Source organism: Rattus norvegicus, chromosome 11 (assembly GCF_036323735.1).
Source record: "Rattus norvegicus strain BN/NHsdMcwi chromosome 11, GRCr8, whole genome shotgun sequence".
NCBI classification, from domain to species: Eukaryota; Metazoa; Chordata; class Mammalia; order Rodentia; family Muridae; genus Rattus; species Rattus norvegicus.
The window spans coordinates 75,455,676-75,744,033 of NC_086029.1; the positions used below are offsets into that span (position 1 = coordinate 75,455,676).

General features: G+C 45.1%; 6 protein-coding genes and 2 long non-coding RNA genes across 17 annotated transcripts in view; 4 read left to right on the forward strand and 4 right to left on the reverse strand.

Annotated features, from left to right (window-relative positions):
• Nucleotides 1-3,568: 3,568 nt before the first annotated feature.
• Nucleotides 3,569-40,904, forward strand: Upk1b (uroplakin 1B). 3 transcript variants are annotated; one of them, XM_006248368.5, is made up of 8 exons: nucleotides 3,569-3,766; nucleotides 17,389-17,472; nucleotides 18,444-18,644; nucleotides 20,961-21,035; nucleotides 21,605-21,727; nucleotides 26,206-26,385; nucleotides 37,234-37,317; nucleotides 39,918-40,904. In XM_006248368.5, exons 2-8 carry the CDS (start codon nucleotides 17,404-17,406, stop codon nucleotides 39,966-39,968), a joined length of 783 nt encoding a protein of 260 aa, XP_006248430.1. In that variant the 5' UTR covers nucleotides 3,569-3,766; nucleotides 17,389-17,403; the 3' UTR covers nucleotides 39,969-40,904. The 3 variants fall into 3 exon arrangements, with proteins under 3 accessions (XP_006248430.1, NP_001019424.1, XP_038944286.1); NM_001024253.2 differs by having other exon boundaries at nucleotides 3,706-3,766; nucleotides 17,385-17,472; XM_039088358.2 differs by lacking the exon at nucleotides 18,444-18,644 and having other exon boundaries at nucleotides 3,736-3,766; nucleotides 17,385-17,470.
• A 4,778-nt stretch (nucleotides 40,905-45,682) lies between these two features.
• Nucleotides 45,683-71,616, reverse strand: B4galt4 (beta-1,4-galactosyltransferase 4). 4 transcript variants are annotated; one of them, XM_017598000.3, is made up of 7 exons: nucleotides 71,467-71,616; nucleotides 63,684-64,082; nucleotides 61,432-61,664; nucleotides 57,693-57,880; nucleotides 52,487-52,609; nucleotides 49,223-49,327; nucleotides 45,683-46,621 (listed from the first exon to the last, which is right to left on the reverse strand). In XM_017598000.3, exons 2-7 carry the CDS (start codon nucleotides 63,934-63,936, stop codon nucleotides 46,489-46,491), a joined length of 1,035 nt encoding a protein of 344 aa, XP_017453489.1. In that variant the 5' UTR covers nucleotides 63,937-64,082; nucleotides 71,467-71,616; the 3' UTR covers nucleotides 45,683-46,488. The 4 variants fall into 4 exon arrangements, 3 of the variants coding, with proteins under 3 accessions (XP_017453489.1, NP_001012018.1, XP_063126597.1); NM_001012018.1 differs by having other exon boundaries at nucleotides 45,684-46,621; nucleotides 71,408-71,502; XR_005491030.2 differs by having other exon boundaries at nucleotides 46,578-46,621; nucleotides 52,549-52,609; nucleotides 71,408-71,568.
• A 9,672-nt stretch (nucleotides 71,617-81,288) lies between these two features.
• LOC134481005 (uncharacterized) lies at nucleotides 81,289-85,472 on the reverse strand. The gene is made up of 2 exons (XR_010056148.1): nucleotides 84,963-85,472; nucleotides 81,289-84,320 (listed from the first exon to the last, which is right to left on the reverse strand). It is a non-coding gene; the product is annotated as an uncharacterized LOC134481005 (long non-coding RNA).
• A 3,028-nt stretch (nucleotides 85,473-88,500) lies between these two features.
• Nucleotides 88,501-201,412, forward strand: Arhgap31 (Rho GTPase activating protein 31). The gene is made up of 12 exons (NM_001105879.1): nucleotides 88,501-88,819; nucleotides 162,191-162,293; nucleotides 165,201-165,345; nucleotides 177,447-177,529; nucleotides 178,448-178,555; nucleotides 179,145-179,287; nucleotides 181,945-182,143; nucleotides 184,765-184,889; nucleotides 191,592-191,654; nucleotides 193,039-193,587; nucleotides 195,631-195,908; nucleotides 198,962-201,412. The coding sequence occupies exons 1-12, from the start codon at nucleotides 88,720-88,722 to the stop codon at nucleotides 201,350-201,352; spliced, it is 4,287 nt and encodes a 1,428-aa protein (NP_001099349.1). The 5' UTR covers nucleotides 88,501-88,719; the 3' UTR covers nucleotides 201,353-201,412.
• Nucleotides 201,413-210,478: 9,066 nt separating this feature from the next.
• Nucleotides 210,479-239,811, reverse strand: Tmem39a (transmembrane protein 39a). Its single transcript, NM_001013865.1, has 9 exons — nucleotides 239,539-239,811; nucleotides 238,321-238,512; nucleotides 230,346-230,568; nucleotides 227,766-227,849; nucleotides 221,026-221,180; nucleotides 216,886-217,228; nucleotides 215,955-216,142; nucleotides 214,004-214,124; nucleotides 210,479-210,949 (listed from the first exon to the last, which is right to left on the reverse strand). Exons 2-9 carry the CDS (start codon nucleotides 238,431-238,433, stop codon nucleotides 210,683-210,685), a joined length of 1,494 nt encoding a protein of 497 aa, NP_001013887.1. The 5' UTR covers nucleotides 238,434-238,512; nucleotides 239,539-239,811; the 3' UTR covers nucleotides 210,479-210,682.
• Nucleotides 239,812-248,443: 8,632 nt separating this feature from the next.
• Nucleotides 248,444-276,289, forward strand: Poglut1 (protein O-glucosyltransferase 1). Its single transcript, NM_001100652.1, has 11 exons — nucleotides 248,444-248,627; nucleotides 249,260-249,350; nucleotides 249,869-250,012; nucleotides 251,995-252,130; nucleotides 254,761-254,882; nucleotides 258,618-258,677; nucleotides 267,481-267,580; nucleotides 270,182-270,240; nucleotides 272,368-272,535; nucleotides 273,700-273,756; nucleotides 274,493-276,289. Exons 1-11 carry the CDS (start codon nucleotides 248,543-248,545, stop codon nucleotides 274,647-274,649), a joined length of 1,179 nt encoding a protein of 392 aa, NP_001094122.1. The 5' UTR covers nucleotides 248,444-248,542; the 3' UTR covers nucleotides 274,650-276,289.
• A 1,289-nt stretch (nucleotides 276,290-277,578) lies between these two features.
• On the reverse strand, nucleotides 277,579-278,897 carry LOC103693581 (uncharacterized). 5 transcript variants are annotated; one of them, XR_010056288.1, is made up of 3 exons: nucleotides 278,752-278,897; nucleotides 277,847-278,074; nucleotides 277,579-277,752 (listed from the first exon to the last, which is right to left on the reverse strand). It is a non-coding gene; the product is annotated as an uncharacterized LOC103693581 (long non-coding RNA). The 5 variants fall into 5 exon arrangements; XR_005491347.2 differs by having other exon boundaries at nucleotides 278,710-278,795; XR_005491346.2 differs by having other exon boundaries at nucleotides 278,681-278,762.
• Nucleotides 278,879-288,358, forward strand: part of Timmdc1 (translocase of inner mitochondrial membrane domain containing 1) — a 24,473-nt gene continuing 14,993 nt past the window's right edge. Inside the window, exons 1-3 of the mRNA NM_001007676.1 lie at nucleotides 278,879-279,168; nucleotides 282,994-283,159; nucleotides 287,182-287,270. Of these exons, the coding sequence (NP_001007677.1) occupies nucleotides 278,975-279,168; nucleotides 282,994-283,159; nucleotides 287,182-287,270 (449 nt within the window). The 5' untranslated portion in view covers nucleotides 278,879-278,974. The remainder of the gene's footprint in view (nucleotides 279,169-282,993; nucleotides 283,160-287,181; nucleotides 287,271-288,358) is intronic.

Sequence of the window (288,358 nt, forward strand, 5' to 3'; positions counted from 1 at the left end):
AAAACTGGGCTCTGTGGTTATTTTATTAGAACTTGGTCAGTCCATGAAAAGTACTATTATCAGAGCCATAAACGAGAGTTAAATGCACCACAATCCTATGGATCGATGTCTCTATGCAGATGAGAGAGGGTAGGCACAAGATAAGGCAAGGCCTGTGATTGGGCAGTGAAAAAGTAAGGCAGAGTTTTGGAGAAAGGAGAGAGAGAAGAAGGGGAAAAAGAAGATGGAGGAAAAGAATAACCCACTCCTGTGTGGCTTTAATTAGCCACGGGTAGCTATAAATATATAAGGGATGGGTTATTATAGGATAATTTGTCTTATCTAGATGGGCAGTTTATATCATTATCAATTGGCTCTGAGTTTATTGTATGGACGTTTTGTGGATGAGGATCTACTGATATAAATCTGATTGTTAAATTACAAGCTTCAAGAGTTTTGATTTTACCAGGATACTGGGGATTGTGACAATAACCACAGTGGGCGGATGCTGGCAATGTGAGCAAAGTCCGAGGCAGAGAGTCACAAGAGGGTGGCACTGCTGGAGCCAGAGAGTAGCTGGTGCCACTGTGGGGCTAGCCATGGGGGAGGAGAGACTGACGGGACAGAGAGTAGCAGGAGGTAGGGTAGCATAGTACCTGGAGCCCTGCATCATAGTTTTAATATTTATCACAACACAGACCCTCCTAAAGCAAAGATCTTTACTTTAAAGATGGAGATGTCCCTCTTGTGGAAAATGTCTAGGTAAGCAGGTCTATTAACATTGGATTTGGGTTTTTTTTTTCATTAATTTTTTTTTAGTCATATTACATCCCGACCACAGCCCTACCCCCCCCATCTCCTTCTAGTCCCAGCCTCAAATTGCTAAATAGGAAAAAAAAATGCCCGTTGAAACTCAAAACCTCTTAGTTTATTCATTTCAAAAAAATTTTCACCAAAACTCAAGACTAACTGAAGAGAGTGATCACCCCCCCAGGGCCTTTTAGACACTCATACTTCAAACACAGGGTGGAAAGTTGATTGTGCTAGGGGTTGGCCAGGCAGAGAGGGCAGCAGGCCTTATAAGGAACACAGAAGATGGATTTGGCTTGAGAATGGGAGTCTAGATGAAATCACGGAGCACAAACTGGCTGCAAACCAGTGTGTGGGCAGAACACCTCTGGTGCCCATGGGAGCCAGTTTCTCTGGCAGTGCGCTTTACCAGACCCTACCTGCAGGGTTTTTGGCCAGATGTACTATAAAAAAAGCTCGGGACCTCTGCGGGCTGAATTACACAAGAGGATGCCCTGGTTCCCCTCTCAGGAGACTGTTATACAGGAACTCCATATTTCTCCCCATTCTTCTTTAACCACTGGGGTTTCTGATATAAATTGTGGTAATAGAAAAACAATCTTGGGTGGGGTTTTTTGTTTGGTTTGGTTTGGTTTGGTTTGGTTTGGTTTGGTTTTAGTTTTGCTTTTTGCTTTTTGTTTGTTGGGTGTTGGTTGTTCTGTTCTGTGTTGTTTTGTTTGCAATGGGAATTCACAGATTAGTTCTTTTAGTCATAAAAGTCATTAGTTCTTTTAGGATACGGTTAAGGAGAAAGAAAAACCTTGCAAAACAGAAATTAGTTACTAGAAAAATTAATCTGTCCTGCTTTCACATTAAGAGTTTCACAAATTCCACAGCTAATCAATTGCAGTTATCTGAAAACTAATTCTGTACTTCCTGCTCTCCTGTTACTCAGTTTTGTGTTTCCTCTGTCTATTCTGAAAAGATTTTCAAACCTGTGAAAGCTTTTAAAACTTATACACATGCACGTCACGCATGCACACACACATATGCATACATATATCTGCATACGTACATATACATCCATATCATTATGTGTGTGCCCTCAGAGACCACAAGAGGGCATTAGATTCCCTGGGGGCGGAGTTATAGGTCCCTGTGACCCAGCGAAGTGGATGATGGGAACTGAAGTCAGGTCCTCTGGCAGAGCTGCAAGTGTTCTTGAGGTACCGCTCCAGCCTCGAATCTTTTATGTTTCTCTCCATGCAGCCCCAGGATAACATAAAATACCCGGAACATGGATGGAAGTGAGCCTCTGCTTCCTTACTTTTTCATTGCTTACAGATTTCCAAGGAAGCACGTTTCGATGACCTGTGTTTCTCTTAGGAAAGTCGTCATCTAGGTGCTGTAATAAAATGGACTGCAAAAAGAGTAGAAGTCACCCAAACCTGACCACCCAAATGGATTCCCACTAATATTTGCTGAAAGTTCTTCCTAGAGCTGAAATTCAAATATATTTTTAAAAATAAAGTTGTATCAACGCAGACGGACTACTTCATAAGGAGAGAGCCTTTCTGATACATTGTAATTTTCTGATACATTGTAATTTGCTGTAACTCAAGCAGAATGCTTTGTAAGAGGAGCTGTTCTGTTATGCTGTAATTTGCCGTTTTTTCATCTTTAGCTTCTAGGATTTGGTCCTGAGGCAACATGAACTTTTGTAAGCATTCGTTGAGTAAACTTATTTTTGAGGAACTGTTTTATGTGACTTCCTTTTTAACCACTGTATAAAATTTTATTGTATGAATTATTCTAGTCACCTAAGCGCACTCTGGAACACCGAACAGGAAGAAGAGGCCCGGAGAGGGACATGCGCATCCCATGCTGTCCCCTTTCAAGCACTGTCTCCCATTGTCAGTCTTGCTCAGGAACTGGACTCAGCTATGGACATCTGTTCCCCAAGGACATCTGTTCCTCACCTAAAGATATAGGTCACTGAGGCAGCCAGTGCAGAGCTCAGATAAGCTATCATCTTCAAGGCTGTACCACCTATACTGCTTGTGCGTCTATGGTCATGGATCTCAGGGTACTTGCTAATGAGCGCACTGCGTGCTAACTGTGTCCCTTGAGTAAGAAGAGCCTATGGTGAGAAGGTGTTAATCTATGAGGACCTCCCAATCTATCCATGGAAGTGCTCAGACCCTTTTAATATCGCCGCCCTTACATGTCCCTCAATGTCAGACTAAACTCACCATGTGTTGTTATTTTCCCATTAAAAGCAATATTCGTCTCGCTGTGTATACATGACTCAGTGGTCCTGAAGGAAGAGACGGAGAGAAAAGAGGGACCTAGTTAGTCATCAAAGCATTATCTGATCCTGTCTCTTCGTTTGCATTTCTCTATCATGTTTCCAACTTTCTTCTCCTTTATTAGTTGCTGAGCCACTCACCGAATGGATATTACGGTCCCCTCAAGTACAGCCCGTGGTTACAGAAACTGAACCTGCCCAGGCCTGTGCAAGTAGAGAAGGGAGCATGAGCAGGGTTATTTACTAAGCAAAGGTTTAATGTTAATGATCCGATCAAGTGAAGGCACATCAGCTAAACATAAATGTAAACACGCACGCGCGCGCACACACACTCTCACACACACACACACACACACACACACACGCGCGCACACACGCACACACACACACACAACCAAACCAAACCTGTTTGCACTCAAGGAGAAAAGCTGAACACTCCATCAGAGATGTACATTCCAAAGCAGCAGAGATCTGCCCACAGTGCTTCCTGCTCAGCCGGGCAGAGGCAGGTTCAGGCAGCGTCCAGCTCCACCCATGTGAGATGCCTCGTCCCAATCACAGACCACCCTTCCCTGGGACTAGAGCATCGGAGGATACTGTGGGGTAGAAAAGCACCTTGGGCTGGTGCATGCTGTGGAGTGAGTCTGTGCAGCGTCAGGAAGAGACGGCAGAAGAGACCAGGCAGCCAGTGTGAGTATAGAAACTTCTCAGAGCAACCCACCGGTTCCCTCTACTCTCCTGGGAGCAAGGACGTGGGTTTTAATGAAAAAGGGCTGTACACTGTAACGGTAGAGTCTGTCCGTTTTGTAGTTTGAGATCTTATAACTTCTGGAAAGTCTTATTTGTCCCTTTGCCTGTCAAGGTTTCCTGCTCTTGTCAGAAATCATTTGGTCTGACAAGCCTTTAAAAGGATCTGTGGGGCAGTTTCTTACAGGTCTTCCCTGCGAACGGTTCTGCTTAATCAGTATGTGGGCTAGAATAAGTCAACAAATTAGTTTTATCTAAGAAAAGGCCACTTTTGCAGGACCAATCTTTACTGTTCACTAATCAGTTGATCCCCCCAGGATCTGCAGGTTATAAATAAATGTATTCTTGTCCTAATATTTTTATACAAATTGTTTCAAGTAACACCAGTATTATCGGATATTTATACTTTTATGATTATGGTTTATAAACTTAAATTTTTATTTCTCAGTAGCTTTAGGCATCGTTAAGAACATTTATGATTTTTTTAATTAATTTTAAGTCTTTATAAAAGTCGAGGCGATACTTATAGACCATTTCTTGCTGAGTTAAGCTGATAAGCACAGCAGGAAAGAAGGCGATGCATTTCATGCCTGGGCATTATTTCTTGTGTATAGCTAGCATGGATAGTGTGCTTTTTCTAGTTCCTTGAGGAAGAAGTTCTCCCTTTGATTAATCTTCCCAATAAGCGTAAAAATGCTTTTTTTGTGTGTGCGTGCTTACAGCATACTGCTTTGTTTTCTGCAGTACTAGGCTTTAAAAAAAAAAAATCAACTCTCCTATCTTTTTTTTTTTTTTATCTACCCAAAGAGACTCCTAAACATGTAGATCACAAGAGAAGTTGTTAGGCAATGAAATGTCAATTTTTTTCACTCTTGCGTACATCCCGAACCACCTCGTGAATCAGCTCCAGAATCTCCTGGACCCTCCTCTGCAATCTGGGCCCCCATGGCTCTGCAGGCTGCCCGCAAGCCTGATGAGTCACCGCCGCCTATCTCGGACAGAGACCACATGGATGGGGAAGGTCCTTGTTTGTCTTTCTCTTTCCCTCCACCTCCCCCGCTTCCTCCCTCCCATTCTCTCAATCCAAACTTCTCTAGCATCCGCTCGAGGCGTGGTTTGTATATTCTTTCATGCAAGAAACTCGAGCAAGGAAAAGGGGTACTGGGCTTGAAAAGGCAATCCCATGGGTGGCAGGCGAGTGTCTTTTCTCTTCTGCATTGAACACTGGTTTGTCTAGTGAGCAGTTGTTCTCCATCTTACTCAGCAGGTCAGGAGACATCAACACCCTAGATATGAACAACTTCGTAAGAAAACAAACTTAGTGAAGGTACAAGGAAAGAAAAGAAAAAGAAAATACACTTTTTTTTTTTTTTGCTTCTTTTTTTCGGAGCTGGGGACCGAACCCAAGGGCCTTGCGCTTCCTAGGCAAGCGCTCTACCACTGAGCTAAATCCCCAACCCCAAGAAAATACACTTTTAACTTCTTAAATTCGGCACTTCTAAAATTAAAGAACCTCCCAGGGTGTTGAGCGATTGGAGTAAGTCATGGAGGTGCTGGGTCACTGGGGAGTTCTTCTCTAGGGTGGGGCTCACAAGGGACACTTGTTTACAAGGAGACACTTAAGGTGAGGCACACAGCCACTGTTAGTGCCACAGCTCGCGCTCTCTCTCTCTCTCTCTCTCTCTCTCTCTCTCTCTCTCTCTGCTCTCTGCTGCTTGACACTTAAATGTAAGTCACCTTATCCTGCCAACTTCCCTTCTAATACTGTCAGGTAAAGAAATTTCACACACATGAGGAAAATGGCATGTTTGAGAATAAGAGGTTTGTGACAGTCACAAACCAGCCCTTAGTACTTGGTGCTAAATGGAAGGCAAGACAACAGGACATAGCACATCTCTGGGAATCATCTATCTGGAGAGAAAGACCCAAGCCCCATGCTCCCTCCTTCCCTCCTTCCCTCCATCTCTCTCCCCCTCCTCTCCTTCATCTGTCTCTCCCTCTCTTTTCCTGTTTTGTTTTATGTTTTGAAACAGCGTCTCTCAAAACGTAGCCCAGACTGACCTCAAATGTAGAGCTCTCCTCTCTTGGCCACAGAGAGATGGAATTACAGACATGTGTCACCACACCCAGCCTCTGAGTCTCCAAGTTTGAGTCAGGAGGTTTGTCCTTTTAGGCCCTACTTCCTTGTGGGCTCTGTCTCCTTCTGATGGTTCCTCTATTCTCCCTCTGAAGAGCAGTGTGAGGAGAGCTCTAATAAACTCACGATCAGGCATTGCCATTGATGGCTCACGAGCCGCATCTCGAGTCTCGTGGATGTTTTTGTATTTTAACCAGAAGCAAAGGAATGATTTTGTAACCATGGTGTTTCCTAAATTAGAGGGGAGACAAGGAAAGACTGAGCAGGAGGTGGTGGTGGTGGAAGGCTTTCTCCTGGGGGCTTTGTATACAAGGCTCCCTTAAAGCTAAGATAAAACTCAGATCAATGCCAAGCCTCTTAACTTTAACATAAATGGAAACAATGTCTTATCTTGAAAAGAAGAAATATTAGGGTAGGCAAGATGGCTCAGGTAAACACTTGCCTAGAATTTAAGCTTAGTTCTTAGGGCCCATGGTAGAAGGAGAGAAACACCTCCCACAAGCTGTCCTCTGACCTCCACAGATAGGCAATAACACACACACACACACACACACACACACACACACACACACACACCCCTCACATATGCAGTACCCATGCAATAGTACATTTTTTTAAAAATTAGAGATATTATTAGTGACAAACTATAAAGCTGGCTTATGAGTCAGGAAAGTTGGACTTGAAATCTGTTTAAAGCACTGATATTGTGGAATAAGTCACAACCCCTCTCTGGCCCTTGGCTTCCTCATCTGTACAGCGAGGAGATGACTGCAGAGCTCCTGAGTTTACAGCCAAACTTAAGAATCCACCCCACCACAAATGAGCTCAAAGTCTGGAACAAAAACACCTTGACCTTTCCCTAATTAGATATCTTATTAGTGATATAAAAACAACCAAGAGTATAATCATTGACTTCAAGTTGTGACAACCTGAGTTTTATAGTTTGTTTTTTAATAGTATTCTTCATCAAAATTGGCCCTTTTTTTTTTCTTTTTTCTTTTTTCTTTTTTTCGGAGCTGGGGACCGAACTCAGCCTAGCGCTCTACCACTGAGCTAAATCCCCAACCCTGGCCTTTTTTTTTTTTTTTAATGCACACAATCTGTTCTGTTGTGGGTTTGTAGTGATGCCACACAAGCATGAGTGAAGAAAAGAAGTAGGCTAGGATGCTTCGGCAGACGCCAGTAGGAAAGAAAAGTTAAGTATACACAGCCAGTAAGTAGGACATCACACTCCTGCTGGCTAAGAACAGAAAGGGGTAGAGATAAGGAAGCAAAATCCCTGACAGGTCAGTTGGGGAAAGGGTTCAGTGAGCAGAAATAAGAGGCAAATTCGCAAAGGGATGACTAAGAGAAACCAGGAAATACCAGGAAGAGCCTGGTGCTGTGTTGAATAGAGCTAAAAAGTTTCCCAGTCTCTCTCTGGTTGACTAGAAGATAGAATGACTAGATCTGGCTAATATCACACACACACACACACACACACACACACACACACACACACACACACACACACACCCAGGGGGCGGGGAAGGAGAGAGAGAGAGAGAGAGAGAGAGAGAGAGAGATCATCACTCTGTCTACAAGAACCAAAACGCCAAATGGTTCTTAACTTCAACTGCAATAGAATAGTATGGGAGGCCATTTTGGTTTGAAAAGAACCATCGACAACAGAGAATGCTGACCAAGAAGAGGGATGGGGCAGTGTGACACAGGAAGACGAAGCTTGTGTGTAACAAGATAATCCCTAGGATTCCCCTTCAAATTAAGCCAGTGGTTTTGAGCCTTCCTAGTGCTGTGACCCTTCAATACAGTTCCTTGTGTTGTGGTAACCCCCAACCATAAATTGCCTTTCATTGTAACTTTACAACTGTAATTTTGGGGCTGTTATGAATCGTAAATGTAAATACTTTTGAAGACAGAGGTTTGCCAAAGAGATCTCAACCGCCCCAGGTTGAGAACCACTGAATTAAGGCCTCAGGGAGCCCTGAAAAGTTACCAAAATCAGAACTGCCTTTGGGACAGTGGATCTTAACATCAAATAAATAGTTGGCCCTTAAAAGGCTATCTATGTTTGTGAACCTCTAAGCATTGATAGACTAACCTGAAATAATTAAGTAGATCGCTTAGCTTACTTTTGTACTACAAACTAAGTCCTAAGATACACATCAGAATAGTACCTAAACTTTAAGAAAAGTTATAAAAAAAAAGAAAACACTCAAAATCACATATTCTGATGGCTAATTTTTTTTCAAATTAAGAAATATCTGTGTTCTTTGACTTGGGCTTTAATGCGTATTTTCAGAGTAAGTGGAATGTCTGGGCTCTGAAGGATAATTGAGAACCTCTGCTTTAGGAAGTTTACTCCAAATGAACTGGGTAGAGTTGGAACAGAAGTTAGTGAGTTCATTTGAATCAGACATTAACACTGTCAGTGAGAATTGGAAAAAAGAAGTCAAAGGGCTTGAGAGCCCTCAGAAAACAGTGCTTTTGCTACTATTGAAAATACAGATCTATCCAATTGGAGTATTACTTAAGGTTTTCCTTGAAAAAGAAGGTTCTCCAAGAAATAAAACTCTTAGGATACACAAGGGTGCATGTATACATGCACTGTGTGTGTGTGTGTGTGTGTGACTCCAATGAGAGAAGGAGCTCAACCTTAATGAATTGGATTACTAGGTTGTGTTATTTTGGCTACCAGTACATCTGACATCTACACAGTAGGTCAGCAGTCTTAAACTCCGAGAGGAGTTAACCTTGCAGATTAGAGTCTCAGACTAATGAGAAAGAACTTCTGTCTCTTCAGAGAACATCTATGTTTGCACTTTCAGCCTTCGGATATCTATAAAAGGCTCTTCATAAGACGGAGGCTAAGTTACTTTACTCAAAATCTACAGGTGCAGTAGTTCACACCTTTAACCCCAGCTTTTGGAAAGCTGAGGCACGAGAATCAATCACAAGTTCAAGGCTAGTCTGTGATACACAGTGAAACCACTCCTTTAAAAATAGACTATATCTTTATATCTGAATTTTTTAAAGAATTATTTATTTATTATGTAAGTACACTGTAGCTGTCTTCAGACACACCAGAAGAGGGCATCAGATCCCACTACAGGTGGTTGTGAGCAACCATGTGGTTGCTGGGATTTGAACTCAGGACATCTGAAAGAGCAGTCGGGTGCTCTTAACCGCTGAGCCATCTCTCCAGCCCTATATCTGAATTTTAATGTTTATGCTATATCTGAACACTAGGCTCCATGCTCTACCCCAAATAAAATTAAAATTAGCCACCACAGGAACGGAGAGCACTTGTCTCTTTCCCAGAGGACCCGTGTCAGGTTAAATTCTCAGCAGACATGTGGTAGCTCACAACCATCCTTCTTGTTGCAGGATATTGATCTGTCACCCTCTTCAGAGGGCACCAGGCAGTCATTCGGTGCACATACACACTGCATACAAAACACTCACCCACACAAAAGAAAACAAATCTTTTCTAAAAGTGTATAATTAACCCTTAAAAGAAGTTTATCCGATACTTCTTTATCAAGCATGCAAAGAAAACAATTTGTATCCTGCGTGTAGCAAGCAGCCGTTCATCCCTCTGCTCTTCTTTCTCTTCTTGGAAAGGTAAGAAACTCAGAGTGTCTTTCTAAAAAACTAACCATCGTGGGGCTGGAGAGATGGCTCAGTGGTTAAGAGCACTGGTTGATCTTCCAGAAGACTTCCGTTCTATTCCCAACACCAGCATGGCAGTTCATATCTGTCTTTAATTCTAATGCCTGGGGATTCTAGACTCTGGATTCTATGAGCATCAAGGGCACACACAGTATATAGGCCCACATGCAGACAAACACTCATGCACATAAAAGAAAATAAAAGGTTTCTTAAAAAAACTAAAAAAAAAACTTAAAAAACTGTCAACATCGAACTTCATTAAACCTTTTTGTTTTAATTCAAAACATGTACTAGTCTACCCTTTCCCCCTAGGATTGTTTTAGGAAGTAGGGTTTCACATAGCACATGATGGCCAGGAACTCAACATGGAGTTGAGGATGAGCTTGACCTTTGACCCTGCTGCCTCCTCCCAGCGCTGAGGCAATTGGCATGCCTTGTATCTGGCTTTATGCGGTACATAGAATGATACCCAGGGTGCTGCATGAGGGAATCAAGAGCTCTACCCACTGAGCAGCACCCCCAGCCTCCAGGCATTTAGATGTCTTCACACCCAAACCCTGTCGGCCTTTCTCTCAGTACCAGGAGTGCATCTTTCCCCAGATAATCTTCTGGTTGTATACAGTAAGCAAGTTCACTTACAGGAACAATTTCTAGACATTCTCTGGCTGCACTTCATAAACTCTTCGGTGACTGCCTTCTGAGCCTAGGGATCTGTCTACGTCTTCCTTTTCTGTTAGTCCTAGAACACTGGTTTCACACAAGATACAGAGCTAGTGAGGGGTGCTCGGTCGGATCCCCCACTCTTGTTCTAGCCAAAGGCACAATATTTTGACCTGTTCTTATAATATTAAATGGTGTTGTTTTGTTTTATTGAAATCATGCCTTAGTTGCCTTCAGCATTTCCTGTCTTGTGAGCTCTAGTCTATCTGCTTCAAGAAGCTTCAAGAAACTGAAGCAAAAGCCAAGAAAATTAATATTGCCTAGAGAACCGACATGTCATGAGACCTTCGCATGTTCTCACTTACTGTTTACAGAACCCTTGATGTGCCTTATAGTCCCCATTGACAGATGGGGTCAACAAGAATATTAGGGTCACAGAATCACATGATCAAACTAGGATTCGTACCAAAATCTATCCAATACCCATATTCTCCCTGCTTCTCCTTACTCCCGAACCTCTTCTCTTGCTGTAATATGCCAGAAGCCCTACACAGGAGATACAAGAGTAAAACGTTTCACAGTGTGGAGGAGGGATCCAAGAGGGACACTGAGAGAACTGGGGAGTGAAAGGTTTATTAGAAAAGTTATTTATGCCATGGATAGACAGGGGCAGCAGCATGCTGGAGGTTCTGAGGAATCTTCAGGCCCCGGGGACCAGAGACAGACAGCATGGCAGGGTCTCTGAAAAAGGAATCAAGAACCGAATGGCAGAAGGGTGGTCTATTTTTATACCTATCTCAGGATGGAGGAGCTCTCAAGGTACAAGCCTGAAGCCATGCCCTCTGGAAGGAGGTAGAGAAGGTGGTGGGGAACAGGATGTGTAGTCACCAATGCCTGCCTTTGATATAAACTCACTTCCCAGGTGAGAGAGGTGCTGCTTGGAAGTCTGTCAGTTAGGGGCTCACAGGCTGTCCTTGGACGGTCCCTATGAACAAGTATCAGCCTGAGCCTCAGCTGGATTCTAACGTTATGTCCTTACAAAGAGGAAAGAATGCAGAGAGAAAGCAAGCATCCCCAGGCCACAGGAAACCTCAGAGGTTATGTCTCCATCACCACAGTCTGAATCAGAGGGCTTAGCAGTGGCTGGTCCACGGAGGCAAGAGTTAACTGGGCAGGAGTGCTGATGGAATGTACATACACCCTCCCTGTGGACAGACGTGCAACTTGGTACCTGATACCAGCCACACCCCAGCACAGCTAGGAGGCTTTTTCCCTTTCCCTAGTGAGAGTTTTACTTCTTAAAGCCAATTATGGAAACAAGAAGAAGCACAAAAGGGTACCTGTGAGTGTGAGGCCTCCAGTATCCTCACAGAGTAGCTGCCCATCCGGGAAGAGGAAGTGGATATGAGGTTGATTCTCCTTGACCTAGGAGCTTGTAAAGGCAGTCATCATTAGTGCCTCTGTTCGGTGTTTATGGGTCTCTAGGGTATTAAATGTAACCTTAACCCAAGACCTTCTCCTTTCCAAATATTCCCGTCAACAATCTCTTGTTTGTAAACAGTCTTAGATTTTGAGGATCATAGTCCCTAGTCCCATGAAACAAGTTGTAGCCTAGCCATTTTATAAGCAAGGAAATAGACGGATAATAAGGTCGGTCACTGCTCAGAGTAACTCTTGATAGGGAGACTTGACTTTGAATCTGGCATCCTGGTGCCAAGTCTAGCGAGCTCACCATCAGACCTCAACTACTGCACTATACCATGAGTGGACAACAGGACGGCTGCATCTGGCTTCTCTTGACATTTATGGCTGAGGGAGAGGTGCCACAAACATCAACTTAATCTAAACAAGAGAGAGGAAGGCATTGTGGCACCCTTGAGAAGCTGAGGTGGGAGAAGCACAAGTTTGAGGTCAGTTAGTCTGTGCAAGACCCTACCTTTACAAAACAAAGCACAGATATTGGAGGAAATGCTGTCAAACACTGATCTCCCATTGGCTTCACAGCACATCCTTCACTTCCAGGTAGAAGAAGAAGGGGGAGCTGTACGTTTGGAAAACATCCATACCTTCTCCTGGATAATAGTGGGAAAATATTAGTGTGCTGATGCCCTGTGTAAAGGCTAAGGAACTGGGGAAGGGTGCGGAGTGAAGTCTGGTGCTCCAACCCTCTCAAAGAATGGCCCCTCTGTCTAGAGAAAATGTATGTGTTCCCTCTATTCCCAGGTTGGCAAGGAAGCTAGGCTGGCAATGTCTTTTTCTAGTTAAAGTGTTAGCATTGTGTCAGGATTGCTAAACTCTGACACTAAATTACCAGAAGTCAGGCTGACATGGATTTAACTCTGGGTCCTGGGGTTTCTGTCGGTATGGCCTTGAGCAAATGGGTCTCTCCAGCTTCTTTTCCTCACTGTCAAGGTGGAAGGAATCAGATTCTCAGGCAAGATCCTCAAGAAGTGTGTATCCCATGAAACTTCAACTGTAGAGATTCCCAAACAAGACCTACATGACAACACCAACATGGACAGGGAAAGCCCCATCCCTAGATGAAGACTAGCCAATGGCTGCTGAGAAAGAGAACTGGTTTGTCTACATGGTCCAGCCCCTAGAGAGGTCATCCAATCCCAAGTGATCAGCCCTGAATACATGTTCATAAGAGTAAACTAAATAGGCTCAGAAGGTGTGTGTGTGTGTGTGTATCTGTGTGAGTGTGTGTGTGTATCTGTGTGAGTGTGTGTGTGAATGTGCGTGAATGTGTGTGAGTGTGAGTGTGTCTGTTTGTGTGTCTGTGTGTGTACATGTATGTACGTATGTGTGTGTATATGTGAGTGTGAATGTGTGTGAGTGTGTGTGAATGTGTATGAGTGTGAGTGAGTGTGTATGAGTGTGTGTGTGCATATGTGTTTGTGTGTGTGAGTGTATATATGAGTGTGTGTATGTGAGTGTGAGTGTGTGTGAGTGTATGTGTGTGTGTCTGTGTGAGTGTGTGTGAGTGTGTGTGAGTGTGTGTCTGTGTGTCTGTGTGTCTGTGTGTGTACATGTATGTGTGTGTGTATGTGAGTGTGAGTGTGTGTATGAGTGTGTGTGAATGTGTGTGAGTGTGTGTGTGAGTGTGTGTGTCTGTGAGTGTGTATGTGAGCATGTGTGTGAGTGTATGTGTGTGTGAGTGTGTGAATGTGTGTGAGTGTGTGTGAGTGTGTGTGCGAGAGTGTGTGTGAGTGTGTGTGAGTGTGTGTGAGTGTGTGTGAGTGTGTGTGAGTGTGTGTCTCTGTGTCTGTGTGTCTATGTGTACATGTACGTACGTATGTGTGTGTTTGAGTGTGTGTGTGAGAGTGTGTATGTGTCTGTCTGTGTGTCTGTGTGTGTACATGTATGTATGTGTGTGAGTGTGTGTGAGTGTGTGTGAGTGTGTGTGTGTGTGTGTGAGACCATAATAATTATAGAGGAAGAGGTCATAATTTGAGAGGCATCAAGTAGGCACAAGAAAGAAGGCTTAGAGGGGAAAAGGTGAGTGATTCACAGTACTCATGCATGAAATTCTCAAAAACATAAAACATTTAAAATCTTGAAAGGAGTGCAACCCAGCCAACATGGATGGTAACCCACTGACTCTCACTTCAGACTTCTGACTCCAAACCGTCAGCTATTGTCTTTGCAAGATGGAGGAAATGTGTTACTATAGCAATAAAAAACAAGCCCAGAGTTTTGGCAAAAATACCCATTTATGAGGTCTGTTGAGAAGATGAACAAAGATGTCTGACCCAGAATGGAGAGAGCACTGAGGGGGCCCATAGGTGGCAGCTACCATTCTTTGGGATCACTTTTGGAAAATGAGTGTGGCTTTCTTTAAGACAACACAAAGATATTTTAGTTTTAATTACTTTCATGGGAATGGAGTGGTGCACACACGAGCACACAAGTGCCCTTGGAGACCAGAAGAGAGATCATTGGATGCCCTAGAGTCACGGGCAATTGTGGGCTGCCCAACTCAGGTGCTGAGAACTGGACGCGGGTCCTCTGAAAGCACAGCAGTTAATCTCAACTGCTGGCCCACTTCCCCAGCACCAAGACAAGCATGGCTTTCTAAGTAACGATTTGAAGAAAGTTGGGAAGGGGCAGCAAGTTCAGAACGCCTTGCCTATCGATGCAATCCTTTCTCAAGGTACCCACCCACAGGCCACCGTCTAGCTTTCTCCCATGTTTTTCTTGCTCAAATCAGCCTCCTGCCTACCTCCTCCCTTCTCTCCTCCACGCTGATCTGCATTTCCTATCCCAATCCTGATTCTAGCATTCTCCTCATCTCTACCTGAACTTAACAGAGAAAACCCACTTCTAAAACCCGGTGACGTCTGGGAAAGTAGTTGGAGTCGGTACTGAACCAACATCCCTTGCTGGATCCCTGGATCCTTCAGCTTCCTTCTGGACCAACAGAGACCCCCTTGTTGAACATCTACCTGGGCCCTTTCTTTTTCTCCACAGTGCTCAGAATCCCCCTTTCTCAGCACTGACCCTAGTTAATTTGCCTTTAAAATACTTGGTGTTATGGTCCCACGTTAGATTCCCTGAAAGGGGGAAGCAAAACCGATCTCCTCTCTGTTCTTTGAGCCTAACTAACAGAAACTGCTACGCGCCAAACCAGTGCAGAATCGTACAGTGACAGTCAGGAATGAAGTTAAACTTGGCCTCTCCAGGTATTTGCTCTTTACAGACTGTGCTTTTATTATCTGAATGTCTATCTTTCAAAGTCTGTTCATTTGTGTGTCTAGATGAGAGAGCAGCCCAACCTGTCTGTGCCTACCAATAATGAATTTTACGATGTAACTGATCCGGCTGTGCCAGTCACACTATCCCTGTCAATGATGCCTTCTAGGCACTATAAGATTCTACCCATCAGATACGGAAGACTTACCCCAGATAAACGAATGCCATTTCTAAGCAGAAACTCCACAAGGTGGGTGGGGGGGGACCAGAAGGAAATGTAGCGAGGACTGAGATACTTCTGTTCCTCTTGACAAACATGGATGGAATGCGTGTGCCAAAATGAGTCAAAAACACTCATACGTTTTAACTTTTGAAACTCCCACAGCCTTCAAGGAGAAAAGAAATGGGAAAATATTTAGGGATGTTTAAATTACTTAGGTTATTGGACTACTTAGGCTATTATAACTAAAATACGTAGGGTATTAATATATGCCTTATAGTGTGTCTTGTAACAATAGAGCTAACATTTGTCAGGGCCTGAGACATATAAAAGACCTAGGTTGAAGGGATCTCAGAAAGTAGTTAAGACCACAAACTATTCTAAAGGACCCGAGTTCACTTCCCAGGACCCAAACCAGATCACTCACAGCAGCCTGTAACTCCAGCTCCAGGGGATCTGAAGCCTCAGTCCTACACAGGCATCCACAGTTACAGCATGCACTAACACAGACACACATGGTTTTAGAAAGAAAGAAAGGAAAGACGGAAGGAAGGAAGGAAGGAAGGAAGGAAGGAAGGAAGGAAGGAAGGAAAGAAGGGAGGGAGGGAGGAAGGGAGGGAGGGAGGGAGGGAGGGAGGGAGGGAGGGAGGGAGGGAGGGGAAAACAAAACAACAAAAGCAAGACATGCCCCACAAACCACGAGTTCAGCTAAACTGGCTAACTTTGTGTCTTGTCTTCACTTTGCGCTTCTGAATCTACCCCCTCTCACTTCCCCTTTCCTTGTAAAGTCTACCACTGATCCCACGGTCCTCCTCCACATCCTACCTCTACTCTCCTTATTCGAAAACTGACTCTATATACCAGGCTAAGCTGGAGCCCTTCTCACTCAGGCCCCAACTTGTGTATTTAGACATCCACTTATACATTTCTTTTTTTTTTTTCTTTTCTTTTTTTCGGAGCTGGGGACCGAACCCAGGGCCTTGCGATTGCTAGGCAAGCGCTCTACCACTGAGCTAAATCCCCAACCCCTACACTTATACATTTCTAATGACTTGAGACCTTAGCCTCTCTCCTAGCACAGAATCCTAGACTATAACCATCTTCCCCATTCATCCTTACATACCTCAACATGCAAATTGTTTGTGTATTGTGCATTTAATACCTTTTGACTTAGGTTTTAATTGGTTAGCTAATAAACAATCAAGTGTTGGGGGATGTGAGCAGTTTCTCTCAACATCTCAAGTGCTAAAGCAAAAAACGATTGACCCAAACATCCAACTTTGGGCCCCTTCTGGAGAACCTACAGGAGGCAAAGAGTTTAGTTGCATCTGGCACAAACTGCATAAATAGTTTCTAGCAGGCAGTGTACGCTTCAAGGAAGAGTGTGGGCCCTAGAGTCACACAGAGCAAAGAAGCTCCCAAATCTGCCATTTCTGTCTGTGTCTCCTCAAAGGCACTACGTTAGTTAGCTAGTTAGCTAGCTAGCTAGCTAGCTAGTTAGTTAGTTAGTTAGTTAGTTAGGCTTTGATTCTCTGATGAATAAAAGAGCCTCCTCCTCTCCCAGCGTTTTGTTCTAGTTGGGTTCTGATAATCTATTATGTACACAAAGTCCCTAGAAGAGTGCACAGGGGAGCTACACATCCCTCTTTTCTCCACATTTGTCTCCTGCAAGAGGGAACTTCCCTTTGTACAACCTGTGTTCTTTAGAATAATAAAATTTTTAACATTAACCCATGGGCCAAAATGTCCTCAGCCAACTCTCTTAGTTTCCCTATGGTTGCAGTTGGCCTTGCCCAAGGACAGCAGTGGCAATACCTGAAGCTGTCAATGTGTGTCAGCCTGGTCGTCACTGTGACAGGTCTGCTTTTTGTGCTCCTGGTGACCTTGAAGAACCTCAGGTCCCCTCTCAGAAGGATGATTCTGGTGTCTTTTGTACCCTAAGGGACTCCTGAGGGAAACAGATCAGACTCTAAAAGCCCTTCTTTTATTCTTTAGAAAACTCCTGTGATGGCTGATCTCAGGCATCAAATGTCCACCATTACTAAAGGCTCTCATGACCTTGATTTGGACACAAAAGGGGGAAACAAGGGATGTCATGATTTGCTGATAGAATAGAGACTGAAGCAGTGTTTGCTACCTGCTCTCTTCCAATGCAACATTCTTAACTGTTTCTTCAGCCAGTGGGAAATCCTGAAAATGGCCAAAGACGATTCCACCGTTCGTTGCTTCCAGGGCCTGTTGATTTTTGGACACGTGATTGTTGGTGTAAGTTATGAATATTTTTTAAAAAATTGTTTTCTTCTTGTAAGCATGGCTTTTAGATAAATTAAAAGTACAAGTTTAAGAAAATATAAATGTCATTCCCCTTTATAGTGACTTCATTTTAAGAAACGTGGTAGCAAATATCCTAGCTAGAATCTTAAAATAGTTGTGTGTAATCACCTACTATGACAGAAGACCATGGTCAACATTAAATTAGATTATTTTCTTTCCAGTTTTTAAGACATAATGACTATTAACAGTCATGTGTTCACCATGGTCAGCGTCTAAACACACCTGCTACTCATTCATTTATGCTTCTGTCCAGTTTCGCCTTGGTTTGACTTGAGGACTGTGTTATTGAAGGTGCTGGGACAGATATCCTTCTGTAAGGCTAAGCCACGCTGTGCGAGCAAGAGGAGTCAGGGGATCAGGGAGTCAAGAGAGCTGGTCCTTGGCTCAGGGCTGCCTATGTCTCTGTGTGGCTATGGACAAGTCACCATTATTCAGAACCTTGGCTCTTCGTCCATAGAATATGAGCCCTGGGAAGACAGTCACAGTGATTCCAGAACCACTATGACAATGGCCAGGACACTTCAAGTGTTATAACCCAGGAACGTTTGCAATGGGATAGGATAGGAGAATAACTTTCATGCAAGAATGAACAGTCTGAGTGGGTCATGTCCCAGGGGCTTTATGGATGGTCTGGGGCTACCTAAATCTTTTCCCAAATAGCAAACAGACAGAGTTATATGTGGAAGAAAGGCAGAGGGTATATGGAAGAAGGAAGCAAGATAGAAATAGCTACTGAGTCTCCTGGCAACTGGGGAATCATTGCATAATGCCTCTGTTAGATGTAAGAGACTCACTGCTTGCACCTACCCTAACCCCATTCCCCATCCCCCATCCCCCATCCCCACCCCCATGCTGTGTTCTTGACCACCAGCCTGACAGGCTCATTCTCCGCTTGTTTCCAGATGTGTGGGATCGCCCTGACAGCAGAGTGTATCTTCTTTGTATCTGACCAACACAGCCTTTATCCACTTCTTGAAGCCACCAACAACGATGATATCTTTGGGGCAGCTTGGATAGGCATGTTTGTGGGCATCTGCCTCTTCTGCTTGTCTGTTCTAGCCATAGTAGGAATTATGAAGTCCAACAGGAAAATCCTCTTGGCGGTAAGGCCTTACAATGCTCTGTGGACTGGAGATGTAGCTCAGTTGACAGAGTGCCTGCCTAGCACACACGAAATCTTGGGTTCAGTCCCTAGCACCATATTTCCTGTGCACGGTGGAGCAGGTCTGCAAACCTGTTCTGTAGGTAGGGGCAAAATGATCCTCAATTCCTAGTAACCCTAGGCTATATAACAAGTTCAAGACCAGCCTGCACTGCAAGAGACCCTTTCTCAGAATAACAACTAACAGCTTCACTGCAGTTGTTTTCCTGGGTCAATTTTGATGAATTGCTTCTTCTCCATTGAGCAAAGAGCTTTGGCTTTCATGGGCCAGTGGGTTCCAGATGAGTGGACAAAAGGGGGGATAGGGGAGATGCCCTGTGGCAAGATCACCCATACAGGAGGTAAAGATGCTCGTCATGGTTGAAAGTTCAGGTTCTGGTAAACGAACTGCAAGTGGGAATGCCTATGGGTGGTCTAGCTGGCTATGTGCAGATGTGTGCTTCTCCAGCCATGGTCTGCATGTGCCCAGCAGTCACAGCCAGGACTGACATGAACATGAGAAAGAAACCATGGGAATGTCTTTGTTAGATTTTACCCCCCCCCTTAAAAATAGCTAGTTAGCTTTACGTGTCGATGTGTTAAGATACAAAACGGAAAGTGAATTTTTCAAAACAGACAACAGCCTTTTTTGAAGGCTTTGGGGTTCAAAGCCAACAGCTTTTGTGACATGGCTGCATGACCCACGCTGACATTTACCCTGCAGTACAGGATCCCCAGAAGACCCCAAACAGCACCATTGTGAGTGACCCATTCACACCACTCTGTGGTCTCAAGGCACTGACTAGGTCAAGCTCTGCCTTTGCTAATGGAAATGAAAGGGAAGGGAATCTTACTTGGGCCTAGCCCTCTACCGTCTACTCTGTGCCCCAGGATAGCAGTCCATGTCTTTGTCATTACATGCACATACACACCCATCCCCATACCTCTCCCTACCCCTACAGTATACTCCCCTACCCTGAGTCCCACTTCTGTGGAAGAAGCTCAGCCACTTAAGGAGCCTGTTGGTCTGCTTCTCAGGTAACCATTGCCCTAGTACCCAGGAATGCAGAATGTTTGCCTTCTGTTTCCTTTTGGGGGAGTTAGTTTCAGGGCAAATGCACTCTAAGAGAGTAGGAAAAGGAACACAGGGAAGAGGATGAGAACTGAGAGATCTTCCTGAAGACAACCTCAGACTGCACCCTGGCCTCCTCTCTGGCCTAATCCTTAGGGGTCCTGAGGTTCTGTAAGAGCTCTTGACAGGAAGCAAGGCAGTAGCCAATATGGGGAGGGTTACTGGAGTCTCTGAAAACTCTCTTTCCTGATTTTTTCCCATAGATGTGGTTGGGGTTTTGGGGGGAATGGGAGGGTTGTTGTTTTATTTTGTTTGGGGGGTCAGACAGTGAAAGCAGCCAAGGGTCCTGACCCTTGAACCCACCAACACGCCAAAGAGGGAGGACAAGTTGCCCTTACCTACTCTACAGTCCTTCTTCCCAAAACGGACATGAGGAGAGATAGTGCATGTATAAAAGCGTGCAAGGCAGGGGCTCTCACTGAAAGGCTTCTACTATCCAGCTCTGTTCCAGCCAGACACTGGGGACAAGGCTGCTCTGAGCTGTTCACACACAGTGACTTGCAGCCCGTGCACACACAGCAGAAGCAGCGCATCGAGAGCTCTGCTTCCCTCACCTGAGCTGGTATCACTAGAACATGGGTGTGTGTTCTGTGTGAACAGTGAGTCTCTGTGCCGGAAGACTGCCTGCTCCTTAAAGGTGACACTGGGTAGGAAAGACACAAGGCATTAAATATGGTCACCATCCTTTCCTGACTTCTGTGGTTCTACCTCTTCAGCAATTCATGAAGAAAATGACTCCCACTTTGGAGAGATTTGCAGTGTTCGGTGTCGTATATGATGCACTAAGGCCGTCTCGCCAGCCACCAGGCATGTGGGTGTAACCAAAAGAAAACTCTGAAAAGCCCACACATTCCTTCTTTGTTTATATTATCTCCCCCGTATTAAAATAGAATTCAGGGTGCTGAGTTCCGGATGAGAAAACTCCAAACTGAATGGCCGTTCCTTCCAGAGATAAGCAGAGAACTGACCCATGTACCGCCTTGTTCCCAGTACCTAGCACAACCCCAGTCCAAGCAGCTGACCAAAAGGGGCTTGTGCTACCTGACTGCTTGGGTAGCACTTTTAGATGAACGTGCTTAAAACTCACAGCAACCACTTGGTGAGATGTCTATTATAATCCTCTCTTCTCATCTGTTTCCTTCCTAGTACTTCATCATGATGTTTATAGTGTATGGTTTTGAAGTGGCGTCTTGCATCACAGCAGCCACACAACGAGACTTTGTGAGTATAGTCCCAAATGCAGAGGAAGAATGACACTCTAGCGACCGACATGCTTCCACCCCTCGCTGTGCACTGGTCGTGCTAATGTGTACATTATTAATACTCAATGCTGTATCAGGAAGCATTGCTTGTCTTGTCTAAATCACAAGAGAAAGGCATTAAAAGAAAGAAATGTATCTAGGGATAAATGGCTGACAGGTCACACCAAGAATGCGGAGTCCAGGCCGCCTGCTTCCCAATTCCCCCGAGCTGTGATCCTAGCACTGGTCGCCAATCATCCGCACCAGGGCCTTTCTGCATGTTCTGCCTCTTGGAAGACACAATTCAGGATCTTTCTGGTTCTGTTTCTCACTGTTTCCCTAGTCCTTAAGACACCTCTCTACCCCAGTCAAGCAGCGATTTCTTCTTATATGGAAACCCAAAGCAACCCCAACCAAATGAGCGTAGTGCCCCTGGGTTTAGCTTCCCTCCAAGAGGATGCTCAATTAGAGCAACAGGCTCTACAAAAGGACTTGGCCTTTCTAGGGAGCAGGTGTGCTGATTCTCTTGTGCTGTTCCCGCCCCTGCAGTTCACGACCAACCTCTTCCTGAAGCAGATGCTGATGAGGTATCAAAACAACAGCCCCCCAACCAATGACGACAAATGGAAGAACAGCTATGTCACCAAGACCTGGGATAGGCTCATGCTGCAGGTAGGAGTGTGGTCCTGGGGTGATCGTCTACACATCCTAATGTGGGTAGGAACGAGGTCAGTGCCTCCAGCAGGTTTCTTCAGGAAGAGACTTGTTCCACGTCAGGTCAGCAATACCTCTTGTTTACTGGTCTGCCTGAGGATGGAGAAATGTAAAGGCAGGACTCAGGGAGGCCTCGAGATCCATGTTTTATGTAAAGCTTGAATGCTGATTGCCCTGCCCTGTAGAGTGTACATTAAAGAACTTTGGGTTAATAATATGTTCTGCCCTTAGGACTTAGCTCTCACTTACAGTAACAAAAAAATGGCACCCTACCTTCCCCACAGAGAACTCAAATGGTGGCATACATGACTCACCTTTTATGTCTCCTTTGATGAATTCTGCTAATTATCGGGAGATGTGATTTGATTTAACCACTTAGTTTTAAGTGGCCATCATACCACATATCCACGTCTATCCCAAATGACGTCAGAACACCCAGTCTCCCAGAGTACTGCCCATGTTGTATTTGTGTATAACAGCTAATGTGAGTCAACTCTCCACTGCCCCAACACATACACACATGCAAATTCAATTCTCTCTCTCTCTCTCTCTCTCTCTCTCTCTCTCTCTCTCTCTCTCTCTCTCTCTCTCACACACACACACACACACACACACACACACACAAACTGTCACTCATGCACTCACATAGATACACACTCACTGACAAATGCACACTCACACTCACTGACATACACACTCACATTCTCTCTCTCTCTCTTTCTCTCATACACACACACACACACACACACACACACACCAGACTTTCAGTCTACCTCACCCCTTTCAACTCTCTCTTTACACTCCTACTTCACTAGACACCCGACACTCTAGTGTCCCCTGCCTGCCCTCTCCCCTTCATGTGCCATGGGACCTAGAAATTGGCTAGGTTTCCTCTCAGCCCTGCATGGCTCCTCTACTATCTCTTCCCCTGATTCCCTCCTTGTTCAAAACCTTGAAGTCCATGCCTCCAGCCTAGGATCTTCTTACTGTAGTTATTTATCTACCACACTGCACACAGTCATTCCCCTGCCTCCCTCCACTAGGGATTTCAGTATCACCAACTGTGTCCTTGTCATTCATAGTCCAATCATCGTGTACTAAATGAAGCTTCATAAACCCGGGGACTCAGACAACCCCATGGGGATTCTTTACCTTGCTGCATCCCACAGATCTCCTACCTCACCTCAGCCACCTTTCTCCATGGCAACAGCCAGCATGTCATCACCAGTAGCTGTACCACCCACTTTCTGATGACCTTCTAGAATTTCTTCCATTGGCTTTAACATCCTCATGCCATCATGTTGTCCCACTGGGGCCTCTAATCAATTATCCATGTTTTCATTTCCCAACACCCTTCATGCTTCCTCTTTTTTTTTCTTTTCTTTTTTTTGGGGGGCTGGGGATTGAACCCAGGACCTTGCGCTTCCTAGGCAAGTGCTCTACCACTGAGCCAAATCCCCAACCCCCATGCTTCCTCTTATAACCTTCGCTCTCTGCTGGCTCCTTCGCTCTGAGGTCAATCTACGTTCATCTTTCCTTCCTAGCCCTATGGAAGTTAACACAATATTTGCCCATTCCTCCCCTAAGGGCTAACTATTACTGGGAAATCCGCTCCCCCCCCCCACTCATGCTAATTTAAATTCCTGACTAGAAAGCTCACATGGGCACTCTGTTTCCTGGCGCATTTTCCAAGAAATCTGCATCATCACTATTGAATAGATTTCCAGTTTTCACCTCTGCAAAATTCCTCCCCACCCTCAGCTTCAGCCATGGCTGCACCTCATGCCTTAAGAATATAGAAACAATCAGTTGGGATCCATTTCTTCTCTCTCCCAGAAAGTCTTCCCATCCATGTTTATCTGCAGCCAAGACAGACAGACTGCCCCGCACCCAAGTCGCTGGCTTCCATGCCAAGTTCTTCCCCTTTTCTTTGGCTTACTCTGCTCTGACTCATCAGCCTACAAGAACATCCTCGAGAACTCCTGCCCGATGCTCACCCATTATGCAGTTCTAGTTCATGACGAGTCTCAGAAGAGAAACCTGTGCCTGCTGCTTGTGTTTTCACACTTTTCAATTGCTATTGGCCAACTACAGTTGGCTTCTGACCACAACACTTCCATGATACCAGTCCCTTCAATCCTGCCAACACGATGGTCATGTTTCTGTCTTACTAACTCATGGCCCTTACGATGCATTGACTAAAACAAAGAATGAGGGGCTAGGAGATGGACACAGTCTGAGGGGCTGGAGACATGGACACAGTCTGAGGGGCTGGAGAGATGGACACAGTCTGAGGGGCTAGGAGATGGACACAGTCTGAGAGGATGGAGAGATGGACACAGCCTGAGGGGCTGGAGAGATGGACACAGTCTGAGGGGCTGGAGAGATGGACACAGTCTGAGGGGATGGAGAGATGGACACAGTCTGAGGGGATGGAGAGATGGACACAGTCTGAGGGGCTGGAGAGATGGACACAGCCTGAGGGGCTAGGAGATGGACACAGCCTGAGGGGCTGGAGAGATGGACACAGCCTGAGGGGCTAGGAGATGGACACAGCCTGAGGGGCTGGAGAGATGGACACAGTCTGAGGGGATGGAGAGATGGACACAGTCTGAGGGGCTGGAGAGATGGACACAGTCTGAGGGGCTGGAGAGATGGACACAGTCTGAGGGGCTGGAGAGATGGACACAGTCTGAGGGGCTGGAGAGATGGACACAGTCTGAGGGGCTGGAGAGATGGACACAGCCTGAGGGGCTGGAGAGATGGACACAGCCTGAGGGGCTGGAGAGATGGACACAGTCTGAGGGGCTGGAGACATGGACACAGTCTGAGGGGCTGGAGAGATGGACACAGTCTGAGAGGATGGAGAGATGGACACAGCCTGAGGGGATGGAGAGATGGACACAGCCTGAGGGGATGGAGAGATGGACACAGTCTGAGGGGCTGGAGAGATGGACACAGTCTGAGGGGCTGGAGAGATGGACACAGTCTGAGAGGATGGAGAGATGGACACAGCCTGAGGGGATGGAGAGATGGACACAGTCTGAGAGGATGGAGAGATGGACACAGTCTGAGGGGATGGAGAGATGGACATAGTCTGAGGGGCTGGAGAGATCGCTCACTCAATCACATACCTGCTGCACAACCATAAGGACCACAGTTCAATCCCTAGCACCTATATACAAGGAGGGATATGGGATGTATGTCTGTCTGTAAGCATGGTGTTGAGGAGGCTGAGACAGGGTTTCCTGAGACCCACTGGTGAGCTCTAGGTTCAGTGAGAAGCTTTGCCTCAGAAAATAATGTGGAGAGATTGAGAACGACACGTGACATCAAGCTCTGGCTACACACACACACACACACACACACACACACACACACACACTGCACAGGATAAATCTTTTTCCTGGTTAGTTTTTCCTATATCTAAATGGCAAACGGTACATCCTTTCAAGATGATCTGTGCCCTCAGAATTCCTTGGTTGTGTTTATTCTAAAAGTTGGAAGAGGCCTGCAATTTTTATTCCTCCCTGAAACATTTTGGCAGGACTTATGATAAAAGGAAAAACATGAAATGGATTTTACGGTCTTTCTCTTCAGCTGAGTCCAGAGGATCAGGACATCAGCTGTGTATCTGTTGACCCCCTTTTCTTACATAGAGGGACAGCTATGTACCACCAGGTCTGAAATGTTTTCCAGTTTACGTTCCTCCTTTATAAAAAGAATACATAATTACTCTAGGAAACTATTATGAATATAGAAAAAACATGAATAATTGCTAGTAATTTCATGACTATTAAAACTTTCCGTTTTGTGATTTTTAAATAATTGTACTTCTCTCATGATTAATGTATCTTGCTATAAATATTAATAATAATTAATGCCTACTAAGAGTTTACTATGAGCTAGGTGCTGAATCAAGTATGTCATCTATAGTTACACCCTTGATCCTCACAGAAACTCTATAAAGTAGGTACTCTGTTCACTTCACATTTACAGTCAAAAGAAAGAAGGCTTAGAGCGTGGTTCTCAACCTTCCTAATTCTGTGACTCTTTCTGTAATACACTTCCTCATGTTGTAGTGACCCCCAGTCATAAATTTTTTTTTTGGTCACCACTTCAAAACTGTATGAATCACAATGTAAATATCTGATATACAGGATAGCTGATATGTGGTCCTGAAATGGCCGTGACACACAGGATGAGAACCACTGCCTTACAGATTTAGAGTAATGTGCCCATTCACGGCCAGTAGAAGAGCAAACATTAAAACATTATCAGAAACTTAGAAAAACGTTGAGCTCCAGTTTGGAAATATTTTCGTCCTGTAAGATACAGTATGCTTTTGAATACTTTCTCCACAGAGTCTTGGTTGTAACCCCGGTGGCTTTGGTGTGGACCATAACGATAATTTTGTGTCTCTTCTCCTCTGGCAGGACCACTGCTGTGGGGTAAACGGTCCGTCAGACTGGCAGAAATACACCTCTGCCTTCCGAGTGGAGAATAGCGATGCTGACTACCCCTGGCCTCGGCAGTGCTGTGTCATGGACAAGCTTCAAGAGCCCCTCAACCTGGACGCTTGCAAACTCGGAGTGCCTGGTTATTACCACAGTCAGGTGAGCTGTCTCCCCTCCGAAGACTAGCAGAAAGCGCTCCCACGCCTTATGGAGAATTTAATAGTCAGCTGTGAGCCATGGCCATCAGGAGTTCTGCGTGTTTCCCCCGAGGCTCGTGTCATCGGTTTCCTTCTCTGTCAGTACACTGGGAGTGCTCATTGGGAGTTGTTGCAAATTTATTTTTAGTAAAAACTACTATGACGGGAAGATTTCCGTAGCACTAACCAATTTTGCGTAGGTGAAGAACGTTTGTGTAAAGTTTACTATGGGTTTTCAAAGAAATATTTGCATAAGACGAAGGCTTGCAAAATATAAATTGGAAGGGATGATATAGGAAAGAATATTATTTAGTTTCCAAAGCACTGGCAACTACTGAGGTCAGAGGTGATGAAGTATCTGATTGGTGATTTGGGCTGATGTTGATTTACATACATTTGGGTTTTTGCGGAAGTGCTTCTGGCTGATGAAGGTGACCCCGATGGTGATCGTGAAACATTTATTGAGGTCTTCCTGAGTGCCAGATGTTGTGCCATGTGCCACACACAGACTATATTGTCTGGGATGCTCAAAAGTCAATGCTGGCTGTGATCTGCAGTTTGTACATGAGGAACAAAGCGAGAGATGCTAACTGGGACCTTGCCCAAGCCCACACAATTAGTAAATGGCTGCTAGCTTTCAACCCCAAGTCACACATCTTCAGAGCAGATGCCGCACCAATCAAGCAGCCCCGCAAAGTCTTGGCAAGCACTCTCACACCCCTGTAGGCAGCCTGCTGGCATAGCATACTGAAATGTTCTGTCCTGCTTTGGGTGTGGCCATTGTGAGGAAGCCTAGCCGCATGTCAGCCTGTCAAATCATTGAGAAACATCGGGCTTTTCCCTGCAGAAGTCAATGCTGCAAACCACACATTTAGCGTGAGAGACACCATTGTTACACCTGGCAGGGTACCTGGACGACAGTTAGATAATTCACAAAGGATAAGGCAGTGATTAGGACAGTTTCATTGCAGTGTTCAGAGCAACCGTCAGTGAGCTGCACAGCAGCCTTGTTACGGCGTTGCTTCAGTCAGTTACATTCAAAATAAAAATTAAATGGGTTGTTCATAATCAGTATAAGATGTAACTATCACTCGAACTGCTCACAAATTGTTTTCAGCATTTCCAGGTTAGGAATTGCTCGTGAAAACCCGTCTTTCCTGAATTACAGTCATGTACAAACAGTCAGGTGCAAACATGACTTCTCTCTAAAAGGGACAAAGAAAAGATGCCACCTTCCAATTATGGCATAACCTTCTTGTCCTTGACCATAGCACTCGCCAGGGAAATCAACTAAAACCACTTACTCAGGTTTAGAAAGTAAGGGCCCAGTGGTTGAGAACACTGACTGCTCTTCCAGAGGTCCTGAGTTCAATTCCCAGCAACCACATGGTGGCTCACAACCATCTGTAATGAGATCTGAGGCCCTCTACTGGCCCGTAGGCATACATGCAGGCAGAACGGTATCTACATAATAAATAAAGCTTTAAAAAGAGAAAGAAAGAAAGAGAGAGAGAGAGGGAGGGAGGGAGGGAGGGAGGGAGGGAGGGAGGAAGGAAGGAAGGAAGGAAGGAAGGAAGGAAGGAAGGAAGGAAGGAAGGAAGGAAGGAAGGAAGACTAAAGTTAAGCCCCTTTCCCTCTTTTCTGTCTTTGGACCTCCACGCCCATCCTGACACCTTCCTTTGGCCTCCTGCCTCCAGGGTCTCCGCCATCAGCCAACTAAACAAAAGCATAAGCCATCACCACTTAGACCCACTCTTCAACCAACTTCTTCCTCAGTCCCTCATTCCCTTTGTCCCACCTCCTCAACCATACTCACTGTGAACATAAGCCGACCTATCCACCTTTCTGACTCCCTATCTCAGTCCCCCAGATTCCCACACATCCCCACTCTCTAACATAACGGTGAGGTGCTGGTAATTCCACTCCAACAATCCGTTGCTATAGATCACAAAATCTGCCCGATACTTACTATACTTTGGCTGTTGTCTTTGTACTTACCTTGTCCAAACGCTTGCATGAGCTCCCTTAAGGACCGCATTACTCGGGTCTAGATCTTCAGTACTTGGCATAATTCTTGGCGCAAAGTAGACACGAAATAAACGTTGGGTGGGTGAATAGGTGAATGAAGAAGTGAACGGCTTCTCTTTTCATAGCCATATTGAAGTTTTTCAACAACCACCACACACCAGTGTTGCTATAGCTGTAAAAACTAACAAAAGTAGGAAAGTCAGCCTAAGTATAGCAATGAGGAAAATCGAGCAGAATTTTACATAGCTGATCAAATGCACAGAGAGAGAGACAGAGAGAGAGAGAGAGAGAGAGAGAGAGAGAGAGAGAGACTTAAGCTTCAGCCTTAAAAATGCTACATGCAAATACTGATGACAGAACCTCAAAAATATTAATATTATGAGTGCCACAAAGACAAGAGGCCTTTCTCTCTTGCCCCAGCTAAGTGCCCACCTCAGTACCCAGCACTCAGCACAAAATGACTCTTACACATTGTGTTAGATTAGTGATTTCCTCCCAAGATTTTCAAGAGAATGAATGTATCCTGTGTATTCCAAGTGGGGGTTATAATCATTACCTAATAATTTTCATTAAGTCTGCTTATTTTGTTTGTTTGTTTATTCATTCACTCATTTAATTAAGATAGGATATCATTCTGTAGTTCAGGATGGCTCTCAACTCTTTTTTTTTTTTTTTTATTAACTTGAGTATTTCTTATATACATTTCGAGTGTTATTCCCTTTCCCGGTTTCCGGGCAAACATCCCCCTCCCCCCTCCCCTTCCTTATGGGTGTTCCCCTCCCAACCCTCCCCTCATTGCCGCCCTCCCCCCATAGACTAGTTCACTGGGGGTTCAGTCTTAGCAGGACCCAGGGCTTCCCCTTCCACTGGTGCTCTTACTAGGATATTCATTGCTACCTATGGGGTCAGAGTCCAGGGTCAGTCCATGTATAGTCTTTAGGTAGTGGCTTAGTCCCTGGAAGCTCTGATTGCTTGGCATTGTTGTACTTTTGGGGTCTCGAGCCCCTTCAAGCTCTTCCAGTTCTTTCTCTGATTCCTTCAATAGGGGACCTATTCTCAGTTCAGTGGTTTGCTGCTGGCATTCGCCTCTGTATTTGCTGTATTCTGGCTGTGTCTCTCAGGAGAGATCTACATCCGGCTCCTGTCGGTCTGCACTTCTTTGCTTCATCCATCTTGTCTAATTGGGTGGCTGTATATGTATGGGCCACATGTGGGGCAGGCTCTGAATGGGTGTTCCTTCAGTCTCTGTTTTAATCTTTGCCTCTCCCTTCCCTGCCAAGGGTATTCTTTTTCCTCATTTAAAGAAGGAGTGAAGCATTCACATTTTGATCATCCGTCTTGAGTTTCGTTTGTTCTAGGGATCTAGGGTAATTCAAGCATTTGGGCTAATAGCCACTTATCAATGAGTGCATACCAGTATGTCTTTCTGTGATTGGGTTAGCTCACTCAGGATGATATTTTCCAGTTCCAACCATTTGCCTACGAATTTCATAAACTCGTTGTTTTTGATAGCTGAGTAATATTCCATTGTGTAGATGTACCACATTTTCTGTATCCATTCCTCTGTTGAAGGGCATCTGGGTTCTTTCCAGTTTCTGGCTATTATAAATAAGGCTGCGATGAACATAGTGGAGCACGTGTCTCTTTTATATGTTGAGGCATCTTTTGGGTATATGCCCAAGAGAGGTATAGCTGGATCCTCAGGCAGTTCAATGTCCAATTTTCTGAGGAACCTCCAGACTGATTTCCAGAATGGTTTTACCAGTCTGCAATCCCACCAACAATGGAGGAGTGTTCCTCTTTCTCCACATCCTCGCCAGCATCTGCTGTCACCTGAGTTTTTGATCTTAGCCATTCTCACTGGTGTGAGGTGAAATCTCAGGGTTGTTTTGATTTGCATTTCCCTTATGACTAAAGATGTTGAACATTTCTTTAGGTGTTTCTCAGCCATTCGGCATTCCTCAGCTGTGAATTCTTTGTTTAGCTCTGAACCCCATTTTTAATAGGGTTACTTGTTTCCCTGCGGTCTAACTTCTTGAGTTCTTTGTATATTTTGGATATAAGGCCTCTATCTGTTGTAGGATTGGTAAAGATCTTTTCCCAATCTGTTGGTTGCCGTTTTGTCCTAACCACAGTGTCCTTTGCCTTACAGAAGCTTTGCAGTTTTATGAGATCCCATTTGTCGATTCTTGATCTTAGAGCATAAGCCATTGGTGTTTTGTTCAGGAAATTTTTTCCAGTGCCCATGTGTTCCAGAAGCTTCCCTAGTTTTTCTTCTATTAGTTTGAGTGTGTCTGGTTTGATGTGGAGGTCCTTGATCCACTTGGACTTAAGCTTTGTACAGTGTGATAAGCATGGATCGATCTGCATTCTTCTACATGTTGCCCTCCAGTTGAACCAGCACCATTTGCTGAAAATGCTATCTTTATTCCATTGGATGGTTTTGGCTCCTTTGTCAAAAATCAAGTGACCATAGGTGTGTGGGTTCATTTCTGGGTCTTCAATTCTATTCCATTGGTCTATCTGTCTGTCTCTGTACCAATACCATGCAGTTTTTATCACTATTGCTCTGTAATACTGCTTGAGTTCAGGGATAGTGATTCCCCCTGAAGTCCTTTTATTGTTGAGGATAGCTTTAGCTATCCTGGGTTTTTTGTTATTCCAGATGAATTTGCAAATTGTTCTGTCTAACTCTTTGAAGAATTGGATTGGTATTTTGATGGGGATTGCATTGAATCTGTAGATTGCTTTTGGTAAAATGGCCATTTTTACTATATTAATCCTGCCAATCCATGAGCATGGGAGATCTTTCCATCTTCTGAGGTCTTCTTCAATTTCTTTCCTCAGTGTCTTGAAGTTCTTATTGTACAGATCTTTTACTTGCTTGGTTAAAGTCACACCAAGGTACTTTATATTATTTGGGTCTATTATGAAGGGTGTCGTTTCCCTAATTTCTTTCTCGGCTTGTTTCTCTTTTGTATAGAGGAAGGCAACTGATTTATTTGAGTTAATTTTATACCCAGCCACTTTGCTGAAGTTGTTTATCAGCTTTAGTAGTTCTCTGGTGGAACTTTTGGGATCACTTAAATATACTATCATGTCATCTGCAAATAGTGATATTTTGACCTCTTCTTTTCCGATCTGTATCCCCTTGATCTCCTTTTGTTGTCTGATTGCTCTGGCTAGAACTTCAAGAACTATATTGAATAAGTAGGGAGAGAATGGGCAGCCTTGTCTAGTCCCTGATTTTAGTGGGATTGCTTCAAGTTTCTCTCCATTTAGTTTAATGTTAGCAACTGGTTTGCTGTATATGGCTTTTACTATGTTTAGGTATGGGCCTTGAATTCCTATTCTTTCCAGGACTTTTATCATGAAGGGGTGTTGAATTTTGTCAAATGCTTTCTCAGCATCTAATGAAATGATCATGTGGTTCTGTTCTTTCAGTTTGTTTATATAATGGATCACGTTGATGGTTTTCCGTATATTAAACCATCCCTGCATGCCTGGGATGAAGCCTACTTGATCATGGTGGATGATTGTTTTGATGTGCTCTTGAATTCGGTTTGCCAGAATTTTATTGAGTATTTTTGCATCGATATTCATAAGGGAAATTGGTCTGAAGTTCTCTTTCTTTGTTGTGTCTTTGTGTGGTTTAGGTATAAGAGTAATTGTGGCTTCGTAGAAGGAATTCGGTAGGGCTCCATCTGTTTCAATTTTGTGGAATAGTTTGGATAATATTGGTATGAGGTCTTCTATGAAGGTTTGATAGAATTCTGCACTAAACCCGTCTGGACCTGGGCTCTTTTTGGTTGGGAGACCTTTAATGACTGCTTCTATTTCCTTAGGAGTTATGGGGTTGTTTAACTGGTTTATCTGTTCCTGATTTAACTTCGATACCTGGTATCTGTCTAGGAAATTGTCCATTTCCTGAAGATTTTCAAATTTTGTTGAATATAGGTTTTTATAGTAAGATCTGATGATTTTTTGAATTTCCTCTGAATCTGTAGTTATGTCTCCCTTTTCATTTCTGATTTTGTTAATTTGGACGCACTCTCTGTGTCCTCTCGTTAGTCTGGCTAAGGGTTTATCTATCTTGTTGATTTTCTCAAAGAACCAACTTTTGGTTCTGTTGATTCTTTCTATGGTCCTTTTTGTTTCTACTTGGTTGATTTCAGCTCTGAGTTTGATTATTTCCTGCCTTCTACTCCTCCTGGGTGTATTTGCTTCTTTTTGTTCTAGAGCTTTTAGGTGTGCTGTCAAGCTGCTGACATATGCTCTTTCCTGTTTCTTTCTGCAGGCACTCAGTGCTATGAGTTTTCCTCTTAGCACAGCTTTCATTGTGTCCCATAAGTTTGAGTATGTTGTATCTTCATTTTCATTAAATTCTAAAAAGTTTTTAATTTCTTTCTTTATTTCTTCCTTGACCAGGTTATCATTGAGTAGAGCATTGTTCAATTTCCACGTATATGTGGGCATTCTTCCCTTATTGTTATTGAAGACCAGTTTTAGGCCGTGGTGGTCCGATAGCATGCATGGGATTATTTCTATCTTTCTGTACCTGTTGAGGCCCGTTTTTTGACCAATTATATGGTCAATTTTGGAGAAAGTACCATGAGGAGCTGAGAAGAAGGTATATCCTTTTGCTTTAGGATAGAATGTTCTATAAATATCCGTTAAGTCCATTTGGCTCATGACTTCTCTTAGTCTGTCGACATCACTGTTTAATTTCTGTTTCCATGATCTGTCCATTGATGAGAGTGGGGTGTTGAAATCTCCCACTATTATTGTGTGAGGTGCAATGTGTGTTTTGAGCTTTAGTAAGGTTTCTTTTACGTATGTAGGTGCCCTTGTATTTGGGGCATAGATATTTAGGATTGAGAATTCATCTTGGTGGATTTTTCCTTTGATGAATATGAAGTGTCCTTCCTTATCTTTTTTGATGACTTTTAGTTGGAAATTGATTTTATTTGATATTAGAATGGCTACTCCAGCTTGCTTCTTCTGACCATTTGCTTGGAAAGTTGTTTTCCAGCCTTTCACTCTGAGGTAGTGTCTGTCTTTGTCTCTGAGGTGTGTTTCCTGTAGGCAGCAGAATGCAGGGTCCTCGTTGCGTATCCAGTTTGTTAATCTATGTCTTTTTATTGGGGAGTTGAGGCCATTGATATTGAGAGATATTAAGGAATAGTGATTATTGTTTCCCTTTATATTCATATTTGGATGTGAGGTTATGTTTGTGTGCTTTCATTCTCTTTGTTTTGTTGCCAAGACGATTAGTTTCTTGCTTCTTCTAGGGTATAGCTTGCCTCCTTATGTTGGGCTTTACCATTTATTATCCTTTGTAGTGCTGGATTTGTAGAAAGATATTGTGTAAATTTGGTTTTGTCATGGAATATCTTGGTTTCTCCATCAATGTTAATTGAGAGTTTTGCTGGATACAGTAGCCTGGGCTGGCATTTGTGTTCTCTTAGGGTCTGTATGACATCAGTCCAGGATCTTCTGGCCTTCATAGTTTCTGGCGAGAAGTCTGGTGTGATTCTGATAGGTCTCCCTTTATATGTTACTTGACCTTTTTCCCTTACTGCTTTTAATATTCTTTCTTTATTTTGTGCGTTTGGTGTTTTGACAATTATGTGATGGGAGGTGTTTCTTTTCTGGTCCAATCTATTTGGAGTTCTGTAGGCTTCTTGTATGTCTATGGGTATCTCTTTTTTTAGGTTAGGGAAGTTTTCTTCTATGATTTTGTTGAAGATATTTACTGGTCCTTTGAGCTGGGAGTCTTCACTCTCTTCTATACCTATTATCCTTAGGTTTGATCTTCTCATTGCGTCCTGGATTTCCTGTATGTTTTGGACCAGTAGCTTTTTCCGCTTTACATTATCTTTGACAGTTGAGTCAATGATTTCTATGGAATCTTCTGCTCCTGAGATTCTCTCTTCCATCTCTTGTATTCTGTTGGTGAAGCTTGTATCTACAGCTCCTTGTCTCTTCTTTTGGTTTTCTATATCCAGGGTTGTTTCCATGTGTTCTTTCTTGATTGCTTCTATTTCCATTTTTAATTCCTTCAACTGTTTGATTGTGTTTTCCTGGAATTCTTTCAGGGATTTTTGTGTCTCCTCTCTATGGGCTTCTACTTGTTTATTTATGTTTTCCTGGAATTCTTTCAGGGATTTTTGCGATTCCTCTCTGTAGGCTTCTACTTGTTCTCTAAGGGAGTTCTTCATGTCTTTCTTGAAGTCCTCCAGCATCATGATCAAATATGATTTTGAAACTAGATCTTGCTTTTCTGGTGTGTTTGGATATTCCGTGTTTGCTTTGGTGGGAGAATTGGGCTCCGATGATGCCATGTAGTCTTGGTTTCTGTTGCTTGTGTTCCTGCGCTTGCCTCTCGCCATCAGATTATCTCTAGTGTTACTTTGTTCTGCTATTTCTGACAGTGGCTAGACTGTCCTATAAGCCTGTGTGTCAGGAGTGCTGTAGACCTGTTTTCCTCTCTTTCAGTCAGTTATGGGGACAGAGTGTTCTGCTTTCGGGCGTGTAGTTTTTCCTCTCTACAGGTCTTCAGCTGTTCCTGTGGGCCTGTGTCTTGAGTTCACCAGGCAGCTTTCTTGCAGCAGAAAATTTGGTCTTACCTGTGGTCCTGAGGCTCAAGTTCGCTCATGGGGTGCTGCCCAGGGGCTCTCTGCAGCGGCAGCAACCAGGAAGACCTGTGCCGCCCCTTCCGGGAGCTTCAGTGCACCAGGGTTCCAGATGGTCTTTGGCTTTTTCCTCTGGCGTCCGAGATGTGTGTGCAGGGAGCAGTCTCTTCTGGTTTCCCAGGCTTGTCTGCCTCTCTGAAGGTTTAGCTCTCCCTCCCACGGGATTTGGGTGCAGAGAACTGTTTATCCGGTCTGTTTCCTTCAGGGTCCGGCGGTGTCTCAGGCGCAGAGGTCCTGCCGCTCCTGGGCCCTCCCCCACGGGAGCCCAGAGGCCTTATACAGTTTCCTCTTGGGCCAGGGATGTGGGCAGGGGTGAGCAGTGTTGGTGGTCTCTTCCGCTCTGCAGCCTCAGGAGTGCCCACCTGACCAGGCGGTTGGGTCTCTCTCTCACCGGGTCTGGGAGCAGAGAGCTGCTGCGGGCCGGGATCCGCGGGTGTGGGACTTCCGGTAAACACAGAACGTGCCCGGTCCTAGAGAAATTCTGCTTCCGTGTGTCCCAAGCTCACCGGGCAGCTTTCTTGCAGCAGAAATTTTGGTCTTACCTGTGGTCCCGAGGCTCAGGTTCGCTCGTGGGGTGCTGCCCAGGGGCTCTCTGCAGCGGCAGCAACCAGGAAGACCTGTGGCTCTCAACTCTTTGCAGAGCCTGAATGGCCTTAAACTCATTGTCTTAGTTAGGGTTTTACTGCTGTGAACAGACACCATGACCAAGGCAAATCTCATAAGGACAGCATTTAACCGGGGCTGGCTTACAGGTTCAGAGGTTCAGTCGATTATCATCAAGGCAGGAGTATGGCAGCATCCAGGCAGGCCTGGTGCAGGCAGAGCTGAGAGTTCCACATCTTCATCTGAAGGCTGCTGGTGGAAGACTGACTTCCAAGCAGCTAGAGTGAGGGTCTTATAGCCCACACCCACAGTGACACGCCTACTCCAAGGCCGAGCATATACAAACCATCACCAGCTTAGCTTAGACCAGCTTTGAACTCTTGCTTGAGCATCCTGAATGCTGGTACCACAAGCTATCATTCGGTAAACTATTACTAGGTACTGACTATACACCAGGCGCTCATTCTAGTTTCTGGAATTCAACAATTAACAAGAGAGAAATAGCTGCCCTTGTGGAGGTCGCTTTCTATCATAAGTGACAAATAGTAAACACACCGCACACGAGAGCACAGTCAAATGCCAGGGGGTGGTAAGCACCGGGAACAGAGATAAAGCAGAGTCTGAAAGTGGGGTGTGATTAAAGGGAGAGTTTTCTCTGTGGCTGTCCACAGAGACTTTGTTGAGAGGACATCAGCACGGTTAGGAATTATGCACCACGATGAGGAACTATAAAGTGTTAGGGAGAACTTCTAAGCAAAGAAAACAGCCCGTGCGAAGACCAGAGCCTCCTCGGCATTTTGGAGGAAAGGCAGAGACTAGGCTTAGGAGTCCAGCATGATTGCAAGATGTCAGATGTGCTAGGCCCTGTGCCCTGATTAGCTGAATCCTTACCACAGGAGGAGGTCCATGCATGCTCTTCCTATAGATGAGCTTAACCCTTAAATAAAGCCCTGGAGGGGCCAAAGTGGTACGAGTGTTTGTATTTGTGATACACTTTTAAATAGACCCTAAAGGACTTGCTTAGGTGTTGAAAACTGAATAAAGAAATTAAGGAAAATTCCAGGAGTTTTCATGTGGGCATCCTGCAGAGTAAAGGTTTTGCAGGCAAGGGGGGGTGGAAGAGAGTGTGTGTGCGATTTACAAAAGGGAGGATCCTGGGGGACAGAAAGAGCATCGAGTGCATACCTGTAGCCACTGGGTGGAGCCTAAACCTCATGGTCAACCCAGGAAAGTGGTTGAATTTGTTGGCCAATCTAGCACACTTGCCTCTGGACCTTTGGGTGCAGGGAATCAGCATGGACTCTACATTTCCTGGGCATTCCCTGTGATCTCCCAAAGTTTCAGCAGAATAACACAGAGAGCAACGTTGCACGGCTGTCAGCTGGACTCTGGAGGCCTTGATTTGTTGGGAATGGGCTCTCCCAATCAGTTCGCATCTCTGTTCGGGATTCTCCCTATTAACGGAGCTCACTCTGTCCTCCCAGGGCTGTTATGAGCTAATCTCTGGACCAATGGATCGGCACGCCTGGGGAGTTGCCTGGTTTGGATTTGCTATTCTCTGCTGGACCGTGAGTATCCTCAGCACATTTAATTTCAGAAAGGGACACTAAGGAGAGAACTTGAGACGGTCCATGGCTATTTCAACCACCCTAGAAAGTCCGGAAAACCAAGTTTGCAGCTAAGATAGTCAAGAAATGTCTAGCACCAGAGCAAGGACAATAGGTTCCTTTGAGGTGTGGAATGCCAACTTCCCTACTGGGGAAAGGATACACCCAAGTAAGTAAACCCTTCTTCTAGATGCCCACCTAGGCATCTAGGTTGCATTACCTGGGCTTCTTAGTGAACTCCATCAGTGTTCCTCAGCTAAGTAATTCACTGCAGCTAGAGTTCTAGGCCTTCCCTGTCACCTCTCTAGAGGGCTCCTTAGTTTGCCTAGCTCCTCGGAAACTCTCATCACTCCCTGCTGCCTCTATGTGGCACACTGGGCTAGATAAGAGCTCTGGCTCCCAGTGCTGGCTGCCCACTCAAGCCTGCTACACAAGGCAGCCCATTCAGTCTTCCAGAGATCTGATTTTTGCTTCAAACCCCGAACTTATTATCGGCAGTAGATAGTAGTCACGTGTTTTCCTTGAGCTGTCAGACTAATTTTGTAGATTTCAAAGAAAATATCTATCCAAATAGCCACACACCTGAACAGCCCTAACCATTGCTTCTTTTCTAGATTTCTTTTGTTTTGTTTTGTTTTCAAATAAAAATGATGTTTCCAGAAAGAAAAAAAAACAATAGGTCAGTGCATAATCGATCACACACATGCTTTCTTTCTGGAGAACTGTATTTCAATGTGCCACGGGATTTTTTTTTTAAGTCATAGAGAATATTTAAAAAAGATGTGGGGCTGGGGATTTAGCTCAGTGGTAGAGCGCTTACCTAGGAAGCACAAGGCCCTGGGTTCGGTTCCCAGCTCCGAAAAAAAGAACCAAAAAAAAAAAAAAAAAAAAAAAAGAAGTGTAATCAAAGGTCAGAGTACAATCCGACCAGTAGTTTTTGTTGTTTCATGGAAGACAATACCAGATCCAACTTACCTGCTTCTTCTTTTCCCTCAAAAAGTGCATAGCAGAGTAGAATACAGTGGGCATCAGTGCAGTTTAGTCGGCCTGCCTCCATCCTCACTGAGACTCGACCTTACGTTGCTTTTGCATCACCAGAGCCCATGTTAAACAAAAGAAAACAAAAAAAAATTGAAATATTCTTGACCTCATTTACCCCTGAAGGGTGTGTGTGCAATATGCTTTGAAAAGTGCTGAGTGAGAGGATATAAATGAGGGAGGCGAGAGAAACCGTCAGAGGCAGACGACCAGCTGCTCTCTGTTTCCCTGTACCTAGCATGACACATAGTAAAGGCTCGGTCATGTAGTAAATGAATTTACCAGACAACAGGAAAGTGTCTTATCTGAGCAGGAACTACCGGACATTCAAAGGCGTTCGAGTATCATGGAGTTGCCAACCAACACTGTATACGAGTAGCGAATTCTAAATCATAGAAACTGTAAATGTCTCCTGAGGTTCAGCAGAGAGGGAGTCTGCTGTCGATGAGACACCATGACAGATCGTCTTTATATGAAACCCCTCGGGAACAGTAGGCATATCTTCCCATGCTTGAGAAGAACTCCTAGGCATACCAGAGCCATGTTCTCAGAGGGCTTTCCTGTAAAGCTTGATAAGGAACACTGTAAAGTCCATTGGGTCCGATGACTTTGGGTTATCACTTATCTTCCCTGTACTTCCGGCCCTTCAGAGAGCTCTGAAGACAGATGTGCTTGACACATAATCTTTAGTAAACATTAGGCTCACATTACTATTTCATTCTGACTTACAGCCCTAGATATGAGGTAGAGAGAAAAGATATGAAGTTATTTTACAGAGAGAGAGAGGCTGGGGCTTGGGGGAGCAAGATGGCGTGGCTATCCCTGGAAGAAGATGGCAGACCTGAAACAGCTCGGACTTTCCAGCTTGTAGGGGTCTGTGATATTCTTCAGAGGCACTCACTCAAAGGTGGCGAGCACTTGAGGATGTTAGGGAAATCCCTCGGGAGGTAAGGCTTTAAGCTGAGGAAAAAAAGGGACCTAACGTCTAGAGATGTAGCTCAGCTGGTAGAGTGCCCGTCTAGCTGCCCAAAAGCCCGCATTAGATCCCAGCACAAAGGAAAGCCAGCATGGTTTACTGTAGTCCTAGAACTTGGAGGTTGAAATCAGAAGGTCATCCTTGGCTATGTAGGAAGCTCAGGGCCAGCCTGGGCTCTGGAAGAACCCATCTCAAAAAGAAACGAATAAATAAAAACGTTAAGAAGACAGAGCATCCAAGATAGAGCTAGGACCAGAAGCACATTGGAGAGTGCTTAGCCGGGATAATGGGAGAAGAGCACTAGTCAGAGAGACTAGGTGGGAAGTGGGGTGGGCGTGTGGGGAATGGAGAGCTCGCCGTGGGGCAGAAGATTATAGGATGGGTAGCAGCATCTGGCCCTTAAGATCGCCGTCGCCTAGATTCCTACTAGACACCCAGTGTCGCCGAAGCCGGAACGGAAGGAATGCAATCGTTTCATATGACAGTAGATGTGTCTTTTAAAAATCTTAATTCTTCTTTTTCCTTTCTTTCCCACTTTAAACTCTAGTTCTGGGTTCTCCTGGGCACCATGTTCTACTGGAGCAGAATTGAGTACTAAGCACACAGTGTCTCTCGGCCATACCTCCCTCCCGGGTGACTTTGAATTTGGTGCTGGAACCTGCTGTTTCGTGACATGCCCTCTGGTGACACATGCTTGTCTCTCTCAAGTGCCAGGCCAGGTGGAACGGCTCTCAAGATGCTGCAATCCTTAGCAGAAATATTTCTCACCCCTGCCTGAGATTCCGCCACATATTTATATACGATAAGACAGAGAGTGTACTATATGTGTGCTATATGTACTTATATTACTATATATAACTATATATAGTGTGGTACTTACATGTTCTATATAAGACAGAAAACTTGGAGAGGGGAGGTGACTCTCAGCCCTGTTTATGTTTAATGTGGAGGCACAGTGATGTTCAAAGGAACCTGCTTCGCCATTGTAAGCTCTGTCTGTATTGAGTTAGCAAAGTCATGAAACACAGAGCCCGTCTATCTCAACGTTTTCTTTAACCTGGCAAGGCTTTTGCTTGTCACTGTGTAGGTTGGGGGGAGGGGAGTTGCACTGTGCAGGAGGGGGAAATGGCAGAGCTGTGCCTTCTGCCTCTGGTTCTGCTGTGACTTCTGTCTGCCCCAGTACTGTTCCTGACACCTTTGGATACTGTTACGCTCCAGGACGACCCTTGGTTTTCATTTAACGGAGTGTTCAGACGTCCTCTCATGTCCTGTGGGGTGATGTGCATTTAGCAACCCCCGTCTCTGTTCACGGAGAGCTTGTAAACCTTGGCAGCATTCCCCATGCCCATTTTACATCAGCTCAGTCTTTGCCCTCAAGGTTTCAACCTGAAACAGTTCTCAAACCCTGGTATCAGTGATTTATGGGGACTTGTGTTTGCTGTCACAATAGTTTGCTTGCACTAACGATCCCGAAGGAAGTCCTGACAAGTCACCATTTGTTTGCTTATCCATAAATAAAGAAGCCCATAAAATACGCTCCCTTTTTTTGCTTTCAATCGGTCATGCATAAAAAAATACGGGGTTTCCAACAGAAGAGCCCCAACTGTGGGGGTTAAAATGGCAGAAGTGGGAGACAGACACCAGTGGATTCCTGGTGGCTGGCGGACTACCCACATGGACAGGGAATGGCTAGAATGCTGCTTCCTTTTGCTTTTCCTTCCTGTGTTGACCTTTGAAGCGATGGCTCCTCTGAACTTGGAGGCAGCATATCTGATGGCAGTAGTCATCTGTGCTCCTCACGCAGAAAACACACCCATCACCTAGGAACACTCAACCCAGGTACTGGAGGTCTTGCCTCACCCGGACTCTGGTTAGGCAGAACACAGGGGCAGAGGAAGGGTCAGAGAGGAGGACTGGACTCCCAGTGTGGCAGAAGTATGGCCTCTGATCCTCAAAATCTTGCCTCGAACCCTCCACCTCCTTCTGTCCCCTCTGAAGAAGACATCTTGGGTTACAGGATAAATAACACCTGCCCTTAGCAAAGAGGATCTGTGTGGTTCTTTAAAGAGCAAAGGAGATAGTTGGAATGAGTTTTTCTGTCTAATGCGATATAGACATATATATACAAATACATATACATATATAATATATAATAATTGTAATATATATATATATATATATATATATATATATATATATATTAGAGTGCTGGGAGTTGAACCCAGAGCTTCATGTATGCTAGGCAAGCCCTCTGTCCACTAAGTTGTATTGGTACCTCCTGGTACCTTTTGCTTCCCACCATTAACTAGGTTTTCCAATAGGCTCCACTGGCTGAGTGATTCCTGCCCGATCCAACCCTACCCCTGCCTTCCCGCCAGAGCTTTAATGCTCTCTGCTACAAAACCCTCGTTCTGAGACTGAATCTCAGCCTCGAAAGCACGGCATACAGAGTTCCAGTACCATTTCCAACAGAAATAAGTTCTGCCCCTCCCCAAACAAAGGAAGGATGGTAAACACAGACCCCACAGTGCCAAGGGCGATACTTAACAGGGACAATCAGTAGTGTCACCCTGCAGAGGCCTGCCGTTCACAGGCCTGAGCTGTGACCACTGGGACAACTCCCTTTAGGTCATCCAGCAATTTCTTCACTGATGCTGCACACTTTCATGCTGTTCATTTCTGGAGCCCCAGGCTTCTTTCTGCTCCCCAATGTCCTGGAATTAAAAATGGGGTGGCCAGCCTGAGCTCCTGGGCTCTAGCTCCTCAGGGTCCAGTTGAAGCCCACCAAAAACAGGGAAAGGAGAGCCGAGGGCTTGGGCTCTGGGGAGGGTGTTCTACTTAAGAGCCACTCAGACATACAGTCTGTGAGACATTCCTTCTTTCAACCATTACAACTAAAGCTCAGGCTAACTCAGGGGAAGTTTTATTGACAACAACACAGAAATCTCAACCTGCCTCTGGTCAGTCTTACCCTTTCCTGGACTAATCCTAACCATAACCATAACCATAATTGTAAGCCTAACCCTAGCCCCTAATCCCTTAACCCTAACCCTAACCCTAACCCTAGGTCCTAGGTCCTAGAAGCCTGATTACATGTAACAAAGCCCACTGCTCCAATTTGTCAACCCTGGAACCAGAATAAAGGGCCTGCTTCTGTTTGAAAGCACAGCAGACACTCTCCAGCTACTCATAAGTAGTATGCAAACTTGAAAAACTAATGTCCTCCCTCTAACTCCACCCCTACCCGTCTGATTGACAGTGCTGGGGGTAGGGGCTGGAGATTAGAAACCAACTACTAACATGGCCTCTTACTAGAGAGTTAAGGATTGCTCTCCATCTGGTCTCTTTCCTACTTCACCTCATACAGCTTCTTATCAACCCCTGTGAGACAGGCTAGGGAACAGGCAGTAGCAACTAGATAAGCGGCCGAGTCTGGTTTCATGCACGCATATCTGAAGACTCAAGTGGTCGTGCTTATATTCAACAAGGTCTTCAAGGCAACACTTTTAACACACAGGAGATGCTCTCACACAGCCTTCCTCCAGCCCACAGTCCCCATGCCTGGCACAATCACTCACACACACACACACACACACACACACACACACACACACACACACACACCAGAGAGAGAGAGAGAGAGAGAGAGAGAGAGAGAGAGAGACTTTGTTTAAAAAGAGAAAGAAATTGATACAGACTAAGTATCCAGTTGTAGTCTAGCCTTCATTGACTTTTCTAAGCTCCCAAACTACACACACTTAGACATATGCATACTCAAGGCTCAATATTTATTTGAATATTGTCCATAGACCATTTGCCTATTCCAGTGTGCTATCTGAAAGCAGGACCTCTGAACCACTCCCATGAGAGCACTTTAGGGACCTAAGTTTCTCAGCGGACATCAGTGTTCCCTATACTACAACCAATGAAAGTCTGACAGTTTACGGGAAGTTTACTATTGAGTCAATAGCCTTAATAGTTTCCATCTATAGCACATATCAATGGCTCTTGGCAGGGACCGGGCTTCTGTAGGAACTGGGAAAAGTGGAAATTTTGCATCTAGAAGCCAATGTTTTCCATCTCCTTCAGGAGTCCATTCATAGAAAATGTGGGCGCTTCCAAGAAGTATGCCCAACTGAGGTACAGTTGTGTGTGTAGTGGCTGAGGGCCAAATATCCAGGGGTGGAGCACAGATAACACTGAAAGTCATGTAGGATAGAGAAGTCATTTTTACGATCCCGAAGATCCTACATCTCTGTAGGAGTCAGAAGAGGGACAGAGACTTAGAGAAATTACCCCCCAAAAGAATGAAGACTCAGTGAAGACATTAAGGAATAGTCTTCAAATCAGAAGAGTTTGGACTTGACTCTGCCGTTGCCCTACTGTGAGATTTCTAGCAATGCCCCATCTGTTCTGCATCTTCACCCCTCACCTAGTCCTCGGATCTCAAGAGACTGTATAAAAACATTACAACCCGTAAGCACCGTAAAATGGAATGATAGCCCAAGTGATTAAGAACTCAATTAAAATCTGTGCAACAGCCGCTCGTGACCATGGGGAGTTGCGTTGTCCAAAGAGCCAGCCCTCAGACAGTATGGTAGACGTTATCTACCTTCACCATTCAAAATGTGCTATGCTACAGCACTAATGGTGACCGCATAGGCAGGAGTTGGGAGCTGGGCTCCTTTGAAACCAGTCAGGGATGGGTAGATCATAGAAATTAGTAAGCCGGTGCCCCAGGGCTCCAGCCGGTCACTGGGCCTTGCACCATCTGAGCTAGTCAAATGGCACAGAGGTAGCATGAAGGTCCCAACGAGATTATCTTGCACCTCAGGAAATTTTGTAACAAGTCATTAAGGTGACTTGTACATTTTCCTGGTTGAAAGAATTAAGTGGAGAAAGCCAAAGGCCTGTCTTGGTGGTTCCCAACATATCGTTGATGTATACGCCTATGACCCACAACGAAGACGAAGTTTTCATATTGCATTAATAATATTCTGCTTCCATTAAGGCACTGATTCTCAACTCCCCTACCACACAGTTCTTTTCTGTTACCCTCCCCAACCTCCTTCAGAGACCCTCTGCCTCCAACCTTCAGATCTTCAACATCAAAGGAAACGGGGTGAAATACCAAAGGCTCTTGGGCAAAGAAGGGAAGTAGGGAGGCTTTCTCACCCTCATATGCCGTTATATAATCTCCCAAGAACAGAACTCCCTTTATACGGTTTGGCAAGGAAATAGGAAATCCCTAAGTATGGTTTTCTTAAATAAAGAAAAAAAATACAATTTTTACTTCCCATGCTGCGTTATCGATAAACTAGACTAGCCCTGAGTAAACCTGCTGAGCCTATAAAAATGTCCTTTCAAATTCTCCTTCCTCGTTTGCTATTGTTCATTCCAAATCTTCCTGCTCTCTTTCTCTTTGGGCAGGATTAGACACTATTTACACTTACCAACACAGTTCAGTGGCGCTGGAGTCACGTGATGATGGAGGACTGAGAGGCCACAGGGCACAGCCACACAACACTTAAAAACATCACCCAAGCAAACAAAATACCCTCTTGTGACTCAGTAACAGAATGGCTTCTACCACCTCCCTCCCCTTTCCCCTACACCTTTGCCCTGTCCCTTCAATGGCCAGGACATCATGCCTGAGCACTAACCAGCCAGGCACACTCTGAAAGGCCTGTGGTTCCCACTTCTGACTCTGCAAAGGAGACACAGAGAGGCCAGGGACTAGGCCAAGACGTGACTTGCTGCAGCTGACAGTACAAGGTAGTCATAGACACCAACAGGAGAGAGTGACAGAACCATGGGGATGGGGCCCTAGGTTTAATTTATTACTATGTGTATGGAGGGGGGGTGTACATGCATGTGTGTACAGGAGCCTAGAGGCCAGAGGCATGGGACCCCCTGAAGCTGGCAGTTATAAGCTTCCCCCCTCAAGGGACTGCTGGGAACCAAATTCAAGTCCTCTGCAATAAACGTTCTTTTATTTTAATTTAAGGTTTATTTTATTATTTTATGTATGTGAGTACCTGTTGCTCTCCTCAGACATCAGAAGAGGGCATCGGATCCCATTACAGATGGTCGTGAGCCACCATGTGGTTGCTGGGAATTGAACTCAGGACCTCTGGAAGAGCAGCCGGTGCTCTTAACTGCTGAGCCACCCCTCCAGCCGCAGTACACGTTCTTAACTGCTGAGCACCTCTCCAGTCCACTGTTCTGTTTTTAAGATATTTAAAATTGTAGGTACTGAAATGACTATACCGCTGGCCTTAATCTGCAGCAAAAACAAGACCAAGCACGGGAAGCTTTTTCACATTTTACTACAGAGATACTCTATAGACATATTCTCAGACATTGTGTGGCTTATAAACTGCTCATCCATATCCTACATGTACAAAATCGTTTTATAAAAATGCTTTAAAAACTAATAGACAGTGTGTTCTCTGGTGGGTTATTACTGGCAAGTGCCTCTGAAGAGGCTGGTACATTCAGGGTCGGGCGGCCATAGACGGGAAGGTGTTTCTGACAAGGAGGCATCCACCACAGGGGATTGGTGGCAGCAGCCAGCACAGGGACCGCTGCCAGTTCACTCCATACTCTGTCCTTAGCCGGCTCTTCACTGTCACATCTGTGGCATCTGGTGCGTGACTTTGTGGCTTTCTTCGCATGTGGAATCCACCACCTCGAAGATGGCCACGTACACTGAGTAACAGAAACATCTCTTAGTACCTTTCTGTCTTAGACCTAGCAATTCTGGTTCTCTAAGACGCTTGGGAATTTTGCTCCCCACTTTTTAATCTCATGATACACTGCTGAAGTGAATCCTTCAAGGACACAGTTCACAAGTTGCTTTTACTACGTCCTCCTGTCTAGAGTCCTTCAAGTGTGTGCATTACAACATTTCACAGCCGTGATCAAAACAACCAAGAAAGCTGTCTTGCTACTACGGTTCTACATTCTACATAACCAAGAGCTCTGCTGAGAGAACGGAAAATTTTCAGCCAAATCATTAGCTGGAACAAGTTCTTAACGTGTGCTACTAGGGAAGCCTCTAGGCCAACACTATTACAATCGAATCATCAGTTCCAGGCGTCATCAGAAGATCCAGGTCACGCGGCGGTCCAGAAATCCACTGTGATGTTGGCGTATAAAGGGTTGTGTTCCACAGAGAGCAATCTGTAAGAGCAGCTCGATAAGCCATCTGTTTTCCAGACCCGTGACATCTGCTGCAACAGCTTCATTCTAGAGATAAAAGGAGCGCATGAGAATATAGCATGCATCCCACTGCTTTCTGTCCTGCCTCAGAGCCTTTGGTAAGTAGTTTTATAATTTACGATACCTGTTGGGTTTCTTATTGCCAAAAAAATAAAGTGTGTTCCTCACAGAATAGGCAATAATGATATCTGTCTATTTGCGTGGATCAAATCCCACATCAAATAATGATGACCTGGACCAACAGTAGAAGATCAATGCCTCCGATGCACTCCAGTCCATGATGGAGGGATTACAGGGACCACTGATAGCAAAGGGGTGTGTGCTGCCCACTCTGAACAGGCCCTTGGCTGACCATCAGGGGGTCTCTGACCGTTCCACTATTGTGAGAAGAAAGTTGTCTATAGACAGGAGGGTACATAGTTTTCATAAGAGTCTCAAAAACTGTGTGTCTTGCTGTCCGTCTGTCTGTGTGTGTCTGTCTGTGTGTGTTATGTGTGTGCATGCAATAAGTGTGTGTGTGTCTGTGTATGTGTATAGGTGTGTGTATGTGAGTATATATGTGTATGTGTGTGTGCAGGAAGATAAGGGTCTCCTAACTCTGTAAAAGAGCCTAGGGAGGGACATGGCCAGGGTCAGTTTCATTGAAGCTTAAAAGACAGGCAGTTCACCAAGTTAAGAAGGAAGGGATGCTCTAAGCAAAGACTGTGTGGTCATGGGGCACAGACAGACAAAAGAACCGAGTGTATTTGAAGAAGGATAAGCCACCTCTGTGGCTGGAGATGAGCAACAGGGGTAGGAGCTCAGCCGTGACTGTGACAACGTGGGTGGATACCAGAAGCGCAGCGTTGGGCTGTCTAATGTCAAAGGAGAAGAGAGACAGTATGACTGTGCTCACACACAGCTGGAAATGTGCAAAACTGATTCCTATTTTGTTTAGGAATATGGACATAGGGAAAACGAGAAAACCACGAGACGCCCTAAGGAATTAACATTATGATATGAAAAGCAGTTACTGTAAAGTTCAGGAAAGTGTCGCCTAGGGCAGGGCGAATATTAAGAGCAGGGTATAAGTCTAGGGAGGCCACACAGGCATACCTACAGGGCCTGTCTGGGTATCCAGGTGCTTTATACTTTTCGTATCATTTATAAGTATTTTTTTGTAAGTATTAAATAATTAACAAACAAAAACTCAGGACTGTTGATAAAGACTGGAATGGCATGGAAAAGTCTGTTCTTTTAGACCTGTGGCCTCTAACAAAAGAGCTAAAAGATTTTTAAACACTGTCTCAACATGTAGAAATTAATAAAAGGCCCAAAAAATCTTGAACATTGCTTTTCAAAGGAAAAAAACTCAGAACAAAAGCCATAAATTCTTCCCTCTGAGCCACACACACACAGTGTGTTCATCTGCTGCGGGTCCTCAGTGAAAGGGCCAAAGCTGGTCAAGAGAGGAAAGGGCAAGACCAGGACATAGCTCTCGAAAAAACACAGAGCAGGAAGCTTCCGGATGGCCATCATCACATCCTCAGGACTCAGAAGCCAGCCTGAAGAGCTCTGGCCAGCCAAGGTCAAGACCACCCTCTTATCAGGAAGAACATGAACTACTAACCCAAAGATGTTCAGGGATACCACCAGCATTTGGCTCTCAGCCTTCAGGCTGCCTTTCTTGTAGGAACTACTCCCCCAAGAGAGTCAAGAAATGAAGACGGGATGATAGAATCAGGACATCACAGCTCTGCAACTCTGATTTAGGCAACGAGAAAGCGGTGTGAACAATCGCCAGGTAAAGATGATATGAGAAATCTCAGAATGAATATGTCGGTTGACAGTACCCAAAGCCACAGAACAATCCTGACACACTAATCCTGCTCTCCCAGCTCGTATATGATGATGATGACGACGATGATGTAGAGGTCACAGGAACACATCGAGTCCATAGGGAACAATTAGCAAAAATCAATAAAGGAGTTGATTCTGAATCTACCAGATGCATGTCCTAATGTCCAACAAACAAATCGCAAGGAAAAAGAAACAATGGCGGGGCCTGGTGGTACCCACTGCACTCCCAGCACTCAGAAGGTGAGTAGGGTCGGGGGTCACTTGAGGCTAAAATGGACTACGTAGGCAGTAAAACTCTGTCTCACCTAAAGAAAAGACTAGAAGGAGAGCTTCCAGGCCAAAGGAGATCGTCCTCATAATACTGTGGACATGGTTTACTCACCATGCTGAGCAAGCCAATGCTTGCCTTACAAGTCCTTACCAGACAATCAGGGGAATCTAAAAGGACTGGACGCGTGGTAGCATAATGAAGTATTTTGTTAATTTTCTTTTCCGGCGTGATAACAGTAGTCTGGTGCCTTTTTTCATATTTTAAGGATGCATGTGAAATACGTACACACAGATGCTATGACAAAGAACCCGGTGGGCAGAAGACAAAGTGGGACAAAGCAGAGAAGCCCAGAGTTTACGAACCCAGAAACAAGGGGCATAGGTACTACTCTGCTCTGAAAGCTCCTTGTAAAAAGCTTTCAACAGGGTGATCAGTCCAGCCATGGTCCAGCCATGGTGTGTTAGCTACACAGAGGATTGCTACCCAGGCTGGCGCTGCTGTGGCGACGCAGGACTTACCGGCTCCCGTTCACCTCGTTGCCTTTGTCTCTGGTGTGGAAGATCATGGTGTACTTGCCCACGTCAGGCTTGGGCCGGGATATTTTCATTTTATGCAGCTCAACCCTGGAAAAATAATGAAGTTCGCTTTTGAACTCTGTCCCATTGATCTACCATGGAGCACTTTAAGAGAATCACCTGCAATTTAAAAAATAAAATCACATTCACAGACACACACACACACACACACACACACACACACACACACACACAGAGGCTGGCGCAGTGTGGTGCTACTCATGCACACAATGACTATCTCTGAGACATGGTCACTGTCCTCTGTCACCAAAGTACCACCCACTTAGCAGTCACATCCTCTCAGGAAGGAATAAACAAGCAGTGCTCATTACAACCCTATGGGGTTTCTAAAAAAAAAAAAAAAAAAAACTGGTGCAAACTGCAGCATCCTTGTCTGGAAAAAGGTCAAAAAACTAAAAGAAGCTTCTAGTGGAAACATGTGCCTGTAATTCCAGAAGGTTGGGTGGGAATGCTAACCAGGGACAGGAGCACCCGTCCCTGTCCTGATAAATTGAGGCTAGCCTGAGCTACACAGTGAGTTCCAAGGGGGCCTGAAGTGCTTAATATAGATTGGGTGCAGGTGGTCACGGAAGGAGAGGTTTTACGGGGAAAGAATAAGACAGAGCCACGTGTAGATGCAGGCCATTTAAGCTCCACTGTCTTACATGGAACTTAGAAATAGCCTTTAACACTTACTTAACGGAGAAACACCAATTTGAAGTTAATCACTCTTACGAGGGAAAGAACCTGATAAAATATTAATTTTAACACATTCTAAGCAGCAAGGCAGTCGAGTCTGTCCGGCTCTATAATTAAAAACGCTGTCTCACCACAAGGAGAGGAATGACTGTGTAAAGTCATAATCTCAGCCACAAACGAAGGTTCGATCTAAGTTCTGTAGCTGGCAACGTCATTGTGTCAGCTCGACCTACCGGATCTCGGCCTTGTTTACAAATGAGATTGGTGACACAGGATGTATTCCAAAGGCTCAAACAACAGATTGCATATGGAGCATGCTCTACAAAATGTAATAAATACTGAAGAACAAACATGGGTAGTGTTCAATATTAGTCAGCAGGTCTCGATCAATATTCTATTTCCTGGCTTATCCACTGCATTACTGGAACTCTGTTCTGAGGACCAGGATGTCCTCATGGAGGTAGGAGAGAAAGTCAGAAAAGCAAGTCAGGGACGTGGAGAGGAAGAGCCCCCACACCCTGGGATCTAGCTGACTTTCCTGCAGACAGAAAGGAAATCTCAGCACTGCTGGTAAGACCAAACTTGCCTGCAGAGATAACACAGGGTTTTCCTATAGACACTTTAAACTAGGATGCTAAAAACAACAGTGTCCACCTAGGGCCAGAAGGCTTACACCTTCGAGCTTTCTACCTTGACACTCCTCTCGTCCCTAAATCTAAATAACCCGCCTCCCAAAACCATGTCCATTTCATTCACAAAAGAAAAATTTCGGAGAGAAATAAATAAGCCAGCTCACAGATTTTTAAGCTCTGTTTAATCTTTGAACCTTGTTTTGGACTGGAAAGATGGCTCAGTGGTTAAGAGCACTGACTGCCCCTTCCAGAGGACCAGAGCTCAATTCCCAGCAACCACAGGGTGGCTCACAACTGTCTCCGGTCTCAGGTGGAATCAGACTCCCTCTTCAGGCTTCCACAGGTCCCGCATGTACACAATGCACAGGTTATATCTGTGCAGACAAAACATTCACACTCGAAAAAGGAAGATAAGAAAAATTGTAAAGCCTTGCTGTCATCTACACCCTTTAAGCAATCTATCTCAGAAACAGGGTCAAGTCTGTGTCCTACACGTGTGTGCACATGTGAGCCACTGAAGACAATGAAGTATGACTTCCCCTAGAGAAGCCCACACCAACATGTGGGTATGTCTTATTCTTTCCCCAAAAAAGACCTCTATAGCTCTGGACTCCTGCACCCAATGTGTACTAAAAATGCCTCCAGATAAATTCCAAGTCTGCTTCCTGCTGGCTTGTGCTGAAGTTCTTCTCTGTCACAAGCAGAGATCTCTGAAGAGAACTCTTGAGGCTGCTGGAGAAGGCGGTAAACCCTTCCACTGCTGATGCTCACCAAATAAAAACAAAAACACCAAGGTTTCACTCTCCCTGAAAGCTAAGGGATGGGGGGGAGTGATGGCATGTAACCATAGCAACTGTCTACTGCTCAGCCCAGCTAGGTAGTACAATGAACTTGGGGGAAAAGGGAGTGCTGGCTTCCTCCAGCCCTTCCCAACCCTGAATCTGTGTGATCTGCAGCTTGTGTGACCAGGACAGTGACTGCTGAGGGGCTTGGTGACATGGAGACTTTAGGCAGGAAAGCCTCCCTCTCTCAGAAACAATGTAAAGGCTCTCTGCCCAAAGGGGACAAGAAAGAAAAAGAAGAAAAAGGTCCCCTGACTGCCCAGGAGGCCCTTGTAATCAAACTCTAACTTACAGGCTTTTGAATAGTTTGGAATTTCTGGGTAATGGGAACATCTTTAACTATCGAGACAATCACACACACACACTCTCTCTCTCTCTCTCTCTCTCTCTCTCTCACACACACACACACACACACACACACACACACACACACACACACACACACACAATGTCTTGAAAAGGCATGTAAAAGAGGAGGCTAGGCATCATGAGAAGTTCCTCTTGGCCCTCCAGAGCAAAGAGAAGGGATCCAGGAGTTATACCAGCAGCCCAGAGTGAGACCTTTAAGTCAGGAACCTGCCACAGTGTATAGGAAAAGGACACCCTTGCCTTCTTTGGGGCATGTGGCTCCTTAGAGAAATTAGCACCCTGCTCCACAAGCTGGGAACAGTCAGGGCCCCTGGGGTCTGAGGAAAAGCATAAGACTTATCATAGGCCATTCTCAGGGCGGAAATCTCACAGACCACCTTAAGAATGAGACTTCCCAATCACTGGTGCCCCACCCCCAAACACTTATGATCACCAAACTCAGCAACAGACATCCTCATTGTTTTCTAGGCTTCCGTTGACAAAGAACAATTTAGGTCATTCCGCCCTCTTTTCCTACCCTAGCAACCTTTAAGCCCAACTCTGCAGCCTTAGGACCTGCTGGCCTGGCATTTCCAGGCACTAAACATAGTGCGAGTTTCCGGGTCACCACTGAGAGCAGGGCCCAGGGAAGGTCCCTCCTCCGCTGTTCACCTGAGTCTGTTCACCTGAGTCTGAGGTCATCGTCTTCTCCTCCCCATCCCCAGTAGTTGTTAGAGAATCCATTCACCTTGAAAAACTGTTCTCTGCTGAGGGCAGTAACGCCCCCAAAATATTTACTGTAACGCAACCTGGAGCAAAAGAGAAGACAGAGAAGTGACATTTAGCACAGAGCCCCTCTGTTCCCCAGACACTCTAGCTAGCTCTGGTGTCGGGGGCCAGCATACCAGGAACACTTGGGAGATGGTTCATTTCTGCCCATTTCATCTACCTACTCTTGCCACACGCCCACCTCCCTATACTCCTGACCTTTGATCTGCTGTTGGATGACCAAACTAAATAAGGTGACCCCACATACCTGTTATGGATAACACTGGTATTCAGAGGTCTGTAAATATACCCGAGAGTGCAGTATGGCCTGAAATGTGACCGATGCCATCCCTCATATAAAGGCTGCCAAGGACACCAAGTGAGGAAGGATTCTGGGTTGCACCCATGTTCATCATCAATGAGTCTCATGATAAATACACTCTCCCCACCCCTTTCTTTGGTAGGGAAGAGGTGTAAATCAGGAGACAGTTCCAGTCCATGCTTTCTTTGTGCTCACTCTGCAAACCACCACCTTAGCGTTTGCTCTCTACTAGGACTCAACATGCCACCCACTACGCTGACCTCCTGGCTTGGGCAACCAGATGGAATGCGGCTGTCTTTCATGAAAGTCGAGTATGAAGGAAAACATTTGGTTTTGAGAGCAAGACAATCAATTTTTTCTTAGGCTAAATTTGAGGTGTCCCTAGGGCCCATGCCAACAGGCAAAGGACGCAGGGTCCAAGTTCACAAGACACCTTGTGCTGATATAGTTCAGCAGCTGTGAGTACTTGAAGACCATGGAGTAGGAGACATTACTGGACAACTGCAGAATGAGGAAGAAGAGTTGAACATCCGTGGAACCGCTGTTGAGATTAAGAAGAAGAGGAAGCCAAAAGCCCAGGAAAATAGAGTGGGAAGTATGGCAGAGGGTAGCTCCCAGGCTGAAAGGGCTCTTATCCTACTGACATGTTGTTAACAAGCTTGGCTAAGGCTAACCCTTAATACAACCCTGGCGCCCTCCCAAACTGCAGGTGGAGGGAGGGAGCTACCAAACAGAACCGTGTGACCACGTCGAAGATTTCTAACTTTTAATCAACTTCAGTTCTAAATGTCTGGGGCCAACTAAACACCAATGTTTCCCAGACAAGAAGAAAAACCAAAAAGAAAGACTCAGTCACACTGTAGATATTTCCTACCTAACACATGGCATCCCCAAAGCTACTCTGAGGTAGAGTGGTTTCTATAGCTCCTCATACAAACCAGTGACCTTATGTATGCCATAATAGAACTAGATATGTCAGCAGCTTAGACCGTGTAAATATCTGTGGGAAACAATCTTAAAGGGGGAAGTTTTATTTTTGCTCATAGCTTCTTTCAATCCATGGCCAGCTCGCTCCATTGCTGATGGGCCTGTGGCCAGTGAGAATTTCATGGTGGAAAAGATATGGTCCATGGGGATGGCTACTCACTTCATGACAGTTAAGATACAAAGATGAGGAAGAGGAGTAGGGCGATGTGTAGTCCCTGGGAACACACTTCTAGTGACCCACTTCCTCCAAGTAAACCCCAAATCTGAAAATGCCCACCACTTCCCATTAATACCACAGGATTATAAACCAATCATTAACCACTGATTTGGTCAGAGCCGTCACGATCTAGCTGTCTCTGGAGATGCCCTCCCAGGCACCTCTGAGGTATACCTGACATCGGTGACACCTCTCAGTCTAATCAAGTTGACAACCAAGACTGATCATCACAATCAATCGCATTCATGAACTTAGAATTCTGGGAAATGGCATTTCTCAGCTTAAAACCAACCAAAAGAAATAAGATACTTAGAACGTGGCTATCACTATCATTCACTAGCAGTGACTTATGTATGAGGACTCTAGTTAACAATGAAGGGGTGCTCAACTATCAAAACAACAACAACAACAAAAAAAACCCAGCTACAACAGGGCCCTGTGGATAGCAATAGTGCCCCACATAACCTTCTAGGCACCAAAGAGCAGTCTTCATGAGAGACCTGGCATGTGTGCTCTGGAGGGGACTGCTGGAACTTACGATGCTCCGGGCAGCTGGCTGAGAGCACGGGACTACCAGGGGCCTTCCCTCCTAGAGGTTTGAACTAAACAACCCCACAGCAAGAGGAGCAAAGCCTGGAAGGACCTGGATCTGCAGGGAGGATCCGGCGTGAAACCCTGGGGAGAAAGAGTGTAGGCTACAGAGCACTGGGCCCAGTGCCTTGCCTCCAGGGAAAGCCAGAGCTGCTCTTCCCATCATTATCCAGCAAATGCCTCTGTGTTTATTGGCTTTTGCTTTTGGTCCCTTTTCTGGGAAAGGATACCTTTTAAGTGGCCCTAAGTGAGTTTACATATATAATAACTTAAAGGGCTGTGAGGTCCTCAGAATGAGGAAAATGTAGTCATACAGTTATGGCTCAGAGGGAGTTCTTGGAGGAAGGAGGTGGGCACAGAGGAGTTACTGGCAATAAAAATCTACCATGAATCTGAAACACTTGGGCAAGCTCCTTTAGCTTTCTGCCACTGAGTGTGCAGCAAGTGAAAATATTTCCGTTTTGTTTGGTTTTTGTTTGGTTTTTGTTTTTACAGTTTGGGCTGTTTAAATTTTTTTTTAATATGTTAAACCACAGATTCATACAGAATTAGCTCCAGCAGGCTCAGTCTCCTTCCCATTCCTCACAAGATGCTCAGCTCCGGGTGGAGCAGGCTGGTGAGCCAGATCTCCTTCTCTTTGGCTTCCTTTAACTCCAGACCATTTTTCCTTCATCCATTTCAGAAAGCTGTCTTTGGTCTTAGAGGACTTGGTTCGCTCAACCCACATATTGGCTCTCTGGGCAAGAATCCTGCCCTTAACTTGCTTGTTTGCAATGATACCCACGGCATGCTGGGTAATGCTGTAGACTCTTCCAGTTTGACTGTGGTGACACTTACGGGGTACTTCTTTATGAACAGTGCCCAGTCCCTTGATGTCAACAAAACCACCCTTCTTGTAGATTCACATGCATGTGGCAAAAAGAACAAGTCCATAGTTCCTACAAGGCCTAGAGAACAGATACCCACTGTCCCTCCTCTTCCTCTTTGTGCTGGTAGGCAAAAACTTTTCTTATACCTACATCCATGGGGCTGGTGAGGCGGTGAAGAAGCTTGGGCTCACTAATGCTCTATAACACAGTGATACAGAGCCACCATCAGAAGACACTGAGGCCCTAAAACTGAAAGTGCCTGCCACCAGCAAAATTTTGCCTAGGATAGCGAAAGTAAGGAGGTAGAAGGCCTATCTCTCCCCAGCCACAAAAGGGGGCAGGAGGCCTACGCATGATCCATACAATAAGACTGGACCAAAGTAAGATCTGCGTCTGAAGAGACTGGTCAGAAGTACAGGGCAGGTGTAACTCAGTGGTGGAGAACCTGCGTGCTGCAAGGGCCTCAGCTTTGCCTCCCATCAGCATGTGTGCATGAATACACATACACAGACTCTGGGCCACGATTTTCCTCAGCGCTCACACTTAAATCAAAAGGTAAGCACATTTGACTGTGCAGGGAGACAAGGGCTTGCTGACGGTGTCTGGGAATAGCGGCAATGTCTGGCCACATGTAAGGAGACCTTAAACAGCAAGACAGGCACGGGCCACCTCTTAAAGTGCACAGTGTCTGACGGAATCCATGATGGTGACACTAGAGTGTAAGGTCAAAACTAGTTCCCAATGGGCACTTATCTCTTCACGCTGACGGCCAGGTTAACGTGATGATACAATGTAGACTCTGTCCTTAAATCCCCCTGTGTAATTAGAAAAAGGAACAGGAGGCTTAAAAGTTAGGAGGTTAAGAGTCAGTCACAACTGGGCACAGTACGTAGACTGTTGCTATTTCCTCATAGAGGGAGGGAGCGGCAAGATTAACTAGATCCTCACCTCTGGTTCCTGTTACTCCTCCCTGTCCTGTGAATGAAATGCCCTAAGTGCACATGGCTCTGAGGTCTGGGGAGGTGCTAAATTATATAGGCTGGGGAGGATTAACACAAAGCACTGCCATGAGTGTGGGTGCACGGAAGCTGCCCTCCATGCAGACTGCGGACCTTCCAGAAAGGCTGTTTTAAGGTCACGCATGCGCTCCTGCCAGCAGCTTCTCTCACGCATGCTCTGTAAGTACGCCCCACTGCTCCTCAGAGAAAACTCTGGTGGAATCAAACTTCGGTTTGTCCTGGAGACTTCATAAGGAAGGAGGTAAGGGTTATCCCCAACCCCCAACCTGGCCCCCCGGAGAGGGTTTCTCATGGGAGTCATCACAAAAGCATTCTCTTAAGTAACCCAAAGAAAGAGAACTATATGGAAAGAGCAATGTGGGAGCGAAGACCAAGGAAGGTTATCAAGAGACTCAGTTTCCCTTCCTCACTCTTCAGGGCTCTGGTGGAGTCTCCCACCCCATTTTCCAGGTTGGTTTTAGTTTCACACAGACTTCCTCCCCCTCCTCCTAACAGTTGCTTACAGTTGTGCTTGCAGATTCCAGCATCTCCATTGGAGCTTCCTGTTTCCTTACAGCAACACTTTCCCTGCCTCTTCAGACTGGCCTCTTGGCCCCTAGCCTCGTGGCATAGCAACACAGGGATGGCAGGGCTTGGAGGAGAAGACAAGAAGTGTGCACAATTGGCTTAATTTACATAGCGCTTACCTCCATAGCTATTTCCGGTCGGTTGCATTTCACTGGTATTAAATACAATTAAAGATCACGTGCCTCTTTGGGGGGATAGAAATGGAGAGAAAGGAAGGGACCCTGGCATTTCCCTTGGTAGCTCTGAAAGATAGGAACTTGTCCTGGATATCCTGGCTCCCAATCGGACTACTAAGGTGGACATGTAGGTCCCACCACAGACACTGCGAGCGGACCCAGCACAGTTGCGCGTCTCTTTCCTGCCCTTTCTCTTTGTGTTTCTTGCCAACGTTCCAAAGGGAAGACCCTTTTTGCCCTTACTTCATGTTTTAATTGCTGTTCTGCCCATTAAGGGAAAATGGACCATCTTTCCCCATTTCTTGCCACCCTAACTCACTCCAGACACCAATAGCCTCGATTACGTATGTATGCTGCACAGCCAGGGTCGCCCTACCTGTAGCCAGTGCTGTTCCGGCCCACGACCAGGTGCTTGGGCTGATCCCCGCAGGTGTAGAGGTTGAAGTCATTCTCAGGCACCAGGTCCACGTCGTGGAATATGAAGCAGTCCCAGTTCTCCTCCTTGAGAGCTTCCAGATAGCCCACGTTGAGGAGCTTGGCCCGGTTAAACTTTTTACTTCCGGTCTATGGAGAATGCACATGAAAATGAAGAGGCCCAGAGAAAAGGCTCCCTCGTGCGCTCCCCTTTCACCCCCCATTTAGGAGTGTTAGATTGCCTCTGTTTGTAGGCAAGACAACATAGGATCTAACAGAGTAAATGCAAGGATAACACACAGACCATTGGGTTTGGGCTTTGTGTTTCACACGTATTTATATTCTATAATTTAAAAGCATCCCGTCAGGTCTGGCAAGTTGTCTGATGGTGGATAATTTGCTTAGATTAAAAGACTAAAAAGCTCAGTAAGTTGGTTGCATGAGAGTAAAGTTTCTTTGTTTTTGTTTTTTGAGACATTTTGCCAAGCTGGCCTCGAACTCACCACAATTCTCCTGCCTCAGATTCCCACATGCTGAGATAATAGCGCAAGCCATCATGCCCAGTCAGATGTAAGAATGCTTTTATTTTTCAGTGTGTGAGCATAAGTGGCCTCTGAGGGCAGAAGGGAACAGTAGGGTTCTGAGAGCTGGAGTTTCAGGCAGTAATGAGCTGCAGGAAGTGAGTGTAAGAATCTGAGCGTGGGCCTCTCCCTGCCAGAGCACGATGTGATCTTAACTGCTGAATCATCTCTCCACACACCCCACACATACCTAATACTACTGAGCAGGGCACTTAAAAGTTAACAAGATGGGTTTTAAAAAATGAGAAAGTGGGGCTGGAGAGATGGCTCAGCGGTTAAGAGCACTGACTGCTCTTCCAGAGGTCCTGAGTTCAAATCCCAGCAACCACATGGTGGCTCACAACCATCTGTAATGGGATCTGATGTGTCTGAAGACAGCTACAGTGTACTTCTATATAATAAAGAAATCTTTTAAAAAAAAATGAGAAAGTGGCTGAGATCATTTTTATGTGGTATTTTTAGCACCAAAAAAAAAATGCAGTATAGTTTTAAAATACAAATAAAAATAAAGCAATATGATTGTGCATTTCAATTTATCTATTAAGAGGCTGGAGCTCATGTGAAGTGTTCTTCCAAGCTCGGCTTTTAAAGGGCCCTTATGAATTCCACTGGAAATGCCAAAGCCCCCTAGAATGTTCTTGTCACAACAGTTAGTGCTACTGCTTTTCTGTCAGCTCCTGGCTGATCTCCAGCTAACCCTCCACATTGACACTGAACCTCCAAGAGACTAAGCTAAGAGCTTGTCAGGAAGGACCAAGAAATTGTGGCCTATCAACAGAGAAGGTTGTTGCTAATACTGCTAAAGTACTTAAAACATTCTCGGAAACGGCTTACCAAAATCCTGTGACAACACTAATGACAGAGGCTATTCCTTACTGTTCAGAAGCTCTGAAGACAACATGGCCTGCAGATCATCAATACTTTATGTGCGATACGACACAAGGGCCTCTCAGAACGACTTTGCTCAAAGCTAATTGAACGGTGTAAACATAAAGTCTGGTTTGACAGCTTACCATAACAAAGTTATAAGCGACTCTTAGAAGTTAACAGCAGAACTTTCCTGAAGAGAGTAACAAAGCAGGTATGTTTCTGTTCATACGAAAACCAAACCCGAGCACATATGCCTGTGATCTCAAGTACTCTGGAGGATTAAGTGTTTCCAAGTAGCCTGGCCAAGAAGGAAGGGGAAAGTAGGGAGAGGCAGGAAGATAAAAGAAAACAGAGCAGGTGAAAAAAGGGGGACTTGGGAGACTGCCACACGTGTCTAACAATCTGGGTTCAATACCAATTTGAGGGAAGTAGAACTCACATTAAAAAGGCCAGATGATTCAATAACCAGGCAAGACTCCCAGTGCAGGGACTGCACACCAACCCAGCCACAAAAACTTTCAACCTATAATTTGCCCTGCCCACAAAGGGTGCTGGGGTAAAGGTGGTGCAGAAGTTGTGGGAATGGCCAACCAATCATTGGTTCAACTAAAGTGGGGGGGGGTGTCAGATGAAGTAAAAATACCTGTAACCCCAAATTCCTGTGGTAAGAGGGAAGGTAGGAACAGGAGGATTGTCTGGAAGCTTTTAGGTAAGCTAACCTGGAGTATGCAGCATGAGAAACAGTAAGAGAGACCCCTGACTACACACACACACACACACACACACACACACACACACACACACACACAATCTTTTGAAAAGGAAAACAAACCAAAAATAGTACCATATTCGTAAGTAAGAAGTCAGACTCAATAAATCACAGTTTTAACCAATTAAACAAGATTAATTCTAGAACAAAAGAAGTGGCTGGAGATACAGTTCAGTGGGTAGAGCTTGCCAGCACCCACAGAGCCCTGAGTTCAACCTCCAGTTGACCCACATGTGGTGATGCCTGCCTGAAATCCCAATCTGGGGGAGGCAGAGGTAAGAGGAGTAGAAATCAAAGCTCAACCTTGGTTGTGCTTCAGGCAAACCTCGGTTACCAAGGGCCCTGTTCAACAACAGACAAGAATCTATAGGAGAGAGACGGCTCAGTGGTTAAGAGTAATTGCTGGTTTTGTAGAGGATATGGATTGGTTACCAAAACCCACACATCAGCTCACAACCAGCCATAATTCCAGTTCCGGGGAATCCAATGGCCTCTTCTGACCTTGGTGGGTACCAGTTATACACACGATATACTGCACACATGCGGTTATACACACGATACACTGCATACATGCAGGCAAATCTTTAAATTGACTCTAAAGTCCATTTTAAGTCTTAAAAACTGGACACAGATATACCACAGAGAAGCACCTGATTATGACGTCTTTCATAAAGTATACACTACACAGGAGAACCCATGAACTAACCATTCTACCTAAAATTGGTATCATCAGCTACATCCAATATTAAGTGAGCAGTTAATGATTGTGCTTGCCCACATTCTTGCTAGAATTGAAGGAGCATTATTTGAATGGCCCAGGATAATATTAACAAGTTTAGACACAGATGTTTAAACCGATGCTCTATCTTTCACTTAATAAACTTTAATACCAAAGAGAAACATCTTTAGTCACCCACCAGCGACTGACCTTAAAGCTGAACTTTTAACGAGGTAGCATACGGGTGGTTACATGCTGTTCCTACTAACTAATCTGGAAGCCAAACGAGTGAGTCAAGGCGGTGAAAATTAAACTGACACCTGTTTGACGTAAGTAGTGGTGGAGTTAAAAGTCAAGGTGACTGGAAAGCCACTCAACGAGCTGGCTGTACCACTTGGCACTCTGTGAAATCGCTCTGGAGACCTCGCCTGCAAAGCCACATTCGATAACAATAGACCGGAGCCCAACCCCATTTTGCGCCAACACAGGGCAAACCTATAAGAAATAGGAGAGGCTGGAGAGCTCAGGGGTGTGTGTGTGTGTGTGTGTGTGCTAGCACAAGCTAGCATGGTGTGGTGGGTGGCTCTCAAAACAGGCTCCTTACAAAGTGCACGTTAGGACAGTGATGCTTCACCCCACGGCCCCACACTCAAGGTGGATGAGGGAAGAAAATTCTCCTTCTGATGAAGGTCCTTCCACCCAAAACAGACATGCGCGTTGCTTCCCCAGCGGACTGCAGGGTCCAGGAAAACCCCACACTCACCTGGTGGATGACGTAGATGCCGTAGTCCAGCTGCTGCCTCTGCAGGAAGGGATGCAGGTGTTCCAGCAGGTATATCAGGTGCTTCTCTCTGTTCCGGTGGGGGATGAGGACCGCCACCCGCTGCAGGGCCTTACACTCCTCTGGGCGATACCGGCCTCTGGACACTTTGGGGTTTTTAGCCTGAACTTCCTCCAAAGTGAGGTCCGGCTTAAAAACAAGCTTGTTCTGCCCTCCTGCAATCAACACAGGACACGTCGCAATCGGGGCTGTGGCGCGAAGCTCTGGGCTTTATACAGCTGATTCAGATGTAGGCTTGGCTCTCCGCCTGGCGCACCGTGAGTACCACAGCTCCTACTGCTCTCTTTGGACGGAAGTCTCCTGAGCCGTACACAGGGCACCAAGAGCACTTGCTGACAAAGCAAGTAACTGGTGTGGGAGGGCATTTCCTGTGCCTGGGCTGAGCGGACCACAAAGACTGCCCATGAAAGATGAGGGCCAGACTGAGTAACTGCTGTACCAAGAAGGATGAAATCTAAAAGCCAAGAACTTTCTATAGACTCCAACTCCTGCCAAGAGGACCTTTTCCCACTTCTGCCCTACACTCCACATGCTTAGGTCCCTGCAGGCAAGGCACTAGGAAGAACTGAAGCCCACCAGTCTCCCTAGCCTGGGTGACAGCTACACGCTCTCTGTAACTCTTCTCCCTCCATACCCGGGTAGATGTTTCCAGTTAACACAGCATCTGCCGGTGAAACTCGAGACTGTCCATGGCCACCAATCCCGAGCAGGGCTTCAAATGTCAGACTGAAGTAAGTAAACCCCCTCCCACCCCGTTTTCTGACCTGAATACAAAGGACTGCCTGACCAGCAAGAGAGGAGGCAGAGTTCTGCTTAGGAACTGAGATGACCTCCCCAGTGCCTTACCCGCATGGCCTTTAAGGCTCTCACACACTAGACAGGCTTTAAATCTGTGAGCTGCTAGTGGATTGTACTATCCCCCCCTTCCTCTCCAAGCGGCCTTTCAACAGTCTGAGGCTTGCTAAGACAGACATGCTGCAGTTCCCACAAGCAGATTAAGAACAACAGGTCTACGAAAAAGCCCCAGGCCACCCAACAGACTTCTCTCCTAGTGTTGACAGAGAGCCAGCCATAGCTGTTTGTCCAGGAGGCCAGTTAGAATGGGACACCCCCATTTCCATGCCGCCTGCTTACTGTGTCCACAGGAAGACAAGCAAGAGCTGCACGCTGTGACGTGCGCTGTGACGTGCGCCGTGATGTACGCCGTGACGTACGCTGTGACACAGCAGGTGTAGCACACGGGAAACTGAGATTTGCTGGGGCTGGGGCTGGGGCTGGGGCTGGGGCTGGGGCTGGGGCCTGAGTCCTTCCAAGAAGACGAAACAGATCTAAGGTGAGTTTCAGATGATTACACAGGATCCCTTGAGGCGGACAAGCACTGAGAAACGGCATTCTGGGGAAGGGGGAGGGTCGATACTAGATGAGGCTCAAAAAGCTGTCTGGGAAAGTCTGAGCCCTCTGATGCTCTGGAGAACCAATATATGTGAGAAATTTTCTCTCTCAGATGTGCTGAGTCCACTAAAACCAATTCGTTGCTCGTTGAAGCAAGGAAGAGATCAACAGGAAATCAAACCTATAAGAAGATCCTGGAGAAATAAACCTAAAGACCGCACTGAACAACCGAGTCCTATCTCTTGACTCCATACTTTTGGTCAAAGGGACACTAACAGGTAAGACACAGATGAAAGACTGCCCATGCTTGCAGTTTCCACCAGCAAGGCCGGATGGTATGCCCGGGTGCCCACTGTCTTAGAGACAGACAATGAGAAACGCGTGGGGCAGAACCACAAGTCCAGACCGGTTGACTTAATACAGTATGAATGATAAAATCAGGATCATTCGTGTGGTAGGATTGAACTGTATACTGATGAGAATCAATGAACCAGAAGCTGAACAGAATGTGAGGTGGCAGCAGCCATACACAAGCACATGCTTCCCGTCTGTCAGGTTCAAAGGCCTGTGAGTCCTGGAGTCAGGATATGGAATAGGAGTAAGGGCCTCTCAAAAGTCTTGGGAGGTACCATTTTTTTTTTTTTTAAACTGACATGCTGACTCCAAGGTATAGTCGTTCTGCAAAACTTAATTAAGTATTATTCTGCTTTCCACACTTTTCTCCACATCAGCTAAATACTTTTTTGTAGTACTTAAACAGAACAAATCCAGCAAGTACTTACTGAGGTTTGGAGACACCGAAGGGCAGTTAGCAAGCTCTGCTTTCTTCATGGCTGCCCCATGGCCCAGAGTTTCTTCATTCCCCAAATACATGACCTTGTGTAAAGTAGCCATGAAGTTCTTTGCCCTGGGAATTACTTGAATAGCACCCACAAAGTAGTTGCTGGTGGCCCACCCAAGCACTGTCAGGCATAAGGTAAAGAGCAGCAGCAACCGTAATCTGTAGGAGAGGAGGTAAGGTGGGTTGCAGCCCATGTCTCTCGGTTTGTGAGTAATCCGTTATCTCTGCTTCAGCCGCAGTGAGCAGGTTTCAATTTGCACTCTTCCAGTATGGCCGAGGATTTGATGGCAATTCATGAGGCAAGGTTTGCCCCTGTTCAGCAGCTCCCTCCCAGAGATCACTGGAAGACAATCGCAAAAGATATATTATGAATAAAAATCCTGTCCTAAAAATGACAGACCTAAGTACACATTAGAAACCCAATCCCAGCTGAGCTGCGGTGGCAGTGAGATGCTAGCCCAGGGCACAGCCTGACAGAGTGTGGTGGAGTGGGACGAGAAACACCAGGGGACCCAAACAGAGGTCGTCGACAATCTGTGAGAAAAACAAGTCAAGATCAGGGACTTGGGTTTGGAGAGAAACCATAATCCTACCACTTCTGAGCTGAGTGATCTATGTCCAGTCACTTCACCGAGCCTCCTTATCTTCCCTGCAATGTGGGGTAAAATAATACCTCCAGAGATAGCATCTACCTTCCTACAGGGCTGGACTATCGTGGAAAGTACTGACCAGCCTCCTGGTAGCACCATTCTCACTGTGACATTAAAGAGACTGGTGCGGGAACGGCCAATGGCGGATATATTGGCAGCCATCTGGATCACCACTTTATCAAAGGTGTTTCTCACAGGTGATAAATCGTCCTTGATCTCATAATTCAATACCACCAGGTGGGATGATACAAATTCATCTCTAAGAGATGCTATGCTCTTGGTTATTAACAACAACAACAACAAAAAAAATCCAGCTATTCAGGATACTTAGGGACCAACATCTATACCAGTAAATTCACTTGATGGGAAGGATACTTGTGGAGGGCCTGTGGGACACAGCTTCCAACACCCCCACATCCTCTACACCATCGAAGTCCCATTATGCCTCAAATTGCAAACATCTTATCAAGGAAAAGGCATCAAGAACTGAAGCCAAACTCCAGTTAACTTCCACAGCCAAGCAGACTGTCTGTGCTATGGATCAACAAGGAAATATTTCTGATTACATCTCAAATGACAAGAGAGGAAAAGCCAGTGCAGCAAGGATGGATACCACCCACCTTCAGGGCCTCCCAGCGCTGGCTCGATCCCTCCCTGACCTGCAGCTCCAAACCCAAGTTCCCTATGTACACTAAGAGACCTGTGTGGGCTGACCCAGAGTTCTTTGGAGGTCTGTACTTTCTACAGCAGATGCTGTAACCTTTCCATCTCAGCCAACTTGGCTATTGGAATAAAATCCTGTGACTTGACTTCTCCTGCTTCTGGTGGTTTTCTGGAAATCTCAGATTGGGGTCCAGTGTGGTCAGTCTCTTGTTGAGGGTCCTTGTACTAGTTATACCCCTAATGGCTTTTCCTTGATACACAAGTACACACACACACACACACACATACACAGAGAGAGAGAGAGAGAGAGAGAGAGAGATTAAAATCCAGATTTCATATCTCTTGTTCCTTTTAGATGACTATTAATTCCAGCATGAAGGCTTTACCTTCATGACCCACTTTAACATAAGCACTTAGCCCTGATAAGCTTAAGTGTCCTCTATAAAACCGGTGGTACAGAAGAAAGTTCAAAGGCAAAACTTCCTTGTTTCTGTGAGAAACGTAGGAGGGGGCTTTTAGAACACCTCTCTGCATTCAAGAGATCTCCTACCTTCTGCTTGTCATCGAAGTGACCGGAGGTTTGGAAGCCACCTCTTTCAACGTGATTCCCTACCTCATATAAAACCTGGGAGCCGGGAACACGTTCACTTCATAATGACGTAAGAATTTCATGAGAAGGCGCGTCCAAACACACCTGCCACACTTCTAAAACTGCAAGGTATTTGCTGACTACCACAGTGATTCATGTGTTACCAGAATATTAACCCAGCTATAAAATTATTTCCAGCTTTCTCTAATGCGTATATAATACTTTTGTAAATGACTTTTGGAATAAACATTATCTCCAGGGCAGGTGATTCTGGGAAGGCCACTGCAGGGAAGGTGCTATCAGATTTATTTGTGCTATGACTTAAGTAAGAGTGAGGCTCTCCCTCTTCCTGGAGTCATTCTCTCTCTCTCTCTCTCTCTCTCTCTCTCTCTCTCTCTCTCTCTCTTTTTTTTTTTTTTTTTTTTTTTTTTTTTTTTTTTTTTTTTTGCAGAGCTAGGCAAGCGCTATACCACTGAGCTAAATCCCCAACCCCCATTCTCATATTTAATCAAGACACTGATACGGGAAAGAACAGTCTCAGAGGGCAAATTCATGAAGGAGTTCTTTCAGGGCAACCCTCACCCACCTTCCCTTTCTAGAAATCTGCCCTAGAGTTTGGTTTTGTTTGTCTGTTTTCCTTTGGTTGGTTGGTTGGTTTGGTTTTTGGTATTTGGTTTGCTTTTTAAGACAAGGTTTCCCTATGTAGCCCTAGGTGTCCTGGAACTCATTCTGTAGCCTAGGCTGGCCTCGAACTCATAAAGATCCACCTGTCTCTGCCCCCCAAGCTCTGAAATCAAAGGTGTGTGCCACCACCACCAGGCTAAAGTTTATTTTTATTTTCCTTTCCCTGAATGCAATTTGTCTGCTCTGAGCTCCCGCCACTTTTAAGCACAGGCTTGGACACCCACAGCCAAAAGGGAAGCCCTGCCCTTCTTGTTCAGTCTTCTCCCTGCCCTTACTATCATCAACTTGGCTTTCAAACATGCTCTCCCCTTCTCACTCCAAAGAAGAAGAGCACACGAAATAAGACTGGCAAGACACTGAGAGAGTTAGGACACAATTACCTAAGGGCTCGCTGTCTTTGTACTTCTGTGTGGTTTTTAAACTTTCTGTCATCGTAAAGATTGTCTAATAAGGAAGGTAAGCTATAACCAACAGCAACTGGACATAAACATAAGAGATTTCCCGGAAATCTCTTAGCAATGCACCATTCCCGCGCCTCCGTGGCAGATGTGTGGCAGGTGCCACATTTATTCAGTGAATGCTCCTGGACCAGATAGAAAGGATGTGGTAGCATTCAGCATCCTAATACCTCTAAGGCTATCCAGAGATACCACAGACAAGGCATGAGTCAGCACGCTACCCTGGGCACTTGGTCTTGCTACCATGAGATTCTCTGGGGCAGCACAGAGGATAAATGCTCTATTAGAGCTCCCAACTGGAAACATTTTAAAAATCGAAACATTTTAATTTTTTAAAAATGTGCCTTGCATCTTAATCCACAGAATAAAATGATTTCCCATTGACATAACTGATCAAACAATAGCTCTTTCATACAGGAACTTCCAACTTAGCAGCCCGGAGGAGAAAGAAACCCACTAAGCAAACACTGCAGCAATCAATCGCACTTCAGCCTGGCTTCACCAATGGGCATTAGAATCAACCAATGGAAATTTGGAATGGACAGTTTTATGCTCCATGGTTGCAAAGACTCTTCTTCAAGTGCTAACTGCAAACTGGTTAACTATACAGAGAAGCCAACATCACCTTAAAGGGGTTATCAAATGATGGGGTAAGACTCACTGACCTCGAAAACCTATTACTACTATTAGAAAAATAAAGTCTATCAACGATATCAAGAAATAAAGTCTAGATGGTGGTGATAAAGCTTTCGCCGCTGTGCAAAGGAATAAATATATTAGAAGAAGCTATATGAACTTCTATCATTTTTAAAACTTTTAAGCAATCTAAAAATTAAAGTATTAAAAAATGTTTTAGAAGAACCATAAAATCAGACCCTGAGTATAGCCCCAATCAGTGATTGGTAATCATTAACTGAATTCTCAAAAAGATTCCCAACTCTGATGAGTCTCAAATCAACCTAACATATAACTTTCTAAGATATACTATATGAATAAGAACACAGCATAATCCAAGCCTACTGAAGAGAGATTCTATATTTAAAAAGTGAGAATGAAGTCAGGTGGTCGTAGCACATGCCTTTGACCACTTGGGAGACAAGAGGCAAACAGATCTCTGAGTTCGAGGCCAGCCTGGTCTATAGAGTGAGCTCCAGAGCACCCAAGGCTACATAGAGAAACCCTGTCAGAAGTTTAAGAGCAGCAAAGGCTCACGCAGCACCCTTCGATTTACCTTCCCAGAACTACACTGGATCAAGCCTACTACCCCCTCCTCTCTGCCACTGACTACTGGACAGGAAGGTCTGCTGCTTCATTCAGTCCTTGTGTGAACTCAAGTTGCCCTGTGTGTGCTCCTCTCAGCCTACTGCTCCACAGTGCACACTCTTGAGATAATCAATTTGGAAACAAATCGGCTCACAGTTTGATGTGTTTTAGCCCACGGTCAACTGTTTGGGTGCTCTGATGATCCACATATCCTGGTAGGTGGCATGCAGGTAGCAAAATGTCCTACCTCAAAGCCTACAAGAATGGAGAGAGGAAGGGGCAGGGACCCACTACTCCCTTCAAGGGCAAGCTTGTGGCTCTGCCACACCCACTTTAAAACAAGTTGCTGAGAAACATGACAAAAAATGAACTAGCGAGGGGCTGAAGTTGTTTTATGGAATAGATGGGTCACAGAAGTCACGAGAATTTCTGGTGGGGATTTCAGTAGAGGCTCTCGGAGTGTACCGCCTTCTGCCGCCATTACAGATCAGACCTACCAGTGGGCCTAAGGGCTGAGAAGCTCTGAGATAGTTTAGAAAAAAAAACAAAAACAAAAACAAAAAGGCAGGCAGCTCAGGTCTCAAAGTGTTAGTTCAACTTCTTATCAAGTGTATGAGTGTTTCCAGCTCTGGATTTTCTGAGTTTATCTACTATTTATTTAAAAGCACTTCTCCTCTTGGCTCCAAATGTGCTTTGGTCAGCCCTCTGGAGGAGCATACAAAGCTACATTTCTGTATTCCATTCCACAACCGACAGGTCCAAAGAGCTACACCTGAGCCCCGGGCTGAAATTGAAACAAGAGGTGACTCTAACATGCCATGAAGTCTTAGAACCAATGAAATGGACCTAAGATGGGACCAAACCCTGAAAGATAGCAATCGTCCTTCTGATGGACAAAGGGCATGTGGAAGTGGGCTTTTCAACGCCATTTCACTATATCTAACTCCTGATTACATCGTTTAGTATGTAATCAGAGGAGACTGTTCTACTGACATCAAGGCTGCTAAAATAACAACCTTTTAGTGAACTCAAAAGTTAGTAACGGGGATCTGATGTAACCAGTGTATTACATCCTACAGCATGTGCTTTTATTCAAAGGTGTTTAAGGGAGAGAGAGAGTTCAGTCAGTCAGGTGCTTACCACACAAGAACCTGATGTTGGTCTATAAAATCCACCTAAAAGCCAGGCATGGTGACACTGGCTTTAATCCCAATGATACAAATGGTTGTCCTCCAGCCTCCTCATGTATATGTACACGTGTATACCCCTAAAAATGAGTGTTTAAAGAACCCTAACTATGGAGGAAGGGCTTACTTACCGTAGCTGAGTAGAAAAATAACATATATCTACAATCCCAATTATGCAAAATATGTGTGTTCATGATATCTACCTGTACAAAAGAGCAGAAATAGTCACTGAGACAAATTTGAGAAAGCTGAATTTCTAATCCAGCGTTGGTATGGCTCATTACCAGAAACAAAGCTGTTATAAATAGTTTAAAAGGACCTCTAAAATATTCTAAAATTTTAAAATGGCATCACTATAGATGGAACAGTAACATTTAGTTTCATAAAATCAGTGGCAAATTGATCATGTAAATTTAGGAGAACCTGTTCTAAAAATGCCTTAGAAACCACTATCTACACACACACAATTTATCCTGTCAGTGTGTGTGTGTGTGTGTGTGTGTGTGTGTGTGTGTTTAGTGAACTTCAGCACTAGTCAGAAAACCATAACCCTATGTACTCATTTTAAAATACCTATTTCTGGGTCCACACCCAAAGGTTTTGTTTCCAATGGTCTGGGGTGGAGCCAAGAAATTTGTATTTTAAACAGGAACCTGAGAAATTCTGGCACATACCATTGTTCACTGATGTTTTTTTAAAAAAAAAAAAAATGCTAGAATAGCCAGAAGTCACTAACAGTTCATGGTTATAAGACTGAAAAAGCAGGAGGATTACCCACCAAGTTCCAGGCCAGTCTGGACTGCATTGATGAGTTCTAGGCTGACTTGCTTTGGATGTCCCCAATGTGGATAAAAGGTGGTTGGTTCCCAAGGCACGCACTATTTCCAGCTCAGCTTAGAGGAGGTACTAAATGCTTCTATCAAGTGGCACATAGACTGCAGTAACAGCGTCGCTGTTATGGCCTTCCCTACCCTTCATCAAATAGTGCGGCATGGTCAGCAATTCACTTTGAGATGCCCCCCTCACCCCCCCCCCATCAAAGCTGTGGACCTCTCTCAAATGCAGTCAGGCACACAAAGGTTTGCCCTATTCCATAGTCTTCAGTGTCCACTAAGGTCAACGCTGTTTTTAAAAATTAACTTTATGGACAAAAGAAAAGAAAACCAACCAACAAAGCATTGTTTCCCTCCCTGGAGATGCGTTCCAGCACTCTGGCAGGGTGCTGGGACAGCCTTCAACACTCTATCTCGAATTTCACTTCCTCAACCTGAATCCTAGCTGACATTCCTTGGGTTTCTTACATCCTCCAAAGATTCATATCTCTCTCTCTCTCTCTCTCTCTCTCTCTCTCTCTCTCTCTCTCTCTCTCTCTCTCACACACACACACACACACACACACACACACACACACACACACACACACAGCTAATTATTTTTAAAATGAGACAGAGAGGCCTTTTCTCAACTATCAAATTACCACCTTCTGTCTGCTCTTTCATTACCAAAACCGCTGGGGAGATCAACCAGTGCCTGGGGCAGCCCCCACATCCTCATGCCTCCTGGCTCACCTCTGAACACTTTGCAACCCACAGCCACCAGACTTGGCTAATACCCTCCTAAGACTACCTCCCCCAAAAGGCCTTCTCTAGATACTTATCTCCCACACCCTTCAACACCCGAACTCCAAACCAAGAATTTTAATCGCTCTTATCTAAATGATAAGGAGCCACAGACCCTGGAGGGACCAGGTGCCCGACCTACGCACAGCAGGTGGGTCTCAAGCCCTTCAAATCCCATGAAAGTGCTCCTTGCTTGGCCAAAAGAACTCTGGCCCTCTCTCAGGCATGGAAGACAGATCAGCTGAGCTGTTTCCCCAGGTGAAATGCTGTCTGACCCGGACCCAGAAGGATGGGCCTTTTCCAGGTAGAGGCGCCCGGAGACGCCAGCACCGGGACGCGGGACGCGACGGATGCACTCTGCATCTCCCCGCTGCGCGCAACAGCTCCTCCGCCCTGTGCTCTGGGGCGCCCGCACTGGAGCCGGAGCCGAAGCCCGGCCGAGGTGGGCCTCTGCAGGCCCCCAGCACGCCCGCCGCTCGCCGGGCGGGACAGCCGCACCGAGGCCTGAGCGCGCAGGCTCCGCGCCCGCCCGGCCCCATCCCGTGGACCCACCCGGCTCGCAGCTCAGCGATGGCCGCTCGGAGCGCGCAGCTCGGGCCCGGCGTACTCACCCCGGACGCAGCCACCGTGAGGCCGCCCGGGGAAGGAGAGGTAGTGAGGAGCAGCCCTGGGGATCTCCCTTGTGGACCGCCTGCGCCGCCCTGAGGCGGCTCTGCAGCCCCGGCTCCGCCTCGCGCGCCGCGCCATCGAGGGGGCGGGTCTGTGCGGTTCTCCCAGGACCTGTTGCACACGCCCGCCGGCCAATCCCACCACGCGCCGCTGGAGCTTGAGAAAAGGGGTGCACAACTTAGCCTTTAGGAGATCACGAACGGTTCTGGGGATAAAAAGTTAGGCTCCGGGCGCTTCTCAGATTCCATCCCCGGAGACGTCACCGGAACCTGGAAAAGAGATCGTATCCCGGCGCTTTGCCGAGCAGAAAAATGATGCTTTGGACTCGCGGGGATGTACAACCTTTTGGCTTCTCTGGGCATCACTAAATGAAGGGTGGCCTCAGGCCACATCATAGAATCCAGAGGTCCACAGTTACATGTTTATTTTGTATGACATCACCAGAGACATTGTCATTGTCGTCTATAAAGTTCACGTTTGAGAAGCCTGAAATCAAGTACCAAAGAGAAAAAGAAAACAAAGAAAAAACTTTTTTTCACCCTTCATAATATTTTAAGTAAGTTTATAATTTTGCATTAGGCTGATTTCATAGACATCCTGGGGCAAGGGTTAGACACACCCTCAATAGCCTGCTCGGCCATGCTTTGTAACAAATTCAAGACTAAATCAAATATTCAAATATAATCATAATAATCAAAGTATGCTAAAAATTGATTGGAAAATAACGGTGGGTTCTGCATAGGCACACAAGCCAACAGCGTACATGTTACCAGCTCTCTCAGAAGTTACATGAAAATCGCCCAGTCCGTTGAGGTGTAAAACGGCGGTTCTCAGCCTGTGGGTCGCGACCCCATGTGGAATGTTACATATTTGATGTTTCCATTATGAAACACAACAGTAGCATAATTAAAGCTATGAAGTAGCAAGGAAATAACTTTATGGTTGGGGGGCCCCCACGACATGAGGAACTATTAAAGGGTGGCAACATTAGGAAGGTTGAGAACCACTGCTCTAAAAGGAGCAGCCCGAGCCAGCCCTGACATACTGGGCTTTAAACAGGTCTAGGACCATTTTGATGCCACACGTCTGTCACTGCTCAGTGATGGAATTTGGAGGCTGTAATCTGAGCCTCCTGCATCAGGCCGATCGAGGCCTCTGAAGAGCATGGGAGAGGTCCCGAGACCACTATACCTAGCAGAAGAAACTCTTCTGAAAACTCTTGGGAGAAAACTGATCTCCATTTGGTCCCATGAAGTTCAAAACAGATAAAAGTTAAATGTTTAAAAGTTTAAATTTTAAATGTTTTCATTTATATATGTATGTACTTACTGTTTAGTGCTGAGGACAGGATTCAGGGCCTATCCTACCTGGGACAAAGAACCACTAAACTACGCATGGTCATCACCACTCCTAGTCCTTCCACATAGGCACACCTTGAGTTCACAGTCTTTGTTAAATCATTATACCAGTTGGCTTTTTGTCAACTTGACGTAGACTAGAGTCATCTGGAAAGAGGGGACTTCAAGTGAGGCACTGTCTCCATCAGACCAGCCTGTGGGTATGTGTGTGGACTGATCTTCCTGATGAATCACTGATAAGGGAAAGCCACCACACGTTAGATGGTGCGACTCTAAGGACAGGTGGTCCTGGGCTCTGTGAGAAAGTGAGCAAGACAGCAAACAGTGTTTCTTCGTGGTCTCTGCTTGAGGCCATGCCTTGGCTTCCCTCAGTGATGAGCTGAAACATGTAAGGTTCAATACAACCTCTCCTCACCTGATTGCTTTTGGTCCTGGGGTTGATCACAACAACGGAGAAGAGACTAGAGCAATCACCAAGTGCAGGGGGCTTCTCATGAATGAAAGCAGAAGCAACACCCCATAGAATTAGCCACCCCAAAGAGATATTTTTTTTAAAGTGGAATTTAACGTACTTTGACCAGCCAGAGATCCATGAAGCAGGGTTTCATTGTACCAAAGGAATATAGTGTCCCGGTTAGTGTTTTGCTGACTTGACAAAAGCTAGTGTCTTCTAAGAAGAGAGTATCATAACTGAGAAAATGCCCCTATCAGATCGGCATGGAGGGTATTTTCTTTATGAATAATTTATACCAGGAGGATCCAGCTCACTGAGGGTGGTGCCAACTGTAGGCAGGTGGTCCTGTTTTATATCCGAAAGCAGGCTGAGCAAGCCATTAACCAGCACTCCTCTATGGCTTGTGCCTGGTGTCGGTTTCTGCCTTGACTTCCCTTTATGATGGCTTACAACTGTAAACTTAAATAACCCTTTCCCTCCACAAGTAATTTTACCACAGCGATGGGAAGCAGGCCAAGACAGAGCGTAGTACCCAGAGTGGGAGTTTGCTGGGACAGACCTAATCGTGTGTTTTCAGAAGGAGCAGTAAGAATGGAGGGGGGAGGGAAACAAAAACAAAAAACAAGACACTCTAAGGATTAGAGAAACAATTCTGGTCCTTTGCACTGGGCTAGAAATGGTGCTGGTTTCCATTACCGAGATGGAAAGACTTATGCAGGACACAGGACAGCACACCTGAGGAAATACCTTGTAGGAAATTAGCCTACCCCGAGCACTGCTCCAAACCTGCCCGGCCAGACTCAAAAGGAGCAAATTGTAAGCAATGAATCAAGAACAATTAGAGAAATGTAAGAACACTCAGCATCCGACAGGAGAGAAGTCATAACGCATAACATCCAGAATGGTCAGGTATGCAAAGAGGCAGGGAAACAAACACCATTAAGAACAGTCAACCCCAGGTGATCCAGAATGGGAACTGATACTAGAATTAGCAGCTCTGAGTGTTGAGACCGCTATAAGGATGTTCTATACATTCAGCAAGTTAAAATGGTTGTAGTGGCTCCTGTCTGTATTCCCAACACTGGGAGCGGCAAAACGGATATGAGTTTGAAGCAACCTTGGCTTCACAGGCTGTGTCTGGGAAAGCAGTAAGCCATGTATCACGTATGATGTCATATGTCTGTAACATCAGAACGTAGGAGGGAAAAACAGGAGGATCTGCAGTTGAAAATGATCCAAGACTGCATAGGGAATTTGAAACCATCCTGCTGGTATTAGGAGAGAGGGAGAGAGAGAGAGAGAGAGAGAGAATTTTAAGACTCTAACTGGATCTATAGAAATTAAAAGCAGACTGTATGACAAAAACAGGTCAGAGAGGAGAAAGACAAATATAGTCTTATAAGGTTCTTTTAAAATTTTATGTGCATGTATGTGTGTGCACACATGCATCCCTGGTGCCTGCCGAGGTCAGGAGAGGGCTTCTGATCTGGAAATGGAATTACAGGTGTCTGTGAGCTGTGGGTCACGCGCGATGGAAACCAAAGGTGAATCTTCTGCAAAGGCATTAAATGTTCTTATCAGTGAAACCATCTTTTTCAATCCCTATTGTAAGACTCTCGTTGCTATATAGTACATAGCAAAATCCCTACACTATACATATGTAATATTTTAAGATATAATATATGTAATAATATAAGCTTTTGAACAGCCATTAACATGACAAAATTGCTACCAGTAGTTGGGATAGGACCGTGAGGTCCCCAAGTTCTTGGTCTTTTATCTAAAGAATTGAAATCAAAGCCCACACAGGTTTGCAGACGTAGTAAGCTATATTTAACATGAAGCGATAGAAAAGGTCGGGGCTGGGGATTTAGCTCAGTGGTAGAGCGCTTACCTAGGAAGCGCAAGGCCCTGGGTTTGGTCCCCAGCTCCGAAAAAAAGAACCAAAAAAAAAAAAAGAAAAAAAAGAAAAGGTCAGAAGACGTTACAAGAGACCAGTGGCCACATGAGCCCAGGTCCTGAAGAGCTCTTATTACTGTTGGGGGCTTCCTTTTATGGAGTTCGGTAAAACATTAGTTCTTAAGGGGTATGCTGAAAGTGATTCTCTCCTCCAACTGATAGATTATGTCAGGAATTTCCGGTGGTATGTCTCCCTTCCCAAAATTCATCTGATTTTAATCATATGCGTGCATAAGTATGCATGGTTATACGCATAGATATAAGATGGTGATTAGGGGAGTCTCCCTAAAAGTTCACTTGAGGACACTATTTTGTTTAATTGTGAATGAACCCAAAACCAGTTCAGACCAGATCTGTATTCCCATTCTTTGTACCCAGATACATTGGAAATGTCGAAATGTATTTGAATAAAAACTACCGTTCATGATCAAAGTGCTTGCAACCCCATAAGAACGACAATGCCAACCAACCAGAGCTTCCAGGGATTAAACCACTATGGAAAGACTATACATGGACTGACCCAGGGCTCCAACTGCATATGTAGCAGAGAATAGCCTCGTTGGGGCACCAGTGGAAGGGGAAGCCCTCAGTCCTGCCAAGGTTGGACCCCCCAGTGCAGGGGAATATGGGGGGGAGCAGTAAGGGGGATGGATGGGGGGAACACCCCTATGGGAGAGGGGGAGGGGATGGGAGCTTATGGACAGGAAACTGGGAATGGGAATAACATTTGAAATGTAAGTAAAGAAATATATCCAATAAAAAAACTATAGTTGAAAAAAAAGAAAGGAAAGTCATTTTTTAAAAGTGGACAGAAAATAACAGGTGAGGCAAATAGAAAACAAACAGAAGGTAATAAATCACTAGTTACATTCTGCTTAGAACCATATTACTAATTACACTGATGAATGAAGTAAAAAGAAAAAGAAAAAACCCACCAATCGGAAGACAGATTCTTAAATCCAATAACAAGCACAAATTTGAAGCTGGAGAAATGACTCAGTAGTTACGGGCACATGCTGCCCTTGGAAGGACTGGTCAAGGTCAACCTCAACCAGCTTAAAGCCTCTTGGGACTAGAGCTCCAGAGGGTCTAGAACCCTCTTCTGTGGGTTTCTATGTGTTCACATGTACACAGCCCGCACAAACACATATAAACATATACTTAAAAAAAAAAAAGCAAAGCAACAGTCCACTGTAGAGGGCCTGAAACGCTCTTTAGACATACTTTAGACATGATTATAGGGTTGGTGTTACAACAAGTTAAATGTTTTCAACAATGGGTAGAAAAACCATTAATAGAAGTCAAAAGAAAGAGAGCCGGCAAGATGACTCAGCGTATAACGGGGCTTGCCACCCCTGATCCTGAAAATCTGATTTCAATCATTGGAAGCCATGGAGGAAGAACTGACTTCTGAAAGTTGTTCTCTGGCTTCTACATAGATGCTGTGACCCTTTTCCAACACACGCCATCATCACCATCCACGTACAAACAAAGAAAATGGAATTAAATGTTTTTAAAATGAAGCAGGCACTAAAGATCAACAGTAGAGGATGTGTTTAGCACATTCAAGTCCCTGGATTCGATCTTTAGAACAGGGATGGGGAGGTGAAGGGAGAGAGAGGAGGGAGGGTGGGGAGCAGGGAGGGAGGAAAAGAGGGAGGGAGGGATGGAGAGAGAAAGGCCCATATACACAGACACACACACACACACACACACACACACACACACAAAGAAAGGAAGAAAGAAAATGAAGTCCAGTTTTGTTGTTGTTTCCAAAATCAAGCACAAACAAACAAACAAACAAAAGACCTCAGAGTGAAGATTATTACCATAATAAATTAGATCATTTTATACCAGTAAAAGTTGAGTCAGTAAAAGGTGAGGAAAAAATCCAAAATACTAACAAACCAACTAACAGACCCTCAATGCATATTCAGTTTAAAAAAATAAAATCTGTGAGATATGTGCTATTAAATGGGCCCATCCACAGTTACAGCCAGAGATGAAATATTCCAATATCAGTAACCCAGAACTCTAGATCTTGGATTTCCCCACTTCCTCTAGAACTGTAAAGCGAGCCTCTTTTCTTTCTATGTGGGTATTCTGTGTAGCCACAGAGCATTAACAAAGCCCCCACTAATATTGACCAAACAGGAATTTAAAATTGTCAGGCCTGGCAGTACACACCTTTAATCCCAGTACTAGAAAGGCAGGTGGATCTTTCTGAGTTCAAGGCCAGCCTGGTCTACCTAGCAAATTCCGGATCAACCAGAGCTACACTGTGAGACCCTATCTCAAAATAAAATAAATAAAATAAAATAAAATAAACACACAAGGGGAAGGGGAAATGGAAAGACATTATCAGTGACTGTGGTTCCCATCATTCACAGCGGGGGAGTCAACAGACACTGAAGTTGTTCCACCAGGAAACTGTGATGTCAGCACAGACATTGCAATCACAGTGCTAATCACCAAAGGAACTGAAAAGGAACTCTGAACAAGAAACAATTTCCCCTTTAGTATTTGATAGTATTTTGTACTTTCTGAATTCTTTAGCCAAACATATATTTGCATTACTTTAAAAATATATGCTCTTTGTTTGGCCTTATCATTTTCCCGTTGCTCAATTTCAGATTTAAGACACACGAGGAATGTATATGTCTATTTTTAAGGTTTTATGGTCCGTACATTTATGCTTTCCAGACGAAGCTCTGCCACTTCACAGTCTGTCTCTGCACGACACTGTTTTCCTGAGAAACTCTAACCCGCATCCAAAAATAACAGAAAAGCAGTTTAAATCTTCATCTCCATACCACGGAAACGTCGAAGGGGGATTCCTTCCGTTAAACAGAACAAAATCGCTTAAAATCTGCTCTCCGAACGTCTCTCAGTATCTCACGCCATATGGGAGATGATCAATCTTTCCCTGCCGTTAGCGCACTCCTTGTTGGGGAAAACCAGTAGGGTGGGATAGCCCTTCCAAGGGAGCGTCTAACTTGAAATTCAAAACTAAAAAACAAAGCTACCCAAAACACCTGAGACCTAGCTTGCTGGAATCCCTTGTAAAACTCTTGTTTCCTGCTCTGCACACCCTAAACTAGGGTGAGAATCCATCTTTGCGCTCTCAGAACTAAGCCCCCCGAGCCCCCATAGGAAAGCTTCACACACCAAATGCACACTGAAACTGTGAGTTCGGAATATTTGGACATTTGGCTTTGTAACATTTGGAATACAGGTTTTATGGGGGTGGGCGTGGGTGAAAAGGAAGGAAACGAATGTTTACGGAGTATCTGCCGTGGGGCAGGCGCAGGCAGGGCCTGTGTGGCGGTGACGTGTCTCTCGGTGTTCTGTTCTGGTTCAGTAATTCTCAAGTGGAGCACGAAAGGTACACAGCGAGAAGCACAGAAAGTTCAGATGAGCCCCCGTGGAGCTCGGGGACTCTCCACTGTGTGCGCAAACACACACGCTGTAAAACCTTCCTGTACCCTTGACACTCGTAACAGCCAGTAAGGCTGTGTCTGCAATTCTGCTTTGGACTGTAAATGTCAAAGATGGGAAAGAAAGATAAATAACTTCATGGAAATTCTGGGGCGGGTGTGCAGGTGGGTCTGTGTACACATGTGTGGGCTACATGTGTATTTATAACAAATACAGATTCAAAGCTGCCCACTAGATGGCAAACCCACATCTCAAATGTTAATGTTGACTGGGATTCCCCCTTCTGGAGATCTGGGGAATTTTAGTAACTCAAGCCAAATTCCTGAAAGGCCGAAATATTGTATATAGTTTAAGACTACACAAATAAACTTTGTGATGGTAATCTTTGCAGATAATTTCTAGGAATACAGAGTAAACTTACATCACCTCTTGACTCTACTGTTATTCATCTTCCATGCAAAATGGCAGTATTAATATAGATGAATTCCCCCAGCAAACCATCTACGACTGTGGGACTAAAACAAGTGACAAGGCAAAGATGGGATTCCAAGCAGCCTCTCTCCTGGGCTGAGACACTGAGCCAGGGTGCGCTTCTTGCCTAAGTGAGGCAAGTGGGAGGGAGCTATGAGGAAGTTGCTATTGGCCTGTAGCTTCTTGCCTTCCTCTTCACCACCCAGATCTGGCTCTTATACTGACTTGAGGGAATCCTGGTCCGTAAGCCCCCGAGTGTATCTTTAGAATCGAGGCCTTGCAACCAAGGAATGTGTTAGCCACATAGGGGTTCAAGGGGTTCATTGAGCTAGTTAAGGAATATCAAAATCTAAAGATTGTGAGTGTGTGTCCTTTCATTTGCGAATCCAGAGAACTCTGGCAAGTAGGGAGAAGTGCAGTCACCACCCCGGAGCTCAGTGCGGTTTAACGATTTACCGCTACATACGGGACGCTCGACTTCGGGACTTTGGTACATCCAGCATGCAACTGATCTCACAGTGCGCCGCTAGAATGTGCATCCCACGAGTGAATGAATGATGCTGTCTTCCAAACTCCACAGGCCCACATCAATCCCAAGGCAGAATATGGAAAGAGTTCTCCACTGTGTTTGTCCGTTGTTGTGACAAAACTTCTGAGAAAGTTATCTTAAAGAAAGGTTTGTCGCCTTCCTCCAAACTATAGAGGCTTAAGTCCATGGTCTGCTGGCTTCGTTGAATTTAGGCTGTGGTAAGGCAGAAACGTCGTGGTGGAGGGGTATGTTTAAAGTAAAGCTGCTCACATCGTTCCAAATGTATCGGGGAGGTGGGTAATCCTGGGGTAAGGGTGACTTTCAGAGGCTTACTTCTAGTAATCATCTTCCAAATAGGTCCCACCACTAATCACTTTTTAAACAATGGATTGAGCACTCTAGTGATGAGGTTACAAATCTGCTGATCCATTCACCTCTCTCAGTAGTGTCACCAGCTGATGGCACTTCTTCACTACATAAGAACCTTCACTATATAAGCCTTTTAGATATAAACCGTAATTGTCTGTGAATGTGTTGACAGGCCAGTCCCATCGATGGATAAATACAAAATGCAAATACATTTCATAGGCTTCAGGCCCTGGGATAGAGGAGGAAGATAACTCAGCAAATTTCTCACAGAGGAGTGGGAGCCTACGGTGACTCTGGGAGTCAGGAGGAGGCACCGGGCTGCTCCAGGAGCTCTGCAGAGCTTCCCTTTCTCTGGTTCCCAAAGACTTTGGTGTCCTTCAAAACGTGGTAGTTCCTTTTGCTGCAGGTACCCGCAGTCACGCTGTCTGAAAGTACTAGATAGGAATGCGTAATGTTATTGTTACAAAAATGTTCTATTCTAGAATGTATTTGGTGTTATTATCTTACTGTTGCTAATTTATAGACTGAATCTGAACATAGGTATGCACATACAGAAAAAAATACATTGTACGAAAGGTTTGACACAGTGTGACAAGACCTACAGGTTTAGATCTCCACTGAGGTCTTGAAGCATCTTCCTGTGGAGAAAGGAGGAGCACAATATGTGGAAAGGTCCTTGATTTCCCTCACCCCACTGTCTTTTACAACCACAGGGATCTCCTGTCTATTTACAGAAGTCCTCCATAACCACCCTGGAGATGGTCGCAAAGATGAGGGTTTGTATACAGTTGTTCAACTACTGTCCTAGCTGCAGCTATGATACTGCCTGGAGACTCCACCAGGAGAGACTACCGAGGTAACTTACACTGTTTCCAATTTCATCATAGGGGTAACAGCTTCAGAGGAAAGACTGGGGTTAGTTCTGCTCCTTAATTATTGGATTAATTGGGCTTTCGTAACAAAGTGCTACAAATTGAATTCAAACAAAAACACTATATTGTCTTACCATTGCAGATTCTAGAAATCCAAGATTAAGGCACCCTTGTCAGGGTTCCTTCTGAGGGCTATGAGACGAGTCTGATTCACACTCTTCCCAAGTTTCTGGTGGCTTTCTGGCAACCTTCAATGCTCCTTGCTGTCTCAGTCACTGTTCTATTGCCATGAAGAGACACCATGACCAAGGCAATTCTTATGAAAGAAAGCATTTTTATTTGGGGGCTTGCTTACAGCCTCAGAAGCTTAGTCAGTTACCATCATGGCAGGGAGCATGGCAGCAGGGATGGCAGGCATAGTCCTAGAGAAGTCGTTGAGAGCAATATCCTGATCTGCAGAGACAGAGACAGACAGAGAGACAGAGAGAGAGAGAGAGAGAGAGAGAGAGAGAGGAGAGAGAGAGGAATGGGAGGGGGAGAGGGAGGGAGGGAGGAAGGGAGAGAGAGAGAGAGACAGAGACAGAGACAGAGACAGAGACAGAGAGACAGACTGGGCCTGGTGTGGACTTTTGAAACCTCTTCCTCTAACAAGGCCACACCTCTTAATCCTTCTAATCCTTTCAAATAGTGCCACTCCTACTTGGCATCTTTCCTGTGTCAGGGCCTGAATACAAACCACCTGCTTCTATAAGCACACCTGGGTCATACCTGTTCCAGTTAACTGAGTCTTAACTAACTGCACCATGACCATTCTATTCCCAATAAAGACACATTCTGAGTTACTGGGGCTTAGGAGTTTAGCAATTTTGAGAGAATATAATTCAACCTAACACAGGCTGTATTTTCTAAGGGAGAAAGTAGTGGTTTGAAAATGGGACAGAATATGGGTACTTAAGACTATAGGGGGCAATCTTATCTCAGAAAGGATTTTAAAATATCTATAGAAAGATTCTAAATCACAGACGCTCTGCCTAGTGTGTAATATTAGGTACCAAATCTGTAGACATTTGAAACCAGTAGGTCCGGAGGAATTAGAAAGGACTCCTATAAAATCAAATGAACCTGTAAAACATGGAAACACAGAGGCGAACACAGATACGTAAACACTCATACGTGTGTGTGTGTGTGTGTGTGTGTGTGTGTGTGTGTGTGTGTGTGTAAACGCACTCGCACATCTTTGGAAAAGTCACAAGCTCATCAGACTATGTATATTTGACTAACTTCGTTTAGGATCAGTATGAAGAGTTCAATACTTGTGTACTAACCGTTGAAAACTCAGAATATTAAAATTTTTTTCCAAGTATGATTTTGGTTAACTGGGGTCACTGCCCCCAAACTCTACAACTTTGTGAATGTGTGTGTGTGTTTGTATGTATATGTGTATGTGTATGTGTATGTGTATGTGTATATACCCAAGAGGCTTAATGAGAAACAACGGGAATATCAGCCCAATCGAAAATGTTCACAGATTGGGGGCAGTTATACAGAGAAGGTAATGAGTCTGTGACTGTTTTACCTCCTATTTTTATATTAACTTCCATATGCTGTTTTCCTGGTGTAAGAATAAAAGCAGAGCCTGGGATCTATGAGACCTTAGAAGCGAGTGAGCCACGACTAAAGCCACCCCCAAAGCACCTAGGAAAGGCAGACTCCTTCATGTAAGGAAACTGCTCCGTGAAGGGACTGTCTTATCCTTTCTGAAAATTCCACTAGGTTCTAGCCACTTAAATATAAAGTGAATTATCTAAACTCATAGTGGAACTGAGAAAGGTATAAATAAATGAATATAAATTAATAGGCTTAAAGCTTACAAACTGGCTTATAAGGAACGGGGCAGGGGGGAGAAGACACACACCAGAACAGGAAGAACTGCAAGAAACAGAAGACTCACCATGTAAAGGAAACAAACGAACAAACAAACAAGAACAAAAAACAAAAACAAAATTTAAAAAGCACTCCTTTGTGTACGTAGTAGGACCTGTGTAGGCATAGACTAATGGACGGGCCTTTCCAAAACCTTTGTAATCCTCACACCAACTCTACGAGAGGTATTCCCACCACTCTTACTAAGAATGAGAACACCTCGGCTCTGCAAGGTTAGAGAAATTTGCCCAATCAAGGTCTTGGGGCAAAAAGTCAGAGTGTCTGATCTAGGACCCAGGGCCCCCTGGGAACAGCAACCTGGGCTGGAGAGGAACAGCTTCCATCCAGCCCCAGTTACACCTGCATCTCTCAGCAGGAGGACAATCACATTCGAGCCAGAGGAAGGCTGGAGTGGAAGGGGTGGAGAGTGCGGATGAAGATTATGGGGCGTCAAGGCCTAACAACAACTGTGTATGAGGAAAACAATTTTGTTGAAGAGGGCTATTTATAGGGATGTTTTTCCTCAGCAGTCCCTGCCCCCTCGCCTTTCTTTTGTGTTAAAAGGCGCCTGGCAGATTGGTAAAGGGTTACAAGCAGTGTACAGGAAACCGTGGAATACAATGAACGGGGCGGGGAAGAGCCCCACCCGCCTAAGAAAATCGTTTGCTCCAGTGTGGAGGGACCCTGGAGGGAGACAGATGGGGCTCGGAGCCCAGGCTCTGATCCTTCTATAGTTTTCTTTTTCCAAGTCAGAAAAAAAAAAAAAAAGGCAATGTGCCCAAAGGGTGCAGAATCCAATGAGAGAGGAAGTTGAGGGTGAAGGAGGTAACAGAACCAAAGTAGGTTTACAGAACTAAGTCAAAGAGGCAAGTGTCTATCCGAAGAACTCCCCCATTCAATGAAGAATGGTTCTCCTACTCTAAGACTCTGTCTAGTTTGAGAAGTCAAAGATATAGCAAAAGAGGACCAGACAACATCTTGAGACCCTCAGGATAGACCTGCCAAACTTCTGCGCCACTCTTTGTAGAACAGCCCAGCCATTTTTCTCTCTGGACCACAGATCAAAGGCTTCAGGCCAAACAGAGCCAAACTCAGAGTGGGAGCCCAAGGCGAGGTAGGCCCCGTGCAAGTTCAGATGTGGGCCGTGTAGGTTCCGATGTGGGCAGAACAGCACATCAGCACGGACATTTGGCTCTTCTGGCCTCTTGAAATCTCTTCTCAGTACTTGACTAAGAAGGGAGCGCCCCTGCGGCTCTTTGGCAGCTTCTGGTGTCCATATTGGTGTGGGACAAGTGAGTTCTGTGCTCGCTCAGTGTCTGAACTGCTGAAGACTCGTTTAATGCCAAACTGCGCATGGGTCAGATGTTGCAATGTTTTTTTCTTAAACATCCAGGGGAACACAGAAGAGCGTCAGGCCATTTAGCTTAAAACAAAACAAAACACAAACAAACAAAAACAGTAACAGTAGTCAATGTAAAGATACTAAAGAGTTAGTAAAATATTGGTGAGGACACTTTAACTTCTGAAATTATTTCCAATAGTATATGTAGATAACGCATCTTCCATGAGTCACCTTCTACCCGTTTTACATTTTACATTGTCAAAGAACACTTCTCCCTGAAAGTTCTGATACAGCCCTGGGTGTGCTAGGAGGAGGTTGAAATTTACCCTCACCAATGCCCAATTCTTAGGAATTTGATGTGGTCATTGACCCTACCTTTCTACATCTAGACTTCTAAAGTCTGCATGAGTGCGTGTGTGTAAGCATATGTGTGTATCTGTGTGCATGTGTGTGTGTGCACATGTGGGTAAGAGATAATAAGAGATCTTTTTTTGTTTTGTTTTTCATTTTCATTTTCATTCATTTATTCTCTCATATGTTATAGCCCAACCTTAGTTAATCCTCCCTCCCCACTCCCCCCATTGAAGGAAAACAGAAAACAGAAGGTCTCCCAGGGATAGCAAGGGATAGTGTCATATAGGGACAGAACATTTGTAACCTAGTCTTTTCTGACATTCCTCTTTCTTTCCACCCTTTCTATCCCCAAACTTCCTGGTTACTTACTTTTTCAGCACGGAAAGCAAAGCAACATGCATAGCTCTCGCCTTGAGTAATGCAGCTCTCTAAGTCTTGAATCCAAAAGAACTAGGCAGGCAGGCAGGCACACAGACTACTCCATACCACTTTTTTTTTCCTAAAGATGTATTTAAGTTTGTGAGCACACTGTTGCTGTCTTCAGACACACCAGGAGAGGGCATTGGATCCCATTACAGATGGTTGTGAGTCACCATGTAGTTTCGGGAATTGAACTTGGGACCTGTGGTAGAGCAGTCAGGGCCCTTAACTACTGAGCCATCTCTCCCGCCCCCTCCACACCGCCTTTGAGATGGGGGAGACCCTTTTATATCCCTTTACTCTCATTCTCAACACCACTCCAGTTTGCTCGTGGGAGTCCTGTTAGAAACAACACTGGCTTTCAGAGTCACGGAGATGGCAGAGTACTGGGTGACGGTAAGGAGGGAGTGCTGATTCCACTTCCGGTTCCGGTTTATTTTTTCTTATAGAGTTCTTTGCCTGTGCTTTATTAGGGAACGGTAGTGAGCCTTCTGCAGTTCGCACACCCACTAAGATGGTTTGGTCCCCCTCACCTGGACCTTCAGAGGCAACCATTTGTAACCTAAGTTTAAATGTCGTGCACCAGGAGTACTGTGATGGAGCCTGGACGCCAGCTTTCTGAAGTTGAGTCCCCACCCAAACCCCCTCACCCCCGGTCATCCTGGATTCTCTGTTGGCCTCAGAACCTTGGAGTATGGAGGACCAAGTGAGTCACAAGCCACTGTCCAAGAAGAACTTCCGTAGCAGTTGATCTCACCCTCAGATCCCGTCTGAGCACCTTTAAAACGGAGATGGCTGGAAGCAGGAAGAGAAGGAAGTAGGGAAGAAATGCATCCGGCTAGACGACGAGCCGACATTATAGGACCTGAGAACATGAAATTCAGGTCATGGGCAAAGAGTCTTAGGAGAGAGAGCACTGAGTTGGCCACCTGGAGACGAAGAGGGATGGTGAAGTTGCTGATATTCGGCCTAGCTTTGCGGGTGAACTGGCTAAAGGCTGTGACCTCGAGTGATGCTAAAGCCTCTCGATACGGGATGCCCGGTTCCTGCTTCCAAATGGCAGAGAAGATGGCCACGCCCCTTGGCAGCAAATAAAGTTGATGACGTTGTCGGTAGCCATCAGTCCTCGGTCGGTATAGGTAGGGGGAACATAAGCAACCACAGAACTATTCAAAGGTTGAGTCTCCATAAGCAAAAATACTTTTCCTGAAAATTCACACAGGGCATAACCTATGGCCAAATAGTTTATTTTCATTCCTTCAGTGAACATTCCTACCCTATCACCGAATAACCTTGCATCCTAGGAAAACTACAGTACAACAGAAAAATCCTGGGACCCAAATCTGATCACACACACACACACACACACACACACACACACACCATGGTCCTGCTTAAAGTAAGAGAGACACAGAGAGAGACCCTGAGAGCTCTTGCTGAAGTAAACCACTAAGCAAATGTTCACAGAGACCATTACAGTTCCACGAAGAGCTGATTCTCTAGAAATAAAAGGAAAAATAAGGCATAATATTAAGTAATTCAAGCAACTTACAGGATGCATAGGAATTGCCGCTGTGGCCATCTGAAACTATTGATAGATTTTTGAGTGAGCAAACCCATAAACAACAGCCCGTGCTTCAGGAGGACCCATCAGGCTTCCAGTATGTAGGAAGGAAGAGGTCAGAGGAGCTTAGATTAGCAAATGGTGTGGGGGTGGGGGGTGTCCTAACCACTGAGGAGTGGGTGTTTGCCACCAGGGAGGCAGAACCCCAATTGAGAGGCACTGTGAAGGGGACATCCTTTTAAGGCTGGCCTAGCTTGGAAGTAGGAGAGAAATCAGTGAGTCAGTGGTTACTTGACAGTGTTTCATCAAAATGGCTGAGTCTGTGGTGGTGTCACTGAGAGAGACGGGAAAGTGGAAGTAAGGAGGACTTGGGAACTGGGCACCGACTCCAGTGGCCCCAGAGACCAGATGGGTACAAAGGCTGAAAGACAGGCAGAGGTAGTTCCAAGGTAGAAGGCTCATCTCTAAAGCTGGCCATCATGTCTTAGCATCCACACTCCTTGCTGGGTGGGAACACACTTGTGGTATAACCAGAGCTTCCTTCCCTCACAACTGAAATCCAGATTTCTTATGGAGAAATAGCATAATTCTTTAGTGTTGGCTAATAATTTTTTTAAAAGAATATGTTCCAAACAAAACACATCTGTAGGCCAGATTTGTTAGGGCTGGCTATCAGGTTATGTCTGGACATAGAGAGAAGGTCAGAGTTCAGAGTTCATAAACTCCCATGATGACTTTTAAGGGGAGTCAGTAACTAAAATACCACACACAATACTTTTGCCAGCTATATGCTACCCTTAAAGCCTATATATGGATTTGAATATATTCAGGAAGTTTAATCTAATCTTCGAATCGTCAAGGCACAGGGTTTTAAGTGTTCAGTGTGTGCTGAGTACACACGAGTCAAGGAATTCCAACTAAGGGAAGGAAAAACATTCCGGCCTGAAAGCACACGCCTCAAGTTTTAAAACAACCTGGGAGACTGGCAAAATGTCAGAGCCCCTTAAATCTTGGTTTCTTTGCTCAAATCTCTTGCATTTAGCCAGGTCGCCGTGTGCGTGTGTGTGTGTGTGTGTGTGTGTGTGTGTGTGTGTGTGTGTGTGTGTGTCTGAACTTGAATTTGTAACTACAAATATAACTTCCCGGGAAGTGGTTACAACGCTGCACCTCTCTCTCGCCCCGAGGATATCCTAACCTCAGCGTGGGAGAGGAGACGTCTGGGCTTCAGGGACCGCAGACCCGGCAAAGAGAGGTGGGAGTGGCCAACGTAAAGGCTCTGTGGGTCAGGTTTCTGGAATCCCAGTCTTTGTTACTGTCACTACACTTAAGTGTTGGCGGAGGAGAAAGGCAGGCACTGAAATAGAAAGTGTCAGGACTGGGATGACAAGGAGGATAACTCCGTGAGCACCCATCCGAGCCCTCCCTGCGGAGTCCGGCGCCGCCTCCTCCTGCGCTGTGCAAAGAGCCGGTCTGGCGGCAGGAAGCAGGGCGGGCGGCCGCGGCTCCTCGTGAGGCCGATTTCCTCCGGGGCGGCCCTGGGCGATACTCTGGACTCGTAGAGCCACCTCGGGAGAGCGCGATCTCTCCCCCAGCCCGCGCAGCTCAACCCACCCACTTACTTCCTTCGACTACGCGCACACACGCACACACACACACACACACACACACACACACACACACACACACACACTCAGAGCTGCCAAAAATTTCCAACCTCCGCCCCCCTCCCGAGCTGACTTCCTTCCAGCGCTTCCTGAGCTGGACGATCCTGGGATTTGTAAGACAGGAAAAAAGGGACGGCGCGAGGGCGGGCGAGGGGACGGGATGCTCGCTGTTCGCGGTCCTCCAGCGGTCTGAAGGCAGAGCGCGGGCCTAGGGCGGAGCACACTCAGCCCCGGGGCGGTCCCCTAACCGCCGCGCCCCGGCCCGGGCTCCTCGCAAGGCTCAGCCGAGAAGCGCGGGGAGACTCCGCGGGAGCCCGAGTAGGGAGGTGACACCCGCCCGGGGCGGTGCACGGCCCGATCTGCGCGCCCATGCCGACCCCCGGCGCCGCTCTGCCCCGGTGACCCGACCCCGAAACCCTCAACAGCGGTGCGGAGTAAGAGAGCGCAGACGGAGGGGCAGCCTCTGTGGGGCTAACTCATGAAGAACAAGGGTGCCAAGCAGAAGCTGAAACGAAAGGGAGCCGCCAGTGCGTTTGGATGTGACCTGACGGAGTATCTGGAGAGCTCGGGACAGGATGGTAATGTACCCCCCTCCCCCCACCTTTTTTTCTGTTTAAGAGCGATGGATTTCTCTTGGGGTGTGCTGGATGCAGTTCACAAGTTAATGTGTTCCAGGCTTGTGCGCTCACTGTACTTTAATAGAAAAGAAAAAAGTACACGGGTCTTAACCATGCCGCCTCCACCCCACAGTGCAGGAGCTGGGTCTGTCCTTCCGACGTGTCACAGGAGCGGCTGATGAGCAGTGGTGTAGCTGTGGCGTTAACTGGTTATTCCTGAGGTTGAACTCCGGGAAGGAGGCTCGGCTCTTAAACTTTGGGTGTTGGAAGGGAAAGATGAGGTGTGACTGACGTAGGGCGGAATCATCATCGATAGGTTGCTCTGGTTATATCACCGTGACCATATTAAATGTGTCTCCTGTACTGTAGGGTTTCACTGGCTCACATCCCTTTTCATTAATGTGGTAGGAGGCAGTGGGGTGGGGGTGGGGTGGGGAATCCTGGCTGGGGGAGTGGTTGCACAAACAGTTTCTGTATTTCTGACTTGATGCCAGCTATACAGCATCTCCCCGGACCCCGACCCTGCCCCCCCTCCCCACCAGACCCTTTACCTTCTCGTGGCTTTCAGAGGGGCGCTTGGTGTGTCCTGCGACCAGTGTGTTGTAAAAAGGTCAGAGGGCCTCAGCTTTAAAATAGTTTAGGATACAGAAGTGTGTCTCCGTTTTCAAAGTCAGCTTGGAAAAAGAAATAGAGGAGCCAGCAGAAACAGTTTAAACATTTCTCGCGTGGGGAAGAATGAAAACAGCCTATGATGTGATAACACCATTGGAGGGCAAACGTTTTTAATATAGGAAAGGTGGGGAAATGGGGCATTAAATGACTCCTTTTGTAAAGTTGACTGGCTCTGCACTTAGCCGTGACCAAAAAAAAAAAAAAAAAAAAAAAAAAAAAGCTTCTTTGGAAACTTCAGAGAAAGAGAAAAGATCACACTACACACATATCTATCATACATAGATATCTATCATTATACATAGATAAATACAACAAAGGAAAACGGAGGACTGTGTAGCTGCTCAGAATAATTCTGCCTCCGGGAAAACCCTCCCCAAAACAACTGGATTTGTCCATATCAAGTGTGCGTCCCAGAAACAGTGCAAGGCCTTTGTTTCACTCCCCCTTTTTGAAGACTCAGCACCCCTAGTAATTTGCAGTGGTGTGATATTCTGTGGTATTCGGGAGTCCAGAGTCTGCTGTGTCATTAGGACAAATGGCTTAGTATTTCAGAGCTTCAGGGAACCACTGGTTTTCAAATCCGACTCTGAAATTGAGGCATAACCAAAGTCAATTCATTTAAGTCTCAGCAACACTCGGGAGAGGTCTCTTTGAAGTAAAATCACTTGGACTGAGTTGCTTTGTTTTGTTTTGTGTTAAGCTTGACGGAGCCACAAGTGCACATCTTAACCACGATGGTTAAGAACAAATGTTTGTCTCCGCTTGCCTTTTACAGGGCTCTCTTCGTATTAACCAGTAGGTACCCTAGGCATGCTCCTGGGATACCACCTTCTGTGACGTTAGAGTTATTCTGAGTATTACACACACACACACACACACACACACACACACACACCACACACGGGCACAATCACACAGACACAAGCACACACACATATTCATAAAGGCACAATCACACAGACACAAGCACACACACACAGAGGCACAATCACATAGACACCAGCACACACACACACACACACACATACACACACACACACGGGCACAATCACACAGACACAAGCGCACACACACACACAGAGGCACAATCACACAGACACAAGCACACACACAGAGAGGCACAATCACATAGACACCAGCACACATACACACATACACACACACACATATACAGGCACAATCACACAGACAGGAGCACACACACACATATATACATAAAGGCACAATCACACAGACATAAGCACACACACACATATACATAAAGGCACAATCACATAGACACGAGCACACACACACAAAAGCTGTGAGAGTTGTAGAACGGGCTTGCTAGCCACGGCCCATTCTTATAAACTCCTAGGTTAAGGAAGAACCTGGAAGCCCCAAGGCTCTGGGAAAGAACTTCAGAAGAGCCCTCAGGCAGTGCCTCTTTCAAACCTGTTTTGTATGTCAAACTTCTGTGTGCTTCCCATCAGAAAGGATGAAAGGAAAGGATGTTCCATAGAAAAAGAGTGCTTGGAACTCCAGGCCTCTCATCCTGCCAAGGAGAGGAGGAAGCTAAGAGGAGAGCTCATCTACATAGGGACACAAGGCTCATCCATCACGAAGGATGGAGAGGACCCAGACCTCTTTCTGGTTCCTGTGTGTAAATCAACATTTTCCTTTAATGACCCCCACGCCCAGAGTGAAAGCAAACAGCTCTGCAACAGATCAGCAACCTTTAAGACTGGACGTACCTGAATAGAGTTTGGTTTTTAAATGAAAAGCATCTGGCAGTCTTGATGGCTGCACTGTCACTGTACAATGTGGAGATGAACCATAAATAATGAGCTGTTTATATAAACAAGGCTAAATAGGATTTCTGCCTCCACAAAGGGATAACTCATTGCTTTCCTGTGTGTATGTTATGATAATGACGATGATGATGGTGATGGTGGTGGTGGTGGTGATGATGGTGATGATGATAGAATTGATTAATGGTTTTCTCTAAATCCATGTAGAGACATATATTAGTTAACAGTCAAGACCAGGACTCTGAACTAGGTGAAAAGAGGTGAGGAGGGTACTGCCCTTTTGCCCACGACTTTGGGAGAGCATCTCAGGATGTTGGAGGTAGTAAATCAGAGTGGTAACCAGGAACCAGGAGTCTGGGAAGGACCTTTCAAGAATCATGTTCTGACCACGAAACTTTGGGGTCACAGGGCAGAGGGCACTGGATCTAGGTAGAAATGGAAGGGAAATGGATTTCAGTTTGGGAGCACAAGAATAAAGAGGAAGTGAGAGACGCCGTAAGGAGCAAGTCCAAGCTGGAGTGGAGGACCGGACGCTGGTGAGCACCAGCTATGCTAAGCTTGGGTCCTCTGGATCTGATGGGGAAGCTGCACCCTGGGTGAGAGCTCTAGGGGGAAACACACAGAATGGCTGTTAGCCACTTCTCTAATTCACCAAGCCCAGCCTTGCTACCTCTGATCAGACAAATCAGACAAGGCAGGGTGAACAAGGGAGAGATTTTTTTTTTCCAGTCTGAAGTGACTATTACTCATGTCCAGCCATCATGCTTAATCTGTGTGAAGCTGATGAAAGCTGAGCTGCCTTTTCATAGAAACGCACACGTACACACCAAATACACACAGTTCGGACAGTAGCCATACAGACGTCAGGTGCAGACCCTGCTGTGATCCCAGCAGCACAGAAGCCTGGCGTGACGACTTCCCACTTCTCCCCTCAACACCGCCCCACCCATGCGCTGTGGATCAAATGGGGATTCCCCAAAGGTAGCCTCCAACCCAGAGCTACCCAGCCTTGTTTCCCTTTCTTTGGCCACTTTTCTCTTGCTTGATAAGAAAAAACACCGGGGCTGGGGATTTAGCTCAGTGGTAGAGCACTTACCTAGAAAGCGCAAGGCCCTGGGTTCGGTCCCCAGCTCCGAAAAAAAGAACCAAAAAAAAAAAAAAGAAAAGAAAAAGAAAAAGAAAAAACACCATAAGAGCCTGTAAGGTGGCTGCTGGGGGACCTTTTCACTTCCCCAGGAGCAGAGTGTCTGCTGCTCCTTCTGAAGCTCTCACCGGGGGGGGGGGGGGGGGGGGGGGGGGGGGGGGGGGGACCGGCTAACTCTCACTTCCTGTTTGGGATCCCTTCCCTACCTCGGATGCAAGAAGGAGTCTGCTTTTCTCTTTCTTGTTTCTGATCACTGAATGTGAAGGTCATTTCTTGCAGCTTAAAAAAACGCCTTAGATCATTGTCACCTGTGGCACTAGTGTGTGAGTGAAGCCCGTGGAATGCGCGCATGGTCATTTCCTATCTCTCCCCATGAGCCTCTAGGTCTTCAAGGGGGACAGGGAGGATGATGGGACCAGGGGCCAGGGGGACAAGTAAGAGTTGCTAAGAGAGAAACTGTCTTGTCCTCTGGGCTGACCTCTTTAAGAGCTGAGACTTCCTTACCTTTCTGAGTCATAGGGAAATTTTATACTGGCCTGACCCTAGTGCCTTAACTGCGCTCAAATGATGGCGACAGATTTCAACCAGCTAGAAAGCTTACTAAAATGCTGTCGCCACTGCAGGTGGTAGCACACACCGATAGTCCTAGCACTTGGCAGGTTGAGGCAGAAGGATCGGGAGTTTGAGGCTACCCTGGACGACATGGACAAATCCTCTCTTCATCTCTCAGGGAAAAAAAAAGTCAGTGCAAGGCCCCCATCTCAGACCAACTGAATCCAGATCTCTCCCTGATGGTTTTTGGTACATGGGCAGGGTGGACAACCACTGCCTGCATGCAGTGCATCGTTTGTAGGCTATGCTCTTTGCATAAGTAGAATCCACTCCAAATGCTCCAAAAACCGTGTGATTCTTTTAATTGCTGAAGATTTTTTTATCGCCACCAGGCTGAAAAGATATATATCAATCAAAACAAAGGTTTACTTATAAGTATAATGTATATTTAATTTGAAAGGCCACAGAATGTTCGTAACAAATCACTGAGCAATGCAAGCATTCGTTCAGGATCAAGTCCTAGTGTTTCAAAGGATGTGGACGAGCGGTGGGAACAGCAGTCGATGCTTCATTTCATTTTACTTCCGAAGCTTTAATAGTCCCCTCACTTTGTTTGTTCGTTTCCTTTATTTATTAATTCGATAAACAAAATTCTATCCCGGCCGTGTTTCAGATGCAGTGGGAAAGAAAGATGGGCTCTGGGTATAAGAAATGCGTCGTCTAGGGGATGTGACCCAACCTACATACACCAGATGACTTTGAAGTCAGCCGCCAAGGCTAAAGGGGCAGCTGTAGGAGAGAATGTGAGTGCTTTGGTCTCCCCATTAAATAGACAAGATAGGGCACAGACACAAACAGAGCAAGGTCATAGCCAGAAGGCAAGTGCTTTTCTGTTTAAGATGTAGTACTGAATGGAGGACAGGGCTGTATCCTCCGCAGCTTGGTCTTTTCTGGCACATCATTCACTCACCTTCCCTACCTAATTCCTCACCAAGTGAGTCTGAGCTATAGAAAGTTCTAGAAGTTTTCCCCTAATCCAAGTCAGGGGACTTTGCTGGAGGCTTCCTGTTAAGGCTTCTGAACTCCCCTACCTAGAATCTCAACTTTTCTTTTCCCCAGATGACTGACCCTGGAGAAGTTTTGCTCCCTGCCTCTGGGCCTCAGTTGCTCCTCTTGTAATATAGAGGTAATAGGACGCATGAGCTAATATGGATAAAGCACCTATCTGGGGACACCCACATGCTAACATGTTACTGTCACAATAGCCTGAACTTACCCTACCACAACCACCAAGACTGATCGAGGCTCTCATGAGGAGAGGGCATTCATCCGTCACCCAGAGGGACTGGAAGCAGGATTGTTTGCCATGTTGGTGGAGAGTCTGGTTGATGTAGGGACTTCCCAGGTTTGCTGGGAAGACATCCTTGCACAGGCCAAATGCTCAACCTGAAACAACCGTGCTTTGGAAGATCTAAGAGCCCGGAATAATCCCAACACTCAGGAGGCTCAGGCACAAGGATAAACCTGGGACCCAGCCTGGGCTATACAGCAACTTTTAAAAGACCAGTAACAGCCAATCACTTCTCTGAGGGAGAAACCTGGTCTTTGTTGGGGAGACTGTGAAGACAGAACAGCGACCCGAGGGGCTTGAGCATAGAGAGGCATCTCCGACTTGGACTGCCAGGTTGAAACTGGAAGAGGCCAAAGGGGGAGTGGGGAGGGAGGCGTTACTAAGCCCAGAGCAAACTGCCTGGCCGACCCTCGCGCCAGCCGGGACTACTTTGTTTCTGGGTATAACAAACAGCCCACACAGAGAATGGAAACATCTACTTCCACCTACCACATGGCCCCATCTACAGGCTCTTCAGATCTCTGCCAAGAGCTCCTTGACCACAGGATCAGCTTCTCCCATGTCCACCCCTCTGGCAGACTCCCAGATGCCTTCCAGCTTCGGCTAGTTCCATGCTGTTCCCCACAAGGAAGCCCCTCCCCTCCCCTGACTACCTGGAACCAGAGAACCATCTGACTGACAGGGGAGAGCTTTGGGGTCACTCATAGACCCAAAGGAGTAGAGGGAAACAGACAGAGGAAGAGTGCATCGTACCCAAATAGAAACAAGTTCTTTAGCACCAACCAGACTTCGGTGTTGCAGTTTGAGGCCAGCCAGGAATATATAGCATCGGTGGGCTAGCCCTGGAAGCTTTCTTGTTAGGGGAGGAAACACTGAGAATTCCAAAGCTTGGTTGACCAAGACAATTCTCAAGCGCTTGCCGGGACAGTTTGTTCCCAGAGTTCGCCTCCCTAGGAAAAAGTCTTCCTCAGATTCGATGCTGTGTGTGGCTCCGAGCAGTGGGTGGAAGAAGTGGGTGGGATTGAAAGTTCCAAGACTCGGGCTGGGCATGGGAACCTTTAACAACCACCCACTCTGCCACTGGATATTGTAGTTTAATGTTTCTGGAAGAAAGTAGTGATAAAACCACCTGGTCGGGGCTTCCCATTGCTCATTCCTTCCAGAACAGGCTGCTGCCCACGCCGAGCTGCCTGTCCACTCTAGCTCAGGGGTCTCAGGATCCCACTTCCTTATTGTGGTTGCCATAGGCCAGTCTTGAAGCCAGGAACAGGGAATTAGTTCTTTTCCCACATATTGTGCGCCACACGTTTAAATCAAAAGCAGCATCCCTCTCCTGCTTCTCCCCCTCTCCAAGTTAATCTTAGGAGTGCATGTGCCGACCAGTTCTCGTAAGTATTTCTCCCAAGGCTCCAACACAAAGGCCATGCTTGAGTTGAACTGATCTTGGCACCTTGCTCTCAAAAGGCCGGCCTTAAGTGTGGTGTAAGGCGGGGCCACAGCCTGCTGGCACTCTAGGAGCCTGGATGGCCCCTGTTGAACTAATTAATGTTCCCTGAATGCAACCTTTGATAAAGGTTAAGATAAAGAACTCTGCTCCAGTGGAGGGGGTGGGGGAAGGCTGGAACAGTTGGGAGAAGAATGAACGATAGCACTTCATTATTTTAAGAAGCAAGATTTTATATAGAAAGACAAGAACGAGAGGCTACTAGGTAATTAAAGGAGGTGGGGGTGGGGTGGGGATGAGGGGAGGTTTCTTGGAAAAAAGAGAAAGGAGTCAGTGTGGAGTCTGAGCTCCAAACCAGACCATATTGCTCTCTTTATCATTAACAGGAGTGAACATCAATATTGTCTTTTTTTTTTTTTTATCTTGTGCCAGTCACTTTGTGCATACAAAGGAATATTTTCAGCCTCTTTAAAAACCGGGCATTTTCATAGTCACCCATTTTACAGAAGAGAACTGAGTTCTGGGAGGTTAAATTATTTACCAAGATTGTCCAAATGGGAAAGGAGAGATTTAAATCAGGATCTATCAGACACTCAAGCACACAGTCTTACACTGGAATCATATCTTCCAGGAGAAAATAATTCGTAATTTTGCACTTAGCCAGTTTTGTCTCTCGCAAAGCCTAAAAGATATGTTGTCTTTTGCTTTGCTTTCTCCTAGCCCAAACCAGAAATAGTCATAACAACTGGTGCCCAGAAAGCACTTTGTCCTCTGCAAGCCGATGTGTCCATTTGAGAGCGCGCGCGCGCGCGCACACACACACACACACACACACACACACACACACACACACACCCCTATCCAAATCCACAAGCTAGGTTCCTCCTTGCCCGCTGCAACCCCAAACCTCTTCCCTCCGGAAATACCCATGGCCTTAGAGTCAGAGGCCCCCTATCCCTTGTCCATTCTGCCCACTGTCTGCACTGCTCCTAGCTGTGTGTAAGCACCTGACAAGCTCAGCTGAGGTAGCACTTACACATGTAGTAGGTCACGCCTGTCTGTGTGAGCCTATGGTGGGCACATGATCGTTGCTTGGTATCCAATTAGGACTTATCGTCTTTTCTAGGAGTGGTTGTTGGAGCCCTTTTAGGTATTTCGAGATGAGACCTCCATTCCTATGCTGTATTATCAGGAATCGCTAGTCCCAGATAGAAAACAACCCAGGCTTTGCATGCTACAGTAACTGCCTCTTAACCCCTTCACTCCTTGGTGTGAACCAACTGAGTTCAAGTCTCAGGCACTTTTTGTTCTAGTGCAAGCGTGGCTGGTACATTAGGCTCTGGTACCACACCCATGGCTTGATGCTGGCCCCGCATGCCTCTAGAGGGGAGATGGTTGAATGTTACTCATACCCCAGAAAAGCAACATATACCAGCTCTCACTGTTCCAGATGCTAGAACACAGCTGGGAAGAGCTGGCAGATAAATAAGTCAACAGTGCTTGGGAAAGGCCACTGCCAAAGGTCTCTTTGCCACATGAAGGTCTCTTTCCCTGGAGTTTTATGATTTTTTTTTCTGGTTCTTTTTTTCAGAGCTGGGGACCGAACCCAGGGCCTTGAGCTTCCTAGGCAAGCGCTCTACCACTGAGCTAAATCCCCAACCCAGTTTTATGATTTTTATGTTTTGTTTTGCTTTGCTTTTTAAAAGTATGTGTGTAGGCAACGGGTGCTAAGTAGGGAACCCATGATCTTGCACATGCTAAGCAAACACTGTAGAATCAACCTGCAGTCCCATATTTAGGTCTTTAATCAGAAACAACCTTGGTGGGGACTTTGAATCATAGCATCAAAGATTTAATAGAATGTCAGTGTGCTAGACCCTACTGCAATGGTTCTCAACCTGTGGGCCTTGGCCCCTTTGGGGATTTGAATGACCCTTTCACAGGGGTCACCTAAGACCATCGGAAAACATAGACACATACATTATGAGTCATAACAGTACCAAAATTACAGTTGTGGAATAGCTACGAAAATAACTCTATGATTGGGGGTCACCACAGCATAAGAAACCGTATTAAGATGTCATAGCGTTAGAAAGGTTGAGAGCCACTGGGCTTACAAAGGCGTTCTCAAGTTTGCCTTGGCCTACATGCGATCAACAGGCAAGAGTACAGCTTTCTAAAATGTACCAGGAAGAATGAGGTAAGGGGTAGAGTGAGTGTGCAAGCAGGGCGTGCTAACTGACACGTGAGGCAGCTGACTGACAGCTGTCGTCAGATAGAGAGGGTGATTTGTAGTTGGGAAAATTAAAAAAAAAAGTCATCTGAGGTGAGGAATAGCAGAGGGATATGTAGAGGGGCTGCCAGAGTCTAGAGGTGGGAAACTGAGACTCTGCCTGATGCTTGCGACTGGTGACAGGCTCTAAAGCCTGGGGAAGCTTAAACTCTGGAAAGGCAGCTGAGGCCCTGGGAGGACAGGAGCCTGGCTTCAGGGCAGGAGCAAGAACACAGCCTTCGGTGAGGACACAGCAGCTGGAAGGGTGAGACCTGCCACTGGTTTGGCTGGCTGTGCCTGAACCCTTTTCTTGTCCAGAAACAGAAAAAGAAGACATTTTACGGAAAGATAAGGTTTTTAAAATGTGTGTGTGTGTGTGTGTGTGTGTGTGTGTGTGTGTGTGTGTGTGTGTTCGTACATATGTTAACTGTGCAGGCTCTGGTAGCACCCACCTATAGTTTTAGTGCTCAAGATGCTGAGGGAGAGAGAAGATTTAGTTTTAAAGCCAGCTTGGACTAGAGAGTGAGTTTAAAGGCAGCTAGGAAGCCAGTCAGGGCTATATAACAAGACCCTGTCAAAAGAAAAAGGAGGGTAAAACAAACAAATAAACAATGAACAAACAAACAAGAGCCAACTAAGACCTAAGGAAAAAATAAAGGAATGAAGGAAAGAAAGGGGGGAATGAATAGCAAAAGTGAACAGTCCTGAGGAGCTAGATCTGTCAGGGAAGTACTTGCCATGCACGCAGGAGGTTTGATCCTCAGGACACGTGTTGTTGGGGATTTGTTTTGTTCAAAAAAAAAAGAAAAAAATTCCGGGTGTGGCTTCATGTGGCTCCCAATGGCTTGTCAGCCAGCCAGCCTACTTGGTGAGCTCCAGGCAAGTGACAGACCCTGTCTCAAAAACAAGATGGACAACTGAAAAATAGCTCCTGAATTTACATCTTCTGCCTTCCACGTGGCACACATGCACACACACACACACACACACACACACGTGGCACATGCACACACGCACACATACGTACACACATGCACACACACATGCACACACATATACACATACACATGCACACACACACATATACACACGTGGCACACACACGTGGCACACACGCACATGGCACACACACATGCACACACGTACCCTCACACACACGTGACGATGAACCTGCACAAATACAAAGGAGCACACACATACTCAGGAAAAGAGAAGATACTGCCCACCTGATTCTGTTCGTTTCTTTTTTAAGATTATTATTGTGAGTGTGCACAAAGAGGTCAGAGGATAACTCTTGGGAATTGGTTCTCCCCTTCCACCATGAAATCTGCTGATCAAATTGCCCTATTTAAAAAATAATTTGAATCTTTTTCTGAGACGTGGTTTTCCTCACTCCGGCTGGTGTGAATATATATCTTGCTGGCCTCTGCCTCCCAAATGCTGGGATTAAAGGCCTGCACCACCATACATGGCTAAAGTCTGTAGCTATATGGCATAAAAATATTCAACTTCAGCCTCGTCCTACTGTAGACAGTTCTACTCTTTGTCTATTTGACAAGTGAGGGCCAACTCAGACGGCCACTTACTAGTGTGCCCTAGCCAGGAAGTGGAGGAAGCGGACCCTTGCCATACCTGATGGAGAATCCCTTTCTCTCAGTGGTTTTGTTCGCTCTGGTCCCAAATAGCTGTGGCTTTGCTGGCCGTGGGCTACGCAGAGTTCCATTTTGCCATGTGCTGCCAAACTAGCTTCAAGTGGGATGTGAAATAACTTATAAAACCCAGACAACAGAGTTCCCACTCCCAGGTTTTCAAAGCAAACCATGTAGGTACCTAATGGCAACATTGGGAGAACGGCAAGCCCCCCCATAGCCCTAAGTAGCCCCTTCCACCACTTCTTAGCCATCTGTTTCCTGCATGCTGAGTGTTGCAGGGAAACAGTGATGTCAGCTCTTCCATAGAAAGCGGCACCTCCCTGTTGGTCCCTCCCCTTCAATGCACATTTTTGTTCCCCTTTCTGGCTTTTGTCTTGCTGCTTGCTTAGGGACTCGGGCGCTTGGCATCAGTCATTGGCTTTCTTAATAAGTTTTAGCTATTTAAGTTTCATTGTGGCCTTCGAAGTGCACACGTCTCTTCGGGTCCATATTTGGAAAATCCTTTGTTGTTTAGCTAATGGCTAGAAACAAGGGGCTTAGCGTTCATGGAGAGGGGCCATTTTGCTTTCTAGAGAAAGCAATGTTAAATGCAAGACTGTGGAGCCAGCAATGGAACCCTGCCTGGGTCCCCAGTGAGGCAGCTTGAAAATTTGTAGTGACTTGGGCACAGGACCTACAGCTTAAGGTCAGGAAACTACACCTATGACGTCATCTGCGAACATCCTGTATTCTCCCATCCGAAGCTGGACTTTTAAATGGGACGGATTCCACCTCCCTTTGCTTCGTGTCCTAAGAGACAATCTGGCTCCGAATGAAAGGGATAGTCTCTAGGGAAGGCATGAGTTTTGAAATATGAACCCGAAGAAGGGTTTTAAGCCATAATTTAAAAAACAGTTCTTTTAAGATTTAATTTAAAGACTGGGCACGGTGGTGCACACCTTTGATAGCATTTGGAAGGCAAAGGCAGGAGGATCTCTGTGAGTTCGAGGGCAGATTGGTCTACATACTGAGTTCCAGGACAGCCAGGACTACTCAGAGAGACCCTGACTCAAAAAGAAAAAAATAAAAAATAAAAATGAATGTTAACTAAAGATTACTCAAAATACACTTTTAGAAATACTTTTAAAATTCCATGTTTGGGTCCCTTAAAAACAGAATGAACATGGAATTAAGATTTAAATGGCTGTTTGCCCAGGTCCTGCAGGCCGTGGCTCCATGGAGATCACGTGATCCTGCCCATGGGTCCCGCAAGTTGCGGTAGGGACCAGTAGGAGCCATGCTGGCACCTCATGCCAGGATCTTCCTCAGAGACCTGCTTTCCAGGGCTTGTTTTGATGAGCGCCAGGTGAAGGGGCTGCTGGGAAAAGCGCTTAAGTGAAACCACGTGACTTTATAGTTCTCGGATCTCTTTTACTATTGCCCCCAATGTCAACAGGGGGTATGAATTTTTACTTTTTAAGTCAGAAGAGGGGAGGAAAAAAAACTTTAAAAACTTTTATGGGAACAGAGTGTCTGGAGTCGTTGAATTTTGTTTCCAACTTTATTTTGGAGGGAGCCTGGCAGTTTGCTTCCCTATGACGTCAGACTCTCCTTTGAGTCATTTTCAAGGGTGAAGGAACCAAGGCTGCCTTAGCGGAGTCGCAGAGGTGCGAGTGGCTGGCTGTCTTCAGCGTGGTATCAGGAAGTCATATCCCGGCTCAAGCTGGTCACTCAGAACCCGGTTCCAGAGTCATGGAAATTGAGAACGCCTCAGTCTCACATGTCTCTCATGGCTGCTTCTTTTCTTCTGTTAGATACCCACAATGACTTACTTTCTATGGCTGGCTGCATTTAAAAAAACCAACTTTAAGAATCTTATCTGTTGGTAAATATATCTGGGGTGGGAGCGTGACAAACTTCTCAAGTTTCGTATTTCTTTAGTAATCTCCCAAAGAAACAAGTCTTAAAACAAAACCCCAAATAAGGGTGGGGGTGTGCTGTGGTAAAAGTTTGTAATTACAGTGACGGCCATGCTGTTTCCCTCCAGGCTTTAGGAGAAGGGAAAATCTGAACACGAGGCCTGTGTCCATCTTTAATGGAATCGGGAGAAAGCCTCGGCAAGCGTCCCTTTGCATGTGCCTGTCTGCCTGTCCCCCAACATCAAAGTGGGCTGAACTCCCGGTCTAAGTGTGAAATAACCTGATGTAGAACAGACCCCCACACACAAGCTGAGGGGGCATGTGCTGTACTCTTTGGCAGATGGCAGAGTTTCCCAGCAAGCCCTATGCATGGTGGGTGTGTGTTCTCTGTGCTTCTAAGGGGGGACACGCATTCAAGGTGATCTAGACAGTGACCAGTTGTAAGTGCTCCGGGAGGCAAGTGAAACTGTCAAGGGTACTTACTGTGGTGAGCAAGGAAAAAGCAGCTTCAAGCATTGAGGTAGCCCTCCTGCCTGTAGTTCCTTCGGTTCATTTCCCGTTGCTGCCAAAACCCCTCACAAGAGACTTAGGGACATAGCAGTAGTCTACGGCACACTACCTTCCAGGTCTAGAAGTCCAGCACTAACCTCACCACACCACTGAGAAGTGTGTTCCTTTCTAGAAGAGCTGAGAAAGAATCCATTTCCTAACCTTTGCTCCTTGGAGAAGCTACTCACACTCCTTGGCTTCTGAACCCTTCTTCTTTAAAGCCAGTGACACAACTTGCCGACCACCAGGCTCCTCTTCCCATGGCTGGAAAGGGGTCTCCAATTCTAAAGGCCGTTGGAACTGAGCCTGTCTCTGTAACACTATCTCCCCCTCCATGGCTAAAAGGACTCCAGAAGCTAGAGCGCAGGGGTCTCTGAAAGGTATCAGATTCCTAACCAGCTTCTAAAAAGGCATGGCGCCGAGTGGACTCTTACCCAACAAATTCTAGGATCTTCCCCAACCCCATCACTGGTGCCTGTGTGATGTTAATCCATGTTTTAAGCTGTTAAAAACACCCTTCTATTGTGAATTCCTAGAAACAACAACAACCACACCTTGTTATGGTCTGGGTCTGTGGAACTGGATAGTCTCCTAGTTGTGTGCCTGCACCGGGTGCTGTACCTCTTGCTGCCTGACAGGGCTCTGCTCAGCCAGAGGTGCTGGGATTCCGGCTGCTCTCTCACTAGGCCTTGCACAGTGATGACTCACGTGCCTCCGAAAACAGCTCTGCGAGACGGGTTTTACACTTCTATTGGCACACACTGAGCACACGTATCTATGGAGTACAGTGATACAGTGCGAGATCTTACTACAACCGGCAGTGATCAGATCAGGGGTAGTGGCGTGTCTATCACCCGAAAGGTTGATCCGTTCTTTGTTTTAGAAACATCTGAAATTGTTCTACTGACTCTTTGAAATACATAGTTGATTATCGTCAAGGATAATTAGCCAACTGCGCCACGGAACACTAAGCGGGTCCTAACCAGCTGTACTACTCCACCCGATAACTGTCCTCTCTCGGACTCACATCTTTCTCAGCGTCCGGTCTTTCTACTTCCCTGAAACCAACTTCTTTAGCTTGAAACAATAAACAGTGTTTGTCTTTCTCTCCTGGGCATATTTGACATCGTATCCAGGTTAATCCTTATTGCCAAAGTGGCAGGATTTTTTCCTTTTATGGTGAAATAGTATTCCAGTGTGTGTGTGTGTGTGTGTGTGTGTGTGTGTGTGTGTGTGTATTCTTCAGCAGATAAGTGTCACACATACACACACAATACATATACACACATATATATGCATATGTACATATATACACATACATATATACACACATATATACATATACACACACACGTGTGTGTGTGTGTGTGTGTGTGTGTGTGTGTGTGAGAGAGGGGGGGATTCACCTGTTAACACCTAGCTTAGTACTATATCTTGGTTATTATGAGTAGTATGGTTCAATAAATGTAGCACTGTAGAAATTTCTTCTACATACTGACTCCACCACCACCACCCATATATATATATGTATGTATTATATATATATATATATATATATATATATATGTAACCCCTGAACTGGAACTGCTGGGTCATATGGTAATTCTAGTCTATTCCTCTGAGAATTTCCATGCAGTTTTCCAGACTGACTATACGGTTTCCTTCCCACCAGCATTCTGAGACTTCCCCTCTCCGTATACCCACTGACATTGCTTATTTTTGCTTGTTTCATGGCAGTCATCCTAAGTGGGGTGAGATGGTAGCGTATGTGGCTTTGGTTCACATTTGCCTGATTTGTGATATTGAAGATTCTTGTATGCACTTTTAGCTCTTCGCCTCTCTTTGGAGATGCATATATTCCGGTTATTTGCACTTGGTTGTCTTTTGTTGTTCTTGTTTTGTCTTGTTTTGGGTTTTTGTCTGAGACAGGGTCTCATGTAGGCTCAAGCTCACCATGGAACCAAGACTGTGACCTTGGACTTGTGGTCCTCTTGCCTCTACCTCCCGGTGCCAGCATTGCAGGTGTCTCTGTGTCCAGCTGGTTCATTGTGGAGAATTGAACCCAAGGCCTCTCGCACTCAGACAAGTCCTCTGTCCACTGAGTCACGTCTCCAGCCCCGACTCAGGTCCTAATTAATAGGATTGTTCTACTGCTGTTTTTGGAGTGCCTTGTGTGTTCTGGATATTGACCCCTTTTCTAATGAGTGCTTTGCAAATATTTTCTCCTGTTCTGCATGGTGTATTTCCCTATGTTGAACACTTCCTTGCCGAGGTCTCCTCGGCTTTTGTCTTTGGATTCTGTGCTTTGGGGACCCTGTCTGAGAAATCCTTGACAAGCCTAATGTCCTAAGACCTCTGAGTCATTTTCTTCTAATTATTTCATAATGGGGCAAGGGAGATTCCACATTTGTCCTTAACCCATTTGGAGTTGATTTATTGTGAGGTGAGAGTTGTGAGGTGTCCCGTTGTTATGCATTTATGTTTCCAGTTGTCCCAGCACAACTGATGGAAGACTCTGGCTGTATAGTCTTGGTGCCTCTGCAAGAACTTAGCTGTCTATAAATCTGGATTATTTCTGGATCTGCATTCTGTCTTGTTACTTTGAGTATGTGGTTTGGGGGGTGTGTGTGTGATTATTTTTGATTTGATTTGTTTTTCATTTTTTTAAATGTCAAACATGCAGTTTTGGTCACTGTTGCTTGGAAGTATGGTTGGACGTAATAATGAAAAGTCGGTTTTATTCGTAGCCTCACTTCTTAGGCTTTAGTTATTTATGTATTTTGTAGTGGTAGAGATAGAATCCAAGGCACCGAGAAAGCCAGGAAAGTTCTCAATCACTGAGCTAGACCCAGTAGTTGTTTTTAATTATGGCAAAATGTGCATAACATAAAATATAGCATCTTTACCCTTTTGAAGTATACAGCTCAGCGATAGGGAACACATTCACATTCTTGCACAATGGCCACCAGGCCCAACTTCTGAATCACTTCACCTTCCCTCACTGAGCCCTGCCCCTGTTAAACGCTAACTCTCTGGCCGTCCCTCCCACAGACCCAGAATCCCCAGTCTAGTTTCCACCTTCAGGGGTGTGGCCCTAGAGACAGTACAGGTAGGGGAGGGAAATAGTTATCCATTTGTGGCTGTATTATTTAACTTACAAGGGCACTAGTTTTCAATGAGGAAAGAAAAGACCACATAAGTGGTACTTGGCAAATCTAAGTTCAAAGTTAGGCCCACGTCACTCTGTTTGACTGTGTGATCCCTTCTAAACTTCCCCTGTAGGCAGGTAGAACTAACAGCCAACGACAGTGGAGAACTTAATGTCCTGCCATTCAGGCAGCCCAGGTTCAGATGAAGGAGCCAAGAGAACAACATGGCTCTATGAGTGATACATGGAAAACCCCCAGCATTTAGGAGACTGAAGCAGGAAGATCTCAAGTTCTAGACGCTCCTGAGCTATGTAGATTATAGCAGATTCCAGGCCAGTCTGTCTGGGCAATAGGACCTCGTCTGGAGGGAACTGGTTAGACTTGACTTGGTAGGACCTCAGGGGAGAATAGTTGGAGATGCTGAAAGAGCATTCCAGGATCACCAGGTGGTGTACGAGAAAGGAGATTCTCAAATACTCAACCAGATGATTCACCTGGTTCAGACCTTGCCTTGATGAAGGAATTTATAGACCCACACTTAGAGAGCCTCTGAGTCCTCATGCCTAAGGTGAGCCTTACAGGCTCAAGGGCTCTGGGAGATTAAAGGCACCATCAATCATGTTCACCTCAGCGGGAAGTAAGTCTTCTAATCCGCTTCAGCCTTCCCAAAACAAACTTAAAATGTACTAAAGAGATGAACTTTGTAGAGCAGCAAAGTTACTACTGAAAGACAGACACTCGGGTGAAATGGAGTGGGGTGAGGTATCTGCCAAGTCTTAAAAACCCACCAGGCAGAAAGCGATAGGTAGAAAGGCCTGGCATGGAGAATCCAGACTCCTCACCTCTACATCCCAACGTTGCTATCCACTCTGATGCCCGCACAGGCCAGCTGGACACTCATTCCCACTCCCAAGGCTTCCGCCCTTGTAGAGACCTCTCCTGCCTCTCACCTCCCACAGCTGTCCACTAATTATTTCCTTCCTTGAGTCGCAGCAAATGAGCCCGTTGCAACTGTGACCATTGACTCCTTCTCTGCAGTAGGCCTGCAAGGTTAGTTTCTTCCTTGAGGCTCTAAGACAGAGGAGTCTATATCCATGTCCATCTTCTTGGAGCCATCCCTACGCCTTGACTTATGGCCCCATCATATCACTTGTGTTTGTCCCCTGCCTTCTTCCCTCAAATCTTCATCTCCCTCCTCCACTACATAGAAAGACCCCGTGGTCACAATAAAACCACTCAGGTTACCCAAGAGAACTACCTCATCTCAAGTGTGTTTAGTTGGTCACATGTACAAAGTCCCTTTTGCCATATAAGGCAGCAGCCAAGGATTCCAGAAATAAGGATGTAGACCTCTCCTAGGGGAAGGGGAGAATTACTCAACCAACCACAAACTTTTTTTCTCCTAGCACATATGGTCAGTTCCGTGATAACAGTAACTTGGTGTTATAGGTGCAGGATGAGAAGACCATCAAAAGTGACCAACGTTTGTGACACACTTACCATGCATCAACCACTGAGTCAGAAGGAACAGAGGAATGAACAAGCATTTTCTGTCCCTAAGGGAGAATCATAATCTCATCCCGAGCTGTTCTTCACACACATCCCATTCGGAAGTGGATAACATCAAGTCTGACTCAGAGGAGTGGAATGCTGTAAGAAGAGTGGTCTCTCCCTGAAGGGAAGATACTCTAGATTAGAGGCCCCGGGTACACAAAGGCATAGAGGTAGAACAGTCACTCCAGACCCACATTCTCAGGAGACCACTAGGGAGAAGGAACTTCCTTGCCTGGGCTATAATTGTAGGGACGGGTACCATGTGACCAAGAGTCTTCCAGGGAGAAGAGAACAGTTGGAACAAACCTGTCGCCTTGATCTCACATGATGAAGGACGAGTCTCAAAAGACCCACACTTTAAAACTACCATGTCCCTTTTGTGGTTTCTGTCATTGCTGCTGAGAAAGCATTGTCCCCAGTCAAGGAATAAACTTCTTTTGATTGGAGGGACGTCTGCCTCAAGCGATTAGAAAGCGGAGTTTCAAAGCTTGTCCCATGTATTTGATTTCACCCTGTCTTGTGGATGATAACCAGAAGGATGTTTAACTATTCAAATCCAAGTCTCCTTGGAGGTGGAAAGCTATGTACTTCCCTCGGTCTGCTTCCTGGTCAGCTCCTGTGCCATCCCCCATTTTGCCTTCCAGTGCTTTTAGAATTGTTGTCATGCCTTCATAAGCAAATACATACTGTTCTTTCTGACTTTTACCTCATTTAAGCTTGGCCTTCTGTACTCCTGGTCCACTCAGGTGGCTGTCCCCACCTCAAGGCAGTGTCCTTCCCCCCTTCCCTATCTTGGTCTCTTGGGAGACTTGAAGGTTCCTTGGAGGTAGACCCCTTAGTCCAGTGCCCACCTCCTCCTCTCCAACTTTAAAAACTCAAAGTAATTAAGCCTTACTTCACCAGAGGGCAGGTACTCAAAGCGTTTTTATCATGTGTTACTAAAATACAGAGCGCAGAAGGGCTCAAGATGGGGCATGATGGTCACGGGAGGGACCTCCAAAATAGCATTTACTCTAAAATCTCGTCACGGCTTTACCAAAATGGCTCTAGCTTTGTCTGTTTCACTTCCATCCCAGACTTCACACGTCTTGGTCCCCAGGGTATTCAAGGTTAGGTAATAAGACCTTTAAAATGTGAGCCCGGTGGCAGATCCTGAGGTCAACCGATGGTCTTTTCTCTTGAGGCATCATGGGACATCAGGCTCTTGAGCTTCCTGCCTCTTGGTGGGATTTGATTGCTTCCTCTCACACAGGATCCCACTCTCCCATTGTAAGGTCCTTACCAAGGTTGAGTCATTACTAGCACCATGCCCACGAACCTCCATAAATGGTCATCCAACTTCTTTATGAAGTTAGCCTGTTTCTAGTGTGTTCCGTTGTAGTAAACCAAAGACTAATGCAGCTCCTCTGGCAGCTCTTTCTGTGACTCCGTTGGCTTCTGGGTGAAATGTGGAGAATCTTTTTTTTTTTTTAAACATTTTTTTCAAAGATTTATTTTTATGTTTGTACACTGTAGCTGTCCTCAGACACACCAGAAGAGGGCATCAGATCCCATTACAGATGGTTGTGAGCCACCATGTGGTTGCTGGGATTTGAACTCAGGACCTCTGGAAGAGCAGTCAGTGCTCTTAACCACTGAGCCATCTCTCCAGCCCGTGGAGAATCTTGATACCTGAGGTAAACACCATGACCAAAAGCAACTTGCGACGCATTACTTCCACTTATGTGTCCCAGTCATCGTTCATCATTGTGAGGGGAACTCAAGGCAGAACCAGGAGGCAGGAACTGGATCCAAGACCATGGAGAAGCATTGCCTCCTGGCTTGCTCCCCATCACTTGAGCAGCCTTATTTCTTATAGCACCCAGGATCACCTGCCCAGGGGTGTAGCCAACCATAGTGAGCTGAGCCCACCCAAATCAATCACCAATTAAAAATAACGCACCACAGACTTTCTACAGGCCAAGAGTCCCTCTTTGGGGCTGGAGAGATGACTCCATGGTTAATAGCACTAGCTGCTCTTCTAGAGATCATGAGTTCAATTCCCAGAAACCACACGGTAGCTCACAACCATCTGCAATGAGATCTGATGCCCTCTTCTGGTGTGTCATTGACAGTGTGCTCATATACATAGATCAAATAAATCTTTAAGAATAAAAAAAGAGTCCCTCTTCTCAGATATGTCTCTAGTTTGTATCTAGTTGACATAAAGTTGGCCAGCACACATAAGGAAATATGCAGGATATAATTTTAATGACTCGAGAACACAAGCTACAGATGCCCACCATCCCATTTTCCTCTTGTAAAATTACTAAAGTCGTTGTAAAAAAAAAACTATCAAACAATATGAGAAGATTTGGAAAATATGGAGTCCCGTCTCACACAGTTGCCACTCCCTTGGTCAGTTACCCATCTGGGCTGATTTATGGAGCAGAACCTTTGCATTTCGGAAAGCCTCATGGTGCCTTCAAATGTCGCCGTTGTTAGCCACATCTAACTATTGAGCCGTGAATGGTGCCAGGGTTACTGAGGGAATGCATATAGTGCATGGGGCTGCTAGCCCTTGCGTTGTGCTGTGGGACAGATACTGTCCTTTGTGCTTATACTAAAAATATACATATAAAATGGCTGTCATCACCTCTTCACCAAGAAATTATAGGATGCTGTCGTAGTCAGAATGTCTAATGCTGCCATGAAACACCACGATCACAAAACAAGTTGGGGAGGGGAGAGTTTATTTGGCTTACACTTCCATATCAGTCGCTGTTCTTTGTCAAAGGAAGTCAGGACAGGAACTCAAACAGGGCAGGAAGCTGGAGGCAGGAGCTCATGCAGAGGCTACGAAAGGACGCTGCTTACTGGCTTGCTTGCTCCTCATGGCTTGCTCAGCCTGCTTCCTTATAGAGTCCAGGACCACCACACCAAGGGGTAGCACCATGCACAATGGGCTGACCTCCTCCCCACTGATCACTAAAAAATGCCCTGCAGCTGGATCTTCTGGAGATCCCTCCTCCCAGATGACTCTAGCTGTGTCAAGTTGAAATAAAACCAGGCAGCACAGATGCATATGTTTTGAAAGGTGCTGATTTCCAATAATCATAAATTTTGGAGAACTATCCGTGTTTACAATCGTAAGTTCATGTTATTTTGTTTTGTTTTGTTTTGTTTTACTACATGGAATTTTGCTGCACAGTTTTTTTTAAATCAAGTACCATTTTCCTATTATTAAAAATATAAAAGATTCTAAAGTGTATGAAAAAAAAAAAAGCAATCTCCCTCCTATCCCAAAATATATATCCTTCCTATTCCTCTTCCCCAAAACAATGATGGTTATTTTTTAAAGTGATATTTCCATGGCTACTCTGCATATATGGACAAGCAAATATAATTTTAATAAAAATATCACAATGTATTTAACTAGTTCTTTATTGTGGATCATTGTTTCATAAGTGTCCTTTAGACACCTTTCATTGACTAAATACAAATACATTGATCATTTATTGAGCGTGTCACGTGGACCATTTGTGCCAGTAATTTTTATTAGCTTTAGTTTATTGGCTATTTTTTTTCTTTGGTTCTTTTTTTCGGAGCTGGGGACCGAACCCAGGGCCTTGCGCTTCCTAGGTAAGCGCTCTACCACTGAGCTAAATCCCCAGCCCCAGTTTATTGGCTATTAATTTCTGTTTTGCTTTGCTTAGGATGGGGGTCAAATCTGCTATCCACATGCTTCAAATTATAGTTCGAACTTGGTTTTCAGGACTTATGACAGATGTTATCTAGTCAGTCAGGTGTTCTATGAGCCAGAGTCTAAGGGAAGAGGTCAAGGCAGGGGCTGAGGAACAGTTAGATGTATCCATGATATCTTGATCACCAGGTTATCTGAACTAACCGGGCTCCAACCACGGAGACCCGGGCAGTGTGACAAAAGCAGGTGAAAAGACTTGGCAGCTCAAACTGGAAGAATACACTGAAATTGAACGTCTCTGTCTTTAAGGGAATTGCAACCCTAGTGTGCATTAATATAGCATCACAGGATGTCCATACACAAAGATTCTTACATGGTCAAAATGAGAGTGTCTAAACAGACTGTGCTACTAAGCCCTTCAATGGCTTCCCGACATGCTCAGGACGAACCCTGACTCCATCTACACCAGACCTATCAGCCTCTCAGATACCTGCCTCTTCAGCAGCCTCCGTGGACAATGCTTCCCAGCTGAGTGTTAGCATTAGTCACACTGGAGCTCCATAGGTGTTCCCCTCACCTCCAGCCTCCATACATGCTCTTTCCCCTATGTGAACAGTCTCTACACCATTCTGTGGAACTCTGACTTGGGCCTCAATGACCCTTACAGACTTCAGCTTACACATCTCCAAGATGTCTTCTCTCACTGCTCTGAGGAAGAAGAAATGCCCAGGCCCAGGCTTTCCTGATTTTACCTTCACTCTTCCCCTAAGGTGGCTCTCCTCATTTCCTAACACTGACTGAGCAGAACATGCTCTCCTCCAACCTGCCCCCTACCTCATCTTAAACCCTCAAGAGGATCCTTGGTCAATTCCATGAGGCCAGAAACCATGTGTCCTGGCATCATTGCCTGATCAATACTTGGAAAAAGGCTTAGACATTGAGTAAGTGACTGGATCTAGAATAAGGCCATACTGTGTTGTGCCTGTGTGTCTGTGAGGTGAGGGTGGTAGAGGTGTCTCTGTGGACATTCAGGCCATGCGCATGCACCTGTATGCATCTGTGCAGATCCCTGTGGCAGCCGGAGGCTGGGGAAGAATCTACTGATGGAAGCCAGGCTGAGTCTTTTGCTGCATGTAATCGTATCCGATCTTAGGCTAGTAGCTAATGTGCTTCTCTGATTATCCGGGTTTTTTTTCTGGTGGCTTACACCTGAAAACAGTTCTTCCCTAGGGGAAAGAGTGGCACACCCACAGAGCCAGTGTGACTAGTGCTAACACTCAGGTAGAAATCCATTGAGGCTGTTGAGGAAGCAGGGAGCTGAGAGCAAAGGGCTGATGTGTCTGGAAGATTGAGATTTCAAGGTCATTGTGGGATACATAGTGAGACTCTCTAGACAAAACAAGCAAGATAACTAAAAAGAGGGCTGGAAACTAGATAATACATGCAAGACTTGGACTTTCTCTTCTTTTAAAGATTGATTGATTGATTGATTGATTGATTGATGTGAATACCCTGCCACTGTCTTCAGGCACACCAGAAGAGGGCATCGGATCCCTTTACAGATGGTGGCGAGCCACCGTGTGGTTGTTGGGAATTGAACTCAGGACCTCTGGAAGAGCAGTCAGTGCTCTTTTTTTTTTTTTTTTTTTTTTTTTTTTTTGGTTCTTTTTTTCAGAGCTGGGGACCGAACCCAGGGCCTTGCGCTTCCTAGGTAAGCGCTCTACCACTGAGCTAAATCCCCAGCCCCGCAGTCAGTCAGTGCTCTTAACCGCTGAGCCGTCTCTCAAAACAGAAAGCAAGAGAGATGGCTCAGCGGTTAAGAGCACTGACTGTTCTTCCAGAGCTGCCCTAGAGTTTAGACTTTTGCTCAGGAAGCACTAACTGGCCCCAAAGGCTGTACTTTACTCCTGTGCTGTGAATGTGATGCCCCCCGAAAACACTGCCATCCCCACTGTGGAAGGAAATCCAAAGAGCTGCTTTCCCTACTGTAACCCCACACAAGCCTATACCTTCCCCAGCCTCGCCAGCTCCACCGTCTGCGCCAACAGGGCCTCTGAGTGTAACATCAGGTGTGCAGTCAGGGCAGCTGTGGGACCTCCTTCTTAACAGCGGGCTGGGGTTACCCTGCGCCAAGACAAACACAGACACAAGTGAGCGCGAAGCTAAATGTGGCGTTTTAGAGCTGAACGGATCCTCCTCCCTAGCTAGCCAAGCCTCTCCTTTAAGGCAACCTGGGGCCCTGGAGGGTGAAGTCATTTGCTTGAGAAGACGCAGCTGCCTTTTTGGCTGCCTGTTGGTGTTGGCCAGCAATTACAGGTCAGTGAGTTCCTCAGGAGGACCAGGGGTCTAGGGAGACCGGGCGTCGGAGGATGGCGCCTTTAGATAGAAAGGGGGTAGTTGTCAGCCTACCTCATAGCTTGAGAAAAAAAATGTTCCTTGTTTTAATTAGCCAGTTAAAAGGATGACATAATATTTAATGGGACCGAAATATATCCAAAACATACTAGGGTTTAAAAAAAAATAAAAGCTTACCCTACATAATGTAATTCCATTTTTACCAGATATATAAGGAGATCTACATACACACTGCCAATGCCTTCCTTTGGATGGATGCTTCTCTCTCCTGCGTACGTTGATGTGTTTGAGTGTTCCCTGAATTTGCTGTTACCCTTACCCAGGAGCACGAATAATGTAGAGTTTGAAACTTCACCAAAAGTCGTTTCCACCTTATCAAAGCATACCTAGTCCCCTAATTTAGTTCAACATAAAACTAAATGCATGCTGTGTGTGCGCTCCGGCACACGTGCTCGTGTTTGTGGAGGTCAGGGAGGGACACTGGGTGTCCTCTTCTGTCCTTGTTCCCTTGAGATGGGACCTTTCAGTGAAGCTGGAGCCGGCCGTTTTCCAGCTAGGTGTGCAGCCAGTGAGCCCCATCAGTCTTCCCGTTGTCACCCCCATCTCCCTACAGCTACCGCACTGAACTCCTTAGGTGGGTGCTAGAGTTCTCAACTCATGCTGTCATCATTTATATAGCAAGCACTCTTACTCAGCGAGCCATCGCCCAACCCAGAATTAGTCCAGCTTCCGTTATCCCAAAGTGATTTCTGACCTCTGTAGCAATACTCCTCAGGGAAGCCCTTGTCTATAAAAAGCCGAAGCCCAATTTTGGACTCCTATTTTTAAAAAACTATTAAATTTCCACTTGACTCCACAAACTCACGTCCCTCTCTGACTTAGCGGCAGAGAACAGATCCTCTCAGGTGCACGTGCCAAGTTCAAGTTCCAAAGACAAGGTCCTGGCCTGGGATGACGCCACAGAGACCCGGCATTCCTCCTGCTTGTCCTGTCCTTAGGCCCTTCCTAAGGCATTAGCCTGACTCATGGTCCCTAGAGACACCGCTCAGGACTCAGGGTAGAACAGTTTCAGAACTTTTGGCCCAGCACCCTCAAATCCCTGAGGATGAGAGGAGAGCTTTGAGATTGTAGCAGTACAAAAGCCTGTTTAGCTGGCTGTTCTTGCCAATAGCCAGCTCCTGACATTAGTAAGAGACTTGCACAATCCTTACAGAGTATAGGACAGAGATGATTGGATTCGTCAATAGGCCATCCAGGTTAATAGACGGCTGGAGAACAGGCCAACACGTTGTGGTAGGAGAAACAGAAGGAGAGGCCATTTGCAGACGATAGCCCTGAATCTCATTTGTTCTTCAAACTTCAACAAAGTAGGTGAGGCCGGTAATTATTAGACTCCATACACAAAGAGGACATCTGTTCCCCAAGGACACAGAGCTGGCAATACCAAATCCACGCCCTACATTCCCTCTCACAGGAGGGCGTAAGGTCTATCTATGTAGTGTGTGCATTTAAAGCCCTTGTAGGACCCAGAACATCTGTGTACTAGTCCCATGACTTTGACTTGGTTCCTCTCGCTCTATCTCAGCCTCGTCTTCCTCCTCTGCAAAAGGAGATAATGATCCCACGCCTCCGGAGGCCACAGGATCTGGCAAGACAAAGGCACAGAAATAAATACTGTGTCTCGAAAATCCTGAGTTGCAAAAGGAATATGAAACTCGAACGGTTTCTTCGGTTGCAGTGTGGAGGGGGGATGTTTGGGGGAGTAATTCTCTCCATGCAGAAATGTTATTTTAAGACTGGATAAACTTAATACGGCTCATAACAATCCAATACTCCCCGCCCCCCCAGGCCATTTCGCTAGGAAGCCAAACCTTCTATTTTCACACCCCTTGTTCTGGTTAGAGTAGACTCAGCTCCGAAGAGAAGTAATCATGTTTCCAAGAAAACGTAGAATTCTTGGCCTGTTGCCCTTCCTCTTGGCAACCCCTGACTTGCAATGGGCTTGAGTTAGGGGCTTGGAGGAATAGTTGCTGTGGGGCCCTGCTCTAATCTTAAGAAATTGGTTTTGCCTGTTTATGTTAAGGGATATTAAGGACACGTAATTTTATTTCTGAGGTAAGCTGGGCCACTAGAGAGCCCTGAAGGGAGGGCTTGAGGCTCCTTAGCCCACTTTGGCCGGTCAGCCCTGCTTGCCAGCATTCTTTGTTTTAGGCTTTGGAAAACATTTATCTAAACCAAATATTGCATGCTTTTCGTCAGAAGGTTCGGAGATCACCTCCTGCAAATCAGAAGTAAACCTTTTTGTGTGAAGGTCACCCACCCAGCCAGCCACTCACCTCCCAGCCCTTCCTGGTTTCCCTCTGCTCATCTCTTCAGTCATTTCCTTCTGGGGGGGGGGGTGTCTGCCACCCTCAGGTTCACATCCTGGAACTTCTTTTCCAGAGACACAGAGTCAATGATTCGTCAAAAACAAACAAACAAACAAACAAGCCACAGACAGCACCAGTCTAACATGCTAGCGTATGCTTGGTATGGTGCTTGGTATGGTAATAGAGATTTTATTTTCAATGGACACAGTAAAGAAATAAGGAGGAGTCATAGAGCTGGCATGATTCATTTTACTTTTACTGTTTTAGTGTGTGTGTGAGTGTATGTGTGTGTGTGTGTGAGTGTGTGTGAGTGTGTGTGAGTGAGTGTATGTGTGTGGGGGTGTGAGTGTGTGTGAGTGTGAGTGTGTGTGTGAGTGTGTGTATGTGAGTGTGTGTGTGTGAGTGAGTGTATGTGTGTGAGTGAGAGTGTATGTGTGGGTGTGTGTGAGTGTGAGTGTGTGTATGAGTGTGTGTGTGAGTGTGTGCATATGTGTTTGTGTGTGTATGTGAGTGTGTGTGTGAGTGAGTGTATGTGTGTGTGAGTGTGAGAGTGTGTGTGTATGAGTGAGTGTGTATATGTGTGTGAGTATGTGTGTGTGAGTGTGAGTATGTGTTTGTGTGTATATGAGTGAGTGTTGTGTTTGTGTGTGTGAGAGTGAGTGTGTTGAGAGTGTGTGTGAATGTGTGTGAGTGTGTGTGAGAGTGTGTGTATGAGTGAGTGTGTATATGTGTGTGAGTATGTGTGTAAGTGTGAGAGTATGTGTGAGTGTGTGTGAGAGTGTGAGAGTGTGTGAGTATGTGTTTGTGTGTGTTTGTGTGTGTGAGTGTGAGTGTGTGTGTGAGAGTGTATGTGAATGTGTGTGAGTGTGTGTGTATGAGTGTGTGTGTATGAGTGAGAGTGTGAGTATGTGTTTGTGTGTATGAGTAAGTGTGTGTGTTTGTGTGTGTGAGAGTGTGAGAGTGTGTGTGTGAGTGTGTGTGACTGTGTGTGAGTGTGTGTGTGAGTGTGTGTGAGTGTGTGAGTGTCTGTGTGTGTGTTTCAGGGTATGTGCTCCTAAGTGCAAGAACCCTGGAGGTCAGAGGTGACAGATCCTCTGGAGCTGAGGTTACAGGAAATTGTGAGCCAGTTAACGTGGATGCTGAGAAAGGAAGTTGTACCTTCTTTGAGAGCAGCATTGCTTCGCCACTGAGCCATCTCTCTGACCTCACACTTCTACAAGTATTTATTATTCCTTTATGTTTTCCCCCATCTCCTATTTCCCCTGATACTGGGAATGGAACCAGGGCTGTGCACATGCTGTGCACATGCTCGGCCACTGGGCTACATCCCCAGCCCTCTCTCCATGTTTATTTTTAATTTGAAATATAGTCTAAGTTGCCTAGGCTTGCCCTGAAGTCACTCTGTAGCCTACCACGGCTTTGAACGGGATGTGATCCTTCTGCATCAACCTCTGGATTAGGCCACATCATCATGCCCTAGAGAGAGAAGTGTCTCTTACGTGAACATTAATAACACAGAGTAACTTTTGTTACCAAAGATATGTCACAATGAATGTAAGAGGGAAGGCAAGAGCTAAGAAAGAACAGAGGGAAAGGAAAGGGGCAGGAAAAAAATTGAAATTGAAAACAGATACAGGGAATAAAAGTAACTTTAGAATGCTGGAAGAGGTCAGCCGCATGGGAGTCCTGCCCTTGTTAAAAGGCAGTTGGTATGATATACAGCAAGATTCTTCTCTAAACATCACTTACCTTTCTTATTTTTCTTTCATTTTACGTGTGTGTGTGTGTGTGTGTGTGTGTGTGTGTGTGTGTGTGTGATTTGAGGAGAGTGATTCCTGATGTTGTCTTATTTTTATGTTTGGTCTATGTACTCCAGGATGGCCTTGAACTCCTTTCTTGTCGTCCAGAGTGCTGAGATTGTAGGTGTCCACCCCAATGTCTGGCTGAACTTCAGTTTCTTCATGTGTAATATGAGGATTACTATGTTTTCTTGGGGGACTGGGGGAATAATTCAGTTGGTAAAGTACTTGCAGTGCAAGCAATGAAGATATAAATTCTATCCACAACACTACATTAAAAAAAACAGCACTGGGGAGGCAGACAAGTGGATTCCTGGGGCTCCCTAGCTGGTCAGCTAAGCCTAGCTGATGAATCCTAGATCCCAGTGATAAACCCTGACTTAAGAAACAAAGTGTACAGCTCCATAGAAACACCACCTGAGCTGGGTTGTGGTAGCACACAGCTTTAATCCCAGTGCTTGGGAAGCAGAGGCAGGCAGATCTCTTGAGTTCAAGGCCAGCCTGGTCTACACAGTGAGTTCCAGGACAACTAGATAGCCAGATCTACCTTTGGAAATCTAGTCTCAAACACAGAGAGAGAGGGGGGGAGGGAAGGGAAGGGGAGGGGAGGGGAGGGGAGGGGAGGGAGGGGAGGGAGGGGAGGGGAGGGAAGGGAAGGGAAGGGAAGGGAAGGGAAGGGAAGGGAAGGAAAGACCACTTGAAGTTGTCTTCTGGCCTCCGCCTACACACATGAACATGCATGCATGCCCATGTACATGGCAGACCTCACGGGGATGTTTTGAGGATGGCTTAAATCATGCATTGGATGGAGCTGCAGTTCACTGAGGAAGCACCACTTCCCCAGGTCAAGGCTGCCACCATTTTATCCACTGCTCTTTGAACAGTCTGAGGGATTAGGATCTGTTCCTCTCTCAACCTACTTTCCCTCCCTCCTTCCCTCCCTCCCCTTCCCTCCTTCCCCTCTTGCTTGCTCACTCTGTTCTGCTCTGCAACTAAACCCGGCTGCTTCTACAGTTTTAAATGCTAGGTCTCAATGGTTTGTCAATGGATAAAAATTCAAGATCATAATACATTATCTCCATTAGGACCCTTGGGCGTATAAAAGAATATTTTTAAAGACAATATTATTGAGCAAAGAGTTGAACTCTACTATTTCTGGAAAATGCCATTCAATAATTTGAATTTTTAGTTAAGTGAAACTGTACTCTGAAATCAAGGATCAGCTTGGTATACCTTGAACATTATCATAACTATCTAAGGAGATCTCTTATTTTCTTACCAAATAATTCTGCTCAACTTCTTGGAGGTGAAGAGGTAGCATCTCTCTCTCTCTCTCTCTCTCTCTCTCTCTCTCTCTCTCTCTCTCTCTCTCTCTCTCTCTCTCTCTCCTGGCTAAGAGAAATTTCCAAATTTTTAGAGACTTCAGCATTTAGTCCAAAATTGTGAGATCAACACTTTGCGGGGAGGGGGGCAGGTAGGGAATTGGTTCTAGAACCTTTTAATTCTTGTACGTTACTGAAGAGATATTGAAAAACAAATCTCAAAATTCTGAGTTTAACATTCAATTTCCCAAACATTCGAAGAGTGGGCTCGCTGGTATACCATAAGAGCAAGATTTCAATGAGGAATTTCTGGAGGGAAAATGTGAGAAGTGATACAAACAAGGTACACTACATTCCAACAACAGACAGACAGACACCCATCCCTTGCTCCAGTGACAGACAGACACACCCATTCCTTGCTCCAGTGACAGACAGACACCCATCCCTTGACTTGATCTTTTTTTTTCCACATTCAGGTCAGATGGCACCCTACCCCCCCCCCACCAAAAAAAATGCCTTTTCAAAATAAGCAGTGCCTCTGGTCTAATCTGTCTTGGGACTCATTGTTAAAAATTCTTCCCTTGCACCGCTGCTGCCTTTGGTCCAATATCAAACAAACTTCAACAACTGGGGAGCAGATGTTTGACTAGAGAGAATTCCACAGCGGAACTCAAACGTATTCCCAAACAGAACAAGACACCAACCACAGAGATTGCTCTTCTGCTAGGATATCACAAGATAAAAGCACACCCCCTCCCCACGTACCCACACTCTCAAACCCCCTCCCTACCCCACCCCACCCCTGCTGCCCCAACTTCATTCCATATTTTCAAAATGTGATCTTCTGAGAATTGGTTGTAGATTTATTTGTTTTAGGACCAAGTCAGAAAATTCTTTAGTTTTGTGGAGCCCGGGTTAAGTTGGTATTTCCATTTTAAGCAAACAACTGATTGTTGTGATGATTCCTGTACCACCCTTCAAAATGTTTTTATGGAAGTTGTTAAGAAACCACCGCACACCGCAGCAGCAGAAGGTGTCTTAAGGAATCTGCGTTTCTCTGAATTCCACTAGAGGCTGGGTGGCAGACGAGACAGTTCCGGCCGTCTTACATACAAAGTCATATCCAATACAAAACATAAAAATATAAAGTGTAGAAGTTTCCTAGTGGGGACACCTCCTGGCTCCTGGAGGGTACCCTTTCCTTTCAAACGTATAAACTTGTGTATGGTTCCTGCTACCCCTGGTCATCTCTTTCAGTGATTGGGAAACAGTATAGGAAGAAAGAAGCAGGCAGCTGAGTAGAGTTGATTTTAGCTAACAACCTAGGGAGCCCTTCCGCTTTATCCCTGAAAGCAGAGTAGCCTTCAGTAGATGAAGGAGGCAGAATAATAAAGGAAAGATCTTTCCTTTTTTTTCTTTCTTTCTTTTTTTTTTTTTTTTCAGAGCTGAGGACCGAACCCAGGGCCTTGCGCTTTCTAGGCAAGCGCTCTACCACTGAGCTAAATCCCCAACCCCAGGAAAGATCTTTCATTCCTACATGTATGTATGTACACACACAGTACTCTCACACATACATACTCACACACACAAACACACACACACTCAAACACACACTCACATGCACACACACTCAAGCACACACTCACACTCAAACACACACACATACACACACTCACACACACATACACACACTCAAACACACACTTACACACAAATACATACACACACTCAAACACACACTCACACACACACACTCAAACATACATACACACACACACACACACACACACACACACACACACACACACGGGTAGAGAGAGAGGAAGGGGGAAAGGGAAAGGCAGACTGCCCCATGTTTGATGAACTCACTGTGAGAAGGGAAGTCAAGAATGGGATCTCCCTCTTTTTGTCTTCTTTTAAATTATATAGAATGGTTTCATTAATGGGGAAATAGCTCAAGTATTGCTTCTCTCACCCAGGAGAACTAAGGGAGGGGAACCCACTGAGAGTTCCTGAAACTTAAAAGAGAACTCTGTCTATGGCCTGGTAAATTCTACATGTACCCAGAGACTCCAGGACCTTGGTCCCACTTCTGCTGAAGTGCTGCACACGTTTTCCGAATTGTTATATGTAACGTTGGCTACTTAAAGGACATGCTCCCTTCTCCATACCCCATCAGAGCTTCACAAAAGCTGAGACAGTCCTTAAACCAGGGGAAATGTATTAAGCAGTATACATACTCCTGCTGCGACTCCGTGTGCAGACATTGAAGCCGTCCTGGTTTCTCCTTCCTCTCCCTTTAGAATAGCAGTAGGCCCTCAATATGGCGACCACTTGATTGGTAGGCTTTTTCTGACCTCCAATGGGCCTAACCATCACCTTACTTAGGTTGACATAAAAATTACTTGAATCTTGGGTTGGGCAGATAGTTAGGGTGATAAAGTGCTTGCTGTGGAAGGACGAGTACCTGGGTTCAGATCACCAGCACCCCTATAAAGCGCCAGCCACTACGTCTTTGCTCCGCACACTGGAGCAGCAGAGGCAGAGAGGTCCCTGCCGACTTCTTAGAAATATTCCGGTTTTTTTTTTTTTTCTTCAATCTTTTCCCCGTACGATCTTCTGGCTCAGCCTGGCCTTTCTTCCTTCCTTAAGTCACTTTTGTGATGTATTCTTTGTCCCCAAACGTTCCGTTCCAATCTCCTCTGTGCGTGAATCAGCATGTCCTGGGGATGAGGAATCCGCTAGGATCTCATTATTTCCTGTTTATGTGTTTAAAGCTCAAATGCTCTCCCGTGCTTGGCATACCTCGGCCCGCCCTTTCATGTATGCCTCTCGTGTCCCTCTTAATGTCCACGTACTCTTTTAGGTTATAAAAAGTGTCTAATTGATATAAAAATTGCTCGAGGACAAGTTCATTTTCCCCCAAGGGTTAATAAGGTTCCTTTCCAGCAGTGATTTCAAGTGATTTTCAAAATTTTTAATGAATCATGCTTTCCTCTTTTAATTAATACATGCTTATCTTGGATGTAAAACGCTTAAAAACACGTCATGGAAAGGAAAAAATTCAGGGCAATTATATCACTTATAAGTATAATGTGATATGGTTCTTTCTATTCCTGGGTATATGTGTGCATTCCATATATATATATATGTATATATATATGTGCACACACACACATATATACACATACATACATATATGGAATATATATGTGTATTCCATATATATATGTATATATGTGGGATATATATATATATGTATGTATGTGGTATATAACAAAGTGTAACTTATTATTTTGAATCTACATTTCTTTCCATTATGGTCTAAGTCATTTTTTTTTAAAATTAAGTTCTACATATAGCATTAAGGCCTTGTAATATTACATATAACATTATACATAATATAATTCACATTTCTCCCTGCTATTAGCTATTTCTCTGATAATTGTTTTAATATCATAAATAAGGCCACAGCAAATATTCTGTATGTGGCCCATTTGTTACAAGAGTTCTTTAGAATCAATTACCACGAGCAAAGTTACTGGATTTCAAGTTACATTACTAGTCGGAACTTTCCTGGCTATGGGTGAAAGAATTCTAGCATGAAAAAAGGCTGGGGTTGGGGAGGTTGTAGGGGTCGCTGACAGAGATAATTCCTTCTTAAATTAAGAGGTCTGGGATTAGGAAGATGGGACCGATTTATATTTTCCCTGTCCCTACAACGAGGTAACAGCATTTATCTTAGAGATAACTGAAGGTGCAAATGGCCCTCGGATTTTATAATCAAGGCTTTGTTAATGAACTAGCTCTGCCTGGTCCGTCAGCTTTGGATGCAATCCCTCTCCCAGGTCTAGCTCCCATACTGTCCTGCTTGCACCCAAAGGTTAGTTGTGGAAGCCTCCTTGTGCCAGGTGGCACCCAGCACCTCATCTTTGTCCTCACTACTGCTCAGCCCAGCCATCCCCCACGGCCCACTATAAAAGAACAGTTTCTGATGGAGAAGTGGCTGAGGTAGGAGGGCGGGTCCTGGATTGAGCTTCCCTTTCTTTCCCTGCTTCTGGGTCAAGAACCAGGAGAAGCCATGCGACCTGCAGAGTCTGTGGCTGTCGCCTCACAGCCTGCCGTGGGCCACGCCTCCTCAGCAAAGGCTTGGTTGGTTTATTTGATCCGACGCCACCACCCCAAGTTAAAGGAGAGGAGAAACCTGCCTGATGACACAGAGAGAGGGGGATGCGTCCTGATTTAAGGAAATTGTTTAGCTGTCTCATGGGACGTAGAGTGAACTGCAGGAGGAAAATGAAAGGAAACCACTGACGAGGGCTCGGGGGCTGAGGCTGGGGCCCAGGCAGTGAGCTAGCATACAGGTCGTTCCTGAGGACGACCGATAGTGTCAGTCTCCCAGCCACGAGTGTGTGTGCCAGGCAATGTTTCCTGGCACTTGGGGTGAGGATTCTTTTCACCGTGAAAGTGTTCAACCTCAGATTCTGTCTCCTCCACCCTTCCTTGAATGGAAACTGCATTTCTAGTTTATGTTCAGGCTCTATGCTGTTTCCTCTTCCTCTACCCTCTTGGGTTCTGGGAGGAAGTGAGACATGCGCTCACGAACCAAAGAAAAGTGAGCAGGGGGGCTCTGCTGCTTAATTTCTGTTTCAGGTTTCAGCGGGTGGGGCTCAAGAACGACCGTCCCCGCAGTCCCCTTTTGCCCAAACCCTAGCATCTGGTCGTCTGTACCTGAGGGTAATCCTAGACGAACACTCTGCCCTTTCAGGTTCCCATTTTTAGAATATGCCTTCAACTGTAGCCCTTGGCGCTATCTATAAGGTACCAGACGTTTTCAATTCGATCCTTCCTGGACTTTTGGATGACGGCTCTCAAATGCAGACCTATAGGCAATGGAGAGCAGTATGTGCTTACCTGACTGTAACCTCACAGTGTTAAATTAGGGTTGCCCTTCCATACAAAGAGCAGTTCCTAAACTGCCCATTCTGATACGAAATGGTGGTCATTGTCATTATTATTAGTTGATTTCTTTCTAAAAATAAAAAATAAAAAAAAAAGCTTTAGCAATCTTATGTGGATTTCCCCCCAAACCTTTCAAACTTGATTTATGAAACAAAAATGGTTTGAATACAGTTGCCTCATTCACCACCTGGTTCCTATGTGGGCGGAGGAAACTTTCTGTGCTTTCTCAGTTCTTTGGTTTAGATCATAGGTTCTTAAAACCCAGTCACATAACTGATGGGGGCAGGGGGCAGTGCAGAAACTCTGACAACAGTGAAAAGTTTCTGAACACACAGCATGCAAAACTTAACTCAAAATCAAGCAGGGAAGAGTCCAAAGTGTTTCTGGTAGCACACGTGTCACGTCATGGGATGTCATTGCAGCCCTGGTTCCGAACGTAGAGCCCGAAATGCTTACCCAGTGAGCACCACAGCAGTCAGAACCGACAAAGACAACCTGAAACACCTCACCTCAGATTCAAAAATGTTCGTTGTATGTGGTGGAGTGCAGTGTTTTTAACCAAACACAACACAATCTTCTGCTCGTGCAGAAATATAATGGTTTAGTTACCAGAAACAATGATTTTTTTCTATTTTTAATATTTTCCTACCATCATTCCTCAGTATGGAAGCGTCAGTGTATCACTGGACACATTGTCAAAATGCTTGATTTTAAAATAAAAAAATGCCAAATTGCTGACTTGCGTTTTATACAAAAAGTATGAAGGAATGTTTTACTCGGATTAGGACAGAATTTCCAATAACTTCTGAAATGAAGCTGTAAACACCTCTGCTATTCTTAACTACGTATTTACAAAGCACTGATGATTATGAAATCAGATATCAGTCAACCTGAAAAACATTGGAGAGGCTCTGTAGCCAGGAGCATTAAATATTCAGCCATGATGTAAATTTTCGTGCAAAAGCAAGCACACTCTCTGATTAGTAGGCAAGTTTGCTCCCACCTTTAGTAAGTGGTGAGATTATTTGTACCCAATAAATATTTTTAAATTATATTTAAATTAATTATTTTAAATATTTTTAAATTAATATTATTAATTAATAATTTAAATTATTATCAGCTGATGCTTAGTTTGTATGCCTGTTTTATATACTTAGGTATGCCTGGAGTCAAATAAAAAATTCTCAAGAAAACAATAGTTCAAGAAGACCCAGTCCAGATTAGAGCAGTACAATTAGAGCTATCCTGACTTCCAGTGTACAGCACCAAGTGGTGACCTTTTCTCCTGTACCAAGGACTGATTCCAGAGCTTCAAGCTTGCTAGCCAAGGGCTCTATCACTAAATTATATCCTCAGCTTTGAGAGGTAATTTTTTTTCTTTCTTTTTTTTTTTTTTTTCCGGAGCTGGGGATCGAACCCAGGGCTTTGCGCTCGATAGGCAAGCGCTCTACCGCTGAGCTAAATCCCCAATGAGAGGTAATTTTTAATGGACTACTGCTTTATAGAAAATTGAGATCCTTCTTTCAGTAAGCCAGGGACTTTTGATCTTTCAGTTAGCACATCACAGGACAATTACCTGTAAATGCTGTGCTTTTCCTTAAAAGGAAAACCCGGGTGATGTGGGTAAGCAGTCAGGACGACTCCTCAGTAGTGGCTAGGCGAGAGCTGCCATGGTGTCATTTTAAACTGGACCTCATTGGTTACTGTTGCTGAATATTCTTCTTGTGTTTGGTGCTAATTCAAGTCACTCTCAAGTCACACAATCACTTCCCACTAATAATGAGTGGACAAGAGTGACTATTGCATGGCGATACTCATGCCAATATGGAGACCACATGCATAGACTCCCTCTTTGGATGCTATGATAATATTTTGCCTAAAGTTCTTGCTTACATTTTGCAACAAGTATCTTAGGAGCATTGACCAAGAGTCCACCCAACCTTCCATGTCTTTTTACTCTCCACTTAGTAAAAATAAATAACGCGTTCATATACGGAACTTCCCAAGACCCTGTCTTCATGAGGTGAACTGGAAAGACCCTGCTGCTCCCTGTTACAGAGAAGATATTTAAGTGACTTGCCAGAGGCCTTACCACAGCCCGTGACTGTGTCTCCTCCCTCTGGTCACTGCTGCTGCTCTTTATTCTGTGAAGGCTTCTATGGGGCCAATCTCAGAGCCTCAGCCAGAAGAGGAAGGGTGGAGGGGAAGCCAGCTAATGGTGCCATATCCCTAAGACTCTAACGCAGGGGAAGAGTAAATGACGTGGCTTTGAGACAGGCTGTTTGACAGCCTGGGCGAACATGGGTGCGGAGAATCTGAGGGAAATGAGAAAGGAGCCGCTGGTCATTCCCAAACTTGATGTGAACATTGGAATCACCTGGAAAGTTTTGGCGGGGGAGAAACACCTCATTGCCCGGTTTCACCCAGACTGACTAAATTGGAATCTTAGAAAGTGGAAGAAGACATTGGGATTTTGAAGGTTTTCCTGGGCCTTTACGGGGCTGTGACATTCGATGATGTGGGCAGTCTTGGAGTTCATGGCCCATCTGATCCTTTGTGGATGTGTTACTATTGAGTTCTGGTTCTGTAGACAGGGTGAGAGCCACTGCCTCCTAAAGTTGGGCGGGGGAGGGGGGTTGGGGGAGGGGAGACTGCACACCGGGTGCTGTGCAGTCAGCAAAGAAGGAAGAATTTGGCTGGGCTTCATAAGGTGCCGGAGATCAGATGCAGAAGAACATTCTAGACTCTGTGGTAGGGTCAGAGTCCTGAGGGGTGGGGGCTTGCAAGGAGGGGACAATGGTTGCTCAGGCATAAATAAAGTGATCTGGGCTACCTGATTTAGCACTTGGCAGTGAAGTGCCTATTGTTTGGGGTACAGATGTGTTCTTTCCTCTTCAAGGTCCTGGTGTTCAGGGCGGGTGCTTCGGTTCTGTTTGTGATACATGGTGCTAAGCGCTCGGCAGGGCTTCAGAACATGGCTGGGTGTCATTTCTGCTGACCCCCCTGCCTGGTGTCTACTGGGGTGTGGTATTAAGCCTATCACCTCCTCAAGGGGCTCCGACTACTTAAACAAGATCTCAAGGGACTTACCCACCACAATTAAGTGACAGCACCCTCTTTCTCTTCCTCCCCTCCTCCCACACACTTCTCCCTGCGGGAATCTCCCCTCCAGAGCTCATTGTCATTAGCTCTATGCTGTATCCCGTGTACATTCACCTCAGCATCTTACTCGGTGCCACCTCCTCCATTAAATGCATCTCCATTTCCTGGGCAAGGGCGAATTTTGCTGGTGGTGCTTGATACAGTTGGTGTCAGCACAAGCAAAGTTCAACGTTCATGGACACGAGAATCCAAGACAGTCCGTCTTGCAACCGTTCCATCAAAGAAGAGGAAATTAAGACAGGATTCGGTCATTAGGGAGGAGCACTTGAAATAGCAAGTGTATAAAAATAAATTCCCTCTTCGTGGGTGGGGCGGAGATTTGCTTTTAAATGATCTGGGTTCGAAGCCCAGTGCATAACCAAAGAGCGGTGCTGCTTAAAAATTACTCAAGGCAAGCCTCACAAACCTCGTCAGTGATTAGTATTAAAATGATCTAAAATATAATTACGTCTCGAAGGAAGAGAAAAAGGTAAGGGCCACCAAACAGAGCAGGTTATCTTCAAAGGAGTCCTTAGGGGAAAGACAATGGAAAGGAAGAGGCGTTTCCCGTGGGAAGTTGACTGATGGACTGTGGCGCTGGGTATTGGGAACCCCTTGACTCTAGTTACTCATACATCATCCATTCCCACCTCTGCTTGGGCATCTCCAGTTCACCCCCTCACAAAGCTGACAGCTCCCTCATGAGCCGCTCCAAACACAGGCAAGGCCTTCCCTCTGTTGAACGGGTAACAGTACCCATAGATGAGTTGGGGGTGTTCAATCTACCCCACTGGAGAACTCATTCTCGGGGCAGCATCTGAAGAACCCTCTTCCCTCTCTGCCAGCCCACGTTAGCCACACAAGCTGGCTCTCAAAGCCAACCATCTCCGGTTTCTTGGGTTTTTCAGTATAGGAAAGGTTTACACTTGGCTTTTGTTCGTTTTTATTTTCTTTTGTCTTTGTTTTTTTGTTCTGCACTGGTTTGTGTTCAAAGTCAGTTGACCCTTTAACATTTCCAACTCCTCTGCAATGGCCAGTCGTCCGTACCGCTCTTTAATTGTGTCGCCCAGAAAAGCAGCCTGAACAGCACAGGGTGCCCCACTCCGTCAGTTTAGACCCTGTATTTCTGGTAATGCAGCCCCAATATGGATCAATATCTTCGTCAGCCGTATCTCATTCTGCATATTGTGTTCTCCTTAACTGCTGTCACCTTTCAGAGAGTCGTTTATACCCTCAGAGACGAGGACAGGGTGATGGCAAAAGTTGCATGACCGCTTTTATGACAATCAAAGATACACGAGGACAGTTTCAACCTGAACGCAAGTTTGCGCCAACATATAATGAATTGCAGGCTTTGGAAACAGTCAGCCCCACGTGGAAGAGGAGACAAAATTGCTGCTGTTCTTATTTATTAAAGGAGATAATAATACCCACTCTAAGATTTCTGTCAGGAAGATATGAAACCATGTGGGCAGTAACTGATATACAGTGGATGGGCGATTTAAACAGATGCCCTGGAAGATAATAATCACGGTTATCAATCCAAGAACACGCTATTGGGTAATTAAATTGCCAGTGCCGGGACCTTAACACGTGATCATATACTTAGGAAGGCATCTAAAGCATCCTACAGACAAGCAAGTGTGAGCCTAGAGTGCACAGCCTTAGGAGAATCCCTGAAACCAGACACTGGGGCCCTGTCAGTCCGTTGTCATTTAGGTCATGGTGACAGTTTCCAAGCTGGCCGTTCTATCTCCTCTACCCCACTGAGCCTCGTGTCGACCGAGCCTCTATATCAAGTGACCCCAGGTTGCTTTTGAACGGTTGCACGACCACAACCACACATACTTGCCATACAACGGCAACAGTGTTAGAGGGCAGCTGGAACCCTTGGGCTGCTTTCTGCAGTGGATCCACCCCTGGCCCAGCCTCTTCCCATCCCTTTCCTCTCTTCGGTGGGCCCAGAAGCCAGCTGTCCATGGCCTCCCTCCACAGAGTCTCCAGAGACAAAGGCCTCTCACAGGCCTCCCACCCCCGTGCAGCCGTATCCAAGGCTACCATCGGGGAACTTGGGAACAGGCCTTGGCTCTCAGACAGAGGATGCCCCGCGTACCCGCGCACAGAGCTGGCGCTCATTCCTCGGTGCCATGAAAGGACAGACTGTTCTGTGACTGACCATGAGCGGATGGAGAGGCGTCCCTGCACAGCGCGCTCCTTGGAGCACCGCCCAAGCGTCATTGTGCAAGGCCTCCCTGGTGCTAAAGAACGGGGTAAATGAAGACCCTGTCTGGGTACGCAGGCAGACACTGACCAGTTAAAGAGGAGAAGAGAATGCGGCTGTGTCTTCGCCGGGCGGCTTTTCCGCCATCGTCTGTGACTCAATGAACCAGTTGCTTCATATAATCAGCTGGGGCAGTAGATACTTCAATTATCCGATTATTCCAACTGATCCCGTGCCTCTAGCCAGTGTGGTGATGGGGGAAACGAGCAAGCAATGCTCAAAAGGAAGAAGTTCACTTCGGGGAAAATGAGGAGATAGGTTTCTTTGTTTCCCCTTGTGCGACTTCCTATCGTTAGAGGTTTCCAGAGATCTCAGAGAGGCGAAAGATGGTATAGCCCTTTCCACTCGTTGTGAGCCACTAAGCCTAATGGCTTCATGGGAAGGGCCGAGGCTATTCCCGGGTCCTGTGAGCACCCTATGGTTTGTGTTGCAGTGGCTGGAAGACAGGGTGCATTGAGATAGTACCACACGTTGTCTTCTGAGAGATGGGCCAGTATCTCCAGCCACCAGTCTTCTTGGCTATCTTTAGGGTCGTTTCATCATTGTTTAGTACAGATATTTATTTTCTATGATCACATAATAATAAACTCTAGTCAGAATCAGGAGTTCTAAAAGCATAACTGTCCGATGATGCTAAGTATGTCACCTCCCTCTCTCGGAACCCTTGCTTCCCTAGCTGTAAAAAGATAAAAATGAGGGGCTGGGGATTTAGCTCAGTGGTAGAGCGCTTACCTAGGAAGCGCAAGGCCCTGGGTTCGGTCCCCAGCTCCGAAAAAAAAAAAAAAAAAAAGAACCAAAAAAAAAAAAAAAAGATAAAAATGGAGACCATCTCTGATAACCATGCTTGTACAAAACACCGATGCCCTGGGAGAAGGGTTTCGGGCTTCTGGGTGTCTTATCTTTCACACACTTAGGGAGAAGTTGGACCTAAATGTGTATGCTGTGCGCACGTTCTGTGTAACAAATCCGTGGCCTGCGTTTTAATGCGTCTGTGGGTTGTGTGCCTTTGAGAGCATTAAAAGTAATCTCAGCTGTCAAACGCTCTCCCAGTTGGGCCCCGAAAGCTGCCATCCTTATCAATGGCTCCTTCACATCCACCCCGCCGCCGCCGAGCATTCCTCAGGAGGTGGCATGGCGGTGGGAGGAGCACAGTTGTTTATAATTCTTCAGATTAAAATGTCATTGGGCGCAACTCTGAAACTGCTGACATGTTTCGAATGTCCACTTCTAATAGCCTGCTCCTAACCAAACAAGCTAGACCACGGGGTCCTGGAGCCGCCCCAGGGTCCCTGCGCCGAATAATGGGACACTGTGTCTGCCCTCAGTCACATTTCTGCAGGGCTCCATACTTGACATGAGATAGCAGACGTACTTGTGTTTGTAAGGAAAGGGCAGCCAAAATGAGCCCTTTTGCTGTTTCCTTCTATGGTAGACCCCTGTGTCCATGACCGGTGCTCACAGCTGCCCAGATGTGCTCTGACCTTCAGAAAGATGAGAGAGAAGACAAAAAAAAAAAAAAAAAAGAGGGGGGGGAGAGTTAAGCAAAGTGACACTAACTACCTAAAGGCTTTACATTTTAAAAAGCACTTTATATAAAGTATTCTCATTTTAATCAAAACAGTGAATGAGCAGGGCTCTGACTCCATGCTGGGCTGAGGTACAAGTTTGGGAAGGTAAGCAACTCCCAGGGACTCCCAAATGCTAATTCTATGCTAATGACAGTGATCTGAGGTTTCCGAACTTACCAACAATGCTCCGGGATAGTCAGCCATCACAAACGACCATTTCGAAAAGCTCGCTATTTCTAGAATAGACTTTAACAGGGGCCAATGTCACAGGATCATAGACAACAGAGTTCTAGTAAGGGTTAATTGACTCTAAAGACACCTCACAGGGTAGCTGACTCTGGGACACATTCTAAAGTCAAGGGCCAACAGCTTTGCTCAGTCACATGTAGAGACACAGGATGCTGACCACCTCAATGCAGCCTCTGCCCTCATAGGAGTGCCACTTGACTGGGTCGAACAGCAGCTTCCTAACGCTGCCTTGAAGTTCCGTTTTGACCTGTGGAGTCACGGAGACTATAAGTTTCCTTAGTTCTATTTGAAACCCTCAAGTATCCGACATAGAACTTTGAATTCAGAATTTACTTTTCCAGGCTCCATAGCCTAGCGTCCTTAACCCTTCTCTACATGAGACTGTCTGTACATGGGTGGTTCTCAACCTGTGGCTTGTGACCTCTTTGGGATTGTACAAGCCCTTTCACAGGGGTCACATATCAGATGTCCTGCATATCAGATATTTATATTAAAATCCATAACAGTAGTGACATTACAGTTATGAATAGTAATGAAAATAACTTTATGGTTGGGGGGGGATCACCACAATGTAAGGTACCGTATTAAAGGGTCACAGTATTAGCAAGGTTGAGAACCACAGCCCTAAACAATCTGGTCTCCTATTGATTCTCCATTATTATAAAAGCTTCTTAAAGCAGTGGAAGGGATTATGAAGGCATTTCATACACACACACACATACACACACACACACACACACACACACACACACACACACACACACGTTTCAGACCCCATGTTTCTATTAATGTGGACTGACCGTTTTAGCTGTTTTAACTATTTCAGCCCAGCTGCTCACACTGAGGATTGTCCTGGTCTTGGTCTCTGAGTTTCTGGCAATGCTAGAAAAGAGGTCAAGGCCCTTCCATTAGGATGATGAGAACCTCCATTTACTCCTGTCCCTTCTGTATCATAGAAAGCAGGCCAAATGTTGCTTCCTTTAACCTAATAGGTGGACACGGTCTCCACAGAAGGACACAGGGGATGAATGGCACTTGCCTAAGGTTTTACAGAATCAGCCAGGGCCAACTTGGATAAGAGCCAGGTCCAGCAGATTGCAGGGCTCAAGCTGATTTCTGGGTTAGACTACAATGCCCTGATCAAAGGCATTGTTTGGTCAACATATTGGAAATCCATGACCCCAAACAACATACCCTGGTGTTCTTTCCTTTCTTCACAAAAGGAGGCTCTGAACTTCCACTAATATTAATGTCCTATTGACTGGGGAGATGGCTCACTGGCTAAAGAGCTACTGTGCAAGCATGAGGACCTGAGTTCAAATCTCCAGCAACCCACATACAAGCTAGGTACAGTGGCTTGAATCTGCAATGCAGTTCTGGGGAAATAGAGAAGATGGAGCCTCCGGGGCCCTGATGGACACCCAGTCTAGCCAATCATCTAGCTCGGGTTTAATGAGAAACTCTGTCTCAAAAAGATTAGGTAGAGGGGCTTGAGAGATGTTTCAACAGTTAGGAGCACTTGTCGCTCCTGCAGAAGGCCAGGTTCTATTCCCAGCATCCACATGATGGTCCATAACCATCTGTTCCAGTTCCAGGGGATCCAGTACCCTCTTCTGGCCTCTGTGGGCACTATGCACGCATGTGGTACACGCGTTCATATAGATAAAACACAGAACACTCATACACATAAAATAATAATACTTTTAAATGGTAGAGCAATCAAGGAAGATACCCAGTGTTGACCTCTGACCTCTTCAGTCTCATGCACAGTCGACGCACCTGCACATGTGTGTACAAACTGTATACAACTACACACCCCACACAAAACACTAATCCTATACTCTGGCACAATGGCTCCACATGCTACCCCACCCTTTGGGGTTTCTCTCTTCTGTTTGCATTTTCAGAAGAAGACCGAATTAGCAACTCCCATGAACAGGCTACCCACAATTTAAAGAGATAATTCCACGGTATTTTGAGTCATCCCCATTCAGAAGTACTAGAATTTGTGCGTCATATTTAGCTGGACTGCCTCTTTTTAGAAACACCATATTTTTTCTGGGCTTTCGTCTTACAACCAGTGATAACTTTAGTTTAGACAGGACCCATCCTTTGTCCATTGCCTGTGGTAGGCTCTTGGGGGGCAGCCCCAGTCTTTGGGATGCTTGCAACTTTTTCTGAGCTCTCTCCCTATGTTTAGGACAGTGAACATCTGACTTAGCAGATGAGGAAATGACCATAGGGAGTGACTGACGTGGGTTGACTAAGGATTTAGTCAGGAAGATGCTGCCTGCCGGCCCCTGTTCCTTGCTCTCCCACACGATGACTCTTTAGTGGGGCTTTGACCGCTGACATTCACTTGTAAGAAGTGGTTCGTTATTTAGTGAGAACTGTGGTACTTGGATAAAACTGAAACAGTCCTCCCATGCTGTTTATGGAATGAAGAGCCGGCAGGGATAGAAGAGAGTCATGCTGTGGGCGGTTTAAAGGACCGCTTGGTGCTTGCTCCCGATTACCCCTGACAGAGTCACTGCTCAACCCTGGCGCATGGGCACTGCAGCATCGAGGGAGGGTGTACCCGGAAATGTGCTAGACAATGCCTCTGTCCTTTTAAACATGAGGAAGGATGGAGCCAGGCCCCAGAGGAGTGACTGATGCCGCAGGCTAGCGAAACCCATTGCCCTTCCGGCATCTTGCTGGTCTCCCTGACTAGTGTCCCTGACACCTTGTCTCCTGGTTTCCCTTCACCTCCTGTTTGGCTTGCTGTCTTGGCCCCCTCTTCAGCCCCCACCCTCCCCTTGTGGCCTGGCCCCTTGACAAGGCTTCTGACTGACCAGAAAATGTGTGACTGCTGGTTCCTTTGGCCGGGCTCCCTAGACCCTGGCAAGCTCTGTCCCGGCTTCAGACTCTCAACAGGAACCTAGGCATTGCTTCTGGAAACATCCAAACAGTAGCTCTCATCTCACTGACGATACCCTTGACAGAGGCTAGATTTTGCTGTGATTAAGATCCCTGTCCTCAGAACTGTGCTGTTCCCTTGAAGTCACAACTCTTGGGACCTGCCAGCCACTCATCTCTAGGTAGGGTGACCATGTAACTTGCCACCATATTGGGGAACACTCAGAATGGAAAGGGGTGCTTATAGCAATCTCCTACAGCACTGCAGACAAACAAGAACTGACCACTAGGGGACTGGCCCAGGTTACACTTACAAGCACAGGTTTTCAAGTCAGCCAGGTTGATTTCCTGTTTTAAACAGCAGCTGTATTCCACATTCACTGCAAACCAAGCCTAGGCCACGTACAATGCTTCTTACTACAGGCGTGCATTATTTGTGTAACCCTTACAGTAATCTTTTTTTTATACTGTAGCCTCTATTCTACAGAGGAAACAGAGGCTCCGAGAAAATAACTTTCTTGATAGTGATTTTTGAATGTCCCTAACATAAAAAAATGCATATATTTAATGCCAGGTGTGCCTGTTACTTAGATCACCACCTATTGCCAACATGAGTGGAGATGTCACAATGGGCCTCATAAATATGCACAAAAACTGCATATCCAGTAAAAGGAAAATAGTTGTGTCATTTTGATCTGTATGTGTGCGTGTGCCTGTGTGCAGGCCACAGTGGCACAGCCAGAAGATATCCTGAAAGAATTAGTTTTCTCCTTCCATCATGTGAATCCTTGCTTGGTCCTCCTCTTGCACCACATGGGTCCGAGAGATCAAAATTGGGTCCTCAGGCTTAGTAGTGAGCAACTGAGCCATCTCAGCCATCCAGAAAATAGATTTTTAAATGGATTCAACAAATGTTTATTGAGGACCTATTATTTCCCCAACTGAGATAACCTGAACAACAAGAGGAAGTGTGTGCTATAAATAAAATTTTCACTTAAATAAAAAAAGTAAGTTTTGTTTGTTTGTTTGTTTGTTGTTTGAGACAGGGCTGCTCTAGGTGGCCCTGGCTATCCTGGAACTCGAGCAGTCAAACAGGCTGGCCTCGAACTCACAGAGATCCACCTGCCTCTGCCTCCTGAGTACTGAGATCAAGGGTGCGTGCTACCACCGCTCAGCTTTAAAAAGTAATTTGAAGAAACACCTAGTGAGTAATGGGTCTTTATCTTCCAATCCTCCCTTTTGGGCTCTCACCAGTGTGTTAATGGAATCAATAAAAAATCAAACCTTCAGTAAAAGGCAACAGACACCACCCCAAATTAAAGACTTATTCTTTAGAAGAACATTTGTATGTTGATTGCTTGGGATTTGAAACGCATTTTTCCCATGGTTTAAAAACTAAAAACAAAACAAAAAAAAAAAAAAAGCAAAAATTTAAAGTAGTAGTTAGGCTCCAAACCCAGCTCACAATAGTTCATGTAGACTATAATTTCACTGAGGTTTGCCCCTTTGTGCCATATTAAACTAGAACAGGAAGTAGAAACTATGAGTTCCTATCCCAGTTCTTCCAGTGAGCCACTGTGTGACTCGAGGCCAGCTATTTAACCTCTGAGGCATGGACTTTTCAAAGACCATGTCTAGCTTCCAAAATTTGCAAGAATCATAGCTGACGATGTACATAAAAGTTCTCTTAAAATAGCATTTAGGATTGGGGCTGTAGTTCAATTGGTAGAATATTTACCCAGTGAGCAATAAAGTCCTGAACGTGGTTTCCAGCTCCCCATAAAACCCGGCATGGTGGTGCATTCTTGTAAACCTGGCATCTAAGAGTTTGGGGTAGGAGGGTCAGAAGTTTAATGTCATCCTCAGCTATAAAACCAGCCTGGGATGAATGAAATAGTGTCTCAAAAAAAAAAAGAAAAGAAAAACAATAATAGTGCTTAGGATAACATAGAAACTGTCCACCATCTATGACATTGCCCAAAAGAACGTGTCTTAGTTAGGGTTTTACTGCTGTGAGCAGACACCATGACCAAGGCAACTCTTGGTTTAGTCCATTATCATCAAGGCAGAAGCATGGCAGCATCCAGGCAGAAGTCTCAGCACAACATCTTCATCTGAAGGCTGCTAGTGGAAGACTGACTTCCAGGCAGCTAGGATGAGGGTCTTAAGCCCACGCCCACAGTGACACACCTACCCCAACAAGGCCACACCTCCTAATAGTGCCACTCCCCGGGCTAAGCATATACAAACCATCACAGAAAGTAAGATTTCTAAGAACCCTAATCCGAATCCCTATGGTAGAGCAATATACTCCCCTAGACCAATGGGGTAGGGGGAGTGGATGGATAGCCAGAATAACGCAGGGTTGGGAAACTCCAAGAAAATGTAGCCTTCCTGGGTAGGGGAGGTGAGTTTGGGCAAAGAGGGACTCAGAGAGGAAAAGGGCTTATGAAGGAAGACCCATGGACACCACAGCACTCCACAGCAGTGGCCCGGAAGTGGGGCTCCAGATTCTAAAGGAAGGGCATTGGTCTGTGGTCCAAGGGTGAGACAGTTCTGGCGCATGATCTCTATGGTTACAGAAAGCGGAGCCCTGAGTGCTTCGGAACTGGGAAGAAAAGCAAGCATCCCTACCAGCGTCCTGCTCCCAGGTCCTGAGCACGGGCTCATGAGCTGCCCAAGAGAGCCAGATCCTAGGTTAAGTGCACTTACAAACAGTGGCGTCTGGGTAAAACAACAGAAGAGTCAAGGGCTCTCACCCCTCCCCTTTCCAGGCGGGCGCTCGCTCTTTTCCCCCATTATGCAAATAGTTTCTTCTCTCGTCCCATCATTAGACGGAGCTGTGATAATTATGGTAGTTCACGATGTGAAAGCTGACAGTCTCCCCACACACCTGAACTAAATACACACTTGTCTGTGAGGAAGTTGAATTTGGCAGTGCAAACAGCTAGGAAAGGCTCCGTTTTCCTTAGTCACCATGCACCTCTAATCCAACAATGACCTTGACAAACTATTCCCTGTCTCCAAACTACTTTGTTAGTCTTAACTTCAAACAGTTGCGCCGTTAGCTACTGTTGCTTTTAAAAGAAGTTCAGTTGGATATAATTTGCATATAATATAACATGTCCCCTTTAAAGTGGACATGGTAGTGGTCTAGCTGCACAGGCCCTGACTGAAGGTCATTTCAGAACGTTTTCCTGACCCTCACAGTGATTCCGTTCCTGACTTTCTGTATACTCCAGCCCAAGTGGCTACCAATATCCTCTCCATCTCTGTAGACTTCTGGACATATCACATGAATGACCTTATGGGGTAATTTGGATGTAACTTCTTACACATAACATAGTATTTTCAAAATCCATTCGTGCCTAAGCATCGGATCTCGAGTCCTTTTTAGAGCAAGTTGTACTCTACGGTGTGGGTAGATCAGAGGTTTATCATCAGATGAACATTTGAGTTTTTCTACTTTTACCATTAACATTCATGATAATGTTTTGTACGAGTGGTTGGTTTCCTTTTGTTGGAGTTTTGTTTTTCTGGGGTCCTCCGGAGCTATGGATCAAATCTGAGACCTTGTCCTTGCTAGGCAAGCACCCTACCCCTTGTCCTGAGTGTATGTTCTTATTTCTCTTGCATGGTCATACCTAGGAATGGAATTGCTACTCCTATGTTAAAACCAGGCTAGTATTTTTTAAGGCCCATGAATTTTAGTAACATATGCCTAGATAACATCAGCACAGTGACTATTTTTCACCAGTATCTGCATGATAAGCGGACTTGATAAGTAGACTCTTACGGTTTATTCTATAATAAGTTTTGCAATGTTTTTGGCTATGATTCGGAAGACCTAAGTTACAGGCCGCCCTGATACACGTGGACTCATTTTAACTGCGTGTTCACTCATCCTGGCGTAAACAGCTGGACTTCGCTGCAGGTATGCTCTGCGAACCCCTGCCTCTCCATTTTATTCACTCAAATGGTGATTGTGAGATTAGCCAAACCAGCACAGTGATGATAACCAGAGAGGAGAAGCAGAACATGCAGTGGCGTGGAACAGGTCCTTAAGCCAAAACTTTAAAATAATGAAATAATACAAACTTAAAGATACTATATCTTTATTTCACAAGTGCACATTCTACTTCACGTGTGAATTATTTTGCTGAATCGGCATAACTTTAAAATAGAATGTTAGGGCTGGAGAGATAACTCAGCAGGGAAAGGCATTGTCACAGAAGTCCACCAACCCGAAGTCCATCCATGGGACCCACAAAGAGGGAGATGGAGTGATCCAACAACACAAAGTTGCCCTCTGACCTCACACGTGCACTGTGGAAACAATACCCACACATGCATGTCAGACACGTACATACTATAATAATGTATTAATTAATTAAAGTAAAATTGCATTATTTATTAACCAGTTACTATTTTGACATGCTTATAACTGAACATAACTCCATTCCACAGAGAGAGCAGCATTACAGATTGGCCTGCTCTAGCTGGGCATGGTTCCTTCACTTTTAATCCCAGCATTTGGGAAGTAAAAGTCGAGGATCAGGAGTTCAAAGCCAGCCTTAGCTATGCAACAAGTTCAAGGGCTGTGGGAGACCCGCTTCAAACAAACAGAGAGTAAACCAATGGCTTGTTCTGCATGACAGATGTTCTAGGCCAACACTGTATACAAACATGTACAAACCAAACAAGTTATTTTTGGAACTGTTTTTTGCACTGAATAAACCTGAATTGGAAGGCAAGAAAGAGGCTGGAATTTCTGGCAAGGAAAGTTAGGAAGAACCTGGGTTATGAGGCTGAGGGAGCACTGGATGCTCCAAGAGCTTGAATAAGAGGGTGAATCCAGGCTTGAGTCTGGAGTAGAGAGCAGCTTGGGATTCCTGGATGACAAAGCACCCTGGCAGTGGAGAGCTCAGAGTTCATACACGCTTAGCATGAGTGGAGACAGCAGAAGATCGCAGTCCAAAATGTGGTTATAAGACTGGCCAAGAAGGACAGGCATCCAAGAAGAGCTTGCTGACAGGAGTCTGATATAGCTGTCTCCTGAGAGGCTCTACCAGAGCCTTAGCCACACAGATGAGGATGCTTGCAGCTAACCATCGGACTGAGCACAGGGACCACAATGGAGGAGTTAGAGAAAGGACTGAAGGAGCTGAAGGGGTTTAGAACCCCATAGGAAGAACAACAATATCAACCAACCAGACACCCCACAGAGCTCCCAGGGAATAAGCCACCAAGCAAAGAGTACACATGGAGGGACCAATGGTTCCAGTCTCATATGTAGCAGAAAATGGCCTTGTTGGGCATCAAGGGGAGGAGAGGCCCTTGGTCCTGTGAAGGCTTGATGCTCAAGTGCAGGGGAGTGTCAGGTCAGGGAGTGGGAGGGGTGGGAGGAGGGGCACCCTCATAGAAGCAGGGGGAGGGGGAAACAGGGAACATTTTTAATGTAAACACTTAAAATATCCAATAAGGAGAAAGGACAGGCATCAGCACCTTCTGCTCTCTTTCAGGGTGGTAGTTATGAAGACGGAGAGGGAACGGGCTGAAACGATCTCGTAGATTAAGCACAGCGAAGATGTCAATTTTTCCTTAAACTGACCTACTTGTTCAATACGTTTTTTTTTCTTTTTTGCAAATAAACACAATCTTATCCTATGATTCGTGTAGAAAAAAAACCCACCAGCAGTGAAGTAATTAGAACCATCTTAGATATGAAGAATAAAATATGGAGGACCACTCTTCTCAACCCAGTGTGTAGCCATGTCTAAACACGGTGCCGTATTAGCTAACGGTAGGCATGTGGATCAGTGGAGCGCAGTGAAAATCCTTGAAACGGCTCCCACGCTGGTTCCTCCAATTTCACAGGAGTATATGAGCGACGCTGTGTAAGAAGGAGTCACTTTCCAAGGAACGGTTCTAAGGAAATTTGCATCCATGGATTAAAATGAGGCTTGAGGCTGGGCATGGTGAGACAAACCTGTGATTTAGAACTTGTGGGGCGTAGGGGGTAGAGACGAGGATCAGGAGCTCAAGGCCATCCTTAAAGACAGAGAAAGTTTGGGGTTAGACCTAGCTCCATGAGACCCTGTCTGAAAACAAAGCAAAAAAAAAAAAAAAAAAAGTATAGCTTACACTTTATAAAGAGTGAGATTAAAAGTGATTACAGATTTTTTTAAAGATCTTATTGTCGTCATAGTAAACAATGTCAGCGTGTCTCTCTGTGGGAGTGCGCACTTGCATGCAGGTACTGGAAGAGGTCAGAAAAACGCGTTGTAGTCCCTGGTGTACTTACAGGAGGCTGTGAGCTGCCATTGTGGGTGCTGGGAACAATGTGAGTGTGTGGCCCTAACTACTGAGCCGCCCACCCCCCCCCGCCCTGAAAAGTGAATGTAGACTTAAATATAAAGTGCAAAAAACATAAACGTCTTTAAAAATATTTTTTAAAAAAATTCTTTGGGATCTATGGCTAGGGAAAGAAATTCTTAAGAGTTGGCACCAAAAGCATCATCTACAAACAGAACCCTGATACACCCGGCTTCGCTGGAGGTTAAAAAAAAAATTGTTCAGCCAAAGACTCTGCGACGAGATGAAAAGACCATCTGCAGGGCAGGAGAAAATGTATGTAAACCACAAACCTTGACATCGAACAAAAAGGGAGAGAGCGACCCCGTTAGAGAACACACAAACGACGTGAGCAGAAGGAGGGTTTCCAGATGAGACGCTCAGGGAAAGACGTTAGCACCGTCCACCACTCAAAAAAAAAAAAAATTAACTCCACAGCGAGACACGTCTTACAGTATTTTTAGTTTGGTTGAGCCATACATTGTAGCACGTGCGTGGTGTGTCTGGTATGTAGGAATTAGTAATTTTCCAGTAAAAGAGCTGAGCTGACTTTTAAAACCAAGAGAGGGAGGGGCTCAGCTGTTAGGGGCTACTCTGACTCTGGTGGCTGTGGCTCGAGGTAACTTACTTTCTTTTCATTTTTTTATATAAATTATGAGCTCTAGTAGCATCCTACAGCTGGTGGTCGGGATCTCCCAGTGTATCTCTTCCCCAAACACCTAATTTCAGAAAGGTTTAGTGACTGGTGAGAGAGCATTTAGTGTAGGGTGGACAGAGCCTAGGCCAGGCCTCAGCTCTGTGGTGGGACAAGGAAGCTATTTGGCTGACAGTTTCTGTGAGAACCAGAATTCTTAGTGTATAGGGTGCCGTGGGGATTGCACCAAACACCATGGATCGGCCACAACCATCCAGATGTTCATTGCTCATCTCGGACACCTCTCCCTACAAACGCCAAGGGTGCGGTCTTCAGGGACAGGTTAAATGCATCTAATTTTGTTTAATTTTGTTGACCATATGGCCAATAATATCTAGGATAGTCTCAAATATATTATCCTCCTGCTACTGTGTGTCTGGGTATGAATTTTGATCGTTTTTCAAAAATACAAGATCGCTTTTCTGCCCCATTTCCTCCCTGTTCCTTTAGCTGCTGAGGCCTTTCTCCATGTGCGAATGGCCTGAGAAAGTCCCTGACAGGGTCTATAAATGCTTGCTGAAAGAAAAAAGTGTTTTGATTTTGTAAAAAGACTGCGGAACTGAGAATCAGAAGACTTAGGTATTATTTTAGCCGGGAATCTGTTTGGGATCAGAGGCAGACAAGGAGTGAGAAAGCCAGGCACATACATACCAGCAGCATTTGGAGAGACTGGACTAAAATAATTACCTACCAAGCAACTACTGTATTCTAGGCGCCGTGACCAGAACAGTGGTTCAGTTAGCAATTATAGAGTAAATGGACATCAGTAGCAAGGTGCAAAGGAGCAAGAATGGATCAAGAGAGGAGGCTACGTCAGGGTGGTAAGGGAAGGAGCATCTAATTGTGGAACATGGGAGAGCTGCACAGAGGACCTGGCATTCACAGTCTCTTAAGCTGCTGCCAGTTGATGATGGTGGCGGCAGTGGTGATAGTGATGATGATGATGACAGTGACAATGATGATGGTGATGATGATGACAGTGATGATGGTGATAACAGTGGCGATGATGATGGTGGTGGTGGTAGTGGTGGTGACGATGACAATGATGATGTTGTTGATGATGATGATGATGATGATGATGATGATGGGGTGGCAATCGTGATGGCATCGAACCTGTGACTTGTCAGTCACTGTTTAGAGTATTTTGCCTGTTACCTCATTTAATCTGCTCAGCAATGGTAGGGGATAGTTACGTTTCTTGTTTAACAGATGAGGCCACTAAGGCACTAAGACGTCAAGAGCTTTACTCTAGGTCACACAGATAGCAAGAACAAATATTCTCAGATTAGCTCCGTCAACCTTTGAAACCTGCTTTGGACGATGAGCAAGGAGTTCCATCCACTGAGAAAGGCGTGACTCTCAGTCCTTCAGGTATATTCCTATGTGTACTTGAAGCATGAGCAGTGCCTTTTAATTTTTTTTAATTTTATAAAATTTATTATTTAAAAAATCTTGCAAATAAATAAAAACATCACAAGCTAAAATTGACCAGACCCAAAGTCTGCACAACTCAATTGACTTCTATGTGGATCAAGCATCCGGAACAGAAACCATGAAGCCTCACGTTAAATATGACACATTCAGAACTGAGTACACGCTATGCATTTATCCACTACCAAACTCATTCAAAAAATCTATAACAAAATTAGAATTAGAAGAACAATTAGCTTCATGCCTAATTGTTTCCTAACGTGTGACCATCACCTGCATTCAGTCCTTCCCTGTCTACTTATATTTAGCTTTTCTTGACATGCCTTTTAAGAGACCACTCTTCTGTGCCCCATTGAGAGGGACATGTCAGGCACGGGTGAAAAGTCCATCGCTAGTGTCATGAGACGACCAAAAGTCTGTGTGCAACCCAGCCCTGCAACTCTCCGGGACCTCCCCGGGGTCTTCTCACTTTCTGTCAAGAGACTGGGAAGTTGTAAACACCCGTGGAATGTTGATCAAAGCCGGCCCAGACCTGATGTCACAGCTTGGAACCAACCCGGTCCCACTGCTCCTTTCTCAAGATGGTAGGCTTTTGCCTTTCATGTTCATAGTCACACTTCTTCAAAGTAGATCCTCTGTTTCCCACCCCGATGTCACTGTCTTAGAAGTGTGTGTGTGTGTGTGTGTGTGTGTGTGTGTGTGTAACAGAATGTGCACAAACTGTTCTAGCTTTGAAAGAGCAGCTGTAACCGAGGCCACAGGGATTTAGGAAGCTCCCCATCTTCATCCAGCCCTAGTTAAAAACCAGAGTGAGGTCACTCGTGTGTAAATGGAAACACACCAAGAAAAAATGAATACCAAATGTACGGTAAGATCAAAAGAAGGAATAAGTTTCTCAATGGGATACGCAGAACTGTGCAGAGACCATCTATAGTCACCGCTGTTTTCACATAACGTGTCTCTGTAAAATCCTGAAAACTGGAAGGGCCAGCCAGAGGCTCTGGGTTAAGAATCCCAAAAGGGTGATTTCCACCCCTCAAAACTGTAGTGAATCCTGATTTACACAGGAAAGTGTTAAACACTGTAATGAGTGAAGTAGACAGGGACATCAGCTGTGGTGCAGAAGCTGCAAGGAAAACATGGAGAACGCCAGATACTGTCCCAGAAGTAGCACACGTGAAGCATCTCATCCCGAAAATACTCTGACAGCCGTGCATGATGGTAACACATGAAACCCCACACCTGAGAAGCTGAGGCAGGAGGACTGTCTCCAAAAACATTACTTTGATGAATTTTCAAAAGCCAAAGCGTGACTGGCAAGATGGCTCAGAAGGTAAAGCACTTGTTGCTAAGCCTGATGACCTGAATTTGAGTCCCCAGGACACACATGGTGGAAGGAAACAGTCAACCCCCAAAAGTTACCCCCTGACCTCTACAGGCCCAATGTGTGCATAGCCATGCATTTGCAGATGCACCACACACACACACACACACACACACACACACACACACACACACACTAATTAATAATGAAGTGTTTTAAGTGAAAATGTGTGGATACTATCTAGCCAACTATTCTTTTGATAATGACTGTCTCATGAGCCTACAGAGGTCAGCATGCCTCGCTGGGTCTGTTTATATTCATTTGTACATTCAATCATGCATCCATTCAAGGAATTCTTACTGATTACTTAATCAGTACCAGAGTGGGTAGTAGGAAGGGGCAGAATGGTAGGCTGTTCTGAGTGAGATTAGCAGTCAGAGAGACAGCCTTAAAGCCATGCTGTCCCACACTCATACTCACACTTCCACATGACTGCCGCACAGAAGCCTCTGTGACTTCTCTGATAGTCACAGGTGCCATACAGTTTGCACTGTGGGCTCATCTGACAGTAATTATCGAAAGGATGATTGATTAGGTGTGTGTGTGTGTGTGTGTGTGTGTGTGTGTGTGTGTGTGAAGTCTGTCTCTCACACACTTAGGCCAAGCTTAGAACATAATTAATATTTCAAGGGGGAAAAAGAGGAAGGAAAGTGCTTGAAAATGTAAATTCCTGCAACTTAGAGATAGCTCGGTAAATTCCTCAACCCTTTTTCTAGGTGTCCATCTACACACTCCTAAGATCAAACACATGCCTGGTAGCCAAGAAGAAACAGGAGCACGGAGTATGCTGGGACAGGTGGAGGTGGGGCTCTCATGGGGAGAGAAAGCATGCATAGGATGGCAAGGCTGTCTTCATTCTTGACTTCTCTGCTCCTGGAGACCTAGCTGAGGATAGCTTCCCCTTCTCTGGATGGGAGGGAGATGAATGCCTGCTCAGTGAACAATCACACGCATGCACACATGCACACACGCATGCACACCAGTCCTTGTGTCTGCCACTCTCTATTCAGTAATTTGGGGAAGGAGCTAAGTCATCGAGAGAAAGCGCACAGGTTTGGGGCTGGCCTATAGAGCAACTGAGGTCCAGTTTTAGATTTGGGAGGGTGAGGCTTCCTGAGGGCACCCCTCCTGGGCTATAGGCAGCCAAATAGGAGGAGAACTCAGATACAGGGACATAGTTAGGACAGGAATGCTGGATACCCAACGACATTTGAAATTCAGGTAGACAAGAAGTCTTGTTTTAACGGAGGGTCCATGCAACATTGGGGTGAGGCTAAAACTAACAGTTACTTATTGTTTATGTTAAAACCAAACCGAGTTGTATAATGGCACCCGTACTCAGAAAGGGAATGAGGGACTAACCTCCATGATCCTGCGTTTCTGTCTGAGACCATATGAGCCATAGCATCTCCGGCCAGCCCATTGACCTGATAGCCTACATACTCACCCCATTGTGGCAGAATCTTTCATGAAGCCCTTTGTGGAGACATGAAGACCCTCCTCGTGTAGGACAGGTGCAGTGTGCGAGGGACACCGAGAGAAGCACTTAATAGGAAGTTATCTCACTGGGATTCTAAGGCACTGTTTTTGTTATTATTAATATTAATTAATTAAAAATAGATTCCTTTCTCATACAATATATTCTGTTTACAGTTTCCCTTCCCTTTACTCCTCCCAGTTCTTCCCCCATATCCTCCCCTCTAGATCCACTCCTTTTATGACTCTTATTAGAAAAGAGATGATAACAACCACACAAGACAAAATAAAATATAACAAGAAAAAACAAAAGCCATCATGTCTGGGCTGAACTAGGCAAACCAACAGAGAAAAGAGCCCCCAAAGCAGGCACGAGAACCAGAGACCCACTTGTTCACACACTTAGGAATCCCATAAAATATTAAGCTGAAACTAGAATACGTATTTAGAGGGCCTGGTGCAGACCCGCATAGGCCCTGAGCTTGCTGCTTCAGTCTCTGTGAGCTCATGAGCGCCCTTGCCCAGTTGATTCACAGGGCCTCGTTCTCCTGGTGTCCTCCATCCCCTCTGGCTTTTACAATCTTTCCATCCCCTCTTCTACAGGATTCCCTGAGCTCTGAGGAGAGAGATTTGGAAGAAACATCCATTTTAGAGCTGTGTGTTCCAAAATGATAATGATCTCTCTCTCTCTCTCTCTCTCTCTCTCTCTCTCTCTCTCTCTCTCTCTCTCTCTCTCTCTTTCTCTTCCCCTCCCCCAATGATGTCTGATGTGAACTAACACTCTGTTTTAAGCATTTTCCCCAAATCCCACAACCATACTTAGGTTTTATCATTGACTCCAGTTTACAAATGAACAAACCAAACCTTCTTAGTAAAGTGACCACATAATTCCTTTACTCCAAATGAGAAACGTTTTAAAGTGAAAGAAAGCTATTGTAAACTGGACCTTCCCCTGCACAGTAGGATGATAGTATTCTCCCTGCAGAATACATGCCTGGTCTCCCTTGTAGGAAGGGTTAAAACACAGGCAGACTGGCTCCAGGATTCATCTATGTAACTAGAAACCAGAGAAAGACTTATGTACTTATTCCCACAAGACACAAGGCCCCGTGAAGATGAGGACTCCAGCTCTACTCCTGGCTATGTCCTTGGTACCTGGTACTCGGTCCCTGGGCACAGAGTAGGCACCAAGAAGTACTGGATGAGTAAATGAAACTGGGAAGCCTTTAGGAGAGGCTGGGCTATGACCATGGTTTCTCTGATGCAGGGACCTGAGCAGCAACCTTTTTCCCTTGCTGTCTCCTTCTCAGATGCTTAGAGAACATTACAGAAGTTCACCAAGTGGACTCAGCACACGGTTGCAAATCCCAAGACAAACACCAGTGGCTTCGTGTCTTGAGTCAGATCATAAAAGCTGTCAGGCCTTGTCCATCTCTCCTATTGCCTACTCTCCCTAGTCAGATCCTGTAGGTAGAGAATGGGTCACACTCCTGGTGCCTGTCGAGTCAGTCCCCTTGAGCCTCCACTGGGTCCTTGGCCTGGGAATGCTCCTCCATCTTCCCTATGGAGCTGATGGCCAAAAATGTCTCTCAGCTCTCCTCTGCAGGCCTCAGTGTGCTTTCACTGCACTTAGCCTGAGGCCACTCCTTCCCAGCTGTGACCACACCCTTAGAGCCTACTACTCCCATCTCTGTGCGGGAAAAGTTAAGCCTTGGACAATTCATTGCAAGCCTACACCCTCTTCAAACAGGAATCACCAAATCCTTACAAAAATAAACGAACCTCTCCTCTTCGCATGGGATCAGGAGACTGCATATTTACAGAGAGGCAGTCTCTGGCGGCCCTCTCCCTTTCCTCTGCAGAAAGATGTCATTAAATCCGATGACTCTGGCCCACAGCTACAGAATGAACAAGGGCTCTCTGCCTGGCATTTTTGTTCTACCCAGCATTTAGCTACCATGCAATTGAACTGACCTGCCTGCATGCCGGTCATGTGCAGTGTCTCATAAGGTACAACTTTGAACCGCAGGAGGCTGGCACAACGCCTTACATGTGGGTGATCAGATAAACTTGATTAATTTGACTTGACCGCTAAGGGAGGGGTCTAAGTTTGAACACCCTGAATTACATCTGCCATCAAAGCGTGTGTTAGTTTCGTCACAAAGAAGCCTACTGGGTAGTTTAAGCCTTGATTCTGAAAATTAGAGAGAAAGGAAATCTGAAGCACTTGGCAAACTACTCTTGACCAGTTCAGTCTCTCTCTAGCTCCAGGCTTTGCTGCTGGTTGAGCTGGGTGGCCTTGGTTGGAGTCCTGAACTTCCTGGGGCCTCAGGTTGCCTGGCACAGAGTCAAGCATGTTTAACAAAGCCCCTTCCAAGTCCTAATCGTTCAGCCTTAATCCTAAACATATCTGGCAAAAATCATGTGTGAAGATAGCCCTGACATCAGAGAAATAAGAGCAGCCAAGGAGGGAGCAGACGAGGGGCTCTTGGTGTGGGCCTCTGGGTGGGGTGTTAGTCCTCAGAGGATACAAATGATGTTTGAGCTGCTAATCTTCAGGACAGAAGCCTGAATGTCACCGTCCCTTGTGGTTTTAACAAACCACAGATTGCTCTAAGTGTTTGCCTGCTTTTCCATGAGAGATAAAGGGCTGTCTGCTGAGGTGCAGGGGAGGCCCCTCTGCGGGAGCACAGTGTGAGAACCAGTTAGTGATCCGGAAAGGGGGAGGGATGCGGTCTGCAAAGCCCACTCGTAGCCCTCAGCTCCATTCCCTGGGGACACAAAGCCCGGACTCAGATGACCCAGGCTCTCCTGATGTGCACCATAAGAGAATGCTCCAAATCTTCAGGAGTGTCCAGGGAGTGGAGTTGCTTTGAAAAACGACTTTCTCTGAAGTGGGTGGACTAGCCTTAGGGTTGGCGTCTCTCACATAGGTTTTAAAGAACACAGTCCCAGTATCTGCTGGGGCGCTTTCAGTCTGGGAGAGGGGCGAGAGGGTCTTCAGGGTCCCACGTGTAAGTTGAGAGAGTGATGTCGAGGGAAGGATCGAGAAGATCTCTGCTACCTCAAACACAGACAGATCTGTGTCTTCAAAAGCTTAGAGTAGCAACTGACCCACTTCTCCTTTCATGCTGTACATACATGCATAAATACATACATATACACATGCTTGCATATATACATGCATATACACATGCCTGCATATATGCATGCATAAATACATACATATACACATGCCTGCATGTATAGATACATGCATAAATACATACATATACACATGCCTGCATATATATACATGCATATGTACATAAATATATACGTGCCTACATATATACATGCATGTATACGTGCCTGCACATATAAATAATGCATATATACATACATCTATACATGCCTGTATACAAACACACACACACACACACATACACACACTCATTATTTAAAGAAGATCTTTCTCCAAGGGTGTTCCTAACACTTTTCAGAGGACTCTTTCTTAGTTTGTGTTTTCTGTCAGCTCCCAGGAGACCGTTTTGTACATGAATATGGAGAAGTTCCCCGAGGCTGGTCTAAGACACAGGTTCTTGACAGATCTCCCTGCCTCTTACAAGCTGTTCTGAATAGCTCCTGTTGGAAGCCCCACCTAAGTCCTGTGGTAAACTGCATGGCGGCAGACACATCTCTTCAGTCACAAACACTGAAGCGGTTTCATTGCTAAGTAATACAGTGGATGAGATCGGGTGACTTTTTTCTTATATCTGTCTGTAGTTTTTTTGTCTACTAATTACCTGCAGTCCTTGTACAATAATAATGTTTTAATATTTTTATTACATTTTATTTACTTGGGGCTTGGAGGGTTTGTAGGTCAGAGGACACCTTGTGGTAGTTGGTTCTGGGCCTTCGTGGACGGAACTTCGGTCATCAGGGTTGGTGGCAGGTGCCTTAACCCACTAGACTGGCCAGCCTCTAAGAATAACTGTTTAAAAATATTAAATAAAATAAGTGTATAGAGCAGCCAGTGTTTTCAATCACTGGGCGAGCTTGTGCAAGACATAAATCGTCTGAAAAAGGGTTACATGCGGCAGGATGTGCCCTTGTTTTTAGCAGGAAAAAGGAGCCTTGTAACAACAGGAAGCGCTGGGAGGCCTCAGTACCAAGGCTTCCAAGCAAAGCTGTTCTAGAAACAATGGCTGCCTGTGGCTCAGGAATATTGGGCAGGAAATGAAAAGATGCTGGGGTGGGGGTGGGAGCGCGGAGGAGCTGACAAGCTGCTACCTGGAGGATCTTCCCGTGGACTTAGCCTACTCATCAGAATCAAGTCGCATTCTCTGAATTCTCCCCATCCCCCATTGGCAAACCCCATGATAGGAAAGCTACTGCCTGCCGTGGCAGGAGCCCACAGTGCCACGGATCTGGAAACCACCAGGAAGCTGCACCGCCCAGGAAACCAGAGGGTCCAATGAGCGGGAGACCCGTAGGGTGACATCAGAAGAGGGCAGAACCGTAGATGAACTAAGAGCCGTAGACAGCCAAGTCCCTGGAGGACTCCGACTTTAGCAGAGTAAATTTAGCGTCGAGGTTAGTGGGAGTCCAGCCATACCAAAGCAGATACATTTAAACCTTCTGAAGTTGAAACTCACGTTTTATTTAACGAAACTTTCCGCTCCTGTGGGTGGGGTGAGTTGGAGAGTCACGACGAATGCAAATGAGAAACAAAAACAGAGCAAGCCAACAAGCATTTCTGTCCTGCCTAGTCCAGGAAGACCTTGATGTAAACCACCAGGAGCAAGAACCCAAACATTTGCAGGTGGACTCGGCTCCGTGTTCTGACCCAGCTTCTTCCAGCCTCATTCCGGAAGCTGATGGATCTTGGGACAGGAGTTCAGAAAGGAACACTGGTCCTCATTCCATTCCAGAAATGGCTCCCAGCACAGATAAAAGTCTGAGGGTGGGAGTCGCTTATGGCCTGGGAGCTGTGCTGCCTCACGGTGCTGTCACGAGAGTTTCCTATCACAATTCAAAGGAGTGACTTACTCTCCTCAGAGATCTAAATCTGATGGCTGTGGGGCAGGAAAAGTTGGGCTTCTTAATTCCTCATCTAAGCTTCTGACTCCTCACTTAGATGGGAAATCTCCCCCATGTCGTTCTTTTTCAGTTCTGCTCATCCTTAGCCTACGCCGATGCCTACGCTTATTGAAATCTATTGAAAAGTCAAAGACCTTTAGATACCCCAATGCTACCTCTGGCCCTTTGGTCTACCATACTCTTCCCGCGTAAAAATAAGAGTAGCTGGGAGATGACTTGGGGCTGAGTGCTTCCTGGCAAGCATTGATCCACAGAATTCAGGTGAAGGTCCGACTTGGTGGCAAATGTCTGTAGCCCAGCACCGAGGGCCAAACCCGAGCCTATCAGGAGGTACCACCAGCAAGTATGGCTGAAACAGCAAGGTCCAAGCTCAGTGCAAGACCCTGTCTCAAAAAATTAGAGAATTTAGAGAAATGATTTGCGAACATCCCCAAATCAACCTCTGTCCTCTACAGGAGACCACACATGCAAAGGTAGCCTTGATCTCTGCTCCCAGGTAAGTCCTCTGAAAATACCATCCGGGTAACAATGTTCTCCTTTGTCAGCAAGCTCCAAGGCTTCCCCAGAGGATGGCCCATCCAGGCGACTCTGGTTTAGACCTGCAACTGCCTTCTAGGATAGACTCTGAAAGAACAGGACACACACACGGACACATACACATGGACACACATACACACAGACACACAGATACACATGGACACACACACATGGACACACGGACACACAGACACACAGATACACACAGACACACACAGACATACACAAAAATACTCACACGGACACACACAGCTGTACACATAGACACACAGGGAAACACAGGCACACAGACACACACACAGACACACACGGACACACGGACATACACACAGACACAGACACACACACGGATACACACACACCCGTACACACAGACACACATACAGACACGCACGCACACGCACACACACACACACACACACACACACACGGATACACAGGCACACACACTTTTTAAAAAGCCTGCCAACATAGGGGTTTTTTTGTTTGTTGGTTGGTTTTGTTTTGTTTTTAGAAAATGAAAATAGCAATGACTTCTTTCCATGATACCAAATTAAATAAAATAATAGCAAAGCTCTTGGTTCCATGTGCATTTGGTCATCTGTGCCTCAGGCCATCTGGGGACATATAAATTACCGTGGCCTGGGCACACAGTCAAAGAGAAAGCAACTTCATTATTCTCACTTTAAGATGCCTGGTATCAGTGAAGCACATACATACCTATACACACAGACACACACGGAAACACAGACACACACACACAGACACACACAGATTGATTTTATTTGCCTCTCATTGGCTTCCTGGGTTTACACCCCTCCTCTCCCAAGGACGTTTTGTCTGGAAGGAGACATGGCCACCTTCTTTGTTCACTGCTCATCCGGGGATTCCACTCGAAGGCTCCCTGGAAAGCTGATAGCAAGAAAACTACCTGTCCAGTAAATACATATCTTTGGAGACAGAATCTCCCAGGCTAGACTTGTACTTAACATGGAGACAAAAATAATCTGGTGCTTCTATCGCTCAACTGCTGGGATTTCAGGCACGAGCCATCAGGCCTTGCTTATGAAGTGCTGGAAATCAAATCCAGGCCTTCGGGTATGCTGGGCAAGCCCCGACCAGCTGAGCCACGTCCTTGGTCCCTGCAAGGCTCTAGCTCAGAATAAGCGTGCTCTGTTAGCAGTGAAGCTGGAGTTGTGTGCATTTTAAAATCATCTGTTCTTGCTCACAGATTGGGCCTGGAAATGGACTTGAGGTTGAGCGTGCTACATCCTGGAGCCACCCCCAGCCTGTCAGGACAGCCAGCCTTAGAGATCCCTTACATTTCCTTTAAGAGTGCAGCCTTACTCTCAGACAGATAGTGGGGCGGGGGAGTATTCAAATTACACTCAGTCTAGCAGCCTCCAGTGGCAACAGACAGACAGACAGAAATCCTCAGATGAGGCTTCTGTGTGCAGGGTAAACTAGGCCGGTCCAAGGCCCTAAGCGGGGCACTGCCTGTAGCCACAACACACCACGTGTGTGCCCAGCACCGTGCTCACACCCACCCCCAATGCACACACCCAGAGGTGCCCTGGGCGGTCCCATCTGCCCCTAAAGGCAGCTGCAGATCTCTCCTGGGAGCTGCCTGGATTGGAACTGACTCTGGAGAGGCCACAGGGCACTTCTGCAAGGAGGGATACTGTTATCGAGGAGGTGTTTAGCAAGACTTACCTGGATGTAGAGATCAAGATAGAACGCAATCTTCCCTGGCCATCGGTTTAAAAACTCCCCTATTAACCTGCCTTCCACAGACAGGTCTAGGCAGCATTCCTGGGATTCACCACATTATTTCTCCCTTTCTACCTTGTTTATTCCATTCTCTGTTCACCCTGCACCGAGTGTTTATTATGTGCCAAACACTCAGCAAGAAGCACTCTTCAGACACGTGGTGTACATCCCTTCGCTTCAAATCACTCCTGCTCCAGGGTCAGAATTCCACTGCATGGCTTTGATGAGTCCCCACCCCACCCCCACCCCCACTGCCCTTATTTAATCCACCGTCTTACAACACAGTAAACTCTAAGGACGAGGATCCAGGCTCCGCACTCTCTAACATGGTCCCTCTCACACAGCTGGACTTCCTTAAATGTACCTTTTTTTTTTTTATGTACTTGACCAAACCCTAAAATCCCTGGCTATACCCCACCACCATGAGCAGTCTTTGTTTTTAAAAAAAAAAAAGTCATAATTTTTTGTGGCTGCCTAGGGCCCTTAATGTGTTTTCCCTGGATGTTTTCCTTCATGTTGCTCAATACCTCTGAGGTTTAAGGGTCCTCGTTTGTGTAATAGGCTGAAAACTACTCTATAGGCTGGTTAGAAGTGGTGAGCGGCGATGGATGGAAAAAAAGGGGGGAGGGTTTAGAGTCACCTTATCAAGGACCATGCAGCATCTGAGAGTTGGGGGAAATGAGGGGAGACCACCTGGTCTCTGAGCTCTAGGAACAGGCTCCTGACTTGAGTCTTTTGGGAGCCTGGGCTGCCAGCAGGTTAGGCAAACACTTCTGTTTAATGAGGGCAGTTGCCTCACGGGCTGGCTGGAAAGGGCGGAAAGGGCGTCTGCAAACATTACGTTACCTCACTGTTCTCAGGAACCCCTCCAGCTTCTTCTAATTCAGCTTGCTCTTCAAGACCCTGTTTTAGAAAGCACTGTTCCTTCAGAGAACAGAGAAAAACAAAGAGTCATTTGAGCCACCATCTACAGGTGGTCACCGATAGTTAACACTCCAGAGGGTCTTCCTCTTTGCCGTTTTATATAGGAAACAAGGTAGGCGTTGTCTTTGGTTAGTTGGTTGGCTTCGGTTTGTTCGTGGTAGAGTCTAAGCTGTTTCTCATATTCCAGTCCATCCTTGACCTCCCAATCCTCCTGCCTCCAGCTTGAATTACGGGGTCATACTACCACACCCAGCTCGGGAAGTATTTTTCATTTTTTAAAAGCCACTTATATTCTTTTGTAACCTTTTCAAAGACAATTTAAGTGGTTATTAAGTGGAATGTTTAACACCTAGGCAGGCCCGTGGTCATGAACTTTTTGTCATTGCGGCAACCAAGGGTAAGGGACCAGTCTGCTGTCCTCCTTAGACAAATGCCACGGCTAACAGGCCCTGTCCCGAAGAGAGAGTGTAGTAGGCCTGGGCCTTTCCCTGTTCTGCATTGCACCACAGTGATGTCATAGAAAAGGCTCGGCTGTGGCATCACCAGAGCTGGAGTTGGAGCCCAGCTCAGCACTGAGAGGCTTTGCGATGTGGGCCAGCCTGCCTAGCCTCTCTAGAACCAGCTTTCATGTTTCAAAACAGATGAACTGTATCTGTTTGTTGGGCTGGCTCTGCTTGTAGACTAGAAAGTAAGTCTGAAAAACAGACCAAAAGCCACCCGAAGCAGAGGCTTGTGTGGAAAATGTCTCCTCTGAAGGTCCCCCATCTCAGTCACAGTTAGAAATGGAGACAGCAGGGACAGACAGTACCTAGTACCTGCTGCTGGACAGGTCAGGCTCACAGTCGACTTTTTCATTCCATTTATGAAAGCATTTAAAGGTAATGTATGCTGCAGGAATGTATTTTCCCAGTTCTAGCTCTCTAGACCAGGCTGTCTTTGAACTCACAGAGATCTGCCCACTTCTGACGTTCAAGGGCTGGGATGAAAGATAGGACCCACCACTCCAGGCTTAGTGAGATTTTCCTTAAAAATCTTATATTATTAAACAAAATGTCATAATTAATAACTGAGTACTTGTTATGTACATAAGAATATCTGTAGGGTAAATTCCTAGAAGGGGAGCCACTGAGCCAAAGAGTGGGTGGATTTGTCATTTTGCTAGTCTCACATTTCCCTGCAGTCTGCTCTGCCCCCAGTCATGTGTGACAAAGCTGCCCTTCCCTTCCCTAAGGTATAACATGCATAGTTTGGCATAAGACTTAGCAAACCTCTGCCAATCCGAGAACCGAAGTTACTTACATGTGCATACGTGTATAAAAAGTTGTATGAATGACTATAATTTGTAGTTGGACTGCGCTTGGTAGTCTCTCTAAAGAGTGCCACGAAGGCAGAAGGCACTGGAAAGGTAAACTCACACAGGAAGCTCTGCCCAAAGAAGGCATCAGAGCCCAGTTAGGCAGGTGGAGGAGTTCCCCACGGAGGGGGAGGTAATAGACCAAGGCGGGGGTGTGCCCTCGGCACCCCACACGGGAAAGTGCCGAGGGCAGCAGTTCCCAAGAAGCTAGAACCTAGCCTGTATCTCACTATGTAGCCCAGGCTGGCCTCCGATTCATAGCAATCCCCCTGCCTCAGCCTCCTGAGTACTGAGGCCAGAAGCATAAGCTTCCACACCCAATCTATACACATTCTAGTTCTTTAAGCGCTGAGTGTGGATGGCTGCTAAAAGCAAGTCCTAAGGCGACTTCTAGAAAAGCCTTGGGTGGAATCATGGCTGAGATTCCAAAGGACAATGAACCTCTGCCTCTGTGTGTCCTGATCTATGACAAGCGGCAGTTTGCCTTGGCGCCATCGTCTTCTGTGCACGTGGTGGTGGAGAACCAAAGCACAGAGACAACATAAATCAGAGATAAATTCTCTTCCCGATATCAAAAACACAAACAACAACAAAACTCAGATAATTGGACCTCACCCGAGTTTAAAACTTCTCTGCCTGAAAGAATACCGTATGTAGAAGGATTGCCCAGGACAAATTGAGTTTTTAAATTTTATGTCACTAAATATGTGCCTTTGTGTGCCAGCTTAGGATGATTTTATTTAGTTTAGTTTAGTTTTCGGTTGTTTTGTTTGGCTTGGTTTGGTTTGGTTGATTGTTTTTGAGACAGAGTCTTACTATGCAGCCCTGACTGTCCTGGAATTCTTTATGTAGACCAGGTTGGCCATGGTTGCACAGAGATCTGCCTGCCTGGGCCTTCCCAGTTTTGGAATTAAAGGCATGTACCACCGTGCCTGGAAAGACATTGATTTTAAAATAAGATAAATGAATTTTTAAAAATTAAGATACTCCATGCTCCTGAGGTCATGCATCTTGGAGGAAATCCTGCACCCACTACTTTATTAAACTAGCAAAATCTCTAACCATTTGTCCTTTTACCCACCCATAAGCATAGTCTTTACCCCTTGTGGTGGCTTGAATAGGTATGGTCTCCACAGATTCATGTGTGTGAATGCTTGGTCATAGGAAGTGGCACTGTTAGGTGGTGAGGTCTTGTTGGAGGAAATGTACCACTGGGGGTGGGAGAGGGGGACAGGCTTTGATGTCATATATATGCTCAAGCTCTGCCCGGTGTGAGACACAGTCTCCTCCTGCTGCCTGTGGATCAAGCTGTGGAACTGTTGGCTCCTCCATGTCTGCCTGCACACCGCCATGCTTCCCACTGTGTGGATAATGAGCTAAACCTCTGAAGCTGCAAGCCAGCCCCAAGGAAATACTTTCTTTGTAAGAGTTAGCATGGTCATGGTGTCTCTTCACAGCCATCAAACCCTAAGACACCCCCTCATCAAGGAACTTTCTCTTTGTAACAGGCAGAAATCGCTGCAGAAAACCATAGCCAATCATAATGCAAGGTTGTGGAGCCCCGTCCGAATGATACAGCTACAAGACATTGCTGCACCTAAGGCTCAGAGAGCACTGTGAATGAGAGCATCAGAAAGTCTGCAGTGATGTTGTATCTCCCTGCAGTGTTAGAGGCTGTACCTGTATATGTATTGCCTAGAAGAAAGACAACACCAATAGACACACCAAAGTAGATGAAGGGAGGACCACAAGACTTCAATGGCTACCTAGACAACTTCAGGCAACTAAGGAAGGCTGAGAGTGGCAGAAATAAACTTCTCCAGGGAAGAGCGCACCAATCAGCTATCCAATGCCAAATGGTCAGCCCTGAAACCAAATGTATGAATGACATTATACACACTGATAGGTTATTTTTAGGAATATATGTGTGTATACATATATGCATGTAAAGATACATAATAGGAAAAAAAGGCCATGAATTTGAAAAAGAACAAGGAGGGGTTTAAGGGAAGGTCTGGAAGGAAGAAGGGGAAGGGGACAATGATGTAATTATATTGTAACTTCTAAAATTTGAAATTAAAAAAAAAACAAAACTTAAGTATAAAGACAGCCCAACTGCTTAGAAGAAAACATTTGCCAAAAAAACAGATGTGATGAGAGTCTTGAATCCTGACTATTTCAAGAACTATTATGATAGCACAAAAAAGACAAGCAATTCCACTAAAAGTTGAGTAGAGAGACAGTCTCCAGAGAAACTACACGAATGGCCAATCATCCCAGGAAGAGATGCTAAGCACCACTAGCAGTCAGCAAAACGCAAATCAAAACCACAGTAAATACCAGTGTATCCCCAGGAGGCTGACCATAAGAACAGACAGACAATAACGAGTGTTGACAAGGGCGTGGAGTGATCGGAATCCTCCTAGATTGGCCAGTGGGAGCTGTTTTGAAGAAGAGTTTGGCAGGTCCCCAAGAGGGAAATGTAGGGTTACCCTCCCACTCCTGGATTTATAGCCAAAAAATAAAAAATCTTTCTGTCCATACCAAATACACACACACACACACACACACACACACACTCTCATACACACACACACACTCATACACACACACTCACACAGACACACACTCACACATACTCACATACACTCACACACACAGACACACTCACACAGACACAGATACACACTCACACATACACACTCTCACACACACTCATACACACACACTCTCACAGTCACACACTCACAGACACACACTCACACACAGACAAACACGCACACACACAGACACACTCACGCAGACACAGATACACACTCACACAGACACACTCACACACACATACTCATACACACAGACATACTCATACACACACAGACACACACTCACATACACACAGATACACACTCACACATACACACTCATGCACACATACTCACACTCATACACACACACATTCACACACTCACACTCACACAGACACACACACACACACACACAGACACACACACACACACACACACACACACACACGGAGGAATTTTCTTTGTTCGTAATAAGTCAAAGAGTGGGAACAGCTGAATTTTCCACCAAGAGGTCAGTGGATGAACAAAATGAAGAATTTGTTTAGAACAATATTCAGCCATGGAAAGGAACGCCGTGCCAATGCATGCTGCGATGTAAATGGATCTGGCGAGGATTTTGCTAAGTAAAGGAAGCCCATCAGGAGACCATACATGGTTAAGATTCCATGTTTCTAAAACATCTGAAACAGGGAAACCCATGGAAATAGAGACCTGGACAAGGGCTTCAGAGGAGGAACGTGGGTAGTAACTAAGAGTCAATATTGGTTTTTTGAGGGGAGTGGGCAATGAAATGTTCTATAACAGATAGTGTGACAGTTCTTAGGTTGTAAATGTATGTCCAAAGGCCCACTTAAAACTGTGCACTTTAAAAGCGACGGGGTCTTGGGTAGATGGGAGCAAGCAGTATGTTTGTGTGTACATGCGTGCGTGTGTGAGTGTGTACATGCGTGCATGTCTGCATGCCACGTCTGTAAGGGTGCCCACAGAGGCCAGAAAATGGTGTCAGATCCCCGAGAGCTGGAGTTGCAGGTAGTCGTGAACCATTCAGTATTTGTGCTGGGAACCAAACTCAGGATCTTTGGAAAAGCATTAAGTTCTAAGTGATTGCTAAGCCATCCCCCCACACTCTAAGCTAAACCCTTGGTGGCCCCAACAACACACTTATTCACCACCCTTTACATGAAAATCAGGAATAAGGACCCAAAGATGGATAGGAGACAAGAACAGGGAAGGGTATGCCTGTGCCTCTAAAAGACAAAGACAATTTAAGGTGCTCTGAAAGGATATAGCCTTGACAATCCAACAGTGACCAAACACAACTGTGCTGTCTTGCATCCACCCCAGACCCGACTACTAGGAAACTGAGGCAGGTCAGAGTCACGGCTTCTTGGGGGACTCAGAAAGCTTTGACTGTGGGCCTCTTCTGCCTAAACCCTTGGAGGAGTCAGAGCTCTGAGAGGCTCACCAAACGGTTCATCAGGACACAAGCGTGGAGACACGGGACCCTCTAGCACTATGTAAGCGGGGCGTGTGAAAGGCTTTCCCTTCTGTCAGAAGCCATCTGAGAAAAGCTTTGTGCTGATTAGAAGTTAACATTCAAGATTGCTGATCCAGGGAAAACAAAAGCAAACCAGAGAAAGGGAGTTGGAGAGAAGCGCCCACGAAACGGCTCAGAGAGATGATAATATCAGATTGTAGCCAGCAACTGTGTGAACCTGGGTGGGAGATCAAACTCTTGTGACTTCAACCTCCAGAGTCACCCACACACACACTCCATGTCTGTGTTGACAAGGAGACCTTCCATTTATCTGTAGCCACTCAGCTCGTGCCTATCAGGATCCTACCATGATCAGAATCAGAATCCAAAACTGCCCTTGATGTAGCTAGACTCTAGAAACAACAGTCCAAGGAATCCTAAGACTTGGAGACTAAACTCTTACTGGAGATTTTTGGCGCTCTTGTGTGTGTGTGTGTGTGTGTGTGTATGCATGTGTGTGTGTGTATGTGAATGCCTGCATGCCATGTCTGTGAGGGTGATCACAGAGACCAGAAGCCAGTGTCAGATCCCCGAGAGCTGGTGTCACAGGTGGTTGTGAGCCGTTCAATATGAATGCTCGGAACCAAACTCAGGGTCTCTGGAAAAACTGTGAGTTCTAAGCAGTCGCTTAGCCTTCTCTCCAGCCTCAAGACAAAATGTTCAGAAACCTGGGCAACACCACACCCCAATACTGTCTCTCTTCAAGCCTTGGTTGTCTCAAGTGTCACCTCAGATTGGCAGACAACACAGAACTTGCTTAGAAGGTAAATTCCTTGCCTCCACCTCCACCTACCTTCCTCCTGCCCTGGAATAAGCATTCAGTGTGGCAAGATCCCCTTGATGTGTGCATGCATCTGCACTTCACAAGCTCTGTGCTAGGCTGGTGGCTTTTCAGCTATGGTGGATGGGGGACACGCTAGGGAGCACACTTGCCTCGGCTAAGTGAGGAGATAGAGTGACTCCTGTCCTGCTGCTGAAAGGAAGGGAGATCTGCACCTTCCCACCTGGTCCAAGATGAGACCCCAGAAGATTTGGGACAAGTATGGGACAGGGGATATGCTCTCTTTCTGTGAGGAGTTACAATAATTCTTCCCTCTCGTGCAGAGCTGTAAATGAGGATTCCCCGTATATTTCCCCACCTCTAAAATATCCGATGCTTTTGTGCCTCACAGAGACACCTAAAATCACAGAGACCTCCCAGAAGCAGGATTGATACCTCTCAAAGAGGAACAACAGCAGTTCCAAAGAGCAGAGATGAGTTTTGACAACTCATTTGGATAGAAGAGCTAAGCTCTGTTATCAGCAACAGCAACAACAAAAGTTATAAATTCAAGTGTTGCATCAGCCACAAAAACAGAAACAACGGCTGCCAGTGCAGAATACTGCTAATATCCAGGATCTGGGCTCAATGTTTCCAGGGATACTCTCAGCCCTAGCATGAGGTTAATGTCACCACTGTCTTCGTTATGTATTTTAATCCCAGACCACAAAGGCAGTTTGGCATCTAAGTCTTCGCTCTCAGCCGTCTGCCACCACACGTGACAAGTTACAGAAGAGCTTTGGTGGGGTGGGAAGAGTCGACTGTTGGTTTACACCACAGAAATTTCGTGTGTGTGTGTGTGTGTGTGGTGTGTGTGTGTGTGTGTGTGTGTGTGTGTGTGTGTGTGTGTGTGTGTTTAAGCACTGGCACTGTATCTCTCTTCAGAGCAAGACGCACAGACTTAAAGGTTCCTCTGCAATACAACACATTCAACTGTAGCCTTTCTGGTCCAAGATGGGAGGGGGATGTGGGAGCCTGGCCTGCTCCTAGACCCCACCCCCACCCGCTATTCACACAGGAAGTGGATCCACCTCTGTGGTCTCCAGCCTCTGATATTTCCAACGCAAAACCCACTCCCTGACCTCTTTGTACCTGAGTTAACTGAAAGGTTCTCCCCACTTCCCGTCTTGCAGGATAAGTCATGGGCAAAATAAGGCTATCTTGCCGAAGGGAGAGGCTCCTGGTATGTGTTAGCTTTTGAGGGATGGGCAGGATATTTTTAAGTGTGATGAATTTGATTAAATGCCTAACTTAGAATTATTTCAAAGCTGAAAGGGAAAGAAGAGGCTTTGGAAGCGCTGTCGTGGGGAATTAGATAGAGTGGGATTGTAGCTTCCTGATAGTTCTTGCCTTGCATCCGGGCCTCCCTGGGTTAGATCCTGCAGCACCCAGTAACAGTAATGAGACTGTTGAAGCCAAATACTTTGTGTGTAGGTAGAATGCTGGATCTGAACATCTACCCAGACAAAGGTTCAGTCTAAGCCGGATGCAATGGTATTTGCCTAAGCCCAGTACATGGGAAACTTGGCAACTTCGAAGCTAACCTGGGCTATACATCACACCCCTATCTCAAAATGAGAGTCTGCCCAGTATGGACTTGCATTCAGGAGTATTTCGTGTGTAATGAGCATAAATGACTTGGCGTTAGCCCAATTCAAGGAAGGACTGGTGTGTGTTGGGAGTCTGTCACAGCACTGACCAATCCTTAGCTCGTGGAGGGCCTGTGCCATCCCTTGGTAACCAGGAGCCACAAATGACTTTAGTCTGAGGGTTGGGCTGTCCCACTGTAAGTCAGCATTCACTGCACTGTCACAAGAGGACCTCAGAAGATTGGTCAAGGGATGCCAGTAGCAAATGACTTAATGTTCCCTCTGTGCATCTGAAAGACATGTGTCATTCTGTCACTCTGGCAATGCCCCAGGAGAGACACACCTCCAGAGCTCTGAACCCTGGGAGGGTGGGCATGTAAGAGTCGGTGTTAGAGCCTTTTGTAAATGACCCATTTAAATAGTGACTAGAAGGAAGGTCTGGGGGGAATCTCACCTTTCAAAGGAGGGCATGTATCCCTTACTAACAGATAACAATCCTGTGAATATTTAAATTGTTAAAGACACCCTTAAGACAGATGAAGACTAGGGGTGGGGTGTTATTTTCTTTGTTTGTATGTTTGTTTGAAATAGGGTCTCATAGCCCAGGCTATCCTCAAACTTACTACATAACTAAGGTTGACGCTGAGCTCCCCAGTGCTCAGATTACAAATGCGTACCCACTATGCCTACCACACCCCAAACATACTTTTTTTTTTAAAGGATTTCAAAGTACTTTTGACTTTTTAAGGTTTATTTTATTTAAACTTTGTAAATTATATTTAAAAATAAATAAGTTACTAATTAATAAATAAAGTAAATAATAAGTAAAATGTATTTTTATTTAAATCTTTTAAAGGTATTTAAAACATTATCGAGGGGTTGGGGATTTAGCTCAGTGGTAGAGTGCTTGCCTAGCAAGCGCAAGGCCCTGGGTTCGGTCCCCAGCTCCGAAAAAAAAGAAAAGAAAAAAAAAAAAAAACATTATCGAGTCTCTAAGGAACATTGCCTACCACTTACAAGCAATTGCTAACGGTTGTAGCTCTTCTTGGTCCATTGTATTTGAACTTGCCTGGATTGTTAGGGCGTCTTTCTAGGACAGATTTACATTTAATGCTTGGCCGTTTTCCTCTTCTTGTACACAGTTCCATATGTGCTGAAGAGCTGTGCTGAATTTATAGAGACTCACGGCATTGTGGATGGGATCTATCGCCTCTCGGGTGTCACTTCAAACATCCAGCGGCTACGGTAAGCTAAAATAAGAGCCCAGAAGCCTCCAGTGAGCCTTCCCTCGTTCTGTCTGTCTCTGCTGGCAGTTTTTTGGGAGTACTGGAAACCTGAAAGATGGCCTCTGTGAGGTGTAGCTGCCTGGCAGTTCTAACTCTAATCCGGAGGCTCCCTCCCGGCCTGGTAGAATTCTGTCCAATGAAAATGGCTTTTTCTTTGTCTTGGGCAGGGTTTATGCTTCATTGATGGATTGGATTTACCTCACGTGATCTAAATTACAAGTTAGGGAACATGTTTTTCTAAACCCCAGCCAGACTAGGGTCCCTTTCATACTGTTCAGAATTCTGAGGCCCTTGGGAGATTTGCTTTGGATTCACGCTTGATATTTCAGATGGCTGAGAAATTATAAGTCTGCCTAATTGTACATTTCTCTAATCGATGCTGACATTTTTAAGTTACTGGAAGCCGGTGGTGTGGCTCCTCAGGTAAAGACGCTTGCTGGGCAAACTCAATGATCTGAGTTCGAACCATGAGCCTACATAAGCAGAAGGAGAGAACAGACTCCACAAAGTTTTCCTGTGACCTCCATATAGAATCGATGGCAAGTGTGGCCCAACTCCCCACACCCTAGTAATTTTTAAAATAAATGGCATGTGAGTAATATGTAATAGTGCAGATTTATCATAAACATTTTAAGAAATTCCTATTTCATTAAAAAAGACAATAATCAGCCAAAGGTGGTTCAGTAGGCCTTTAATCCTAGCTCTTGGTAGGCAGAGGCAGGCAGATCTATGTGAGTTTGAGGCCAGCCTGGTTTACAGACCGAGTTCTAGGAACAGCCAGGGCTGTTACATGTAAAAACCCTCTCTTGACAAACCAAACAAACAAAAAAAGAAACGTTAAATAAAAGTATATGTATAAAGTGTATACAGACTATGTATATATTGAAACACATATTGTGTATGTATTGAAATATACATGTATTTTTCTGTGATTAAGGCAATAAGTTTATGTATTTTGTCTATCATAATTCCAAAAGAACATTTAGTGGTTTAAAAAGCATGTTTACTATGTTTTTTGAGACATGGTCTTACTCTGTAGCCCAGGCTAGCCTGGAACTTAGGGCAAGCCTCCTGGCTCTCTAGAACACTCTTACTGTAAAGTCAGTATATAATTGGGTTATGTTATATGAATTATATATTATATAATTCAAGGTTTTGTCTTCTACCTTCTATTTGGCCCATCTTCTCCAGATCGCACGTGTAATTAAATTGTAATAAATGATAAAACATTTTTTATGGATGTTTAAAAAAATAATTGGTTTATTACAAGTTCCTTCTCTGTGTAGCTTTAGCCGTCCTGGAACCCACACTGTAAACCAGACTGACCTTAACTTCACCGAGACCCACCTGCTCCTGCCTCACGAGAGCTAAGGACTAAAGGCATGCGCCACCACACCCAGCTACTTAGGTGGTTTGTTTTTTGAAGACAGGTTCTCAGTCTCCCTGACTAGCTTTGAACTCGCAGCTCCTTCCCCACAGGTGGTAACCACCGTACATGGCACGAGGAACTCTTATGATTTCACTGACAACATTTTTTTTTTCCCGAGGATCAACACTTGGCCTCGAGCTTGCAAGCCAAGTGTTCCTCACTGAACTTGACTCTTAGGTCTGAAGTCCATGGCACGGTAGCTGCCATCCAGAAAGACGCTTAGGTAGGGGGGGAATCTTTTTCCTTTAAAGAGTGCCTTTAAAATCTGGGCAAAATAAATGAATAAATTCTAGGCTCTTCTCTCCTGCTCTCGGAGAAAAACACATGCACGTGTGTCCACAGATTCGTGGGACACCTCTCTTCTCGAGCCCTGTGAGTGACCTTGAGGCACTTACAGTATTGGAGAGTTTTCCACTCTTCTTTGAAGAAATGAAACCAGAGTAGAGAGAGGCAGCAGAAAATGTTGAGTCTCAGAGTCTTGTGGGGTTTATCACTAACTGACCGAGGAGTACACTTAGGAGCTGAACTTCTACATTAAAACTAAAACTTATCATTTAAAAGCCATCTTTGTAGTTTGCAAGTATGTGCAGTTCGAGGCAGTGCATTCGTGTGAGGAAATATTTTCTGATTTGACGTCAAACCTTCATGGAGCTGGTGGTACAGGCCTGTGACCCCAGCACTCAGGAGACTGAAGAAGTAATGATGTCATTCAAGACCAACCTGGCCTCCACACTGAGACCCTGTTTCAATCAACATGGAGCAAAGGGAAAGAAAGGAAATAGCATAGATGCCTAACCTAGAGCCAGATGGTCTTGGTGTCCCTGGAATCCCACTGTGGACTGACCGCATTCACATGCTCAAGTGACATGTAAGAGTCACCACTAAGCCACCTAGAAAAATGACGCACTAAGCGTTAGAGAGATAGTCGAGGTAGGTCCTCAAACTTTGGGTTTGAGTATCTGGTTAAATCGAGTTTGAGACATGACTCCGGAGACATGGGATAAGACTTGACACTGTCCCCACCTCCCCACCTCCCCCTACTTCCCAGTTTGGACTCTCACCGCTTAAAAACAACAACAACCAAAAAGAGTTTCATTTTGAGTTAGGCTTTGGAAAAGCTGAAATCTCAGTGGACGTTTTGTTGGCAGACATTTTCTATCTACCCAGTGCCCGTGAGCAAGACACAGATACGGTGATGTGGGGACCTCTGGTCACAAATGAGTTTTCTGACCTCACGTCACAACCATCTTCCAAGCAAGCATTAGCCTGCAAAAGCGGTGTCTGTCCAGTGGTCTCCTAGTGCCTGGAGTAGAACGGAGGTCGAGATCACTGGCAAATCAGCAGCGAAGGTTCCTCTCACGCCTGTGCCTCCAAGCAGCTGCCGACGTGGGCCCTGTGTTGCCTGGGATTGTTATGTCTCCGTCTCTGTTGTTCCAGGCAAGAGTTCGGCTCAGATCAATGCCCAGATCTGACAAGGGAGGTGTACCTTCAAGACATCCACTGTGTGGGCTCCCTGTGCAAGCTGTACTTCAGGGAGCTGCCCAACCCCCTCCTGACCTACGAGCTCTATGAGAAATTCACGGTGAGTGTTTGGATTTCTATTGTGGTTAGCGGGTGGGATGCATGGACCGGCCAAGGGCAGTTTCAACACTGAAATAACAATAACACGACTGGACAGCTGGTTGGCATTATCTTAGCATGGTGGTGGGGGGAAGACGGCAAGGGAAGGAGAGTGGTCGGACTGTTTGCGTACTGCTTCTTCCTTGAATTCTCAGAATGATGCTGTTTGTTTTGAGAGCTGGGCTAAATTATTTCTGTGCTTATTCAACTGAATGTGCCTCATTGTTCAGGGAGAAAACCGAGAACCGAAGAAGTAAAGTGGCTGGCCCAAGGTCACACAGCAGAGGCAGGGCAGGAATCTCAGGCCTCTGATGCTTGCTGTACATCACGATGGTCCGTTTTCAAAAAGAGTGTTCTTTCCGTGTTTGCCTGGGGGCTTGGGGAACAGACCGGTAGGTAGAAGAGAGAGATAGAACCGCCCCCCCCAACCCACCCCAAACATCAAAAGACTAGGTCAGAAAGCTAAAAAGAGAAGAAAATAAACCCAACAAAGCACCTGGTTCTGGGGAAGAGCAGAAGGGACATGCCACACCAATGGGCTGCTGATGTAAGAGTGGAATAGCTGCATGGTTACCAAACGAGGCGAGAGGTGAGAGGAAAAGAGACTGCGGTGCAAAACACATGGTTAAAGCAAATGTTAAAGTCAGGCTTGACAAGGTCCAAGCTCATGGGGTGTGTGTGTGTGTGTGTGTGTGTGTGTGTGTGTGTGTGTGTGTGTGTTTGTGTGTGTGTACACATGGAAGTAAGTGTGGGTATAGAATAGGAAAATAGCTCATAGACCCAGAAAGGAGGAAGGGAAGTGAGGGTGGACAGCAGGACACATGTGATATGATTGTAGAAAGAGGCTTTGGTGGGTGAAGGGACAAAGGAACTCAGGCAGAGGGAAAGAGGGGAGGAGACTCGGCAAGAACATATTTTTTTTTTGAAAACGTTATAATAAAGCTAATCCAAGCATATTAATTAAAATTTTTAATAGATCTAAATCAGGACTGCCCAGCATTATAGATTATAGAATGTGTAAATTAATGGAGAAGCACAAGGAGAGAAGAGTGGGGTTGCCTAAAATACTTGATCGCAGATTCAGAGGAGAACGGGGAAGGTACAGGGAACCTGCAAGGCCAGTGCCTAGCTGGAGGGCAGGGGTCAGGACCGTTTGAATTAGCAGCACAGATAGAAAACACCAGATCTGGGTTCCAGTCTCGCACCAGAACATTTCTCAATATCCTCTAATAAACTTTGACTGTGTGAAAAGTTCTTCCATTCAAACTCAAGCAGAATTAAAGGAATAATTACTCTTAAGAGTTGAGCTTGGAACCTAACAATGGATTTAAGTGTTTTCAATGATATAGGAGCCAAGTCACAGCAATAACTGAAAAGAAAAAACAAAACAGGATAAATAAATGTACATTAAGAAAGGCTTGGGAGGCTGGGCCACCACCCAAAGAGCATACACAGGCTGGTCCAAGGCCCAGGCACATGTGTAGCAGAGGACTGGTTTGTGTGGCCTCAGTGGGAGAGGATGGGCCTAATCCTATAGAGACTTGATGTTCCCAGAGAAGAGAGAGAGGGGAAGCAACCTCTCAGAGGCAAAGGAAGGGGACAGGGAGGGGGCAACATTTGGGATGTAAATAAGTGAAATAATTAATTTAAAATAAAATAATAATGAAAAAGAAGTGCTTGGGAAGGGTGGAGGGATTGTTTAGTCACTGTAGTTCCAGTTCCAGGAGTCTTGACACCCTCTGGCCTCCATGGGCACCCTGCACATTTAGTGCACATAAACTCAATTTCATACATATCAATAAAAATAAATCTTAAAAGAAGGAAAGGCAGACTGAGGTGATGAGGGGACTCAGATGCCCAGACAACCTAAGCTCAAGTTCAGTCTTTGGGGCCACCATGGTAGAGGAAGAGAACCGACCCCCACAGTTTGACTTCTGACCTTCACACATATAGGAACAAGGGCACAGGGATAATCTAAAAGTAGGAGGGGAAATGACACATAACTATATACTAAAAAAGTCTTGGGGGGCTGGAGAGATGGCTCAGCGGTTAAGAGCACCGACTGCTCTTCCAAAGGTCCTGAGTTCAGTTCCCACCATCTGTAATGGGATCCGATACCCTCGTCTGGTGTGTCTGAAGGCAGCGACAGTGTACTCGTATACATAAAATAAACAATCTTTTAAAAAAGAAAGAAAGAAAGAAAAGAAAGTCTTGGGAGAGTTAGAATGTGGAGACACACACACATACCCCACAGATAACTTTTTAAGGAAAAGAATTAATTTTTAAAAGGCTTTAGTGTTTATTTTGCTGATATAACTGTAGTATTAGCTCTTTTGTGTAATAGTTTTCACACCCTTGCCCACAGACTTCATTGAATTTCAGTGAAAAATAATCCAAAGCACACAGACCCTCAATCATAACCGCCGGTCACTGCACCAACCTGCAGCTGCTGGTGCAGAGCTGTGGGCAGCTAGAGGAATTCTTGACAAAAAAAACTTCAGAAATGGTTTCTTCCTAATTCTGTCAACAACAGCCTTGGGTCACAACGCCTGCTACCCCCAACCCCCACTCCTATCCTTGTGGTGTTCTCGGGGGGGGGGGGGGGGCTGGAAAAAAAATAAAAGTCGAGAAAAAAGCTGGGAGACGATATTTGTCAACTTTCATCTAATGGAAGAAAATGACCTAAATTCAGGCGGTTTATTGACGCCAAAAAGTAAAACGGGCGGGGCTGGGGATTTAGCTCAGTGGTAGAGTGCTTACCTAGGAAGCGCAAGGCCCTGGGTTCGGTCCCCAGCTCCGGAAAAAAAAGAACCAAAAAAAAAAAAAAAAAAAAAGTAAAACGGGGATGCTTTGTTTTGGTTACAGAAGTAGGGCCTACTGATGTTAACTCTGTCACAGACTCTGCCTGCAGCCATGATTGTGATGGCCTAAGCAAACGTGGGGCACAGGAAAACAGCTCTGTTGCACTGTGACACTGTGTTTGACTCACCAGCAAAGCTGAAGTCAAATACTGCCGCTTAGAACAACAAGATTAAAAATATTAGTGGAACAATAATATTAACAATGATAACAGCGGCCTCATAACTGAGTGACTTCTCTGTTATCAACTCAAATAGCATCTCACAATCTGGGCAGCAGTGGCACACAGCAGCATCCGGGAGGCCAACGCAGGTGGATCTCTGTGAGTTTGAGGCCAGCCTGGTCTACAGAGCAACTTCTGGGATAGTCAGGGCTACAGAGAGAAACCATGCCTCAAAAAAATCTAAAGAAAACAAACAAAACAAACAAGATCAATAGGATCTCATTTAGTACCTTGTGAAGTAGGTGTCGGTGTCATTCACACGCCAATGGGTTCTGCTCCTCGGTGGAGATGAAGATTAAAATTCTGCTCACAACTACCCCCCCACACTCACACACACACACACACACACACACACACACACACACACAGTGTGGGTTCTGAAGTCATCAGCTATTAAGATATCATAAGAGGAGACACCAAAGACGAGGTCCAGAAGCGGTATTGAGAGTTGGCTAAGGACAAAGAAAACCAAGCTGTCTTCCTACCATTGAGCAGGCCAGGTCGAAGGATGTCCTCACAGCAAAAGCATAGGGGAAAAAAATAAGGAAAAAATAACAAAAGACAGATTTAACAAACAAATATTCCCCTTGGGCCAGAGAGATGGCTCAGGAGTTAAGAACACTGGCCTCTCCTCCAGGGGACCCGCATGATGGTTCACAACCATCTGTTACTCCAGTTCCAGGGCATTCGACATACTTTTCTGACCTCAGGCACTGGGCACCCATGTGGTGTGCAGACATATATGTGGCAAAAGCAAGCTTAGTACTGGGAGGTGAAGAGAAAGGATGGAGAATTCAGGACCAGCTGCAGCTGTGAAGTGGGTGGCCAGGCAGGACTACATGAGACCGTCTGTTAAAAATACACCATTCTTTAAAAAAAAAAATGACAGAGACCGTTATTCCACAATTACAGAGAACTACTGCTTATCAATAAAAAAGAAAGCCACAGAGCGCCACATTGAATAAAGGAGCACAAGACTTAGACAATTCAGAGAAACAAAATTGTGTAAAAGCTACTAGAAAGATACACTTGCATGTTAGGTTTTTTTTTTTTTCTTTTTCTTTTTTTCGGAGCTGGGGACCGAACCCAGGGCCTTGCGTTTGCTAGGCAAGCGCTCTACCACTGAGCTAAATCCCCAACCCCTCATGTTAGGTTTTTAAAGATTTGTTTCCATTTATGTGTATGAGTGTGAGCCTGCATGGGTTTATGGGCATCATATATGTGTAGATGCCCAAGAGCCAGCAGAGGTCGTTAGATCCCTGGACCTGAAGCTACAGGTGGTCATGAGTTGCCATGTCCCTGCTGGCAACCAAGTCTGTAAGTGCATTGCCAGATGAGCTGCTTCTCGGTCACTTAAAAATAAATTTAAGGGCTGGAGAGATGGCTCAGCTGTTAAGAGCCACCGACTGCTCTTTCAGAGGTCCTGAGTTCAATTCCCAGCAACCACATGGTGCCTCACAACCATCTGTAATGGGATCCGATGCCCTCTTCTGATGTGTCAGCACAGTGTACTCAGATAAATAAAATAATAAATAATTCTTTAAAAAATAAATAAATTTAAATATTACAGCTCACGGGAGCAAGCCTGTGAGAGGACCCACTCTTCATAATCTACTGGAGATATAACTTAGATAGGCATCCCATTATGATCAAGGTTCTAGAAACGTTATGTTCTTTAATCTAAAAACTCTGAGACTCAATCTTAGAGTAATTGATGTATAACTAGATTCACTATGGAATTATACAGAACATCCAAATTTTGGAGAATAGCTGCATCTCTACCATCAAAAATAAATATATGATAAATCTATTGCTTTGAAACTATGGCCAGAAAAAGGGGCGTGTTTTTTGAACGAGAGTTACTGGCACAGTATGCAATTACATGGGAAGAGAGCAGTCTGAGTGAATGCATAGGAAGGCATCAGGTGCTCGTATTGGAGGCGGGGAGGCCTGGGGGAGGCATCTTCTTTTCTGTTTCATGGCTAAGTAGATTGAGACTGGTGCCTTCTAAGTTGTAGAATAAACGGAATTTTTTTTTTCAATTTTCAAGTTATTAGTTTCCGTTATGGCTATAACAAAATACCACAAACTGTCTGTCCTGGTTTCATTTCCTGTTGCTATGACAAAATACCCTGACAAAACCAGTTTAGAACTGGAGGGATAGCTCTGAGGTTAAGAGTACCATCTGCCTTTTCCGAGGACCTAAGTTCGATTCCTAACCCTCACTTGGCCACTCAAGGGCCCTTAAGGCCACAGTTTAACTAGGGGCTCTGATGCCCTCTTCTGGCTTCCCTGGGCACTGCATGCAAGTGGCACAGACACATGCAAGCAAAATACCCATGCACATTAAAAAAAAAGAAGAAAGAAACCTTAGATGCTTTCCGAAAGGCCCCGGATAGAAAGGTCCCGGATAGAAAGGTATTGCTTGCCTCTCCCAGCTCCCCCAGGGTCATGTGGAGCTCTCTTCTGACTGTGTTTACCTCTGTGCCTTGTAAAGACAGCTGTAAACTGCATGTGGTGATGACCTGGAGAATCTAGGATCATCCCCTTAACGTAACTTAATCCTGAACTTAATCACAGCTACAGAGACCACCCCCCTTTTCTCTCAAATAAGGCAGCATTTCCATGTTCTAGGACACATGTTTCTGTATGATTAGAAGCAATTATTCAATGTACTTTGTTCTGCAGAGAAAAATGCAACATTCATTTTAGGAAAAATTCAAATTTCCTTCTCATTGATCCAGTTAAAATTACTAAACTGAAATGAAAGTTCCTAATTTGGAGTTGCTAGGGAATTGGTGGTTTAATTATTCATTGCATTAGTTTTAAGATCATTTCCGGAAGTCAGGGGTTACATTCCCCTGTGTGTGCAAACACAGAAGGGTCTTGGGTGTCTTTCTCTCACTCTCCCCTTATTCCCTTGAGACAGTCTCTCACTGAGCATTGGACCAGGTGCACTAGCAAGGGAGATCCAGGGAGACACGGTCTTCACCCATCTCCATTCCACAGTGACAGGCTTATAAGCATGTTGGCCATTTTGAGGTTTTACATGGCGTCTGGGGATCTTCTAAACCATCTCCACAGCGCCTCCCCCACCCTTGAAGTCCTTTCTTTATGTATCAATCTCCTTTGTTGAATTAAAAGCTACCTAAGGGGTTGGGGATTTTGCTCAGTGGTAGAGAGCTTCCCTAGAAAGCACAAAGCCCTGGGTTTGGTCCTCAGCTCCGAACAAAAGAAAGAAAACAAAAAGGCTAGCTAAGGTCAGGCAGTGGGGACTCACAACTTTATTTTCAGAGGCAGAGGCAGGTAGATCCCTGAGTTAGAGGCTAACCTGGTCTATATAGCAAGTTCTAGGACAGCCAAGGCTACACAAAGAAACCCTGTCTTCAAAAACCAAAACCAAACAAACAAAAAAGCTACCTAAGACCAGGATGGTGCTTATTTTATTTACTCATTATTGCGTTTCTTCCCTCTAGCTATGAGAAAATATTGGAATGGTTACTAAGCAAACGTTTGCTCACAAGTTTGTTGATTCACATAAGTCACCAAACTGTCGCTTGGGGCAAATTAGCAACTCACATGGGCAAGGAGGTTAAGAGCTCAAGATGGGAGGAGTTGGAAGGCAAGTGCTTGCCAGAGACTAGAGAGGTGGCCGGCAGTGTGTGTGAGCCGGTTTTAGAGGACCTGTGTTAGGCAGCTCACAACCACTTGTAACTCCAGCTCCTAGGGGACCCAACACCTCTGACCCCTACACACACACACACACACACACACACACACACACACACACACACACACACACACGATTAAAAACAAAATGGGGGAGAAATGGATCAGCAGTTAAGAGCACTTACTGCTCTTACAAAGGACTTGAGTTTGGTTCCCAGCACCAAAAGGTCACCACCATCTATAACTTCAGTTGCATGCCCTTAAACACCTCCATGCAGGAGACACATATAATCCATGCAAACACACATACATGCACACACACACAAATAAAAATAAATCGTTTAAGATGTCTTTTCAAAAAGAAGAAAGACCCATGTCCAGAGAAGCCTTTAATCGTGGGGAAATCAAACTAATGGACCACCCTGTTGGAGATCCAAGGTTGAGGAGTGAACCCTCCGCAAGACACTGTTCACCATAATGGAGAGTGCTCCTAGGGTGGCAGTGTCCTCTAGGTGTGGCTCACTTGTGGCTGTCTGCCATTTTCAAACAGAAAGCAAACTATTGACTCTCTCACTTGTTTATTTCATTCAACAGCTGTTAGGACCTTCCACAGCTGGAAGGCATAGTTCAGGGCCCAGAGATTTAACGGGTGAACAAGACAGAAACAATCCTTATTCGCTGAAGGTTCTCCTTAACCAGGAGAGAGAGACCGGGGTGGGGATAAACCCTTGAAATATACCAATATCTCATGAGAGCTGTTAATAAACGCCATGAAGAGAAATAGCCCAGGGCTGGAGAGATATGGATGGACACAAACTGCTATTTTAGGGCCACCAGAATTCTCTCCACGAGGCAGAATCTGAACAGATAGGGATGAAGTGAAGGCACAGATTAGAGCAGTATCTGCTGAAGTGGGTGACAAAGGCCCTGGTTGGGAGTGGGGGAGAGGCTGAGCTGAGAGGACCTGGAGAGACTAGTGCCTAGCATGGGACAAGCATGGTGGCAATGATGGGAGATGGGAGAGAGGGATCACAGGACCCAATAGAGATTGCATCCATGGGTGTAACGAGAATGCACCCACGAAGACTTTCTAGAAGCCACACAGTAGTCAATCCCCCAGAGACTGGAGATCTGTAGTTCTGAGGAAAATTAGCCTTTTTCTTTCTTTTTTTTTTTCTGATCATTACTTTTTAAAATCTAGCTCTGGCATTGAATAATTTAATAAGAGCTGGAGAGATGGCTCAGTGGTTAAGACCCAGAGGTCCTGAGTTCAAATCCCATCAACTACATGGTGGCTCACAACCATCTGTAAATGAGATCTGAGGCCCTCTTCTGGTGTGTCTGAAGACAGCTACAGTGTACTTATATATAATAAATAAATAAATCTTTAAAAAATAAATATCAGGAGAGGGGGAAAGTGGTTTATAATAAGTTTTAAGTGATTGATAAAGCTTAAAGGCATTGGTCCTGACAACTTGACTTCTATCCCTAAGAGCCAGTGGTTCTCAGCCTCCCTAATGCCATACTCTGATACAGTCCTTCATGTTGTGGTGACTCCCACCCCAAATTATTTTTTTTTGCTACTGTTATGATCTGCTGTCTTAATTGGAGAACATTTGATGGGACCAGACTCCTCCTAGAGAAAAATGAGGATTTAAGCCAAACTTGGTGTAACCCTTCCATGATACCAGCTGGAGGGAGAGGTTGAGGCAGGAAGATTGTGAGTTCAAGGCCAGCCTTTACATAGAAAGACCCTGTCTGGTCAAGTAATTGAGTGAGAAGAAAAAGAATTGGGGTGTGGTAGAAAGAGACTAAGGGAAGAAAAAGCAGTTCTCACTGGGCTTACCAAGCATCAGGAGTTAACCTGCCCCTTGACTTCAGAGACCCAACAATGACTAAGCTGCTTCCTAAAATATTAAAGGAACTTTCCATGAGGGCTGCTATCTCCACCTGCACTCTCATTCCTCAAATTCATCTTTCTGTTTTCCATTGTTGTTATTGGCGAGGGCCAGGACATTTAGATCGAGGCACCTTTTATAAGGCGGGGAACAGCGCAAAGCGCTGCAGACTTTGGTCCTGGCTATGCAGGGACAGCCCTGAGCCCTCCCTGTGTGCATTGTGTGAGAACAAACTAAGAGCATCCAAGTTATATCTGCAGCCCTGGCTGCCTGGAGGGGTCACCCTCCCTTCCCCTGCGAGCTTCTCCCTGACTGCTGGCAGTGTGGACCCTGCGATTCTGTTCCCTAAATAATGCTCCAGGAAAGAGATATAGGTGTGAGGCTCCTTCATGGAGTGCTCACGCGCCCCTGCCCCTGGATCTTGTGTATCTATAAAAGCAAAGAAGGCAGCAGTTGCTAATGCTTGCTCCGTTTACAGCAGGCACACCCACCAGAAGAGTGAGATCCGAGGCTATGGCACTCCAACACACATTTCCCTCTTCTTAGGAAAGGGTAACCCAGGGGCTGGAGAGATGGCTTAGCCGTTAAGAGCATTGGGTGCTCTTACAGAGGTCCTGAGTTCAAATCCCACGCAACCACATGGTGGCTCACAACCATCTATAATGAGATCTGATGCCCTCTTCTGGTGTGTCTGGAAGACAGCTACGTGTACTTATATATAATAAGATAAATAAATCTTTTAAAAATTACAAAAGGAAAGGGTAACCCAAATTTCCCACATCGAGGTATCTGACTGCCATTTTAAAATAGTGGGCATATACAGACTGGATAGACAAATACAAAGGTGATAGGTAGATAGATAGATAGATAGATAGATAGATAGATAGATAGATAGATGATAGATACATAGATACACACATAGATAGATAGATACATACATACATACATACATAGATGATAGATGCATAGATAGATACATAGATACATAGATAAATAGATACATACATAGATAGATAGATACATAGATAGATAAATAGATAGATACATAGATACATAGCTAGATAGATACATACATAGATAGATACATAGATAGATACATAGATAGATAAATAGATAGATACATAGATAGATAGATAGATAGATAGATAGATAGATAGATGATAGATAGACAGATGACAGACATATGTAAATATTTTTACTTCCATTGAAAAGAGGGTGAGATATGAGAGCTGGGGGATGACTCAGTGGGTAAGAGAACTCGATGCATAAGCCGCAGACCTGCATGCTGGTTCTCATCGCCCACACAAAAACTAGATGACCTCATGGGCTCCCATGATGCAGGAGACATCAGGATCTCTCTGGGTAACTGTCAAGCTCCAGGCTCAATGGGAGACCCTGCTTCAAAGGGAACCCATACACAGGAAGACAAGAGACATACTTCTCTGGCTGGTGCACTCGTGTGCAACAGAATCAAAAGGCCATAATGAAACCTGTCACTCGGATGCTTACTTCAAATTTAAATTTAAAAGCAAGTTAAGTAAATGGTGGAGCAGGAACACGTTGACACATACATTGTCAACATAGGAGTGGTGTGGGATCAGGGGCAAGAGGAGTAGGGAGACCCAGGCAGGACCAAACCTTAGAATCCTTTTAAGCCAGAACATACACAGCAGATATGGTTGAGAGAAGGGCCCAGCAGAAAGTGGGTGTCCCCCAAAGTTAACAGACTTCTGCCTTCAGTGAGTAGTGGCTAAAAGCTGTCATTGATAAGAGTATAACCACAAATGTTGTTGTTGGGCTTTTGTTTGCTTTATGGTACCGGGGACTCGACCCAAAGCCTCTTATGTGGTAAGCAAGTGCTTTGTCCCTGAGCTAGGGCCACACTCCCTTTCAAAGTTTTAAGACAAGACGGTAGGATGGCTCAGTGGTTAAAGGTGCTTGCAGCCAAGCTCAGTGACCTGAGTTTGATCCTTGGGATCCACATTATGGGAAGAGAGAACCAACCCCTGCAAGCTGTTCTCGACCTTCACATATACGCCACGTATAAACACACTCGCACGCAAGGAATAATAATAAACGTAATGATTTTTGAAGGAGGATCTTGATATAAACTCACTCCATAGCCCAGGCAAGCCTTGAATTCACTGTCTTCCTGCTTTGTCCTTCTAAGAAGATGCAGTCGCTATGGAACCACAGTGCATTGCAAGGTACTCTGTTTGATTATTTGTTCCGTTGGGCTGGAAATCCAGCCCAGGGCCTTGTGCACGCTCAGCCAATGTTCTTACCGCTGAGCCACACCCAGTACTCCATAATGGAAGGATAATCCAGAAATGCCAACCAACAAAGGACTGTGGGTGAATGGTGTGTGAAGCCCCCAGATTTGAATCTTGTTTTTTGCTTAAATTGCAGCCAGCTTATCTATCAAAGTAGTTCAAGAACAGGAGACAGCTCGCCATGCCGCACTGAGTCAGGAAACAGAAGGCTTGTGATAAGCTTGATTACTCCTTTTTTTAATTCGGCACAGGACCGCAGCCTCTGGAATGTCAGTGTCCATATTTAGGGTGCATCTCCTCGCTTCCATTAACCTAATCTAGATAGTCCTTTGCAGACAGGCCGAAAGACGTGTCTCCTCGGTGATTTTAGAATCCCGTCAGGTTGACTTGTCAATGTTAATCATCACACACAGGCTGGGTATATTCTCAAGATAGGAAACAGGGCTGGAATTGAAGAATTGTTGGGGATGCTGGTGTCACGCGGCAGCCTAGGGCTATCAAGAGATGGACATGAGCCAGCCTGTCATCACATTGTCCTCACAGAGTTCCTGCCTCCCCTGCAAGGCCCTGGACTGATGGGAACAAAATGCCCACCCTCGATATAAGCAGATATCAAATCAGGGCAAGGCCACCAGATCCTGGGGACAAAACTCTTGTCCCTGATAAGAGAGGCAGGTCTTCTCTGCTCCTTGGCAGCCGAAACAGGTAGCAACTGAGGACTAGGAGTCATGTAATAGTCACAGGCTAGGTGACAAGTATGTAGCTGTTCACACCCAAAGGGGCTGAGTTGACGTGGGCCCCCATGACATTACTGTCTTGTGCTACCTCTCTGAATGCAAGTGTCTAGGACTCTGTGCCATGAAGGACACCTTTCAACCCTGAACATTCTTTCCTCAGACACCTAACAACATCTGAGGGCACACAGAGACCCACCCACTCCTGTGTGCACACAGGGTGAAGGCACTTGACTCTGAAACTCAGAAAGGGCGTCTGGCTTGCTGCTGGCACAGACAGCAGTGCTTCTGGAACAGGATCTGCAGGCGCAGTTGTAAGGCTGGAAGATCTGAGTCCTGAACACGTACCTGCAGGAAGGGTCCTGGCTCCTGGATGCTCACTGGGTACTTCATGTTCTTCTCCGCAGGAAGCGGTGTCTCACTGTCCGGAAGAAGGCCAGCTGGCCCGAATCCAGAATGTTATCCAGGAGCTCCCCCCACCCCATTATAGGTAAGAAAGAAACTCAGACTCAGTGCGGTCAAGCATCCAAGAGGCGGAGAGGGGTGACAACTGAAGCCAATGGGTGGTGGCTTTCCTGGAGGCGTTTGGAAATTAATGAACAGTCAGTGTTGTCGGGAAGAGCGGGTGTCGAACCAGGGATGTTGGTTGGCAAGAACAACCTGCTTCCACTTGCAGGGTACCCATCAGAGCGCCAAAGAAAGCCATCACAACCACACAAGTCAGCCTCATAGTGACAGCCTTGGTTCATAACCTGAATTATACTATAAATAAACCTTTGGAAACCCAGGTTTCCAAACCTTAAACCTGGGGGTGACTATGGTTCGTGAGCACCATTATCTCCACTGACTCCTTAAGACATCATCCCCATCCTTTCTATTCTCACGGATTATCAGGAAATGGTGCTTTTAGCAGAATTCAATTTGGTACTATAAAGAACTCCCTGAAGTGAACAAATGTTCATTTATGAAACAGGCCCATCGCAGGACCTGAGTTAGCCTGTAGCTAGACAGTTATCCCCTAAGAATCGAGATGAGAACCTATTTGAGGATTGTGAGAAAGTGAATTTTCCCAGGGTGGAAAAGAAGAAGGTGTCACTAAGCGCTCAGGGCCTGCGGCCTGTGATTCTCTGTCCCTGGACTCACCGTTTCAGCTGACATCTTACAGTGCTAACATTTGTCCCCATCCTGAGCCAGTGGCTCTGACACCTGTCCTCAACCTGAGTCAGTGGCCCTGGAGTCAAAAAAGTTACCTTCATCAATCTTGATCTCTTCCGAGTGTTCCTTCAAAGTTCGTAACATAAGGACTTCTTGATCCCAATTTGGGTATGAACTCCAAGTGGCAGACTTCACCTAGTCACGGACATCACTTACTTTGGCAAAAATCGATCAAACAAATGAACTCTTTCAGGACCTTGGAATACCTGATTCGACACCTGGCCCACATCGCCTCATTCAGTAGCAAGACCAACATGCACGCCAGGAACCTGGCCCTGGTGTGGGCCCCAAACCTCCTCAGGTAACTACCACCCCGTGGGCTCAGAGCAGCTCACACGTAGAAGCAAAGGCTGGGTGCTTCAGAGGTAAAGCCCTGGAAGACATGGCTAAGTGATCTCTTGATGGGCACGTATAGCTTAAAACTGCCTTTAAGATCTTGAGCTCTTGGCCTGCTCACTTGGAAACTCTGGTTCCAAAGGCATTTGCGGCTAAAGGTGTGAATCTCTGTGTTACCACTTCTTGAAAAGGCCTTTTTTGAGCTCTGAAGTTCATTGGCTTTTCTTGGCTGTGGTGATGGCTATAGCTTGAATCAGCTGCTTCGTGGAAATCACAAGCAATGACTTGACCCATGGGACCACTGGGTAAAGATGGGAGGGAATCCCATGAAGTAAAAAGAAGTCAGTTCTGTCCGTCGATGGGCAGTGTTTACAGTCTTATAACATAGACTGCATGACCGTGATCTAGTCTATCCAGTGGGTTGGGCTTTACCATGGTTGGGAGATTCTCTCTGATTGGTCATGAGACATTAAAGCCTGCGAAAGGCTCACGGGCCACCCTCACCACCTCTTGTGGTGCGACAGACTCATTCTGAATATGTTTCTTCCGTGCAGGAGTAAAAAAATCGAAGCTACTATTTGCAACGGAGATGCAGCGTTCCTGGCAGTCCGGGTCCAGCAGGTGGTGATTGAGTTCATACTGAATCACGCTGATCAAATCTTCAACGGTGGTGCTCCGGGGGCTCTGCAGCAGGATGGTAATGGCTCCCCACCCCCTGGCATATCCCCTGCAAGCTTAGCTTCCGTTATTGCCCTACCCATAGAGCTCCCAGATAAGGGAGTACAGAAATAGAAGCAGGGAAAGTAGTCATCCCAGGTCAGGCTCGACTACACAGAGCCTGAGGCCAGCCTGCGCTGCTACGTGAGTCGCTGTCTCAAACAAGTATTGATAAGCGAGGAGAGGTCTGGCTTTAATTCTGAGTATTGTATTACATACCGACGACTGTGTGTTGGTATCTGTGTCATGATGGGGCAGACTCCAGCCACCATGACAGTGTTAGATGCGTATCTGTACGATGCAGCGATCGGTGCACTTGTCTGCCAATTTAGCATGTTTCAGATCAGGTGCATATATGTTCTCTCCGTGGAATGGAGGCCTGAGACAGCGTCCCCTTCCTAGTGAGCTCTTTATCATGTAAAGGTAAGGGCAGCATTCTTTCTCCTTTGGTTGCACTCCGGTTTTCACAGGAGCCCTATGGTTTTAGAAGAGGCTTATGTCTTCCCCCTTGAAGTCATTGGTGAACAGAGGCTGCATGTCCACACTCACGTGTAGATCTGGAACATGTGCTCTATGCGACCGTTTCCTGAGTACTTTATCCTGCCCTGTATCAGACAGGAAGCTTACAATAAAAAAAAATGAGTGCGTTTGTACGAGTGTGGCTCATGGCAGAGCGAACCCTGGGAGTGAACTGGTTTGTGGTGTTTGACCTTCTATGAGCTTCACTTATAAAACATCAGAAATCTGGTCAATCAGAATTGCCCCGGTGACCATTTGGGTTTTTTTGTTTGTTTGTTTGTTTGTTTGTTTCTTTTTTTTTTTTTTTTTTTTTGGAGCTGAGGATCGAACCCAGGGCCTTGTGCTTGCTAGGCAAGCGCTCTACCACTGAGCTAAATCCCCAACCCAACCATTTGTTTTTAAGAGTGGTTTTCCACTATAAGGGTCTGTCACCATTGGTGGGCTGATGGTGGCCTTGTGGAAACACAGGTTACTGAGCCCCATCCCTGGACTCTCCGATCTAAACAGTCTAGAGTGTGACTGGAAAAAAAAAAAAAAAAAAAAAAAAAAAGGTGTGCTTCTAAGAAGTTCCCCTCTGATGTCAGTGCAGTTTGTGAGAGAGCACACAGAGAGAGTTTGCTTTCCATCGCTGTGATAAACACCATGACCACAAGCAACTTGAGGAGGAGAGGGTTTATTTCATCCTACAGCTTACTAGCCTTCACGAAGGGAAGTTGGGGAAAAAAGTCAAGGCAGGAACCTGCAAGCAGCAACTGAAGTAGAGACCCCTGGAGGAGTGCTGTTTATTGGCTTGCTCCTCATGGCTCTCTGAGCTTGTCTTCTTGTACCCAAAACCAAATACCTAGGGGTGGTACCATCCACAATGGGCTGGGCTCTCCCACATCACTCACCAATCACTCACGAAAGTGCCCCAGATACTAGGTACCAGTACCTCTCTCCCGTGCATTTGTAATGATCAAAATGTCCTCAGGGGGGTGCTAGAGAGGTTGCTCAGTGGTTAGAAGCGCTGGCTGCTCTTCCTAAGCCCACAACTGCCTGTAACTCCAGCTCCAGGGCACCTGATACCTTCCTCTGAGGGCAGCTATACACACATAGACACAGACACAGGCACATATACATACATACATACATACATACATACATACATACATACATACATACATATGTATATGTATATGTGTGTGTGTGTGTGTGTGTGTGTGTGTGTGTGTGTGTACTATTTTTTAAATCTAGAAAATAAGATGCCCTCATAGCCAGGCACTGTAGAGGTGAGTCCAGGAGGATCATGAGTTCAAAGTCATCCTTGGTTATGTAGCAAGTTCAATGCCAGTCTGGGTTACATGAGACCTTATCTCAAAAACAAAAACAAAAACAAAAACAAAAAACTAAAAAAATAAATACATAAATAAATAAAAATTCTCCAGATGTTGCCAAATATCCTTTAGTAGAACAAGGGGAAATTGCCTCAAGTTAAGAACCATTGGCAGAGAAGGAAGAGCTTTGCCCATTAACCATGCATTCATCACTTCCGTCCTAAAAGGAATACCACAGAGGAAGGGCAACTGACTACAAGACAAGTACATACTGAGGAAAGAGACGCCTCTCTCTGTGAGAATAACACAGTATATTAGTGATCTGTCCCTCCAGAGACAGAAGCCTAGGAAAAGTAGACTCCAGCCAACCATGGCCTTAGAGCATGTTTTCCTCAGTTGTGGGGGTAAAAGGCAGCCTCCTACTTCATTTTAGCTGAGTTAAGCCCAGTTCTTATCTGACCAAAGCACTTAGCAGAATTTTCAGGATTAAGAACCATTGCTGTAACTCTGGATCACAGTAAGTGCTCAATAAATATTTGTGGAATGAATGAATGAGTCTATCAACAGTCACTCCACGGAAAGGACAGAAAGTAATTACTTCCTGGTGCCCCTCAATGCCCTCCACCCACCATGGGCAGGAAAACGGAAAGTTTCCTGTGTACAACCTCTGCCCCAGACTCCCTAAGCCACAGTTGGCATGCAGCCTCTTGCCGAGGAGTTCAGTGGAAAGGCTGTAGATGAGAGATCAGACTGGGCCTAGAGCTCGGATATGCTCCCAAGCCAAACTCTTTCCTTTGGTTTACAGAAAGCCGCACTATCACAAAGAGCCTGACCTTGCCAGCCCTGTCCCTGCCCATGAAGTTGGTGAGCCTGGAGGAGGCTCAGGCCCGAAGCTTGGCGACAAACCACCCTGCTCGAAAAGAAAGACGGGAGAACAGCCTGCCCGAGATCGTCCCTTCCATGGGCACGCCCTTCCACACAGTCCTTGAGTTACCGGACAACAAGTAATTGCCATTCTTACAGAACTCTGAAGGATTTGGGGGTGGGGGGAGACAAAGGAGTGAGATGTCCAGTCTCAGGGCCATGAGTGATGACAGTATGGGTTGGGATACAGCTCTGAGTGGGTACAAAGAAATTTTCGAGTCTCCACGATTTTCAACATCCTCAAATAGTGATGGCCTCCTCCCACTGCCCCAGACATACTGTGAGTTCTTATCTCCTACCACAGACCCAGGTGAGTTATGAGTCTCTCCTTCCATCAAGTAGACAAAACAAGCCTGGAGTTTACACATGTGATTTGCCAACGAGTGCTTGCCTCCTTCCCCGTGACCTCCACCCCCCACAGGACATTGCAAAAGGCATGGAAATCAGCCTATGCCAGAATACAAGTTGGCAAATGGGACACTCTTGTCAGAGGGCCCCTGCTGGCAGCACTTGGGGATGATACTTCTGACTTCCTTACTTCTCCTCAACCTTCCAGAGACCACACACACACACACACACACACACACACACACACTCCTTTTTGTGTCATCTGTATGCAGACTTACATGTGTCCATGAGGACATGCGTGTGCAGGTCTGTAGGAGGCCAGGAAGCAACTTGTTCCTCAGGAGCAAAACACATGGTCCATCATGGGCCTGGGGCTTATAGAGTAGGCTGCTGGGTAATCCATGAGCTCAAGGGATTCGAATCTTTGTCTTCCGGTCACTGGGACTACATGCATGTACCCCTTTGCTCAGCTTCTTTACATGAGATACCAGATCCAACTCAGGTCTTCATGCTAAGTGGCAAGCAATGTATTGACTTGAAGCATCTGTCCAATCTTCCTCCCCTATAAAACAAATCATCATTAGTACCCACGAGGTATCTTCTTTATTTCTTCTTCTACTACAACCATAGTCTTTACCCACTCACCTCATCATGAAAGAAGGTAGGAACTGGAGCGAGAGTCCTAACCCTTCAGCAGGTAGTAGGTGAAGGTGCCTTTTCATTGGATGGAGTCATCCTTTCTGTTTAGTAGTTGACTCCTGTCCCCAAGACAACAAGCTGTTTCGAGAGGAAGATGTCTGCTACCCTGGATAACTAGAGGAGGCTTGTGATAGGGATAGCATGTCTCAACTTCCCCGGGAAAGTTCCCTGGCTGTGTTCTGAAGAGAAGGGTCTTTGCATTCACATGTTTGATCACCTAGTGAATTCCCAGACAGGCTAAAGTCAGGTAAAGCTTGGAGTTTAAAGGGAAACTTTTAGAAATATCAGAGTCATTCATGACTCTGTTTCCTAGAGCAAACGGATTGTACCCTCTTAGAACTAAATACACTGCCCTTCTCTCTAAAGCCACACAGAATAAGACTCCTTCCCAGGGATGAAGGGTGCTTCAGAGAGACCATCTCCTGCATTTTCTCTGCTTTCACACACAGCACCACACCAGCTTAATATATGCAACTCTGTGCGATACACCCTAAGGCTAAGGAAGTCCTCAGACGACTGTCAAGCCAAGTCTGATAGAAACCAACAAGTATGCAGACTTGTCTCCAACTGATTGCAAAGATGTGCTAAAGCTTTTAGAAAAAAAGGCTCCTGGTGAGAACCATGGGTTACAAGGTTTCAACCTGAACTTCATGCCAGAGCCTGGCTGTGTGGATCTGAAGCAGGAGTCGCCTCTGTGGTGCCCCCTGGTGGTACCAGGTTCTCATGAGCCAGCCCAATGCTATGTTACCAACCCTCATCCCCATACCCATAGCCAAACAGCCTGGTAGAAGGCTGGGCAAGAGGTATGCTGACCCTTATTTGTTTCTTACAATGACCACTGATGCCAGCCGGCAAGCCACACCTTTTCACAGCAGCGCCAAAACAGACAGACACTTCTGCTGCTTTATGAGTCCTTGCGTTGCTTAGACGCGTCCTAGCCATATGGCCCCCAGGCAGAAAGCACAGTCCTGAGGTCTGTGGTCTTAAATGTTTAAAAGGTCTATAGTGTTAAATGTTTAAAATATCTACGGTCTTAATCTTTGTTTGTTTGTTTGAGGCAGGTCTCACTACATGGCCCTGGCTGTTCTAAAACTCACTCTGTAGACCAGGCTGGCCTCAGACTCAGAAATCTGCTTCCCTGGTGCTGGAATTAATGGCCTGTGCCACCACTTCTGGCTTGATTACTTCTCTTTCTTTAAAAAAAAAATTCAGCATGTTTGAAGAAGCAGGACCACAGTGCTTCATAGATGTTCTGCCAGATCTCAGAACTGTGTGTTTGCTTGTGAGCTCTGGCTGTCCCACTGACTACTGTCTGTTTGCCTCCCACCCCTGCCTTTGATAAATGACAAACCTTGGCTGTAGTTCTGAAGAAAGGGGTCTTTGCATTAATGTGTTTGATCACCTTGGGGCATCCCAAGATAGGCTAAAATCAGGTACAACTTGGATTTTAGAGGGGAAACTTCTAGAAATATCAGAGCCCCTCATGACTGAGACTCTAGTTGTAATGTTCTTTCTCAATTTTGCAGTCGCCCTCGAAACAGCGAGGTAGAGATGTTCAAGCCAGCCTGGTCTGCTTCAGACCCTGTCTCAAAACAAAACACTGCCTTGAAACGATTTGCTCCACTAACACACGTGTTTGGCTCGGTTGTTCTAGGAGAAAGCTTTCCAGCAAATCAAAGAAGTGGAAATCAATATTTAACCTGGGTCGTTCTGGATCGGACTCGAAATCCAAGCTGAGCAGAAATGGGAGTGTGTTCGTGAGAGGCCAGAGGCTGTCGGGTGAGAATCCGTGCCAAGCTTACTATGCACTCGTGTGTCCTTAGCCCAGCTTCACGTTTGATCACTGCAGATGAACCAGACCAGAATGGAAAGTTTCAGATTTACTCCAGCTTTCTTTTTTAAGATGATGAAGAAGATGATGTTTTTAGCCAATGTCTATACCATCCATAAAACCCCCAAGGCTAGCATCTTTCACAACAGTTATCAAAAACGAAAATATAATTTTAATACTATTACTTGATTTGTATACCTTAAAATTCACACTTAACCAGTTGTTCCCACTCACGTCCTTTTTCTGGTCCAAGTCCAAACCTGGAATTCATATTTCATTTGCTTGTCATCTATCCTCAGTCTCCTCCAAGGGAGAACCGTACTTCAGTTTCTCTGAACATGATACTTTGGAGAACATCGGCTTTTGTTCTGTAAACCTATCTCTATGTGGGCGTGTCTGGGGCTTACCTGTGGTTAGATTGAAGTTAGGAGGTTTCCAGACAATCTACAAAGGCTGTGCTCTGCCTGCCTCTGGGTGCATGATGCCACCCGCTTCCTGTGTGTGACGTTGGTTACGGTTACTTGGTTAAAGCACCACGTGTCACATAGTCCAACAGCATTTGTCAGGTCTTTCCTGCAATGGTCGTTTCCCCAAGTAGCTATCTTCTATTAGTTGGAATGCGGCTGTAAAGAAAGCCTGTACCTTCAACCTTGAGAGTTGTGATTGTAAGTGGGGGTTCTTCCCCATGGGTTTATTCCTGAGCAAACAAAAAAATTGATAAAAAGAGGAATCAAGAAAATGGGACGACTCTACTACTAAATCCAATCGATGCATCCTGAATATTGTGCCAGGAAAGGAAGAACAAGAAAAACTTCCTCAATGACTTAGTGCCCAGTGTGAATGCACAAATACAAGGATCAAATCTTGTCTGGATCCTACTCTGTCTATCGGTCTGTCTGTCTGTCCGTCTGTCTGTCTGTTTTCTAAAAGCCACAAAGAGAACTTTGAGAGCAAATAGGAAACTTAGGGTATGTACTGGCCACTAGGTGACTTTGAGGGATTATTAAATTGTATAGTGTGTGTTTGCTCTTATGAGGTATTTACAATGAAATGTCAAAAGTGTCAAGACTCGCTTTCAAGTGTTTTGAGGAGGCATAGGTATGGAACAGACAGATCCAATACCCAGAAAGACGCCAACAACTGTTGAAACTAGGTGGTGGGTTTAGAAAAGTCTATGACATTTATGAATGTGTGAAATATTCAGCTAGTGTTGGAAGGAAATGGGTTCCTGTAGGAGAAATGAGAGGTAATGTGTCTAAATTCTTTGTGCAGGCTAAGTGATAATGTTATGACAAGGGGCAGAAAATAGACATACGAGACACCTGAGTTGTGTTTGCATGGTGCATGATGAAGGATGAATGGTGGACAGCAGCCACAGCAATTTTGACGATAAGTAAAAGTAAATCCAGTTCAGCGACAGAGAAGGCATCTGGTAACAACCCAGTGGCCCTGTCTTCATTGCACTGTGCCTTCCTCAACTGTTCCGTCCCCGTTCTGTCAGCACCGTTCTGGATGGGCTTCCTTGACTGTGTCTATTAAAGGCAGTTTTTCCCTTTGAGCATTACTGTCCCCAAAGGCAGAAAAAATGTCATTTCTGGTGGCTTGCTCACCGGACATTCTCATCAGTGTCCTGCCTTTCGTCTTCCCTGGTCTCGGTAGCTATCACTGGATCACAGGACCCGACTGATTGACATGGGTTCCAAACCAATGATTGGCACCGGGAAGGGAAATTAAACCTCAGAAGTGCAAGAGCTCTGTGAAGAGGGCAAAGGGGAAGGGATTCTGTGTATTTGTCTGTGGACAGTTGTGAGGTAGACACACCTTTCATAAAATGCAAAACTAGCCCAAGTGACAAGGACAGAGTAGCAAAGGATGGCAGACGTGATACAAACAAGAAATCAGGACTCTCCGTGGACAACCGGGAGCAAGAGTGAGCACCTGACAGGAAACTGCTAGTCTGTGACGAGAGACTGCCTAGGCACATCAAAGAGGGGATTTGTTACAGAACAGAAGAGGCCAGGAATAAAAAGACAGAACCCAAGAGAGAGCAAAGCAGATGAACCAAGAGGCAATAAAAGCCATGCTTTGCTCTTGAATTAGGAAGAGTCCTGCTACCCCCAGGTGATCTTTCAAAAGGCACAAATCCAAGGTGCTGGACTAAATGGTGGCTGAGTTCATGGGGTGCCTGTGCTCCGCAAAGCGGAGTGTCTCAGGGTCACCCAGAGAGTGGCTCGCATGGCAAGAGCTGTCAGTGATTTTTAAAAGACTCCCTAAGCAGATCTGCCACCCAGTCAGGGTCGAAAGCTACTCGGTTAGGCTCTTAGAAACTAGTGACTGTAAATAAAACCCAGGCAGCCAAACTGTGGTGGGATGTAGGAACAAAAATGAGAAAACCTCAGATGGCAATACATGTGGCTCCTGGTGACCGTGACTGTTGCTAGAGTGGCTGTTACTAGAATGATTGTTGCCTGAGTGGCTGTTGCCAGAGTGACTGTTGCCTGAGTAGCTGTTGCCAGAGTGACTGTTGCCAGAGTGACTGTTGGCTGAGTGACTGTTGCCAGAGTGACTGTGGCTAGAGTGACTATTGCCTAGGTGGCTGTTGCCAGAGTAACTGCTTTAGAACTCTAGAAACTAAAACTGACGTGTTGCTAATAGGCATTATTCTAACAAATATAACAAAATCTGTACTCAAAGATAGGCCGAGGAAGTCTGTAACATAACCTCCCAGTGTAGTCTTCACAGGTGGCACATAGGTTTGCAATAATTCTCTCTCTCTCTCTCTCTCTCTCTCTCTCTCTCTCTCTCTCTCTCTCTCTCTCTCTCTCTCTGTGTGTGTGTGTGTGTGTGTGTGTGTGTGTGTGTGTGTGTGTATGTGTGTGTATAAGAAAGGGGGAGGGGTTGGGGATTTAGCTCAGTGGTAGAGCGCTTGCCTAGCAAGCGCAAGGCCCTGGATTCGATCCCCAGCTCTGAAAAAAAAAGAATAGAAAGAAAAAAAAAAAGAAAAAAAGGGGGAATCACACATGGAAACAATACGTTACAATCTCCATGACAAAGGGCACTTTATAAGTTTTGTACGTGCGTGTGGAGTATGTTTGGATGTGCACACATATGCATTGCAAGTACAGGTACCCACACATATGGAGGCAAGAGGTTAATGTCAGGTGTCTTTTTCTACTGCCTTTCACCTTGTTCTGTTTGAGACTTGGTTGCTCACTAAACAATTTTAGCTAGGCTGGATAACCAGAAATCCCCACCCTCAACAGACACACATGTATACACGCACATGCACACATATGTGAACACACACACACACACACACACACACACACACACACACACACACACACACACCACACCATGCAATCCATCTCTACCTCCCTGCCACTAGGATTTCAGACACATGCTGCTAGTCTTGGCTTTTATGTGGATGCTGGGAATCCAAACTCAGGCCCTCCTGTTGCAGAGCGAACACTTTACCTATTGAACCATTTCCCAAGCCACCTTGGGGCATTTTAAAAATTGATTAACTGTGAATCGTATTGGGAGTTTATTGGATTAGCAGCAGAGAGGAAGACATGTTTAAGCACGTTTAGAAAGCTCAACAGATCAGAAGGGGTAAGGAAAAAAATGAGGTAGTCGCTGAACACAGATGCATAAACCTTGAACCAAATTCCAGACACTGGTTTCAATTTAAGTTTGTTTTATATCAAAATAAACTCCTGAGCAGAAGAAGCCATGGGGCTGGAGGCTTTTCCTTTGAGTGAAGGAGTCATCAGACTGAACCAAGACCACAAAGGTTCCCAGAAGACTCTTGGATGAGAGCTGAGGCGAAGCTCGGTAGAGTTCTTATCTGGTATGCAGGAGGCCCAAGGTTCAACCCTCCAACATTGCACAAACTTGGCATGGTAACACTTGCCTGGGATCTCAGCCCTTAGGAGGTGGAGACAGAAGAATCCGGATCTTAAGGCCATCCTCAGCTATATAGTCCAAAGACCGCCTGCTTTACATAAGAGTCTATTTTTTTAAAAACAACATAGGACTGTTGGGGTCACCTCCAGGAGGCCAGATCAACACCTCAGGCAAAAATATCCTCAGAGCATAAGCATGAGCCAACAGACCCTAAGCATTTAGTTACTGCAGAGAGAAGATGCCTTGAGATGCTTAGAGCTATTGAGTAAAGCTGAAGAGCTTGAATGGAGCCGGCGGGCTGACTCAGGGTTACCAGGAAATCACTTGGACCCTGCCCCTTAAGGTCAACAAGTGGAAATCAGAGTCCAGAAACAGAGAGACACAGGGAACGAAGGCAAAGAACATCTCAGAACACAGAGGGAGGGACACCATCCAGGCAGCTTCAGGATAATAAATCAGTTTATGACCCTGTACAAACAACGGCTCCTGGAGGGTAAGACTCTTGGCATGCTATTGAGAGTGAAGAGGTTGGAGGCAGTCAGTGCCCTTAGTGAGCTTGAGAGGAGCCACAGTCCATCCTCCTTCCGTGGGAGTCACAGAGAATCCCCAAGCGCAGGAGGCTAAGGGCCTAAGTCTGAACCTCTTAGGAGAGGGGAGTTTAGACTAAGGGGAGAAAAGGGGAGAATTTTTTTAAAAAATAATAAAAACAGGCATGAGTTATTTCCCAATTTGAGTTAATGCCAACTCTGACTGAGGAACAAGTTCCCTTCTTCCCCTGCAGTATGCTCTAGCTGATCCTAACAGTCATAAGCAGTGTGTGTTGTTTGGTTTGGTTTGGTTTGGTTTGGTTTGGTTTGGTTTGGTTTGGTTTGGTGAGACAGGTCATCACTATGTAGCCCTAGCTGATCTGGAACCCACTACGTGCTATTTTCACTAGAGTATTTATTCCAGTTTAGAACAACACAATTATTTTGTAGTCGTTTCTCGTTTAATCTTAACAACTCTATTGTCTTTTATACTCTGCTGGGCATCGTGGCACATGCCTTTAATCTCAGCACTCAGGAGGCAGAGGCTGGCGGATATCTGAGTTCGAGGCCAGCCTACACAGAGAAATCCTGTCTCAAAATACCAAACACACACACACACACACACACACACACACACACAAAAGAGAAGTGGAGGGAGGAAGGAGGAAAGAGAGAAAGAAAGAGAGGGGGGAGGGAGAGAAGGAGGGAGAGAGAGGAAGGAAGGAAGGAAAAAAAGAAGGAAAGAAAGAAAGAAAGGAAAGAAGAAAGAAAGGAAGAAAGGAAGGAAGGAAGGAAAAAAGAAAGGAAAGAAAAGAAAAAGGGAAAGACAGAAAAGTATAATCCAAGAAAGGCTGCACATCTGAGACTACACAGTCGCAAACTGGCAAGGGTGAGAATGAAACCCGATCTAAATCTGGAGTCACCTGAATGGTGTTAGTCTTAAACTCCTTAGTTTCTAAGTTCTCTTGTTCCTCCTATCAGCCTTGACATGGAAGGAATATCTGTCCCAATCCTGCTTCCTTTGCTGTAAGAGAGTCCCTGAAGCTGTATAACTTTATGAAGAAGAGTAGTTTCTAGTTCTACAGGTCGTGCTGGCAACTCCTTGACTTCTGGTGAGATTCTTGGGCTGCTTCATTGGGGAGCAGAAAAAGAATGGAGACACATAAGGGAGAATGGAGAAAGAAGGACAGACTCTCCCACAGATCTCCAATCCCATCAAGAAAGTCTAAGCTATTTGTGAGCCCCTGCCCCGGAACCCAGCTCCTCCCAGCCCTGGGGTACTGAAGAGCTAAGCTTCCGACCTATGGACAGACATCTTTGGGTCGAACTCAAGAATTAAATTCTTAACTCATTCAGATTTACACTTTCTCCAGGCCCCGTCTATGGAACCCTACAACGATACATAAAGTATACCAGGTGCATAGTCTGTGTTCAAACAAACCTAGATTTGGTAGAGATCTCGTCATTGGTGAGGTTGGTGAGTGAAATCACATGAGGGACAAACAGTCTACAGATTCCATGGAGCACAGCCCCTGGGGAAACATTGATGATGACACTCCAGGTCTTTTCCCTTGATGTCCCAGGTTCCTGGTGCTGCTAGATATGGTTGCAACCAACAATCCTGCTCTCCAGTCTACCAGATAAGACAGGTTGCTCAGGCAGGTGCCATGGAGTCTACCCCATGAATTTATCTTGAGTACTTTCTGAAAGTTATGTTTATGATTTTATTGCTTTGTGTGTATGGATGTTTGCCTGAATGTATGTCTGTGCACCATGTCTGGCCCTGGGAGGCCAGAAGAGGGCATCAGATCCCTTGGGCTGGAGTTACAGACCATTATGAGATGACATATGGGTGCTGGGAGTCAAACCCAAGATTGTTTGGAAGAACAGAGCTCTAACCACTAAGCGATTGTTCCAACTCCTTGAACACTTTTTGTACAATTAAACTGAATTCAGGACTTTTCACTTGACAAAATTACAATTTACCTTTATTTGTAAAATATTAATAAAACCTATCTCTGCCCTCTTGTCATAAGGTCCGTCCCCATTAGGAGAGATACATAGAGTGGTGTGGGGGCAATTTTGTAAGGAAATAATGTATCACTACATGAAAAAGTTTTCTGGAAATTCTTCTCATAGGCTTATAGCCTATTGTTCTGCATGCTTCTTTTTAATCTGCATTCATTAGGGATATTTTTTTTCTCTTATCTTTAGTGGAAAAGGCTACTATTCGACCAGCTAAAAGCATGGACTCACTGTGTTCAGTACCCGTGGAAGGTGAGTTAATGCTTTGTTTGTTTGCAACCAAGGCCACTTATAAAGGAAAGAGTTTAGTTAAGGACTTGCTTACAGTTTCAGATAGTCCATTAACACCATGGTGGAGAACATGATGGCACCCAGGCAGGCATGGTACTGGAGAAGTTGCTGAGAGCTTTATATCCTGGTTCACAGGCAGGGTGTGGGGGAGGAGAGGCTGGACCTATTGGGGGCTTTTGAAACCTCAAAACCCACCCTTAATTACCTACCTCCTCCATCAAGGCCACACCTCCTAATCCTTCCCGAACAGTTCCACCAACAGGGACTAAGCATGCAAATAAATGAGCTTATGGGGGTGGGGGAGGCAATTCTCTTTCCAACCATCACAGTAAGATTCTACAACTATTGCCCAGCTGCTTACCTGCAGTTAGGATTATACACGATCACGTAGCCCCAGACCACTCCTTGGCTCATCGCCCCAAAGTATCTAGAACCTCTTCCTTTTTACAGCCTTCGTTTAGCCAACAGAGGAGGCCACCGAGAGTTTTCATTCAAAATTGGACCACATTAAAGGTCAGAAAGCAAAAAAAACAAAAACAAAAACAAAAAAACAACAACAAAAACCCAAATAAACAAACAAACAAACAAAAAAAAAAAAAAAACCCTAAGACAGAGAACCTGGACAGATAGAGGCTAACACTGGTTTATGCCAGGATGATTGTGTCTGGAATCTGTGAGTTTCCTGGCCATGAGCTTCACGGTGCTTTTAAACTTATAGGCTTGTTCATGCCAGTAAACACTGGTGCTTTGGGATTTCTATTGCACTGATAAAACACCACTACAGAAAGCAACTTGGGAAGGAAAGTGTTTATCTTAGAACTGTCTCCGGGAAGTCAGGGCAGGAACCTGAAGCAGGAGCCTGGAGTCAGAGTCCATGGAGGAATGCTGCTTACTAGCTTGCTCCTCCTGGTTTGCTTGCACAGCCTGCTTTCTTATGCAACCCAAGACCACCTGCCCAGAGTGGCACCACCCACAGTGAGCTGGTCTCTCCCACATCAATCACTAAATTAAGAATATACCCCACAGGCTTGCCTCTGGGCAGTCTGGTGGAGGCATTTTCTCAATAGAGGTTCCCTTCCCCAAACATGTCTCCTTCATGCCAAAACCAACCAGCATTAATTGTGTATCAACTAAGTAGTCCCTATTGAAATAGGTTGCATATGAGTTGATAGCCATTGCCAAACAACAGGGATTCACATTTGTTCTAGAAGCTCTATCCTTGCTGGACAATTGCTAGTATCTCGTCTACTTTTTTGTTAAGCAACCATCAGGCCCAGATACAAGGAAAGAGGCTCTTCAATCTGCGTCCACAGGATACTAACCACTGCTTGCGCTTCTTCACCAGGGAAAGAAAACAAAGGAAATTTCAATCGAACAGTCACCACTGGTGGATTTTTCATCCCAGCCACAAAAATGCACGCGAGCAGCACCGGCAGCTCCTGTGACCTCAGCAAGGAGGGCGAATGGAGTCAGGAGGGGATGCCAGCCGGGGCTGAGGGGGGCTGTGAGGTGGGCGGTCAGATCCGGCCCCTGCCTGAGCAGCTGAAGGTGTTCCGCCCCATCGGAGACCCTGAGAGCGAGCAGTCAGCCCCAAAGCTTCTGGGGATGTTCTACACCTCCAGCGACAGTCCTGGCAAATCCGTCTTCACAAGCAGCCTCTTCCAGATGGAACCCTCGCCGCGCCACCAGCGGAAGGCGCTCAACATCTCCGAGCCCTTCGCGGTGTCTGTGCCACTCCGTGTGTCCGCTGTCATCAGTACCAACAGCACCCCGTGCAGGACACCCCCCAAAGAGCTACAGTCCCTCTCCAGCCTAGAAGAGTTTTCTTTCCAAGGTTCAGAGAGTGGAGGATGGCCAGAAGAAGAGAAGCCTCTGGGAGCTGAGCCTTTTCCAGGTAAAACGGGCCGAAGGGTCTCCCTCCATTACAAGAGAGAACATGAGGTTTGATCTGGCTTAAATAGCATTTGCAGGGCAATGTGGTGAAGTGGTAGGGATGGTGGGCTCTAGGGCCAGAATGGCTGTTATGAACCTTGCTCTGCTGTGGATTTTCACCAAGTTAATAACCTGTGCCTTAGCATCTTAATTTTTAAAATGCTGATATCAACAACCACGCCTTATTTGTACGTTTGTGTCAACATTTGGGTAATACATGCAAAGATCTCAGAGCAGTGCCCAATACATAGGAAGTACTCAGGAAACGTTACTATTTTATTACCACACAAAATGTCTTCTGCTTTCTATTGCTGTGAAGAGACACCATGACCACAGCAACTCTTATAAAGGACAGCATTTAACTGAGCCGGCTCACAGTTTCACAGGTTTAGTCAATTATCATCGGGACAGCATACAGGTACACATGATGCTGGGGAAGGAGCTGAGAGTTCTACATCTTGATCCGCAGACAGTAGGACACTGCCACACTAGGCTTAGCCTGAGCATAGGAGACCACAAAGCCTTCCTACACAGTGACACACTTCTTCCAACAAGGCCACACCTACTTCAAGAAGGGCACACACCCTAATAATGCCATTTCCCATGGGCCAAGTGTTCACACACACGTGTCTGTGGGGCCATTCCTATTTAAACCACTGCCTACTGTGAGAAGTCAAGAGGGGAGAGGTCATGGGATGGCGAGCTGGAATTGAGGGATCTGCGTTTCTGGATATATTTTCTATTCATCCATCCCTCCTCATTTTTACCTCTGCAAAAAAACAGAGCTGGCAAACCCAGCCACGGTAAGTTCTTCCATAGGTTTGATCATAGCCATCCCAGAGTGGGTCTGCTTTGGTCACACACAAGGCTCACAGAGTCTCTGCTGTGTCCAGAGTGAGCGAGAGTTTCTGTTGTTGATCTAGGATTCTCCTCTTGTAGCCAGGCTGCTCTCCAACCAAGAATCCCACTGCCTCAGCCTCCCAAATGCTTGGATTACAAGACCCTTTTGACCAACAGTCCAACTTAACCCACCTACAATGGGATATGGAGAACCCCACCTGAGAGGTTTACTGTCAGTCAAACCAACAGAATGCTTCTATCTCGATTAACATCAATGCTTTTCAGTACCTCCTCTGTTACTGGGCATAACCTAAGTGTCCTATGTGTATAGTCTCACTTCTCGTGACAACTTTCTGAGGTACAGATTGTCTCCATTTGCTCATAAAGGAATACATAATTTCCCCTAAAATTCTTAACAAACAAGTGGGGGCGGGGGGCACCAAACACTGCAGTTCCTATCAGTCCCAGATCTGAACCAAGGTATACCTTGTTGGTGTTGCCTGGCATGACAGTCACTCAGTGTTCAGAGCCAAGACTGCCATGAAGTTGAGCAGTGCCACACAGGTGAGCACGCCCAGAAGCATCTGAGATTCACTATCCATTTGACTTCGAATTCACTTGGCTGTTGTGTGTTCGGAGGCCTTTCACGGTTGCCAAAGCTTCCACAACCTTCACATTCAGTTACATGACCTCACATGGGCACGTCATCCTGTTTAAAAAGGCTGTGCTGTAAGGTACCAATAGGACTCATCTCTTCCAATGTTGTGACAACCAAAAATCTTTCCAGAAATTGCCAGTGTCCCCAGGGGGCCGGGGAAAATCTGGAGCAAAATGGTTCCCAGTTGAGAACCAACAGAGCGGATGATTTCTTGGGTCTGAGGCAGGAACATTGTCAGGAGAAACCATAAAGAATGAGGGGGGCAGTGAGTTGAGAGAATTCCCCCATTCCTGTAAAGCAAGGTTGGGAGGCAGGGCAGTGACAAGGTGGTCCTGTGGCATCCGATCCCATTACAGATGGTTGTGAGCCACCACGTGGTTGCTGGGATTTGAACTCAGGACCTTTGGAAAAACAGTCAGTACTCTTAACTGCTGAGCCATCTCTCCAGGCCCCTCAAATCCTCCTTGAAATGAACCTTTATACTGACCACTCACATTCTCCTCCCAGGTTCTGTTCCTAAAAAGGCAGCTACCGAGGACACCAAGCCAGAACATGAAGCCCCGGGGAGAGCAGAATGTAACCAAAGCCTTCCCCTAGACCCAGGTACCCCACTGGAGAAGAAAACCTTGGATATATCCCTGGGCTCTCAACTGTCAAAGGAACCAGAGAAGTGGCCAAATGCAGAGAAGGCGATGGAAGAGAGCCAGGGTGCCAGCCAGACGAAGCTCAGCACTCCACAAGAGAGCCCCAGGGCGCGGACCAAGCCAGTGCTCCTTCATGAGATGGTAAGGTAGACTCCGCCCCTCCCAGCCACAAAGGGTACAATTTAAAGTAGATTTTAAAAACAGGTTAAGGTTTTCTGCAAGAGAAACCTAATCTATTGAATCAATGAATTGATTGAGATTCATGTGTTTCTGATTAAATTAATTACTTTTATATGTGTGATTGCAGCGGCGTGTGTGTGTAGAGGTTAGAGGACAGCTCTGGAGTCTGTTCTTGCCGTGTTAAGGCAGCATTCCCTTTTCTTGGTTCTGTGGGCACTATGTACTGCAGGCTGACCAGCCCCCAGGCTTCTAAGCGGGCTCCCTCTTGCTACCTCCTGTCTCACCACAGGACTCCTCGGGGTTACAGACTTGCACCGCCACCTCGAACTTTGAACTTGGGTTCCAGGGACGGAGCTCACAGGATCCCAAGGCTAACACGTCTACCCGCTGAGCCATCTCCCTAGGCCCCTAGGAATTTTTGATGAGTCTTTAGTGGTCTCGCTGAGCAGCCAGGAATGATAACACACGCCTATCACTAGAGAGATGGAAACTGGAGGGACATGAGTTCAAGGCCATTGAGGACAATCTGGGATGTACGAGAGACCCTGTCTCAAACGAGACAAAACAAAAACAAAACCTACATCTCAGCCTGGGGTTTCTTAGTGGCAGGCCTCTGAGAAGCCCCGCCACAATGGGAAGAAACCATCCAGCTCGGATTCCTAAGGCAAACACAACTCAAATATTTCTGGCCCCAGAACCACTGACATGTCTCTATGCACTGGCATTGGGCCCAGAAGCCGCACAAAGGCAGGTGGTTATATCACAGTCCCAAGTATGGCGGCCATGCATGAGCCCCATTTTCTGTCCTGGTGCTTGTCCATAGCTGTCTATAAAATCTGAGAGGTTTTCAGGCTCTAGTCTGTGTTTTTAGAGACGTTCAACCCTGACACCAAAGCTCACAAACCTTGTCCACCCTTTAGGGGTGGAATTTTCCGAGGGTGGTTTTATGAGATGTCTTTACGGAGAAGGTGTGAGGAGGTTTTCTGGGGACACATGTGCTGAGGGCTAAGGAAGCCTTCAGCATTTTAACTTGCTTCCAGAAGACGCCAAGAGGACCGTGTGCTGGGAGTTAGGGCAAAGCTGATGTGAAGCGTGTCCTTGGGAAGGCTTGAGCAAGGGTTTGGGCGTGTTTTCATTGGCAGGGATTCGTTGGTGGTTGACTCTGGTGAGGAGAGCCCAACGCAAGCCGCATTACTTTGAGGAAGATAATGTTAGGGCTGGAAGAACGAGGGTGAGTTCAGGTTAACAAGTAAAGGAATCAGTTCATTCCTTCATTGAACATACGTCCCAGATCCCACTCTGTGATAAACAGTGTTTAATTTGAACACTAGGGTCACTGCAGTGCCAAGATTATTGCCACTGTCCCCGCCTTTTGGGCTGCCAGCCTCACAGGGAAAAGCCAACATCCAGGGCAAAGTGAAAGAATGGAATAATAAGGGAACGAAATAGTCTTTTCTTTCTTTCTTTCTTCCTTCTTCCTTCCTTCCTTTCTGTTCTCTCATACAGTATATCTTGTTGTTTTTTTTTTTTTTGTTTTTTTTTTTTCCGGAGCTGAGGACCAAACACAGGGCCTTGAGCTTGCTAGGCAAGCGCTCTACCACTGAGCTAAATTCCCAACCCCTACATACAGTATGTCTTGACCAAAGATGATTCCCCTACTTCCATTCCTTCCAGCCCCTCCCCTGACCTCCCTTGTCCCCTTAACAAGGTCCATTCTTCTTTTTCCCTTCAAAAAAAGGAAGGGGGGTGGGGGCTGGAGGGATAGCTCAGCGGTTAAGAGCATTGGCTGTTTCCAAAGGTCCCGAGTTCAATTCCCAGCAACCACACAGTGACTCATAACCATCTGTAATGAGATCTAGTGCCCTCTTCTGGTGTGCCTGAAGACAACTACAGTGTACTCATATAAATAAAAATTAATTAAAAAAAAATTTTAAAGAAAGACCAAGTGAGCAGGCCTCCCAGGGATATCAACTGAACATAGCATTGCAAGTTACAATAAGACTAGGCACATCCCCTCATATCAACGCTGAATGAGACCATCCAGTAGTAGGAAGGGGGTCTTAAACATGGGAAGAAGAGTCAGAGACATGGCCACTCCCACTGTTGGGAGTCCCACAAGAGCATCAAGCTACACAACCATAAGATATGCAGATGACCTAGCTCAGACCCGTGCAGGTTCTGGACTGTCGCTTCATTCCCTGCAAGCCTCTCTGAGCCTTGCTTATTTGCTTCTGTGGGTCGTGCATAACCATGATTCCTGTAAGAAATCAAGAACTCTAACTGCTGAGTGAAGTAAAGAAACGAGAAAAAAGTCAAGTGGACAAAGCAGAACTAGTCATTCAAAAAATGCACTGAAGTGAAGTCCAATTGCTCCTGGCCAGGTAATACTGGAGAGCTAAAAAGAAATAAAAGGAGAAATGGGGGCTAGAGGCGTAGCACGCACACCTTCACGCACAAGACCCGAGGTTTAACCCTCAGCACTCCAGAACCAGAGCCAGGTGAAGAGATGAGAAGTCCTCCCAGAAAGACTCCACGCCTCCAGAGGTTAAAGACATTCCCTGAGATGCTTCTCCTTACAAGGGAATCACACCATGTCGAAAGAAAGGCAAGGGATGCATTACACGGGACTGGAAGGTTGGGGACTTAGCTTATGGGCTGAGCAGTTGCTGGAACATACAGCAGCTTGTGCTTAGAACTGGCTGAGGAGCTCAGGCTCTACAGTGGGCAGGAGTGGGTCTCCGTCCTATCCACACCTCTGTGATTCAGGTAATTAGTTTAATCCATTCAACTAGCCCAGTATTGTCTCCCAGGGCACTGAAAAAGTTAAACAGGAAGACCTATGTCTGGCATATGGTGGGCATTCAGACACCATGGCTATTACCGAAGCTGCCTCCTTTATCCCTCAGAGTACTGGCAACTACTCCCGTTTCCTTGGCGCTCACTGGCCTCTTGGCAGACAAAAGTATCCAGAGTTCTGAGCTCAGAAGTAACTAATTCTTCTTGCTGTTTTTCAGGATGAGGATGACTTGGCTCAGGCCTTGATCTGGCCTGAAATTCAACAAGAACTGAAAATCATCGAATCAGAGGAGGAGTTCTCGTCATTGCCACCCCCTGCTCAGAAGACAAGCCCAATGACTGAGTCAAGTCCGGCCCCATTTCCCTCCCCAGAGGCCCCTGAGAGCTTGCCCAGTAGCTCCGCCCCTCTGGAGGTGTGGACTAGGGACTCAGCCAATCAGAGCATACAGGAGACTGCCATCCTCACCAACAGAGAGAAGCTGGAGCCAGTCTGCAGCCTCCTTGAGTCAGAGTCTGAGCAGGCGGTCAGCCCAGACCCGTCCACTCTAGCACCACTGGAAATACTTCTGTTTGAGAAGGTGTCTTCTCCAGCTAGGATAGAGATAGGAGGCCCAGGAAATCTCTCCCCGCCACTTCCTCCTGCTCCTCCTCCCCCAACTCCTCTGGAGGAGGAGCCTCAAGTCTTGCTGTCACACGAAGGTCCTGACAGAGAAGACGCATCCAGGGATTCCAGGACAGATCTCTACACAGAGCAGCCAAACTCCGAAGACAGCCCTGGAATCCCTAGGCTCTGTCAGAGAGAGGAGGCTATTGCAAGCCCAAATGAGAAGCAAGATGCAAAGCAGGCTGTTCCCGAGAGCAAAGACCCTGGTCTTCCAAGCCCAACAAAGGAGGTTGAAGTCATCCCACAAGAAGAGGGAGATGCTTCCCATTCAGCCCAAGAGCCTTCAGACTGTGACGAAGATGACACTGTGATAGACACTGCCCAGCATGGCCTGGAGATGGTAGAACCATGGGAGGAGCCCCAGTGGGTGACCAGTCCCCTTCATTCTCCCACCCTGAAAGAAATTCAGGAGTCCCAGACGCAAGGTTCCCAGGGCCACCGGTTAGAGAGGAGACTTCGCCACAGGCCCAGCCTTCGCCAGAGCCATTCTCTAGACAGCAAAACCACTGGACAGAGCCACTGGGCTCTTGAGGCTCCCTTCTCCAGCAGTTGTGCCAGTCTTGAAACAGAGAGGAATTATGAGCCTCTGCAGACACCATCAGCCAGAATTAAAATTGCTGGATTGGAAGAGAAAGCCCTAAAAGCCTTCAGAGAGTTCTCTGGCCTGAAAGGGTTAGAGGTTCTTCCCAGCCAGAAGGGATCATCCGGTATACAGCCCAAACCAGTAGAAACCAACTTCATCAGTTTGACAGAGGGAAAGGAGCAGGGACCACAACTGGAATTTAGCAACCCTCAGATTAAACACAACGATGTTCCCGGGCCAGATAGCAGCGAGGGGAGTTCACCTGGGGCTCAAGACAGCACCTCACCTGGGGAACACCCCCTAAAGTTACAGCTTAAGAGCACTGAGTGTGGGCCCTCGAAAGGGAAACACCGGCCGTCTTCCCTCAACCTGGACTCTGCCATTCCCATCGCCGACCTTTTCCGCGTTGAGAATGGGGCTTCCTTTAGTTCACCTGGAATAGAGCTCTCTGAACTAGGGGACACCAAGGTCATCTGGATGAGCTCCTCACAAGGTAAAGCAGCCCCCTGGAGTTCTCAGGACACACAGGACCTGGGCATCGTTGCCCATGCCCTGACAGGCCGCCGGAATTCGGCTCCTGTGAGCGTGTCAGCTGTGAGAACCTCTTTCATGGTCAAAATGTGCCAGGCCAAGGCAGTCCCTGTCATCCCACCCAAGATTCAATACACACAGATCCCACAGCCCCTGCCCTCTCAGAACACAGGGGAAGGAGGGGCTCAGCCTCCGGAAAGGAACCAGGAAGAACCTGGTTCAACCCCTGAGACCCCTCAGAAACCCACCAAAGATGACTCTCCCTCCTCCCTGGGAAGCCCAGAGGAAGAGCAACCAAAGCAAGAGCAAGGAGCCTCTGCATCCCGGAGGAAGGCCAGCACCACGTCCTGCGTGGCTGAGGGGTCCTTCTGCTCTGCAGAACCAGGGCCATCCACTCTGGTCTCCTCACAGGATGCAATGGGGCAGTGCAGAAAGCGCACATCAGAGACAGAGCCATCAGAAGACAACCTTCTTTCTTCAAAACTGGAGCGAGCATCTGGGGGTCCAAAACCTACCCACAGGCCAAGGCCAGGAAGACCTCAGAGCCTAATCTTATTCCCCATCATGGACCACCTACCTTCCTCACCCACAGTGATAGATTCCAAGGTCCTGCTGTCCCCTATCAGAAGCCCTTCTCAGACAGTGTCCCCTGGCCTTCTCTGTGGAGAGTTGGCTGAAAACACGTGGGTCACGCCAGAAGGGGTTACGCTTAGGAATAAAATGACCATCCCTAAGAACGGCCAAAGGCTAGAGACTTCAACAAGCTGTTTTTACCAGCCCCAGCGGAGATCCGTGATTCTGGATGGAAGGAGTGGGCGGCAGATAGAATGAGACCAGCTGAGCCTGCTGCTGTTGTCCGTAAACGTTACCAGGTTCATCTGGTCCTTACAGGATCAACTGGCCATTCTCCAGGCACAAGCCATCGAAATCTGGGCTTATATTTGCCTCTGACCACCTCCTCTCTCCCTCTCCCACCCCCTCTCCTTTGTCTCTGACCATGCATGAGTCCATTTGCAAGAAGAGCAGTCAAGACAAGGACCGGAAAGTGAGGTTTAAGGAAGTCCACATGAGCAAGTGGGGAAGAGGATGGAATGCTCACCTCCGATGGACATTGGGGCTCATCTTCGAGTCAGACCCTCCATGACCATTTTACTGCCAAGAGCTGGCTAGGATAGTAGCCCTTAAAAGAAAGAATTTTTTTTTTCTTTTTGTTGCCTGAGTCAGAAAAATCTTCCCGTTTTGAACGAAGGCTTCTTCGTGCTTTTTTATGCTCTTTAAAGCATGTGTTCTTTTAGAGCAGTTTTTTTAATAAGCTTTGTCAGAGTGTATTTACTTCCCCCCAAATAGCAGCAGATCTGAGAATGCAAACTAACATGCACTTGAGATCTCCAGGAGGGGGAACTTCCTTGTGCTCTTTCCCTGGGATTGCTGCAAGCCCTGTCCAAGGTGAACGAACCGTGAAGCAGCCCAGAAAGTCAGAATGTGTACTCAAGAGCAAAGGCCCAGACTGGTCCCACCTACAAATGCTTCTTGGTGCCAGCTTTTTTGTGACTCCACCTGCCACTGCTAGGCAGGCTGAGTACTGAGCTGAGGACTACAAGGTATGCAGGGATGATGGGTCTGCTTTCTTAATAGTGCCAGACAGAATCCAAGTGCCGCATGTCATAGAGGAAAGCAGGCTTGCTACAGACCTGATGTGTCTAAGTTGGCCAAGCATTAGGAGAAGGAAAACTCTAGCTCATTCTACAGCACTCATCTGGGCCCAGCAGGATGGGTAAAGAGGCAAGGAGGAGCCCCATCTGTCACTGTCCTCAGAAGTACACTGCCTTTAGCCAGCGGCCCCCTCCCTTTCTCCTCTCGCCGTTGCTCAAGGGCAGATTTGAGACACCTCTGTCTTCATTCCCCCATGTCCACCATCCACTCAAGTGCTCAGACTTGCTCTGACTCTTGTCTGGACACAAGCAGATGCAATAAACCAATCTGATGTCCCTTAACACCCGCTGAAAGGTTTTTCTGGTGCTTCCCTCACAAAGGTTTAATGGGGCACGTCTCAGATTCCAGCCTGGCTCAACTCTGTCCAGAATTTGTCACTGCACAAGTTTCTCTGAAGACTAGCGGTATCTCTGGGTTGACCCCACAAAGCCAGCACCGGACTGGCTGTGGGGCTAAGCTGAAGTCATCTCCAGGGGGAATGTAGAAACATGCTCTACTGCAGCTCTCATGCTCTCGATTCCTTCCCTGATAGGATTTGAAGTCTTGCCCTTGTTTTCTTAAGCCAATGCCTGGGGCAGGGATACCTAGAGTCAACTAATGAGAGTGAGCCCACAAGAGAAGCAAGGGGAACCATCAATAGGCCTTCAGTTTTTGCTTTATTAGTTGAGGAAAGCACTGGACCAACAAAAACAGAGATGTCAACCAACAAGTCTTAGGACACACAGCATTTCCCCCTAGTCACGAAAGGTGAGGAAATATGGTATGGCGAGATGAAAGTGGCCATGTTCTGGAGATTTGAAAAGTGCATCCCTTCCTTATCAAGAAATATGGTGGACAAGCTTGGTGTTGGGCTCAGTGTACCCATATGCCTTGATAAGGACTCACTGCACTCAGAATGTGAGAGGAAAAGAGCCAAGTACCCAACAAAATACTGAGTCTACTTAATGATTGTTCTGTTTCCTAATACTTCTAGGATGTATTTTTATCGGCAGGGAGACAGAGAAGCAATTATTTACACACTGACAGGTGATTTAAATTCTGAGAGCTGATTCCAAAATGACTGCCTCGTTCCCCTTAGACACCATTCATTTATGACATCACCTTCAGGAGAACAGACATGCTGGTGTCTCGATGACCCACTGTCACCTGTTTGGAAATGTTCCTTACTTCAGTTTTTCTCAGCCAGTCAATCCAGAAGGGTTTGAGATCTTTACCATCTCAGTGCCCTGCCTCTCAGTGTGCTCCTCTATCAACTGTCACATGGTCATAAATGTTGTGGGCTGGGTGAGCCTGGTGCTTATAAAATCTCATTTTATGACAAAGAAATTGTCCCTCAGCATGCTGGGGGTCACCATTTGGCCAGCTTGGGGCTCTCATGCTGGATCCCTGAGCATGGCCAAGTGAGAATCACCCTGCTTGCTTCCATCCAGGGTCAGGGAGCAGTACTATTGTTGTCAAGACCTGCTGATGTGCCAAAAAGATCAAGAGAGCCAGTCTTCTGAGCAACTGCCAGTCCACAAAACGGGGTAGCTCACTTCAAAGACCAAAGTTCAAACAGAACGCGTACATGTACACTTTCTTGGCATATTGTCTTTGCTTAAGATAATAACCCATATTTATTTGCAAAACAGTCCTCCCAGACTATTTTTTTCCCTTTTGCCAAAATGGACTGGAGAGAGAGCATTTGGTTTTTATTCTCTTCTCTTGGGATATGAAAAGACCTAACCAAGACTAAGACCTCGTTATGAGATACTAGCTTACTCGAAACCTTAAAATTCAAAGTATTGCCCAAGTGAAATTTCTGGATTCTGGAGACACTAAAAATGTAAATGTCAGCATCTTCACCAAGTATTTACCCAAAGCTTGGGAGTAGGGCACCGGGTAGCTTAGCTACACACTGTTGAGTGAGGTCTCACAGAGAGAAGAGGGACAAATCAAGCAGCCTCAAACACCCGAGAGCAGGGTGAGACCCACCATTAGACACCACGCAAAGGCAAAAGAGCAGCAACTAGCACCATCAGTGGGACTGCTGTCAGTATTCAAATGACCTACTAATTTTAAACAATCTAATTAAGCAGAACTGCAAGTCCAATAAACTGTATCAGTGAAACACATGGGAGTTGAGAACTTTGTTTTCAAAGATCGAAGAGAAGATGAACTAAGTATTTCTGATGGATGGGTTTGCATGGCTCTCACTGGTTGTCAGGACTAACTGTTGGCTAGAAACCAAGAAGGATCCGATTCCACACACCTTAAGAAAGGATTTTAGAGACATTGATCACCCAAACAATGGTTTAATTTCTGCTGTTGATGAAGTCACACATAGGCCCAAGATGAACTTTTAATTTCATGGAGTGTTAGGCACACAGCAATCGTGTTTGGTCAAAATCAGGTTGGAAAGTCATTTGTCTACCAGGCCTATGTTCCTACCTTCAGAAGCCCTGGAGAAAATAAGATTTGTTTGTTTAGGACTGGAATGGAGGAAGTTCCTACTAAATCCAATTTCTCCTTAGATTGAGACTATCTTCTACCAAAACTGGTTCTACTTGCTAACAACATGCATCTCAGAGTTTGCTGTCCAAGAGTTTAATTTTGGGCATTTCAGAGAGGAGGGTCAGCTCAAAGTGGGCAATGACAAGAACATACTCCCCAGCATCTTTCCTGGACAAACGAGGTTGGAGGAGGGAGCAAATGCACCTTTGTAGGCAAGAGGAGAGGGAGAAGCAAGAAGGGCGTTTGGCTGAGCCCAGCGCCAGTCCTAGCAGTGTAAAATACTTGGCACACTGGTCACTTAGTTTGAGGTACATGAGCAATGCAGGAACTGGTTCTCAATGTGGGTCAAAGAGGAGGTAGCTGACGTAAGAAGCTGTGACTCCAGTCATATGCATAGCACTGGATGAACCCCGATGATTTGACTCAACGTAATGCCATTGTAGTCTCTGGTTCACAATTCTGCAGAGTAAAGCACTTTTTCAAAGGCCCCTATTGGCAGCCATGGGATTGCAAGCTGTTTTTGAACTCTACAAATGTTTCCAAAGATATAATTGAAATGTTTTCTATTCATTAAAAAATATATTAAAGCTACCCATAGAGACCTCTAAGTGTAATTAAAAGATTGTTATGCTTTAAAATGTACTCTAATAAATCATATATAATTCTTGGGATGGAACTATTGGTTGAGGACATGGGGGTCACCAAGATCAACACACAGAAAAGTAAATCATGTTATCAGACTCATAGTTCTGGTTTGTCCTCTGCGACATCACTTTTGTTGTTACTGTTACCTCAAGGTCAGATTTCACAAATTTCCCATAAACCTTGGTTTTGCTTTTTTAAAAAAATGATGATATGGGTAGCTGGGGAGATGGTTCAGCAGTTAAGAGCACTGTCTGTGCTTGCCGAGGACCTGGGTGGATTCCCAGCACCCAGCTGGGGGCTCAGAACTGTATATAACTCCAGTGCTAGGAGATCCATGCCCTCATCTGACTTCACCAGTCACACACATGGGGCAGAGACACACTTGCAGGCAAGACACCCATACACATCAATTTATTTTTTACAAAAAGAGAAACAAACTTATAAGGTCTTACTCTGTGGATCAGCCTAGCCTTGAACTTGCAACAATCCTCCTGCTTCAGCCTCCCAAGTGTCAAGATTTCACGTTTGAGTCGCCACATCCAGTTTTCATAAGCTTGTTTCTGTTACATCTTAATAATCAACTGTTTGCAACTTCACCCTCTAAACTAGTCATTTAACCAAAATCCCCAGAGTAAGTTGACATCCTGTGCGGAACTCTGTAGCTTAAGAGGAACTATGAGCCCACCGCGTGGGTACAGGCTGTTTCCCTATTGCTGGAATCAGTTAAGGGCTTTGGATTTGAGGGTGGGCTGTGTGGTGCGCTCACCTATGCTTGTTTACGGAGTGTGTGGAGACCACACACACCACCACGGGCTGGGGTTAGAGACAGGCCCGACACACCTATGCAGCTGTTGCGTGGGTACTGGGGATCTGAACTTGCATAGAGGCTTCTGCCCACGGAGACAGACCCCAACCTAAGGACTGAGTGGTCATACAGTGCTAGAAAGGGTTAAGGGCAACATTTCCTATCCTGGACTACATCATCACATGTAAGTGGGTGGGGCTTGGGATGTGGGAGGAGCCTAGAGACTTCTACGGGGGTACTTTGTTTTCCTACGCCACCAGACTTCTATATAGGACATAAGGTTCCAGCTTCTCATTCCTGTTCCTGTTCCATTGCTTCTTCATGTTTCATACAAAATATCCTCACTACCAAAGCACATGGTCCAAGCTGTTTCAACATGTACTGCTCTTTAGGCACGATGTAGTCAATCGAAGATGTCCTCCTAGCTTTGGCACGAGGCTCCACTTCCTTCTACGGAACGAATGTCTCCCCAGCCCTTGGAGCTTTATTCTTCTCAAGGAAAGCCAGCAACACCCCTGTGGTAATTGTCCTTTGTTTTTATCTTCTTACTGGGATTACTAGGGCCCCATGTATACCAGGCAAGCACTTTACCACTGACTTATACCTGGTACCCAGGTACCAGGTACCCTGGAACTGGAGTTACGAATGGCTTTGAGCCACCAGGTGGGTGCTGGGAACCAAACTCAGGTCCTCTGCAAGAACAACCAGTGCTCTTCACTGCTGAGCCAGCTCTCCAGCCCTGGAATCATTTTTTAAAAATTGCACTTATTGTAGGGGTACACATGATGGATTTGAGGCATACACGGAGATCGAGACAATTTTGGGGAGTCAGTTCTGTAGTTCCACCAGCATAAGGTCTAGGAATCAAAACCAGGTGTCAATGTTGGGGACGCCTTCACCTACTACACCCCTGTATCTTCTGACTTGATTCTGGGACAGGGTCTCACTACATTTTTCAGACCAGTCTTGAACTCACTCTGGTCAACCAGGCCTTGGATGTCTGACCTGCTCACCTTTAATTCCTGAGTGAAAGGGGTTACAGGCTTGAATCACCAGGCCTATCTATGTTATCACTTTATTTCTACCAACTTAAAATTAGTGTGGGGAGGGGTTAGAGAGGAGTGTTGGGCTCCCAAGTACACAAGTTGAGGTCAGAGACAACTTGCAGATTTCAGTTCTCTCCTTCCACCTTGTAGATTTGGGGAATTTAAGCTTGATAGCAAGTACTGCCTTTACCACTGAGCCATCTTTAACTTTCTGACTTCTGACCATGTATGGGGCTTCTAGGGTTACATGTAAGATTATTTCACACCTGGTATTCCGTTATCCTAAATTTCTCCTCTTCTTAGAACCTTCTGTTCTTGTGAGTTTATTCCATTTGTATAAGATTACCAATGCCTGGCCCACCACTATTCTAGCAGCACCATTCTCAAACCTGGAATCCTTCTGCCTCCGACTCCTGAGCACAGGGTGGCAGCTGTGCACACCTCGCTTTTATACTTCCCCTCATTTGACCTGCCTGGCAGCCATCTGCTGGTTGTGCCACACTTTCAGCCAAACCAGCTCTCATCATGTTTAAAAGAACAGTCTAAGGGGCTAGGGAGATGGCTCAGGGATTAAGAACACTGACTGTTCTTCCAGGGGACCTGGGTTCAATTCCCAGCACCCACATGGTGATTTATATGTATCTCTAACTCAGTTCCTAGAGGAGCCAATGCCCTGTTTCCATGGGTATTGGGTACACACAAGGACCAACTTGCATGCGACCTTTCCTTGTTGCTGCTGAGACAGCCTCACTATGCACCCCATCGACCTCAAACTCACTGTTCTCCAACACATTCCCAAGTGCTGGGATTACAGACATGGGCCACTGGACCTGCCTACATTGTTAGTCATGAGAAGCAAACCTTCAAGGTCCTAAGGAAAGTACAGAAAAATGGCCACTTCCCTACCCCGCTTTCCTCACAATTACATTTAGGTTCAGCCAATTTAAAGAGCAAGAAAGCTAATGCACCAGCAACCTTCTGCTTTGCTTCTGCCTCCGTCCATTGTACAAACGCATTCCCATCTAAAGTCAATGGCCTTACTGCTGTAAAACGAAGCTCTTCAGCTGGCCTAGTAGATATAAAGGCATCTGCTGCCAAGCCTGGAAATCCCAGTGGAATCTCTGGTTCCACATAGACGAGAGATTCAACTCTGGCACACTGCTAGCTGTATGCTCACTGTGCCTAGAACACAAAGCTGTATCTTGCTGTGTCTGACCTTTGCTGAAAAATCGGCTGATGGTTCCGTGAGTAAAGGCGCTTGCCATCTGCCACCTGATTTCGATCCAAAAATTGGAATAATGTGAGAATTAGTTCCCAAAAGTTGTTCTGATTTCCAAAAGCGCACACACACACACACACACACACACACACACACACACACACACACACACACACACACACCTACTGCTACTGCAGAGGATAAATCAGGAGCATCATGAGTCAAGGCCAGCCTGGGCAACTTCTTAAGACTCTGCCTTTTAAAAGTAAAATCATTTCAGCCAGGAGCAGTGGTGCACACCTTTAATCCTAGCACTCAGGAGACAGAAGCAGATGGATCTCTGAGTCAAGGACAGCCTCGTCTATAGCCAGGGCTACACAGAGAAACCTGTCTCAAACAACAATCTCCTTAGCTGGCCCTGGTGATACACACACGTAACATTTCCTTCTAGAGACTGACATGGGAGTGTTGTGACAGCAAGACCTTTTCTAAAGAGAAAAAAAAAACCCTCCTCAAAGATGCTTTTCAACAGTTGGCAGTCATGAACCACTTCAGGCATTCTTACAGCTTTCTAAATGAAAACCCTACTTTACTACTTAGAATATGCCTTTAATGGGTGCCATTTCTGCTGTGTCCTTGCCCTGACTTCTCCCTACTGCATTCATCATTTCTACCAGAAACTGGGCATAGAAGCTGGCTGATTAAACAACTCACATCTCTTCAGGGTAAGCTACGGCATTTCCTACTGCTAAGCCCCAGGGCCTCTACAGCACTTGGCAGGAAACTTCATTTGCTGAGTGGGTAAAGGGTGGCTATCAAATAATTCAAACTTCAGAAGCAATATCCACAGCACACTAAGAAAGCCATGGTTAGCTGCAACATGAAGGGGGTCAGCCCCACACACACACACACACACTCTCTCTCTCTCTCTCCTAGAATGGGTTGATTGTGTTTTTTTGTTTTTGTTTTTGTTTTTGTTTTTGCTGAACCCTTTCCTTTCGAGCACTCCTCAAGAACTGGTTTGTGAATTAAGCTTTTGAATACAAGGTTGCTTGCTTGGCTTTACAAGTCACATTTGCATCATCCAAAGCATCAAAGTCTAAACGGCTGAGGCCAGCACAGAACACAGGGCAGTCTGGCTTTGGTCCTCTACGACAGGAAGTTGACAGTGCATCAGCTCCCAAGAGCAAGGGCAGTGGGGAGGTTAAAGCTCATGAATACGAAGGGGCTCAAGTGTGACGCTTACTTACTTATTTTTTGCACTGTTGGGGAACAAATTCAGACCTGGTGCATATGAAGCAAGTACATTAAGGTGAAGCTGCATCTCCAGCCTTTGAGTATGAAATCTACAACACAGATTTTGGCTATAGATCAAATTCTGAGACAAAGCAGCCACTTCTTGTGTTTTTCCTCCCCTCAGGACTGCAAACCGCCACTGTAAAGAGGTGGCAGCTGGAGTGCCCCAAGGCTGCTTTGCTGAGGGCTTGCCCGGCTGACAGCTCCCATCCCCCACACTCTGGTGATCCCCGGGGCATTTACACTCAGCTTCTCCCAGGGACCCAGCCACGTGTCTTCCCCTTCATGCGTGTGGGCACCCCAAACACTTCCTGTCTTTGGAAAGCATTGTTACATATAACTAAGAGTAAAAGGGAAATCTTTGGAAGTGAAAGCCATGAAAGGTCAGGCAAAGTGACAGCAAATCGTAGAACACAAGGGGAGATCACTCAGAAGAATCTCACGAGCAGATCAGCAGAGGCACCGCTTCAGAGGGCCTCCTCCCAGTAGACAAAAAGAGCACCGGACTCAAGACTTGAACTCACTTTGCTGCAGTTACCTGGTACTACTAACCAGCTAAGTTAAGTGGGGGTGGGTACTCCATCCGTCTGGTGGATTTGCTTTTCTACAGCAGTAATTATGGCCAGGAGAGGGACTAAAGATAACAAAAATGACTAGGAAGAAAACAGACACACCAAAGACACCATGTCAAGTGATATGCAAACCATGTTCCTAAGTGAATGTTACTCCAGAGCCAGACAAACAAGTCAATCTTTTACTGAAGGGGCAGCCTCTCATGTATAATATTCAAATATACTAACACATGAAAGATAACATCGTCTTGTTTATGGATACATTTAATATCCCTTACCCTTCCCAACTTTCAAAACAATAGTATACAAAATATAAAATATCTTAAATATTTATAAAAATCGCAAGAAAAAATAGATCGTATGAAAATATCTTTATCTGAGTTCTCCCTCACTGCTGAGAGGCAGCTTGGTCTGCCTTGAGTCCGTAGCTGTTGAGGGGTAGGAGTATGCCCTGCCTAGGACTATTCTGTCCCGCAGGAGCTTAAATAAAACATAGTAGTTGCAGAAAAGAACGAGTGCCATGGAGAGCGTGTGGTTCCACTTCTCCGAGCGCAGCAGCGAGTACAGCTGGTAGATGATGACACTGCCCTCGATGAGGATAAGCAGGTTCAACACTCGTAACGGGCGATGGAACAGGAACTGTGAGGAAGTTAGCAGACAAGTGTTACTCTGGGGAAAGCAGAGTTGCTGGATTCAATTTCCTAAAACAGTTTCATAATTATAAGCGCACATACCAACACCAAGTAAATCTGCACATTCAGTGGCAAACTATGCTTGCTATAGAGATCTAGAATCTTTCTCCTTTTGCTCAAAAACAAACAAAAAAAACCCTTTATTTCAATGCCTATAAAATGCAAAAAATGATTATGTACAATAAGACCTTTCTAACATGGTATCAGAGATGTATTTTATCTAAGGCATTCCAAAGTATATTTATCACATGGGAGTATTTTAGGCTTTGTAACACCAACCAAAAATTTAAAGCTACAATGTAGTAGTGACATAACTACTTTAAAATGTGTATTTAAAATATTATATATTTAAAATACCATAAAATATTTTAAAGTATATATATTTATTTATAAGTTGTTTATGAATTATAAAATAATTAAAAAATCATTCTTAGCTTAGGACCTAATATAAGACATAAAAAACAAGGCAAGTTTGGGGACATATCAATAGCTTGCTACGCAGCCTAAGCCGGCTGGTGCTGACGGTCAGTTTGCCTTAGCCTTCTGAATGTAGGGATTATAGGTGTTATTTTATAGTGCAGCTACCTCACCAAGCTACAACAGTGTCATCATTTTCCCTTAAACCCTTTACCAAACTTTGATTACTTACTGAAATCCTCTACCCCACATACTTCTGCTGAGTCCTTTCTCATTCCCCTGAATATGAAGAAATCAGGCAAAGACATGGATGGCAAGAGGGAGCCTGGGAAATGAGCAGGCATTAGAGCCGGCCAGAAATGGGCTTATTTTCACCTGGCCTTCACCTAAGGGCTCAAATCCTAGCTTATTAATAAAAGGTACTTTGACTGCAGAAACAGACTGCATAGTAACCTGTAACCATCCAGTCCTAAACCCAAATGAACCCAGGTGCTACATAGTTACCAATTTGGACCGAATTTCTGTCTCAGGAGCTTAAATGTGAGACTGAGGCTAACCTGCCAGGGCTGCTGTCAAGGACACTGAGTTTCTTAGCAATCTTCCGGGGACGAAAACTTTAACTTGAATTTTATAAAGATACTCACAACACCATTGGCTCAGAATTACTGTTCTACAAAGATTAATAAAGCTATTTTAGATTCTAGAGCAAAGTGTAGTTAACTGTACTAGTAACCCAGAAACTGAGCAAGTCAAAAAGAAAGGTGGCTTTAAAGTGGCATAGCTACTGCTAATAGGCAGACTTTATTTATTAAGTTAAATTTATCGGGCTCTCTTGCAGCTAAAGGCTGGCCCGGAAACTCTTAATCCTCCTGCCTCTACTTCCCAAGTGCTAGGATTACAGATGTGAGCTGCCTTCCTAGGCAAATAGTCAGGTTTTAAATGAATTTGAATGTTCTCACTTCACAAAAATGTTCTAAATGCATGGGCTCCTCCAGGGATTCGGATTGAGATGTGTAGAAAAGGGACCTGATCACTGTTACAGAGAGGCCAGATAATGTACACACAGTAGCTACTAGGGCTTCTGAGAAGTAGTGATTTACCTATTTGGTAATGAAAAACCAACAATTAATTCACCTTTCTTATATGAATTTGGCTTGATTTTTTCCAGCTATCCAACACAAACAAGAAAACTGTAACAGCTTAAAGGGATAGCACTGACCAAAATAATTAATTCGCAATACCCTTGAGACTCCACTGGCTGAATTAAATGCCTATGGGAAAATGAAATGCTATGGAGCTATGACGGGAGTCCCCTCCTCATCTTAAGGCAACCCCCCATGAGTAGATACTGTTTCCTTTTCAAGACGCTCTTCCTTCTTTCTTCCTATGCTCTCCCCATAGCAAGATATGTCCAGGCATCCTGCCCTTGATGGAGGTGAAAGGTCTCTCTCTCAGTAACCAGAAAATCCATGTCCTTTTACAAGGAATTGGGAGAGACAGGAAAACAGGAGATAGATTTTTTTTTTTAAATCTCCATTTTGTTATGGAATTTAAAGGTAATGCACGGGGTTGGGGATTTAGCTCAGTGATAGAGCGCTTGCCTAGCAAGCGCAAGGCCCTGGGTTCGGTCCCCAGCTCCGAAAAAAAGAAGAGAAAAAAAAAAATATCGGGAACTAAAGGTAATGCACTACACACCAGGTATTTTGACTAAAATGTACTCTCTGCATATACCTTTTCCCCACCCACATGGGTGAGCCAGCTGCCCTTTCTTTAGAAGTCAGACCCTTCGGATCCTAGAGCTGGAATATCTAGAAAACAGGTCATTAGACTATAACTCGAGGCATAAGGTCAAATGGGACAGAGCTGGGCTTAATGCCTACTGCTTTTTCGTATTTAAGTTTCAACTTTATTTCTTTCAAACTCACACAAATACTTAAAAACCATTATTCAGGGGCTGGAGAGATGGCTCAGCGGTTAAGAGCACTGACTGCTCTTCCAGGGGTCCTGAGTTCAAATCCCAGCAACCACATGGTGGCTGGCAACCATCTGTAATGGGATCTGATGCCCCCTCTCCTCTGGTGTGTCTGAAGACAGTTATAGTGTACTCATATACATTTAATAAATACTAAAAAAAATCCTGTACCAAGTAGTACTTTATACACAGATCTCGTTGGCTTGTTTTTGAGCAGGGCTGATACAGCCAAGACCTCCTTGAGCTCTTGATCCTCCTGCCTTCGCCTCCCAAGTATTAAGACTACAGTCATGAGCCCCCATGCCACACCCAGATACAATATAAGTGAAGGTCACTGCTAAACCAAACTATTAACAAATTAAGCTGTCAGGTGAAAAAGGAAGTCCTATAATTGCCTTCTTGTTTTAAGCAACAGTATATGAACTTCAAGCTGTCTTTCCAAAGACATTCCCAAGATCAAAGGCAATGTCACAGTAATAGTAATAATTACCTGTCATTATTAACTTCCTACTGTGCATCCATCACATACTGTGCTAGGTGCTTACTACATGCATACAGAATGGCCTCCTAACCCTTCTAGATTATGCTTGAAAATAAGCAAATGGTACTTGCATAAAAGCGGGCATGGGATCCATCAGAAGGCACTGCTACGTTGTAAGGTCCCATGGCTCTATATAAACATCTGCTGTGCCGCACCAACACCCCTTGAGGCCATATTGTGTTCTCTGACCAACTATGGGAAAAAGAAATGCACTGTTAGAATACTGAGAATTAGGGAAGACAGTGTTTTGAAAGGTCAGCTATAATTCTATGGAAAATCTGATTAAGCTTTCAAGGCTTCATCTGCCTGAACTCTAGACATACATTCCACAGCCAAAGCCTTAGACGTTAGGAAGAATTTGTTATGATAACTTCACTGCTATACAGTACACAGCAATTACTGAGTATTAGGCTTAACTCCGTGTTGAAGGACTTACAGGCTTGGAAGAACAAGCAGGCCAGAAAACACAGTATTAGAGGGTGACTTGTCGTCTGGATCCCAAGTGAGCAGTAAAAGGATACAAACAGGAAGCAAAAGCCAATGACAGCAAAAGCAAGAGAGAAAGGAATAGACTGCCAACTAGAAGACATCTGCTGCATAACTACACCCTGGAGGACCACTCTGCTGTGTCTCGCAGAGGTGACAGGCTGTATAGTAGCACAGACACACACAAGCACTAAAACACAGACTTCTCTCTTTACCACTTTCTTAGGTTATTTCTATAGAGGTGTCTCTAAGGAAAAGAAATTAGGGAAGAAAAAGTTTCTTTCTTCCCAGCATCAATGTAATGGAATTGCAGAAGAATGGAAATCTTCAAATTAAACCTTTTTTTTTTTTCCACTTAAATCTAAGTTAATTCATCACTTCCTGATTTTGGAAAGGTTAGTTTCCTAGGATGAGAACCGGGACAGCAGTTTAGAGATGTTAAAAATAACCATTATTCTAGTGCCCTGCAGCTCTCCCAGTTTACAGCATGTTCCACGGCCTTGCTCACACTTACCAGCATTAAGGTGATGATACACCTCATGGCCACGTGCCACCAGTAGCCTGAAGATGTACAGTACTAGGACTGTGGGTTGTACTTTCAATTGTTATTGAAATCTGTCCTTTGCCCACATTCAGGTTTCTTTTCAGCCTGGCCCAATCTCTTTCAGTTCCTGGGCTTGAAGGCCTGTGCTAATCTGTATCAGACATCAAGGCAGATAATTGAAGGGAGAACTCTGAGGGGAAAAGGGAGGGGAAGGTCACCTCAATCTGTCCCATTTAATGAGGGGGAAACTGGTGGATGAAACTGTGAGATATTTAATTATAAAAGAGAGGAAGGCGAAGAGGGTCCATATTTGAAGATGCTCCAAAACTGAGGGACAGTCATGACAGGAGGCTCACACTGACGGGATGAAGGCAGCATTTGGAAGCTAGCTAGGCATTTTGAATCAGAGGCCATACGAAGAAATGATTAATAAGGGTACGCAATAAAAGCCAGGGACAATTTCATTTAAGAATAGGAAAAACAAGGAAACAGTACAGAGATTAGGAAGAAAATGACTACACCCGATCTGATTAATTAAAAAGGATTAAAGCAAATTCCAGCTGTTTCAATGTGGGGTGATGAGGTAGCAACTACTGAGCTGTGGCAATGAAGATGCGAAGACAAACCTTAAGTCTTACACAATAGTTTAAAATATATTGTATGTACATGTATGTATACACACACAGACGCACACGCATATACACCCAAATCTGTCTGGGTTCGGGTAAAGGGTGAGAACTGAGAACTCCCGACCAAGTACAAGGCCCTCCAGAGTAAATGGGCAGCTGAAGTGTGGACCCACTGGAGGAGCAGCCTATGACGGTGGTGGAAATGAGTTAGCGCCTGCATTCTTGTTAGTACTATGACAAGCAACCATGTAAACAGAGACCAAGTGACGAGAGAGAGCGCGAGCGAGCGAGCGAGCGAGAGAATGGCACACAGAGCACACAAACATGACGGCATCATGAAGAAGTGCTCCGAGGACTACTCACATGTGCTGGGGAGCATTGCTGTAGAACCCATGTTCCAACTTCTGCCACTTGCCCAGGTGAGCCGCTGATTTGTGTAGCAAGTCACAGTATTTGGATGGTAGCAGCTGCGTGGTGAGCATGACAAAAGCATTGATCCACACCATAATGAGGTGCTCACATGACCAGCGCATGTCGTAATACTGGGTACTCTGGAAGAGATCATACGAGAAACGATCCATGCACTGGTGATGAACAGAGGCGGGGAAGGGTGTGGGCATACGCCCTGCAGACAAATTCCACACTGAGTCAACATGCACTGTTGTCCTGCTGTCCGTGCAGAAACTTCAGGAGCAGAGTCCTCCAAAACCAACCTGACTTTCTGGCTGCACGAGTTAGGGCTGGGAGGGAGAGTAATTGTGTTTAAGTGTGTCCTTCTAGAAGAACTGAGTGCTTCTGAAGTCCAGCTGCAGAAGTGCTTCTGAATGGGTGAAAGGGGGACCCTAAAATGGCCCCATGTGATATCCAGACCACTTATCTCTTCTTTTGAAATAAATTAGGTTTAGTTGGATGGTTAGGTTAAATTCAAGGAAACTTTTGAAAACCTGTTAATAACCACAGCAGTCTAAATTTCATTGAAATTTTGGTTCTCTTAAGCTGCTACGTAATCATTCTATGTTAAGTTCAATCTTTACTCTTCCCAGAAACTTAAAAAAACATTTTGGGGGGGAAAAAAAGGAAGGAAGAAAGAAAGGAGGGGCTACCACGGGGTGCATCACATATACGGAAATACCTCTCCGCCAACCAGGAGCGGTATTAGTGCACTCCAGATGCAGCCGAACTCCACCATCCAGGCTGCCAAAGGGGAGACAGAGAAAAGGGGAATTAAACAAGAAATACCCAGTTTATGTAACTGACACAAATCCAGGGAGAACAGAGCAGGATACCTGCTTACCTTCACAAAACACAGCGGGAGAAATGCTACGTAGTAGGCGCTGAAGAGGGAATTGAAGAGAACGTCCTTGATTCTGTGGTTGAAATCTGCCTTCAGACATTCCACCTCATTGCGAATGAGGTCAGGAGACAGGGGGCAGCTGTGGGTGGGGATGGGCGTGCTGTTATTAAACTGCTCTTTTAGAGACTCCAGCAGTAAGGACAGGAAATCTTTGGATCTGGTCAAACTGCCCACATTTGAGGCTGCGTCCTCTACTGCCTGGTGCTGAACCACATAGTCTGTGAGAAGAAGATGGGCTCTGCTATCTTGATGGAAACAGTAGAGAGGTACATAAACACCAAACCTGTAACACAAAGTGATTATGAAAATGAGACCAATCTCCATCTTGGCAGATCATGTGACCACAGCATGGTCTACCCAAGGCAATGTAACCCGGGCTTTGTGTTCTACAGATGCAGTATATACACATTGTAGGGTAGGACAGTACATAAAAGCCCCAGTGACAACAAACAAACATGTAGAAACAATCATTTTTATCTAGTGCAGTTTTTTCCAGAATGCAAATTTTATACATGGTCACTACCAGCGGTTATTCAAAGAACTGAAATAAAGCTCACAGATACCCAAGGGCCCATGATTACTGTTCAGGCTTCTCTCTGAGGTTCAGAAGGATGACTTTAGTTACTAAGAAATACAACGAGAGTCTGGTTCTCTCACGCTGCTTCCCGTGATGCACATGACTTTAATTACATACTCTAAATTATGTATAAGATGATAAATAGTCACTTCAAGACAGTCTGACTTGGGGTTGGGGATTTAGCTCAGTGGTAGAGCGCTTGCCTAGCAAGCACAAGGCCCTGGGTTCGGTCCCCAGCTCCAAAAAAAAAAAAAAAAAAAAAAAAAAGACAGTCTGACTTACTGCTCTTTCATCAACCCCAGACCAGTCCAGGACAGACCAGTCTTCCCAGTCTTTGCTGGGAATAGATCTGAAAAGAAACTATCTAAATCTGATTGCTGCTACAGGGAAAAGAGAGCCACCCACTCACTCTTCAGAGAGGGAAGTCTAGGCAGCTAGCTGCTGGCACACTCGTGCCAGGGTTGCTAGGTGCATGGTACATGTAGGTGAAGGAACTGGACTGCCAAGAACTTTACTCGGGGGACGCAGTACATAACAAAACCCAGCAGCGCCCCATGATAGTCCACGTAACTGCCTGCTTCATTCATGTCCTTGTTATGTTCTCCACAGATTTTACTTGTGTGCTTGATAGATTTGTTATCTGAGGACAGTATTTGTGTCCTGAATTACCAATTTAAACTCTATAATGCAATTTAAGTCCACTTAATTCACTGATGTGTCCTTGGTGCCTGAAATAATAGATGAACAGAGCAGTCACTTACTCAGTAACTACTTGAGAAATCAATGCAAAAGTCCTAGAAGTACAAAAATATCTACACACAGTACTCTGCTAAAGAAGTGAATTTTTAGAGAATTCTAACAATTTCTCTTTTGATCCTAGGGCTAAACTCAGAGTCCTTATAAATGCTAAGCAATCTACCCTGGGCTGTACACACCTCCAGCCATGAGCATCTTAGACTCATTCTAACTACTCTCACATCTTCATTAGGTAACTGCCACAACATGAATTAGATATTGGGGGTGGGGGTGTAGTCACTTCATGGATATCAATTCAGGTACAAAAAATACCAGTAAAAAATGATATATTTCATTTTATAACAAAACTAACAATAACACTTGTTCCTAATTTTCTATGAAGGGAAAAAATGAACTCTTTACTAATTGAGAGAATGGCTTGTGGTAGCTTCAGGATCCACTGTGCATAATGAAAATGTACATGTATATCCTTGAGAGGGTGGAATTCGGGCGGCATAAAAAGGCACAAGCTTCAGGTAGAAAAATCACTGTGTACTTGAAACCATCAAACAGTTATACTGCCAAGAGTCTGAGACCAACCTTGGCTACATGGTACATTCCTGACTACACAGTGAGACCCTGTCTCAAAAACAAATTAAAAATCTCTCTATTCAAAACTGTGTTGTCAGGGTTGGGGATTTAGCTCAGTGGTAGAGCACTTGCCTAGCAAGCACAAGGCCCTGGGTTCGGTCCCCAGCTCTGAAAAAAAAAAAAAAAAAGAAAAAGAAAAAAAACTGTGTCATCTACAATTTTATGAAGTTCAATGTTGCTGAAACGTGTGTGTGTGTGTGTGGGGGGGGGTGCCTTTAATCCCATCACTTGGAAGGCAGAGTCAGGTGGAGGATAGCCTGGTCTACAGAGTGAGTTCCAGGATAGTGCAGACTACAAGAGAAACCCTGTCTTTTACACAAAACAACAAGAAGTCTGTTGAAACACAAGCTGACATCTAGAAGTGACTGAGAGGCTCAGTGTATAGGAGAGTGGGATGGGGACCCCACTTCATTGACCTTCCTTGGCCTCTTATACTTCCTCTGTGGCTGCACAGCTCATCCTGTGGGTGAGTGATGCGTCCCATCCTCATGTTGAGCCCAACACTGAGGCATTTTTGTTTGGGACAATTAAGATGTCAGCCAACACGGTAAACAGAAAGCTAAAATGAGCTTGTACAAAGACACTTTTAATACTCGGCCAAATTCCTGTGAATATAACCAGGCTAGCCAGCTAGAGAATGAGACATGGAGAAGAGAGGTTACATGTATGTTCTAGTAGCCGGTTAATCCCAAGTTTGTGGCTGAAGCCAAGCAGTTAAATCAGGAGAGCCTCCTGATTGCCAGGTAACCTCAGTACACATGCAATAAATGTAGGCTGAGTAGGACAGCATGTGTGAATGAACTGACTTAGGGTAAGATGAGAAGAAGCAGAAGAACACATCAGACCATTGAGTGCTGTGTACAAAGAGTCATTAAACATTATTCCCCTTTTCTTAAAAGTGTTTCTTTGTGTAACTGCCCTGGCTGTCCTAGAACTTGCTTTATAGACCAAATTAGCTTCAAACTCAGAGAGCCTGCCTTTGCCTCCTAAATGCAAGATTAAATGCATGTGTCACCATGCCCAGCCACTAGAGCATTTTAAAGGATGTATTTCATGTATATATGTATTTGCCTGTGTATACATATGCTCACCACAGTGCCCATGGAGGTCAGAAGAGGGGTCAGACTGCCTGAAACTAGAATCATAGATGGCTGTGAATGACCAGGTAGGCTCTAGGAACTGACCTAGGCCCTCTTAAAACTGCTGAGCCATCTCTCCAGCCCTCAAGGAAGCGTTTTAAAGAAGGGAACAACAACACAATTAAAATTTTCAAATTATGGTCTCAAACTATATAGACCAGGATGACCAACCTTAACTGATCCTCCTGCCTCCACCTTTCAAATGCTGGGGTTACAGGCATTACCACACAACCCAGCTAAAGTTCCCATTTTGAAAAATCATTCTAGCTATCTACAATGAAATGGAATGAAGAAAGCAGGCAAAGACATGGATAAGAGCCACAGTTGTTAGACTTGGACTAACTACACTAGTGAAACCTTTAAGGTGAAAATGGGGGAGGGTTTTAAAAAAATACTTAATAAAAGGCAGATTATACAAATTCCAAAACATAAAAACAAATATATAAACCTAAGATTTGTTTAATTATGTAGTTTATTACTATTTTGTGGCCTTTTTTTTGGGGGGGGGGGTGGGTAGTAGGGTGTGAAGCAATGTGTTATCAGGTAGCCCTGGCTCATCTTGAACTCAAGAGATCCACCAGCATTTGTCTTCCAAGTACTGAGATTAAAGATGTGAGCTACCATGGTTGGCAATAAGCTTCTCAATGTACTTAAATTAAAAAGTCTGCTAGCCATCCTGATGATTGAATTCCTCCTTAGAGACCTTTACTAGATGAGCAGAGCTAACTGAAATATTCTCCACTGGGAGGGCAGCCACACATCTCAGTTTCCCCCAAATGCCCTTGGTTTATACCTTCTTCTCGAACTACGTTACTTTAGAAAACAAATTATTACATAGTGGGCATACCTACTGGCTTTCCAATTTTCTAAATTCTTACTTTATACATGAAGAATCTCATTTCCCCTCCATTATACGATTTGCATAACTCAAATAACTTCAAAAGATCTGTTAATACGATGTAAAACTGAAACACTCACGGATAGCCAAGGAAGAGGAGATTGAGGACTGAATGGCTTCGGAAGAGATTGACCAAGGTCCAACAAAGCACCCATCCACACAGAGTAAGGAGCACCAAGCGGGCCAGTATCAGAGCTGTGTAGTGAACCATAGATGCTGCACCTGCTTTAGTAGCCTGAAAGCGTAAAAGCACCAAAAGAAACATTTACACATTATTTACACATTTACACTTTTATACGCGTCTACTCAAAAGCAATGTGCCTTACACTTAAGACTCAGATGCAGTGAAAGCTAAATTGTCCCTTAATACAATAAAAAAAAAATGTGCCCTATCCACACCTACCTAACAGTTGAGAATTCAGACTTCTCATTTCCTTCTTTCACTCCATACCCTCATGCAAACCTCCTGTAAGTTTGTATAATTATCACTTGTTTATACCTGGGCTTCTTAAATCTTAACCCAAGAACCAGTCAGCAGAGGGCCTCCAGACTGTTTATTAAACATACCAATTCCAAACAACTTTCATTCCAGAAACAGGCAACAGGATTCTGAATCAAGGAATCTGTATTTCAACAACTTTCCAAATGATGTTTTTATGTACATGACGATAGAAAGGTGCTGAGCTGGTGGCAAGACCTGTAATCACAGCTATCTAGGAGGCTAAAGCAGGAAGGTCACAAGTGTGGAAGCTTCCTGGACTATAGAAAAGCCAGCTTGGCCAGCTTAGATGAGGATTTATAGTCAGCACCCAGTATCATAAGAAAGAACAGAAGATGGAGAGGCACTGACTATTCTTTCTTTATCTCCTACCAGACAGCGAGGGCCTCAATATCTCTCTTTTAAATCGTCTTCTGAACTTTTTGCTGGATGAATATTTAATAAATTACTAAAGATACATAAAATAATCACATTTTTCATAGATTCAAGTTTCCTTTTAAACTTCTGCACATATGGAAACAATGACTTATCACATTTAATTCTTTTTTATCACAGCTGCTCAAATATGTCTCTTTAATCCCAAATACTTAAAACTAACTACCTGTAGTAAGAAAACAGTTTTGGCAAAAGCTGAAGCTTCAAATGTCATGGTTTTCTAAAATGAACTAGAAAGGATATCAGGAGTAACGTGCAGGGAACTTAGCAGGCCCTGCTCATGACTAGGTAGCCGTCTTTCTGCTGTTGTTTTTCATGTTCGTATTTTCTGCTGCAGATAGGGCCTCGTTAGGTAGACCAAGCTGATCTCAAACTCCTAATCCTCATGTCTTAGCCTCCTCTGTGGTACCAACTCAAAACAGTAGTCTTAGGACCCAGAAAAGGAGTAAAATGATCTGCAGTCACCAACGCACATGAGAGAATAGCAGTTCAAGTCTTGCTTTTACATCCATGCCTCAGTTTACAGATCATAGTACTTAGCATACATAACGTATAATAAGTACTACACACTACACTAATGCTCAGTAAAACATTTCAGCAGAGTGGTTGGAAGAAATTAAGGGAGAGGTGGATGCAAGATGTGTGTGTGTGTGTGTGTGTGTGTGTGTGTGTGTGTGTGTGTGTGTTATACAAGATATTTATCACATGACTTCATCCCAGTTACTTAGAAAATGGAGGCAGAATTGCTTGAGGCCTGGAGATTGAGATCAGTCTGAGAACACAACCTCATCTCAAAAGGAGAAAGCATTAAATGAACTTTAAAACTCCTCTTGTCTAGTGACAACATAGCTGTCAGAATGACATAGTTCCTAGTATGTTTCTGATGCTGACTTCAACATACTGTACTTCCAATTGTATAAAAAGTACAGTATAATTACATACAACAGTGTTTGATAAAAATTATTGGAACTAGATTATGTATCATACTTTATCATTATCGTAATGTACTCCTTATAAGTTTATTCTTGTAGAACAGTACATAGTACAATTCTGGCAGCATCACCTCTTGACTACATCAAGAGACCATGTGGGGTGACTGACAGCCATCATCCTAGTTTCTCTAAATAATCTATGCAGCGTTCACACAGTGAGAAAACCTCCTAGCAATGCGTTTCTCAGATCTTTGCTAAGATATACATGATAGCATCTGTACATATGCTTACACACACACTGCTGGTAAACAGTATATGCAGCTAAAATGAAGAATAGCATTAAGTGAATACCACGCCTCTACTTAAGCCTCAAACTGTGGGAAAGGATCAAGGTATTCTAAGCTATAGTAGGAAAAATGGCTCCATTTCAATGGTGTAGATTACATGTTCTACACCAATGGACCTCATGTGTCAAATCCTGGGGAAGTTATTTAAGCCACTGAAGCTTAAATTCTCCTGCCTCCATTCTCAACTTAAAATCAGAAACTTAAAAGGCAATCTGGTGGGCTGGAGAGATGGCAGTTATAAGCACTGACTGTTCTTCCAGAGGTCATGAGTTCAATTCCCAGCAACCAAACGGCGGTTCCCAACCATCTGTAATGGGATCCAATGCCCTCCTTCTGGTGTCTCTGAAGACAGCAACAGTGTACTTACATACATAAAATCAATTTTTAAAAAAGGGCAATCTGGTATCATGGCACATACTTATACTCCCAACACAGAGGAACTGAGAAAGGAAAATCCTGAGTTGAAGCCAGCCTGGGCTACAAAGCGACACTCTGTTTCAAAAACTAAAATAAAAGACCGTTTCTAGGCACTGGTACTAAAACAGGATTTGTAATACTCAGTGACTTTGCCTTATTCCAGAACCTTGATTCTCAACTACCATGACATTCATGACAGAGCCCATGCGAGGTCTGGAACCAAGGCAATTATGACAAAACAGTCAGTCAAGAAATGCAAAGGTTAAACTTAAACAATTGTTTGTACTATGGTGAGTGCTACAGGAAACACTTAAGCAGCTACCGGGAGCACATGTAACAGAAGTCTAAGCAAGGGAAGGAAGGCTTCCTGTAGGCACACTCAGGGCTGGTGAACAGACCTCTGATCCCACAGACTGACTGCAAAGCCAACATCTCCCTAGACTCAGAATGAGTTCAAGGCCAGCCTAGGCAATTTAGTGAGCCCCTGTCTCAAAACAGGAAGTAAAAATTAGGCTGAGGTTATAGTTTAGTAGGAGATCTCTGGATCTCTTGCCAAGCATGTACAGAAGTCCTGTGTCCAATCCCAGTATCCCTGCCTGCACCCTTTTAAAGTTGTATTTTTATTTAAGCTGAGATCCGAGGATATAATAAGCTCTGGCCAAGGAAAGGGTAGAAAATTATTCATAACCTAGGTTAAGTGAAAAATATACAGATGTTCTCAAGCACATGAAAAATACATACACACACATACACATGCACACCAAACTTATATGTGCATATAAAGATTAAAAGAAACTGTACAAAAAATTTATTCTTCATAATGGGACTGTAATTTTTAATTTCTGCTTTGTTTTTTTAGTTTTCTCCAATGAAATATCCTATCTTCCTGCTTAGAGCAATGTTTAAAGAAAGCTGGTTCCAACTGGTGAAAGTTGAGTTCTGTTTAGTCTTGTGGAGCAAACAAAGCAGCAGTCTGGCCTGGAGGTGAAGCAAGCAGAGTCTACAGGGAGAGCTAGTCCCTGCTACCCAGGGAAAGCTAGTCCCCGCTGAGCAGTATTGAGCTTTCTGAGTTAATTACCTCCAGCCTGTCCTTAAAAATGACTGGTCTTTCTCAGGTAGGGATCCTTTCTGTGGCATAAGAAAACAAAAGAAGGCAGACATATTTTAATGGAAGACAGAAAAGATGTTGTATGATGAGCTTTATCCATCTAATTTAGATATTTTAGGAATTATGATACAGCTCTTACTTTAACTTCTGACTAGGTAGTAGCCACAGTGCTCAGATACGAAAGATCAATAAAATACAGGGTTTGTGGTGAAGTGTCAGTATTGTCCCCAGCCACCACCAGATGCCGGGCATTAGTCTGTGGATCTTCCCAGAGACAAGTTATCCAAGTTAGCAAACAGACTCTTCCTTCTCCTTGTCTTCTTCTAACATCACTGTCTTTAGGCCAGACAGGAGGGTCCAAGCTTGTAACTCAGGATTCGGGAGGCTGAGACAGGCAGACTGTGCCATGAGTTCAAGACAGACCTGGGTCACACAGTTAAGTGCCAGGCCAGCCACCATTAGACATTAAGACCTTTCTGTCAAACAAACCAAGTAAACAAACAACAAACCTACTCTTTTTAAAAGCCCCATGCTTCTGCACTTACTTGAAGGTCAACATGTCAACATCCTGTCACCTTTCAATGGCTGTATACTGCTCCATTCTGTGGACATACTGTAATGACTCTACACTCCCTTCCTGGACAGTGAAGTACAGATATCAGTCTTGGATTAAAAGTCTGTTTAAACTCAGCATCTCTTTTTCAGTAAGAATTGTAGACTGCTTTGAAAACGGTCAATGCCTTCTAACATGGTACAAAAGCTGCTTGATCATTATTTTTTTTTCTTTTTTTTTTTCAGAGCTGGGGACCGAACCCAGGGCCTTGTGCTTGTTAGGCAAGCGCCCTACCGCTGAGCTAAATTCCCAACCCCAATCATTATTAATTACATCATCAATGAAGGCATTAAGTGCTTCAAGCTTTAGTCTCTGTAACAAGGTGGAAATCCCAGTCACTAAGGGTTTACATGAAGTCAGGATTGAACCAGTTGACATGCATAGGTATTTTTCTTAAAAAAAAAAAAAAAAAAAAAAAACAAAACAAAACACCCAAGATCTCACATAGCCTAGGCTGACCTCAAACTCATGGTTTACCCAAGAATAGCCCTCTTCCAGATCTTCCTTGCCTCTGCCTCCTGAGTACTGGGATCATAGGCCTGCACTGCCACAACCAACTTAACAAGTACCATTTCTAACTGAAGGACTAAAAGAAACAAACAAAAATGTCTAGTTTAAAACAAAAGAACCAAACACTACTGAATTGCTCTGAATAAAGTTCTTTCTGGGAACATCCAAACTACGCTTCCAGTACAGAGAGTAAAGGGTCACCTAGGCCAGGGCTGTCATCTAGCTACATGGGAGACTGAAGCAGGAAGACACAGAGTTCATGTCCGCCTGGCCCACAGCATGGGCTCAAGGCCAGTCTGGGTAATTTAATGACAGCAAAGCAAGGGCTCCGGAACACATGTAGGTGACACAGCACCTGCCTGGCATGCATGAACCGTGGGTTCCTTACCCTGCTTTAAAAAAGAAAAAGGCATCCGTTTTTATTTTGTTTATTTTTTGAGTATGTAGTCCAGGCTGGCCTTGAACTCACTACATAACAAGGCCAGTCTTAACCTCCTGATCACACTGCCTCCCAAATGTTGGTACTTCAGGTATGTGCCACCAGATCAAGTTCAGCATCTGTCTGCTTTGATCACCTGAAACAAACTCCGTGAAAGGTTTCCCACTATTGAAAAGAAGCAATCTTACTACCACAGCTTTGCAGCTAAGTTCAACTACTGTGGTCACAGACACCCAGGTCTTCAGTTAGAACTCATACATACTGACTTTTATGTCTGCTCTAGAGGAAAACTCTGGGGCTGGAGAGGTGGCTTGGCAGTTAAGAGCCTGCAGCTCTTCCAAAGGAGCCAAGTTTGGTCCCCAACACCCATATCCGATTGCTCACAACCACTAAAACCTCCAGCTCCGAGAGATCTGTCCCCTTCTTCTGACCTCCATGGACAGCAGCACGCATGTGCTAGACACTCACACAAACACAAAAATCTAAAAACACGTAAAATCTTAAAAAAAGGAAAAGCTGGGGGCTGGAGAGATGGCTCAGCAGATGGGAGCACTGACTGATCTTCCAGAGGACCCAGGTTCAATGCCCGGCACCCACATGGCAGCTCACAACTGTCTGTAACTCCAAGATCTGACACCTTCACAGATACATACATACATACATACATACATACATACATACATACATACATACATACACGCATGCATACATGCAGGCAAAACACCAATGCACATAAAATAAAAAACAAATAAAAGAGAAAGATAACTCTGTTTTCTAGAATTATAGCAAATATTCATTTAGAATTTCATACTAAAATATAACTTTCCAAGATTAAGAATCATCAGTGACTTTGGCTAAATTACCATTTTTTGTTTTGGCCATCATTTTCATGTTAAATATAGTAGAATTTGTGAAAACACATCCTCTTGCCTCACCAAGTTTACACATAATATAAAAAATGATACCAATGACTACCTCGGAAACAACATCAACCCTTAAATAGATCATTTAATATTGCAATTCTTTCCTCTGTCTACTAAAGCTTAGGTTTTAATTTTCAGATTTAACCCTGTCTTTTCAAAACTGGAAGTTCCAATAAACTCAAATGATTTCTTGTTAGGACATTTCACAAGTAGTATACAAACCATTTCAAGTGAATGTTATCTGAAAATGAGTATTTCAGATTCAGCTACATAAGAACAAGTAACTCATTAACTGAAACACATCTTGTTTTTAACAAGAACTTTAGAATTAAACATTGCACACACAAAAAAATCTATAAGCTAAAAATAAGCTCGAATTGGAAATTACATTTCTAATAATTCTCTTAAAATACTTCACATTTAGATTTAAACACTGTTAGGAAACCTTTTTTCTTAAGTACTAGTACAACTCATAGAAACAATTAATTTATAACTCTATTAAAATTAGATTTGGTCATTTCACATTTTGAGTCTGATCCCGTTCTGGTGACTACGTCCAGCTAGAGGTGACAGAAGATAGTGAATGAGCCAGTATACCTCGGAAATGAGGGCCCATACGAGCCTCCTCGCAAGCATCACTGTGATGAATGCTGCCAGGTAATAATCAATGAGATGAAAATTCTACAAGAGAAACAAAGACGTGCATCAGAGAGAAGCACAGCGTGTACCAGCTCATTGCTGTAACAGTCTGCCCCCTAAAGGTCTCCAGAGACTACTACAGGACACAGAGATTCAGATAATCCCAAGACCTCTACTTCTCCTTTCGTGACAAACTGTATCTTTCCAAACATTAAAAAACTATCTAAAATATTTTTCAAACAACTTTATTGAAAAGAAAAGGGCTGGGCATGGTGATGAGACATGTCTGGTCTACAAAGCAAGACACTATCTCAAAAACTGTAATAATCTACAGTTATGAGACCAATCCATCTAAAGGCCACTTCATCAGGTGTCCAATTAAACAGATCATCTGGGATTCACAGTGTTTAAGTCACTACTGTTCATCTCTTTACTACATTAACCTGAGTATCTACTGCTAAGCCCTCTCCTACTTGGTATATCTGCTCTACTCACTTAGTCTTTCTAACTTGATTTAGAAATGCCTGGAAAATTGCATCCACCAGAGGCTACCTATGGTTCCTGATTCTGTTCATGTTCCCATGTCAGAAAGGAAAATGAAAGGTTTAGGAGGAGTATCCTAGGAACTGAAATGGGACCATTTTCATTCCGATGGTCAAAATATCTGCAAGTTTCTACATTTGCTTCAAAAGGAAAAATTTGAATTTCTTAAATAATTCAATAAATATGTATTGAACACTCAAAATATGGCAGGTTCCTGACACGAAGAACATGATGCTGAGGAAGACAGCAAATGGCCCTACTTTCCTGGCTCTCACTGTCGGCTGCGGTTTAAGAGGGAAGCAGAACAGAACTCAGCAGCCCTGCTCTACCTTCACGGTAAACCTGTATCTGGGACTGACTCCTAGACGAGCTTCTTCCGAGCTTCTTTCCGAGAACTACCTCTGGGCACGGAGAGATGAAGCATACAGTATACACTCAATGAGTTCATAATCCAGGCAGAGAGATAAAGAACTATAAAAGAATGTTTTTACACCAATTCATTACAATTCTTATATTAAAATACAAAGTCTCATCGCATGAAGTGTAAAAGGTCAATACAGAAAGAAAAGTCTTAACAGTTAATTCCAAGAACAACCAAATGTTATAAATACTTAAAACTTTAAAAACTTATTTCCTTCCCATATCTACCCATCTAGAAGGGTCTTATATATTTTGTAGCCAATACAATATAAATTAACAGAACAGTGACTTCTGCCTAGATAATATATATGTCAAGTCCTCTGACTAGAATCATGGACATTTGTAGACAACCTTTATGGAAAACTTTCTCTGCTTCATGATTAATATTACCTTTCTACATAATGAAAAAGAGAGCAAAAGAAGATTTAAAAGGTTTACTTTTATCATTATGTGTATGCATGTCTGTGTGGACGTGTGCACACGAGTGTCCATGAAGAACAGAGAGGGTGCTCTTTGGCCCTGGAGTGACAGGAGGGTGTGGGTCAGGACATGGCAGGTGTAGGAGCAGATCCTGACCCTCTGAAGAACAGGAAGCACTCTTACCTGCTAAGCACCTCTCCAGCCCATAACAACTCAGCACTCAGAGCTGGTTCCCAGCTCAATTTCATCTTTGTAAGAGAATTTATTTTATTCAGATTAACAATATATATAATGTACTTAAAGAACACTCCAACCTCCCTTATATTTAGGCCTGTGTATGTGAAAATGATGGAGGCATGTCTCGTAAGACATGCTCCTTAGAAACTGGGGCTGTAGCCCAGCTGGTAAAACAGACAGGAAGAGGAAGACTGGCAATTTACCATCATCCTTAGTACATAATGGGTCTGAGGACAGCCTGGAATATATGAAGTCCTGTCTCAAAACAAACACTGTCTTTTATGCTTTCCTACCCATTTCTAGTTCACAAAGGTTAACTACATCTACCTTAAAGGACAAATCAAAATGGCAGTCTAAGGAAGAACTGCATCAGACTGTCACGTGTTACGGACATTACATAATTTGGGGGTTTGCTTCAAAAATTATTATCCAAATTCAGCTTTTAAAAAGACATAGTTGATGCTAGAGTTATAGCTTAGTGCTCAAGTATGTTGTCTAGAATGCATAGGGTCCTGAGTTTGATTCCTGCTACCACTGAGAAAGTGGCTGGAATTTAATCATAGTGGCATCTGGCAATGAATTCAACACAATGTAGAGAAAGCCAAATAGTGCAAACTTTATGTTATTAAACATTTCTATTATTTTAATTTCTATTTGTTTTCTTTGGCAATATTTATATTTTAACAATTTTAGGGAGTTTTATTTCTGAAAATAATCTGATGTTTGGTAGCAAGATACTTTATTAGAGGATTTATTTCTAGATAGGTGGTAGCGCTATGGAGGCAGAAGTAGGAAAATTAACAGTTTCAAGGTCATCCTTGGCTACACACAGAGTTCAGGACCAGCCTGGGTTATGTGAGACCCTGCAGCTGCTTTCTTGCCTGCTGACAATGAACTTAAAGGCATCTCAAGACTTACCAGTGAAGTACAAGATGCAGGATGATTGTATGGATACCACCACACGGTCTTATAGATGTTGATATACTGAATGAACAGAACAATCAGCAGGTAGATGAAGAAAAGAAATTCAAAGAACAGGCTCCCATCTACTGGTAAGTCGGGGATTTGGCAATGACGAACAGGACCTGGGGTAATTAAGGCTGTGGTGGGTGGGACTGGAAGGCCAATAGCACTACCATTCCTGAAAGAGAAATCACAGTTAACTCAGTGATAGCCTTCGGTGTTACCCTCCATCTACTCTACTGCTGGCTTTCCCCACTCCTTCTCTTCCCCACACATTATCAGTGATCAGTGATGTAGCTATGTCTCACCACTGTCTCCTGGGTGAGCAAGACTAAAATTTCTCCACAGCTCTCCTTCAATTTAGTCTCATTACACAATCCATGCTACCCACCCCAAAGTCCTGACACTAGTCCATAGCTTATTCTGCTGGCTGCCCAAGTTAAAATAACCATCTAAACCACAACATCTGTCATCTGTCTGTCCATATCATCCACTCTCTAAAGGACTGGACTCCAATTTATAAAGTTTTCTTTAGCCTCACTTCCCCTCTCAATGCACTATCTTGATTCAACCACTTAACCAATGTTCACCTAAATCACTGCACCAAACCCCACATGTACCTCTGCTCTGCCTTAGGATCTCTCTATGTGAAATTACTCTTAAACTGTAAAATAGTTCTGCATTGCCAATGATATAACAGCCAAAGCTTTTTAGTAAGTCATGAGGCCCTGTCCTTAACAGGTGGCCTTAACCACAAGTCCCTCCTCTACCTGCACCACACACGATAGCCATGCTATGAGCTATCTGAGATGCATGTGTTATTCTTTCTGTGGATGCGTTCTCTTTAAATATACTATACCCACACCACCATTACCTTTCTTAACTTCTCACACACATAGTTATTGACAAAATTTATTTATGTTTTCTTATTCATTCTTCAAGACTCTTTGTTTTGTTTTAAGACAGAGTTTCCCCGTGAAGCCCTGGATGTTCTGGAATTCACTCTGTAGACCAGGCTGGCCTCAAACTGTGTCTGCTCCTGAGTGTTGGGATTAAAGGTGTGTGCCACCACCACCCAGCTTCATTCTTCTTGACTTTTAAGAGCCTGGGGGAGGGGGATCCTACCTCCGTGACAAAGTAGTAACTAAGCATGTACAAATTATCTGGGTTAGATCTGTAGAATCACAAAAAGAGGAAGAAAAAGAAAAGAAAAGAAAGAAAAAGAAAAGGAAAAAAGAAAAGACCTACTTAGTTAGGAGGATAGTTCAGTGGGTAAAGGTGCCAAGATTTGAATACTGGGACCGTACAGAAAACAAAACAAAACTCTGCGAGCTGTCCTCTGACCTCCATACATGGCACATGGCACATGCGTGTGCTCTCCCCATGCACAAGATATAGGGCTGGGGGGAAGATTGCTTTGGGGGATGTTTCAAACAAATGCTGGCACATCTCTCTTCATCAAACTTAAATTAATTATGCCTTTAATAGTGTATTTTTAATTCCGTCGCATAGTTTTTGCATCTAGATTTATGTCTTAGCTACTTGTTCATAATCCTGAGGACAAAAAAACTTTCCTTAATTCACTGCAGATATATACATTCCAGAAGACAGCAGACCAGTAGTCACAAAGAGAACGACAAAGTCAGTCCCTATCTGGTTCTGCTGTCCATGTCTCCTCACAGGTCAGAGAGAGCTTAGCTGTCCACAGTGAGAAGACAGAGATAGAAATAGTTTCCAGGAAATAGTTGGAGATCTAAAAGTTCATTCTTGTTTACACAACAAGGAAAAGAATGTTTTGTTTTAATACCCAAAGAAGGAACAATATTAGTGCTACCACTCTAAAGTTTCCAAATATAGGATTCCAACTGGTATGTGGCATTTACAGTTCTTTGAGGAACTCCTGGGAACACGAAGTTTGCTCATCTGAATAGTGAAGAACAGTATGACTTGAAGGAAAAGGATCAGCACCACCGCTACTACCTCACTTCAGTTAGCCATAAATGTCGACTAAAGATGCTGATGAAATGTCCTAAGACCAGGAGACTCTAATCTAACAAAGGAGAAATTCTTCTACCCCTTCAATCAAAATCAAGGGTGAAAGCAAGTGCAACTCACATGCTATTTAAGAGTTTAAAGGTCATAAGTTCTCCAAGGGTGGATACTTGTCCCACTAACCAAGCCAATGAAATGCTTGCTTCAGAACAGACACTTAAAGTTTTGACACAGAAGATTCACGCTTGTGATACCCTCTGCAGCTTTAGCTTTTTAAAACTTCAAGCCAAAAGACAAGAGACTAAGGTCAGATAACGCAATAAAGGGCATCAGAAGAAAAAGGAAAAGCACTCCTATATAAAGAGAATATGTAAGACCAAGTCGTCTTCTAAAATGTTGGAAGTTCTATAAAGTTGAAAGCTGGAGAGGGATATGTCAAAAGTTCTAAAACCAAAATCATTTAAAAAACTGAACAATGCACATATATTAAAATGCTATATTATACTCCATATATATGGCTATAAACCTATCAAACATAAAAATACCAAGAAATTTAAGAATCAACACACTTGATCAGTGGGGATCAAGAAACTAATTACAGAATATTTAGGAAGAATAAAACATGCCATTCCTGGTCTGAGGATACAGCTCAATGGTAAAGTGCCTGCATAACATGTAGAAGGAAAGGCCTGGGTCCCATCCCTAGTACACAGAAGGCAGGGAGAGCCATTTAATGATACAGACTCAGGTCTGAGAGTCCTAACTTTCCTGCTGTTTTTGTTGCTGTTGTATTGAATGTCTGATGCTCCTGCTTCTACCGCCAGTATCACAGAATTACAGGCCAGTCTGCCACCACCCTGGTTCAAGGGTTTGCTGAGGTCTAACCCAGAGCATCTAGTATGCTAGCCTGTACTCCACCTACTGAGTTACACTCCCTCACAGATTGAAGGACTCTCTATTCAGGGTGCACATAACTCTAACCACAGCAATTTCTTAAGGCACACAAGGTACTACCAAGAACGCCCACTAGAAACTACAATCCCTAGACTTTCCTGTCTTTCTTTCCTTAAACAGGTCTCCCGATGGCCTAGAAATCCCTACATAGACCAGGTTATCTTTGAGCTCACAGAGCTGCCTCTGCCTCTCCTCTGCCTCTCCTCTGCCTCTCTGCCTCTGCCTCTGCCTCTGCCTCTGCCTCTGCCTCTGAGCACTGGGATTACAGATGTTCACACTGCACGGGGCAACACCCAACTATCCACTGCAGACGAGCCATAAGAGCACTCTCTCCTTAGCATCAGCCTCTCCAAGGGAAAGCTACTGCCAAGCTGGCTGGCACAAAAGTAAAATCACTGAGACATTCCTACGGCCTGCACAAGGGCTTTCCAGAAAAGTTCACTAAGAGGGAAACTCACTGTGAATGGGACTTGCCACCCACGGCCTGAGATGAAATAGGCAAGGGGAAGTGTGAATAGTAGCACAGTTCCCGGGTCTCCAAGAAGTGAAGTCCCAACTGCAGGCCTTGCCTCCATGACCTCTGTCACATCTCTCCACAGAGGGGACCAAAAGCTGCTTTTGTTAGGCTGTGTCACCACAACAAGAAAAGTTAATTTATACAGCTGTCTTCACAAAGACCTACTTAGGACGACATCTAGTATGTGGCTGGTAAACATCTCCCTCCACTAATTAAAAATAAGACCACCTCCCCTAGATGTAAGAATGGTTCACTGTGATTCACACTCAACTCTCACTAGGTGCTTGCACACAGTTTGTGCCTAAAGACTCACGAGCAGGCAAGATCGCTCTTTGATTTGTGGGACAGCAAGCAGCACAGGTGAGATAAACAAGTGAATAAATCAAGAAAGACTCAAAAGGAGAGCAGGTGTGGTGGCACATACCTATAATCCCACTTGGGAGCTCTCTGCAAGTTCAGGGCCAGCCTGGGCTACACAGCAAGCTCCAGCAAGTTATCCTCAGACTTCCAGAAATACACCATGCACTCACAGACCCAGTCCCATCCCCAAATAAATTAAGTTTCTCTGTGTGACAGCCCTGGCTGTCCTGGAACTAGTTTTGTATTTTGTAGACCAGGTTAGCCTCAAACTCAAGAGACCTACCAGTCTCTGACTCCCAAGAGCTGGAATAAAAGGCACATACACCACCACCACCACCACATCCAGCTTATAATTTTTTTTTTTTTTTAAAAAAGAGAAACAAGCCTGTTTTGTTTTACTGGGGATGGGGGGGGGTGTTGATAAATGTACCCCAGTGACTCTGAGCCTAAGTTCCTCCTGCCCTACCTCTCTGTGCTGGAACTACAGGTGTGCACTTGTGTGCCTCAATTAAAAAAATGGCTTTTTCCAGGGGTTGGGGATTTAGCTCAGCGGTAGAGTGCTTCCCTAGCAAGCGCAAGGCCCTGGGTTCGGTCCCCAGCTCCGAAAAAAAAAGAAAAAAAAAATGACTTTTTCCAAACCAACCTTGTGAGGCAAACATACAATTTCATAAATAATATATCAATGAGAGTCACAACAATTCTTAAATCAATTACCTTTCATTTTTAATCTACTGAAAAACACATTCTTCCATCCCCTCATCTAAAATTGCAAAGATCACATATTTTAAAAGAGAATGGTAGTTCAAACCAAACATGACCAAACCTCAAAAGCCAATAAAAGGCACAAGAAAGAATAGGAAAATATATCCGAAGTCCCTCCTCAAAATAAATAAATAAATTTTAACATGAGCATTGCTAAAGTCAGTTAAAACTATCAATACTGCCAGGAATGGTGGTACATGCCTTTAACCCCTGTACTTAGGAGACAGAGGCAGGCAGTCCAAGTCTGAGGCCATCGTAGTTTACAGTTTGTTCCAGGCCAGCCAGACTCTGTCTCTAATAATCATAATAATTTCATCATCACCATCATCATCACCATCACCACCACCACCATCATCATATTTTATTTAAAATACCAGCATTTTCAAATGTTTCTCTTTCCTCCCCCACACTGTTTATAGAATCCAAGAGTAAGCAGAACTACCTAGGAATGAAGCTTCAGCCCTAGTCACTCTGTGTTTGAGGTAAGCCTGAGTATGTAGCCAAAGCTGCCCTTGTGCTCTAGATCCTTCCACCCTAGCCGCAGATGTGCACCACCAAAGCTAGGCTTTAGCTCCTTTTGAACTGCAGACTGCTTCCTTTCCTTATCCTTAAAGATATTTTCAAAATTTCAGTACTTAAAACATTAAAAGTTAGTCTGAGAGGACCAGCAAACCTAGCCAACTACGAGATTTCCTGATCACTTTTTCCTTCTAAGCTACCCCGAGCAGATCAGGAAGAAGCCCATGGAGCAGCCTTGAGAACAATAAACTAGAGGAGGAATGGGCAAAGCCAATGGACAAACTGACTCAGCTGACCTGGGTGGCCGGATGGGTAGCCGCTTCCATGCCCACCGCTCTGAAGCTAGGCACTCAGTTGACGGGAATGACTTCCGCAAGTGGGAGAGGATCATTGTTAGGTCAAGTGTATGTGAGTAGCTGTACTCCTCTGCTAGAACCTCCACATAAACTCAAATATACCAAGAGAGCTTGAAAGACAGACGTGTACTAACTGGTAACTCTGGAATCCAAAATCAAGACACGAAAACCCTCTTTTTAGGGAGGAAAAAAAGACTATTTGAGCAAAAATTATCTTGCCCAAGTGCATGACCAGGTAAAAGTATCTCTGTGCTGGTGCACGATCCTCCAGAGACTCCCCCTAAGTAAGATCAACAATAACTCATCCTGGGTGGGCCATGTAGCCCGGTAGTGAAGCACATGCTTAGCATATGTGTGTGTGTGTGTGTGTGTGTGTGCCAAGCATAGGAACCTCCCTTTGAGTTGTTGGTCAGAGAACTACAAGGCTCCCCAAACTCTTGTTGATGGCACCACACATATCAGGCACAGAACTTAAAAGGAACAGAGCTGAAATTGACCTGGAAACCTCCTTCCTGAGTACTAGCTCTCATAGTGAGAGGTGCTATGTAAGCGGCCAACAGAGAGAAGCACTCTTCCGAAGCTGTAAAGCATATGAACCACAACAATGACTGGACCAGTCAGAGATACCCCCAATGATACAACAGCGGCCCTTTTATCTTGGGTGGTAGTCCATAACTGTCTAGCCGAACTTAAAGGCCACTCAGTACTGTAAACATAGCCAACTGTCCATGGCCAGAGAAGTCCCAGACCGGAGAGGAAAACCTACTACTGGTCATGTTCCTAAACCTGTATTTTCTAACCATATGCTAAATATTTATTTGTTATACCCACAGATAAATGTAGCCCTCATCAGAGCTTCTTTTTGCAATGGATTGAGACTCTTACAATTAGTCAAATGCAGTTAGACTGGAGGTGCCCAACTCACACTGCTACATCTGCAACACAACACCTAGGGCTCAGGAAAAAAAATACCAGAAAATCAGACAGAAAGAGTCTCCAGGATACCTATTGGCAGACAGTGCCTGCTAGGCATGACAGGAAAAAACACACTTATGGAATGTTATGGGTTATGGCTGCCAGAACATGACAGCATAGTGTCAAGAGCAGCTGTCATGTCAACACGGAGCTAAGGTCATCAATGACTGCAGAGAGAGGGAGATTGCTTACCTCCTGGAACAAAATTCTGCATAGGATGAGAGGTCAGCTCTAAAAACTTACATATGAGCAACACTCAATAGACTCAGTAGGTTGTACATACATATGCACACATATGCACGCACACAGAACAGTAACTAAAGAGAGCACAAACTGGGGATGATGCGGGAGTTGGGGTGGGAGTGCTGTAGATACTGTGCTCCTGTACAAAGTTCTAAAACAAAGCTATGAAAGCTGGGCATAGTGCTACATACTCTTGTGATCCCAGCACTGAGGACAAAGGTAGATCCCTGGAGCTCAAAAGCTAGCCAACCTAGCCTATCTGGTGACTTTTTGGCCACTGAGAGCCCATGTCCCAAAGACAGAGGTGATGAGTGCCTGATGAATAACACCTCAGCTTGTCCTTGGCCTACACATATATACACACTCATGCACACGTGCACACAAACTCAAATTCTAGAATCCTGTATAACCTGGCACAATTCTTAACATTTTTAGGCTACAGTTTATAGTTATTATTAACATCAAACAACTTTTTGCCAGAATAACTTTTAATAATAAAATGTGGGGGATTAAAAGAAGAAATACTGGGTTGGGGATTTAGCTCAGTGGTAGAGCGCTTGCCTAGCAACCACAAGGTCCTGGGTTCGGTCCCCAGCTCCGAAAAAAAGAGGGGAAAAAAAAAAAAAAAAAAGAAATTCTCATGAGCCCTCACCTCTAACTGAGGAGCTATGAACAGTTCATGGTTTCCTGGGGTGGATTAAGTCAGTTTTCTTTAAGGCTGTGGCTGCTGGTAGGTCAGCCACATTTCAGTAGATGGTCCCACAACTGGAAGTAAATGGGCGGGACAAAGTGACCTCAAGGGGTAATTTTCTAAGGGAGTTGAAGGATAAAGATACGGTTCCAGGGTTAAGAGCATTATCTGCTCTTCCAGAGAACCAAGGTTTGGTTCCCAAATATATATGGTGGCTCAGAACCATCTAAACCCCAGTTGTAAGGGATGCAACAACCTCTTTTGCTATCTATAGGCACCAGGCATGCAAGTGGTACACAGACATACGTGTAGACAGAACACCCATACACATAAAAAAAAAGAATTGGACACTTCTACTTTGTGGTCCCTGTATTAACATTACCTGCCAAGAACTCTGAAACACTAAGTTTTCAGTCTTCGAAGGCAGAATTTCTACTTCAATGACAAGAACCAAGTTTGGTAAGCAAACATTTGAATAGTATTATTTTTATATCAGCCTTACTGATAATAGGATGTCATAAATTATGCCAAGTAGTATGCACAGAATTATATTGTCTTTACCTGTTCCTCAAGCCTGTTCCATTGCCACAGCCGCCACCAACCAAAGTCTGAATAGAAGGTAAAGCTGACCGGCTGAGTTGCTGCCGACTAGGACCCCTCCTTCTACTGGGCATGTCCAGGAACCAGGTAGTTTCCAGTGCCACCCGAAGTTGCAACCCAGGCTAACTTATTTCAGGTCAACTTATTTCAACTCTGGATAAAAATTTAAAAAATAATAATTAATAAATGAATAAATAAAACTAAATAACATAACTTTTTTGTAGAAGTCTGTGTAACAGCAAATGTTAAAACTAAGTGAGCAGCTCTTCTAAAATCCAGATTGAATTTTCAAACAAACGTTCCCATTCCTATATACTGCTTGGATCTCTGGGTAAGGTCAGAAGCTTAAATTCTGATGTACACCTTGTTCAGTATTAAGGCAAGTCATGATTTGTACCTTTTGTTGCTGACTTTTGTTAAATAAAACAGACTATAATCTACAAGGTGGAAGTCTACAAGAAACACTACTCAATTCTAGTATGATATTTCACATTAAAGTCACATGAAATACGGGACACATATCCCTGTCCAAAATAACAGGTTGTTATCAAGAAATCTGGCTGAGATAAGGCTTGCCACATATTTCTGACCTTGACCAAGTCGTTTGACCAGAGTTTGCTTCTTCATTTCATTCAAATGGCTGCCCTTTTCAGAAAAGCTACTGTAAAACCACTAGGAAATTAAATGAAACTGCAAAATTAAAGGGCGAAAAAGGTCTTCACGATGAAGGGGTGGGGGGGAGGTCAGAAGAGGACGTTATGTTTTCCTCACTTTAGGCAAATATGGTTCTGCCAACGTATACCAAGTACTTCCTAAATACAACTAAAAATACGCTGAAGACTTTAGGAAAAGAATTTTTTCCTTCGGAAAATTACTACTGCAAATGTTCTCTATTCCAGATCCTTTGAGTGCAGGCTATCAAACGCCAGGTGGGACAAAGAATCCAAACTGTTGGCGGCAAAGACAGCTGATCCCTGCTCAATTAAAGAGAGAGTAAGGTGAAGGCAAAAGGCTGGGACGCTCTGGCGAAAGACAGTTTAAAAGTGGACGGCGAGAAACCACAAACTTGAGTAGATTAGCCTCCAAAAAGGAATCACCTAGTGGTCCCAGTCCGGCGACCGAAAGGACCGAAGCACGCCAGGGACAGAGAGATGACAAAGCAGGTTAAGTAAAACTCACGCATGGAACAGGCTGGCCACGGAGAGAGATCCCTGGGAGGAGGAGGCGGCTTCACAGACCCGACACCGGGCACCCGAACTCACTCCCTTCTTTGAAGCGCTCCAAAACAGCTGCCCGGACGCAGGCAGGATCCCACAGGACAGTCGAAGAAACGTGTCGGGTCTCTACGTTACCAGACCCCGACCGGGAGTCCGTGCCAGAGCCAGACCTGAAGTCAGAAGCAGAGCCTGACCCCATCACCAAGCCTCATCATCCTCAGCTTCCATCGCCCAGGAGCTGAGGAGACGTGGCAGCGCACGGCGATGACGTCAGCTCTGCGTCGAGCTGGCCCCCGGAAACAGACTTGCGGCCAGCAGAGCCGGCTCGCCATCCTCCCGGCGCACCTGCGCAGTAGGACTCTCCCGTCCGCCCTAACTTTCCGGCCCACGTGTGGCTTGAGGGTTTTTTGGTTGTGGTTGTTGTTTGTTTGTTTGTTTTGTCTTCCCTCCAAATTCCCCAGGCTTTAGTCAGCTGGTATCTAAAGAAAGCCTTAGGAGAGGAGGGAGATTCGGAAATGCGACCTAAGGTCACGTCATTCATATGCAAACGACTGTTGTAGACACTTCAGACTCCAGCTTCCCCTTCCCCCCAGCACGGACTGTGTGTTAAATAATGAACTATGTAGATGCTAGAGATAAAAACCGAGTTCTAGAAAAGTTCAGTGTAGTAAAAAAGAGAACCCAGCAACAAGCGTCAGTAATGCTGTTAATAACAATAAATGGCACGGTTAGAAGTACATCTGAGGTCCAGGGATGGTATCCTAAAAAAGGTTCTTAGCCGAGGCTCCAAAGATGAGTAAGCTGTTTTCCGGTGGACAGTACTTGGTAGATAAAAAGATAAGGAGGACTCAATAACACAGCTCACTTTACCATGCTGAATTCAATCGCCAACCTTCACCCCACCAAAAAAAAGATGGGCAGCCCAATGATTCATTCCAGAACTGTTTGATATTAAAACAGTATCAAGGGCGGGAGAGACGGCTCAGCGGTTAAGAGCACTGACTGCTCTTCCAGAGGTCCTGAGTTCAATTCCCAGCAACCACATGGTGGCTCACAACCATCTGTAATGGGATCTGATGTCCTCTTCTGGTGTGTCTGGAGACAGCTACAGTGTACTTATATATAGTAAATGAATAAGTCTTTAAAAAAAAAAAAACAGTATCAAAATGAAGCCTGGTGTGTTGGTGGAAGCCAGAGGATCACGAGTTCAAGATTATCCTCAGCTACATGTAAGCCGGTGCTACATAAAACGCATGGGGGGTTGGAGGGAAGCAAGTAGGTAAGCACTGCAAATTTTAAAAATTAAAACAACCCACAAAACTGCCAGTCAATAATTCAGCCAATGAACTAAGCAGATGTTTCTCATAAGAAAACAGATACAAGGCTGGGACTTTCAATCCCAGGATTCAGGAGGCAAAGAGAGGCAAATCGCTGAGTTTGAGGTCACACTGGTCTAGGGACTGCACAGTCAGACCCTGTCTCAAAGAAAAATGTCCAATAAACATGTTTAAAAGTGTTCCGGGGTTGGGGATTTATCTCAGTGGTAGAGCGCTTGCCTAGCAAACGCAAGGCCCTGGGTTCGGTCCCCAGCTCCGGAAAAAAAAAAAAAAAAAAAAAAGTGTTCCACATCTTTACTTCTCATGAGGTTACAAATTAAAACCACTTTGAGATTCCAGCTCACCTCAGTCAGATTTTTCATCTTCAAGAAAAAAAGATAAACAAATGTAAATAAATAAAAACGTTGGCTAAGAGAGAGAGAGAGAGAGAGAGAGAGAGAGAGAGAGAGAGAGATCCTAGCAGTCATTATGGAGGCTTCTGAAAATTAAAACAAACAAAAACCCCTATGACAGGACCTGGCTGTACCAGTCCTGACCATATATACCCAAAGATAATTGCACATCCACGTTTGCTGCTGTTTCATTCGCAATAGCAAGGATACTGAGTCAGTCTACATTTCTATCTTCAGATGGATGGATCACAAAAAAGTGATCTGTACATGATGGATTTTATTAAGCCGTGAAGAAAAAATGAAAGGACTGGAAAAGATGATATGAAGTGAGGCAACAGGTTTGAAAAGAGAAGTGCCATGAGTTCCCTCTCATATGTATATTAATTGTTTATTATGTGTATGTGATGTATGTGTGTGGGGGTAGGGGCGAGTCTGGGCATGTGAATGCACAAGTATGGAGGTCACAGGACAGCCATGAGTACTTTCCACCTTGTCTGAGACAGGGTCCCCTTGTTAATGGCTGTTTCTATGCCAGGCTGTGTGACCTTTGAGCATCTGGGGATTCTCATGCCTCTGCCTCCCATGCTTGCTAGGACCACAGACACATACTACCACATCCAACTTGGCATAGCTTCTGGAGAACTCCTGGTCTCACGCTTGCACCGAAAGCACTTTCTACGCTGAACCTCTTCCCAGGTGTATGTCTTGATTTGTGTACGTGTGTGTTTGTGAAGGGATGAGTATGGGTAGAGATCGGGGAACTAGGAAGGGACCCAGAGCACGGGAAATGAGGCTTTTAAGGAAGCAGTGGGTGAGGAGGGAAATAAAATAACTGATATAAAAGAGGAAAGGGGAAACTGGAGCAAAGGTATTGCAGGAAGTTAGTGCAGGACCACAAGGGGACAACCAAGTAGGTGTGTAAGTGTGGTAAGGAAACCCGTTACTTTGTTAATTAAGAAATAAAATTTTAGAATCCCCCCCAAATCAAAACGAGAGTTTATATGAGATCTTCCCCAGACATCTTTGAATCAACTGTAGGACTAGTTAAACTTTATTAGAAATTGTTGCCCCTACACTATATTTCATTGGAATTTCACAACCAGGTTGGATAAGGAGCTTAGTGACTGAGCACTTGCTTAGCATAAGTGACATTCACAATTAAGATCCCCAGCACTGAAAAAGGAACGAAGACATCAAGGAGTGGCAGCATAGGCCTGTACTCTCATCCCTTTAGAAGTGGAGGCAGGAAGATCAAGAGTTCAAGGTCGTCCTCGGCTGCTTAGTGAGTTCCAAGCCAGCCCTGGTTATAAGAAAGCCCTACCAAAAAAATAAAGTAAACTAAACCTGCAAGCACTCGGGTAGCACACCATGATTCCCATTTCACAGAAGAAACATAAGAACTGAAAGCAAACAACGTGTTGAAAACAACCTACTAAGCCAGAATCGAAACAGTGGCTTGGCTGAAAGTGATCTAGCAAGAAAGTCCCTTTCTTCTTTTTACTTTTTGTCCCTCCCCGTTCCGTCCTGCTGAATCGATGCCCTCCCATGGGCTTCATCCCTGCTTGTACATGCGTATATCTTGTCAAGGCCTTCCACACAGAAACCCAGCTCCATTCCCCCTCACCCCAAAGGCAACAGAGACTCCCCTCCCGTACTCCCAGTCGGGACTGAGAGAGGGGAGTGTAAGGACGCGCCTGGATGTGCGAAAGGATGGATCGATCGAGCCTTTAAAAATTATTAGGCTGGTTACTTTGCAGGCAGGGGGTTGGGATGGAGGGTGACTAGAGATTTCTGTGTGGGGCTCTCCCGTCAACCTTTTCCCTAAGTGCCTGAGGGTCTCTGCACATGACTCTCCGTTCTCTTCAGGAACTGTCTCAATCTGAAAAGAAAATGTAAAGCAAGGAATAGGGGTGCAGCCAGTAACCTCCCCATTTGGGGTGCTAAGCCTGGGGGATTGCTGTGAGACAGACAGACAGACAGACAGACAGACACACACACACACACACACACACACACACACACACACACACACACACCCTATCTCAAAGATACAAATGTAAATAGCAGGTACTGACTTCCTGAGGTTGGATCCTACATCCCCTTTCAAGAAGAAACCCAGATGGTGATCTAAAGAAAAAGTCCCTGTCCTTCTCGGGAACTCCCTGTAATCCCCTACCTCACCCAAGTCCTTCCACCCTCTGAGCCTTAGAAAGTAGAGAAGTGAGACTAAGAGAGACCTCCATCCACTTTTCTCGTCTGGCCTCGAATAAATGCTGCCTACATCCGTCCCTCATCTTCCATATCCGATGATAGAGTAGCAAGGAATAGCAACTTTACCTTGCTGTAAAAGAATGGCTAATATCAAAGCCACTAAGGTGTTGAACCATGCTACCATGGTTCATTAACCCCAGTAACCCCCGAGGGGGCAGGCAGCAGGATCCTCTCAAGTTTGAGGCTAGCACGAGAATACACTTTTACAGTTTGTCTTCTTTCTTTCCTCCTTCCTTTCTTTTTTTTCGTTTAAGCCACACATGTGTTAAAGATTCTGCTAAGCTGACCCACCAAATTAGAAGTTTGTGATTGTAGCCAGATAGGATGTTGTGAATCCAGAGCCAAATTTATCAGGAGCTATTGTGGTCCTTTAATTGAGGAACGTCTCTCATAACCTCGAGTATTTGAGTGCTTGTATCCCAGTTGGAGGCACTGTTTGGAAAGGCTTAGGAAGTGTGGCCTTGTTGGAGGGAGTGTGTCTCTGGAGGCAGACTTTGAGAGTTTAAAAATATTTGCATTTTTTGTTTGTTCCCTTTGCTTCGTATTGGCAGTTCAAGATTGAGTCCTCAGCTTCCTGCTCCCTCTGACAATCCTTCCCTCCCGCATGGACTCTAAACCTCTGGAACCATAAGTGTAAATAAATTCTTCCTTTTGTAAGTCCCTTTGGCCACGGTGTTTTGTTTTGTTTTTAATCACAGCAATAGAAAAGTAACTAATGCAGATATCTATGGCCCCTTTAAGTGAATATTCATTGCCCAGCACTCAACGTTACTGACCAAAGACCAGCCTTGGCTTGGAGAAGGTTCTGAGGAAGGAGTGTCTGGGAGTGGCAGAACAAAGGACTCTAGGTCAAATCGTGGTTCCCAGCTGCTGGCCTTTGTTCTGAGGGAGACAGCTAGCCATACTGCTTTCTCTCTGTTCTCATTCTTTCTCTCTGAACTGCTTTCTCTGGAGATCTCCAGGCAGCAGTTCTCTCTTGCTTTCCTAAAACATTCTCACGCTAGCTCATGTCCTGAAGATCATAGGCCCAGTTTTTTGGTTTTTTGTTTTTGTTTTTGTTTTTTTCTTTTTTTTCGGAGCTGGGGACTGAACCCAGAGCCTTGTGCTTGCTAGGCAAGAGCTCTACCACTGAGCTAAATCCCCAAACCCCTGAGCTAAATCCCCAAACCCTCCAGTCTTTTATCTTACGTATCAATCCAATCATTGACTCCTGGTTTCCCTTTGATTATCCTATGACTCAGCATCCTGTGACCCTAGCCCGTTAATTCTTAGAGACAGCAAGCATACATTTTTTTTCTAACATTTCAAAAGAATTCAGAGATCTGCCTGCCTCTGTTACGCATAGATGTTAAAAAGGTAGCTGAGTAGAATCCTGTCCTGAAATTACCATTTCTACCTCACCTGCGCCTGAACTTCCGGTGTCCCGGGCTGACCTTGAACTCAGGATTCTGCCTGCCTCTGTATATGCCTGCCTTTGTATCTTTCTGAGAAGCTGGCTCATATTGTAACTGCCTCTATTCCTTTAGATTCATGACGTCTTTCATAATTCATATTGCATTCTTATCTTTTTGCATAATTGAGAAATTTTATTTTTTCTTTTTTTCATAGCAATGAGAAAGAAATTATGTATTTTCGAACTTATGTTTTTAGAGTTCTTTCCACAGTCTTAAGGGCTGTCCTGAAGGACCCAGCATTTATCATTTCGCTAAAACATTAGCCACACCTTTGCCACTAGGACTCATGCTGTTGGATTATCATGGAGTCACTAGTGCTAATAGGGAGAACATTCCTTAAAGGAGGAATGTGAAATACATACATTATTATACAAACACCCCTTATGCCCATGGCAGCCATCCACAAGTGTGGAGGCCCATATCTGCTGGCCCTGTCCCAGGGGCAGGAACCATATTATTCTGTCCCCACCCAAGCCATGCCAGACTCAGTCCTCACCTACCATGTTTTGTGACTATCATTTGAAACTTTTCAGGATGTGTGAACAGATTACTAGCTTCCAACAACCCAAAAGCTCAGACTGTCAGTAGATAGCAACTGTACCTGGAGCAGAGGTTTCTAGCTTTGCTGTAACCTACCTGATATTTCCACCAATGTATCTGGAAAAAAATGCCTCGACTCATGATTGTTTGTGCACCTGAACAAACTATGTCTTATTCCGTTTGCACGTATGGAGATTAGAAGACAACTTGTGAGAATCAGCTCTTTCCTTCCACTGAGGAATCCTGGCATCAAACCCCATTGGCAGCAGACACTGAAGTGACTTACTAAGGTGATTAAGCTTACCCAGTAAGCAATTCAACAGCCCTAGATTTTTTTAAAAAATTTTTTTAAGAGTCACACATAACCCAAGCCACCCTTAAAGCCTAATTGGTCTTCCCCCATCTCTGAGTGCTTGGATTATAAACATGTACCAAAATACCTGGGTAATCGTAGGGTAATAAAATCAGTTTGTCACCAATCCCAGTATGCTGGCTAGTTTTATATCACCTTGACACAAGCTAGAGTAACTTGGGAAGAGGCATTGGATCCCCTTACAGATGGTTGTGAGCCACCACGTAGTTGCTGGGAATTGAACTCAGGACCTCTGGAAGAGCAGTCAGTGCTCTTAACCAACAAGGCAGCTCTCCAGCCCCTATCATTGGTTTTTAAAAAGGTTTTATTTATGTGCTTGTATATCATATGTATGTGTGGATGCCAGAAGAGTGGATTAGATGCCCTGGAGCTGGAGTTATATGTGCTTTGAGACACACACCCCCTCTCCCATGTTGGTACTAGAAATTGAACCTTGGTCCTCCGGGAGAGCAGCAAGCACTTTTAAGCACTGAGCCATCTCTTCACCGTCTAGTTTTGTTATTAGTATTGCTTCTGGTTATCCCCCTGATGCAGCCACCGAAGTGCTGGTATTCATGGCATATGTCACCATGCCTGGTCACTTATGCCCTTTATGTGATGATCTAAGTGATTCTTATGCTTTTAATGAACAATTTTAAATCTCCTATGCTTTCCTAGAATTAGAAGAAAAATTTACTTTTCATGTTTTCAGTTCCCGTGGAAGTGTAATTTGTCAGTGATAAGGAACCTTTTTCCCATTTGTCTATTCTCACCAAGCGAGTTTCCTTAACCCATAAACCAAGTAGTTCCACCTTTATAGAATGTAATCCAATGACTCCTCATGACTGATATCCCAGGCTTACTAATGAATGTGAATTCATTCCACTCCTTCACTATGATCAGTCTGCCTTCCACACATCTACCCACAAGTCTCTGAATTCTGGCTCCCAGTGTCTCTAGCACAATAGTCACTAATATATCCTTCTTTCCAGTCTGGAGTGCCCCTCTAGCTCTTGCCCTAGAATTGCAGTTTGAGTTTCTTATACTCAAACCAGTTGCATCTACACATTAAAGTGTAAGTGATCACAGGGGACAGCTTCCTTTAAAAAAAAATGCATTTCATGTATCCCTCCTGGGATGTTATATACATTTCAACAACATGTACATTTTAATACTTATACTGCCTATATAACCAACATATAGATTTATTATTTTTTTTTTTTTGGTTCTTTTTTTTTTTTTTTCGGAGCTGGGGACCGAACCCAGGGCCTTGCGCTTCCTAGGCAAGCGCTCTACCACTGAGCTAACAACATATAGATTTATAACAATACTGCCCAGTATTTAATTACCCACTGTCAGGGAAAAAAACAAAACACCCATACTTTCAACAAATTTAAACAACTATTTTTCCTTTGTGATTCATGGGTCTCTAAGCATCTTACCTATAAAACAAGGTGAGTCTTAAGACAGCAACAGTGTACTCTTATACATAAAGTAAATTGTTTATTTATTTATTTGTTTGTTTATTTAATGTATGTGAGTATATTGTAGCTGTCTTCAGACACACCAGAAGAGGGCATCAGATCCCATTACAGATGGTTGTGAGCCACCATGTAGTTGCTGGGAATTGAACTCAGGACCTCTGGAAGAGCAGTCAGTGCTTTTAACCGCTGAGCCATCTCTCCAGCCCCCATAAAGTAAATCTTAAAAAAAAATTATTCTATCTTTAAACATACATGTCTGTGTGTGGGTACGTACACTTGAGGGCAGGTCCTCACTTGAAACTGGAGTTATAGGCAGTTGTGAGCCATGGGACATTGGTATTAAAAAAATTTCAACTCAAGCCCTCTGCAAGAGCAGTGTATGCTTTTGGCCACTAAGCCATCTCTCAGGTCCTTTTTGTTCCTCTTTGGATTGGTTGCTGTGAGTCTCCTGGTTTGTTGTTTGTTTAGAAGAAGCCCTAACACATTTGAAGTCCTGAAGTCCACTTTGTGTTTGGGAAGGTCTGGTAGCACTTACCTACAAACTTTAGAAGCTGAGGAAAGAGGATTGTGAGCTGGAGACCAGCCTGGGCTGTACTATAACACTATCTCAAGAATAAGAGAATTTAACGATAACGATAAAATATATAACTTTTAAAAATCGTCCAATTGGTTTATTGATATTCTGGTTTAGTATGGCCTTTTGGAGCCTACCACAAACCTCAGTGCAAAACAAGGGTTTGTTTAACGTGGTCGATTTGTCTTATACTGCTATAACTTTCTATTACAAAGGGACCTGTGCAACCTTTTGTGCCCTAACAGGATGCATCCATTCATATGGTCAAGTTAAGTCGTTTGGTGTTCTGGAATGACCTAGCCTAGGTTCTGTGTGTAGCTGAAGCAAAAAGCAAACTACCTCCGACCTTTGGTTTCTCACAGGACTGACTTATTAAATGTGCTATCCTCATGGGATGCCAGATGTCTTATTTCCCAAGCCAGGCTCCCGCAGGCCGAGGGGAGGGCTCGGCAGCCATCTTTGTGTAGGGCAGTTCCCACGTGCCGAGGCGTCCGCCGCCATCCTTCTGCCGGGCGGCGCTTCCGCCGGCGTGCCGGTCGGAATCCGCAGTGGTCTGCGGGTGATGGAGCGGCTGTCGGGCTGTAGGCTTAGGCCATGGATGCTGTTATTGCTCCTGTTCCCGGTGCAGGGCCGCCAGAAGGACTCAGGTGGGCTCCGGGCAGGGCTGAGCTTGCCGCCTCGGCTCGGGGTCTGCTCGGGTCCCTGGGTGCTCGCGCTAGCCCCCGGCGCGCGGAGGATGCTATGCGGCTGCTGCGCGAGCTGAGAAGCGGGCGGGGGCGAGCATAGGTGTCTGGTGGGCCTCTTCTTCTGGTTCTAGACCCTGGAGAGTAACCCCAAACTCCGGAATTGGGGATGGTAGGAAAAGAAGAATGTTCCCCGTTTACAGCAGAACGCTGTTCTGTGCCTTCCTAGAGGCACTTAGCTGTTAGGACAGAATAGATGAGGGAGGATTATGTCCAAGAGTTTGCATTGATTGTCTCGGTGGGGCCCAGTTTGATTAGGTGAGAATCCATGTCTAAGTCCAGTGTCTCCTTAACCTATTGAGGGCCGAACATTAAGCTTCTGACTTTTCCAATTTCTTAGATACCTGATGGCGCAGGTAGAGAAGCAGACTTGACTCAAGCCCCGACAAGTAACCCAAAGAATCCTTGGCATTTCCACTACTGGGAAAGGAAGGGGAATTTCTCCAAGTGTTGGTCTTCTGTTGCTTCTGCCTGCTGCTTGCAAATGCGAGTGCCAGGGGTATTCTGTTAACTCTCGTTTCCTTCACTTTTTGAAGGCTCAAAATGGAAAGTATTTATTGACCAAATTAACAGGGCTTTGGAGAATTATGAACCATGTTCAAGTCAAAACTGCAGCTGCTATCACGGGTGAGTCTATATTGATGTGTCTCTGAGAGCTGGATTCTTGTCATAGGCACCTCCCCCAAGTCCCTTGAGAGATCTTGATGGCAATTGTCAGTGATCTAAGCACATCTCGAGAGCGGAAAAGGTATCTTAGGTGGCTCTGCTAATGTATGGAAATGCCCTGGGATGGGAGAGTCTCAGTGCTTTCCACATCCTCTATTCCCCGTGGTATTTAGCAACATGTGCTTTCTTTTTCTCCCGAAAGTTGAGTCTCTCAAAGATTCACCTGCTGCTAATGATACTTACTGAAACTCACTCTGTGTGAACTTGGAAGGAGATGGGATTTATTCCCTGGTTACTGCGGCCTGTGCTGCCGAGTTTGATGTTTTCTTCAGTTCCCCGTGGTGCTCTTGTAGTAGAGCTGCTCATTCCTCTCTTCCCCCTGCTTAGTGTATTCTCTAAACAGAACGCCTGGGACTGGGTGGGATGACGTCGTCAGTCTCTCGGCCTGCTTTGGCTCCATGTTTCCCATTCTTGCACAGGGTCATAGAAGAGGATCTGACTCCTTTCCGAGGTGGAATCTCCAGGAAGATGATGGCCGAGGTGGTCAGACGGAGGTTAGGAACCCACTACCAGATCATTAAGCACAGATTATTCAGGGAAGACGACTGCATGTTTCCCTCCAGGTACCTTCTGGCGTGCTCTAACAGTGTTATTACGTTGCAGGCTGACTTGGTAGCACTCCTAGGAACCAGCTAGAGGATTAAGAAGTGCCTCTTCCCTCGCATTTTAGGGCCTCACATTTCAGTATGGGTCATCTCCCCTTGCCTGGGACTTTATTTTATTTTTATACCAGCTATTTTATGTGAGCCCAGTGTTCATCACCAACTGTGATGGCTTTGGCTCTGTCCCTTCCCTTTGCCTGTTTCCACAAGCTGTGAGGAACAGGCAGATGAGACCTGGCGGGGTGATGTGGGCTGTAGGTGAAGTGAAGCAGAGGGACTGATGAGTGTCTGTTGTGGGCCTGGCTTTCATGGCTGCATAGATAACTCACTGCACAGATTTCTTCATTGAGTCCTCTATCAGAATATTTAAATTACTCCTTACAACACCCCTGCAAAATTTGGTTAATACAGCCATTGCCGTAGCGAGCATTCTTATGTGTACACCTTTGATTGTGCTGGTCATGTATACCCGTGGGCTAAAGTCCCAGAGTAACTAGGCCAAGTGATGTATTTTGTTTTTGTTCCCCATGCTCTTAAAAGATATTTTAATTAATGAATTAATTTACTAATTTGTTTGAGATAGCATCTCATTATTTAGCTCTAGTTGGTCTGGAACTTGCTACATAAACCAGGCTGGCCTTGAACTCAGAGTTCCAACTGTTTGTATCTCCACAGTGCTAGGAATAAAGGTGTGGGCCACCATGTCTGGCTTATATGCTCTGAAGTAGACCTCATACCCTCTAACACACTGCTGTGCGTTAGACTTTGAAAATCTTTGTCGGTCAGCTTGTTAAACGTTGCCTGGTTTCTTTGACGCTTCCTCATTACTAATAATGAATGAATTATGATGATGTGATGTTTATGAGCAATGGTTGTCTTCTTGTATGTAAAACTGTTTTAGCCTGGCACAGTGGCTGTAATCCTGGCTCTTGGGAAAGTCTGAGGCCACATGGCCTCTATGCTAAGTTTCAGGCTAGCCAGGTTGCCAGAAAATTCTGACCAGTCTGTCTGTTAGGAGCTCAAAGGATAGAGGCAGAAAGAAGCTAAGCATTTCCCTTTCTTTCATTCATTCATAAATACATGATACACACTCTCAGGGAGTCTAGGCCGAAAGTGGTTTTGTGGTCTTCCTGATTGTTTCAATGACATTTCTGTCTTGCAAAACTAATGTTGAGAATGGTCTGTGTTTAGGTTGAAGATATGAAAGGTTTCCTTCCTCCAGACCTAATCACGGTATTAAAAAAAAAGGTATCAGAGTTAGGTTTCTGATACTGCCACGAAACATCTGAGACAAGTAACTGCGGAGGAAGGTTTACCGTGGCTCACGGATTCCTTCCATGGTCAGATGGCCCTCTTGCTTTTGGGGCCTATAGTTATGTAGCACAACCTGGAGGTATACGGCAGAGAAACCTGCTTACCTCCTGTCGCTCTGGAACGTGAGAGGGAGTTGAGGAAGGCAGAGAGAACCCAACAGCTTACAGTCTCCTTTGAGGGAATAACTCCCGTGATCTAAAACCACCTACCTCTTCAACGTTTACCATCACCTCCTAGTCAGGCAAAGCTGAGGGCCAGACATTCAAGATCCAAACTGTTAACAGTCTCCCTGTCTGGTAAGGAAGGCCAAGGAACTCAAATAGAAAATGAGGTCTTCCAGTCTCTGTATTAAAATTTGCATCTCATCTATTAATTAAACAGTTCTGTGTTGAGGAAATAAAAACCTGGCAGCAAGTGGAGAAGTAGTATTCTAAGTTAGGATTGTTGGAGCAATTTAGCTAAGAAGGGATAACCTGCTCCATGTAGGTAGTCCCTTTAGAAGCATTGCTTTTAGGGGACTGCAGTGGAGTGGTGATCTGGGCACTGGCTCCCCTCACTTTAATGTTAGGATCCTTCCTACAGCCTGCAGGCACTGCTCTGATGCTCTTGTGTTTTTGTCTGGTTAACAGGTGTAGTGGTGTAGAACACTTTATTTTGGAAGTGATCCGTCGCCTCCCTGACATGGAAATGGTAATCAATGTCCGAGACTATCCTCAGGTTCCTAAGTGGATGGAGCCTACCATCCCTGTCTTCTCCTTCAGTAAGGTGAGGACAGGAAAGGGGCACATGGGAGGGAGCGGAAGGCGGTCCTCCGGGGTGGGCAAGAGAGCTTCTCCCCTGGCAGTAGGGATGGGTGTTAGTGAGGATGAGACCGGAGATCCAGGACTGAACTTAGCCTGTGTTAATTCAGTCATAAAATAAGACTGAAGAGATAGAATTGAAGACCCATACACACTGTAAGATTGCCTCAGTGTCTAAAGCTAGGGCTAGAGAGTGAGGTACCTCAGGAACATAGAGCATTGAGAGAAGGGTCAGGGAAGTTCATACGTTAGTTAGGAAATGCTTCTGTTGGGAAAAAAGTTTCTCACATTCCTATATTATATCCAATAGCCATAGTGCTGAGTACCATCTGTCCTCCCAATGCCTGCATCCCATGGACCCAGCATAGGTGCTGGGTCACTCCACATGGTTTGTGCCTAAACAGCATGTTGTTCAGATAAGCTTAGGGTAGCCAAGAGAGTGGGGAGGAGAGGGTTGGGGACGGGAGGCCTACTGGGGTCCTACAGTTACCCAATAGTAGTAATCGGGTAACAAGCACAGACTTAGAGAACTTGGGGCAGAAGACAGCTTGTCCAGGCTCAGGTTCATGCAGATGGTATATTGGTGAGGAGGGGCCTTCTGTAGAAATGAGGCATTCTGAGTGTCGGCGCCTGCACCAACTGTGGCCATACAGTCACAAAGCGGCCAGGCCCAAATCCAATATGGCTCCCTACACTGAGTAGGGTCAGGAGACTCAAAGAAGATAGTCCATAATCTTTGGGAAAGAACGTGTGTTCTGGTTTGGTTTCTTCAAAGCAGTATTCTTACTTCGTGTTGTCCTTTCATGCGAGGACAGTTGCACATGGATGTATATGTGTGCACAGAGAGCCAGAGGTCAGCCATTTGTGTCATGCCTTAGGAGGTGTCTGCTTCATTTTTTGTGTCTGGCCTGGGGCTTTACTGATTGGGCCACTGGGAGTTTGGCGGGCAAGGCCCTGGGATCCACTCTGTGCCACTGTGCCCAGCTTTTTGTAGGTTTGGGGGCTGGAACTTTGGTCTTCAATGCTCTCAAGGCAAACACTTCCATGCCATCTCTCGGATGGCCACCCCATTCTTCTTTATCACGGTTTTCTTTCTCTCTAGATTTCTTTTTTCTGCATTATAAGTGGTTCGTGCTGATTTCTCAAAAGTGCCAGGTCCTAGTGTGACCATGAATCTTCTCGCTTCATTTTCATCCCTACTTCCCTCCTGTTTCTCACAGTCACTGACCGTACTGTCCAAAGGGAAATAGAGTCTGCCAGCTTTGGCTGACTGTGGAGCTGTGTTGGGAATGCTTGATGAGCCGTATGCTGTGAGCTGGACTTGATGGCTTCTGCCTGTAATCCTAGCACTAAGGAAGCAGAGCTAGAAGTATCTCTACATTTGAGGCAGCCTATAGTAGGCATAGTAAGTTCTAGGCCAGCCAGGGATACACAGCAAGACCCTATCTCAAAGCAGCAACAACTAACTCCTCCCAAGAGATGTTTGTGACTGGACTCCACCTGCATTCTCCCATTCTGCCCTTGGCCCTTCTGATCAATGGGCAGCTGAGGATTTATTGACGAGCCAGTGTGAGGTCAGTGGTGACACAGTGTAAGACCAGATTGTGCTTATTAAATATTCATCACACTGTGCTCCCCCTCCCCCTCTCTCTCTTCTTCCGCTTCCTCATCCTCTTCCTTCTCTCTCTACATGCTCTTTCTCTCTCTTCCCCCTGGCTTCTGTCCTTGGGGCTGGTGGACTCACCCAAGAGCAGCTTCCCAAGAAACATGCCTTTAATATAACACACACACATATTCATTGCACACCATCCTTTTAAAATATTTTAAGTCATTTTGTGTTGAAAAATAAACCCATAGGTAGAATTAGGGATATCATTTCCCCCATCTAGGAGATCGAGGCTAAAATAGAGCACTCGCTCATAGCTGTGAAGAGGAAGGGTTAGCATTCAGACTACTATAACTAATGGTATTTCCTGATTCTTACTCTCAAATACCCCCTGGAAAAGAACTAAGAACTGGTAAAGCAGGGAAACACCAAGATGTGAGAGTAGTTATGTTTTGACAGAACCGATTATTCGTAATTGGGAATATTATCTCTCACATGCTTAAAAAAGAAAAGAAAACCCTCCAGAATTTTGAGGAACTGAAAAACTTGACCTTAATGCTTAATATGGTTAAAATTTCTGGGATTCGGGGGATCTATTGCTTTTTTTTGAGACGGGGCTGTCTTGGAACTCACTTTGTAGACCAGGGTAGCCTCAAACTTAGATCACTTGGTGAGTCTATTACTTTTAGCCCATGGTAATTCTTGCCTATAAATACCTCTAGTCTAGGTATAAGGCGTTGTTTTGTTCTCTGGTGATGGGTATTGAACTGAGGTCTTCATTTATGCTAGGTAAGTGCCGGATCACTAAGTCGTATTGTATTCCCAGATCTAATGTCTAGAATATAGACCTCTAGACAAAGAAGATACTTCTCTGGCAGGTGGGCACTGTGAAGGCATTTATCCCAACTCTATCTAAAGAATGCGCCCAGCTACTTCTCATTCATTCTCTCCCAAAACTTACATAGAATGCCTTTCTGTTTCCTTCAAAGACATCGGAGTACCATGATATAATGTACCCTGCGTGGACATTTTGGGAAGGGGGTCCTGCTGTGTGGCCACTTTATCCTACAGGTCTTGGGCGGTGGGACCTCTTCAGAGAAGATCTGTTAAGGTAGGTCCTTTAGAAAGGTTTTGTTTTTTCCTCTTGGTGGGTTTTCTTGAAGTAAGCAGTAGGATATAGTCATTAATTTAAGACTACTGTCTGGGCTCTGGAGATGGCTTAGTAGGTAAGAGTTCTTGCTGAGGATCTGAGCTTGCATCTGTAACATCCATGTAAAACTTAAGCATGGTTCTAGGTACCTGTAACCTCCAGTGTTCAGGGGGGCAGACAGAGACAGGTGGATCCTGGGAGCTCGCTGGTGAGCTGGTCTGGCCGACATGGTGAGCATCAGGTTCAGTGGAAGACCATTTCTCAAGCGAATAAAGATTGACATCTGTCATCTTCCTCTGGGCAAATATGTACGTACAGGTGGTTGTATACACACACACATACACGCAAACATAAAAGTCAGCAGACTGTTGTTAATAGCATAAGCAGTTTTGCGTGTCTATAAATATTCATGTTGGGGCTAAGGTTATATAATTTAGTTGGTAGAACACTTTCCTGGCACGTGTGAAGTCCAGGATTTGACACCAGCTCTACATAAACTGGTTATAGTGGCTTATGCTGGGGAGATGGAGGTGGGGGGTTCAAGGACAACCTCAGCTATGCAGTGAGTTTGAGGACAGCCTGGAAATCATAAGACCCTGTCTCTGAATGGAAAAATCACTGTCAAAAAAGGGCAGAAGAATCTCTCCTAGTTTGTCAGCAGGGCCTCTAAAGGAAGGGTTATAAGAGTCTTGAAGTGGGCTGGAGAGATGGCTCAGTGGTTAAGAGCACTGACTGCTCTTTCAGAGGTCCTGAGTTCAAATCCCAGCAGCTACATAGTGGCTCACAACCATCTGTAATGAGATCCGATGCCCTCTTCTGGTGTGTCTGAGGACAGCTACAATATACTTATATAAGCAAATAAGTAAATCTTTAAAAAAAAAAAAAGTCTGGAAGCTTTTTAAAGATCATTTTCTATGTGTATGAGTGTCTCCATGTTTGCATGTATACTACATGTATGCATGCCTAGTGCCTGCAGAAGTTAGAGGAGGGCACCAAATCCCCTAGATCCAGAGTTGTAGATGGTTAGTGAGCTGCCATGTGAGAGCTGGGAACTGAACCCAGATCCTCTGCAAGAGCACCAAGTACTCGAGCGCTGAGGCCTTTCCAGTCTATTTTCTTTCATTCGTTTTACATTTTAGTCATTCTTTCTTTAAGAGAGAATTAACCTTTCCTTTTGACATAGGGTCTCACTCAGTACCCCATCCTGGCCTCAAACTCAAGTAATCCTCCTGTTTCTCTCACTCTGGGATCACAGACATGAGCCACCATACTTTTAGTCGCTATGGTAATGAGAGTAAATTAACTGACCTTATTGTAAGGAGGGATAGGTAATTTGTTGAAACAGGGCCTGGCTTTGTAACCCAGGCTGTCCTTGAAATATGCTATCAGCTCAGGCTGGTCTTAAACCCTAATCTACCTGGATACTGGGCTTTGCCCTCCCAGATACTAGTATTAAAGGTAGAGACTGCTCTGCCTGGCTTTTAAATTTGGGATGTACTTGGTATTTGGTGCTAATGATGGGTTATAGTGGATCCTTGGTATATTAGGGGCAAGTGTATTCCAAAACTTTCTGTTCATAACTGAGGCATGCTAAGCTTAGCCTGTTGATTCCACCCTACCGTACTTTTCAGGGTCTAAGCCAGCTATATTTTACACCCACGATTCATACAGTATTTGTGTTACTCCGATGACTCCCTGCCCATATAACCAGACTTGCTATACAGAACAAGGTCACCTTGAATTTTCCTGCAAGTGTGGCCCAAGATTCAAAAGGGACTGATCAAAACACAGAAAGTGTTACCAACCCAAACCAAACCAAACAAAAAGCCCCCAAAGCAGAAGGCCTGCCTTCCGTTACATCAAGCATGCTTGTCAGTCTTGGTTATACTGGTATTTGACTGGGTAATTCCTTGTGGTAAGGAGCTGGCCTATTCCTTACAGGATAGCTAACATCTCTTGCCTCTGCCCACCAAATGCCAGTTACAGTTCCTCAGAAATGTTTCCAGATGTCACCAGGTGTGCTGTGGGTAGGGAGGAAAGCAGAATCAGTGTCCATGAGGGCTACGGATGTGGTTCAGTGCTGGGGCACATGCCTGGAATGTACAGCGTACCGGCCTCAGTGTCTAGCACTCTGGAAAGCAGGAGGAAGACTCAGCTACATGGAGAGTTGAGCAGAAAACAGCTCATTTTATTTACTTTTGAGACACATAGCCCAGGTTGACTTCAGATTCCCTCTGCAGTTGAGGATGACCCTGAATGACTGATCCTTCTGCTGTTACTTCCCAAGTGCTGTGCTTAGTATGTACAGAGAGCCATGGAAAGAAATTCTTTTTCTTTCTTTTTTTTTTTTTTTAAATTATCTCCTACATTTAAATTATGTGTGTCTCTGTGGGGTTATGCACAATGACAGAGGCCTGAAGAGGGTGTTGGATCCTCTGGAGCTGGAGTTACAGACAGTTGTGAGCTGTCAGACGAGGGCACTGGGAACTGAACTCAAGGGCGTTACATGCTGTTAGCCGTTGAGCCTTCTTTCCGTCCCCGAGAACTCCCTCACTGGAGTCTTCCGTAGCTGTGGTGATAAGGGAATCCCAGATATTGTGCTTTCATCTTCGTGCTTTGCCTGAGAGTTTGAAACAACGCTTGTGTCATTTCCCATTGAATACAAAAAGACAAAACCCTCCAATCAGTGTACGGTGTCTTTACACTAAGAAATCGTTCTGGCCCCGAGCTGGAGATTCAGGTAAGAGTTGTCACCAGGGGTGGTACAGGCCTGCCATCCTGGCATTCAGGAAGCAGAAGCAAGTGGGGCTCACTGCAAATTCAGGGGCAGCCTGAGCTAAGCAGTGAACTCTAGGCCAGCAAAGGCTGTGTAGTGAGAGCCAGTCTTGAAACAAAAGGAAACAAAGAGAAAGTGCTAGCCGGGCCAGGTGGCAAACACCTCATGTAATCCCAGCACTTGCAAGGCTCAAGCAGGAAGAGGGTATCAAGTCCAGCCTGGGCTACTCGGCTACATAGCCTTCGACACCCACTGTGAACCTGTTCCATAATGAAAGGGAAAGATGGGCCTGGAAATGTTGCTGAGTTGGTAGACTGCTTCTCCAGCACACACAGTGCTGGTTTATTTCTCAGCACCATAGAAAGCTGGGACTTAAAGTGATGTGAGCTAGAGTTTCAGTGAGGAAGGCTGGTCACGATAATACTTGCTAACTATGGAGTTTGAGGGCCTTTATCGTTTTTAGAGCACTTCATGAAGCGTTAAGAAGCCCAAGACACTTTTAGATAACAGACTACGCACCTTTGGTGATCTTGCTTCCAAAACATAATTCCCTTTCACTCAATTCCTTTGCATTTCTTGTCACATGCTGGTTTTATTAATAGCCTTCTACCTAGAGAGGAAACCCTGTCTGTGCCCTGTCTGTGCCAACTCAACAGTCCTGTGCATGCCGCTCGGACTCTGCTCTTTTGTATCTGTAAGCTGATGTTACTGGCCTGGTGAATTTGTAGCTATTCCTTGTGAGCTCCTTCAGACTGTCAAAATGCTAACAGAGGGCTTGTGGTTTTGTTCATAGCTTGTTTTAGTAACCCTGAATGGATTTATTTAAAGGTGCAACATTCTGAACTAATCTTCAGAAAGGATTAAAACATACATAGTCTAGGGAAAAGCCCCAAACTAATTTAAAAAATCTGTATTTTTAGGTCAGCAGCACAATGGCCATGGGAAAAGAAGAATTCTACAGCATATTTCCGGGGATCAAGGTGATTATATTTTCAGATCTGTAATAATGATGTTCTTCCATATAATGTATCTTATTGCTCAAAGGAAAAGCTAAGATGATTAAAAAAATAATGTGGAATGATGGCCAGGCATAGTGGTGCACATTTGTAATCTTGCACTTGCACTCAAGAGACAGAGGCAGCATGACTTCAATATTGGGTTCAGGGCCAGCCTGTTCCACATAGTGGGTTCCAGGATTTTCTGTTCCAAATAGTGGGTTCCAGGCCAGTCAGGGTTATACTGTGAGACCCTGTCTCAAAATAGCCACCATCACCACCACCACCAACAGAAACTTGGACTGGCAGGATCTTAGACTAAAGAATTCAATTGTGGTGGTTAGATTTTTGTCAACTTGGCCCAAACTAGAGTAATGTGGGAGGAGGTCACTTCAGGTGACAATACCTCCATCAGATTGGTGTATAGGCATGTCTGAACAGGTGTTTTCTTGATTGATTGGTGATTGATGTGGGAGGGCCTAACCCATGGTGGGCAGTGCTTCCCCTGGGTATGTGGCCCATGGAGGGATAAGCACCTCCATGGGGCTAGAGAGGTGGCTCAGTGGTTAAGAAAAAGCACTGACTGGTTAGACAGTGGACTTGAGAATACAGGTGGGCCTAATCCCCATCCTACTGACTAATTATCTGATTCTCATCTTTGTTGCTATATAGCTGAGACTATCCTTGAACTTGACCTACCTGCTTTCCAAGTAGCTAGGATTATAAGCATGTAGGCACTGTGCCTAGCTCTTGCCCTTTTTTGTTTGTATGTTTTGAACCCACTTTGTAGCCCTGGCTGGCTTGCAGCTCACCATGTATATAGTCCAGGCTGACCTTGAGCTCACAGAGATCTTCCTTTGCCTCCTGAACGCTTCGATTAAAGACGTGTGCTACTATGCCCGGCTTGTTTTTCTTTTTTCTTTTCTTTTTTTTTTTATTAACTTGAGTATTTCTTATATACATTTCGAGTGTTATTCCCTTTCCCAGTATCCGGGCAAACATCCCCCTCCCCCTCCCCTTCCTTATGGGTGTTCCCCTCCCAACCCTCCCCCCATTGCCGCCCTCCCCCCACCAGTCTAGTTCACTGGGGGTTCAGTCTTAGCAGGGCTTCCCCTTCCACTGGTGCTCTTACTAGGATATTCATTGCTACCTATGAGGTCAGAGTCCAGGGTCAGTCCAAGTATAGTCTTTAGTTAGTGGCTTAGTCCCTGGAAGCTCTGGTTGCTTGGCATTGTTGTACTTTTGGGGTCTCGAGCCCCTTCAAGCTCTTCCAGTTCTTTCTCTGATTCCTTCAACGGGGGTTCTATTCTCAGTTCAGTGGTATGCTGCTGGTATTCGCCTCTGTATTTGCTGTATTCTGGCTGTGTCTCTCAGGAGCGATCTACATCCGGCTCCTGTCGGTCTGCACTTCTTTGCTTCATCCATCTTGTCTAATTGGGTGGCTGTATATGTATGGGCCACATGTGGGGCAGGCTCTGAATGGGTGTTCCTTCAGTCTCTGTTTTAATCTTTGCCTCTCTCTTCCCTGCCAAGGGTATTCTTGTTCCCCTTTTAAAGAAGGAGTGAAGCATTCACGTTTTGATCATCCGTCTTGAGTTTCATTTGTTCTAGGCATCTAGGGTAATTCAAGCATTTGGGCTAATAGCCACTTATCAATGAGTGCATACCATGTATGTCTTTCTGTGATTGGGTTAGCTCACTCAGGATGATGTTTTCCAGTTCCAACCATTTGCCTACGAATTTCATAAAGCCGTTGTTTTTGATAGCTGAGTAATATTCCATTGTGTAGATGTACCACATTTTCTGTATCCATTCCTCTGTTGAAGGGCATCTGGGTTCTTTCCAGCTTCTGGCTATTATAAATAAGGCTGCAATGAACATAGTGGAGCACGTGTCTTTTTTATATGTTGGGGCATCTTTTGGGTATATGCCCAAGAGAGGTATAGCTGGATCCTCAGGCAGTTCAATGTCCAATTTTCTGAGGATCCTCCAGACTGATTTCCAGAATGGTTGTACCAGTTTGCAACCCCACCAACAATGGAGGAGTGTTCCTCTTTCTCCGCATCCTCGCCAGGATCTGCTGTCCCCTGAGTTTTTGATCTTAGCCATTCTCACTGGTGTGAGGTGAAATCTCAGGGTTGTTTTGATTTGCATTTCCCTTATGACTAAAGATGTTGAACATTTCTTTAGGTGTTTCTCAGCCATTCGGCATTCCTCAGCTGTGAATTCTTTGTTTAGCTCTGAGCCCCATTTTTTAATAGGGTTATTTGTTTCCCTGCGGTCTAACTTCTTGAGTTCTTTGTAAATTTTGGATATAAGGCCTCTATCTGTTGTAGGATTGGTAAAGATCTTTTCCCAATCTGTTGGTTGCCGTTTTGTCCTAACCACAGTGTCCTTTGCCTTACAGAAGCTTTGCAGTTTTATGAGATCCCATTTGTCGATTCTTGATCTTAGAGCATAAGCCATTGGTGTTTTGTTCAGGAAATTTTTTCCAGTGCCCATGTGTTCCAGATGCTTCCCTAGTTTTTCTTCTATTAGTTTGAGTGTGTCTGGTTTGATGTGGAGGTCCTTCATCCACTTGGACTTAAGCTTTGTACAGGGTGATAAGCATGGATCGATCTGCATTCTTCTACATGTTGACCTCCAGTTGAACCAGCACCATTTGCTGAAAATGCTATCTTTTTTCCATTGGATGGTTTTGGCTCCTTTGTCAAAAATCAAGTGACCATAGGTATGTGAGTTCATTTCTGGGTCTTCAATTCTATTCCATTGGTCTATCTGTCTGTCTCTGTACCAATACCATGCAGTTTTTATCACTATTGCTCTGTAATACTGCTTGAGTTCAGGGATAGTGATTCCCCCTGAAGTCCTTTTATTGTTGAGGATAGCTTTAGCTGTCCTGGGTTTTTTGTTATTCCAGATGAATTTGCAAATTGTTCTGTCTAACTCTTTGAAGAATTGGATTGGTATTTTGATGGGGATTGCATTGAATCTGTAGATCGCTTTTGGTAAAATGGCCATTTTTACTATATTAATCCTGCCAATCCATGAGCATGGGAGATCTTTCCATCTTCTGAGGTCTTCTTCAATTTCCTTCTTCAGTGTCTTGAAGTTCTTATTGTACAGATCTTTTACTTGCTTGGTTAAAGTCACACCGAGGTACTTTATATTATTTGGGTCTATTATGAAGGGTGTCGTTTCCCTAATTTCTTTCTCGGCTTGTTTCTCTTTTGTATAGAGGAAGGCAACTGATTTATTTGAGTTAATTTTATACCCAGCCACTTTGCTGAAGTTGTTTATCAGCTTTAGTAGTTCTCTGGTGGAACTTTTGGGATCACTTAAATATACTATCATATCATCTGCAAATAGTGATATTTTGACTTCTTCTTTTCCGATCTGTATCCCCTTGACCTCCTTTTGTTGTGTGATTGCTCTGGCTAGAACTTCAAGAACTATATTGAATAAGTAGGGAGAGAGTGGGCAGCCTTGTCTAGTCCCTGATTTTAGTGGGATTGCTTCAAGTTTCTCTCCATTTAGTTTAATGTTAGCAACTGGTTTGCTGTATATGGCTTTTACTATGTTCAGGTATGGGCCTTGAATTCCTATTCTTTCCAGGACTTTTATCATGAAGGGGTGTTGAATTTTGTCAAATGCTTTCTCAGCGTCTAAGGAAATGATCATGTGGTTTTGTTCTTTCAGTTTGTTTATATAATGGATCACGTTGATGGTTTTCCGTATATTAAACCATCCCTGCATACCTGGGATGAAGCCTACCTGGTCATGGTGGATGATTGTTTTGATGTGCTCTTGGATTCGGTTTGCCAGAATTTTGTTGAGTATTTTTGCGTCGATATTCATAAGGGAAATTGGTCTGAAGTTCTCTTTCTTTGTTGTGTCTTTGTATGGTTTAGGTATAAGAGTAATTGTGGCTTCGTAGAAGGTATTCGGTAGTGATCCATCTGTTTCAATTTTGTGGAATAGTTTGGATAATATTGGTATGAGGTCTTCTATGAAGGTTTGATAGAATTCTGCACTAAACCCGTCTGGACCTGGGCTCTTTTTGGTTGGGAGACCTTTAATGACTGCTTCTATTTCCTTAGGAGTTATGGGGTTGTTTAACTGGTTTATCTGTTCCTGATTTAATTTCGGTACCTGGTATCTGTCTAGGAAATTGTCCATTTCCTGAAGATTTTCAAGTTTTGTTGAATATAGGTTTTTATAGTAAGATCTGATGATTTTTTGAATTTCCTCTGAATCTGTTGTTATGTCTCCCTTTTCATTTCTGATTTTGTTAATTTGGACGTACTCTCTGTGTCCTCTTGTTAGTCTGGCTAAGGGTTTATCTATCTTGTTGATTTTCTCAAAGAACCAACTTTTGGTTCTGTTGATTCTTTCTATGGTCCTTTTTGTTTCTACTTGGTTGATTTCAGCTCTGAGTTTGATTATTTCCTGCCTTCTACTCCTCCTGGGTGTATTTGCTTCTTTTTGTTCTAGAGCTTTTAGGTGTGCTGTCAAGCTGCTGATATATGTATGCTGTCTCCTGTTTCTTTCTGCAGGCACTCAGCACTATGAGTTTTCCTCTTAGCACAGCTTTCATTGTGTCCCATAAGTTTGGGTATGTTGTACCTTCATTTTCATTAAATTCTAAAAAGTTTTTAATTTCTTTCTTTATTTCTTCCTTGACCAGGTTATCATTGAGTAGAGCATTGTTCAATTTCCAAGTATATGTGGGCATTCTTCCTTGATTGTTATTGAAGACCAGTTTTAGGCCGTGGTGGTCCGATAGCACGCATGGGATTATTTCTATCTTTCTGTACCTGTTGAGGCCCGTTTTTTTACCAATTATATGGTCAATTTTGGAGAAAATACCATGAGGAGCTGAGAAGAAGGTATATCCTTTTGCTTTAGGATAGAATGTTCTATAAATATCCGTTAAGTCCATTTGGCTCATGACTTCTCTTAGTCTGTCAACATCACTGTTTAATTTCTGTTTCCATGATCTGTCCATTGATGAGAGTGGGGTGTTGAAATCTCCCACTATTATTGTGTGAGGTGCAATGTGTGTTTTGAGCTTTAGTAAGGTTTCTTTTATATATGTAGGTGCCCTTTTATTTGGGGCATAGATATTTAGGATTGAGAGTTCATCTTGGTGGATTTTTCCTTTGATGAATATGAAGTGTCCTTCCTTATCTTTTTTGATGACTTTTAGTTGAAAATTGATTTTATTTGATATTAGAATGGCTACTCCAGCTTGCTTCTTCTGACCATTTGCTTGGAAAATTGTTTTCCAGCCTTTCACTCTGAGGTAATGTCTGTCTTTGTCTCTGAGGTGTGTTTCCTGTAGGCAGCAGAATGCAGGGTCCTCGTTGCGTATCCAGTTTGTTAATCTATGTCTTTTTATTGGGGAGTTGAGGCCATTGATGTTGAGAGATATTAAGGAATAGTGATTATTGCTTCCCGTTATATTCATATTTGGATGTGAGGTTATGTTTGTGTGCTTTCATTCTCTTTCTTTTGTTGCCAAGACGATTTGTTTCTTGCTTCTTCTAGGGTATAGCTTGCCTCCTTATGTTGGGCTTTACCATTTATTATCCTTTGTAGTGCTGGATTTGTAGAAAGATATTGTGTAAATTTGTTTTTGTCATGGAATATCTTGGTTTCTCCATCTATGTTAATTGAGAGTTTTGCAGGATACAGTAGCCTGGGCTGGCATTTGTGTTCTCTTAGGGTCTGTATGACATCAGTCCAGGATCTTCTGGCCTTCATAGTTTCTGGCGAGAAGTCTGGTGTGATTCTGATAGGTCTGCCTTTATATGTTACTTGACCTTTTTCCCTTACTGCTTTTAATATTCTTTCTTTATTTTGTGCGTTTGGTGTTTTGACAATTATGTGACGGGAGGTGTTTCTTTTCTGGTCCAATCTATTTGGAGTTCTGTAGGCTTCTTGTATGTCTATGGGTATCTCTTTTTTTAGGTTAGGGAAGTTTTCTTCTATGATTTTGTTGAAGATATTTACTCGTCCTTTGAGCTGGGAGTCTTCACTCTCTTCTATACCTATTATCCTTAGGTTTGATCTTCTCATTGAGTCCTGGATTTACTGTATGTTTTGGACCAGTAGCTTTTTCCGCTTTACATTATCTTTGACAGTTGAGTCAATGATTTCTATGGAATCTTCTGCTCCTGAGATTCTCTCTTCCATCTCTTGTATTCTGTTGGTGAGGCTTGTATCTACAGCTCCTTGTCTCTTCTTTTGGTTTTCTATATCCAGGGTTGTTTCCATGTGTTTTTTCTTGATTGCTTCTATTTCCATTTTTAATTCCTTCAACTGTTTGATTGTGTTTTCCTGGAATTCTTTCAGGGATTTTTGCGATTCATCTCTGTAGGCTTCTACTTGTTTATTAATGTTTTCCTGTGTTTCCCTAAGGGAGTTCTTCACGTCTTTCTTGAAGTCCTCCAGCATCATGATCAAATATGATTTTGAAACTAGATCTTGCTTTTCTGGTGTGTTTGGATATTCCATGTTTGTTTTGGTGGGAGAATTGGGCTCCGATGATGCCATGTAGTCTTGGTTTCTGTTGCTTGGGTTCCTGCGCTTGCCTCTCGCCATCAGATTATCTCTAGTGTTACTTTGTTCTGCTATTTCTGACAGTGGCTAGACTGTCCTATAAGCCTGTGTGTCAGGAGTGCTATAGACCTGTTTTCCTCTCTTTCAGTCAGTTATGGGGACAGAGTGTTCTGCTTTCGGGCGTGTAGTTTTCCTCTCTACAGGTCTTCAGCTGTTCCTGTGGGCCTGTGTCTTGAGTTCACCAGGCAGCTTTCTTGCAGCAGAAAGGGTGGTCTTACCTGTGGTCCCGAGGCTCAAGTTCGCTCGCGGGGTGCTGCCCACGGGCTCTCTGTGGCGGCAGCAACCAGGAATACCTGCACCGCCCCTTCCGGGAGCTTCAGTGCACCAGGGTTCCAGATGGCCTTTGGTGTTTTCCTCTGGCGTCCGAGATGTGTGTGCAGAGAGCAGTCTCTTCTGGTTTCCCAGGCTTGTCTGCCTCTCTGAAGGTTCAGCTCTCCCTCCCACGGGATTTGGGTGCAGAGAACTGTTTATCCGGTCTGTTTCCTTCTGGTTCTGGTGGTGTCTCACGCACAGGGGTCCTGCCGCTCCTGGGCCCTCCCCCACGGGAGCCCAGAGGCCTTATACAGTTTCCTCTTGGGCCAGGGATGTGGGCAGGGGTGGGCAGTGTTGGTGGTCTCTTCCGCTCTGCAGCCTTAGGAGTGCCCACCTGACCAGGCGGTGAGGTCTCTTTCCCACAGGGTCTGGGAGCAGAGAGCTGCTGCGGGCCGGGATCCGCGGGTGTGGGTTTTTTCTTTTTTTTTCTTCTTCTTTTTCTTTTTCTTTTTTCTTTTTTTCGGAGCTGGGGACCGAACCCAGGGCCTCGCGCTTGCTAGGCAAGCGCTCTACCACTGAGCTAAATCCCCAACCCCCCGGCTTGTTTTTCAAATTGCAGTGTTATACTGGACTCTACAATGCATTCACAGCGAAGGCTATTCTGGTAGGCAGCAATCATGTAGCCACACAGCTGTGAACAGCAGTGATCGTAGGCATTGGATGAACCTTCCAAAAAGGAAAACCATTCCCTGAAATAGATATATAGTGACCAGAACATCATTGTCTTAGTTAGGGACACTATTGCTGTGATGAAAAACCATTACCAAAAGCAACTTGGGGAGGAAAAAGTTAATTTCACTCACAGTTCCATATAACAAACAGTTCATCATCAAAAGCCATGAAGGCAGGAACTCACACAGGGCAGGAACCTGTAGGCAGGGGATGATGCAGAGACCATGGAAGGATGTTACTTAACTGGCTTGCTCCTACTGCCTTGCTCAGCCTGCTCCCTTATAGAACTCAGAACCATCATCTCAGCCAGTGGCAGGACCACCCACAATGGGCTGTGCCCTCCCCCATTGATCACTAAAGAAATGTCTTAAGCTAGATCTTATGGAGGCATTTTTCTTAACTAAGGCTCCCTCCACTCCAATGACTCTTGCTTTTAACAGGCAGACATAAAACTAGCCAGTACAATCATACTCTTTAAGATCAGATGCCACCCAGAGGTGGTAGCTTCCACTTAGAATAGCAGTGATTGAGAGTTCACTAATCAGGGTCAGGAATTCAAGGCCACATTTGGCTGTATAGTGAGCTTGAAGGTAGCATGGTGTCTCAGAGTTTTACTGCTGTGAGCAGACACCATGACCAAGGCAACTCTTATAAGGCCAACATTTAATCGGGGCTGGCTTACCGGTTCAGTCCATTATCATCAAGGCGGGAGCATGGCAGCATCCAGGCAGCCATGGTGCAGGAGGAGCTGAGAGCTCTATATCTTCATCTGAGGGCCATTAGGAGAAGGCTGCCCCTCACATGGTTAGGAGGAAGGTCTCATTGCCCACCCCTACAGTGACACACTTCCAACAAGGCCACACCTCCTGATGGTGCTACACTCCCTGGGCCAAGCATATCCAAATGACCACAAATGGGCTATAGGAGATTCTGTTTTAAAACAAACAGTAAACCTAGATGTAAGCAAAGGAAGACTTGACGCTCCCCGTCTTTGATGGGTAAAGCGGGGATAGCCTGAGCAACCAAGATGCTGCACTGGACCCTCTTCCTTCACTGTCCCAGACTCAGTGACTACCTGCCCATCTGTGCCAGTAGCCACCGTGCTGGCCAAGGGCTGCTCAGGGATTGGGAACATTACGGTGTAGGCCACATAGATTTATGTTCTGTATTTTCTCTGTAGGACAAGCCCTGAAAGAGATCCTCTCATTCTTCTCTCTCGGAAAAATCCAAAACTCGTTGATGCAGAATACACCAAAAACCAGGCCTGGAAGTCTATGAAAGTAATCAGCTACCGTCTGAATCGAACCGCGGCAGCGCTGACTCTAAGAACGTTGCCCTCTGGGTAGCGTTTGAGATTAGGTTTCCTCTCGGTGGTGAGATGAGTGCAGAGCAGGCCCCGTGCAGTGGTGCTAGCGTTCGTGTAAACCGCCGTCTCCGGGCCTTGCCCGCTGTGCTAAGTGTCAGTAACCCTAAAGAGCTGAGTTTATAAGTCTTTCCTGGGAGCGGCCAGATCTAACTGTGGGGCTACCCAGGGCCTTACCGCCTGGCCTGCTGTGGCAGCGAGGGAGCAGTGGAGCAGCTCCAGTGCGACTATTCTAGCTATTATTTATAGCCACCAAAATTTGAATTTTGTGTGAAATGGGAATTCCATGTGAAATTTGAATTTTATGTCATTTTTTCTTTCTACTTTCTTTTTCTTCTTGTTTGTTTTTAATTATGAGACGGTGTTATAATGTAGTTCTGGCTGTCCTGGAACTCACTATGCAGAACTGGCCTCGAACTCACAGAGATCCATCTCCCTCTTCTGAGTTCTGGGATTAAAGTCATGTGCCACCACACCTGCATTTCATGTAATTTTCACATATCAAAAATATTTTCTTTCCCTTTTTTTAATTCCAGTCACTTGAAAATGAAAATATCTAGTCCACGAGTTTTATACCACTATGTGGTGCTGTGGGCACCTGACTTAAATGAATGGTTCTCAATGGCCGTAGAGAGCTTAAACAGTGAGCTAAATCTGGGGCCCAGGTTGCAGGAATCCTCATCTCACTAAAATCTGAAAAATGCGGCCTTTAGCTTTGAAGTCCATCTGTCCTGACTGTGACTTCTTGCCTTAAGAAAGAACTTAAAGTCCTAATTTCCTCGTTTGCAATGTCAACAGAGCATATAAGAAGAAAGCTTTAAGATTCATGGAGGGAAACCTCAGTGTATATCTGCAAAGGATGCATTTTTTACATTAGTCTCATTTGTACTTTTTTGTTGTGTTGCTGTACTGGGGTTTGAACCCTTGCCTTAGAATGCTAGACAGACACTGTATCCTATAGCTATACACCATTAGCCCATGACTGTTTAATTTAGAAGTTTTATTTTGTGTATGAGTGTTTTGCCTGCAAGTATGGATGTGCACATATGGATATGTGCCTGGTGACTGCTGGAGTTGTGGACATTTGTAAGCTGCCAGGAGGAAGCTTGGACCTGAGCCCAGCTCCTCTGTAAGAGCAGCAAGAACTCTTAACTACTGAGCCATCTCTCCAGCCTCGTCCTTAGCCTGCCTTACACAGTTTTAATCAAGCAGGAGCAGATGACAAAAGAAACAAAAAAGAAACAAAAAAATGCATAGGAATTCAAGGGCATCCTCAGTTACTGACTTTGAGCCTAACCTGGGCTACGAAACCCTGTGTGAAAAACGAGACAGAGAAAGGACAGCAAAAACAAAGAAATGAAAGAGTGCATTAATTCAGTGCACATGTGCTCAGCGTCTTCTGTGGAGGGAGACAGGGAAGTAAAGAGAAAAGGGTCAGCAGAGGGTGGACAGCTGCAAATGACTGCTGCCTAATGGGGATTAGAGCTTGGTGTGCTGGATCTGTGACTTAGGGTTCCATTGCTGTGAAGAGACCGTGACCAAGGCAACTCCTATTAAGGAAAACCTTTAACTGGGGCTGGCTTACAGTTCAGAGATTTAGTTCCTTATCACCATGGCGAGAAGCATGGCAGCAGGCAAGCAGGCATGGTGCAGGAGGAGCCAAGAGTTCTGTCTTGGGGGAACTCTTCTGCACTGGGTGAAGCTTGAGCACTAGGAGTCCAGGAAGCTTGTCTACATGGTGACACGCTCCCTCCAACAAGGCCACACTCAATAGTGTCACTCCCTGTGGGCCAGGCATATTTAAACCACCACAATCTGCGTTATCACCACGACCATCATCATCATCATTTTTCTTTAAGAAATTTAGGAAGCTGGATTTTTATTACTGATGGGTGGATTTTGAGGTTGTGTCTTCTGTAGCCTAAGCTGGCCTTGAGTTTTTTTATGTAGCTGAGGGTGACCTTGAACTCCTGATTTTCCTGCCTCTACCTTCACTTGCACTTCAGTAAAATACCCCATTGGGATTACAGGCACCGTCTGGGCTGCCAGGCCACAGATGTGGGCTTCTGTGAGAAGTGTCACGCCACCTAGTGAAAAGGTGGCAGTGGCTTGCATATTTACTTGTCAGTCCTTTCCAGACCCAGCAAAGGTCTTTGTGAGTTCCAACCATAAGCCCCATAAGCCAGCACTCATGACCTATGTGTGTATGTGAGGTTCCCAGAGGGAGGTGGGCTATACACCATGGCCTCTTAGCTCAAAAGATGGTAGCATGACTTCAGGTGAGTTCAGACTGTAAAACCAAATAGACCTGAGTCAAACCCTGTTGCTGTTGTTCAAGATCACGTGACAGTGAGCAAGTCCCAGCTTGAAACCTTTGGTTTAGTGAAGAGAGTAATGTCTCCTGGGAATGTTAGGTTCATTATGATACTTAAACGAGGTTATGTTGGTGAAATGTTTTAACAGCGTATCTGCCCATAAATGCTATTGCTAGTGCTGATAACTTCCTATTCCCCTACAGGATACTTTGGGAAAGCCAGCCGCTAAGGATGTGCATCTTATAGATCACTGCAAATACAAGTAAGACATCCCCCCCACCCCCTTTTTGGTTTCTCTGTTGTAGCCCAGGCTGTCCTGAAACTTACTCTGTAGATCAGGCTGGCCTCAGAGATCCACCTGCTTCTGCCGCCACAACCCAGCCTAGTTACTTATGTCTATATTGCCTTTGAAATGCTTCCCTTTAGAGACTTTAATCCTAAAGTATCATGTTAATTAATTTGGTTGGCTTTTACTGAGGCATTCAGGGCACTGAGCTGAGTCCAGTGGGGACTATAGAGAAGAGTGAAACATGGTTCCCTAACTGATTCACATTAATTAACTCGTCAGGATCACCTCTCTCCACAACACTTGCCCCCATAGTTAGGTCACATGTATACCCCGGTAGTAACTGTTAAAATGAAGGCTATAGTGATAGCACAGTAGTAGACATGTGTGTGTGTGTGTGTGTGTGTGTGTGTGTGTGTGTGTGTGTGTGTGTGTTACAGGAGGCCCTAGGTTCATTCCCAACATTGTAACAAACAGACAAACATCATAATGAAATACCAGCACTAAGGATGAGCTAAGAAGGTAAACTGAGGCTTGGAGGACAGTTAGGGTGTTGGAGGTAAGCACAATGGCTATACCCAGCAGTAGGGTAAGTTCTCCTCCATTAGAGACAGGTACGTATATGAGAAATGCTGAGACGAGAACAGCCTTTGCTTAGAGAGCTTTCCCAGGGAGCTTCTCGGAGGATTGATTAGCTTGTTCTCCCTGCACTTTGGAAGAAGAGGGTGATGTCTGGGAAGAGGGACCCTCTTTGACTTGATGAATTACACAAGGGGAGACAAAAAGATTGGGAGCCTGACCTACTGCATAACTCAGTATATAACCAAGGATGAACTTGAACTCCTGACCCTCCTGCCTCCACCTCCCGAATGCTGGGATTGTAGGCATGCTCTCTTAGGCCCACTGTGGAATAGTTTCTTCTCAAAGTATATTTTTGACATGTATTTACTTCATGTTGAGTGTATGTGTCCTAATGCATACATGTGGAGGTCATACTACTATAACTCGCTGGGGACGGTTCTCCCCTACACCCTATGGGCTCTGGAAATTTAATGAGAGCACCAGTGGAGCCATTTTTTATAGCCCAGTTTTTTGTTGTTGTTGGGGTTTTTTTGTTTGTTTGTTTTTTGGGTTTTTTTTTTTTTTTGCTGTTGTTTTTGGGTTTTTTTGTGTTTTTTTTTACATTATTTGTTCTTTTTTAACTTTTGTTTTTAGTGTACACCATTGAACATCTTTTTTATGTAAGTCTGAAGTCTATTAAAAACCAAACCAAAACCTATTTCTTTCTGATCCTGTTTTCCACCCAGCACACAGCTGCTGGCCTCATATAGCTCTTTCTGGAGAAATTATTTCCTCTTGTTTACCTGACATTCCTGGAACACCTGCAGCTCCAACCCAGGAAAAGCAAGGAATTTATGGAAACTGCACAGATACACACTCATGTGTCCCTGAAGACTGAGAATAGGGCATGATGGCTCAGTGCCTACAATCTCAGCACTTGTGAGGATAAGGCAGGAGGATTTCTGTGAGTCCAAGGCCAGCCAAGGTAAAACGTGAGGCCATGTTATAGGTGGGGTTCCCATTGCTGTAATTAAACATCATAACCGAAATCCACTTGGGTTTATTTCAATTTATAGCCTATAGTTCATCATCCAGGGAAATTAGGGCAGGAATTCATGGCAGAAACCTGAAGCCGGGGACCAAAGCAGAGGCCATGGAGGGATGTTACTTACTGCTTGCTTCCCAGGCCTGCTTAGCCTCCTTCCTTATATAACCCAGGACCACCTGCCCATGGGTGGCACCACCCACAGGAGCTGGGCTTTCCCTTGTCAGTCAATCAAGGGAATACCCTACAGAGCTGTCTATAGGCAAACCAATGGAGGATGTTTCTTAATTGAGACTCCTTCCCAAATGACTCTAGTCAGTGTCAAGCTTAGAACTAGCCAGCATATCCTTTCTCAAACAATAAACGAAAAGATACAATTAGAAAGGGAAGGAGGGAAGCCATAAAAGCAGAGCTGGGAGTGAGGGGAGGGGGAATGGGAAAGGTTCTGTTCGTGGTAGCAGCTATGTAAAGTGAAGTGTGCTTTCTTCACTTTGCAGATACCTGTTTAATTTCCGAGGTGTAGCTGCAAGTTTCCGGTTCAAACACCTCTTCTTGTGTGGCTCGCTGGTCTTCCATGTTGGTGATGAGTGGGTTGAGTTCTTCTACCCACAGCTAAAGCCCTGGGTTCACTACATCCCAGTCAAAACAGACCTCTCCGATGTCCAGTAAGTACTCATCGTAAGTGCAGCCACTGACGTTGGAGCGCTTTAATTTAAAGTGCCATTTCTCCGGGTGCCTCCTTAGCACAGTGGGCAGTGCGTCAGCCTCATAAAGCGCCACTTCTAACATAACATGCAGATGAACTGAAAGGGCTTGGATCTTTCAACCACTGAGGATAGTTGGTGTTGTCATGTTGTCCATAGGATTTCAGGTACAGCATGAGAGTTGTCTAAGTGAAGCCCTGGCAGAGAGCCATGTTCATGCCGGGAGGAGATAGAAAAGGGTGTGAAGGGCCAGAACTGAAGCCAGTTCCCTCCTCTGGCTGGAACGAGGATTTGGAGACAAGTTTGAAATTTGCACTTTTTATTCCTATTCTGGGTGGGGAGCGGAGGGAATGCACGCCTGTGAAATAGCGTATGCACATGCCAGTGCGTGTGCGAGCTGGTCAGAGAGCAACTTCCAGGAGCCTGCTCTCGCCCCTCCCCCTTGCTCAGGCGGTGTCATTTCTATTGAGGGGCTGCATGCTCACCTTGCCGGCTGTCCAGCTTCTCGCAGGTTTTCCCGTCCCTGCCTCTTGCCGAGGTTACGGATGCACACCGCCACATCCAGCTTGTCAGTGGTTTCAAGGGCAGCTCCTCAGGCTTCTGCTGTCACCTGCTGAGCCATTTCTCTGGCCTCAGAAATTATTCTTCACATTTGATTTCTTTTCTTTTTTTTTTTTTTGTGATTGTCATTTTTGTTTTTTCTTTCTCAAAAATATATCCCAAGCTTATGTAGTAGAATTAGCATAATAAGTGAGAGCCAACCATCTACTTTTACCTTTTTTTTGACATGGTTTTGTGTAATTCAGGCTGCCTTCCATGTGCTGGGAATATCGGCATACACCACGATTCCTGGGTTGGTTGGGTTTACTGTTTTCTTTGCTATTACTTTATCTATTTAGGAATCCTAGTCTCTTTGCTTTAAAGAATTGGCTATCAGGCCAGCAAGCTCCAGGGATCCATCACTCTCTACCTTCTTAGCACAGGGATTAAAAGACAAGCCACCATACCTGACTTCTCATGTGGGTCTTGGGCCCAAACCCAGGTCCCTGTGCTTTTGTGGTGAATACATTAGCAGCTGAGCCATTCCCCCCAAACTTGGCAGTGTCGTGATTCTTGTCTTTTTAGGGAGCTGTTGCAGTTTGTGAAAGCAAATGATGATCTTGCTCAGGAAATTGCTAAAAGGTAAGCTCTATTCATCTGTCCTTTCTTGTCCATCTCATCTGTCCCAAAGTTTTCTACGTATAGTTACCATGATGATGTCCATACCTCAGCTTCATTGCAAAGGCAGTCCAGAGCGAAAGCTGCCCTGGAGGCAAACAGCACACATATTCGCCAGTGTTCCATAGCTACACAGTAGATTCCTCTCCACAAGAGGTGCTTAATTTTAAATTGCATGTGTATTTGTGTCTATGTGTGGGATGCGTGTGTCAGTGCTAGTGCCCAGGAGGTCAGAGGCATAGAACCCCTAGAGCTGGAATTAGAGGTACACATGCTCCATTGCAAGAGTAGTAGTAACTCTTAGCCACTGAAGCCCCTCTCCAGGCCCTACACTTCAGTCTTTGAGGAACTAAGATAAACGTTTTTAGCCGGGCATGGTGACTCACACCTGTAATCCCAGCAACGGAGAGACCGAATCAAGAAAATTGCTTTGAGTTCCAAGATAGCCGGGGCTGTCTCAAAACTCCAGACCAGTACCAAAACAAAACAACAAAACTCAAGTGCTTAAAAGTGAATATTAGCTGCTTAATAATGCTTGCTTTTAAGAAACAAATGTTAAGTTTATAACCCTTAGTTATAGGGTTGTTTGTGAGAAGCAGGCGAGTTAATTCAAATAAAATACTTGGAATGAGGCTCATGATAAAGTACCCAACCATATGTAGCCTGTGATATAAAATATTCTTGTTGATCTTCTGTCTAGGGGAAGCCAGTTCATCATAAACCATTTGCAGATGGATGACATCACTTGTTACTGGGAGAACCTCTTGACTGAATATTCCAAATTCCTGTCCTATAATGTAACAAGAAGAAAAGATTATTATCAGATCATTCCCAGACGTTTGAAAACTGAACTGTAGTGTCCATCACAGGACCAGAATCCTGACTATGGATCTGAGATGCTCTGTGGTGAAATACCATGATCATGCTGCCTATACCTTGAACACCTTTGGCCGAGCCAAACATCCAGTTTTCCTTATCATGTTGAAGCCAGAGGAACTCTTGAGAAAGATCTAGTACATGTATAATGAGCAGAAATTTAACAGCTCAGCTCTTTGAATCATGAAATAAGGATTTGGAACTGCGTTCTATCTTTCATTTTCTTTTGATCACTCACAGCTTGTGCCTCAGGTCGGCTACATCATCACTGTGAACCTGACTGGGTCCATGTAAGATGCTCTTTGTCCTACTATTTGGAGCAGACCATCGTTTGGAACTAGTACCATACACTAGCAATTATGAAGTTATTTTAGGCTTGATCTCTATTGCTTTATTTTAATGTAGAAATCCTTTGGAGTTTGTGAAGAAATCCCACAGCGATCATTTCCTCTGGAGTCTAAGGAAACAGTGGCTGTGCCATGAGTGCCATCGGAGGTCTCCTTTGTAAACTCAGGAGGTTTCCACAATGCCTCAGTTGCATAATAACTTCTGCAGTTGGATTTCAAATTTCCATTTTGTGCCTTCATGCCCTTTTTATTCTCTCTAATGGAGAAGAAGAGAAATTTCCTAGTACATTCAGGAAGTAGTCTCATTAAAGAACTGTGCCCCTGCAATGCTAGCACTTCTGAGGAAGAGGCAGGAAGATGAGTTCGTGGCCACCATCAGCTGCACAAGACTTGTTCAAGGAGAGCCTGGCTACATGAGGTCTTGCCTCATAAACTTGAACTCACACACATCTTTTATTTTGGCATCTTAAATTAGTAGCAGCAGGACCACCTCAGTTTGCAGAGTCGACAGTCTTCATCTGTGAACATCAGAAGTGGCAATTTGTAGAGCATCTATCGGCTTTTGCTTTTACTCCTGTATTAAGTATTATTGGAGTACTTCCTTATCCCCCTTCTGAAAAAGGATGTGTGGACAATTTATTTCAAGTTACAGCTCCAGCATCACCTCTGAACCTCACCCCCTTGAGTCGGGGCTCGGGCCGTACTGTGTGCCATTGTGCTGCTTCCTAGTTACTTGGCGGTTCCTCCCATTGTTTTGTAAGCTTGTAGATGGATGAGAGTGATGCTTCCCTGCTCCTGATGTCTCCTTTATCAGAGCAATGCCTCAGGCAGAGTAATCACTGAACAACTACTGGGGGATGAGTGAGTGGGGAATGGATGGATATACTCGTCTGGCTTAACCGAATCCTACCTTAAGTTACCTGGTTACTTGCCCCAGTGGGGATGAGATACATTGTACGAAATGGGTCAGTACAGATCCTCACTTGCCCTCTCAGGTAGTGAGGAGTATCTGTTTTTAAAGACAACACAAGTTCCTCAGATCTTACACTTACCTGTGTACCTCACTGCAGGTGGTATGAGAATGCTGTGTAACAAACAGTTTGGGAAGCATATGCCTTTGAAAACAGTTTGTATTCTCATACTTTGAAGATGTTGTTATCATTAATACTAGCTCGGTCTCAAGCTTAACCATTTGCTCCTCGAAAATGTATTTACTATAGAAAAGGTTACAATTGTTTTCAATATAACTAAATATATGTTTTGTAAGAGTTGTACTTGGTGAACCTGGGAAAGGGAACCTGCTGACTCAAGAGAAAACTGACCATGGAAAAAGCTGTTTAGTTTGATGAGCAGAACTCTGCTGTGCTGAGGGACAAGCAGGTTAGCAAGTCCATGTCCTGAGGATGAGAGAGCTGTGTACGTTAGAGTGTATTTTGGCTACTCCCCATACCAACATTTTGACTGACAGTATTGCTTTGAGGCCTTTGAAGATCAGAGTACAGAAGAGGCAGAGTTTCTCTACTGGTAAAGGAAGGTAAGCCATGATAGCTTGGGGAATGTGGGAGGCTGACAGAGTGAGAGATGGAGAGAGGTGAGGCAGAGAAGTGAGGTGAACCATGGCCAAGGTCCTAGGGAAATTCTGGGTGGCAAAGGCAGCTTTGAATCTTTGGGCAAGGATGTAGCTCAGTGGCAGGACACTTCCCTGGCACAGGATCACCTCCCAGTACCACCTAAATGAAATCAGTCGCCAGTTGCCCAAAGAGAAAAAGCTGTAGAGTTCGTGAAACCTATCTGGTACTAAGACTTTGTGTCTACAGGGTACAGGATCCTGGGAACATTTGAGTTATATGTAATGATTTTTAACATTTTATTTCATATATTTTTATGTATTTTATGTATGTACTCTGTCTTCATGTACATCAGAAGGGGAAATCCGATCCCATTACAGATGGCTGTGAGCCACCATGTGGTTGCTGGGAATTGAACTCAGGACCCCTGGAAGAGCAGTCAGTGCTCTTAACCACTGAGCCATCTCTCTAGCCCTTATATGTAAATGATTTTGTTAGTTTTTGCCCAACCTTTGCCCTGTCCCCATTCATGTCTACCTGATTCTAGAAAGACTCTAGCTCAAGGTCTGAGGATCATTCCTAGGACCTCAAGGATATCAAATAAACGCACTCAGCTTTTCTTACATGTAAGCTAGACAGGCAGTACATACATTTCTTTGGGCTTTCAGGCCCTGGGACCCTGATCTCAGTGCTCACATCTAAAAATCAGACCAAGCAGGCATCTAGCTAGAGCCAGGAATTGGGGTCTGAATTCTTCATCATCATTTAATTACCTGAGGCAGGTGGATGGCTTAGATAGAGGCCTTCCTGGTCTTCAGAGCTAATTACAGGACAGCCAGGGGTATACAAGAGAAACCCTATCTTGGACACCCCCCCCCCCCAAGGATAATTACTTAACACCTACTTCATGGTATAGACTGATTGGTAATTCATAAGTACAGAGATGAGTACGCAGCTTAAGTCCTTGACATATCAGCAATAGGCAAGTATACCAGTGCAGTAAATGGGATGGGGGTTTCATTTAAGGCACTTTTCTGAACCTCATCTGTAGAGATGCCCCACAATCAGTTCCCCAGATACTGTCGATATATCCTTATGAAAGTTTGTAGTCACTTATTTAGGTACACGGTGGAAGTGATACACCACTGAGCTGTATATCCAGTGTGGAACTAGAAAAGAGAAAAGCAGGTGAAGGGGTTTGCAAAGACTGAGATGTGGAACAACCAATAACTAAATTACACAAATCAATTGGGAATATTTTACCTTGGTAAACGTTTTTGATTTTTGTCTTGGTGTTAAAAAGTTGTGGGTACAGGAGTCCAGAATTGGGTGTACGATACTCTAGAGTTGGTGTACAGGTGGTTTTGAGATATCTGACAGGTGGCAGGAACCATGCTGTGGTTTTTAGCTGGTCTTGTGAAGCCCTGGTGGCCTCGTATATGGCCAAATCAGGTCTTGAACTGATAATCTGCTTGCACCACTTCCGAAAGGCTGAAATTACAGACATGCCCACTTCATCCAGTGAGAGTGCATTCCAATGTTAACTAACTAGACTTGGAAGCACGACAGCAGAAAGTAACATGAGACAATAGTTGGAGTTATTAAACAACTCTAGATCTTTTGCCGTCTCAAGAGCAGTAAACATACGGATACTTGCATTGGAAGCCACGTTATGGGAAAGAAATGCCCACAGCTGATATTTCAAAATGAGTTTTTTTTTTTTTTTTTTTTGGTTCTTTTTTTCGGAGTTGGGGATCGAACCCAGGGCCTTGCGCTTCCTAGGCAAGCGCTCTACCACTGAGCTAAATCCCCAACCCCTCAAAATGAGTTTTCAAATCTCGAACCTATTCGGGTGCACCTTAATGATCAGGGAAAGGGGGGGGGGGGCTCTGCTCGGGGCAGGAAGCTTCCCCCGGCTCACCGGGTGGGCGTGACTTAAAAGCACTTCGCTTGTTTCTTTCCCTCACTGCACCTGCTCTGAATTCTATGCGACTTTCTGCATCTTAAATGAGCTATCTCACTTAAGTCCCTGAACACCTCAAGCTGAGCAGGCTCAGAAGACCACAGCGACGGTGCGCAAACACCTTAGGACCTTACTTAGATGAACGAAACAACCGCCAACTCACTTCCGGGCCGCGGCCGTCCGCCCTTCCCGCCCCTAGCCCTACCGGAAGAGCCTTCAGCCTTTCGTTGTCCTGACCCTTGGCCTTTGCACGCTGGGGGTGGGACTTCCGCTCTCTTGTTTCCGAGAGCTTCCGGAAGTGAGCCGGCTGGGGACCGGATGTGAGGTTCAGTGTCCCGAAGGGTTCCCTGGTGGGCTGTGTGGGTCACCCTCTCCCACGGTGTCCGCCGACCCTAGGGTGTCTGTCTCTCTGCGGATAGGAGGGCGCCATGGAGGCGCCGCCGCCTGCGCCTCGCAGCCGCCTTTGTGGAGCCTGGGGTCCTTTCCCCCGAGTCTTTGCTGCGGGTGCTGTGGCTGCGGATTCCCAAAGCTTTGTGGAGGATCCGGAGCTGCGTTCTTATGTCTCAGACCCCGGTTCCTCGGAATCCGGATGGGACCGCCTCCGGCAGCTGTTTGTCAAAGAGTAAAAATACCTCGGGTGTGTGGGGAGGGTTGCTTGCGGGATACCCGCAGGGAAGCTGAATGTTCTCTGCCCTGATAGCGTCCTTATGTCCAACCTGGTTGATTGACACGCAGGCTTTTGAGTCAGACTCATTCAGAGTCATACTGTTAAAACAGTATCGTTCTAGTGATACTAATACTTAATTTTACATATTGGAAAAATTGGACTAATCCGATTATTGTCATGTAGTATCACTGAGGACTATTATTTATTTAGAACTCTACAATATTATTGTTTTTTCGTATTTCATTTGGTCCCGAACTTTGATTTTTCTTTGCCAGTATATACGCCAAAAGTGGGAAGGACAGAGAAAATTGTCAATTTATTGTTATTTTACATAAGAAATAAAGTGATAACTGTTCTCTCCTTCCATCCTCTCTGATCCTTGTTCCCACCTCCATTTTTCAGAAATACGTGTATATGTGGGTCTGTATTTGGGTATGGGCACATGAGTGCAGATGTCCTTAGGCCAGAGCTGTCAGATTCCGGTGGATCTGGAGTTGCAAGTCAGTTGACCGGTTCTAAGAACTGACCGCGGGCCCTTTGTAAAACTAGTACATAATCTTAACTGCCAAGCCATCTCTCCAGCCTCCCAACTCTCCTTTTTGAAACAGAGTTTTGCTGTTCGTGTAGACCAAGCTGGCCTGAAACCCAAAGCAACAATCCATTTTCAGCTTCCCAGATTCTGGGATTACACCCTGGTCTTCTGGCCCCAGCCCCTCTCTTTTGCCCCATTGTGCAAATGTCAAGACCTCATCTGGCACAGATGCTACACGCCCAGCGCTATCTCACTTTGCCTAATATACTAAGATAAACAATGTGAAGAGTAAATGATTACTCCTGCATTACTTCCACCTGATGTTTAACTTTATTAATTAATGGTGAAAGTTTGTCTTTTCATGAAGTAATTTGCCATACTACACTGTGTTATCAAGTGATTAAATAAATTGGGACAAAGGAGCTGGCAGACTTGGATTTAATGATTCTATATGTTTCAGCACCTTTTTAAAAATTTTATGTATATGAGTGTCTTGCCTTCGTGTATGTCCGTGTACCTCATGCCTGAGGACAGTGCAAGCTGCCATGTGGATGCTGGAAATGGAATCTGGGCCCCATCGTCTTTGTTTTAAGAAATAATGTGTCAGTTTTTCTTAAAAGTCCTTGGAAACGTTTGTATATTTTTGAAAGATTTTTATGTAGTGTGTAAGAGAAAAAAATATACATACTACCATGACTCACAGAAGACGGTCATTTTTATCAGTACTTTAAGCCATAGAATTCTGGAACAGAAAGAAACTTGGAAAATAATCTAATGCAATTTTTATGTTTTTTGCCCATGATGTGAAAGGGAAAATCCAAGGTTCAGAGAGGTTGATCTGGTTGCATGCTGCTTAGCAGATTGCAGAGTTCTGCCCCACTGTTTCTAAGTTGAGACCATGCCGTTACTGAGCCCTGGTATCTTTAGCTGCTTGGGCTATCTTTGTGACATTTTAGAGCCTTTACTTATTTTTATATTTATTTAATTTTCTTTCTTAGAGGGACTTTAAGATCGGGTCCCATATAGCCCACGTTAGTCTCAAATGCCTGTGTAGCTGAGGATGACCCTGAACTTTTTTTTTTTTAAGATTTACTTATTTAAAAAAAAAAAAGATTTACTTATTTATTATATATAAATACGCTGTAGCTGTCTTCAGACACACCAGAAGGGGGCATCAGATCCCATTACAGATGGTTGTGAGCCACCATGTGGTTGTTGGAAATTGAACTCAGAACCTCTGGAAGAGCAGTCAATGCTCTTAACCACAGAGCCATCTCTCCATCTCCAGCCCATTGTCTATTTTAAGAGCAACTGTTAAAGGCTAGGCTCACAGCCAGAAATATAAGAGGCCATCCTACAAATTCTTAAAGTTCTAGTGTTTTATGTGTTGGAGGGGCATGATTTGAATTAAACAATTCCTCCTTACTTTAAATGGTCCTGCACTGCCCACTACATTGTAAATTTTCTCAGCATTTGTTTTCTTCTGTGCTTTTTAGGCATAGGTGTGCAAGCCCCATAATGCTCGTACTTGGGAGGTGGAGGCAGGAGGATCAGGAGCTCCTGGGCAGTGTGAGATGCTTTCTCAATAAAGATACTGCTCTCATTACTGTGTGCATCATGGAGCCCGGAACTCCTGGGCTCAGGGATTTTCCTGCCTAGCCTCTCAAGCTTTGTGACTACAAGCTGGGGCCATTGTGGTGGCTTCCGTGCTTTTTGTAGTGATTGTGTATTTCATAAAGCCAATGTTTAGATTGTGACTTCTTTTTTTTTTTTTAATATTTATTTATTTATGTATGCAAGCACAGTGTCTCTTGTCTTCAGACACACCAGAAGAGGGCATCAGATCCCATTATAGATGGTTGTGAGCCACCATGTGGTTGCTGGGATTTGAACTCAGGACCTCTGGAAGAGCAGTCAATGCTCTTAACCACTGAGCCATCTCTCCAGCCCGTGACTTCTTTTTTTAAAATATACTTTTTTTGTTTTTTGGGTTCTTTTTTTTCGGAGCTGGGGACCGAACCCAGGGCCTTGCGCTTCCTAGGCAAGTGCTCTACCACTGAGCTAAATCCCCAACCCCTTACAAATGAGTTACACTTTTTTTTTTTGTTTTGTTTTTTCGGAGCTGGGGACGGAACCCAGGGCCTTGCGCTTCCTGACTTCTTTTTTTAAAATGAGATTTATTTATTCATTTTCTACTTCATGCGTTTAAATGTTTGTCTGCATGTATGTACATGGTACACGGTGTAGGTACTTCATATCCAAGGAGGCTCGAAGAGTCAGATCCCCTGAAATCAGAGTTATAGACATGAACCTCTGTGTCGGTGATAGGAACTGAACGTGGGTCCTCGGCAGATGCCCCTAACCATTGAATGAGTCATCTCTCCAGCCTCTGGGTTTGGACATCTTTAGAATCCACATTTCAGATGTTTAAAATCCTTGTTTTATATATTGGTCTTAAAAATCTCTTGAGTTCAAGCTGGGTGGTGGTGGTGCATGCCTTTAATTTCGGCATTTGGGAAACAGAGGCAGGAGGATCTCTGTGAGTTTGAATCCTGTAGAGCCTGGTCTACAGAGTGTTTTCCAACATAGCCAGGGCTACAGAGAGAAACCCTGTCAAACAAACAAACAAAACAAAACAAAAAACCCAAAAAACAAAAACAAAAACACCAAAGCAAAGCAAACAAAAGTATCATGAGTTCATGTGGTATTTATTAGCTTAGAATTTAAAAATGAAAATATTAGTCTTTATATCCAACTCAAAAACTTTCCTTTGTTTCTAGGGTTGTATTGTATATTTAGAAAAACAGATCTGTGTTTTATTAACGAGTTTTCTTCATAAAGGAGCACATTTGTTTACGCAACACCAGAAATTGTTGTGACCAGTGTCCTGGAAGCTCCCCTCTGTGCCCTCTTCCCCAGGGTAGTTAACATGCAGGTTTTCTAACAGCATAGATTGGTTTTGTTCAAGACAGAGGCATTGCTTTTTCACTTTTCATTTGTTTTTGGGAGCAGGGTTACATTATGTAGCACAGAGTGGCTTCGAACTCATGACTTCCTCCACCTCAGCCTCCTAAATGCTGTTATCGCAGGTGTCCACCCAACTCGTGCTGCTTTTCCATAACTGCGTCAATTCCCGAGGGGATTTAATCAGTTCTGCCCATAACTGAAAATAAGGTGTGAGCATTAGGAATAATTCGAGCGCAGTGTTTTATATAACGTTCTAACAACATCTCCCTTCTGGTGTTTAGTGAACAGCGGAAAATCTCAAAGGAAATGGACTACATCTGCAGGGCAGCACTTTCAGCCGGCATCATTGGCTGGGCATATGGAGGGATACCTGCCTTTATTTATGCTAAAAGACGCTACATTGAGCAGAGTCAAGCAGAGATTTATCACAACCGATTCGATGCCGTGGTAAGTATTGATGGCCTAATACCTAGGGCCACACCGGTTTATTCTCTTTACATCTCGTTTCTGTTAGGTCTCGGGTAGAGGGGATTTTTGAAATGTCAAGATGAAGAAATTAGATGTCTTCCTTCTAGCAGTGGAAGTACAGATGCTGAGTATCCAGGCGAATTTCCTGACTCTTCATTCTTCAGTTTATCTGTTTAAAAGAAAGATATGCTTGTCTGCTTTAGCATCTAGCAGTAGATTACATATTGAATTTGCCTCATACCTCCTTAGAATCCTTTAGTCTGAAACAGTTTCTCTGTCAGTCTTACCCTTGAGCAGTTACACACACACACACACACACACACACACACACACACACACAGAAGGGTGAGAAGTGGAAAAAAGGATGCAGACTTGTTTTGTGGCAGGAATACCTGGGTTGGTATCTCAGCGCCTTGCTTCAGAGGTAACATCTGTTTGTTCTCTGACGCTTGGTATGAAGTTTTTAGTTTTTGGGTTAAGATAAAGTGTTCTAAGTTCTTATAATATAAAATTACTGCCTTTTTCTTTTGAGGAAATAAGTACTTTATAGATTATTGTAAATATCCCATTTTCATCTACCCCGTGCTTTTAGAATTCAATTCATTCTTGAAGTGGTTTTACTATTATGATTGTCAAATAGCCTTTTGCTAATTCTAGCATATTTTTTACATATGTGATTTCTGTTTATAATTTGTTTCTGTCAGTGTGTGCTCAGAAGTTCTTATTTATCCAGTAGCTATAGTCCGTCATTGCCTTTTCCTCTCATACTCCTGTCGCCTTGTACTTGGGACACGTGGTCCTTGTTAAGCAGTTCCTCTGCCCCATGCTTCTTGTTTGTTTGATTGTTTTGTTTTAAGAGGAATCTTGCTTTGTGGTCTAGTCTGTCTTTCAGCTCACAGTAGTTCTGCCTGGCTCAGCTTTTACTCTCATTCCAAGGAACTTTTTCTGTTTCTATTTTTGTTTTAGACAAGGTCTCTTTCTGTAGTCCTGGTTGTTATGGAACTTGTGATAGAGACTAGGCTGGGCTCAAACTGAATTGAACTCACAGAGGTCTTCTGGCCTTTGCCTCCCGGCGCTGTGCTTTAACATGGAACAAGTCTCTTGTAAGGAAGATTAGTATTTTGAAACCAAGACCTAGGCCTGCACTGTCTTCTACTCTTCCTGGGCATTGCTGCTCCTAGACCGCAGGCACCCAGAGTTAGAACTGGGCCGTATGTGTGTTGTGCTCCGAATGTGCTTTCAGACGCCTGCCGCCGCCGCCGCCGCCGCCGCCGCCGCCGCCTATTTATTAAAAGCTATGAGTTCAGACATAACTTTTAATATTTTACTCTTGGGGTGTGTGTGTGTTTATACTATGTACAGGTGCCTACAGAGGCCATCAAATCCCCTGGAGCTGAAGTTACAGGAAGTTATGAGCCACCCTACGTGGATGTTAGGGACCAAACTCAGGTCCTCTGCAGGAGATCAAGTGCTCTTTGCTGCTGAGCCTCTGTCTAGCTCCCCTATCCCCTGTACTAGAGGTTTTGACTTGCCCAACATCATATAGGAGCTAGGGTCTTCCCATGGGTTTTATGCAAACTGTATCTCATGATATACCAGACCTGCTGTTTGGTGGGCTAATAGGTGAAAATGTGCTGTGCAGACAGACAGCATACCCTTCAGTTATGAAGTTATTCTTTAACACCCTAATGGCAGCAGTGGTGAACTTCCCGCTGAAGTGCTAGTTAGAACTAAAGTACTTTCCTGAAGAGAATGTTGTCAAATGTAAATGAGGTAATATGTTAACTTTTTATTTCTTATTATTTTCAGTGTGTGTGTTTGTGGAATTCAGAGGACAGTGTTGAGAGTCACCTCTTGTTTCTACCTATGCTCTGTGTACCCTAGGCTAACTGGCCCTCAAGTTTCTAGGTGATTCTCCTGTTTCCACCCATGTCACTGTGGGGTGCTGCAGTTCGGTTTCAGGCCACTGCATCCAGCTTTTCAAACTTGGGTGGTCAAGCTTTAGTGGCTAGCTTCTTTACTGGCTAAGCCATTAGCTTATTTTTGCATAAAGGGCTCTCTGCCAATCTTCTTTTTCTTCGATTTTAAGCCCACATCTATTTTTTTAAAGTCCTTGCCTTTAAGTAAGCATTTCTTCGGCATTTGGTGTTTGTTTTTCTTTCCTCCAGTTTCTAATGGGCATTGCTATTGCTGGCTTTAGAACTGCCATTGTAGTTACTACTTAATTGACAGACTGCTTGGTTGAAACTAGCACTATTTGTTGTTGTTGTTGTTTTTTTTTAAAGATAGTGTCTTGCTATGTAGCTCTGGCTGTCTTGGAACTCCCTATGCAGACCACACTGACCTTCAACTAAGAGATCCACCTGCGTCTGCCTCCCAAGTGCGATGATCATAGGTGTGTGCACCAGACCTGCTGAAATTGACCTTTATTTACTGATTTATTTTTATTTCTTTAAAACTTTCCTTTCTTTTGGGGTGGGATTGGGGGTGAGGGTTACAGTGGATTTTTTAAATGTGTAAGAGTGTTTTGCCTGCGTGTATGTATATGTACCAAGGACATGGCCTGCTGACTGCAGGAGTCAGAAGAGGGTGTTGGATTTCATGGAACTGGAGTCATGTTCCCACAGTGACATGGGTGGAAACAGGAGAATCACCTAGAAACTTGAGGGCCAGTTAGCCTAGGGTACACAGAGGTAACTCCCAACATTGTTTTGAGCCACTATATGATGTGAAGTTCTCTGGGAGAGCAGTAAGTGTTTTCAATTGCTGAACCATCTCTCCAACCCCAACAGTGAACTTTATTGATGGTACTTGAGAGTAGGACCCCCTAAACCTTCTTCTAGGGCCCTGGAATGGAAATTGAGGGGAGATGCACAGGACACTGGGGGCTGAGTTGGGACCCAGCAACTGACGGTCTTCCTCTAGTATACTTGCTGGGATGGGTAGTCCAAGGCTTCCTACCTCTTGAAGGCCCGGTGGACCATAAGATTCACCACTCTGTTGCCAAGTTTGTTGTCACATCAGAAAATGAGCTTCACAAAGTGGCCGTTGAGGGAGTGACCTCAGTCAGCATCAGTGGTGGAAGGGTGGGTATCACTGTTAAAGATACGGGAGAGCACATGGTACCTGAGACTACACTGTGTGCACTTAGGGTGACTTTTTATGCTATTTGTTTCACTGCCGTTTTGATGCCATTTTACTTGGTAGCTTTCTAAAAGCAGCAGGTTAGATTCAGGATGGACTTACTGAGGGTAGGAACCTGAGTGGCCATGTCAGTAAACTTCTGTGGCAGCACCAGTAGATGCAGAGCCGTCCTCATAGCCATTATGCTACAGTTTCCCAAAGCAGGGCTTCATGGTCTTCTGGGAGGCAGTAAGGGATAAACTGGCTGTTTTTCAGGGATGCTCAAGATGTCATGATGACCTTGGGCCAGCTATGGAATAGAGTAAGCAAAGCAGTCAGCGATATAAGATACTTATGATCTTGAGTGAGTTGTCACACTTGTGGTTCACATCCTGATCTGCAGACAGGAGGCGACTGTACTGTGTCCCACACTAGCTGTAGTTTGAGCATATTAAAACCTCAAAGCCTCCACAGTGACAAACCTCCTCCAACAAGGCCACACCTCCTAATAGTGCCACTCCCTATGGCCAAGCATTCACACACATTAGGCTGGGCAAGCCATACCTATTCAAGCCACCACAATGAACTGAGTATTTTGCTGTTGACAGTTCTCTATAGAAGTTTTATAATAAGGAAAATGTCAAGGTATCTTGAAACCTCACAGCATTTTGTAAAAAGATTTATTTATTATATATAAGTACACTGTAACTGTCTTCAGACGCACCAGAAGAGGGCATCAGATCCCATTACAGATGGTTGTGAGCCACCATGTGGTTGCTGGGATTTGATCTCAGGACCTCTGGAAGAGCAGTCAGTGCTCTTAACCACTTAGCTATCTCTTCAGCCCAACTCACAGCATTTTAATAAATTGTTTTCAGCAAAGTGCGCATCGTGCTGCCACAAGGGGCTTCATTCGGTATGGCTGGCGCTGGAGTTGGAGAACCGCAGTCTTCGTGACCATTTTCAAGTAAGCTCTCAGTTGGACAAGAGTGTCTTTGTCTTTGTCTTTGGCGGCGGGCGGCAGGCAGTAGATGCTGGTGGCGGTGGTGTCTTAGTGCATCTCAGGTTGACATAGAATTCAGGGTTGTCTAGGCTGACCTCAAACTGCCTTAGCCTTCCAGGTCCTGGAATTACAGGTGAGTGCCACCGTGCCCGTGTTCTTTTAGGAGTATATCCTTTGAGCAAGAGGTCTTTAGAAACTGAACACATGAGTGTATTTAAAATGCCTTTTCGTGTGTCTGCGTGTGTGTGTGTATGTGTGTGTGTGTGTGCGCGCGCGGGAGCTCTCAAGTGGCAATCCAAGAACAACTTGCAGTCCTCTCCTTCCACCATGCCGTTCCTGGGGATTGGACTTAGGTTGGGCGTGGCAGTGAGTGCCGTATCCACAGTCATGTCACTGGCCCCATAATGCCCTTTTCTTAGTAACCCATATGTATATACTCTATAATAATGCACATAATAATGTACAAGATAACATATAGACAGGGCTCTACAACTGGGGTCAAAATCAGGTATAGGGGTTCTCTCTTCTTTTTCTGAGATGGGTGACTTGCGGCGTAGCTCAGGCAGGACTTAAACTCACTGTGTCTCCCGGGCTAGCTTCAAATTTGAAATCAGTCTCCTTGCCTTACTCTCCCACTCCTGGGATCGCAGTGTGCCGCCATGCCGAGACAGAATCGGAGTCTCGAAGGAAGGAAAATGCTACCAAGCCCGTCTTCATAAGTTTCTGCTTCTGAATGAATAATTTGTCCTGGGAATTTTATTGTTACATTCCTCAATAGGTTTACCTAAACACTCAAAGGCATCTTAGTCTAGAACATCCTGAAGGGGCCTAGACATGGGCTAGAGATTGGAATAGTAGGACTGTTGTTGTTTTTAATAACAACCTTTTTTATTATTTTTATTTTATGCATATTGGTATTCTGCCTACTTATATCCTATGTGTGTGGGGGGGGGGTGTCTGTCAGATTCCCTGGAACTGGAGTTACAGACAGTTGTGAGCCTCCATTTGGGTGCTAGGAATTGAACATGGGTCCTTTGGAAGATCAGCCAGTG

Coding starts and splice junctions, on each gene's coding strand:
- Arhgap31 (NM_001105879.1), top strand. CDS start 88,720: ATGAAGAACAAGGGTGCCAAGCAGAAGCTGAAACGAAAGGGAGCCGCC. Junction 178,556..179,144: donor TGGGCCCCAAACCTCCTCAG/GTAACTACCACC, acceptor TCTTCCGTGCAG/GAGTAAAAAAATCGAAGCTA. Junction 182,144..184,764: donor CTTGAGTTACCGGACAACAA/GTAATTGCCATT, acceptor CGGTTGTTCTAG/GAGAAAGCTTTCCAGCAAAT.
- Upk1b (XM_006248368.5), top strand. CDS start 17,404: ATGGCCAAAGACGATTCCACCGTTCGTTGCTTCCAGGGCCTGTTGATT. Junction 17,473..18,443: donor TTGGACACGTGATTGTTGGT/GTAAGTTATGAA, acceptor GCTTGTTTCCAG/ATGTGTGGGATCGCCCTGAC. Junction 26,386..37,233: donor CTGGTTATTACCACAGTCAG/GTGAGCTGTCTC, acceptor CTGTCCTCCCAG/GGCTGTTATGAGCTAATCTC.
- Tmem39a (NM_001013865.1), bottom strand. CDS start 238,433: ATGCCCAGTAGAAGGAGGGGTCCTAGTCGGCAGCAACTCAGCCGGTCA. Junction 217,229..221,025: donor CTCCTCTTCCTTGGCTATCC/GTGAGTGTTTCA, acceptor TTTGTGTTACAG/GTTTGGTGTTTATGTACCTC. Junction 210,950..214,003: donor GATCCCATGCCCGCTTTTAT/GCAAGTACCATT, acceptor ACTTCCTCACAG/TTCCTGTTCCATCGCCCGTT.
- Poglut1 (NM_001100652.1), top strand. CDS start 248,543: ATGGAGCGGCTGTCGGGCTGTAGGCTTAGGCCATGGATGCTGTTATTG. Junction 250,013..251,994: donor GACTGCATGTTTCCCTCCAG/GTACCTTCTGGC, acceptor TCTGGTTAACAG/GTGTAGTGGTGTAGAACACT. Junction 270,241..272,367: donor ATAGATCACTGCAAATACAA/GTAAGACATCCC, acceptor TTCACTTTGCAG/ATACCTGTTTAATTTCCGAG.
- B4galt4 (XM_017598000.3), bottom strand. CDS start 63,936: ATGGGCTGCAACCCACCTTACCTCCTCTCCTACAGATTACGGTTGCTG. Junction 57,881..61,431: donor GCATCTACGTCATCCACCAG/GTGAGTGTGGGG, acceptor CATTCTCCATAG/ACCGGAAGTAAAAAGTTTAA. Junction 46,622..49,222: donor AACGAGGTGAACGGGAGCCG/GTAAGTCCTGCG, acceptor TTTTATCTCTAG/AATGAAGCTGTTGCAGCAGA.